The sequence below is a fragment of the Macaca nemestrina genome, chromosome 15 (genome assembly GCF_043159975.1).
Source record: "Macaca nemestrina isolate mMacNem1 chromosome 15, mMacNem.hap1, whole genome shotgun sequence".
Classification (NCBI taxonomy): domain Eukaryota; kingdom Metazoa; phylum Chordata; class Mammalia; order Primates; family Cercopithecidae; genus Macaca; species Macaca nemestrina.
The window spans coordinates 52,049,739-52,283,283 of NC_092139.1; the positions used below are offsets into that span (position 1 = coordinate 52,049,739).

A 233,545-nucleotide genomic window follows, 5' to 3' on the forward strand; every position below is an offset into this window, starting at 1 on the left:
AGGCGGAGCTCTGGCGGTAATGCAAGCAATGGAGAGCGGCTTTAAATACAGATGAAGCTTCACTCACTTGCCCACTGCTCACCTCCTGCTGTGCAGCCTGGCTCTTAACAGGCCACAGACCACTCCATGGCTCAAGGATTGGGGACCTCTGATCTAACCCAATAACTCTCACGTGCTGCAACCCTGGCCACAGGGAAGGTGACAGGACTTAGGGGTAGAGGAATAACTTCAGCAGAGGAAGAGGCTCCTCAGCTAGGTTGAAAGCATGCGGGGATTTCTGGCGGACCTGAGCCTGGAGGTGCAGAATGATGCTGCAGAGAGAGAGATGCTTATCTCATCATGCAGGGAGTGAATGCTAGTGACTGGTCAAGGCAGCTTGAGCAGGACTTTTTACCTGGTGGGAGGCAAAGGAATCCAGTGTCTCCAGACCCCTCAGGCAGGAGGGGTTCCAAGGGAACATACACCAACCACAGCCCCCTCTCCACCATGGCCTGCAAGAGGAGAGGCCACATGGACCTCCTGCTCTTGGCAGAAACTTCTCTCTACTTCCTTGATCATGACAGTTTTGTTGCAAAGTCAACAAGACTAAAGCATGCACTTGTGACTTGGTTGTTCCACATTCTAAAACAAGATTCTCAACTTTTTGACATGGAATCAAGTCTATTGACAAAAATTACACAGACCTCCTTTTGAAGAGCCATGGTATATTGGTTTCCTACTGTTGCATAACATATTACTACAAACTTAGCTGCTTAAAACAACCCACACTTATTATCTCATAGATTCTGTGGGTCAGGAGTCTGGCATGGCTTAGCAGAGTCCTCTGCTTAAGGTTTGACCAGGCTGCAATCAAGGTGCTGGCTGGAGCTGTGATCCCATTTGAGCTCCAGATTCTTTTCCAAGCTCACCGGTTGTTGGCGGAATTCGGTTCCTGGAAGTTATAGAATGGAGGCCTCCAACTCCTAGAGGCTGCCTGGCAGTTGCTGCAACGTAGTTCTCTGCACACATGGTAGTTTGCTTCCTCAAGATGAACAGAAGAGAATCTCACCATTTTGAGTCTCCAATCCTTAGATGCCCTTTTAAAGGGCTCACCTGATTAGGTCAGACCCACTCAAGATAATCTGCCTTTTTTTTAAACTTAAAGTAAGTACATTGATTATGGACTTGCTTTATATCCCAAATCCCTTCTCCTTTGCCATACAACATAACCCACTCACAGGTATGACATCTCATATTCACAGGCCCCTCATGGAAAAGAAGGGATGGGAGGAGGGATATGTATGGGTGTGACTCATGGAGAGGCATCTTCAAATTCTGCCAACCATATCTGGACTTTACCACTTTGTATACCCAGTTTGAAGGAAAAATAAGAGAGGGCACATATGGCTGGAATAGCAAAGAAAAAACAAGAAATTAAAGCAGATTCTCAAAAGAGAGGTGTGGTGCCTGGGGTGAGGTGCCGGAAGGGCTAGGATGAGGAATATAGGAAATCGCATGTGAAGCTTCGTTTCTCTGTGCATGTCCATAGAGCCTTGGCCGATATTCTCAGATCTCATCTAATTCCTACCCCACTCTCTCCGCCATGTGTGAAGTATGAAAGTGCTGGGAGAGACACAGACTTATACATTTTACTGTTCTGTGCTTTTTGTATTTTTATATTTATCTACATAATAACTTTCTGTTTCAGGTAGTCGACGATGAAAAAGTAAAAACCACGTTTTCTGAAGCTTATTGATAATTACCATGGAATGCAAACCCTTTATTCTCTAGATAATCTACTAATTGACTCCAATTTATTCATTCTATTTATTTACTCACTGTGAGAGCCAGCTTCCAAAATGGCTCCCAGTGATCCTTACTTCCTGGCATGTGTGCCCTCATGTGGTTGCCTCTCAGCTGAATGGACTTGACCACAATAGCATATGGTAGAAAGGATGGTTAATGATTTCCATAGTAAAGTGATAAAACACAAGTGGCGGCCAGGCGCAGTGGCTCAAGCCTGTAATCCCGGCACTTTGGGAGGCCGAGACGGGTGGATCACGAGGTCAGGAGATCGAGACCATCCTGGTGAACACGGTGAAACCTCGTCTCTACTAAAAAAAATGCAAAAAACTAGCCAAGCGAGGTGGTGGGCGCCTGTAGTCCCAGCTGCTCGGGAGGCTGAGGCAGGAGAATGGCATAAACCCAGGAGGTGGAGCTTGCAGTGAGCCGAGATCGTGCCACTGCACTCCAGCCTGGGTGACAGAGCGAGACTCCGTCTCAAAAAAAAAAAAAAAAAAAAACCACACACAAGTGGCTTCTGTCTTGCTGTCTCTAGAATGGCTCACTTGAGGGGAAGCAGGCCGTCATGTTGTGAGGCCACTCAAGCAGCCCATGGTCAACATTGGGAGGGACTGAGTCCTCCTGACAGTAACCAGCACCGTGTGAGCAAGTCTGCTTGGAAACATATCCTCTGGCCTTGGCCAAGCATTCAGATGACCAAAGCCCTGGCCAACATCTGGACTGAAACTTAGGAAAGACTCCAAACCAGAACAACTCAATTCAGCAGCTTCTAAATTTCTAATCCACAGACACTGAGATAATAATTTTTTTATAATTTAGGCAACGAAATTTTAGAGTAATTTGTTAGGCAGCAATAAATACCTAATATACTAAATATACACTGACCTCCTATTGTTTGCCAGGCCTGGGTCTAGACAGAGAAAGAACAGAGATGGCAGCTTCCCTGCTGGTATAGCGTCTCTGAAGTGGAGTGTCATTGGGTGAGCTGTGGAGGTTCTGGTGAAAATGTCAGCTGGAGCTGTGAGAGAAGAGTCTAGATGTTCTGAGTGTATAGGGCTGCTGGGGTAAGACGGTGGCATCAAACCAGCTCAGACCAACCCCCTCCCTACTAAATCTAATACAATTTTATTCTGTAAAACAATCCACTCTATTGAAACGTTAGAGTAGGAGGTGTTCAGAGGCAAACAGATATTTCTAGAAATAACGTGTCTCATACTCCATGAGGCTAACACCTCACCTCCCTCATCAAAGCAGCCTAGGGGAAGAATGTGAAAGGTCAAATTCTAAAAATCTCTAATATTTTCCCAAATGTGAAGGGAAAACAACTGAGGGAGGGGATACGCTTGCCAAAACAAAATACTTGAATGTCCCTGTAATGGTGGCTCCTCCCTAACAACTGCATACTGGCAAAGCAAACCAAAGCTGGACAGTAGTTAAAGCAGTAAAAACAGATTTTGTTCGGGACTGCAACAGGGGAAGAGAGATCGCACTACAGAACTGGGCTCAATTCTGAACACAGTGAGGATAAGTGGGAAAAAGCCAGGAGGAGGGTGGTGGTCAGTGGATGGGAAATTACTAGGAAGACATCGGAGGAAAGGGGCCTCCTGGTTAAACAGTTTCAACAGGATTCTTGCTGAAGGCAGGCCAGGATAATCACATATTACCTGGGGGATGCTGGAGGATGAGGAATTTGACTGGATATTGACAGTGATCAGGTATGAGGGGTGGGGAATATCTCTCTAAACTGACTTAGCAAGACTCTCACTAAAACTCAGCAATGCAGGCCCAAGAAGGACGAAAGCCTAGGTTGAGGCCTAGAGGACTTAGATGAGCCTAACTAAAGTTTAGTCAAGGAGAGAGTCTTTGTCATTACTCAGAAAAGGAAAGAGTAAGTGCCCAGATTTTATCAGTTTCTTTTTTCAAGCTTTGAGACAAAGGGAAAGAAAATTTCAGGAGGGAACTAGCCAGAAGAAATAATTAAAGCACCACAACCGCTGGCAGTGGGATTGTGGATCAAGCCTGAGTGTGGATCAAGCTTGGTTTATATAAAATTAAGTTTGAGAATGCCTCTCCCTGCTGGAGATTCAATCATGTTTGGGAAACGTTTCCCCAAATCCCAAATTTCCTCTTTTTCTCTTCTCTATTTGATGCGCTTATGGGGAGGAAGTTTCTGCTGAGGAGAGGCAAGATGAAGGGGAGAAAGGGGAAGCTGAGGATGGAGAGGAAAAAAATTGCTAGTATTGTTTGCATCAGTAGTAAAATTTCTGAGGCTCTCACTACATTGGGAAGAATTAATTTAAAAACTGAGCCATTTATCACCACCCATCAAATCAGGGGCCTGGGAACTGACACTCATAAAAATTAAAAGAAATAAATATTGAATTCATGTCTGCTAAACCTTTTTTACTCAAGGTAATTAATGAATGAACAAATAACTCTCTACTTCTGAGTAATTTCCTTGGTTCAATTTCATTTAGTTCTGCTCTGATCTTTGTTATTTTGTTTCTTCTGCTAGCTTTGGGATTGCTTTGTTCTTGCTGTTTTAGTTCCCTGAGAGGTGACACTAAGGTTGTTAATTTGTCTTTTTTTTTTTTTTTTTTTAGAGACAGGGTCTTGCTATGTTGCCCAGGTTGATCTCAAACTCCTGGGCTCAAGCAGTCCTCCTGCCTTGACCTCCCAAAGTGCTGGGATTACAGAGTGAACTATTTTTTTGAAGTAGTCATTTAATGCTATAAATTTTCCTCTTAGCACTGCTTTTGCTGTATTCCAGAGGTTTTACTATGTTGTGTCTCCATTTTCATTTGTTTCAAAACATTTTAAAATTTCCATCTTAATTTAATTATTAATTCAAAGATTATTTAGAAGTGTGTTGTTTAATTTTCATGTATTTGTGTAGTCTCACAAGCTCCTCTTGGTATTGATTTCCAGTTTTATTACCATGATCAAGTGAATTTTATTCCAGGAAGCAGTGGTGGTTCAAGATACACAAATCAACAAATGTGATTCATCACATAAATAGAAGTAAAAGCAAAAACCATACAATCATCTCAATAGATGCAGAAAAAGCACTTGACAAAATTCAGCATCCTATCAAGACAAAAACCCTCAACAAATTAGGTATGTTCTAGGCATAGAAGGAACATGCCTCAAAATAATAAAGGCCATATATGACAATCCCACAGCCAACATCATACTGAATGGGAAAAGTCTAAAGCATTCCCCCTAAGCACAGCAACAAGACAGGAATGCCCATTTTCATCCCTCCTATTCAACATAGTACTGAAAGTCCTAGCCAGAGCAATCGGACAAGAGAAAAGAATAAAAGGCATCCAAATTGGAAAAGAGGAGGTTAAATTCTCTCTGTTCACTGATGATATAATTTTATACCTAGAAAACCCTAAAAATTCCCCCCACAAAGCCTCTTGGATTTTATAAATGTATTCAGGGAAGTTTCAGGATACAAAATCAAATATAAAAATCAGTAATATTTCTACACACCACTAACAAGTTGAGAATCAAATCAAGAAGTCAATCCCATTTACAATAGCTACAAGAAAAGATATCTAGAAATATATTTAACCAAGGAGGTGAAAGATCTCTACAAGGAAAATTACAAAATACTGATGAAATAAATTGTAGATGACACAAACAAATGGAAAAACATCGTACACTCATGGATCAGAAGAACTAATATTGTTAAAATGACCATACTACCCAAAGAAATCTATAGATTAAATGCAATCCCTATCAAAATGCCAATGTCATTTTTCACAAACATAGAAAAACAATTTAAAAATTCATATGGAACCAAAAATGAGCCTGAATAGCCAAAGCAAACCTAAGCAAAAAGAACAAAGCTAGAGGCATCACATTACCTGAGTTATACTACAAGGCTATACTAACCAAAACAGCATGGTCTGGTATAAAAATAGACACACAGATCAATGGAATAGAATAGGAGTCCAGAAATAAAGCCACATATCTAAAGCCAACTGATCTTTGATAAAGTTGACAAAAACATACACTGCGGGGAAAGACAACCTTTTCAATAAATGGGGCTGGGAAACTGGGTTGTCACATGCAGAGGAATGAAACTGGACTCCCTAATACCCACTATATACAAAAATAAATTCAAGCCTATATAGTCCCAGCTAATAAGGAGTCTGAGGCAGGAGGTTGAGACGGCAGTGAGTCATGATCCTGCCACTATACTCCAGCCTGAGTGACAGAGAAAGACCCTGCCTCAGAAATAAAAAAATAAAACTCAAGATGGATTAAAGACTTAAATATAAAAGCAGAAACTAAAAAAATTATAAGAATTCCTAGGGAAAACTTTTCTGGTCTAGGCAAAGAATTCCTGACTAAGACATCAAAAGCACAGGAAACAAAAACAAAAATTGACAAACGAAACTTAATTAAACTAAGAAGCTTTTGCACAGCAAAAGAAATAATCAACAGAGTGAACAAACCACCTGCAGAACAGGAGAAAATATTTGCAAACTATACATCCAATAGGGTAGTAATATCCAGAATTTACAAGAGGTTCAAACAACTCAACAAAAACCTCACAACTCTATTAAAAAGTGGGCAAAGAAAATGAATAGACATTTTTCAAAAGAAGACATCCAAATAGCCAAAAAGCTTATGGACAAATGCTCAACATCACTAATCATCAAATTAAAACCATAATGAGATATCACCTTACACCAGTTAGAATGGCTGTTGGTTACAGTCAAACAATAACCAATGTTGGCAAGGATGCAGAGAAAAAGGAACGCTTAGACATTGTTGGTGGGAACATAAATTAGTACAACCTCTATGGAAAATAGTATGGAGATTTCTCAAATAACTAAAAATAGAGCTATCACTTGATCCTGCGATCACACTACTGGGTATCTACCCGAAAGAAAATAAATCATTGTATCAAAAAGACACCGGCACTTGTATGCTTATCATAGCACTATTCACAATTGCAAAGATACAGAATCAATCTAAGTGTTCATCAATGGATAACTGGATAAGGAAAATATGATACACACACACACACACACAATGGAATAGTCTTCAGCCGTAAAAAAGAATGAAATCATGTTTTTTTCAACAACATGGGTGGAACTGGAGGCCATTAGCTTAAGTGAAACAACTCAGACACAGAAAGTCAAATACCTCATGTTCTCACTTCTAAGTGGACACTAAATAATGTGTACATGTGGATATAGAGAGTGGAATAATAGACACTGGAGACTTGGAAGGGTGGGAGGATGGGAGAGGAATGAGGGATGAGAACTTACTTAGTGGGTATAATGTACATATCTGGGTGATGGTTACACTGAAAGTCCAGACTTCCTTGCTCCATGATATAACCATGTAACAAAACTGGACTTGTATCCCTTAAATTTACACACAAAAAATAATAATTTCTTTAAGCAAGGCCCAGAAAGACAAATACTGCAAGATCTCACTTATACGTAGAATCTTAAAAAGTTGAACTCACCGGGCATGGTGGCACACACCTGTAATCCCAGCTACTCAGGAGGCTGAGATAGGAGAATCACTTGAACCCAGGTGGAAAAGGTTGCAGTGAGCCAAGATCGTGCCATTGCACTCCAGCCTGCGCAACAAGAGCAAAACTCCGTCTTAAAAAAAAAAAAAAGAAAAGAAAAGAAAGTTAAACTCATGGAAGAATAAAGTAAAATGGTGGTTACCAGGGTGTGAGGTTACAGAGGTGGTTGGGGAAAAGGGAGACTTTGGTCCAAGATTACAGAGTTTCAGGTAGATAAGAGGAACAGGTTCTGGTGATTTATTGCACAGATGGCAATAGTCATGTATTGTATATTTCAAAATTGCTAGAGGAGTGGACTTTAGATGTTCCTACCACAACAAAATTATAGGTTCTTGAGGCCAGGTGCAGTGGCTCACGTCTGTAATCCCAGCACTTTGGGAGGCGTAGGTGGGTGGATCACCTGACGTTAGGAATTCAAGACCAGCCTGGCCAACATGGTAAAACCCCATCTCTACTAAAAATACAAAAATCAGCTTGCGGTTTGCTGAGATGGCACAACTGCACTCCAGCCTGGGCAACAAAGCAAGACTCCGTCTCAAAAACAAACAAAGCAATAGGTACTTGAGATGATAAATGTTAATCGACCTGATTTGATCATTCCACAATGTATACATTACATTGTGTCCCATAAATATGCACAACTATTATTTGTCAATTAAAAATAAAACAAAACGTAAAGTAACTTCCTACCTTGGGAGGGGGCCTTTTGGGGAGTTAGTAGTCTGATAGTGATACCGAGATGAATTTTTTTTTTTTTTTGAGACAGAGTCTCGCTCTGTCGCCCAGGCTGGAGTGCAGTGGCGCAATCTCAGCTCACTGCAAGCTCCGCCTCCCAGGTTCATGCCATTCTCCTGCCTCAGCCTCCCGAGTAGCTGGGACTATAGGCGCCCACCACCACGCCTGGCTAATTTTTTTTTCGTATTTTCAGTAGAGACAGGATTTCACCGTGTTAGCCAGAGTGGTCTCGATCTCCTGACCTTGTGATCCGCCTGCCTCGGCCTCACAAAGTGCTGGGATTACAGGTGTGAGCCACCACACCTGGCCACGGAGATGAATTTTAGATCACTCTGGTCCTCCTCACAGGACATGTTTTGGGTGGAAATGTCATGTTTTGGAAGGAATTCAGCTTTGCCTGAGAGAACAATAAAATTTTTACCACCCAGATTCTTGTGGCACTTGCAGGGGTGAGGGACTTACAACACTCCAGCTCCACTTCCAAGCATATCAAAAGTAGTGGCCACATGAGAGGTTGAAACTCAAATTCTGGTTGGGCATGGTGGCTCACACCTGTAATCCCAGCACTTTAGGAGGCTGAGGCAGGTGGATCACCTGAGGTCAGGAGTTCAAGACCAGCCTGGCCAACATGGCGAAACCCCATCTCTACTAAAAATACAAAAATTAGTCAGGTATGGTGGTGCACACCTGTAATCCCAGCTACTCAGGAGGCTGAGGCGGGAAAATCACTTGAACCTGGGAGGCAGAGGTTGCAGTGAACCAAGAGCGTGCCATTGCACTCCAGCCTGGGCAACAAGAGTAAAACTCCATTTCAAAAAAAAAAAAAATCAAATTCTAATCATACAATGAAAGGAAGATAATGGAAGCATATGAACCAAAAACCTATGCATTGGGCAAAAGTTACATGCAGAAAAAATGTTACAGCCTCATAGAAATCAGGGAAAATGTATATATGTGCACAGTACTAATTTTATTCAAGTGGTAATAGAAAAAGGAATAAATTAACAAGCAGTAGTATTGTAATAGAAACTGTGAGGGTATTTTGATGTGCCTGCTTGAGTAGGCTACAGTCCCTAGTTATTTCATCAAACACTTTTCTGGTGTTGCTTTGAAGGAATTTTGTAAGTGTAATTACGGTTCACAATCAGCTGACTTTAAGTAAGTCATATTATCCTAAGTAATCTGGGTGGGCCTGATTCAGTCAGTTGAAAGGCCTTAAATGCAGAACTGAAACTTCCCTGAAGAAATGTCACACATGAGTAGCAGCTTCAGCCTGTGCCTACGGTGTTCCAGCCTTCACCTAGGAATAAATCTGTTGCTATATATCTGTCAAACTAAAAATACGGGAGGATTGAGCTCCTGCTCAACAGACCAGACCAAACCAAAATGGAGTGACTCATGCTAAGTGTCACATAATCAAATGGAAACTTTAAGGAAGCAGATAGATCCCCAAACCAACCAGGTTTTCCGGAAAAAAAGATTCACACCAACCCATCAGAAAAAGCTCAGCCTACCTCAGTCAGTGTAATCAGGAGGTACCCTGTGCTTTAACTTACAAGTAACCTAATGTTAACCAAGCAGTGCTTTTTCTATTGCTGTTTCCTTGTTCCCACCTCATAAAACCCACTGGCCATTCCCCTGTGGATTCTGCCATTGCCCCAGTGGGAGAGATTTATGAATCATGAATAAAAGGCCATTGGATGTGTAACTAAATTTGTTGCAATTTTGTCTCTTGACATCTCCCAGCAGTCCTATATCTCTGGTTGAATCCTGACTGACACAGAGGACAAACATGCCTAAAAATCATTAAGCTTTGAGTTATAATGAAAATCTTCTATGAAATCTGCACAAAATGTTTAACTTCCTGTTTTTAAAGCACTCCAGAATATTGGAAAAACTAAAACATTCTAACATCGCGAGTCTGGCATTACTCTAGTTCCACAAAATATCAAAAATATAAGTATAGATCAATTTTATTAAAAAGACATAATAACCTTCAATGGATTGTTACCAAATAAATTGTAGCAGTAGAAATCAGGAAGAATATTTTGTACCAAGTTGTTTTTATCCTGGCAATGGAAGCTTGATTCAAAAGCATATATACTATTAGTGTAACACACTAATGGTAAAAAAATTATTTTAATAGATCCTGAAAATCATTTTTAACATACAGCTTTCATTCCCAACAGTAAGTCTGGAATAAGTGGAAATTAAATTTAATAGAAAATATAATCCCAGCACTCTGGGAGGCCGAGGCAGGCAGATCACCTGAGGTCTGGAGGTCAAGACCAGCCTGGCCAACATGGCGAAAACCCATCACTACTAAAAATACAAAAACATTAGCTGGATGTGGTGGCATGCGCCTGCAATCCCAGCTACTTGGGAAGCTGAGGCATGAGAATCGCTTGAATACAGGCAGTGGAGGTTGCAGTGAGCCGAGATCATGCCACTGCACTCCAGCCTGGGCAACAGAGCAAGACTCCATCTCAATTAAAAAAAAAAAGTATTTACCAGAATTTTTGAATAATATTCTACTAAATAAAGTAACTTTAGAAATATTTAGAATACAATTTAAGAATTAGTTAAAAGATGCCCATTATTTCTACTTAGTGATGTACTAGAAGCTGTAGTGCTTCCAGGATTACAGATAAATGAGAGGCATGATATTAAAGTGAACAAGAGTCAACATATATGTATTTTTTTTTCATTTTTTCAGATGATTTATGAACAAAGTCAAAGCAGTGTCCCAGCCTAACCAGAAGTCTCACAAAGTCAGGTTTATTTGATTCATTGCAACAAGTTCATTCATTCACAGGAAAACAAAGGAAAAGATTTAATAATTCTAGGACTCTGAAGAAGGGTGAAATTTAGTCAAAATTTGAACACAGCAGGTTTTTGATGGGCTCAAAATAAAGCAGAGCTATGTGTAAAAGGTCATCACCATGTTTGGACTGGAAAGTGGGCCCAGGGTTTTATGTCCTTGGAAACTACAAAGTTAAAAGAGATGTAAAATGTTGTGTGTATAAACCTCTGTTCTGAAGCTCTGCACGAGGGTTGAAAATTGAAGCTGCTTCTCTGTGTCAAAGTGACTTCCATCCCCCAGACAAGAGACAAGAGTGGGATGTTTCATTCATACTGATTTAATTCCAAATAGCAAAGCTCCTGGCAGTGTATAATTTTCGAGAACAAAGTTCCTCCGTAATAAGAAAGCAGTACTCACTCAAAGAGGGGGTTGTTAATGGCATTTCACAGCTGTGGTTTGTTCACAGAAGACAAGCTGTCTCCTCTAAATTTGCAGCTAGCTTTATCTGTGTCTGTTATCCCAGCTTGACAAATATCCAGACTGATTTTTACTTTCTCAGTAATTATGAAACTTCAGAAAATTGTTAGCACCAAAAAAGAGTTTTTAGCAAGGAGCCACATGAGAAAATACAGTCAAAACTTGATATGTTTTGAGTTTGACAAAGCTAACAAAAACAAACAATGGGGAAAGGACTCCTTAGTCAATAAATAGTGCTTAAGGGGCTAGCCACATGCAGAAGATTGAAATTGGATCCCTTCCTTACACCATATACAAAAATGAACCCAAGATGGATTACAAACTTAAATGTAAAACCCAAAACTATAAAAACCCTGGAAGACAACCTCGGCAATACCATTCTGGACATAGAATAGGCAAAGATTTTATGATGAAGACATCAAAAGCAATTGCAACAAAAGAAAAAGTTGACAAATGGGATCTAGTTAAACTAAAGCGCTTCTGCACAGCAAAGGAAACTACCAACAAAGTGAACAGACAACCTACAGAATGGGAGTAAATTTTTGCAAACTACTCATCTGACAAAAGTCTAAAATCCAGCATCTATAAAAATCTTAAATAAATTTACAAGAAGAAAAAACAACCCCATGTGGGCAAAGGACATGGACAGACGCTTTTCATACATGCGGCCAACAATCATGTGAAAAAAAGCTCAACATCAATGTCCATTAGAGAAATGCAAATCAAAACCACAATGAGATACCATCTAACACCAATCAGAATGACTATTTTTAAAAAGTCAAAAAAAAAAAAAAAAAAACATGCTGGCAAGGTTGCAGAAAAAATGTGATGCTTATACACTGTTGGTGGGAGTGTAAATTAGTTCAACCATTGTGGAAGACAGTGTTACAATTCCTCAAGGACCTAAAAACAGAACCACCAGGCTGGGTGCGGTGGCTCACGCCTGTAATCCCAGCACTTTGGGAGGCCAAGGTGAGTGGATCACCTGAGGCCAGGAGTTCGAGGCCAGCCTGGCCAACATGGTGAAACTCCGTCTGTATTAAAAATACAAAAATTAGCTGGGTGTGGTGGCACGTGCCTGTAATTCCAGCTACTTGGAAGGCTGAGGCAGGAGAATCACTTGAACCCAGGCGGCGGAGGTTGCAGTGAGCTGAGATCGTGCTACTGCATTCCAGTCCAAGCAAGACTCCATCTCAAAAACAAACAAACAAACAAACAAAAAAAACCATTCAACTCAGCAATCCCATTACTGGGCACATACCCAAAAGAATATAAATCGTTCTATTATAAAGACACATGTATGCATATGTTGTTGCAGCACTATTCACAATAGCAAAGACATGGAGTCAACCTCAATGCCAATCAATGGTAGACTGGATAAAGAAAATGTGCTATATACAATGGAATACCATGCAGCCATAAAAAAAGTATGAGATCATGTCCTTTGCAGGACATGGATGGAGCTGGAGGCCATTATCCTTAGCAGAATAATGCAGGAACAGAAAACCAAATACCACATGTCTCACTTATAAGTGGGAGCTAAATGATGAGAACACACGGACACATAGAAGGGAAAAACACACACTGGGGCCTATTGGAGGGTGAAGGATGGGAGGAGAGAGAGGATCAGGAAAAATAACTGTTGAATACTAGACTTAATACCTAGGTGATGAAATAATCTGTACGCTAACCTCCAAGACACAAGTGTACCTATGCAATAAACATGCTCATGTACCCCGAACTTAAAAGTTAAATTTAAAAAGGTAAGTTAAAAATTAAAAAAAAAAAGAAAATATCACTAAGGGAAATACTATTTAAGACAACAAAAATGTTAAGAGCCTAAAAGTTAACTGAACAGAAAAACACATAGTGTTTACAGGAAGAAAATTAACATTTTTACTGAGACTATAAAAGAAGTCAAAAATAAATAGAAAGATTATCATGGTTTTTGATTAATCAAGTCTCAGTTCTCCCTCAAATATATGTCTAAATTCCATGATATTCCCAATTAAATCTAAAGAATTTTAAGAGTTTTCATAGACTAATTCTAGTTTGTGGAGAGGAGAAAATCCATGAATAGTAAAGAATTTTTTTGAAGCAGGACAACAGGAGTGACTACTTTAAAGATATTTATAGAACATCTTACAATAATCAAGCCAGACCTCTGCACACAAGAGATTTCAGGGTATGCTAAACAAAGGTGGCCTTTCAACCAGTGTGGAAAAGATGAGTGACCCCAAAACTGTATTGGCACAAGGGATGGTTGCCCACTTGGGAAAAGTAAACTTCAGTCCGTTTACCATTTAGAAATATAAATGCCAAATAAACTAAAAAGCTAAATAAAGCAAACAAGTATTTACATATTAGAAGACAATATAAGAAGAAAATGTTTTGATTTGGGAATAGTGAAGAACTTCAGCAAGTCAAAGATCTCAGAAGTCCTAAAAAAACTAATATATTTGACAAAACAAATCTATAAAGCATTTATTAGACAGTAGACAATATACATAAAGAAAAGGCAAGCAAGACAAGATACCTGTATTATCCAGAATATGTAAGGAATATGTAAAGAAATCTGACATTACAGCAATGAGAAACTATCCAATAGAAATTATCCTGTGAGAAATTATCCAAAAACAAATGGCAAACCACATGAATGAGTGAGTCATGAAGTACCTACCAACGCTTAATCCAGGAAGAGATAGTCTTAATAAGAATCAGGAACAGGTAAAAAGTAATAAATAAATAAACAAACAAACTAACGGCAATGACGTGTGTTTGATCTGCGAAATTGGGGCGGTGTGGAGAAAGGTATACTTTGGTGGGACTGTCAACTCTTAGGAGGGAAATTCTGGCAATATCTTTCAAAACTCCAAATATGCACAGTCTTAAACCCAGTGATTTTACTTTCTTCTGTCTTCACAAAATATTATCTTCACAAAATATTGACACATGTTGATTAGCTCTGTTAATCTGTTAAAACAATAATGGTGTATGTCTATGTTTTATATTTAGAAAAAAAACACTTAAAAAGAATTAAGTCAATTCTCAAATAATGGAAAGGTCCCCAAGATGTATAAATGAATAAAATCAATTACAGAATAATTACATTGTATTCAAACTTTAAGAAACTATATATTTTGTATGGGGTTAAATTGCAGAGAAAGATAAAGGTTTCCAGAGGCTGCACATATGCTGTTTTTTATTTTTATTTTTATTTTAGACACGGGGTTTTGACATGTTTCCCAGGCTGGTCTTGAACTCCTGGGCTCATGCAATCTGCCCGCCTCAGCCTCCCAAAGTTCTAGGATTACAGGTGTGAGCCACCGTGCCCGGCCTGCACATCTGCTAACAGTGGTTACTGCTGGGGATGATAAGAGCCACAGAAATGGGACTTCCCTTTTTTGTACAATATTCAAAATGTTATTCTTAATTTTCACTATAAAATTTTATTCCAGTTTTATGCATAAAATAAAGATTTTAAAATAACTAGTATTGGTCGGACGTGGTAGCTCACACCTGTAATCCCAGCACTTTGGGAAGCCGAGGCGGGTGGATCACGAGGTCAGGATATTGAGACAAGCCTGGCTAACACGGTGAAACCCTGTCTCTGCTAAAAATACAAAAAATTAGCTGGGCGTGGTGGCGGGCACCTGTAGTCCCAGCTACTCAGGAGGCTGAGGCAGGAGAATGCTGTGAACCCAGGAGGCGGAGCTTGCAGTGAGCCAAGATCACGCCACTGCACTCCAGCCTGGGTGTCACAGCGAGACTCCGTCTCAAAAACACACACACACACACACACACAAAAACTAGTATTATATTTATAATGACAATGTTCTATTAAAGCTAGGAGATTTATATCCTTGCTAACAAAAATACAACAAGTAAAATTTATGTAGTCTAGGTAAACAGAAAATGTCACTACTTCATTAAAAGAGTAGGGTTCATTGAGGGTGAAAGGGACATTTTGAGTCAATTAATTTAGGTAAATAATACCATGCATTTCCATCATTTCCCAAGAGAGAAAGAAAGGCCAAGAGACCATGTGGACAGGAAAGTAGGGCCTGGGGGAAGGAAAGGGATTGTAATGGAGGGAGTTTTGGGGGTCGGGTGAGGATTTGGGGGAAATGGTTGGAAAAGCAGTTGAGGGAGAGGGGATGAAGAAGGAGATGCAGGAAGGAGAGGGAAGAGGTGAGAGATGGAACTGTGTTTTTGTTGGCAATTCAAGTAAGAACCAAGACATCTCAGGAGCGTTCCCAAGGAATGTCCAAATGCTCTGCCTTCCAGAAGCAGGTGCTGCTCTATTTCGGGAACTCTGTGGAAATACTTAGCAGTCTAAATCTAGACTCCGGGTTGAATTCCCAGCACTCAGTTCACCCAGATCTGGCCTCCAGCAGCAGGACCAGAAGCAGCAGCGAGGAGAGGCAGAAGCAGCAGAAGCGGCTCCTCTCCATCGCAGAAGCGGCTCCCAGGTGGCTCTGTGGGCCCAGGCCCCTCTTCCTTCCATTCAGAAAAACACACGGCAGTTAACTGCATCCGCGTGTGCATCTGAGAAGGTAAACACACTTCATTTCCTGTTCATTGAAGGATAAAGGTATATGTGGCCTTTTGTCTCTCTTTTTGGGATCTACAATGAAAAAGGAGGGGAGAGCAGAGAATGGGTCGCTTTACCTTGTCTGTTCTATGTTCCCACAAGGCCCTACCCTTAGAAAACCACAAAGGGAGGCTAGGTTTGCAATTACTTGAAGAGCGGGGAGGTGGATGAGAATCCAAGAGATGCTCTTTATTTTCTATTTGTCCAGGAAAAAGCAAAAACCTGGCTCCGAAGCAGTCAGAAATTGAAGCTGGAAAAGAAGCAAGTGATGTACGTTCTTGAGATCCTCTGAAGAGATGTCTTGGAGACAACAGAAATAAATGACCCTGTAAATTTTCTTTATCCTACTGGACACCTTGACCAGAGCACCTGGAGTTGTGGCCTAGCACAGGTGATGGGGAGGAACTCTTCCTGGATTAGACAAGGAAAACCTACCAACCACAAAGATGCAAGCTTCAAATGAGTGTATCTGTGCTGCTAGTATCCTAGCGGGAATCAGAATGCAATGACCTCGATGTGTGTTATTACACAGGTAGAAGCTTCTAGAACTATGCCGTAGCCAACCACCATGTGCAGGTAGGGGGCATTTAAAATGTGGTGAATTGAATTAAGATGTGCTGTAAGGGTAAAATGCACACCAGATTTCAATGACTTGGTGTGAAAAAATAACATAAAATATATAGACTATTGTATTAACAATTTAGATGAATCATAAATTGAAATACTATTTATTCTAGTAAAATATTTTTAAAACTTTTATTTTCGGTTCAGAGTTTGTTATATAGGTAAACTCATATCGCGGGGGTTTATTGTGCAGACTATTTTGTTACCCAGGTACTAAGCCTAGTACCCAATCGTTATTTTTTCTGAACTTCTCCCTCCTCCCAGCCTCTACCTTCTGAGAGGCCCCAGTGGGTATCGTCCCTCTTTTTTTTTTTTTTTAGATGGAGTCTCGCTTTGTTACCCAGGCTGGAGTGCAGTGGCACAATCTCAGCTCACTGCAAGCTCTGCTTCCCTGGTTCACGCCATTCTCCTGCCTCAGCCTCCCGAATAGCTGAGACTACAAGTGCCCACCACCACACCTAGCTCATTTTTTGTATTTTTTAGTAGAGATGGGGTTTCACCATGTTAGCCAGGATGGTCTCGATCTCCTGACCTTGTGATCCACCCACCTTGGCCTCCCAAAGTGCTGGGATTACAGGTGTGAGCCACCGCACCCAGCTGGTGTTGTCCCTCTTTTTGTGTCCATTTGTTCTCATCATTTAGCTTCCCTGGTTTTTTTGTTTGTTTGTTTTTTGTTTTTGGGACATGGAGTTTCACTCTGGTCACCCAAGCTGGAGTGCAATGGCAAGATCTCAACTCACTGCAACCTCTGCCTCCTGGGTTCAAGCAATTCTGCCTCAGCCTCCCGAGTAGCTGGGACTACAGTAGCCCACCACCAGGCCCAGCTAACTTTTGTATTTTTAGTAGAGATGAAGTTTCACTATGTTGGCCAAGTTAGTCTCCAACTCCTGACCTCAGGTGATCTACTTACCTTGGCCTCCCAAAGTCCTGGGATTACAGGCGTGAACCACTGTGCCCGGCCAGCTCCCATGTATAAGTGAGAACATGTGATATTTGGTTTTCTGTACCTGTGTTAGTTTGCTAAGGATAATGGCCTCTAGCTCCATCCATGTTCCCACAACAGACATGCTCTCGTTCTTTCTTATGGCTGCATAGTGTATGTCATGGTGTATATGTACCACATTTTCTTTATCCAATCTGTCATTGATGGGCATTTAGGTTGATTCCATGTCTTTGCTATTGTGAATAGCGCTGCAGTGAACATACACATACATGGGTCTTCATGGTAGAATGATCTATTTTCCTTTGGGTGTATACCCAATAATGAGATTGCTGGATTGAATGGTGCTTCTATTTTTAGCTCTTTGAGGAATCACCACACTGTTTCCCACAACGGTTAAACTAATTTACACTCCCACCAAAAGTGTATAAGTATTCCCTTTTTTCCACAATCTCGCCAGCATGTTATTTTTTGACTTTTTAAAAATAGCCATTCTGATTGGTGTTAGATGGTATCTCATTTTGATTTTGATTTGCATTTCTCTAATGATCAGTGATACTGAGTTTTTTTTTTTTTTTTTTTTTTTTATGTTTTCTGGCCACATGTATGTCTTCTTTTGCAGTGTATCCCAGTAAAATTAATTTTGCTTGTTTCTCTGTGCTTTTAGAAGTATGGCTACTAGAAAATTTATGATTGTGTATGTGGCTCAGATTATTTTTCTATTAAAGACAGCGCTGTCTGGACTCTAGAAGATATTCTGATTCAAGAGGATGTAAAGAAATTGTCTAAGTCAATAAGAAAAATAGAAGAAACCCAAATGGGCAATGAGTGCATGGGAACTCACCTCAGTGGAAAGGAGGGAATGGCAAGCCAGCCCACCGAAGCCCACTGGTAACATAGGACAAGCCTGCAAAGCAGAGACAGCCCCTCCAGGAAGAGCAGCCAGGCCTTGGGAGGACATGGCCTCAGGACCAGACCCAGGGAGGACACAGTCACTAACCCCTGGCTCATCTGGCAGGTGTGGGCAGCAGCCAGGCCCGTGGCTTCACCTGCTCCCCCTGATCTCTGCCTTCAGCTGTCCTACAACCTGGGTCGAGCACCTATGCACCAGTTTTATGGCAGGCAGAGATGCACCACCCACATCCCCTTTCCAGGTAGGGCTTGCTCCCCTGGCTGTAGCGAGTGTGTCAGCAGATGGCCTCCAGCTATCAGCAACTTCAGAGAGCTGCCTTGCCTGAGGTCCCGTCCCTTCTGGGGAAGCTCCTGTCTGCCAGAGGGGCTACAAAAGCACAGTGGACACCATGACGGGCAAATTTGGCTCATGGGAGCACCACTGGTGGCTGAGGCACTGTTGGGCCACATAGCAGTTGACTTTGCCCTCTCCACCTTCTTTTCACAAGAGTTGATCCCAATAAACGTCCATCCTCTTCCATCCCAAACTGTCTTGGCATCTGCTTCTGCAGAGCCCAGCCTGGGGCAAGTTTCATGGGAAAGGGCACGTCTCCTGCAAGTTGCCTGTGACCAGGAAGATGGAGGAGGGACATGTGTCCCCATGGGTTCCAGTTTGTCCTTGCTCGTCCCCTTCACGCTCACCTGTGCTTCCTGAATGTAACCAAGATACAGCAACTTCAGGCCCACCATCAAACTTATCAGCTCAAGCACTGCAGAGGGTATAACTTCTTTAATAAATCCCTTGTTCCAGGCTGGGCATGGTGGCTCACACCTGTAATCCCAGCACTTTGGGAAGCTGAGGTGGGAGGATTACCTGAGCCCAGGACCTCAAGATCAGCCTGTAGGCAACACAGGGAGACCCTGTTTCTACCAGAAAAAAAAAAAAAAAAAAAAAAATTAGTAAAATAAATTAGCTGAGTACAGTGGTGTGTGTCTGTAATCCCAGATACTCCAGAGGCTGAGGCGAGAGTATCGCTTGAGCCCAGGAGTTTGATGCTACAGTGAGCTATGATCGCACCATTACATTCCAGCCCGGGTGACACAGTGATACCCTGTCTCTAAAAAATAAAAAATTTTAAAAATATTTTTCCGTTTCACTTAAAGTGGCTCTGCTCCCTCAATAAGCCCTGTCATTAGGAAAAGAAAAAGAAAGCTTTAGAAAGGACAAAAAAACCCCATGATTTTTGACATCAGAAATGTTCTGCCTTAAAATGTGTTTAATTTTCCTGAAAACATATACTTTAATACCAATAGAACATTTTATGTGACCCTGTAGGATTTCATCAGAAACTGTTAAATATTAGGCTACCTTTTCAGTTTTTAGTCCTATTTTAACTGAGGTTTGATTCTGAAAGAGTGAAATTCAAGGGTGATGAGTGTAGGCTGTGAGCTTTAGAGAAAGGAAAGGACCCCAGAATGAGACGTCAGATGCGTGCTTTACCGATTCCTGAGTCTGGCCAGCTGGCACTGGAAGGGCCTCTTGGTTTCAGAAGGTAGGATCCTCCAAGAGGGAGTGTGGAAAACCCAAGAGGTGTTAAAAGCATTGTTCCTGCACTCAAGACACAAAAGTTCCCCCCAAGAACCCCAAGGCGATTGTTTCTAGAACCCACGGGTCCATGAGGCCCTCCCCGCTCCCTGAGGTCTGGGAAAAATGGCCTTGAACCCCATTACCCCCCACTCGACTTCTCCCTCTGTACCATCTTTTTCCAAGTGTTGATCCCAATAAACATCCATCCTCTTCCATCCCAAAGGCAGGGCTTGCTGCTCGGTTGTGGCAAGCACTTCTATCCCTTCCTTCACATAGGATGTGAGTGGCAGAGGCACCTGGTGCCCTCTACCCACCATCCAAGCATGACTGCTGTTGCTTTTCTTCTATCTTCTGAATGTCATGCAGTTTTTCTTGGGGCCAACCCTGAAGAGAACCATAGGGAAGAAAATTCTGGCCAAAGTAGTCCCAGTCAAGCTGACACAGGGCAAACCACCACCCCCAAACCAGATGATCGCACTCCCCAGTCTCCCTGGACACTGGCCACCACGCAGCAGCCTCCCTTACACTGGTGGCTGAGGGGCTGATGGGGCAGGAGGAGTGCCAGTGCCTGACCAGGGGCCTGTGTTCCCACGACTTTGCACCTTCTGTCCTCCCACAGACAGCCGCCCAGTCTGGGGGAGTAAAGTGCAGGTAGTGATAACAGTAACCACCCCAAGGCCCTTATTGTTCTGAATTAATTATGGTAAATTAATACATATTCTATTTACCTACATTAACATAAACTAGTTAGGGACTTCACAACTGCAGCATTACCACCCAAAGATTAAAATAATGACCTGAAGAAAGGAATGAGTCAAAATTACACATTCCTGCAAAGTGGTTTATTGAGAGCTGATTTCTCAGTCAAAGAACAAACCATAATGATGGGAATATTGATGATTTCAACATTAAAAAGTTTAAATAAGGTCAATCTTTACATACTAATTAGGAGCCACCTACAAGACGTATCGGGCAAAAAGAACAAGATGCAGAGCAGTGTGTGGCTGGTTTGCTATCGTTTGTTTTAGAAGAGGGGAAAGAATATATATGTGCTACAGACACGTTTATATTCTATGTGTACTTTTATGTACATGTGCTTATACCACATGTATGTGCATATCTAACTTTGCACAACCCCTGGAAAGGCAAGTTGACTCTGGTGTCATTGGTGGCTGAGGAGGGAGGTGGTGGCTGTGGGACAGGATGGGAGGGACACATCCCTACATAATACTTCATACCTTTCAGCTGTGAACCATGTGCAATCATTACCTATTGAAAAATAAGTCAAAAACTAAAAATCAAATACACAAAAAAACTGCAGCAAGAAACCATTAAAAAACATACATTCAGTTGATCACAGCCCACAGTATACTGGGAGCTGTCCATTTAGTACTGATGGCTTATACTGTCATATGATTTTTTAAAAAAAATCTCCTGAGTTCCTCTCAACCTCAATTTCTAATCTCAAATACACATTTTAAAAAGACATGATTAAAGAATAGCCAGAACTGCACTTTTTTTTTTTTTTTTTTTTTTTTTTTTGAGACAGAGTTTTGCTCTTGTTGCCCAGGCTGGAGTGCAATGGCACAATCTTGGCTCACCGCAACCTCCACCTCCTGGGTTCAAGTGATTCTCCTGCCTCAGCCTCCCGAGTAACTGGCATTACAGGCATGCGCCACCATGCCTGACGAATTTCGTATTTTTAGTAGAGACGGGGTTTCTCCATGTTGGTCAGGCTACTCTTGAACTCCTGACCTCAGGTGATATGCCAGCCTCAGCCTCCCAAAGCACTGGGATTACAGGCATGAACCACCGTGCCAGCCACCGCACATATTCTTAAATGAAGTCCCGGGGAGGCCTCAGGTCTAACAGTCATCCAGTCTGAGGCTCCTAGTTTGGGTGAGTTGGTCCTCGAGTCCTTGGCCAAACTTGGCAGCAAAGAGTGAGGTGATGAGGTCATCTCCAGTGTTCAGAGCCAGGTCGTACGCTGTCTGGCCCCCTGCATTCTTCTTTCGGATGCTTGCATTGCATCTGCAAAGGAAATGGAGAAATGGAGGTGCACTGAAGGACTTGAGCATGTGCCCCTAAAAGCTTGACTCTTCCCTGCCACGGAGGCCAGTCTGGGCCCCTCCTGCTCCCACCTCCCCAAACCTGTCCTCGAGAGGTCACAGTGACTTCAGTTCTCAGAGGTGGCTCTACCCTGAAACCTTTAAAGAGGCCTGTGATTTCAAAATGTCCAATTGCTAACCCTGGCCATTGGTTCCCATTGCATTAAAGTCCTACAACCAAGTATGTTTAATGGGGGCAACATTTTCATTGTGCTTTGAAAAGCCTTTAGTGCCCAGGGAACCGTGGTGGGATGGTGGTCCCCATGGACAGGGACAGCAGTTCAGGAACCAAGGCCTCTCTTAAAATCATCACAGGCCATTAGGGAGATCCCTGTGGCCCTCAAAAGTATCCACCAGAGGCCAGGGGACATACCCCAGTAAAGTGGCGATGCTCTCTCTTCCTGCAAAGCCAAGCAGAGTAGCTTCGTGAAGAGCTGTATTTCTGAGCCTAATTAGGGGGAAAAAAAATCATGGATAAATCCTTCGTTAGCATCATCAGGAAACTGGAGAGGATGCATGGGACCCAAGGTCCTGGTTTTTTTCATCGACCTACTTAACTAACCTGGGAAACCTTTTGAGTCTCCTCTCTCTGCCCTTCTCTTGGAGGAATACTGTGATGGAGGGTAAGCTTTGATACTAGACAGTGAAAAGGTTATAAACACATTCATTTTTTAATGCGAGAAACCCACAAGGATATGGTTGGTAGTTGATTTAATAAATGCTAATAAATACCATTGTTCTAAACTGCCTGCAAGAGTTTATGCAACGTATTGGGCATAGTCTTAACTTTGGCTTGGACCCCTCGGGCATGATAGTAGCTTCTCAGGGCTGAGGCTCCTATTTTTGTGTAGGGAAAATGACCTTGGCTCCAGTGAGTTGGGCTTACGTGACACGAAAATAAACACCAATCTTAGAAGCCAGGGGGCAGGCCTGAGAGGTCAGACACAGCATATTTTGCTGCAATGCCAGGGTTTCTCTTCATATTTCCTGGTCAGGTTTGACCTAGTGAGGGAGGAGTGGGCAACTGAAATGGAGGTCAGGGTGGTACCAGGACTCCTGAAAGGCTCCTATGTAGAGGTAGCAGGAGTGAAGGAGGGCAAGAGTCATGACTGAAAGTAGAAATGAGATAGTCATTGAATGTCTGAACTCTCTCTGCCCCTGCTCCTTCCTTTGATGCCAACACCCTCATCCCCTACACCTGCAGATGTGCCTGCAGCCATGCATTTATCCCTATGAAGAAAAAGGATAGTGGCTTCTTCTCTGAGGAAGATAAAGAGAGCCTCTGGTGAGAATCAGAGGGAAGCCTTTCACTTTCTGGCACCCAGGGGTCCCAGCCTGGGAGTAGCTCCACCTACCCAGAAAGCTTCTTGGTTGACAAAGCCCTTCTCTTATATACAAAGTTACCAGTCATCTAGCCCAAACTCCATTCTCAAATGTGAATGGACAACCAAGGCTCATAGACATCTGAGAAAATCCTGCAGAATCAAAGAGAAAACCAAGATACACAAACACGAGGAATTTAAAACAAGACAAAAATCTAACTGGTATCTGCAGAATGATTCAAGACAATGTTGCACAAAAATATGAAACTATGAGAAAGAAACAATCAGAACAAAAGTAGCTCCTAGAAAGAATAAATACGATTATTGAAATAACAATTATCCAATAGGAAGAATGGACAACAAAGTTAGGAAAATCTCTCGAAAGATGGAAGAGAAAAAGATAGATGAAACTACGGAAAAACACAAAAGACAGACAGACATAGGGAATCAATTCAAGTAGTCCACCATCCAACTAACAGTTCTAGAAAGAGAATAGAAAAATGGAGGGGAGAAAATGCCCAAGAGATAATAGAACAAACTTTTCCTAACCTAAAGAAAGATAAGACTTTTTAAATTGAAAAGGCCAACTGGGTGAATCAAAAACAGCACATCTAAAAATACCCTTGTGAAATTTCAGAACATCAAGGATAAATGCTTTCAGAAAGAACAAACAGGTCACAAATGAAGAATTTGCCATTGAATGTTCATGGGCTATGCTGTGTGCTAGTGTGTTAGTCCATTTTCACACTGCTGATAAAGACATACCCAAGACTGGGCAGTTCACAAAAGAAAGAGGTTTAACTGGAATTAGTCTGGAAAAGACTCCATTTCCTCCTTATCTTTCATTCTTTCTTCCTCACTGGTGGCACAGAGCTTAACTGTCTGTCACTTCACCCCTACGGTTCCTTGGGCCTTTATAAGGCATTTACCATTTGAACTGGGATATATTCATAGGGTTGCCACATCTCCTATGTAGACTTATGATCTTCTTTCTTCACAATTCTCTCCGAATTGAGAGCAGAGGGTTCATTCTATGTATTGCATGGGGGGTTTGCTGGTGGTTAGATTTTCTGTGCTGGCTATTTCCTGTGAATCCACAGTTCAGTGTTGGAAAATGCTGAATGGTGACTCTGCCATGGAATTTGTACTTTAAAGAAACTTTACTATTAATATACAAACAATTCAAACTATTTACTCAAATCTAAGTATCATAGTAGATTAATGTACATTCTCTCCTTAAATTACCTAATGGAATAAGTGTCCACAGCCGAACCTCTAAGAAGTAGACTGATGCTTGCATCTTCCTCACCTGGCTACTGGGGCAGAGCCAGGGGATGGCACATTTGAATCACCAGTGCAGTGAGGAAGGGCAGCTCTTGTCCAAAAGCAAACAGCATTTCTCTGGGCCTCTCACCTAGTGAGATCTTGAATCTGTGTTTCTGAAATGTGCTAGTAAGAGGAATGAGCTTTGGTGGAGGATGTGAATTTCTCCTAGCCATTCCCTTGTGTTGAATATGATTTCATTCTGGTAGGAATGATACAAACATGGAACTAGGAAATGAGGAAAGAGCTTTCTGCCACCTGCCAAGCTACTTAATGGAAGTTATCTGGTGTAGAGACCACTTAGGCTCCACTAGCCAAACATGCTCGGATGGGAGAGAGCATTTTAATTGTTTGCTAAGGAACAACTCTCTGAGCCTCTTTTACGGTAAAACCAGATCTCTGGATGATTTATGCCTAAAAGCAATAGGATGAATGGAATTTCGAGGTCATGTTCCTGGGTCTACAGAGGTCCAGCTCCAGGCCCAAACTCTTGGAACTAACAGATACAAACCAGACTTGGCAGAATGTGGCTGTCAGTGGGAAATGCTACTTTCCTCTACCAGCATGCACTGGAAAGGAAGAAGAGATCCCTGTGCTGTATTTAAGAGAGGGCCAACCCTCTAGCTTTCCTCCCCACAACCATGTGAGCTACATACTGGCCACAGTCACCATGATCCTGCAGGGGGGTGACAAAGGCTACTACGCACCATTCAGATAGACAGGTGTAACTGCAGCGTCAGACTTTACAGACGTGCGATGAGAACACATGTGGATAAACGCCAATTTGTAGAATGGTGATGAAGCAAACGTGGAAGCTGAGGCACAGCAAAATAAAAAGGCAAGCTGTTCAATGCCCAGGGCACTTTCCTTCTCTTAGCTGGACTCTTCATAAAGCCAGGACTCATGCAGCTTACACTTCAATTCAAACTGTGCTCAAGTAATTTCTGTATCAACCACAAACATACTTAAAGGCTATTTAAAAAGCTTTTCTGAATATAAAAATATAAAATATGCCTTAAAACAAAATAAGGCAGCACCATTTTATTAATAATGACAATAATACAACAGTGTAGGATAAAGAAGTTGACACAGTAAACCCTAAGCAAACTTGAGAAAATAAATTCCAACCATCAAAGCTTTACACCAACACACCAAATATTCTGCTGTAAAATAAAACTAAAAAAAAGAGGTAGAAACTATTAAAATGCAGACATTAGTAAAACGCATATAGAAAAATTAACAGCATTATATTTTGAACACTAACATTAGAGACAATTCTGAAACAGAATAACAAGCAAAGCTACTGAAATTTTGGCCTCTGTGGTGGCACGAAGTACACAGCAGAATGTTCCACTGACACGGACCTTGACCTTGCCTTAGTAAGACCTCAGGAGGCAGGAGTGCTAGATGCCTGTGATGTCCCCAGAAGACTTACATCAACAACGTGGTCGGCAAGATATGAGCAGTTAACATGAATGACTCATGCTCGAGGAAATTTTCACCTCACATTTTCAAAGTAATTTTCAAGAGAACAACAGAAGCATATGGCTGGAAGAGAAGGTTATGGGACAGGAGTGGACCAAGACTAGGACAGTAAGTAACAGGACTTGGTACCTTTCTGTCTTGTATCACGGGTGGGAAAGCAAGGCAGCAGGAGACCACGTGGTGGCCTCAGATGTGCCAGTCTCCTCCGCAGTGCGTGAGATCTGGAGACAACCGTATGACATTTTCTTTCCGCATTAACTTCATGGGGAATACACTGAGGTGTGTCTTCCCTTGGTGTTATCATGATTCATGATGAAAACACTGATTAACACCCCAAGGGCTAAGGATTTACTGGCACCATACAGTATAAGCTTATGAATTAACAAAATGCATCATCATTTATGAAAGCCACTAAATTAGACAACCCAATAGTCCATTTTTTAAATTTTGCTTTACCCAGCTATGGAAAACAGAAGGCGTTAAGCCTCTTATTAAAGCTGAAATAGGTTAAAATGGTTCAAGTGGCTGAAACCGAACAGGGCGTGTGTGTAGACTGCTTCTGCCGCAGTGGAGCTCCAAGCAGTTAGCCTGCTGCTACCTTAGCTCTCCTGTCAATGTGTTTCACTTACGGCCCCCACTGTTGGTCGATGTCTGCTCCTCTCTGCACGAGAACCGGAATCGCTTCATGGTGCTTATTCATAACAGCCACAGTTATGACGGGTCGATTGTCTTCATCACAGCAGTTGGGGTCTGCTCCCTGCAGCAAATGGAAAAGGAAAACTCACCAAAAAACCCTGCACTCAACAGCATCCAGTCACCACCGTATGAGGTATAACAGATGTGCTTTACAGAGCTGATGGAATGAAAGTGCTTTCAGATCAAAGGAGAGGAGAATCAGGAACCTCAAGACCAGATCTACAATTAACAGAGCTACAAAGTGACCCAGGTGACAAAACTTCTGTTCCCAGCACGGGCGGGGAGGGGAGGGCAGCACCCTGACAACTTGCTTCTTCAGGAAACCCAGGATAAAGGTAATATGGGGTCACGGGCCAGAGATTCTATCCAGCTTCATGCATATTCCTTGGTCTCATCTGTGCTTCTCTGCCTATTTTCTCTGATATAAAAACTAGCAACAGGGAACAATTAATATCAAGCTTTTGACTAGCCATTCACTGCACCCTGAGTTTTTAATCAAAGGGCAGTGTAATTTTCACAGTATTGAACAAAACTTCCATCTGAAGGAGACAGAGGTGGAATGCCAGGCTGACCTCTTCAGAGAGACCTGCTCCTTTGGCGACACTTGCCTCATCCAGCAGCTGTTCAATCACAGAGACTCTTCCTTCCCCCGTGGGTCCGACTTCCTTCAGCAGGAGTCTGTTTTCAGGCTGTAGGATTACAGAATGTGGTCATTTCCCCCGCCTCAAAATATTCGCTCAAGGCAAACACTTTCTTTCCAACGTTGAATTTCTAAGTCACAAGGGCAGGTGACTATGAGTGTGTGCATGAGAGTGTGTGTGTGGTCTTCAATAGCCCACAGCACAAATATCCACATCTAATGTCAATCTTGCTGCTCCAAAACCTTGCTTCAGGCAGGGTTACCACATGGACACTGTTTTATATTAAGGACAAGGATGCCATGAGAAACCTCACAAAACCCAGAAACCCGACACTAATTTGATTATGACTAGCTCTAGGAAAAGCAATCAGGTGAGTCCTAAAATTTATTTTGCATACTTTATAAAGTGTTCAAGGTCAGTTGAAGTATGACAGTTCAGAAAAGGTACTCCCCTGAGGAATGAATGAGCCAATACATTGACTTCTTTAGAAAAAAAGGCCGGGCACAGTAGCTCACGCCTGTAATCCCAGCACTTTGGGAGGCCAAGGCAGGCAGATCATTTGAGGTCAGGAGTTCGAGACCAGCTTGGCCAACATGGCGAAACCCTGTCTCTACTAAAAATATAAAAATTAGCCAGGCGTGTTAGCATGCCTATAATCCCAGCTACTTGGGAGGCCGAAGCAGGAGAATCGCTTGAATCCAGGAGGCAGAGGTTGGAGTGAGCCGAGAACACACAACTGCACTTCAGCCTGGGCAACACAGTGGGACTCTGATTCAAAAAAAAAAAAAAAAAAACACACAGAAGAAAAGCTCTCAGAAATCTCAATATCTTTTATTTTCTTCTTTTTTTTTTTTTCTGAGATGGAGTTTCGCTCTGTCGCCCAGGTTGGAGTGCCAGTGGCATGATCTTGGCTCACTGCAACCTCCGCCTCTCGGGTTTAAGTGATTCTCCTGCCTCAGCCTCCCGAGTAGCTGGGACTACAGGCACATGCCACCACTCCTGGCTAATTTTTTGTATTTTTAATAGAGATGGGGTTTCACTGTGTTAGCCAGGATGGTCTCGATCTCCTGACCTCATGATCCGCCCTCCTCAGCCTCCTAAAGTGCTGGGATTACAGGCGTGAGCCACTGGGCCTGGCTGAAGAACTTATCTTTCTATGTTTTTAAATGTCATATATTCATCTTTATATATAAAGAATTTTAAATGCTGGAAGACTGAAGGAAGCTGTTTAGAAAGCAAGAGACATTGCTTTTAGTATGTTGCCTCTGGATCCCGGACATGGCTGTGGGGTGGTCACAGGACCACCATTTCCATTTGTAAAGTGGAAATAAAACCTTCCCTATCCTTGCTCCTGTGAAGCCATGGCCATGAGGACACTGGTCAAGGCCTCTGAGCCTTTGAAGATGATGCCTGGTCCAGGCAGTGCCGCCTCCTTTCTCGCTGTCCCCATCTTACCAATGAATAGCTTAGAACCAAGTGCTCTAATCAGTAAACCCCCAGCAGGGATCTTGGGGAGCACTTGTTTACACCCATTTCCATTCCTCATGGAAAAGTGTACTAGAATGCACTGGACTATCAGCTTGAGGAGGTGTGAGGGTTTACATCTTTTGTTCAGGTTATATTTTCAACACGTACAGCAGTGCCTGGTACATGTGTGCTCAAAAATCATCACTGAATTAGTGAACAAAAGTTATAGCTTCTGATACATATCCCCTAAATGCAAATGAGAAAAAAAAAAAGGCATACACAGTGGGAGATTCAGGTTATACACAGAGTAAGTAGGTAGAGTCTCCCAAATTGTAAGCTGTTCAGTTTATGGAACTCTATGCTTCTTTTATACTCATTAACAATATTTCAAACTGGGAGAAGGTGGTGAGTACAAGAAGTCCTAAACAATAAAAGGTAAAACAATTCTAACGTATTCTTTCCAAATTTACTGGTGTTTGTTACATACAAAGCATGTGGTGTAAAAAAAAAAATAAGATAAAGAACAGAGTCCCCACCCCCAGAGGAATCAGCATGCAAGCTGGGCAGCTGGTGCCTGCACTGACAAGGCCCCGTTGAGGACCTGGCCTTGGAACCACACATGGAGGGAAGCACCCGGCATCATGCAAGTGTCCAGCTCAGGCCTGGGCCCGGGCCTTGGGGCCTGCTGCTAATCACATCTGTTCTTTGCATTGCAGTCAAAGAGGACCAATTAAAAGGCAAGGTTGGGGATGGAGCAGGTGGCATCCACTGCTTTTTTCTCCAAAGCCCCTTTTAGAATTATTCTTGGCATATATTTTTAAAACACAAAACTCTAAAAGATATGGGAAACTCTGAAAGGGTACTGACCATCGGTGAATTGGTAATTTTGAGAAATTCCAAGAAGACTGAAAGTAGATGAAATCTGACTGACAGGGAAACCAAACCAAAACAAACAAACAAAAATCCAGCTGAAGAGACCAGAGGTAGGAGTGTTTTCTCTCCAGGGGAGCCCTGCAAAAGCTTAAATTAATCAATATGGAGGTTAGGTGTTGGGTGCAGCCTGAATGTATGAGTAGATTACTAAGGGCTCTATGGTGAAGAGCTGAGATCTCTGGTGCCTTACCCCTTCTCCCCCATGTAAGAAGGGCAGGAGGCTTGTGATCTTTGCCCTGATAACTATTTTGCAGAAAGTATAAGATTTGCCCAACAAAGGATTCTATTTGGTGCAATGGGGCCCAAGAAGGGAGAAGGGCAGAGCCTAGACCTCCATGACGGACATCGGGGAGGGTGTAGAGGGAAAGGAAAAAAGCTTCGTCACAAACTGAAACCTGTGAGAATGCTTCACACCACCAACACCCTCACCACCAGAGGAATGCTTCACACCACCAACACCCTCACCACCAGAGGAATGCTTCACACCACCAACACCCTCACCACCAGAGGAATGCTTCACACCACCAACACCCTCACCACCAGAGGAATGCTTCACACCACCAACACCCTCACCACCAGAGGAATGCTTCACACCACCAACACCCTCACCACCAGAGGAATGCTTCACACCACCAACACCCTCACCACCAGAGGAATGCTTCACACCACCAACACCCTCACCACCAGAGGAATGCTTCACACCACCAACACCCTCACCACCAGAGGAATGCTTCACACCACCAACACCCTCACCACCAGAGGAAGACCTTTTCCACCAGCAACACAGAGGATCTGAAGGCTTTCTCCTGCTCCCTGCCCACACACCCTCCAGGGACGTCTGTCCACAACATGCCCATCCACTCACACAGGGACTTCAGGGCCCATCCTCATGCTGGGCACCATGCCAGCATCTGCACTCCCTAACTAGTCTTCATTTGTCAAATGACCAGATAACCAAGGATCTGTATTTGAGGCAAACCAAAGACAAGAAAGAGAAAGATAGGCAGACAGAACTGACTCCAGAGGAAACACAGAGGTGATTCAGGGAACTGATGGGAACTTTGAAATAACTCTAATTCATAATCTTGAGCTTTTTAAAAGAAGTCTACCTCTACAAAATAGAAGCCCTTATTAAAAAAAAAGGAACAGAAAATGAGAAATTATTCTTCCATTTTAAAAAAGTCAAATAAAACCTGAAAATCACAGACTGAAGACAATATCCATAAGGACCAAAAAAGACACTTACTAAAAGCTGCTCCTCCTTTTCTTGAAAAGTTTTGGTCTTGAAATTCCTTATCCTTTTGATTTTTTCAATAGTATCTGAGGTGCTCTGGCTGTAGTCACTCACTGAAATGACACAGTTGGGGAAAAAAATGATGCCCCTCCCCCAACTCCCCACACAAAGAGTTATTTCTTACTCCCATGTCCCTCAAAAGTCAGAGGACAAAATGGCTTTCATAGAAATTTCTATTTGATGAAACCCGGCTGGAGAGACTCCTGGAGCCACTCCCCTGTCCAGGAACCAGAGGAAGGGTGGGAAGCAGAGGAAAAGAAGGGACTTCAGTTTTTAGGTCCAAACGTGCACCCCACAAATGAATTTCCCCAAGCCCTGTAAAGGAATTCAAAGGTCTCACCTCTGACTTCGGAGAAGCCAGAGAATTAAAATGACTGGAACATAGTTGCAAGATCTGTGACTGGGCTGTCAAACTCTTAGCAATTCTCTGCTATCCCCGCCAGGTCCACGTGTTCCTGGTTAGTTGTTTTAAAATTGCCAGAAGGGAATAACTCACCCCAGCTGGACCTGCTGCCGCACAGCCCCCCATCACCCTCGGCAGCACTGCTCAGAAGGTGGTCGCTGAAATTCACCGCCTTGTTCAGGTAGAGGTTCTGGCCAATGAAAACATTCAAACACCAGGAATGATGAGGCTGCTTTGTCCCACTAGAAAGAAGGATCTCTCTGCGAACCTGCTCCTCCTCATTAAGGACAGCTCTACCTACCCAGACAGTCCAGCCTGAGACCTGGGTGTCCTTCCTGACTCCTCCTTACCCCCCAGGATGCTTTGTCCATTCTGCTGCTTACCCAGCGGCTCAGTCTGGCCCCTCCTCCTCTCCCTCACTGCAGCCCTGGCCCCCTCAGCTCACACTGGGACCATCACAATAGCCTCTCCACAGGGGTCTGCCAGCCTCCCTGCATGTGGCTGTCCCAGTCACCTTTTATACCCTTTATAAGTGATTGTGTCAATTCTCTGCTTAAAGTCCTTCAGTGTCTTGGAATTAGGGTGTCATGATGAAGGTCCCAGGCTGCCAAGTGTGAATCCTGGGTCTGCCACTTACTAACTTAGTGCCCTTGGAAGAAGCAGGTTGCTTATCTTCTCTGAGCCTCAGTTTCCTCACCTGGAAAGTGGAAATACTATGAGCTACCTCAATGGCATGCTGGAAAAGCAAAATGTGGTAAAAGGGGCATCTATATAATGAGTCCAGACACAGAAGTCTGTGTGCACCCGGACTAATCCCCCTGCACCCTCAAGTGGCTGCCTGCTCTTGTCCCAGGCAATAGCCTGCTACTTCCTGAAAACTAGAACACACAGGCCAAGAAAAGATTTATTAAACCTAAGCGCCAGGTGTGGTGGCTCATGCCTATAATCCCAGCACTTTGGGAGGCTGAGACAGGTGGATCACTTGAGGCCAGGAGTTCGAGACCAGCATGGCCAACATGGTGAAACGCCATCTCTACTAAAAATACAAAACTTAGCTGGGTGTGGTGGCGTGAACCTGTAATCCCAGCTACACAGGCAGCTGAGGAACAAGAATTGCTTGAACCCAGCAGGTGGAGGTTGCAGTGAGCCAAGATTGTGCCACTGCACTCCAGCCTGGCTGACAGAGCAAGAATTTGTAAAAAAAAAAAAAAAAAAAAAAAAAGAAAAGAAAAAAGAAAAAGAAAAAGAAAAAAAAAATCACCTGGGAACAGTTATTTCAATTCTGGCGGCCCACCCCGTTCCCACTAGCTGGCCAGGTTACTCAGCCCAGCTGTTGTGTAGCTGCTAAGAGTTCACTGCTGGACCTTCTTCTCCAGCAAAGTGCCCTCAGGAGGTGGATGCTGCCTTGCCCTAGAGGTTATGCTCCCTCTCCTCCCTGACTCAACTGGGGGCAACTTTGTGGCGTAATTCATCCTCCAGAGGTTCCCTTGGATCAGGCTAAAGCTCAGCTTTGCTTTTATCTACCTGCTCATTCAGCCCCTTCCCCTGCCTTGACCTGCTTTTCTCACTTCCCTTCCCCTGAAGTTCCTCTCTGACCAAAGCTCTGCTCTAGCCACACAATTAAAAACAGCAGTTAGTGCTTTATTTGGTTTCAAAGCACATTCATGTGCATTAGCCCATTAGATACTCGCAGCCTCCCTGTGAGTTAGACAGGGCCCATGTTTCTATCCCAATTTCAGCAACACCATCAGCACCTTGTCAGGGCCTAATAAATGTTAATTTCCCTCCTTTTCCTTGGTTTCTTAATGGATTGATTAATTATTCTGACTTCTTGTCCAATGAAACTAAAGCTGCTAATGTCAATCAATTAATGTTCGAAACACACAGGCTCTGTGGCAATGCCTCAGTCACCATATAAAAGAGAAGATCAAGGACATATGGCCACAAAGTTTGGTTTATTTTATAGAAGAAAATATGTCAAAGTGCATATCAGCAAATATTTTTGTTAGTCTTTCCCCAAATCAATTGTATCACAGACATGTCATCAGACTTCAGTGAGTCTGAATAAGCCTGAGAACTACAGAACAACTCCTGTTCTCACTATATCTTTATGTGTCTGTCTGAGGTTTATGTTGTTTATCCAATTCTATGAAATTGCTTGCCTCTAGTAGCATTTCATAATATTTGAAACTTTTCCTTTCTATGGATTACACAGAAGCATTTCTATAAATTGTAAGTCTCAATTTACTACATCAGTCAATTCTCAAATGAGTAACTTCTGGAGGCTTACTCACCTTGTTTGAGACTTGACTATAATTCAGTCTGATGCTAACTTCACAACCATCTTCGTGGACAGTAGCAGAGATAAGCTTTTAAAAGAGTTGTAGAGAGAATTCATAACTGTGGGTGTAGAACTCATTGCCTTAAGTAACAGCATAGAAATTCTGAGATGTTAAACTCTAAATGTAACCAAATATTTAAATAACACAGAAGAAAGTAAAAAGAAAAACAGAGCAACAAAAACTAGATGAGATAAGTAGAAAACAAAGAAGAAAATGGCGATCCAAATCCAACCATATCTAAATTCTACTAATTATAAATAAGCTAAATAATTAAAGAGAAGGGACTGCCAAACTAAATAAAAAGGCAAGATCCAAATCTATACATACACTCTTCAAGAGATGAACTTTAATCAAACCACATGACTAGATGTCATCACCTTGGAAAATGTATCCTGGTAGGGGGTGGGGACAGGGCTTGGCAATTAAGGGACAAGTATCACAGTTGAGCAGCTTTCTCTGTAAGTAGCAATAGGAATTTAGATTCAGCCAAGGGGCAAGAAATGTTTTCGTGAAGGGTCAGATAGTAAATATTTTAGGTCTTGTGGACCATATGTTCTGTATCGGGAATACTTTACTGTCATAGCACAAAGCAGCCACATAAGTAAAGGAATGGGTGCAGCTGTGATCCAATAAAATTTTATTTATAAAACTGGGCAGTGGGCCAGATTTGTCCCAACCACCATAATTTGCAGATCTCTGGATTAGGCTGAAGAATTCATAAACTACCAAAATAGATTATCAAAGGAAATTGGGCAATACTTGAAAATGAGATCATCTCGATATTGGCCTATTTGGCAGCAGAAGAGTACACAGTCTATTTCATAAAGTTCCTTCTAGTCTTGCGACAAACAGAGGAAAGGTCTTCTCATAGAGCTGTCTTTTTCTAATGGCAATGTAATATCAAAGAAAGGACATGGGACTCTGGCAGGGTCTGACAGATCTGCTTCAAATCTTGAACCCCATGAGACCCAGCAGTGTAGTCCTTGGGCAGGTCACCAAACCTCTCTGAGCTTCAATAATCCTGGGTGTCAAATAAGGCTTCTTCTGATTATCAACTGTGGTGTGAAAAACCACCCCAAACTTAGTGGCATTAAACCACCACCACTTTATTATGCTATGGATTCAGAGAGGGCACAGCAGACAAGCTTGTCTTTGCTCCACATGTCTGAGGCCTCAGCTAGAAGAGTCAAATGGCTAGAGGTGGTTGGATGTTTGGGGGCTGAAATCATCTAGAGTCTGGTCACTCATGTGGCTCACGAGCAGAGATGACTTGAGGACTGGGTTCAGCTGGCGCACCTACATGTGGCCACTCCATGTTGCTTGGGCTTCTCATAGCAGGGTGGCTGAGCTCCAAGAAGGAGTGTTGGAAGTGAGTGTGCCAAGCAAGAGAAAGCCACATGACCTTCTGTGGCCAAGCCCTGTAAGTCTCATGGCATCACTTCCACCATAGTCCGTTAGTTAAACAGTCACAGACTCGCCCAGATTCAAGGTGAGGGGACACAGATTCCACCATGTGAGGGGAAGACAGTCAAGAAATTTGTGGTTATTTTTTTAAAAAGTGATCACAAAGGTAATACTCCTGTCTTGCAGGTTTGCTGTGAAGACGAGAATGATGAATACAATGCTGATGCTGGGTGCACTGTAAAATGGCAGCTGTTATGTTACTATGGCTATATATTAACAGTGCATGATTTAAGTGCACAATCTGGCTGGATTTAATTGTTCTAGGATCTTTCATTCTGACTCTTAGAATTTCCAATGTGGCGTCTGAGCACGAGATGTTCAGAGTCTTGTTGTCTTAGGTCTTAGGTCAGACGTCCCAGAAGCAGACTCTGAGACAATCTTCATGTGCAAATGATTTATTAGAGCAGAGTTCACAAGGCAGAAGAGTAAGAACGTGTAGAAAGCAGAACAGGAAAGGGAAAGGAGCCAGGCAAGATGCAGTTTTAGGAGAAGTCCATGGAGGGTTCCTTCAGCCTGATCCCATAGACACGTGTGGAGTAGAAATTTCATCTCACCCACCTTTCCCATCCTGGGTTCTGCAATCAAGGCCCGGAATTCAGGGTTGTTCTGAGCATAACACCTGAGGTGAGCAGAGATGTGATCCAGCTGTCTTCTCCAGTACCCTAAGAAAGAAGAGAAACCCAGCCATCTGGATGATTCTCCTGAGGCTAAGAAAGAAAAATACTAGCATGGAACATATGGTCTCAGAGAGGTTGATTTCCTTTGTTAAACTTTGTGATGGACTCTCCTTAGTAAACCTCAACTATGTCCTGGAACAAGTTCCATTTTCCCCCATAACTGTTTGTTACATATGATTAATCACAGACTATTACAGAATCTCAAAAGAGGCCGGGCGTGGTGGCTCACGCTTGTAATCCAACACTTTGGGAGGCTGAGGCAGGTGGATCACTTGAGGTCAAAAGTTCGAGACCAGCCTGGCCAACATGGTGAAACCCTGCCCCTACTAATAATACAAAAATTAGCTGAGCATGATGGCATGCGGACCTGTAGCCCCAGCTACTCAGGAGGCTGGGTCAGGAGAATCACTTGAATCCGGGAGGTGGACGTTGCAATGAGGTGAGATTGCACCACTGTACTCCAGCCTGGGCAACAGAGCAAGACTACATCTCAAAAAAAAAAAAAAAAAATCTCAAAAGAACATATTTTGATTGCCACACATGGGGTCTTTTCTTTCTCTATGATTCTATCCCACCTATAATAACTTACCTAATATTTTATTTTATTTATTTTGAGATGGGATCTCACTCTGTTGCCCAGGCTAGAGTACGGTTGTTAGATCATGGCTTACCACAGCTTTGACCTCCCTGGGCTCAGATGATCCTCCCACCTCAGCTGCCCAAGTAGCTGGGAATTCAAGCATGCGCCACAACACCTGGCTACTATTTGTATTTTTTATAGAGATGGAGTTTCACCACATTGCCCAGGCTGGTCACAAACTCCTAGGCTCAAGTGGTCTGCTTGCCTCAGCCTCCCAAAGTGCTAGGATTATAGGTGTGAGCCACAGCACCAAGCCCTTACACAATATTTTAAATGTACCATTTGGTGCTTGCCAAACGTGTACACCCCAATCAATATATAAAACATTTCCATCACTCTAAAAAGTTATCTTAGGCCCCTTTCCAGTTTGCATAGGGTTTAAGACACATTTGAATTAGTTGCCACCATTTAAAACTTGACAGATTTCATGTCAGTATGATGCCTGGTTTCTCATATGCAGGCGGAAGATGCAGGGGTGCTGGGCTCACCTTCCCACACAGGCTGACCACCTGAGGCCAAGGAACAGCTGGCTGCTTTGGACAGGGCACAGGCTCTCCAGCCGGCCACAGCCCCTGCTGTGCCCTGTGGCCACTCAACTCTGCAAACCCACATCAGATCCCATCTACCAAATAAAGACACTAAGCTGAAAGCAATCAGAGGGATTTTCCAAGGTCATGCAGCACGGTTCAGTGGAAAGAGCACATAATTTGGAGTTCAGACAAGCCTGCGTTTAAATCCTAAATCTACCATTTATTAGCTTAGTGATGTTGAGCCAGACACTTAAATCTCCCTAAGCCTTAACTTTTCTTACCTAATAAAATGGAACTAATACCCCCTACCTCGTGTGTTATTGTGACATTAAACAAGAGAACCTAAGTGTTCTTAGTTGTGTTCCCCTGAAAGCAGAACCTGAGATAAAGACTTAGGACAGGTGGTTTCTTTGGAAGGTGACAGTGGGACATGCAAGTGATGGAGTATAAAGAGCAAGACAGGGAAGGGAAGGAAGAACGAATGTGTTAAAAACTGGTTAATACCTTGGGCAACTGGGGCCCAATCTTGCTGGGGATATGAAGGACCATGGAGAACATGTCTCACAGTTGTCCACTGAAGGACATAGAAGCTAGGGGATCTGCTCCCCGGTTCCTTTGCCCATGAGCGAGGGCAGCCCAAGTAATGTTAACTCCCAGTGCCTCAGGGTTGCACCTGTGTGCGGATAGGCAGCCTTCTCCTGTTCTGAAGCTGGAGGCAGCAAAGTCAAGAGACATACAACTATTTAAATAAAACAGCAAGAGAGAGAATGGGGCACAATTGATGAGGCATGCTAGCAACGATGGGTGAAACCATCCATCACAGCTGCACTGAGAACAGGCAGGCTGAGATCTGGCTTGGGGCATCTGGAGAGTCCACTATGAGTAATTGAGACAACACTAGAGATCATACTGAGCCTAGCACACTGTTTGACACAAAGTAGCCATTTATCCCACAAATATTTACTGGGCACCTACCATTGGTCATGTACTATTCTAGGGCTAGGATACAGAAATGAACAGAGTTCTTGCCCTCAAGGAGCTTACATTCTTAGTGGACACAGATAATATGAAAATAAATACGTATGTAGGAGTATGTTAAAAATGAGGTTCTGACTGAGAAGCTACAATACCATAGATCCATATTTCTTTTTTTTTTTTTTAGATGGAGTCTTGCTCTTGTTGCCCAGGCTGGAGTGCAGTGGCATGATCTCGGCTCACTACAACCTCCACCTCCCGGGTTCAAGCCATTCTCCTGCCTCAGCCTCCTGAGTAGCTGGGATTACAGGCACCCACCACCACACCTGGCTAATTTTTGTACTTTTAGTAGAGATGGGGTTTTGCTATGTTGGCCAGGCTGGTCTCGAACTCCTGACCTCAGGTGATCTGCCTGCCTCAGCCTCCCAAAGTGTTCTGATTACAGGCATGAGCCACCGCACCTGGCCTAGATGTATATTTCTAAAATCAAATCTCAACTCTCAAAAAAGCACTGAGCAAGGACCTTGTGAGGAAGTCCTTTGGAAAGGGTCATTGTAAGACTGTGAGTCCCCATGGGGAGGTGAGATCTGTGCCCTTCCAGCTCAGGCTGAACGAGGGGATTTGAAGGGACTAGCTTCTGCCACAGGAAACTGAAAGCCTGTTTCTGTTATCCACTGCTACCAAACAAAACACCCCAGAACTTAGTGGTTTAAAACATCAACCACTTTACTGCCCATACTTCTGTGGGTCAAGAATATGGTCAGTGCTCTGCAGGGACGGTTCATCTCTGCTCCACATGGTGTCAGTTGAGCCATCTCAAATAGGGCTATGGGATCCAAGATTATCTCATCCACAAGGCTAAGGCCTCAGTGAAGATGGCACAAACTACTGGGAGCTGTCTGGGATGGCTCAGCCTTCATCTGCACTCATTCAAATGTCTGGAGTCTTTGGGTTGGGTGCTGGCTCAGGTGCTCTGTTCTCCTTCATGTGGCATCTCTTCTAATTCAGCAATCTATACTGAACTTCTTTACACAGTGCTGACTTCCTAGAGAGTTAAGTGGAAGCTTTCAACTCTCATAAGGCCTAGGCCCAGAACTATCATGGTGTCTCTTCTACTGCTCTCTATGTCAAAGCAAGTCACAAGGTCAGTCCAGATTCCAAAGAAGAGAAATAGCCTCTTCCTCCGAAGGACAGGGGGGATGTGAGGAGTGATTCTGGTCATCTCTGCAGACAATCTACCATAGGTCTGATATGACATTTATATCTGGAAGAGTTCAGTCAGACTGTGGGCTGGGTTTTGACTCCTACTAAGCATATCCAGATGGCAAAGGAAGAGCTGGGAATGACCAACTTCTCGCATGGCAGCCTAGGGATTTGAGTGGACTTACTCTCCAGTAAAATTGTTAGAGTAGTTAGCTAGGGAGACATGAGCAGGGCAGGAAAGGCTCCCCTGACCCCCAGAAATGTCAGGTGACCATCAGATGATGGTCAGGTAGTTGTTAAACTTTCTCTAAAATAACAATTGGCTGCAGCTGGTGCCAGGGGACAGTGGTCTCCCAATATATAGAAAACACCTGAAGCTGGTGATCAGCAGCTTCCCGACGAGATGGCAGGAGTTGGGCGAGTGGGCTCAGACATGTGCACTAAGAAGAAAAATGGCAGAGCTTAACTGGTACATGATCTTTCTCCAGGAACACTCAATGGATAAGGGAATGCCTCAAGTGAACAAGCACATGACTTCAGTAAACATACAGCGCATGTGGTCCCTCCCAAGTACTGGCAGGCCACAGCGCATGGGGAGTGCCCACCAAGAAGAATCTGGGGAGAAGTAATGCAAATTCTGGAACCAAGCCAATGTATAAGCCTCACGTCAAGGGCTGAACAGAGCACCTGAATCTCTCAAGTCACCCGCTTGGCCTTCTTCAAAGTGTACTTCCTTTCGTTCCTGCTCTAAAACTTTTCAATAAACTTTCACTCCTGCTCTAAAACTTGCCTCAGTCTCTCACTCTGCCTTATGCCTGTCGGCCGAATTCTTTCCTCCTTGGAAGCAAGAACTGAGGTTGCTGCAGACCTGTATGAATTCGTCACTGCTAACAAACTACTTTTAAAAACAGCAAAATCCATCACAAGTATTTTAAGTATCTAGAAATGGTTCTAAAGCCATACAGAAAATAAACATTTAATGAAAATATACCAAAACTCAGAATCATGAGAGTCTGTGGTGTTTGAACCATGGGCCATTCCCTTCTACTCCTTCTCAGCTGAGCATGATGGAAACTCCACTCCATTTGGTGCAGCAGAGTACACAGGGTTCCCTCTCCTCAGAGTTCCCAAAGCGGTGTAGTATCTTCCAAGGAAGGTCAGGGACTTCAGTATTTCTCATCCTGTCCCAGTTGCCCTTTGCACAGGCTAAGTTCTGGCCAAGTGTGATCAAGAGATGGGGGCTCCCTTTCTCTGCCCAGTTACCATTCATGGGATGGATGTTCTACCTTTGATCTGGGACACTGAGAATACTGGGGTCCAGACCACCTATTCCTAGCTCATTCAGCACAACTCCAATGTTGGGAGAAGCATGTCATGAAGAACAAAAGCTACAGCTGCACCTGCTCTGCTGCTTACCCAGCCCCTAAAGCAATGGTGCCACACTGAAAAAAACATGCCATTGTCTCCATCCAGAGCATTGGCTCAGAGATTTTGCCCAGGGGAAGAGGCAGGTCAAAAAACAGAGTTCAGAATCTCTCCCCATAGAAACAGACTTCATTTGCAACAAAGTGTGGGAAAGTTCAAGCCTAAGGCTGCTTTCAAAACAATGGAGGGTGTGTTAAAAAGCAGTTAAAAGAAGACTAGAAGATTCATTAGAGATATGAGCTAAATAGAGGATCAGGGAAACAAACAGCTAAGAAGAGCCCTCCTGAGGTAAGAAAAATATTCAAACACTGACCTAAAAAACTATCCCTGTAAAGCCAGGTTGTCCAACCCACGGGCCACATGCGGCCCAGGATGACTCTGAATGGAGCCCAACACAGATTCATAAACTTTCTTTCTTTTTTTTTTTTTGAGATGGATTCTCACTCTGTTGCCCAGGCAGGAGTGCAGTGGCACGATCTCGGCTCACTGCAACCTCTGCCTCCCGGGTTCAAATGATTCTTTTGCCTCAGACTCCCAAGTAGCTGGGACTATAGTTGCCTGCCACCATGCCTAGCTAATTTTTGTATTTTTAGTAGAGATGGGGTTTTGCCATGTTGGCGAGGCTGGTCTCGAACTCCCGACCTCAGGTGATCCACCCACCTCGACCTCCCAAAGTGCTGGGATTACAGGCGTGAGCCACCACGCCGGGCCACAGATTCGTAAACTTTCTTAGAACATTATGAGATTTTTTTTTTTAAGTTCATCAGCTTTCATTAGCCTTAGTGTATTTTATGTGTGGCCCAAGACAATTCTTCTAGTGTGGCCCAGGGAAACCAAAAGATCGGACACCCCTGCCGTAAAGGATGCCAAATTTAATTAAATCAGTCCGTGAAGCAATTTATGCCCTAGGTCATGGTTGAAAACAATAGAGAAATCATCCAACAATAAGTAGAGCTTAATGGCTAGGTGTGGTCAGGAAAGAGACAAAGAGAGCCCTGCCAACGCACCATCATCCTGTGGTGACAGGGTGCATGTCAAGGCTACACTCTCCATGGAGTCACATCAGAAGCTTCATACCGTGGGGGTGAAATACAGTTCACTAAAATGATCCAGTTAGTCATTAAATAAATAGACAAACAAACAACAACAAGAAGCCTGGAAGATAGGTCAGTACCCAGAGTTGATACAATGTATTATCTAACACATTCAGTTTCCAACAAAAAAATCATGATACATGCAAAGAAACAGGAAACTCTGACCCAAACACAGGGGAAAAAACATGCAACAGAAATTGCCTGTGATAGCAACTAGATGTTGAAGATTTAAGACTTCAAAGCAGCCATTATAAATATGCTCAAGGAACTAAAGGAAATCATGCTTAAAAGGAGCAAAAGAAGAGCCAAGAGTAGTGGAATGTACATGTAGTCCCTGCAACTCGAGAGGCTGAGGTGAAAAGATCTCTTGAGCCCAAGATTTGGAGGCTGCAGTCAGCTATAATTGCACCACTGCACTCCAGCCTGGGTGACAGAGCAAGACCCTGACTCTTAGTAAAAAAAAAAAAAAAAAAAAAAGAAGAAGAAATTATGATGCATTTCGGGAGGCTCAGGTGGGAGGATTGCTTGAGGCCAGGAGTTTGAGACCAGCCTGGGCAACATAGTGAGACGCCATCTCTACAAAATTTTTTTTTAAATTAGCCAAACATGATGGTGTGCACCTCTAGTCCCAGTTGTTTGGGAGGCTGAGGTTGGAGCATTGCTCAAGTCCAGGAGTTTGAGATTGCAGGGAGCTGTGATTTGTATCATTGCACTCCAGCCTGGGTAACAGAGCAAGACTCTGCCTATAAAAAATAAAAATAAAAAATAAGGAAGAATTCTTCTTAAAATAAGAGAATATAAATAAACACATCAAAGGAAAACCAAATAAGAATATGTAGCAGAAAAGTACAATAACTAAAATAGATAATTCACAAGAAGGGCTCAACAGTAAATGTGAAGTAGGATTAAAAAGAATTAGCAAACTGAAAAATAGGTCCATAGATATTATACAATGTAAAAAAAGAAAAAGGAATGAAGAAAAATCAGAGCCTAAGAGACCCATGGGAAGCTATCAAGCATGCCAACATCTACATGAGAATCCCAGAGGGAGAGGAGACAGAGAAATGAAGCAGAAAAAATATTTGAAGAGATGATTGCCAAACTGTTCCCAAATTTGATAAAAGACATGAATGTATACATCTAAGAAGCTCAACAAGCTAGAGGTGAAGCAAGATGGCAGAAAAAGCCTACATCATTCATCCCCCCTGCTGGAACACCAAATTTTAACAACTATCTGCACACAGAAAAGCACCATTACACGAACCAATAATCAGGTGAGCAATCACAATACCTGGTTTTAACATCGTATTGTGGAAAGAGGCATCAAGAAGGGCAGGAGAGATGGTCTTAAATCACTGATACTATCCTTCCCCATCCCCCAGCAGCAGCTACACAGCATGGAAAGAAAATGTGTGCACTTTGGGGAGGGAGAGCACAGTGATGGGGAGGACTTTACATTGAACTCAGTACTGCCCTGTCACAGCTGAGAATGAAGCTCAGCCAGTGCCCATATATGGAGGGAGCATTTGGACCAACCCTAGCCAGAGGGAAATTGCTCATCCTAGTGGTCTGAACTTGAATTTCTCAGCAAGCCTCACCACTGCGGGCCAAGGTGCTCTGGGATCACAGGTAAACTTGAAAGGCAGTCTAGAACACAAAGACTGAAATTCCTACGCAACTCCTAGCGCTAGGCTAGACTTAGAGGCAGTAAACTAGGGTGGCATGTGACCTAGGGAGACATCAGCTGGCATGGTTTAAGGAGGGCTTATAATATCCATTCTCCAACTCCAGGCAGTGCAGCTCATGACAACAAAAGCAACTCCTTTCTACTTAAGGAGAGGAGAGCAAGAGTAAAGAGGACGTTGTCTTGTATCTTGGATACCAGCTCAGCCACAGTAGGACAGAGCACAAGGCAGAGTCATAAGGCCCCCCTTCTAGGCCCTAACTCCCAGCTGACATTTCTAGACATGCCCTGGGCCAGAAGGGAACTTACTGCCTTGAAGGGAAGGCCCCAGTCCTGGCAGGATTCATCATCTGCTGACTAAAGGGCCCCTGGGCCCAAATAACCACCAGCAATACCCAGGGAGTATGCTGTGGGCCTTGTGCTCTGATATGTGCTAACTTCAGGGGAGACCCAGCACATTCCAAGTTGTAGTAGCTATGGTGCAAGACTCATTCTGTTTGAGAAAAGCAGAGGGAAAAGTAAAGGGGACTTCATCTTGCACCCGAGGTACCAGCTTGAACACAGTGGGGTAGAGCAACAAGCAGGCTCTTGGGGTCCCCAAGTCTAGGCCTAGAGCCTTGGACAGGATTTCTGGATCTTCCCTGGGCCAGAGAGGAGCCCACTGCCCTGAAGGGTGAATCCCAGGCCTGGCAGCATTCGCCACAAGCTAACAGAAGAGCCCTTGGGCTTCAAGTGAACATTGGCGATGGCCTGGCAGAATCCCCTGTGGACCTGTGGACCAGTAGTGGTGGTGGCCACAGGGAGAGGCTCCTTTGCCTGTGGAAAGGGGAGGGAAAATCACGAAAGACTTTCTATCATGATTTAAGTGCCAGCTTAGCTGCAATATAATAGAACATCAAGTAAATAATTATGTTATTTCACTCCAACCCTTGGCTCCCGACAGCATCTCTAGACATGCTCAAGGCCTGGTAGAACTTACTACCTGGAAGGGAAGGACCTTGGGCAAGGCCCAGTGCTACACTGGCTTCAGGTATGACCTAACTCAGTCCCAACAGTGGTGGCCACAGGAGTGCTTGCATTGCCATACCCCTAGTTCCAGGTGGCTCAGCACATAAAGAGAGACTTTGTATGTCTGGGAAAAAGTAAGGGAAAAGAACAAGAATCTCTTCCTGGTAGTCCAGATAATTCTTTCAGATCTTATCTAAAACCACCAAAGCAGTACCTCTACAAGTCTGCAAAAATCACCGTGTTATGTGGCTTGGGGTCCACGTCCCTTCGAATACCTGGAAAGCCTTCCCAAAAACGATAGGCACAAACAAGTCCAGACTGTGAAGACCTCAATAAATACCTAATTTTCAAGGCCCAGACACTGAAGAGCATCTATAAGCATCATCACCATCCAGGAGAACATGACCTCACCAAATGAATTAAATAAGACACCATGGACCAATCCTGGAGAAACAGAGCTAAATGACATTTCAGACAGAGAATTCAAAATAGCTGTTTTGAGGAAACTTAAAGAAATTCAAGATAACACAGAAAATAAATTCAGAAAAATATCAGATAAATTTAAGATAGTTTGAAATAATTAAAAAGAATCAAGTAGAAATTCTAGAGTTGAAAAATAGAACTGACATGCCGAAATATGCATCAGAGTCTCTTAACAGCCGAACTAATTAAGCAAAAGAAAGAATTAAAGTGAGCTTAAAGACAGGCTATTCAAAAATACAGTCAAAAGAGACAAAAAAGAAAACATAATAAAAAACAATAAAGCACACCTAAAAGATCTAGAAAATAGCCTCAAAAGGGCAAATCTAACAGTATTTGGCCTTAAAGAGGAGGTAGAGAAAGAAACAACAGTAGAAAGTTTCTTCAAAGGGATAGTATCAGGCCAGGAGCGGTGGCTCACACCTGTAATCCCAGCACTTTGGGAGGCCAACGTGGGGGGTGGATCATTTGAAGTCAGGAGTTCGAGACCAGCCTGGCCAACATGATGAAACCCCATCTCTACTATAAATATAAAAATTAGCCAGGCGTGGTGGCTCATACCTGCTAATCCTAGCTACTTGGGAGGCTGAGGCAGGAGAATCGCTTGAACCCAGGAGGTGGAGGTTGCAGTGAGCTGAGATCACACCACTTCACTCCAGCCTGGGCGACACAGTGAGACTCCATCTTAAAAATCAAACAAACAAACAAAAATGCAAACGGATAGTAATAGAGAACTTCCCAAACCTAGAGAAAACTATCAACATTCAAGTATAATAAGGTTATAGAACACCAAGCAGATTTAATCCAAAGAAGACTACCCCAAGACATTTCATAATTAAACTCTAAAAGGTCAGGGATAAAGAAAGTATCCTAAAAGCAGCAAGAGAAGAGAAACAAATAACATCCAATGGAGCTCCAATACGTTCGTTCAGCAGCAGGCTTTTCAGCAGAAATCTTATAGGCCAGGAGAGAGTGGCATGACATATTTAAAATGCTGAAAAAAAAAAAAGTTTTACCCTAGAATAGTATGTCTGGCAAAAAATATCTTTTAAACATGAAGGAGAAACAAAGATCTTCCCAAACAAAAACTAAGGAATTTCATCAATACTAGACTGTCCTACAAGAAACGCTAAAGGGAGTTATCCAATCTGAAAGAAAAGGATGTTAATGAGCAAGAAGAAATTATCTGAAAGTACAAAATTCATGGGTAATAGTAAGCACACAGAGAAACAGAATAGCATAACACCGTCATCGTGGTGTGTGGACTTCTCTCGACTTAAATAGAAAGACTAAATTATGAACCAATCAAAAATAATAACTACAACAACTTTTTAAGACAGTACAATAAGACTAAAGAGAAAAAACAAAAAGTTAAAAAGCGAGAGGGATTACATCTAGAGTTTTTATTAGTTTTCATTTTGCAAGTTTGTTTATGCAATCAGTGTTACTATTATGCATTGCATGGCTCTACCAAAATATCTCACGTACCCCATAAATATATACACCTACTATGTACCCACAAAATTTTTTTTTTTTTTGAGACGAAGTCTCGCTCTGTTGCCCAGGCTGGAGTGCAGTGGCCAGATCTCAGCTCACTGCAAGCTCTGTCTCCCGGGTTTATGCCATTCTCCTGCCTCAGCCTCCCGAGTAGCTGGGACTACAGGTGGCCACCACCTCACCGGGCTAGTTTTTTCTATTTTTTTTAGTAGAGACAAGGTTTCACCGTGTTAGCCAGGATGGTCTCGATCTCCTGACCTCGTGATCCGCCTGTCTCGGCCTCCCAAAGTGCTGGGATTACAGGCTTGAGTCATCGTGCTTGGCCACAAAAATTTTTTTAATAAAAAGTTTAAAAAATTTTTTAAAAGAAGCTCAATAAGTTTCAAGTAGGATAAACTCAAAGAGATCCATAGCGAGACACATTATCAAACTGTTGAAAGAATATGACAAGAAGAGAATCTTGAAAGAAGTAAGAGAGAAGTGATTCCTAAGGTTCAAGGGATCCCCAATATATTAACAGCAGAACTCTCATCAGAAATAATGGAGGCCAGAAGACAGTAGATTGACGTATTCAAAGTGTTCAGAGAAAACAACTGTAAAGCAAGAATCTTACAGCTAGTAGAGTTTAACGAAAACAGAATTCATTGCTAGCAAACCCACCTTATAAGAATACTTACGAAGTTCTTTAGACTGAAAGCAAATGACCCTAGAGAGTAATATGAATACACACCCACAGCCACACACACACACAGCCCACCATCACCAGTAAAGGTAATGATGTAATTATAAGACATTATAAATGCATATTTATTTTCCCTTCTTCTCAACAGATTCAAAAAGAGATTATGTAAAACAATATGAATAGAATTATAATGTTTGGCCTATAGCATATAGAAATAAAATATATTGACCAATAACAACACAAAGAAGATGGGTGAGGGGTGAGGCCAGGCACAGTGGCTCGTGTCTGTAATCCCAACACTTTGGGAGGCCAAGGTGGGTGGATCACGAGGTCAGGAGATCAAGACTATCCTGGCTAACACGGTGAAACCCCGTCTCTACCAAAAACACAAAAAATTATCTGGGTGTGGTGGCGGGCACCTGTAGTCCCAGCTACTTGGGAGGCTGAGGCAGGAGAATGGAATGAACCCAAGAGGCAGAGCTTGCAGTAAGCTGAGATCATGCCACTGCACTCCAGCCTGGGTGACAGAGCCAGACTCCGTCTCAAAACAAAAAACAAAAAACAGCGTGAGACTCCATCTCAAAAAAAAAAAAGAAAAGGAGGTGGGTAAGAGCAAAGCTTCATTGGGCTTAGGAAATGAATCCAAAGGAATAAATTAAGAGAACTATAAATGGGGGAAAAGAAGGCTAATGTAACAAAAGCCATAAATATATAATAGTTCTTTTTTCTTTAAGCATCTTTAAAAGACATCATGTTGTAACTAATAGCAGTGTTTTGAAAGTTTATAACATATATGTAAACATAAACATAATGTTATACTAGAAAACAATGCCACAAAAGTTGGGAGGAGGGAATTGAATTATAGGGGTAGAATTTCTATATTTCATTGGAATTAAGTTAGTATAAACTTGAAGTATAGTCTGTTAAGATGTATGAGGAAAACCCTATAGTAGTCACTAAGGAAATAAAGTATGTAGTGAAAAAGTCATTAAAGAAATCAAAATGTTACACTGGAAAACATGCAATGCAAAAGAAAGCTGTGAAGGAGCAACAGAGGAACAAAAAAGGCATTTAGAAACATTTGGAAAACAAAAAGAAAATGGTAAGTCCAACTTTATCAATAATAACACTAAATGTAGATGGATGAAACAATCCAATAAAAAAAAAAATAGGGATTGTCAGAATGGACAAAAAACCTGGATTCATGGTGCTGGACACAGCGGCTTATGCCTGTAATCCTAGCACTCTGGGAGGCTCAGGTGGGAGGCTTACTTGACCCCAGGAGTTTGAGACTGGCCAACACCGGCAACACAGTGAGACACCATCTCTACAAAAACATTTAAAAATTATCCAGGTGTGGTGGCTTGTGCCTGTGCTCCCAGCTACTCAGGAGATTGAGGGAGGAGGATCACTTGAGCCCAGGAGGTCAAGGCTACAGTGTGCCATGATTGTGCCACTGCATTTCAGCCTGGGCGACCAAGCGAGACCCTATCTCAAAAAAAAGAAAGAAAGAAAATGAAGGTACACCAAACTTACAGGACGCAGTGAAAGCAAAGCTCAAACAGAAATTTATAGCAGCAAATGCTCACATTCTGAAGAAAGATCTCAAAATCATTGCCCTAATCTTTGGCCTTAAACCAGGAAAAGAAGAGTAAAGTCAACTTAAAGTAAGAAGAAAGAAGGAAATCATGATTAGAGTGGAATTTAATGAAATACAGAATATAAAAATAATAGAAAATTAATAAAACCAAAAGTTGGTTCTTGGAAAAGATCAATGAAATTGACAAACCTTTAGTAAGATTGACCAAAAAAAGTGACATCTCAAGTTACTAGAATTAGAAATGAAATAGGAGATGTTATTACCAACTTTATTGAAATAAAAAAGATTATAAAAGAGTATCACAAACAACTGTATGCTAATAAATTAATCAGATGAAAAAGACAAATATCTAGAAAACCACAGACTACCAAAACTGACTCAGCGAGAAGTAGAAAATCTGAACAGACCTATAAAAAGTAAAGAGTAATCAGAATTGCCCACTAGACAAACATCAGATCCAGATAGCTTTACAGGTAATTTACCAAAATTTAAATAAGAGTTAATATCAATTCTTCATAACCACTTCAAAAAGAAAGAAGTGTTTCTATAAGGCTACCATTATCCTGATACCAAAATCAGACAGACAGCAGAAGGAAAGAAGAAAACTGCAGACAAATATCTCATAAATACAGACATAAAAGTCTTCAACAAAATACTAGCAAAATGTCTTAGGCCATTTGCACTGCTATAAACAAAATACTTGAGACTGGGTAATTTATAAAGAACAGGAATTTATTTCTCACAGTTCTGGAGGCTAGAAGTCTAAAATAAAGGTCCCTGCAGGTTAGGTGTCTGGGGAGGGCCTGGTCTCTCTGCTTGCAAGATAGTGCTTCATTGCTGCATCCTCCAAAGGAGGGGAATGCTGTGTCCTCACATGGAGGAAGGGCCAAAGGACAAAAAGGGGCGTTAGCTCATTCCCTCTAGCCCTTTCATAAGGCACTGATCTATTCATGAGGGCTCCATCCTCATGATCAGTTTCCAAAAGGTCCCGCCACTTAATACCACCACAATGGAGATTAAGTTTCAGAATGAAATTTGAAGCACCTAGCTGGGACCACAGGCATGCACTACCACAAATAACTGCTTAAAAAAAAAAAAATTGTAGAGACAGGGTCTCACTTTGTTGCCCAGACTGGTCTCAAACTCCTAGACTCAAGAGATCCTCCAGCCTTGGCCTCCCAAAGTGCTGGGATTGCAGGCATGAGTCACCACAACTAGCCCAAATTATAGACTTAAAAATAGTCAAAATGGTAAAGTTTATGTTACATAAATTTTACCACAATAAAAAAAAAAGGGATAATGGCAGATAGCAATAGCACTGCACACTAACAACACGCCTACCACGACAAAAGAAACCCACATGCGCCATGTGACTAAGGAGCCAGACAACAGGGCTATGAGCTAAAACATCAGAGTACTGACAGTTTAAGGAAGAGCTTACAGAAGAGCTTCTTTTTTCCCATACAAAGAAAATTCCTTGAAAAAGAGGAAAAGAAAGAAACTTACTTCTTACATATACAAATAAATTAAAACGACGAGAAAATGAAATGTTCTTTCAGAGAAAGAGTGAATTCCCTCCTGACCAGAAGAAAGGGCATCTCTCCCTTACCTCTTCCTGGGCTGATGGCTGTGAGGAGCGGTTTATGGTCACTCATTTTCTCCTGCCTCTGCTTTTGAGAGGCTATTTCCAGTTCCTTTTTTGCTAGCAGCTTGCTGGATGGGTAGAACAGGCCAACAGTCTGTGTGCCTATGTCCCTCTTAGTCCCAGCATCAGATCTGGGCAAAGGAATATTCAGGGACTGCCAGGCACATTGGGGCTATAAGTGAGGCAGAAAACATTTTTTAAATTAGAATATGATTTAATCAATCTTGCATTTACTTATAGAAAACATTTTTAATCAGAATAAAAAGTATCTCAAAAAAACTGTACTTTGAACTAAAAGGGTTTTTCCAGTCTTTGGCTCATCTTCCTTGCTCCTGTCTTTCCCAGCAACTTCCAGCCTGATCCATGATTAGCCATGTATTACCTAAAATTCAACAAATCCAGGGGTGTTCGCTGGCCTGCTTGGTGCCTGGAAGATATCTATCCTTTTCAGCTCTATAATGCAATAGAGCATAGACTTCACTACTCATCCACACTCGGCCACTGGTCACCAACATTTTCTCTAACATACTCTCCTGGGGACCTGAGAGGACTACCATGAAAGGTTGTGCACTGCACAACATCACTGCATTCAAAGTAGTACCATTCACATGGTGAACATCATATATTTGAATATTAGGATAATTTTTCTAGTAGAAAAAGCAGTATATTACAAGCAATTTCCAACAGATGGCAGTCAAGTGTCTTGAGAAAAGAACACCTTTGTTTCATTTGCACAAAGGAGTAAGAGCTAGTGGCAGTCTAGGATTTAAATCTTTCAAACTAGGTTAAGAAAGCCATGAACGGTTGGGTGCAGTGGCTCATGCCTGTAATCTCAGCACTTTGGGAGGCCGAGGTGGGTAGATCATGAGGTCAGGATTCGAGATCAGCCCAACCAACATGGTGAAACCCCATCTCTACTAAAAATACAAAAATTAGTAGGGCATGGTGGCATGCGCCTGTAATCCTAGCTACTCAGGAGACTGAGGCAGCAGAATCGCTTGAACCTGGGAGGCGGAGGTTGCAGTGAGCCAAAATTACACCATTGCACTCCAGCCTGAGCAACAGAGCAAGACTCTGTCTCACAAAAGAAGGTCATGAACTCCCTAAAACTGCATACAAAGTGCTGAGTGCATCCTCTAATAATTATCAATCTTTAACTTCTTATAATAAAGAGATAAGAGGAAACATGAAAAGTCTTTATCGAGCTTAGAGAAATTTATAAAATAATTATAAAAATCTAACACAAAGCCAATTGTTAAAGCTTAAGTACTTCTGAAAATAACCTGGTGAGATTTTCCTCAAACTATGCCCAGCTGTTATAAATTACAAAAGCAATCTTATATACCTAAGTTTTCTAAAATATAAACAAGGGGAAGGAAAAGTTCTCAGAATGCTACATACGAAATTCAAGAGAAGTGCATTCTATCTCATGTGTTTTAAAGCCACTAAAGTGGCATTATGTCCACAAATGCAATGGCATAGACCTCAGTTTACTACACATAAATATGCCCACTTAGATCTTTGATTTCTGAAGAAATCATTTGAGTGTTTAAAATCTAAATTGACTGCATTTATTTACACACCTAGTTGAAATTCCATGTGAAAGTTCTAAAAGTTTTGGGTCTCTTCCCCGGGTTGATTCACAGGGTAGAGCACACACATTCAGAGCTACAGCCTTTTCCTGGGTACCAGTTCTTACTACAGGGGAGGCCTCACCTCAGAAAAAGGGCGAGGTTCCTGAGCAGCTAGAGCCAGGCTTCTATCCAAGCTAAGCTTCACCAACGACTTCACACAAATACCACAGGAGCCACAGAATCGGGCAGACAGGTGATTGCTGGCCCCACATTTAGGGCAAACAGAGCAGCCAGCAGGAATGCCAAGCTAGAGGATAGAAAATACCTTGATGAATATTAGAGTTATAATTTCCCCATGTAAATTATTGTCATACCCATACAAATTAACATATGCCCACACTCTCTGACCCAGCCATTCTACCTTCCAGAATTTATCCTACAGATGGTCAAGTACAGAAAGAAGTGTACTTCAGGTCAACCCCTAAAGCACTGTGGTTTTAAAAGAAATCACTGAAAACAACAGGCATGTCCAGCAATAGGGATGGTCTAAATATATTACAGTACATACATACAAACAATGGATTATGAAGCCACTTAAAAGAATGAGGAGGTTACTAACAAGACATATTGCTAGGTGAAAATAATTGGATCAGTGTTCATAGCACCAGTTTACTTATACATGCCTTGAATAGCTGAAAGAACATCTCAAGAACTGGATATGAGCAATTGCTTCTGAGAGGAGAACTGTGGGACTTAGAAAGGAGATTAACCCTTCACTCTAAAACTTTCTTATTATTTGCATGTGATACTTAGATAAATGAATAAATACATTGTCTTGAGTGTTTTATTATAGAGGCAAGCAGACAGAATTCATTTTTTAAAATGCCAGCAGTCAATAAATTAGTGAAAAGGTTTAACCTCAAAGAAAAGGAAATCAAAACCGTCACCAGAGATGGCTCTCAATGTAAGATAATTAATTATCCCTATCTCCAGATTCTTAGGTTATAGGTACCAGTGGCAAAATCACAAGAAGTGATTTCTGCAAGGCCATGGGAGAAGTGCCTGGCTCTCTCCAGGTGCTCAGTATACAGAATCTGTTTTAAAATACCCACCATGGCTCCACACCAGCCGCAGAAGGACGCCTCCCAGAGATTCCAACGACCACATCTGGAGCAAGAGATGGTTCCCCCTTTCTGAGTGGGCGGAGGACTAGCTTTATCCCCACTGCATATCGACTGGTGAATGAAACGGCATTTAAAGGCAGGATCAGTACTATATTCTCTAATCCCCCTCCCAATTCAAAAAAGATAAAAAGCCCCCAGACAATATGAGCCCTGGAAATACAATATTTTTCTTTTTTTTTTTTTTTTTTTCCCCAAAGGAGTACAGCTATGATAGGTTTCACCAGTTAATAAATTAGTACACAGAGCACACATTCCTTCATGGAGATCACAGAAAGTCAATGAAACTGATGCCTTGCACATCTTAATATTTCTCAATATCAGGGATGGTTGGGGTTCACATGTTTCCTAGACAAAGGAATGAACACACAAGACAACACAAGACGAGACAAACGAAGCAGCCGCCCCGAACGGCATGCTCTGATTTATTTTATACAGTCGTTTGTGGAATGTTGCCAAGTCACAAGACACATGTTGTTTTTCTGACCTTTCCCCGACTTTCTGGTTTTTCAAGATGTTTGCACATAAACCAGTTCCCAGGGTCTGCTGTTTGCAGCTGACTCCTTTGTCCTCCCTGTTTGCAGGGAAGGAACGTCCTGCTTTGTTTGCAAGAGCAGGACTTATCGGGAACATCTCATTTGCGAGCACATAGTCCTCTACATTTCCCCTTTCTTTATTTACAAGTTTGAATTTCTTTCAAAACCATCATCACATGTTGAGCTCGCTGGGATTCGGTGTTTGCCCTTTGGCACCGTCTCCAGCAGACTGTGAAAATGACAAAGGCAAGAACAACAATCAATACATTACTAGAAACAGAAGTCAGTAAAGTTTTTACAGGGCTCATAGGGTTTAAAGATGTCAAGCTTTTTGCAATACCAGTCATCAAATCTGCTCCGGTCAGCAACGGTAACTGATTGTGAAATGTTTCAGAAATGTTTTGTGTTAATTCTTGTATTTCTAAGGAAAGATTATTATGGCCAATTAAAAGTCTCTTTATCTCAGTCCAATTATGTACAGTGCTGTTAAAAGGAACAGGAGTAATACAAAATTGGGTAGTATTCCAATCACATTTTAACAAAGCTCAAGTATTCAACACTGTTAGCTGATCTCCTAACCAAGAAACCACTTGCTCCAGATTATCCACTCGTTCAGTCAAATGAGCATCTATGTCTCATTGCTGCTGCCACAACAAATGTGATTGTTCATGCCATTGTTGCATAAATTCTGCATTTTGTATACTCTGGTGTAGAGCTAATCCAGCAACAGCGGTGGTGAAAGCAATTGCTACAAGTCCCACCACTGCTGCTTCGACGACCCCAACCATTCTCCAGCTGCGGTGGACAAGATCTTGCATTACTTTGTAAATTTGAGTAACCCCAGCAGATTCACTCCAGGCATGTGTTAAGTTCACGGGTAGCCAGGTTTCTTTTCTGGCTCTTAGTATATATAAATCAGAATGAGACTCATTCCAATTATTATTCCACCAAGTAGTATTTATACAACTTAAGAATGCACAGTTGTTTGTACAGTTAACTACCCCTGTATTATTATCCTATTTAATAATTCCTGTCAACAACAAGTAAGGCTTTCTTACACATGCAATAACATATCTAGAAGTATTTTGATGCAAAGATATATGGAAAGGGTTAGCAATATTAGTAAGATTTAAGGACATGTTTCCCTTGAAAGTGAACATTGGTTTACCAGCAGCTAGCAACTTCCAAATATGACTTTGTATTTGTGAGGTATTAGCCAAATGTGGCATAGGGGGTGATAGACCACCATCATGCCAAATAATAGTTTCATTGCCATCCGCAGAAATGCTGTGATTACCTTTATGCCAACGCAGGTTGACATGGCTGAATTTAGTTTGAAAATCTCCATGTACACTCCAATCTGTAACAAGGTATTTACGACTCTTGCCTTTTACTTCTAACAACAATCGTGGCCCACTACCTCTACATCTAGTCCACTCTAGTTGGGAAACACCTCCGGACACATCAGGGATAGGGCATAAAGATAATGTACTTGGCAGAGTTTCATTAAGTAATGCAGTATGATTATACTTAAAACTTTGAGCCACAATAATCATAGTAAAGGCAGATATATGACTATGGTTATAGCGAACAGCCCAAGCCTCATGAGAAGGATGCAGACAATGTGGGCTACTCCCAAGACATATGGGTAACCCTTCAACCCCAAATGGATATGAATTATTTACTGTGCCAGTGTCTAGTTCAGGATCCTGGTTTAAAAAAGGTGATGGCATCCAAGCAGTATCATTAGTAAATACTGGGACTTCTTTGTCTCCCCAGGCCACACCTTGATATAAGGGTGGAAAGGGAATATAAGCACAGTATGTAAATTCTCCAGTCGTTACCTGGCAATTCACTACAGCCAGCATAGCCAAGAATAAAGTCAGTGGGGTTTTGGGCTGCCTGGCTTGTTGAACAACCCCTTCAGGTTCCTGAGTAAGCTTTTTCAGTTGACTCCATGTCGGGGGTCCGCATGTCGAGTCCCAAAGGTGAATGTTCTCTGAGCACTCAGATTCAGCTCCTGAAATTCCTTGAGGAACTCTTCGAATCAACTCCTCTTCGCCATGGCACTGTTTCAACCGTCGAGATGGAAACCACTCGTCTCCGGCACCTGTACGGACAACAGCATAGCCTCGGCCCCACTGTAAAACTTTTCCTTTTAAATATTGCCCTTGTAATGAAGGATAATACACCCACAGATTACTGTTTTGCAGCTTTTCTAAGGGCTGTTGAAAATGTTTCACTGCTGCCGACTGCTGTAATTGGCACCAATGGTTGAGAAAATTTAAAGTAAAAAGGGCTTTCAGAATTTGATGTTTTGGGGAATCTCGCCCATTTCCCCCTGTTTGTTTTGAAAGTTGTAATTTTAAATTAGCATTGGCTCTTTCAATAATTGCTTGGCCTTGACTGTTAAATGGAATACCGGTGGAATGGTGAATATTATATAAAGAAAGGAAGGCAGCCAATTTACAAGAGCGATAAGCAGGGGCATTATCAGTTTTTAATTCAGCAGGAACTCCCCTAACCGCAAAGCAAGTAAGTAAATAAGTGATAACAGAGTCAGCCTTTTTGGAGGGTAATGGTGTAGCCCATTGGAAATGTGACCAGGTATCAACTGTATGATGAACATATTTTAGACGACCAAAAGAAGAGACATAAGTGACATCCATTTGCCAAATGTGATTTTGTTGAGTGCCTCGAGGATTAGTACCTGGACTTAGAAAAGGTGCAATAATAGGAGCACAAGATGGACAGGCCCTGACAATAGCTCGGGCTTGTCGGCGTGTTATAGAAAACTGCCGTTGTAATCCTAAACTATTAGTATGATGCAATTGGTGCTCATCCTGAGCATGTTGGACACTGCCGATAAGTAAGGAATCAATTTGACTATTGCCAAAAGTCAAAGGTCCTGGCAAGGTAGAGTGAGAATGAATATGAGTGATAAAAAGGGGGGCAGTGCGAGAAGTAAGAGCCATAAATAATAAAGAAAATAATTTTTATAAAGGAGTTTTGGGAAATAATGGCAAAGAAGTTTGAGAAACATATTTAGTTACGTATACAGCGTATTGAGAATTACTAACTGTATTACAAGGGGTTTGAGGCCAGTCCTGCAGTACCATAAGAATGGCAAAAAGTTCTCCCTGTTGCACTGATTCAAATGGATAGTGAGAAATTTTAAATTATCTTGAGTCCAATATCCAGCTTTTCCGTTACTAGATGCGTCAGTGAAAAAGGTGGGACCTTTAACTGGGGTGTAAGAGATGGGATTATATGGCAACAAAGGATATTGTTGTAGAAAAGCAAATAATTTATTGCTAGGGTAGTGCTGAGAAAAAGAGCCAGTATACTCAGCGCAAACCACTTGCCAACCTTCATGAGTTTCCAATAGAGACTCAATGTATTGATTAGATAATCAAGTAATAATTTTAATAGGGTCAGTACCAAGCAATTGACGAACTCGATGTCGTCCTTTGATAATTAATTCAGCCAATTTATCAATGTATGGGTGAATTTTTTAAATGGTTTTATTAGCCAAAAATAGCCACTCCAGAATGTTATTATCTTGATGTAAAATGGCCGTTGGCGAGTGAGGAGTATGAAAAAGACATAAAGAGAGTGGAAGATTGGGTGCAATATAATTAAGTTGAGCTTCACTAATTCTATTTTCTACAAACGACAACTCTTCTTCTGCTGCAGGGGATAGTTGGCGGGAACTATTTAAATCTGAATCCCCTTCTAAGGTAGCAAATAAATGTTGCAATTTGTAAGTAGGTATGCCTAAGATGGGGCAAAGCCAATTTATGTCTCCTAGCAATTTTTGAAAATCATTAAGAGTCAAAAGTTGATCTCTTCGAATTTGAACTTTTTGTGGCCGAATCTGCTTTTCTGCTAAAAGGTATCCTGAATATTGAATGGGAAATTGAGTTTGTATTTTCTCAGGAGAAATTTGTAAATTATATTGAGTTAATTGCTGTTGTAAAGCATGAAAAACTTGACTTTGCAGGACTTCATCTGGAGTTGCTAATAGAATATCATCCATATAATGATATATCAATACAGTAGGAAATTGACATCTAACAGGATTTAAAGCTCTATGAACAAATTCTTGACAAAGAGTAGGACTATTAAGCATACCTTGAGGGAGAACTTTCCATTGATATCTTTGAGTAGGCTGTCTATTATTATATTCAGGAACAGTAAAGGCAAATTTTTCACAATCTTGGGGTGATAATGGAATAGTAAAAAAACAATCTTTAAGATCTATGACCATTAATTTCCAATCCTGTGGGATGAGGGCTGGATTAGGAAGACCAGGTTGTAAAGTCCCCATAGGTTGAATACAGGCATTTACAGCTCTAAGATCAGTTAATAAGCACCATTTTCCACTTTTCTTTTTAATGACAAACACAGGGGAATTCCATGCAGAAGTACTTGGTTCAATATGCCCCTCGGCCAATTGTTCCTTAACTAAATTCTTTAAAGCCTCAAGTTTTTCTTTAGATAATGGCCACTGTTCCACCCAAACAGGAGTTGTAGTTTTCCACCTCAATTTTAAAGCTTGAGGCTTGTGGACAGTGGCTAAGAGTTTAAAGGATTGTAGCCCATCTTGAACATCATATTTTTGGCAGCCAGAGAAATATGAGGAATGCTTAGAAAGGCACCAAATTGTTGTAAAAGATCACGGCCCCAAAGGTTAATGTTCATGGGAACTATACAAAATAATACTTTTCCCTGTTGTCCTTCAGGTCCTATGCAGCTCAGGGGCTCAGCACTTTGGTAGACTATAGAAGCAGTACCTAGGCCAGATAGAGTAACCGATACTTGTTTCTTTTTCCAATGAGCAGGCCATTGAGCCAAGCAAATAATTGATATATCTGCTCCTGTATTGACTAATCCCTCAAAAAGTATCCCATTAATTTGCAATGAACATAAAGGTTTTTGATCATATACTAAAGTTTCCCAGAAAACAGTTTTCCCAGTACTATGGAAACCTCCTTGACGAGACACGTCTCTAGACAGAAAGGGAAAAAAAGGCAATAAAAGCAATTGTGCAATACATTCCCCTGCCTCTAGGTGCATAAATTGTGAAACCTGTACCATAATAAGGATTTCATCAGTAAAATCGGGATCAATGATTCCTGGAACCACCATTAACCCCTGTATAGCGCTGCTGCTTCGACCTAACAAAAGTCCTACATGTCCCTTTGGCAAAGGGCCACACACTCCAGTAGCTAACTTATATATTCCTCCATTAGGAGAAAAAAGTATAAGGTTGAGTAATAGCCAAGTCAGCAGCAGCACTCTGCTTAGTGGCAGCATAAAGCTGAGAAACGGGGGTAAGGGGTGATATCCTTAAGGATGACTCGAAGTCATTCGTTGATGTTGTAAGCCATCGCTCACTGGGTATTGCGATAGGCCTGCATTGTAATTGTTGGGGCCCCAAGCCTGCGGGCCCTGGTTCCTGTTTCCTGGGAGGGGTGACAATAAATTTCCACTCTTATTAGTTTTTGAACGGCATTCATTTGTCCAATGTCGACCTTTTCCACATCGTTTGCACTCCCCAGAGGGTAACTTTTTCTCTTTTGCGGTCGGAAGGCCAGTTTTTCCTGACATTCTTTCTTAAAATGGCCAGGTTTCCCACATTGCAAACATACACCTTGTTTAGAATTACTCTTTAAGGGCTTAGAAAGTGCTCCAGCGAACAACTGAGCATTGTAAATAGCTCCTCCAACGCCTGCACAAGCCCGAATATACTCATCTAAATTAGCTCCACTGGTTTTTAAAGGTCTTAATAACTTTTGACACTCAAGATTAGCATTTTCAAAGGCCAGCGTATCCAGAAGAATTTTAGAAGCAGGACCCCCGCCTACAGTCTTCAATACAGCATCTTGGAAGACGGGCTACAAAATCTGGATACGGCTCATTGGCTCCTTGCAGGATTTTTACAAATGATAAAGAAGTTTTACCTGTTATCTCCACTTTAGTCCACGCTTTTAAAAACAAAGTTTAATCTGAGTGAGGGCAATATCATCTAGGCCTGCTCGAGCATTAAGAGTGGCATATTGTCCAGTACCCGTAAGCTGTTCTTCAGTAGGTCCTGGGGGATTTCGGGTAGCATTTGTTCTAGCTTGTACTCTTGCCTCCTCCTACCACCAACTTTTTAATTGAAGCCATTGAGAGCAGTCAAGGACAGCCTCTCCCAGCGTTTCCCAGTCAATAGGAATCATCATATGTTCTGAAGAAAAGGAATCGAGAAGGCCGAGAACAAACGGTGACTGAGGTCCATAATTGGAAATTGCAGCTTTCATTTCTTTCAAAAATTTAAATTGTAGTGCTGTAGAAGTCACATTATGGCCACCGTTTGGAAACTGAGCATTGGGGCCAAAAGCAGCTCGTGTTATTGGGAACAAATCTAATTCTTCAAAATCATCTTTTACCTTCAATTCTTTCTTTTCTCCTACAGGAGGAAAGGGTACAGAAAAAACCTGACCTGACATAGGCAAAGAAGTTGGAGGTGGTGGCAAGGGGGAATCTTCCTCCAAAGGAGCAGAAGGGAAAGTAACAGGGAAGGCTTGTGGTGGAGGAATAGTAGAAACAGGAGCAGCAGCACCTTGTAATTTTAACAACTGTTGTAACATATCTAAAATGCGCTGCAAGTCAGAATTTCCTTCAGATGAAGGAGGCATTAGCTTTTCTTCCAATTCTTTATCCTCAGCAACCAGGGCGTAAATATGTTCCTCTCTAAGATCATTCCTCTCCAAAGCTTCAGATGCCTCACCTCTTGTGGCAGTATCGCCATGTTCTGAGTCAGTTTCAAGTAATTCTAATGCTTGAGTAATGGAACTACACAAAGTCCACAAAGTCAGAGGCATCGTTTGCCCTCGCTGATGAGCTTGAGGCAGGACTTTAACTACTTGTAACCATTCCTTTCGATTTAGCTGCACTTTAGTTTGATATTGAAACCAATAACAATGTTGCTCAACATGGGCAAACAGTCGCTTCAAAGTCTTTTCTTTTACTTCTACTCCTATAGACATCCACAGTCCCTGGAGCAACCGCAAGTATTCAGAGGCCAGAGAGGTGGAATTCCCCATAATTTTCCCGTGGGTCTCCCTTCTTTATTTACTTACCCGGGGTGTTCCCCCTCCGGTTCCTTGCTCTTGTGGAGCCACGGACCCTGCTCACTGCACCAGATGTTGGGGTCCGCGTGTTTCCTAGACAAAGGAATGAACACACAAGACAACACAAGACGAGACAAGCATGGCGGCCACCCCGAATGGCATGCTCTGATTTATTTTATACAGTCGTTTGTGGAATGTTGCCAAGTCACAAGACACATGTTGTTTTTCTGACCTTTCCCTGACTTTCTGGTTTTTCAAGATGTTTACACATAAACCAGTCCCCAGGGTCTGCTGTTTGCAGCTGACTCCTTTGTCCTCCCTGTTTGCAGGGAAGGAACGTCCTGCTTTGTTTGCAAGAGCAGGACTTATCAGGAACATCTCCTTTGCGAGCACGTAGTCCTCTACAAGGGATAGCAAGCCCTACCGTTGATTTAACAGAACAATATTAATGAAGGAAGAAGAGAGCTAAACTACCTGAGGGGCCACGATTGAGGCTTATCTTCTACCCTTTGGAGTTTTGGTTTCCATAGAAAAGTGTGACTTGATTTCCCACTCTTGACACATGAGAACAATTATTTTATATTGGGGACAGAGGCAGAATTGTTTCATGAGAATTCCTGGGCCTATGTTAGGTAAACCTAGATTAGAATCTGTTCCTGCTGCTTCCTCACTATTGCCTGGTAAGAGACTTGCTCACTTCCCAAACGGGAGTGACAGCACAGTGGCTGCTACCTGACCACCCACCATGTGCAGGCTCTGTTCCCACACTGTCCTGCACCCTCACAGCAGTCCCGGCAGTCCCGGCAGGCAGACCTGGGAGGTGGAGCTGTCACTGTCCCCATCTTACAGAGGGAGAGCATGGGGACACAGAGAGGGTGAGATGCACGATTAGGGTCATCTGACTCTAAAGCCTGGCTTCTCTCCCTAATTCCATACAGCCCCTTCAATACAATAGCTTCTTCCCAGGTCTGTAGGGAGTTTCAGACAATTACCCACAGTTAAGGGGATAGGAATGCTTAGCGCTGGGCCAAGTTCCACCAGCCAGCTTCCTTCCTGTCCCACCTTGCTTTCCACTAGAACTTGATTTCTTCAGGAGAAAGGACTATAATTTCACTTTTATTCCTCCCACTAGGACAGTCCTGATATCTTGGCACATGGGAGTCATTCAAATGGTTTTACTGAGTCAATGAATGATTGATTCAATTGGTAACTGGATGTGTGTATTGCCACAATACTAAGACTGCGCACACCAGGGAAACTATTTGCTAAGGGCACTTTTCCCTAAAGACACACACTTTAGTTCACTCTATCTGCCCAGCTATATCCTGTTTTGCTTCAGGGACTGCTCTGTTTTCTAGAATAGAAACCTATCCAAGAGAGGCCACATCAGCCCCCAGCATCCACAGACACCCGAGAACAGAGGCCCTCTTTGTGTGCACTTGCCTTCATTTCTGTGCAATTAGAGGGAAACTCCTTCAGGTAAATCAAAGAGAAATTATCTGCAAACTTTTGCTTCAGAACTTACATTTCAATTGTCCTATCCTTAAGACAGGATTTTGGCATAAAGCTTACTGGCCTGGATTTCTAAATACAAAGACTTCAAACTTTTCATGGAAATGTACTGACTGTTCTAGTGGCTTTTAAATACAACTTTGCTTTAAAGAAAGAAAAGTTATCTTTCTGGTAGTCTTACTGATCAAAAAACAAAACAAAAAAATGAAGAGAAAGAAAAGTTACCTTACTCCATCATATTAATGCTGCTAAACAAAGAAAAGTCATAAAGCTATCAGAATGAACATGCATTGTGACTTCTATGGACTACAGAGATAAGTATTATCCTGTGACATCTAAGCTCTGATATGCCATTCAGATAGAAATACAATTTTTAGAACAAATTCAATTTTGGGATTGTTCTGAAACAGTTACATCACTGACAGTTAATAAAATCAATTTAAATGGTTTTATTATTTACATAAGAAGTCTTGAATGCCTGAGGAAAGGATGTCTGAGAAAATCTTTTGCTTGCAATTTACTGAAATCTATCTGTAAGAATATTCCAAGAATTCCAGAAGTTCCACTGTTTCCCATTTTTATGCTGTCCCAATCTCACTATTTCTTCTGCTGCCTTGGTATAGAGTGTCATTTTATGATGAGAGAGTGATATCAAGTCTAAAACCACATTAACAGACAAACAACTCTCAACAAAAGACAACCCTAAAATTACACCAGCTTTGATTTGGAAATGGATGTGTTTTCTGATGAAATTCACCATCCCATTAGTTGGTTTTTAGTCTCAGTTCTGAAGAAGAAACACATCATATGTAATAAAAATCATCTTTAAAAAAAAATAACCCTACAGATTTTTCCTTCTGGTAATGATAGCATAAGACCATAACAAATGACTCCCACACAGAAAATAACTATAAAATCTGCTGATAATAGGCCGGGTGCGGTGGCTCACACCTGCAATCCCAGCACTGTGGGAGGCCGAGGCGAGTGGATCACTGGAGGTCAGGAGTTTGAGACCAGCCTGGCCAACATGGTGAAACACCATCTGTACTAAAAATACAAACATTAGCTGGGTGTGGCCCATGCCTGTAATCCCAGCTACTTGGGAGGCTGAGGCAGGAGAATCACTTGAACCCAGGAGGCAGAGGTTGCAGTGAGCCGAGATCACACCACTGTACTCCAGCCTGGGCAACAGAGAATGACTCTGTCTCAAAAAAAAAAAAAAAAATCTGCTGATAATACATGAAGGCAGTGGAGAATGAACAGAAGCAGCTAAAGTTGCAGCAAGTACATACAAGCAGGAGGGGAGTTACACAAAGTCAGTTCCCATCATCACGGTTTTCAGCCTGGAGCTAAGGGTGGTCTACATAGCACATGTGAAGTGGTGGGCACAAGTCAATATTTCTGGCCAGGAGAACCAGAAAACTGAAGCTGGGGAATATTTGGCTGCTAAAGAGGCAAGGAGTTCCCAGAAAGAAACAAGACAGAGAGGAGATCTTTTCTGTGTATTCAGATCTTTTACCAATCCCTGAACAACATATGTACAGAACAGGCTTGAAGCAGCTCAGCTAAAGACAAAATATCTGAATGGAGACCAAACTTTCTGTCCCTCCTCCCCTCAAATTTTTTTCTTGGTATTTAGTATGTTGAGGAATTTTATGCAGGCGGAGGTTGCAGTGAGCTGAGATCGCACCACTGCACTCCAGCCTGGATGACAGAGCGAGACTCCATCTCAAAAAAAAAAAAAAAGAACAACAACAATGAAAAAGAACAGAACCTCGGGGACCTATTAGATAATATCAAACAATTCAACAGGTGTGTACATGCACTTCCAGATGGAAAGTAGAAAATGAGTGGAGTGGAAAACTAAAGAAGTCATGGCCAAACAATTGCCAAATCTGATGAAAGACAGAAATTTATAGCTACAAGATTCTAAATGAACACCAACCAGAATAAGTTCACACTAAAGCACATTAAAGCCAAACTGCTGAAAACCAACAATAAAAAGCAAACCTTAAAAGCAGCAAGAGAAAAATGACACATCTCATATGTGAAAATGTCAATTTGATTCACATCTGACTTTTGAGCAGAAAGCATGGAGGCCAGAAGAGTGTGGAACACCTTTAAAGTTCGGAAAGAAAATAACTGTCAGCCCAGAATTATATATCCATCAAAAATACTCTATGAGAATGAAGTTGAAATAAAGACATTTTCAGGTAAAAGAGAACAAAGAGAAATCACTGCCAGCAGACCCACACTCTAAGAAGTGATAAAGGGAGCTCCTCTGTGTGAAGGGATATGATACCAAAGAGAAACTCAGGTCCACAGAGAAGAGTAAAGAACATCAGAGGCCGGGTGTGGTGGCTCAAGCCTGTATGTAATCCCAGCACTTTGGGAGGCCGAGACGGGTGGATCACAAGGTCAGGAGATCTAACACGGTGAAACCCCGTCTCTACTGAAAAATACAAAAACCTAGCCGGGCGAGGTGGCGGGCTCCTGTAGTCCCAGCTACTTGGGAGGCTGAGGCAGGAGAAAGGTGTAAACCCGGGAGGCGGAGCTTGCAGTGAGCTGAGATCCGGCCACTGCACTCCAGCCCGGGCGACAGAGCGAGACTCTATCTCAAAAAAAAAAAAAAAAGAACATCAGAAATGGTAAAAATAAATATTGGTGTAAATACAAAAACAAAAAACAAAAAACAAAAAAACAGCTTTATCTTTTTGGTTTTTTCCTCTTAATTCCCTTTCAAGCCCTTGTAATTGTTTAAAGTAGAAATTATAACACCTTTCTAGCTAATTGTGCTCTGCAGAAAACATGCAGCTTCTCTGACTTGAAGACTCAGAGTCCCTGGCCCAAACAGGACCCCAAACAACTTTTCTGATGCTTATTGACAAGGAAGAGGAATGGGATAGTCGGCATTTTGTGCATCCTTCTTCTTATTCCCAAAATTGCTAATAATGGTCAGTGTTTTAAAGTCTCCTAAGCTTTATGCCTCAGATGCTCATCCAAACACTGAGTGGCAAGGAGGTCAACATCCATATCAAATATATGGGCTTGCACCTATAGGTGCTTATACAGCATCCAATTCAAGTTGCTGGCTCTGAAAATGCATGCTGCGTACATGGAGACCCCAGTACAGGTGGGTAAGGAGCACCCTTGGAAACATCATCCTCAGAGTACTGCCAGTTGACAAACCTAGCAACCGCATGCACGCCAGACAACTCATACTTATGGTTTAAAGCGAATGAGCCAGGGACTTCAGCGATCCTTTGGATGATGGCCTAGAGATACTTATCTGGGCTGTCTGTGCCTCACACCCACTCCATAAACTTTTGGGTTTTTTCATCCTCTAGCACATGCCCCACATACTCCCTACTGACCACAAAATAGACACTGCCTGAAAAAAAGGGTGCTTCAAGCGGAAGATGCCCTTTGACAGTCGCCATGTGTGTCAGCTTTCCATTAACATCTGCATACCACTTTTTCCACCTTTCTTCTTTATTGGATGGCATCCTCTTGGCTTTGAGATTGTCTTCACCCATTAACAACCTGAGCTTCCTAATGATTTTAGGTTGGTTTTAACAGGAAAATCCATACTACAAAGATGTATTAAGTACTTCCAGTCTGCACTCACTGTGCAGAGGTCCCTCATGCAGTTGAGGTCAGCCAGAACCCAACTCCACAAGGCATAAACCAGACTCTTCAACTGACAGACCACAAAGATGTGACTGAAATGACACAATGCCCATCACTGGAGCTAAAAAGCAATCCTCTGATTTTTTTTTGTCCGCATGAATGCAATAGAAATTCTGAGGCATATACGTGGCTCTCCAGAGCCTGTCAAGCATTTCAATTTTGTAATGAACCAGTATAGAATATGCTATTGGCCCAATAGCATATTCCTTCTTAAGGGGTTCTACAATATAGAACTCTTCCTTCTTAAGGGGTTCTACAATATATCTGCATCTCTTGATGAAAGAAGTACATGAAGAAGTACATAACCGGTCATGTTGATACAGTCGTCAGGTATACACCAAGGGCACTTTGTAAATTTCACCGTTAGCATCTCAAGTTTTACCTTTTGGATTTCATCTACCTCCTCCTATAAAATTTTGGTGCAATTAATATGACTACTAGGATTCTCTCCAACAAGCTCCATGTATGTGATGCTTACAGATTTGGACTTTTGATGAATCCTTAAAACAGTGGTGACTAGGGAAAAAATAAGAACCACAAAGTCGTACTTAGTGGGATAAGAAAAATGTCTCCTCCACAGCAACTGCCTCAGCATTTCAAATGCCAATCAGGGACTTTGCTTTGTTAAGGGCAGTCTTCTAGGCTTTAAGCACCAACTATTTCCCCTCCGTTGTGGCCTTGAGGGTTGTCAGTTTGCATTTATCAGAAGCGCAAAGGCATCTTGAAATGAAGAATGCTGATTTAGAATTAAGGAAAGTCCAGATCACTTAGGGCTCTGATTCCAGGTGACATCCTGCATTTATTCCAAGTACTTTTCATGCTGTCAGGCATCTTAAATGTACCAGGCATCCAGGAATAATAGGCTTTTAAAAAATCTCTCCCTGGGTGGCCTGCAATGCTCAGCTGGATTTACAGGTGACTCATCCACCTTAGAGTGTCATCTGGCCCCAGGGCACAGGAGGTTGCCCTACCATGCAGCTTCTGCTAACAGAAGCCATGCAGGACTTCTCCCTTTGCCCATTTTTAAATAAGGTTATTTGTTTACTTACTATTGAGTTGTTTGTGTTCCTTATATGTATTGGATATTAATCCCTTATCAGACGTATGGTTTGAACATATTTTCTTCCATTCTGTAGGTTGATTGTTTCCTTTGCCATGCAGAAGCTTTTTAGTTTGTTGTCATTCTATTTGTCTATTTTTTGCTTTTGTTGCCGGTGCTTTGGGGGTCATATCCAAAAAAAATCATTGCCCAGAATAATGTCATGAGCTTTTCTCCTATGTTTTCTGGTAGAATTTTTTCAGTTTAATCCATGTTGTGTTGATTTTAGTATATGGTGTGAGATAAGGATCTAATTTCATTCTTCTGTGTGTAAATATCCAGTTTTCCCAACACCACTTACTGAAGAGACTATCCTTTCCCCTTCCCCATTGTGTGTTCTCGGCACCTTAGTTGAAAAATCAATTGATGGTAGCTGCATGAATTTATTTCTGGGCTCTCTGTTCTGGTCCATTGGTCTACATGTCTGTTTTTATGCTAGTACCATGCTGTTCTGATTACTATATGCTGAACATCTCTAATCTGAAAATCTAAAATCTAAAATACTCCTAAACCCAAACTGACCTATGTGATGGGTCACAGTTGAAATGTAGTCAAAACTTTGTTTCATGCACAATATTATTTAAAATATTATATAAAATTTCCATAATGGTTGAACTAGTTTACAATCCCACCAACAGTGTAAAAGTGTTCCTATTTCTCCACATCCTCTCCAGCACCTGTTGTTTCCTGACTTTTTAATGATCGCCATTCTAACTGGTGTGAGATGGTATCTCATTGTGGTTTTGATTTGCATTTCTCTGATGGCCAGTGATGATGAGCATTTTTTCATGTGTCTGTTGGCTGTATGAATGTCTTCTTTTGAGAAATCTCTGTATGGCGATTCCTCAAGGATCTAGAACTAGATGTACCATATGACCCAGCCATCCCATTACTGGGTATATACCCAAAGGATTATAAATTATGCTGCTATAAAGACACATGCACACGTATGTTTATTGCGGCACTATTCACAATAGCAAAGACTTGGAATCAACCCAAATGTCCATCAGTGACAGATTGGATTAAGAAAATGTGGCACATATACACCATGGAATACTATGCAGCCATCAAAAAGGATGAGTTTGTGTCCTTTGTAGGGACATGGATGCAGCTGGAAACCATCATTCTTAGCAAACTATCACAAGAACAGAAAACCAAACACCGCATGTTCTCACTCATAGGTGGGAACTGAACAATGAGATCACTCGGACTCAGGAAGGGGAACATCACACACCGGGGCCTATCATGGGGAGGGGGGAGGGGGGAGGGGGGAGGGATTCCATTGGGAGTTATACCTGTTGTAAATGACGAGTTGATGGGTGCAGCACACCAACAAGGCACAAGTATACATATGTAACAAACCTGCACATTATGCACATGTACCCTACAACTTAAAGTATAATAATAATAATAAAAAAAAAAAAATTATATAAAATTACCTTCAGGCCATTTGTATAACTTGTATAAGAAACAAAGAATTTCATGTTTAGACTTGGGTCCCATCAACAAGATATCTCATTATAAATACACAAATATTTCAAAGTCCAGAAAACCTAAAATCCAAATACTTCTGGTTCCAACCATTTCAGATAAGAGATACTCAGCCAGTATAGCTTTATAGTAGCTCAGGAAGTGTGATATCTCTGGTTTTGTTCTTTTTTTTTTTTTTCTCTCTCTCAAAATTCCTTTGGCTATTCAGGGTCTTTTGTGGTTCCAAACAAATTTTAAGATTTTTTTTTCTATTTCTGTGAAAAATGTCAGCAAAATTTTGATTGATAGAGTATGGACATTTTAACAATATTAATTCATCCAGTCCATGAACATGGGATATCTTTCCATTTACAGTCATGCACCACATAATGACATTTTGGTCAACGAAAAACTGCACATATGACAGTAGGCCCCATCACACTTTACAGAAGCCAAAAACCTCTATCACCTTGTGATGTGTATTACAATTGCCTAGAGTATTGAGTAAAGTTTGCAACCTAGGAGCAATAGGGTATACCAGATAGCCTAGGTATGCAGTAGGCTATACCATCTAGGCTTGTGAAATACTGTACATGCCACGATGTTCACACAACAATGAAACAACCTAACAATGCATTTCTCAGAATGTTTCCCTGTCATTAAGTGATGCATGACTGTACTTGTGTCTCTTCAATTCCCTCCATCAATGTTTTTCAGTTTTTAACGTTCAAGTCTTTCACCTCCTATAGTTGGAGCTTTCCAATACCTCTTTTTCATTATTTGCTAGAAAAACTAGACAAAAATAAGCAAATATATGTAATATCTGTGCAACACTTCACATTGATTTGATATTTATAGAATACTCCACTCACACATTCTTTTCAAATGCACCTGGTATGTTTTGCAAGTTAGATCCTGGGCCATAAAATAAACCTCATTAATTTAAAATAACTGAAATTATACAGAGTGTGCTCTCTGACCATTAATGGAATTAAATTTGACCTCAATAAGAGTAAGATAAACAGAGAAAGCTCATATGTTTTGGAACTAATAAATAAGTCATAGGTCAAAAAAGAAATCATTGATAAATGAGAAAACATTTCAAACTGAATTATAATGAAAATACATAGGGATGCTGCTAAATAAGTTCTTAGAAATTTATAGTTTGTGTTAGAAAATAAGAAAAAATTGAAATTAATAATTTGAGTTCTCACCTTAAAAATTAGAAAAAGAAAATCAGATTAAACCCAAAGAAAAAATAATAAAATAATGAAGAGCAAAATAAAAAAATATAGGATTCAAAAAAATAGAGCAAATGAATGAACCAGAAGCTAGTTCTTTGAAAAGATCAATAAAATTTACAAGCCAGACAGAGAGAGAGGGAATGATAAAGAAAGAACACACATATTACAAGTATCAGGCATGAAAGAGGGGAATAATATCACTATAGATCCTACATACATTAAAATGGTAAAAAGGGAATATCATGATTAAAATGATTGGTGATACCAGCCAGGCTCCAGCTGGGCACCTGTAATCCCAGCACTTTGGGAGGCCGAGGCGGGCGGATCGCCTGAGGTCAGGAGTTCGAAACCAGCCTGGCCAATATGGCGAAACCCCCTCTCTACTAAAAATACAACAAAAAAATTAGCCAGGCATGGTGGCGGGCACCTATAGTCCCAGCTACTTGGGAGGCTGAGGCAGGAGAATGGCTTGAACCCGGAAGGTGGAGGTTGCAGTAACCCGAGACTGTGCCACTGCACTCCAGCCTGGGCGACAGAGTGAGACTCCGTCTCAACAACGACAAAAAAGAAAGAAAGAAAGAAAAGGAGGAAGGAAGGAAGGAAGGAAGGAAGGAAGGAAGGAAGGAAGGAAGGAAGGAAGGAAGGAAGGAAGGAAGGAAGGAAGAAAAAATAAAAGACAGGTGATAGTAAGTGTTGGAGATGATGTAGAGAAACTGGAACCTTTATATATTGCTAGTAGAAACACAAGTGATAGGCCAGCAATATATGAAGGTATACCACTTGTGTTCCTAGCAGCAATATATGAAGGTTCCAGTTTCATACAGGTCAGTATCTTATAAAGTTAAACATGCGCTTAAATAGGACCCAGCAATCCTACCCCTAGGTATTTACCTAAGGAAAATGAAAACTATGCCCACACAGAGATTTGCATGTAACGCAGCATTATTCATAACGTGCCAGCACTGGAAACAGCATGAGTACCTGTGGATGAATCAACCAGTATATCCATACTGAGGAATACTACTCAACAATCAAAATGAAAAAAAAAAATTAATACATGCAACAACATGAATGAACCCCCAAAACATTCTGCTAAGTGAAGGAAATGAAGCACTCACAAAAAACTACATACTTCTATAAAAGACAAAATCATAGTGTCAAAACAGATCTGTATTTTTTGGGTCTGGTGACCAGGGAAGTGGCTCAACTAGAAAGAAGAATGAGAAAACTTTTCAGGGTAAATGGAACTGTTAAATATCTTCATTGTGGTGGTGGTTAAAATGGCTATATATAATTACCAACATTCATCAAACTGTACAATTAAAATAGGTGAATTTTATTGCATATAAATTATATCTCAATAAAGCTGGAAACAAAAGAAGTTCCTTCAAATCAACTACTCTTAGACTGTCCGTGATGAGATGACATTAAAAGGTATGTTTATTGCGGCACTATTCACAATAGCAAAGACTTGGAATCAACCCAAATGTCCATCAGTGACAGACTGGATTAAGAAAATGTGGCACATATACACCATGGAATACTATGCAGCCATAAAAAAGGATGAGTTTGTGTCCTTTGTAGGGACATGGATGCAGCTGGAAACCATCATTCTTAGCAAACTATCACAAGAACAGAAAACCAAACACCGCATATTCTCACTCATAGGTGGGAACTGAACAATGAGATCACCTGGACTCGGGAAGGGGAACATCACACACCGGGGCCTATCATGGGGAGGGGGGAGGGGGGAGGGATTGCACTGGGAGTTATACCTGATGTAAATGACGAGTTGATGGGTGCTGACGAGTTGATGGGTGCAGCACAGCAACATGGCACAAGTATACATATGTAACAAACCTGCACGTTGTGCACATGTACCCTAGAACTTAAAGTATAATAATAATAAATAAATAAAATTTAAAAAATAAAAATAAAAAAGTATCTTGTCAGAGGACACAGTGACTCAAGCCTGTAATCCCAGCACTTTGGGAGGCCGAGGTGGGCGGATCATGAGGTCACGCATTTAAGACCTGCCTGGCCAACATGGTGAAATCCCGTCTCTACTAAAAATACAAAAATTAGCCAGGTGTGGTGGCATGCACCTGTAATCCCAGCTACTCAGGAGGCTGAGGCAGGAGAATCGCTTGAACCTGGGAGGCAGAGGATGCAGTGAGCCGAGACTGCACCACTGCACTCCAGCCTGGGTGACAGAGCGAGACTCCATCCTAAAAGAAAAGAAAGGTATCTTGTCCAACTCCACTGTTATAGGTTGAATTCTGTCTGCCCAGAAAAAGATAAGTTGAAGTCCTAACTCCCAGTACCTCAAAATGAGACCTTATTTGGAAAAAGGTCTGTACAGAAGTAATCAAGTTAAAATGTGGTCATTAGGGTGGGCCCTAATCCAGTGTGACTGGTGTCCTTATGAAAAAGGGAAACCTGGACACAGTGGCATACACACACAGGCAGACACAGAGGGAGAGCTCCACGGGATGGCAAAGGCAGAGACTGGAGTGCTGCATCTAGAAGCCAAGGGAAGCTTGAGGCTATCAGAAGCTGGGGGAGGAGATGGAACAGTTCATTCCCCAGCACCTTCAGAGGGAGTATGGCCCTGCCAATACCTTGATTTTAGACTTCTAGCCTCCAGAGCTGTAAGACAATAGATTTCTGTCGTTGTTAGCCACTTAGTTGATGGTGCTTAGGAAACTAGTACACACCCATTTGATACTAATCAGGCAGACCAGGGGTCCCCAAGCCCCGGGCCACGGACCTATATGGATCCACGGCTTGTTAGGAACTGGGCCGGACAGCAGGAGGTGAGTGCTCCACCTCCTATCAGATCAGCGGCAGCATTCGATTCTCATAGGAGCGCGAACCCAAATGTGAACCGCGCATGTGACGGATCTAGGTTATGAGAATCTAACTCATGACTGATGATCTGAGGAGGAGCAGTTTCATCCTGAATCCATCCCCCAACCAGGTCCATGGAAAAATTGTCTTCTACAAAACCAGTCCCTGATGCCAAAAAGGTTGGGGACCGCTGCTGTAGACCAACTAACCACATTGTGCAGTTTCATGAGGAATCTCTCTGAGATGAGAACAAACCCTGCAAACAATCAAAAACATACACAGCAACCCAGAAGGAGCAAGTTTTTTCTTCTAAGTTGGCTAGTAAATGCCAGCTTCTTCCTGGCACAAAGCAAGAGTCACCTGGAAGTAATTTTCATTTTCATCAGAAACATTTGATAAACATAAAATAGATCATCACTGTATTTAAAGTGCATATACTCCTATTCCTTCACTCCAACATTCAAAATAGGCTGGCAGGAAACCCAAGAGATAGGTGGCTACAATGTTCTCAATTTCAAAAAGCAGTGTGCATACAGAGTCAACGAAAACAATGGACTATGGGGTGTGGGAAGGTGGAGGGGAGGACAAAGACATACCTGTCTGTAATGAAATGGGAATGAGTTCACTTCCCCACAGGCTAATGCCAGCCTCCTATGCAAAGTTATTAAACAAAATCATACAAAATTATTGATTTTACTCAATCCTCTTGAAGTTAAGACTTTGAAGATAATTTTGTGTTGATATAAAGTTCTCCCCACATATGGAAATCTTGCTTTCAGTTTACCAAGAGAAGCTTTTTTGGGTCTGTCTCCCCAACCCCCTCAGCAGATTCTGTTTCTCTATTATCATTAACATTGACATAGTAGCCACTAAATACAGGATTGGCACATGCAATCAACCTACCTCTTGTGATGAAGGCAGGGCCCCCTCACAGGTGACACAGTATCTCAGGTGAGCAGGATTTCCTGTACCACAGGCCCGGCAAATTACCTTCTCCTTAACAACAAAAAATAAGAAATACATGTTCCTCTGAGCAAACAACTGTGCAAAGAAATCATCAAGCAGTCTTTTCTGTCAGTCATTCAGCTACAGGCCCTATTATTGCACCCAGGCCCTGAATATTGGATTGGTTTAGGAATTACTGTAAATAGTGTCAGACAAATATCTGTAGGGGTTTTTTTTGTTTGTTTTCTTTCATTTGTTTTTGTAGAGATGGGATCTGACTGTGTTGCCCAGTCTGGTGTCCAGCTCCTGGCCTCAAGTGATCCTCCCACTTTAGCCCCCTAAAGTGCTGGAATTATAGGTGTGAGCCACCATGCCCAGCCTGAATGTAGTTTTAAAAGAAACAAAACCACCAACAAGGAAACACTGAAAAGAGTATTCGTTTGGTCTTCAAAAGGTAAGTTGGAAATTCTGCACTGGTTATGTGTAAGGTTGGGGGTGTGTGTGTGTGTGTGTGTTTCTCCAGTGTGAAAACCATGACACTGAGTAGACGTTCCATTTCACGGCTTAAACAGTAAACAGAAAGACCCTAGACCAGCAAGGGATTATCTGTGTGTTTACAAGTAATCTGGTTCTTGGACTGGGGTTTACCCTCTGGGGCTTCATGTTAAATATGAATTTTAGGTTTGCTCTGTAGTTTTTACTTAGAAATGGAAGAAGTGAAAAGACTGCCAAAGAAAGACAGTGGTAAGTACAACTTCCTTTTTTTTTTTTTTTGAGACAGAGTCTCACTCTGTTGCCCAGGCTGGCGTGCAGTGGCGTGATCTTAGCTCACTGCAACCTCTACCTCCCGGGTTCAAGTGATTCCTCTGCCTCAGCCTCCCAAGTAGCTGGGACTACAGGCGCGTGTCACCATGCCTGGCTAATTTTTTAATTTTTAGTAGAGACGAGGTTTTACCATATTGATCAGGCTGGTCTCGAACTCCTGACCTCGTGTTCTGCCCACCTCAGCCTCCCAAAGCGCTGGGATTACAGGCGTGAGCCACTGTGCCTGGCCGTAAGTACAACTTTCTAAGACAGGACATTGGGGTTAAGTTGCAACACAGAGAAAAACAAAAGACAAAGAAATGATGGTAAAAATAGTCTACAGCTCAGCTCTCAGAGGTTTTCTAACACGTTACTGACCACCCTATTCTCTCAGGATACAATCTTTTTCCATTGTCAATGACCAGTGGTGCTCAAGTGTTCCTTTCTAGTCCAGCACTGTGGTCCCTAGGTGTCCCGAAACTAGTATATCCAACAGTGTGTTCAGAAGCTGGCACAGGTAAAGTGGATGATCAAGAAAAAGAAAGTCCAACTCCAGGGGGTTTATTTCCAATACCACCAGGTAGCTCTATGGAGTCCCAGCCTTTCAAAGTCTGGTTAACTCTATTTTAGTGGAAGATTCCAAAGTTTTCCCAGGAACTGAGCCAACGTACCACAGTTGCCAATCTAAATGACTCCTAAAGGGCAGAGGCCAACTGACTGCTATTCGAAATGGCAGAGAATCACAGTCTTGCTCTCAATGGTTCCTGACACTCCCTGGGGGCCAACATTCTTCAAAGTTACTTAAAGTTGCCACAGCATAATCAGTAATTGGCCAGCATTTATCTATGAGATTTAGTGCTGTGACTTTCCTGAAGATGTTGCCTCAGAAAAGATCTGGTGAAACCCATTGAGAAATGAGACAAATTTCCTGTCTCCATGTTAAAAAACACTGAGATCAAATAAAAGTAGTCTTGCTGTGTGCTGCAGAAAATACTTCCTCTAGGAAGGGAAAACTGGAGAACAACGAAAACTGCTTACTTCTCAAGTCCAACAGCTTCCTTCAAGACCTCACCTTGGGGGGCTCATAATCCAAAACTGCTTCTCACAACTTTGCCCAGTGCATACTCTGTCCAATCCCCGCCCCGCCTTGCAAAACTCTGTTTTTTTAAATTTTAATAAACTTTAAACTTTATTTTTAGAACAGTTTAAGGTTCACAGCAAAATTGAGTGGAAATTACAGAAGATTCTCGTATACCCTGTCCCATCCCACAGACACGGTCTCCCCCACGCTATGGACATCCCACACCCAAGTGGTACATTTGTCACAATCAATGAACATCATTGACACATCATTATCACCCACAGCCCATGGCTGACATTAGGGTCCAGCACTAACTCCCTTTAAATACCTTGTCCTGACTTCCTTCTTCTGAGATACTACTACGAACTTGTCTAAGTGATGGTCTACCTTACTGCATCAGGTCTATCAAACATAGTTTTCTTGGTTGACGGGTTTTTCTATGTGTTGGTTTTTTTGTTGTTGTTTTTTTTTTTGTGGAGACTTTTGACACCGTGCCATGGCTCACTTCTTTCTAGAGCAGTGACCATGACCCACAGTTAGAAATCATTTTATATCACAATCCACTACACTCATAAATTCACAGATGTCTGTGGAGGTGATTTGGAATTGAGGCCACCATCAGATGGCCTTAATGGGGATGGCAAACACCTATGATGAACACTTTTAAAAAGTCAATATCCTCATTTGCCATTTCATCCACAGACTTTGCAACATACTGTCTAGTTGAAAGATTCTAAGCTATTTAACAGAGCCACTTAGTCACTGGAATAAAACTTTTCCTTTTAAAGTAGTTGGAAGAGGAGAACAATTTTCAGACTCCCAAGTGATAAGCTTTAATTGACACAATTAAAAAGGAAGAATATTGAAAACAAACTAGTAGGTCATTGCAAACTTAATCTCAAAACTGACTACGTTAAAGTTCTGCTTGATGTGGAGCTGTGGTTACACTGGCCTTAACCTCAAATCACAGTGTGAGAGGCTGGCACTCACTGAAGGCACAGGAATCATCAGATCTTTTCAGGATGATCCCAGACCTAAGCCTCACAAATTCTAAGAACCACAAACATGACTGAAGTCCTGGAGGTACATTGTATGTTGCTCATAAAATCCCAAAGGAAACTGTAGTAGCTCTTCTTGATAAATGCCTTGAGTTAACATCTTCTGGTGAACAGGGATGCAAAAATTAGTTTCAACTTTAGAAAACGGCCAATGGAGGCCAGGTGCAGTGGGTCACACCCATAATCCCAGAACCTTGGGAGGCCAAGGTGGGAGGATCATGTGAGCCCAGGAGTTCCAGACCAGCCTGGGCAACAAGGCGAAACCCCATCTCTACAAAAAATAGAAAAATTAGCCTGGCGTGGTGGCATATGCCTGTGGTCCCAGCTACTTGGCGGCCTGAGGTAAGAGGATCACTTGATCCCGGGAAGTCAGGTTGCAATGAGCCATGATCGTGCCACTGCACTCCAGCCTAGATGACAGAGTGAGAACTTGTCTCAAAAAAAATTAATAATAAAAATAAAAAAAGAAAATGGCCAATAGACGCATTTGTTAAGTGAAATAAATAAGTTGTGAGGAAAAGTATATAACATGATTTCATTTTGTTTAAAAAACCAAACCAAACCAAATCTAAATGTATGAATACACATAAACATGTTTCTGTGAATCTAGAAAAATACGTAAAAGGACACTCTAAGCTGCTAACGCTGGTTATTTCAGAGAAATAGAAATGGAGGTAGAGTGAAGAAATTACACACTTTTTGGTACATCTTTGGATTAGTTGTTACCAAAAATTAGGTATTAATTATTTTAAACAAGTAAGTTGTAAAATCCTCTCTTCTTCTGAAATAGGTGTCTTCGCCAGAGGTCAAATACAGAAACTTCTGCTACTGTATGTTCTAATCCCGGCAGAAAAAAAAAAAAAAAAATCTGATAGAGCAAAATTCTTCAGCATTGACAGCGCCTTAAATGCACACAAGACAAGACTGCAACTGCAACTGCCATGGAATCTGTCTTCATCATAGAAGGAAGAGCGTCGATTGTGCTTGTGTGCTCAGTGGAGTGAGCTAGAGACCAACGAAGAAAGGGGACGGGAGCTGTCAATGGCATGCTGCCACCTGCCGGGAGGTAAGGCTTGCTGGCTTTCCTGAGCAGTTCACATGAGTATTCCCACCAACTTCAGAGGTGGCTGTCTGGGTGAGAATGTTATCTCAAAACCTGTCACCCTTATGACATCTGGGAGAGGCACTGGAAGGAAGATTGTCAGGCCAGGGTTTCCAAACAGATGTCCTTCTGTGAGTAGAAGCAGTAATAGTGATTGGCATAAAAAGTCACACACTTCTCTCCAGGATCAGAGGTTATGGTGATGAAAGTCTCTCTACAAATCAAGTCTGGTTAAAACCTGTCCCCACTTTCAACCTTCAGGGCCCACAGGGAGAAATCTGAGCTACTAAGTCTGGTAGAGAAGGTGCCATCTCCCATAACCCACAGCACCCCAGCATTGTTGCAGCCCAGCAAAACCAAACTCCTTGCAAAGTTTTGAGGCACATTTTCTAAATCTCATCTTTGAATTCATTATTGATTTCCTCATTATATGTTCTAACTTTGGCCCACCTATGGAGTAGAAATAAGTTATAAAATTATTCCTATTATAACTTATGATAAGTTATAAAAATCTTATAAAAATTGCCCTGCAAGAAAGAGGCTGTTCCTGGATTTGATGTTACCTATCACTGCAGAAGTCCTGTGTTTATTCTCAGTATAGGATTTACAACAAATTGACGGGAAAAATTACTTACATGTACTTTTGTGTCTCTCCGCCTTCCCATAAAATGGGAAGAACTCTAGATTTCAAATACTGAAGATGATATTATATATATTGAGTTTGGGTCACAACTAACACTTACCCCTATTCTTCCTGTTCTGAATAGTCCAAAGAGTTTGCAGTGATATTATCTTCAAACATCCTGAATAAATGTATTAATAAGAATAGATTCGCTGTGATTGACAGAACACCCAAAATAACACAGGCTTAAATAAACAAGAGAAAAATAGATTTCTCTCTCCCATATATAAGAAGTCTGGAGACAGGCTTCCAGGGCTGTATAGTGGCTTCCTGCAGCATCTTAAAGCATCTTAAGATTGAAAATAGTCATTGAACAAAAAGATTGGTAAAATTTCCTCTACCTGACTTTGGCCTGGCCAGTTTTTCAAAAATCTCATTTCTGAAGGCTCACACAGTCTTGGACACTTGTGAACTCTTCATGCTAAAGGCAGCTTGAAGGTGGAAGAAAAAGTGGACTTATCTTTTCTCTGAATACATTTTGCCCATATACAACCCACAGGCCATTTTAGGAGTGTTTTGGCCTGTACATAACGCCATGCATTTCCCTTATTGCTAAAAATTCTTGGTTTTTTAATCCCCCAAATTCCCTCTATTAAATCTATTTTATCCTCTAGTGACCTTTACTTGGGATTAAAGAGGAGGTAAATGGGACTGTAAATTGAAGGATGGAGAAAAGATTTAGTTGTATGTTTAATGATTATATGAAAAAATTTTTCACAGTATGATATCATTTTTCTAGCAAAGTTTTTGGATGTAAGTGATGATACATAACTTTTTCTTCCATGTGACTAGTTCTAGTCATTCTTTTTCTCCATAATAAGAACCTATAATTAAATAAAGCAAACAAAAGTCTGAAGTCACTTTAAGGACAAAATTATAAATCAATACTAATTGCAATGTTGGAGTTTAAATATATGAAGTAAAAAATTGTCTACATTAGCTGTAGTGCAATTTGCCCTCCAAATCCTTATTCAATCCTACATATCTCACTTAATATTATAGATCCTATTGGCAAGTTAAACTCCTGGACAGCATACCTTACCAAAAATGAGAATGGATTTTGTTCATGTATATTAGGTTATCAAGTGTTACCCCATCCTGGTGGGCACGGTGGCTCATGCCTACAATCCAGCACTTTGGGAGGCTGAGGTGGGTGGATCACCTGAGGTCAGGAGTTTGAGACCAGCCTGGCCAAGATGAAGAAACCCCGTGTCTACTAAAAATATAAAAATTAGCCAGGTGTGGTGGTGCATGCCTATAGTCCCAGGTACTCGGGAAGCTAAGGCAGGAGAATCACTTGAACCGAGGAGGCAGAGGTTGCAGTGAGCCGAGATCATGCTACTGCACTCCAGCCTGGGTGACAGAGCAAGACTCTGTCTCAAAAAAAAAAAAAAAAAAAAAAAATTGTTACCCCATCCCACCAGCTGAAAAAGGACATATACCTGTTCAAACATTACTATGTATTTCATTCATGTTTTTACAGAATCACACTTCATTACCTTCAAGTGGAGGCTTGCCTGTGGCTGCAGCTGTAGAGCAAGAGGGGCCTCACACACCACACAGATGGGAGTGTTCATGGGCACCAAGCTTCTGCATTCTGCACATAAGCCCATCTGCACAAGGAAAAGGTCCGGTTTATCTTGCATGTAAAAACTGAAGGTATTAATAGATCTTAGAATGTAAGGTTTGTGTACGGCCGTACCACCCTGAACATTCCCGATCTCATCTGATCTCAAAACCTAGGCAGGTCAGCCTTCGTTAGTACTTGGTGGAAGAATGTAAAGTTTGATTTGTTTTTGTAAAACAATTTTTAAATAATTACCTTTATGATGGATATGCCAATTACTCTGATTTGACCACTACACATGATTTGTATCAAATAACACTATGTACCCCATAAATATGTACAATTATTATGTGTCGATTAAAAAGTAAATAATAGAAAGCAAAATAACAACAATTACATTTCTTATTATTTTATTCCTATTAAGAGTAAAAACATGTTCAGTATAGAAAAGAGAGATGTTAAAAAAAAAAAGAAAAATATCCATAGGAAATTAATTTGTAGCATGATGGAATAAGGAGGTCTATAAATACTCTTCCCCAAAAGGAATCACAGGCTGGGCGCGGTGGCTCACGCCTGTGATCCCAACACTTTGGGAGGCCAAGGTGGGTGGATCATCTGAGGTCAGGAGTTCGAGACCAGCCTGGCCAACATAGTGAAACCCCAGCTCTACTAAAAATACAAAAATTAGCCAGGCGTAGTGGTGGGCGCCTATGATCCCAGCTACTTGGGAAGCTGAGGCAAGAGAATCGCTTGAAGCCGGGAGGCAGAGGTTGCAGTGAGCCGAGATCGCGTCACTGTACTCCGGCCTGGGTGACAAGAGTGAGGCTCCTGCTCAAAAAAAAAAAAAAAGCAATCACACAGTCAGACAATGCGGTCAAAAAGCAACCACTTCAGCACCCTGAAAGTCATTGAAAGGCAGATAACAAACTAAGAAGTTCCTGAAAATGACTGAACTGCAGAAAAGAACATGAAGCTCTGGGTGGTTGTTGCGTGGGCTCCCCCCACCCCCCGCCAACTCTGTCAGTATGGTAGCTCCACCAGGGCAGGGCAGGCTGTGAAAACCACAAGTTTTGTGGCTGCTGATGGGCAGGGATCACTTGATTTGGAGCACTGTTAAGGTGACGATTTTGGTGGCAAGCAAACAAGGAAGACGAGTGGTGCCCTAGTCTGAGATAATGAGCCTGTTTGGGGTAATCGATGCACCGACCGGCAAACTGGCCAAAGATTTAACATGGAGTTCCAGGATGTAATTCAATGATAGGGGCTTGATAGCTCTCCATATAGCCTTAGCTGACTGGAGGCTATGCACATAAGCAGTATAAACCAGAGTAGGCCCAAGCCACCCACACAGCCCTGGCTGATGGGAACTGCACACAGAGAACTGCAAGAGAGCTCGGCATAGAGTAAAAGCTGGGGCTGGAAAACAGCCTTAAGTTTGAATGGTACCCAGCCAACACACAGATCCATCAGCAGGGAGTGGAGGCCTTCCTGGATGGAGCTGCCTGCGCACAATCTCTGGCCAATTGAACACTAAGATATCTGACCCAAAGGCAACATCAGGCTTAAATGTAAGAGAAAGAAAAAGCTGCTGCTCTACTATTTCACGCACAATCTCTGGTCAATTGAACACTAAGATACCTGACCCAAAGGTAACATCAGGCTTAACTATAAGAGAAAGAAAAAGCTGCTGCTCTACTATTTACAATAGCAAAGTTTTGGAACCAACCCAAATGCCCATCAATGATACACTGGATAAAGAAAATGTGGCACATATGCACCATGGAATATTATGCAGCCATAAAAAAGGATGAGCTCATGTCCTTTGCAGGGACATGGATGAAGCTGGAAGCCATCATTCTCAGCAAACTAACACAGGAACAGAAAACCAAACACTGCATGTTTTCACTCATAAGTGGGAGTTGAACAATGAGATCACATGGACATATGGAGGGGAACATCACACACTGGGGTCTGTTGGGGGGTGGGGGGCAAGAGGAGGAAGAGCATTAGGACAAATACCTAATGCATGTGGGGCTTAAAATCTAGACGATGGGTTGATGGGTGCAGCAAACCACCATGGCACATGTATACCTATGTAACAAACCTGCATGTTCTGTACATGTATCCCACTAAAAAAAAAAAAAAAAAAAAAAGCTGTTGCTCTGTCTATGGAGTAGCCATTCTTTTGTTTATTTACTTCTCTAATTAAGAAACAAACAAACAAACAAAAAGCCTGACACTAGTGGCCATGCATTGCAGGGGAGACAGACATTAAAGATTTAATCCAAGTAAACAAAACACAAAACAACAACCCTCGGGGAAAAAGGTCAGAATCCAGAGCTGCTAGAATATACTACCTGAAGTAGTCAAGAAAAAAATTATGAGACATGAAAAAAATAAAGTGACCTACACTCAGGGGAAAAATAGTCAATAGTCCACAGAAATTATCTCTGAGTGCCTTTAGATGCTGGATTTAGTGGACAAAAGATTTCAAAACAGCTATTTTTTAAAAATCTTCAAAGAACTAAAGGAAACTGCACTTGATAAAAATTAAAGTATGATGACAATGATCTGACTGGTAGGGAAGCTCAATAGAGAGACAGAAATTATTATTATTATTTTTTAAAGAATTAAGTCAAAGCCTGGGGTTGAAAAGTAAAGTAACTGAAATTTTAAAAATTGCCAGAGGGACTCAACAGCAAATTGGAAAACAGAAGAAAGAATCAGTGAACTTGAACAAATAGCTCAACAGAAATTATCTAATCTGAAGAACAGAGAAAAAAGACTGAAGAAAATAAGCAGAACATCAAAAACCTATGGGGCAAAATCAAGCACAGCAACATATGTATAAGGGAGAGAGAGAAAGGAACAGAAAAAGAATGGAAGAAACAATGGCCAATATTTCCCACATTGGAGGAAAACCAATACTCAGCAGATCCAATAAGCTCAATCAATCCCAAGAAAGACAAACACAAAGAGACCCACACCTAAACACATTATAATCAGACTGTTGAAGGTCAAAGACAGAGAAAATATTGAAAGTAGCAAGAGAAAAAAACTATGCATCAAAAACAATGGCGGGCACAAGGCAGTAGAATGACAAATTCAAAGGGCTGAAAGAGAAAATAATTGCTAAACCAGAATTACACCTGTAGCAAATCATCCTTCAAAAATGAAGGCAAAATAAACATTCTGATGTATACAAAGACAGAGAGAAATGGCTAGCAGAGAGAAATGGCTAGCAGACATGCCTTACAAGAAGAGCTGAAGGAAGTTCTTCAGGCTGAAAGGAAATGACACAAGATGATCACTTGAGTTCCCAGGAATAAGTGACAAGACCAGATATAATAAATATGAGAGCAGATATAAATGACTCCATACACCTTTTATCTCATCTTCTTTAAATGACATAAGATTGTATAACACTGCATTTTTCAGTTCATAACAAATATAGTTGCAATATTTATGGTTATTACATAAAAGATAAAGAAAGGAAGAGGATACTTAAGCAATGTTAAGAAAGAAAGGGGCTGGGCACGATGGCTCACACTTGTAATTTGGAGGCCAAGGCGGGCGGATCACTTGAGGTCAGGAGTTCAAGACCAGCCTGGCCAATATGGCGAAACCCCATCTCTATGAAAAATACAAAAATTAGCTGGGCATGGTGGTGCACACCTGTAATCCCAGCAACTCAGGAGGCTGAGACAGGAGAATCACTTGAACCCAGGAGGCAGAGGTTGCAGTGAACCAAGATTGTGCCACTGCACTCACTCCAGCCTGGATGACAGAAGGAGACTCTGTCTCAAAAAAAAAAAAAAAAGAAAAGAAAAGAATAAGAAAGAAAGGAAGGAAGGGGAAAGGAATGAAATTTCTATATTTTAGTAGAATTGAGTTAAATTATTCTAAACTGGACTGTGATACACCCCATCTTCCATGATGTGGTTATTATGTATTATATGCCTATATCAAACATCTCATGTACCCATAAATATATACACCGACTATGTATCCACAAAAATTAAAAATCAAAATTAAATAAAATAGAATGTGATATATTGAGGTCCATATTGTAATTTGTAGAGCTTAAGATAACTTTAAAAATAATAAAAAAGTCAACAGAAGCATTAAAATGGTACACTAAAAGCAACACAAAAGAAATAACACAACAGGTCAGGCGTGGTGGCTCATGCCTGTAATCCCAGCACTTTGGGAGGCCGAAGCCCCTGGATCATGAGGTCAGGAGATCGAGACCATCCTGGCTAACATGGTGAAACCCTGTATCTACTGAAAATACAAAAAAATTGGCTGGGCGTGGTGGCTGGTGCTTCTAGTCCCAGCTACTCGGGAGGCTGAGGCAGGAGAATGGCGTGAACCAGGGAGGCGGAGCTTGCAGTGAGCTGAGATCGTGCCACTGCACTCCAGCCTGGGAAACAGAGCAAGACTCCGTCTCAAAAGAAAAAAAAAAAAAAAAAAAAAACAAAGAAATAACACAAAAGAAAGTAGTAAAGGGGGGAAAAGGGAACAAAAAAGACATGATACAAATAGCAAATAGCAAAATGGCGTATGTAAATTTAACCACATGAGTAATGATATTAAATAGAAATTGACTAAACGTCACATTCAAAAGGCAAGGTTACTCAGAATGGATAAAAAAGCAAGGCCCAGTTACATGCTGTCTACTAGAAACACACCTTAAATTCAAAGACACAAACAGATTGAATGTAAAAGCATAGAAAAGGCCTTACAATGCAAACAGTAACCATAAAAGAGAGTAGCTACATAAATATCAGAGAATAAAGGACTTTAAGACAAGAAACATTAGCATAGACAAAGAGAGACATTTCTTGATGATAAGAAGGTCAATAGTCAGGAAGATAGAGCAATTGTAAGTGTATATGAATGTATTAGTCTGTTCAGGCTGCAGTAACAAAATACCATAAAGTGGGTGGCTTGTAAACAACAGAAATTTATTTCTCAGAGTTTTGAAGGCTGAGAAGTCCAAGATCAGGGTGCCAGCAAATTCAGTATCAGGTGAGGGCTTGCCCTCTGCTTCACAGATGGTACCTTCTAGCTGTGTCTTCACATGGTGGAAGGCAAACAAGCTCCTTTGGGCCTCCCTTATAAGGGCACTAATCCCATTCATAAGGCATTCATCATCATGACCTAATTACCTCCCAAAAACCCAACCTTCTAAAACCATCACCTTGGGAGTCCGGATTTCAACATATGAATTTTGGGCAAGACACAAAGATTCAATCCATAGCATGGACATAACAACAAACCCCCAAAATACATGAAGCAAAAACTACAAGTCAGAGTGTTAAGACTCCATCTATCACCTGAGCACCTAAAGTCCCAGCTTTACTGGGGAACCACAGTGGTGTTTTGAATCTCCAAGAATTAGCATGAATTTAGAGCCAATATCTAGAAATTCCCCAAAGATTTGGGCATTTCTTTTTCCCTAATGCACAGTCACTCAATTGAAAGCAACAAGTCCCCTTGGAGAAACATTCAAGGAAGACTTATGATATGTACTTGCAAAGCTCCAGGGTCCTTCCCTAAGGAGACCCAGTCTCCCCTTCAATCAAAAGACTGAATTTGTGATCTGACTTATGTCTGGAAATTGGGTGAGAAATTTGGTTGCTCCAATGCAGTGGCTCAAGTCAGTTTTTAGCTACATGACCTAGTATTTTTCAATTATATAGACCAGGCGATACACTAGGAGGCTGCCCATCTATCATTCCTAGGAATGCCATGTCAGATCCCTCTTGCTGAAACATCATTGCTGCCCTTGTCTTTGGCAGTTAAGTGCTGCCACTTGACTTCTGCCACTCTGGGATCTCACTAGCTCCAGTGAGATCAGGGAGCCCATCCAAATAGCAGCATCCCCCATGATCATATCTGGCCTACGAAGGAAAGCAGCCACAGAACTTTTAAAGGATGCAACTGCTCCTCTCACTAAGGTATTCCTTGATATCTTAGTGATGGAAGTGTCTTCTGGGCCTTCTTGTGAAACGTAGGTAAGAGTCAGGGATGCAGGACACACATATCAACCCCACTCCAACTTTCCTATTTGCCCAAGTCTCTGTATTCCCTGCTCCACATGATGCTGGGTGTTAGGGACTAAACTGTGGCCCCCAGAATTCATTATATTGAAGCCCCAGCTCCCAATGTGAGTGAATTTGAGACAGGTCCTTTAAGGAGGTAATTAAGGTTAAATGAGGTCATTACAGTGGGACTTTGATCCAATACAACCGATGTCTTTATAAGAAGAAGAAGAGACACCAGGGATGTGTGCCCAGAGGAAAGGCCAAGTTAGGACACATCAGGAAGGCAGCCGTCTGAAAGCCGAGGAGAGAGGCCTCACCAGAATCCAAACCTGCTGGCACCTTTATCTTAAACTTGCAGCCTGCAGAACCGTGAGGAAATAAATTTCTGTTCTTTAAGCCACACAGTCTGTGGGGTTTTGCTGTGGCAACCTTAGCAAACTAATATACCTGGGAAAGTTCTGGTATCCCAATCTCATTAAACACAGGCCACTACTGAGGTCAAGCTTTAGGCAGTCAACCAGGCAAGCTGTTACAGCCACCACAGCTGCATTACCTAACACATTAAACCCAGAATCTCTATAAGGTATGCACAATGAATTTATACCAATTTCAAGTCATATTGTCTTCATTTAAAATCTAGTCCCACACTTATTCCCCAAGACTCTGCCACTATACATTAGTACAATCTTCCTCTTCTTTGTGTGTGTAAGTTATTTCCTCCTGGATCACAGCATGCACCTGTCCTCCTGTAGCATGCTGGGTTGGGTCCCTAGAATGCAACAGGTGGTTGTGATGGGTTTAAACCACCCACAACCACCTGTGAGGAGAATAAACATCCCCTTTCAAGCCATCTGCCCAGGTGAGGTTATCATAAACATTTCAAGCAAATGAAGGTTGGTATCCTCAGACAGAAGGGCATCCTCAGACATAAGGGCAAACTACATCCATTGGCCAAGAGGCACAGAGTGACAAGGGTACCAGACTGTCAGTTTCATCTGGGTCCCACCTGCCATCTCTGAGCTTCAGGATCCCATCCTTTCCCAATCAATGGCCTAACTTTCGCATAAGAAATCTGGTGATCACGTGAATTTAACAGACATTATAAGTCCCCAACATATATAATCTAATTTTTGTTTGATTTTCATCAATATAACCCTGGAGCTACAAGAAATATATTATTTTGGGCTGTCATAGGAGCTCTCTGGTTCCTGCACCATGACTTAATGGTCCTGAGCTTGTCGTTTTCTTTCTGGAAAGCTCCCATGGACTCAGGAGAATACATCCTCCACCACAGTTTTTGTAGTCATTGTCACTGCCATAGAGTCAAGTGAAGCAGCTATTTGGCCACTCAAGACACTTGCTTCAGTTGGCACTTCATCACAATCAGCCACAGGTGACAGCCTGATTAACTGTGATGCCCCCGCATGCTATGGATCACCAGTGTCCCATTTCCCATTGGCAAGGAGCTCGGCACTGTTCCCAAGCAAAGGACAAGACCAAACCACTTCCAAAATCCTATTTGCAGGTTTATTTCCTGGGACCAATCCCGGTACCAATTCTGTATCAGAGTCCAACCAGGAGATAGAAACCACAAGTAATTTGAACAGGAAAAATTCACATAAATAATTTTTAACTGGTAGCCAGGGATTAAATACTAATGGGTAAAGCAGATTCTACATATACAGAAATTCCAAACATAGGAAGGATCCCCTACCTCTGTGGCTGAGACAGACAGCCTAAGGAGGAACAAATTTGGAAGAGGCACTTACTTTGCCCCATACCCAAGGCTGAAATCAGACTTCATCGAATTGAGTGTGGTTGTCACCCACTGGATGGCAGAGAAGTTCACTGAGGTGACACAGATCAGAGCCCTCAAGGAAAAAGTGAAACTCATTAGGAACTCCCCATCCAGGGAACTGGCAGAACATGTTGGGAAGTCAAATACAGAGATGCTGCTGGAACTTGCTGGAAAGTTGCTACTGGGTTGCCCCAGAGACTATCTGGGAAGCTGGTTGGGGTGCCAGTGGAACTCACTGAGAAGCGTCCACGGGACAACACTGAAATTCACAGGGTTCAGCGTGTCCTACACGTTAGCTCACATCGCAAGGGCAAAGAGACGAGAAAGCACGTACCTCTGCGTCTCTTTACTGAGACTCTCTCAGAGTCCTGGGTCTAAGTAGGATCCCGCCCCTTTGAATCCTAGAAGTGCAGCTCAGAGCAGGATACAGTAAGTACTCGATAAATGGTTGTTAGTTTAAATTACAAAGCTGTTATACATTATAGCCTATTGTTGCACTAATAGAAGTATAATGGGGGGGCAATCTAGATGTTTTAAAGTTCATAATGTTAAACATTTATAATCACCAATAACCTTTCCTCCCTTAAAAATGAAATTAGTTGTGAAAATCCCTTTCCAGGCAAGTAGAAAATAATTTTGGGTATTACACCAATTAGTATAAACAGAGAAAAAATCAAACCAACGGGACTTGTTCATATTTTGTTTTCTGTATCGTCCTGTTTCACTAACACATTTAGTCCAGAATCTCTACAAGCTGCACAAATATCAATGAGTCTGGCCCAATTTGGTGTTAGAGTCTGTTTTTATTTAAAATCGACTCCCACACTTATTCCCTAAGATTCGGCCATTATATATTAGCAAAATCTTTAAGTTTAAAATGTATCACTGAAGTAAATTAAATTAACTTCTACAAAAATCTTGAGCAATATATTAGAAGAATATTAAAACAGCCATTTAATACCTGACCCTTTGCTTGAGGCATAACTCGAATCTAAAACTCTGGACTTCGAACTCACTCAACTAGTAACTTTTTCTTAGTAACTATCTTTTTAAAAATTGTAATTTTTCACTCAATATCACAGATCTCTTCATTTCATTTTCATCCCTTTATTCCGAGTCCAAAAAAAAATCCCCAAAATATCAAGTGCTTAAAAGATGAACACACTTTGGTGAAGGTTTTAATTTTTAGCAAGCCAAGTATGTTTTTTAACTATGTACAAAATTAGTAGTGAGATAATATCAATTATTATCTACCCTTAACCAGCCAAAGCTTTTACATTTCAATACATAGATCAATCTATAGATTCTTTGGACAGAATGATGTATCTTATGGATATATAGATATATAGAGACACAAAGTAATTGGCACTTCTCTTCATTTATTTCTAGAATATATTTCCTTATTATACCCAGAATATGAGCAGAGCTATCAAATGAGTAGGAAATATTTATTTATCTATGCATGCCTCATTAAAACAATAAGATTCTAATCTTTTTTGAGCCCGTGCTTCTGGCAGGCCACACAAAAGACACAGCATTGCAAATAAGTTTTTCCATGCGTAAGTAGAAGCGTGTAAGAGTTCAATCAGCCAGTAATTCTTCAACAAGTATTTATATGTGCGGTTCATGTGTACCAAGCACTGTGTTACTACTGCAAATAAAGATCAGATCAGCCAATGAAAGATGTTTTTGATAATTCTGCTGCTCACCTGAGCTCCTTCCGGGGGTGGGAGACGACAGCCAAATATGGGTGGGACAGGAGAGCCACATTCTTGACAGAAGCGAGCAAAGGGATCTGATGGGCGGGGGGCAAGGCAGTGGGCACACCTACAACAAAACAGGTTCCCGATTGGCCATGTTCTGCTGGGTCCACATTAGGAAGACTGACAAAAATCTAAAAGCATTCAAACACTTTTAAACACAAAACAAAAGCAGACTGCTCTCAATGGCCATGGAACAAGTTCAAGACAGGAAATATTTCTCTAGGTCATTTTACTTGAATATTGGCCTTGCAGCTGGACCCTCTCGTGCCCTTTCCGCGTAGGCCAAGTCCATTTAACCTCATGATTGTAGCAAGAAGTTTATCAGCAGCCTTGACTCCACTTCTTGCTCAGGCTCTGACTTGTCCTGTCACATTGGATTTGATGTGTATGAGGGTGAACCCTGGGTAGTCCAGCAATTTTTACATTATGCTTCTCTGACTTTCTGCCATTGAGCCCAGTCTGAGGGACAGGACTTCTTGCCTGAGCATCAGACCCATCCTTTCTCTTTGCCCACTTTAGCTTAGAGTCCTCAGGCCCTGCCCCAGCAGCATCTCGCCCCATTTCTTAGGCAGCTCAGCTGGACCCATCATTTAGCTCCCACTCATCTAAATGGGTTCTGGCTATCTGCCAAAGTGAGAGCATTCTTGGAATTCGGCTGCCCTAATTCCTTTCCTGCTACTACCATGCCTTTCCAGACAAGTTGGCTCCTGATCCTGTAACCTATCGATCTGAACAGCTCCTCAGCAACTAGAAGGCTTGGATACTGTGCACTGGACTGCCTGGTTGCCCACACTGGTCTCCACGTTGGAGCTGAGCTCATTCCCACACTCTTATCCTATGTAGTCCTTCATTACTGTACCATGACACCAAGTTTTCACCATGTCTCCAGCACGGGCCCACCTGCCAGGGCAACAACAGTTCCCTCTTTTCTATACCCAAAGCTCATGAAGTGTAATCTGACTATCCCATTCCTCTGATTTGAATTGAGGGCATAGAGCTGGGATCTCAGAAGGTCAAGGTAACTGGAGCTTTTAGGAAAGAATACCAGAGAAGAGCTGCAGGTAGAGCTTCAGAATTTTGCAGAGGGTCACCCTCAAGTCTTTACCTGGGTATACTGATAAGTGCATGTGATGGAAGAAACCACTCAAGGTTAGAAAGTAAACACCAAAGGGGAACAGAGAAAACAATCTTCAGGATCCATACAGGGCTGGGAAGCTCATGCTTACACCAGCCAAAGTGGAAAAAAATTCATATTTACTGAGGTATCAGTTAGAATACTCTATATATAATCTAAATACTCCAATTAGAACATAGGAGTTGTCAGGTATGTTTTTTTAAAAAGCTAGACCTAATTATGCTGCTCAAAAGAAACCAACTTTAAATAGAGACATAAATAGATTCAATAAAGGGAGGTACACACACATCAAAAGAGAGCAGGAGTGACAACATTAACATCAGAACAAGTAGGTTTCTGAGCAAAGAATATTACCAGAGTTAAAGAGGTTTATTTCATAATGATAAAAGGGTCAACTCAGCAAGAGGACATAAGAATCCAAAATGTTTACGTACTTAATAGCAGAGTGTCAAAGTACATGAAGAAAAACTGATAGAAATGAAATGCAGGAATAAATAGGCAAATTCATAATTATAGTCATATATTTCAATATTACTTCTTCAATAATTGATTACATGATAAAGAGAAAATCAGTAAAGATAGAGAAGACCTAAACAATACCATCAACTAACTTAACCTAATTGATATTTACAGTACACTCATTCTGGCAGAATACAGATTCTTTTAAAGTGCACATAGAATATTCACCAATCAAATCATATATCTTTTCTGACCAAAAGTAAATAAATATGACATAAGGACCAGGCCAGGCGCACTGGCTCATACCTGTAATCCCAACAATTTGCGAGACTGAGGTGGGAGGATCACTTGAGGCCAGGGATTCAAGATCAGCCTGGGCAAATTTGTGAGAACTCCCCCCCACCCCCATCAAAAAAAAAAATGTAAGGTTTTTGTTTTGTTTTGAGACAGAGTCTTGGTCTGTCGCCCAGACTGGAGTGCAGTGGCATGATCTCGGCTCATAGCAGCCTCCACCTCCTGGGTTCAAGGTATTATAGTGTCTCAGCCTCCCGAGTAGCTGGGATTACAGGAGTGCACCACCATGCCTAATTTTTTTTTCTGTGTGTATATTTTTAGTAGAGACAGGATTTTGCCGTGTTGGCCAGGCTGGTCTCAAACTCCTGGCCTCAAGTGATCATCCCATCTCGGCTTCCCAAAGTGCTGGGATTACAGGTATGAGCCACCACGCCCAGCCCCGCCAAAAAAAAAAAAATGTTTTTTAATTAGCCGGTGTAGTGGCACATGCCTATAGTCCCAGCTGTAGGGACTGAGCTGAGGCTGAGGCAGGAGGATGCCTTGAACCCAGGAGTTTGAGGCTGCAGTGAGCTATGATTGGACCTCTGCACTTCCGCCTGGGTGACAGAGTAAGACCCTAAGAAAGAAAGAAAGAAAGAAGAAAGAAGGAAAGGAAGGAAGGAAGGGAGAGAGGGTGGGAGTGCAGGAAAGAAGGAAAGAAAGAAGGCAGACAGGCCCAAAAGATACAAGGAAAATCCTCCAGTATTTGGAAATTAAACACTTCTAACTAACTCATTGTCCTCCCCACAAAATAACAAGGATAATTAGAAACTGTTTGAACTGAATGAAAATGAAAACACAGTATATCAAAATTCCGAGACTGCAAGTAAAACAGTATTTGGGGAAAATGTATAGTTCTAAACGCCTATGCTAGAAAAGAAGAAAGGCTTCAAATCAGTAACTTCATGTTCCCGTTAAAGAAACCAAAAACAAAACAAATGAAACCTAAAATTTACTCCAAAAGAAATATTAATAAATATAAATATAAATGTATATCTATTAAAGAAATCTAACATGTAGGTAAAAATCTCCCTGAGCCGGACATGGTGGCTCACGCCTGTAATCCCAGCACTTTGGGAGGCTGAGGCGGGCGGATCACGAGGTCAGGAGATCGAAACCATCCTAGTCAACATGGTGAAACCTCATCTCTACTAAAATACAAAAAAATTAGCTGGGCGTGGTGGTGCATGCCTACTTGGGAGGCTGAGGTAGAAGAATTGCTTGAATTCGGGAGGTGGAGGTTGCAGTGAGCCAAGATTGCGCCACTGCACTCCAGCCTGGAGACAGAGCAAGTCTCCGTCTCAAAAGAAAAAAAAAAAAAAAACTTTCTGAAAAAAAAAATCTTCCTGAAGGAACAATCCAGATCTAATCATTTCACTTGTGTAAAATGTAAGGAAGAAATAACACCAATTTCACATAAACTTTTTCATAAGTCGAAGGAGTGAGAATACTTCCCAACTTACTCTGTGAATCTAGAATTATGCCGATACTAAAACCAGACAAAGACATTTAATAAGAAAAGAAAATCCCCCAACATCCCTTATGCAAAAGCTGGCAAAAAAAAAAATTCTTTAAACCCTTTTAGCAAATCAAATTCAACATTATATAAAATAGATGACATTTCAAGTGGATATATTTCGGGAATGTAAGGATGATTTAACATTTGAAAACCAATCATTGTAATTCATCGCATGAACAGAAGAAAAAAAACAACAAAAAACCTAAATTATCCTCTCAATAAATAGAAAAAATGCTTTGGACAAAATCTAACATCTATTCCTGATTTTAAAAAAGAAACTCTCGGCCGGGCGCGGTGGCTCACGCCTGTAATCCCAGCACTTTGGGAGGCCGAGACGGGCGGATCACGAGGTCAGGAGATCGAGACCATCCTGGCTAACACGGTGAAACCCCGTCTCTACTAAAAAATACAAAAACACTAGCCAGGCGAGTTGGCGGGCGCCTGTAGTCCCAGCTACTCGGGAGGCTGAGGCAGGAGAATGGCGTAAACCCGGGAGGCGGAGCTTGCAGTGAGCTGAGATCCGGCCACTGCACTCCAGCCCGGGCGACAGAGCGAGACTCCATCTCAAAAAAAGAAAAAGAAAATGTCCTCAACCTGACAAAACTCATCAATGGAAAACCTACAGCTGATACCATATGTAATGCTGAAAGATAAATAAATGCTGTCCCACTGGGGTCAAAAATAAGACAAGGGCCCATGTGCAGTGGCTGTACATGCCTGTAATCCCAGCGCTGTGGGAGGCTGAGGTAGGGGGATCACTTCAAGACAAGAGTTCAAGACTAGCCTGGGCAACACAGTGAGATGCCCACTTCTACAAAAAAATGTTTAAATAAAACTAATTTTAAAGAAGAGTAAGACAAGGGTGTCTACTTTCACCATTTCTATTCGAAACTATTACATTCAAAATTGTAGCCAAGGCGACAAGTCAAGAAAAAGAAGGAAAAGGGATCCAAATTGGAAAGGAAGAAAGGTAACTCTTCATTTGCAGGCTGCCCAGTCTCCTACAGAGATCATCCTATGGAATCTATAAAAAGCTAGTGGAATAAGTGAATTTCATAAGACTTGAAGATATAAGGCCACTAAACAAAAATCAATTGTGTTTCATATTTTAGTAATGAATAATCAGAAATTGAAATGTTTTATTGTAGCAAAAAAGTATCTATAATGTTACAATATATAATATAAATTCCTCTCAACAGTTTTTAATTGTACATTACAGTATTGTTAACTACATACACATTGTCGTAAAAAGATCTCTGGAACTTTTTCACTTTGCATGAATGTAACTCTATACTAATCCAACAACTGCCTGTTTCCTCCTGCCATCCGCCCCGGCAAGTACCATTCTACTTTCTGTGAGTTTCATTACTTTAGATACTTCCTTTAAGTGGAATCATGTAGTATTTATCGTTTTGTGAGAAAGTGAAATTTTAAAAGCATTTACAACAGGATAAACTTGAAAAAAGATGTGTAAAGCTTGTGAACTGAAAACTACAAACATTAATGAAAGAAATTAAAGAAGACCTAAATAAATGGTGAGATATAGTATCTTTATGGATTGTAAAGCTCAATATTGTTAATATGTCAATATTCCCTAAATTGATAGATAGATTCAATACAATCTCAATTAAAACCACAGCAGGTATTTTGTAAAAGCTGAGAAGCTGATTTTTAAATCTGAAAACGTAAAGGACCTAGAATAGCCAAAATACCTTTGATAGGAGCAACTAAGCTGAGGAATTTACAACTTACTTGGTTTTGAAACTTATTATAAAGTTGCAATAATCAAGGCAGTACGGTAGTGAATAAATATAGAGTAACATTGATGGAACAGAATACAAAGTCCACGACTAGATCCACACAAATACCATCAATTAATGTTCAACTATTCCAAAAGTAATCAATAAGGAAAGATAATTTTTTCAAAAATTTGTACTGGAATAATTAAATATTCATATGTAAAAATATGAACCTCAATCCTTACCTTATGCCATATGAAAAAATTAATTAAAAATGGATCGTATACCTAAGTATAAGAGATGAAACTGAAAAACTTCTAGAAGAGAACATAGAAGGAAATCTGAGTGAATAGAATACATCTTGGGTTTGGGAAAGATTTCTGAAGTATGACAAACTAAAAATAAAATGTAAAAGAAAAGCAAATAAATTGGACTTCATCAAAATTAAAAAAACTTTAGCTCTTTGAAAACACTGTTAAGAAAATGAAAAGCCAAAGACTGGGAGAAAATATTTGCAAAAATGTACCCATGAAACGTCTAACAAAGGAGAACATGTACAACTCTATATCAGGACAAACAGCTATCCTTTAAAAAAAAAAAAAAACTCTATAAGAAGAAGGTATATAACACATTTTAAATTTTTGTTTTGTTTTGTTTTTTTGAGACAGAGTCTTGCTCTGTCACCCAGGCTGGAGTGCAGTGGCATGATCTTGGCTCACTGCAACCTCCACTTCCCAGGTTCAAGCAATTCTCCTGCCTCAGCCTCCCAAGTAGCTGGGATGACAGGTGCCCACCACCATGCACGACTAATTTTTTGTATTTTTAGTAGAGACAGGGTTTCACCGTGTTGGCCAGGCTGGTCTTGAACTCCTGACCTCAGGTGATCCGCCCGCCTCGGCCTCCCAAAGGGCTGGGATTACAGGTTTGAGCCACTGCACCTGACCTATAATGCATTTTTTTAAAGGCAAAATGTTTGAACAGACACTTTACCAAAGATGGATGGAAATAAGCACATGAAAAGAGGCTCAACATCATTAGTCACTAGGGAAATGCAAATAAAAACCACAATGAGATACTGTTACAATTTCATTAAAATGAACAAACTAAAAATAAAAGTTAGTAAGGATATAGAGAATTCTCATCCACTGCTGGTGAGAATGTAAAATAGAACAATCACTTTGGAAAGCAGTTTGGCAGTTTCTGAAAAAAAATATGCCGATTATATTCCTCTTCAAGGTATTTGCCCCAAGGGAAATGAAAACATGTGTATACATAATGACTTTGGGGTTTTAAAAATTATTTTATTATACTTGTTAATTTTTATCAATTTATTTATTTATTTAGACACTAGGTATGAGACTGGCTCACTTTTGTATATACAATAACTTTTGTACAAACGTTCATAGCAACTTTATCTGTAATAGCTCAAAATTCCCATCAATAAGTGAATGGATGAACAAACTGTGGTATATCCATAAAATGAACTGTTTTTCAGCAATAAAGAGAAATGGATGTTTGTTACAAGGAACAACATGGATGAATCTCAAAATAGTTATGCTGAGTGAAAGAAACCCCCCCCAGAAAACAGTAGAGACTAAATCATGTCGTTGACATATGGAATCACATGCAAGTTAAGCTATAGTGACAAGAAGCAGATCGATAATTGCCTGTGATGCGGGGCTGAAAGGAAGGGGTTACCAAATAGTGTACAATGTAGGAAATTTTTGGCGGGGATGAACTTATTCATTTTCTTGATTGTGATAGTGTCATGGTTACATACATACATACAGAGTCAAACGAACTCTAAATACATATGCAGTTTATCGTATGTCAATTATACTTTTTAATAGACTGTAAATATTTAATTTAAAAAGTTGGGGCCGGGTGCGGTGGCTCACACCTGTAATCCCAGCACTTTGGGAGGCCGAGGTGGGCAGATCACGAGGTCAAGAGATCAAGACCACTCTGGCCAACATGGTGAAACCCCGTCCCTACTTAAAATACAAAAATTAGCTGGGCGTGGTGGCGCACGCCTGTAATCTCAGCTACTTGGGAGGCTGGAGCAGGAGAATCGACTGAACCTGGGGGGCAGAGATTGCAGTGAGCCGAGATTGCACCACTGCACTCCAGCCTGGGCGACGGAGCAAGACTCCATCTCAAAAAAAAAAAAAGCTGGAGGTGGGCAAAAATGTCCTACCTTTAAATTCTCTTTGACCATGATGTACCTTCATAGAATTTAAGACAGAGTAAAGAGAATGTGATACTTACTTGAGAAAGTCTGTCTCCCTTTGAATTCTCATTATCTCCGTGCTTGTCAAACACTTCAGGCCACTTATGTGTGCAAAACCGGGAGACTAAAATTAAGAATATAGTTATATAGAGAGAGTCATATAGTCAAAATAACATGGTAAAGGCTATGGTATAGTAAAATTCCATTAAAAATCATTATGGGGGAATACACATAGACATACAAAGAGGAATAGTAGACACTATAGACTCTAAAAGTGGGAAGGGTGGGAAAAGGCGAGGGCTGAAAAATTACCTATTGTGTGCAGTGTTCATTATTCAGGTGAAAGGGACCCTAGAAGCCCAGACCTCACCATTACACAATACATGTAACAAACCTGCATCCCCTAAATCTATAAAAACAAAAAGTTATAAAAATAAAAAATCATTATGAGGAGTAATGTAATTATTACTCTAGTATCTAACATTTCTAAATTAAAGTGCTATTCACAATCATATATGTATATTTCATTAAAAATGAGAGTTTACAATAAAAGATACCTGAATTTTCCATCAGACCAGATTTTAGGATTTAAAAACTTTAGTATCCCAGGCTGGCCAACATGGCAAAACCCCATCTCTACTAAAAATACAAAAAAAAAAAAAAAAATTAGACAGGTGTGGTGGCGGGTGCCTGTAATCCCAGCTACTAGGGAGGCTGAAGCAGGAGAATCGCTTGAACCTAGGAGGCAGAAGTTGTGGTGAGCCAAGATTACACCATTGCACTCCAGCCTGAGTGAGAGTGAGACCCTGTCACACACACACATACAAAAAAAGGAAAAATAAATAAGTAAATAAACTCTGCCAGGCGCAGGGCCTCACGCCTGTAATCCCGGCACTTTGGGAGGCAGAGGCAGGCAGATCAACTGAGGTCAGGAGTTTGAGACCAGCCTGACCAACATGGAGAAACCCCATCTCCACTAAAAACACAAAATTAGCTGGGCGTGGTGGCGCATGCCTGTAATCCCAGCTACTCAGGAGGTTGAGGCAGGAGAATCGCTTGAACCCGGAAGGCAGAGGTTGCGGTGAGCCAAGCTTACACCATTGCACTCTAGCCTGGGCAATAGAGTGAAACTCCATCTCAAACAAATAAATAAATAAACTTTAGTCTCTATTTTTCTCAAAAATTATATCTCTAGGAAACTCAAAGGACTGAACTTAAGACTTCAGGCTTTATCCTGTAGGCAACAGGGAGCAGTCAGAGGTTTCTCATTGCTTTTGTGCCACATCTAACATGGCCTAGGCTGGGTGTAGTGGCTCACGTTTGTAATCCCAATACTTTGGGAGGCTGAGGCAGGAGCATCGCTTGAGGCCAGGAGTTCAAAAACAGTCTGGGCAACATAGTAAATCCCCATCACTACAAAAAGAAAAAGAAATAAATAAAAACGTAACATGACCTAGACCCTGAGTCTCAAAGTGGTGGTCTATTAGCCAAATTTGGCCTGCCATTGAGTTTTATTTGGCATTGGCTCCCATAGTGTTTCAAAATTTGAACTAATTGTCAAAACTTTAAATTATGTTATTACACATAAAGATGTAGGTTTCTGGCTTCTCATGCAAATTCATTGGATGTAGCAACACTGAGCCTTCAGTCCTTCTTGCTAATGGTTGCCTGAGGCTGGGTAAAGTGATTCCTTTAACTGGCTGGGGCACTTCACATTGTCAGAGAACCTGTAGCTCTCATGCTCCTACACTATGGCCAGGTGTCAGCTGTCATTTATCCTCTACCCAGGCTGCATCATGCGTTTACTCTGCTGCCTGACCCCAGGTTCCCTCAGGCCAGATGCTGAGCTCAGAGATACCTTGTCTCCCTGAGGTTGTTGAAATGTGGTGATACCCACCAGTGCCATTAATTCGGATATATGCTAAAGTATGCTTCAGATGGGATTCAGCTGAAATACTGAGAAGACTCTTACCAATATGAAGGAAAAAAGTGGAAGAAAAAAGTTTTGTGGTCTTCTCCTGGCCTTCCTGGCTTTCTGAACTCTAGTCAAATTCCCTAAACTTTGTCTTTGTCCTGCTGTTCCTAGTTTTTGGGGATTCTAAATTTTGGAATCTTTAAATATTATTTTTATCTTTCCCTTGTAAACAACTCAAACACCTAAGTGGGCAAGGTAATCCAAATATTTATGCACAAAGAAAATATTTCTAGGCACATTGCAAATAATTATGGCCACATGAGACTGCTTTTCTAAAATAGCTCCTGTGTTTTATCATATACGGTCATTCATTCTTCAAAATGGTATGTTTTACCTCAGAAGCAGTATTCTTATTTGGGTCATGCCAGTGTGCACTGCCCACGGATTCTGAGTGTGCTCATCAGCCCATCTGATAACCAGAGAACCCTTCTTTCCAGAAGATTGGGAGAGGCAATCTTCCATGCAGGGGGGCTGCCCTTTTGTTTAGTGGGCCTTGCAAGCAGGCCTTCCCAGGTCTGGTCCTCTGGCCTGGGCTTTGTGGTTCTCCAAAAAATATAGTGAATGGGCAGATGAAAGAACCTAGGAGGTCAGGCTGAGTTACACCTTGGCGTTAGAGTCTAGAAGTGAAGGAAAGAGCTTGACCTTGGGATAACTGGTCTTCTAGGCCAGTGATTCTCAGTGTGGGCTGATCAGCAAAGTCATCTGTGGACTCCATCCCAGGCTTATGGACTCTGACTATCTAGAAGGATTGCATGGAGCATAGCTGGGACTTGATACATATTTAAAGTTTCCCCTGGGTGACTGTGATATGCAACTGGGTTTGGAAACCATGCTTTTCGCCTCCTTTATACTTGATGGTAAGTGTGAGCAGCCATGGAATCATGGGCACACAAGAAGCAGTTGTGGTTACACAAAAAAATGTGACTCCAGGTACATTAAACTTGGCACTCAAATAGGAGGAAGAGAACAAGGGCTCCTGGGTTGCCCTTAGATGTCAAAAGTCCAAATTGGATTTTATAAACATTGAAAAATCAAAGCACTATAATAGTAGGCAACTAGTGTAAGAGCATCTTTCTTGTGTTATAGTAGTAAGAATGTATTGATACGCCATTTATTTATTTATTTATTTATTTTTGAGATGAAGTCTCACTTTGTTGCCAAGGCTGGAGTGCAATGGCATGATCTTGGCTCACTGCAACCTCTGCCTGGTTCAAGCGATTCTTCTGCCTCAGCCTCCTGAGTAGCTGGGACTACAGGTATGCAACACTAGGCCCGGCTAATTTTTGTACTTTTAGTAGAGACGGGCTTTCACCATATTGGCCAGGCTGGTCTTGAACTCCTGACCTCATGATCCGCCCACCTCGGCCTCCCAAAGTGCTGGGATTACAGGTGTGAGCCACCGCACCCAGCTGATATGCCTTTTATTAAGGTCATAAGTCACCTCTATCTTGGCAAAGCCAATGGGAATTTCCAATTGTCTGTCTCTATCTAATTAGAACCTGCAGTAACATATGACATAGAGGAACTTCTCCTTGAAATTCTTCCATTTCTTGGTCTCCATGGCAACATATTCTTTTGGCTTTCTTTCTACTTTCAGGCTCCTCCTCCCCTGCTCAACCTCTAAGTTGAGGACTTTCTTCATTTTCCTTCCCTTCATTTTCTGTACAGCCTTGACTAGTGATCTCATTCAGACCTAAGCTTCAAATACCATCAACATATTGAATATTTCCATATTTCTAAGTACATATCTCCAGCCCTGACCTTTCCTGAGTGTGAACTTGCATATCCAACAGTCTACTCAACACCTCTACTTGGATGTCTAATGTGTCCTTGGACACCTGCTCCTCTCTCATCTTTTCCAGCTTTGTCAATGGCACCATCATCTCCAGATACTCAGGACAAACCCTGAGAGGCATCCTTGGCTCCTCACCTTCCCTTCCAGCTATTGGATCCCTCAGCCAAGCCTACCTCCTATCCTGACTACCTCTACAACCTTGGTCCAAGCCACCAGCATTTCTCACCTGGAACAAAAGCCCCCTAAATAATGTTCTCTCTTTCCTCTTCCATGGCCTAATCTCCATACTGTGGCCAAAGAGAAAACTTTTAAATGTAAATGGGACTATGTCTTGTCTGCCAAACAGATTCCCTTTACAATTAGAATATACTTCAAACTTCTTATGGTCAGACTAGTGTCTATGACTCTCAACCATGCCTGACCATTAGAATCATTTAGGAGTTTTTTTGTTTTTTTTTTCTTTTAATGATGCTCAAACTCCACTTCAGACCAATTAAATCAGAATTTCTGACGCTAAACCTTGGGGATTGGTCTGAAGCTCCTCAGGTGATTCTAACGTGGAGCCATGTTTGAGAACCACAGCTCTAGACACTCTGGCCCCAGCCACCTTCTGCCTCATCTCCCACTTTGCTCATCAGGCCTGAGAATGTGGATTTCAAATAAGTTCCCATGTGATGCTGATGCTGCAGGTCTGGGGATCGCCTCTGAGAACCACTGCTGTATCTCATTACCATTTTATCTTCTTCATGACACTTACCACCATTTTAAATTTTCTGTTTATTTACTTATTTATTATCTGTCTGCCCTCAAGCCCAATAAAAGGTAAGCTCCATGAATACAGGGACTTTTCTTGTCAAACACAGTATTCCCAGCACTATAACAGTGCCTAGCACATGGTCAAAAGAGGGGGAGGTGCAGTCTTAAAGTATTTCATGGGAAGCATTAAAAACATAAGAGGTATTTGGGTACCCTAAAGATTGTCCTTAGAAGTTACCTGGGACTGGCGGGTGGGTGGTCTAGAACCTGATCCTCCACTGTGAGCTGGGATTTCCAGTGGACTCTCTGAAAAGCGAAGATCTTTCAAAGTTTTAGGGTCAGTTCTTTCACCTACCTGGAGGTCTACAATGATATTAAAAACATCACTCTTTGAGCATCTGTAATTATACATAATCATGCAAAGATGTCTTCACAGTGGGAAACCTTTTAATAAAGAACCACTGTTACCACATTGCTTTCCTTGAAGTAATAATTATGTAAAGAGCTCCCGCCACACACTCAATGTATTAGAAGTGAGAAAGAAAAAACAAGCCCAGACTGAGAAGATCGTCTTCCCTGCTGCATTCTACAATAGTCCACGTCAGGCTTGGAAAACAGACAGATCAATCCAGTTGCAAAGTTAGCAGGAAATATTGTATCTCCCAAGAACACACTGCAGCTGTAAAATGTCGTTAACAGCCCCCTCTTTGCATGACTAGTTTTTCTTACTCACTGAGAAACCCTGTTCTCTAAAATCACAGATTATCAGAAACTTCGCTGTTTGAAATTCTCAGTAAGAATGAAACATCTAACTCTTGCCTGAGGAATCTAGGTCACTTTGACATAGAGAAGCAGCCTCCATGTCCAACCCTGGTGCAAAGATAATCATTTCTGAGCACGGTGTTCCCCGTGTATCTTTGTAATTTCCAAGGCAACAGAACCCTGGGTCCCCTTCCCAGTCGATACCTGATGCTGATCCCTTCACACCCAGACCAGCTTCGCTTTGAGCCTATCAAAACTCTGCTTTCATTTATATTTCACCCAAACTCCACCCTTCCCCCAAACTCTATAACTCCAGTGTTTCCTCTGTTTTGGTGAGATGCCCCCATGGCTCCCTGCGGTGGGTCAAGAAATCTGACTTGGTTGGACTGCTTGATCCTCCTTCATGATCTTAAGCTGTTAGCAAGGACAGTATAAAAACTCAAAGTACAGCATATTTTCCTGCCCCAGTGTTTCTTATTCCAACACTTCTCCAGACAAGAAAACATGCAGTGAACATGCCATGAACCTCTTTGGTGGGTTCAGAATACAAAACCTTGTTTTTGTTCTGTCACATCATACCTGGAAACTTTCTGAGGTTAACATTCCAGCTGCGTTGATTTTCAGAGTTCTGATATTTCTTCTTTAGTTTTGATCCAACTAATCCATTTTTGAATTCCTAGGAATGAAGAGATTGCATATCACTTACTTGGTTATTCCCATGTGAGAATTAAAGCTGCACAATAGAGACAGGGTCGTGGTGTGCATTTCTTATTTGAAAGAGTTTACGGTTGTTTTCATGAAGTAATCCCTGTTTCACTTTATTCTGGAAACATGCAGCTTTGTATCTGGGCTGGGCTGCTCAGTTGGCAGCACGTCTGGATGTAGGCCTCACCAGGTGAAGCGGCCAAGGCAGGAGGCAGGGAGCAGCACATGCAGGCAGGATGCTACAACTGTAGGAGTCTGGGTAACAACAGAGGGACCACCAAGTCCAGAGTGGCAAAGGCAGGGTAGGGTCAGACCAAAATCAGACTTCTGTACACGACCTGCACACACACAGTCCTTAAACACTCTTCCCTCTGGACTTTCTCCATGGACTTGGTCCCTCACACCTGATTCAAGCCTAAGCACCTGCTGATATATGTGGGCTCAGCCCCCACAGGTGGCCCCTGCCCAGTGTAGATCCTTGCCTTGATCACACTTGAGCCCTACGCATGCCTGCATCCACTGCTTTGGTTCTACAACCTCCTCTCTAGCCTCAGGTCAAGCTTAAGTGAAACCCCTATAAATTTCCTCTGTCAATCCCAACAACATCCCTGTGACCAAGACCTCTGGGTTGGCCGCCATACTGTAGACTAGCCCATCCTCTGGCTTAGCTCCTTGAATCTTTCTCATTGATACTCACACCCAGTGCCTGAAGCTTCACACATCCTTCTCAGATGGATCTAATTGACTCTTCACAGTGGGGAGGCTTTGCAGATATTTGGGAATAAAGATTTCAACATAAAAGAATTCTATGCCCACTGAGGACTTCTACTTACCCAAAGCATCTATTCAACAGATACACAATCACTACCCTCTCCTGCCTGCCCCTGTGCAAGGCAATGAGTATAGCAATCATGCCACCTTGGAGCTTATAATGCATAGGCAAGATAAACAAGGAACAAAGTAATCACATGCTCAAAGCAGTTTATAAAAGAAGGCCTGGGTGCCAGGATAGCAGTGATAGGGCATAGCATACACAGTTCAGTTTCGTTGGAGTATATGTAGGGGGTTCACAGACAAAGCAGGAAAGGCCGACCAAGGGCAGAAACTGATGACTTGGATGGAAGGCTAAAGGTTTCTGGTTTTTTCAGTAGGTAAGAGAGAGCCACTGAAGACACTGGAGCATGGACCCCAGTGCTCAGCAGGTATTCTCATCTTCAGGGTAGATAGAAGACTGATGAAAGGCTGAGAAATCAGTGAAGATGCTTTGCAATGGTTGATAATGACTTCAATTATAAAGATCTGACTATCAGCAGAGGTAAGGTAATAAAAGGCAAGATCTGCTCACTGAGAAAGAAGGAACCAAAATACAGTGACAATCTGAATGGATGATAGTTTCATTACTTGCCTGCCTTGAAGAATCTTTGAGAACATTTTCAACATTGTCTTCAGGAGAGACTACATTCGGTGGTTCATAGCCTACCTGAAACACTTTTGTCACAATGCCACTCTGTCTGCAGTCTCTGAAAATTATTATTAAAAGAGAAAAAAGTCTGTGTTACACAAAGATTCAAAAAAAAGTGGCTAACAATTAAGATGATTTTATTAAAGTACCTTAGTCTAGCTACTAAATTTATTGCATTTCAAATTGAAGAAATCAAATGTAATTTCTATAGTCTTTCCTTACTTACTTCCTTTTGGGTTATTTACTGCTGTGTAACAAACCACCCCAAAGGTAGTGCCTTAAAACATGGATCTATGGATTCACGGTCTCCACTGAGTAGGTCTCATCTGAGCTCTTTCATGTGGCTGCCATCAGACATCAGCAAGGGCTGGAGTCAACTGAAGATTCAACTGGGCTGGGTGTCCAAAACGACTTCTCTCAAATATGCAAAGCCTGGGCTGGGGTAACTGGAACAGCTAGGGGCTCACCACTCATCGCTCTCACTCAATCTCCATCTCTCTGTCCCTCCCTCTCTCTCCCACTGGTTAGCTTGGGCTTCCTCACAGTATGGAAGACTCACGTAGTCAGATTTCCTCCACAGTACCCGGCTACCCCAATCCCCTGCTAGTGTTTTTGTCCCAAGAAACCAAAGCAGAAACTACAATACTTCTTGTGATCTCAGAAGTGCTTGGCATCATTTCTGAAATATTCTATTGGTCAAAAGCAAGTCAACAATGCCAGCAAAGGCTACAAAAGGGCATAAATACTGGGAGGCATAGTTCATCACGGGCCATTTTTGAAGGCTATCTACCACATTCATCATGAAGATATCAGACCATAAGCCTCAAACTATTCTAAAACAAAAAATGTGTTACCTAGGTCATTCCACATGAATCAAGAGCATTTTCCCTGTCTCAGCTGTAGGCAGTGTAATATATGCTGCGCTGGTAGATTCTGTAACTCAAATACTATCATGTTTTCCATTCATTCATAATATTTCACAATTCATCTTGTTCTCTGATGCAATAAGAATTTCATGAGAAGACAATGTAGCAGTGCCCATGACTAAAAACTAGTGGTGATTTTTATTTCAGTACCAGTAGCTCACCTATACTCTACTTTTTAACAGCTTTATTGAGGTATAATTTACATGACACAAAATTCATCTATTTTAAGCAACTGGTTCAATGGGACTCAGTCAGTGTAGACAACTGTGCGAATATCAGCACAGTGGAAATGTTTAGGACATTTCCATTATCCAAAATAATTCCCTTGTGCCTGTGTGCAGTCACTCCTCGCTACCACCACCTATCTTAGGCAACCACTGATCTGTTTCCTATCTCTATAGTTTTGTCTTTTCTAGAAATTTAACATAAATGTAATCATACATATGCAGTCATCTTACGTGTCTGGATTTTTTATTTATCTCTTTTTTGGAGGCTCATCCATGTTGTTGTAACTCACTCATTGTTATTGCTGAGTAGTATTCCATTTTATAGATATATCACGATTTTTATGTCCATTCCCCAGTTGATGGTCATTTGGATTATTTCTGGGTTTGGGTCATTATGGATAATGCTGCTATGAACATTCACACATAAGTCTTTATGTGGACATGTTCTCATTTCTCTTCAATAGATACCGAGGAGTGGAATTGCTGGGTCACATGGCAGGTATGTGTTTAATTTTCAGAAACTGCCAAACTGTGGCTGTTCCATTTTACATTCCCACCAGCATTAGCTGAGGGTTCCAGCTTCTCCACATACTTGCTGACACTTGATATAGTCAGCCTTGCTGATGACCTGTACTCTCGATCATGTTCTCTGTAGGTATTTGCTTGATATGTGTCCCTTGTCTATCAAGATATAGGCTTGGCTGTTGTAACACAGAATCAAAACAATAGTGTCTTTCAGGCAGGACACGGTGGCTCACTCCTGTAATCCCAGCACTTTGGGAGGCCAAGGCAGGTGAATCACTTGAGGCCAGGAGTTCAGGACCAGCCTGGCCAACATAGCAAAACTCTGTCTCTACCAAAAGTACAAAAATTTAGCTGGCTGTGGTGGCACACACCTGTAATCCCAGCTACTCAGGAGGCTGAGGCACAAGAATTGCTTGAACCCAGGAGGCAGAGGTTGCAGTAACCCAAGACCACACCACTCCACTCCAGTCTGGGCGACACAGCAAGACCCTGTCTCAAAAAATAAACGAACGAACAAACAAACTAACAAATAGAGGTTTAAACAAGACAGAAGTCATAGGGTATAAGCAGTCTAGAGCTGGTATAGGGGTGTCATGGTGACAGGAACATGATATCAAGTTTCTACCTTGTTACTCCATCATTTCTATGACATTGCATTTATCCTCATGGCCCAACCTGACTGACCAACCACATCTACATTCCAGCCAATTGGAAGCAAAGCCCACCCTTTCTCTTTAAAGGTACAATCTTAGAGTTGAACACATCACTTCTACGTGTATCCACTGGCCACAGCCTGGTACACATCTCTAACTAGGGCAACAGGGACTGGGAAGTAGAAAATCATGGGCCCTATTATTAAAGGGAAAAACAGATATTGGGGGACATCCAGCAGCCTCTCCCACATCATCATGACCACGCTTGGCATATTTATTTGATGTTTTTAACTCTCACCCCTCATCATTTGCATTGAAAGCTCACCTTTCCCATGTTATCCTTTCTCTGTGATTATGGCTCACTGGTTACCACAGCCCGTGTTTCTATTTGCTCTGGCCAGACTCTTGATACTTTTTATATTTCCAATTATCTTTTTTCTCCAGGGTTCTTTGTCTGCTTTGCCCTTACTCATTTTCACAGTGATCTTTAATACATATTGTCTGTTTCATTAGCATTTCTTCAGCAACTGCTCAGATTTCTTACATGCTCAATTTCTATATTTCTTAAAATTTTTCAACCTTGAAGTAAATAAGTATCCCTGGATCTTAGAGGGGAAGATTTATGAATCTGTAAATCTGGTTTTATTATTTTTTTTTTAAAGAAGAGATTTAAACAGGGAAATTTAGCCACCTATGCGTCACTCCAGCCAGTGAACATGCGAGTGTCTTCTGATCACAGAAAGCTGAGACATTATTTCTAAATACTGTCACTCACAGATAGGTAGTGACTATTTAGACGAATTGTATATTTCTTAGAATTTTTTTCTCCATCTTCTAGAAAGGTAGCTTAAAACTTCTACGTTGTTTAATGTTAAAGAGATTCACAAATCTGGTTACAGATATAGATGATCTTTTACATGAACCACTTGCTTAACTCATTCGCCTCGGCATCCATCTCGTCTGCATGTTAACCTTCGGCCCCAGGCCTGTCATCCAAGATCCAATTGTCCTTCCTGTTAGCACACACTTTGCAGACATCACAAGCCTCTCCATCCAGGGATCACTTGAATCTTGGATGGTCGGGAGGCTCCCAGAATGCACGCTTACAACCCCACATGAGGTCACATGAGTAGAGGCCTGGCTCTTATCCACTTATTCCACCCCCTAAGATCCAGGCTGTTTCCCCCACCCCAGCTGGCCCTTCCTTGGGGAACCAGCTAAGGCATTCACCTTTTGAGCTGAAAATTCAAATGTTTTTTATATAAATATATAAAATTTTTAGATAAATATATAAATATTTTCCCTAAGCTGAGCACATCTAAAATACGTTAGTACTGTTAAGTACCTTTCAGAATAGACACTTAGTGGGCACAGAGCAGAATGGTGAGAGGCATAAAGAATGACCTTATTTTTTACTCTTTCTCGAAAGCCTTATTAACTCCTTCAAACCGCATAGTCAGTCATTAAATTGCTTCTTCATTTTACTGCTACTTGCAGCTTCTAAGGAGGCCTGCTTTACAGCATTTGGCCACCAGAGTATTTAGCTTCTTAATTTTTTTATTATTATTATTATACTTTAAGTTCTAGGGTACATGTGCACAACGTGCAGGTTTGTTACATATGTATATATGTGCCATGTTGGTGTGCTGTACCCATTAACTCGTCATTTACATTAGGTATATCTCCTAATGCTATCCCTGCCCCCTCCCCCCTCCCCACAATAGGCCCCGGTGTGTGATGCTCCCCTTCCTGTGTCCAAGTGATCTCATTGTTCAGTTCCCACCTATGAGTGAGAACATGCAGTGTTTGGTTTTCTGTTCTTGCGATAGTTTGCTGAGAATGATGGTTTCCAGCTGCATCCATGTCCCTACAAAGGACACAAACTCATCCTTTTTTATGGCTGCATAGTATTCCATGGTGTATATGTGCCACATTTTCTTAATCCAGTCTGTCACTGATGGACATTCGGGTTGATTCCAAATCTTTGCTATTGTGAATAGTGCTGCAATAAACATACGTGTTAATGTGTATTTACAGCAGCATGATTTATAATCCTTTGGGTATATACCCAGTAATGGGATGGCTGGGTCAAATGGTATTTCTAGTTCTAGATCCTTGAGGAATCGCCACACTGTTTTCCACAATGGTTGAACTAGTTTACATTCCCACCAACCGTGTAAAAGTGTTCCTATTTCTCCACATCCACTCCAGCACCTGTTGTTTCATGCTCATCATCAGAGAAATGCAAATCAAAACCACAATGAGATACCATCTCACACCAGTTAGAATGGCAATCATTAAAAAGCTTCTTAATTTTTAATAATTGAGATGACTTACCTTGATAGAAGTGGCTTGGCAAGTGAGAAAAAGCTATATGTTCCAACATTTTATAAAGAATAATAACGTGCATATACTCCATTTGCAGAACCCATTTAAAAACAATAATAATGTGCATAAAGGGATTGTTTTGTTTCATTGTATTTGTTTTAATTTTCAGATGCCAAAGCAATCATGTTTGCTGTGGAATGTGTAGCTCTCCTCAAAACACCATGCAGTAATTCAGTCAGTGGGGGCTGGGGCTAGAGTCCTTTCAAAGTACCTGGGCCAGCCTGGTACTGTATTTAGTTTGGGGCTTATTTTTTTTGAGACAGAGTGTCGCTCTGTCACCCAGGCTGGATGCAGTGGTGCGATCTCAGCTCACTGCAACCTCTGCCTCCTGGGTTCATGCCATTCTCCTGCCTCAGCCTCCCAAGTAGCTGGGACTACAGGCGCCCGCCACCACGCCCAGCTAATTTTTTTGTATTTTTATTAGAGACGCGGTTTCACCATGTTAGCCAGGATGGTGTCTATCGCCTGACCTCGTGATCCGCCCACCTCGGCCATCCAAAGTGCTGGGATTACAGGCGTGAGCCACTGTGCCCGGCCAGTTTGGGGCTTTTAAATGTTCCCAAAATATGGCCAAACCTGCATTGCTGGAAGAATAATTCCTATATCACAGCCACACAGAATTGCCAAGCATTTGAGTTTTGTTTTTGTTTTCCCACAACACATGGTGAAGGTTTCCAAATTGAATAGTGTTTCTATATTTGAAAATGGGAAAAAGTCATTAAGAAAAAAAAGGATAAAGAAAAAAGTATGGTAGCTAATATCCAACAAGTTGAAATGACAGTAGCTTTGAAGGCCAATTAAGTCGATACAAAATGAAATTGAGAATGATGGTTGTAGGCTGCACCCTGGGGAATGAAAGAGCCACTCCATGAACACAGTATTTTCTTCAGAGCCACATGGAGCTCTTCAGAGGCCCCCAGTCCTGGAAAGGATCTTCCTTCCTGAAACCCCAATGTGGAATTTAAAATAAAAACAGTATTAATATACATAACACTTCACTGAGCTATCTACTTATGATTTCTGTACCTCACAGTATGCCTCAAGGAAAGGCCAGTAAAACACAAATGTTACGTATGTAAGCCAAAATTAAAATAACATTTCAGTAGTGTTCTTCTAATGCAGCACTGATTCTGATAGGAAAAAATGAATAAAATTAGAACACAATGTTATTATATCATAAATTAATTTAATCACCATGCTCTTAACTTACTTAGAGACAGCAATAGCTTTAACTGGTATTTTTCCATCAGGCAGAGTAATAGGTTTTGTATACTTAAATGTGTTATTTTCCACATAACCAGTTCTCTTTAGAAATTCAGGTTTGCTGCCATCCAGAGTATAATATATGTTGACATCTGGAGTGTCTGAAAAATCCAGAACAGGATAACTATAATTAACACCAAAGCAGCAAGTCCCTGAATAATGCCTATAGGTCAGTTTAAGAGTTGAGATTTGCCGGGTGCGGTGGCTCACACCTGTAATCCCAGCACTTTGGGAGGCCGAGGCGAGTGGATCACAAGGTCAGGAGATCAAAACCATCCTGGCTAACATGGTGAAACCCCGTCTCTACTAAAAATACAAAAAATTAGCCAGGCATGCTGGCGGGCGTCTGTAGTCCCAGCTACTGGGGAGACTGAGGCAGGAGAATGGGGTGAACCCGGGGGTTGGAGCTTGCAGTGAGCCGAGATCCTGCTACTGCACTCCAGCCTGGAGGACAGAGCGAGACTCCGTCTCAAAAAAAAAAAAAAAAAAAAATTTAAGTGTGTGATTTAAGATTTAAAGTTGTGATTTAAGTTCAGATTTAAAGTTATGATTTAAGATTGCGTTAATCAACTTAAATAACTGACCTATAGGTTATTATATACACATAATGGAAATGAATAGTAATAGCAATAATGCAGTTCTTTCTCTGTACCAGAACTGCGCTATACATGAATAAGCTCATTTCATCTGTACAACCCTATGAGGTAGATCCTATTTTACACCCATTTTATAGATGAGGTAACTGAGTCCCAGAAAGATTAATAAAGTTGCTAAATAATAGAGGAGTTGTGATTTGACTTCTGCTAGGTTGGATACACAGCCCATGCTGTTGAACCACTGTGCTCTTTTGCCTCTCCAACAAGGCACTGATACAAACAATATTCAAGATTCAACAGGTCAAAAAGGGTATACAGTGAAAAGTCTCGCCCGACCTGTGACACCAGCTTCCCAGAGACTATCAATGGGATCTTGAGTAACCTTCAAAAATATTTTATATCCATACAAGCATTTATGTACATATTCTTATTTTCCCCTCTTTTGCCACAAATGATGGCATACTATACCCTGTTCTACACAGTTCTTTTTTCATTTATCAATATGTCTTGGTTTTTTTTTTTTTTTTTTTTTGAGAGGGAGTCTCACTCTGTCGCCCAGGCTGGAGTGCAGTGGCCGGATCTCAGCTCACAGGAAGCTCCGCCTCCCAGGTTTACGCCATTCTCCTACCTCAGCCTCCCGAGTAGCTGGGACTACAGGCGCCCGCCACCACGCCCGGCTAGTTTTTTGTATTTTTTTTTTTTTTAGTAGAGACGGCGTTTCACCGTGTTAGCCAGGATGGTCTCGATCTCCTGACCTCGTGATCCGCCCGTCTCGGCCTCCCAAAGTGCTGGGATTACAGGCTTGAGCCACAATTGCTATTTATTTCCTAGGAAGCTCTTTATGTGAGCTTCCTAGGAAATAAATAGCAATTTTTTTAAAAACAGAGCTTCTGCATTCTTTGTTATGGCTGCACCACATTCTCTTATATAGATGAACAATAATTTAACCAATTCCCTACAAATGGATCTTTAGGCTGCCTTCTTTTTTCCTTTTCTTTGGTTCTTTTGCAGTTATAAGCACTGTAAGAATAATTTTGTAAAGAATTATTTCTGTAAATATATGGGTAAGACAAATATGTAGAACTAATACTGCTGAGTCAAAAATATATGCATTTGTAATCTTTTTTATTTTTCTTTCTTTTTTTTTTTTTTTTTTGAGACAGAGTTTCACTCTTGTTGCCCGGGCTGGAGTGCAGTGGTGCGATTTCAGCTCACTGCAACCTCTGCCTCCTGAGTTCAAGCCATTGTCCTGCCTGAGCCTCCTGAGTAGCTGGGATTACAGGTGCCCACCACCATGCCCAGCTAATTTTTGTATTTTTAGTAGAGACAGGGTTTCGCCATGTTGGCCAGGGTGGTCTCGAATTCTTGACTTCAGGTGATCTGTCTGTCTCGGCCTCCCAAAGTGCTGGGATTACAGGCGTCAGCCACTGTGCTCTGCCAGCATTTGTAATCTTTTTTTTTTTTTTTCCTTTTTTGAGATGGAGTCTCGCTCTATCGCCCAGGCTGGAATGCAGTGGTGCGATCTCGGCTCACTGCAAGCTCTGCCTCCCAGTTTCACCCTATTCTCCTGCCTCAGTCTCCCAAGTAGCTGGGACTACAGGTGCCCGCCAACACGCCCAGCTAATTTTTTGTATTTTTAGTAGAGATGGGGTTTCACCATGTTAGCCAGGATGGTCTCGATCTCCTGACCTCATGATCCGCCTGTCTTGGCCTCCCAAAGTGCTGGGATTACAGGCGTGAGCCATCATGCCTGGTCGCATTTGTAATCTTGATTAATATTTCCAAACTGCCTTCCGTGGATGGTTAAGCAATTTACACTGCCATCAGCAATGCATGAAAGTACTTATTTGACCACAATCTTCCTCATATAGTGTTACCCAGTTTTCTTTTAGTTTTCCTAATTTCCTAGGTTAAAAAAATACTATCCTGTAACTCATCTTTCTTGCATTTTGAGTAAAACTCACTAATTCATTGCAACAAATGTTTGCTGAGTACCTATTATGTACCAGACATCGTGCTAGGTATAGGGGATATGCAAAAGTATATCCGAGGGTCTCCTTGCATATCCCCTGTACCTAGAATGGTCCCTGCTCTCATGGAGATTATGTTTCAGGAAGGACACTGAAACAGTAAACAAACAAGGAAATACAGTTTGTCAGGTGGTGATTAAGAGCTTGGAATAGGTGAAGCAGGGATAAGATCTGCTCAGCAAGCAGCTGAAGGGGTAGGGAGAAGGGTGAGGAGAAGAAACATTTTCCTATGTTTAAGAGACCTTTATATTTCCTTTCCTACAAAATGTCTTTTCATCATTACTCAAAAGAAGACACACGAGTGGCCAACACACTCATGAAAAAATGCTCATCATCACTAATCATCAAAGAGATGCAAATCAAAACCACCATGAGACACTATCTCACACCGGTCAGAATGGTTTTTGTTAAAAAGTCAAAAACTAACAGATGTTGGTGAGGCTGCAGAGAAAACAGACACTTACATACTGTTGGTGCGAATGTAAATTAATTCAGCAACTGTGGAAAGCAGCTTGGAAATTTCTCAAAGAAATAAGAGTTGAGGCTGGGTGCTGTGGCTCACACCTGTAATCTCAGTACTTTGGGAGGCCCAGGCAGGCAGATTAAAAATACACAAATTAGCTGGGCGTAGTGGCACACGACTGTAATCCCAGCTGCTCTGAAGACTGAGGCATGAAAATCACTTGAACCCGGGAGGCAGAGGTTTCAGTGATCCAAGATTGCATCACTGTACTCCAGCCTGGGTGACAGAGTAAGACTCGGTCTCAAAAATAAAAATAAAAATAAAAAAAGAAGAGCTGAAATACCATTCAACCTAGCAATCCCATTACTGGGTATGTACCCAAAGGAAAATAAATTGTTCTACCAAAAGGACACATGCACGCATATGTTCATCACAGCACTATTCACAATAGCAAAGACATGAAACCAACCTAGGTGCCCACGAATGGTGAAATGGAGAAAGAAAATGTGGTACATACACACCATGGAATGCTATGCAGTGATAAAAAAGAATGAAATCATGTCGTTTGCAGAAACATGGATGCCGTTGGAGGTCATAATCCTAAGTGAATTAACACAGGAACAGAAAACAAAATACCATGTGTTCTCACTTATAAATGGGAGCTAAACACTAGGTACAAATGGACATAAAGATGGTAACAATAGGCTGGGCGCGGTGGCTCATGCCTGTAATCCCAGCACTTTGGGAAGCCGAGGCGGGCGGATCAGGAGATCAGGAGATCGAGACCATCCTGGCTAACACAGTGAAACCCCGTCTCTACTAAAAATACAAAAAATTAGCCGGGCGTGGTGGCGGGGGCCTGTAGTCCCAGCTACTTGGGAGGCTGAGGCAGGAGAATGGCGTGAACCCGGGAGGCGGAGCTTGCAGTGAGCCGAGATCGCGCCACTGCACTCCAGCCTGGGCAACAGAGCGAGAGTCCGTTTCAAAAAAAAAAAAAAAAGATGGTAACAATAGACACTGGGGACTACTAGAGGGTGGGGAGGGCTGAAAACCTACAACGATGCTCACTGCCTGGGTCATGGGCCCAAACCTCAGCACCACACAATATACCCAGGTAGGAAACCTGCACATGTACCCCCAGTTCTAAAATAAAAGTTGTAAAAGAAAAAACGAAACAAGGTCTTTTCATGTCCTTTGCCCATTTTTCTTTTGGGTTATTGTTCTTTTTGTTACTGAATTGTGAAAACTATTTATTTGATATTTACCTATCAGGGAATTTTGATACCCTATCATTCATATCATCTTTTGTCAATAATCACCCAACTTCTCCTAAGAATTATGGGCACATATATTAAAATGTTTAATTTTGTTTGACAGTTTAAAAAATTGTATCAGCTTTTAAGCTAAAGGAGAACACAGAAAATAATACATATTCTTAGAACTCTTGGTCTAAGCAGCATAGGGGCCATACCATAAATGCAGATAGTTTTTTTTTTGTTTTTTTTTTTGAGACGGAGTCTCGCTCTGTCACCCAGGCTGGAGTGCGGTGGCCGGATCTCAGCTCACTGCAAGCTCCGCCTCCCGGGTTCACGCCATTCTCCTGCCTCAGCCTCCCCAGTAGCTGGGACTACAGGCGCCCGCCACCTCGCCCGGCTAGTTTTTTGTATTTTTTAGTAGAGACGGGGTTTCACCGTGTTAGCCAGGATGGTCTCGATCTCCTGACCTCGTGATCCGCCCGTCTCGGCCTCCCAAAGTGCTGGGATTACAGGCGTGAGCCACCGCGCCCGGCCTGCAGATAGTTTCTATATATTTCAGTTAGTAAAATACATAATTGGTTAAAAGGCAAAAATTGTAATTTCAAAGTCTTTTTTACACAAATATTTGTTCATATGTTTTACCTATAAAACTTTCCTTCCTTATCATAATTATATATGTATATGTGTATATATGTATATGTGTACATATACACACATATTTAAGAATTTGAAGAATAAATGTTGGCAGGATATACATTCACTTCTTTCTTTCTTTCTCTCTTTCTTTCTTCTTTCAGATGGAGTCTTGCTCTGTCACCCAGGCTGGAGTATAGTGGCGCAATCTCGGCTCACTGCAACCTCCACCTCCTGGGTTCAAGCGATTTTCCTGCCTCAGCCTCCCGAGTAGCTGGGATTACAGGCATTGGCCACCATGCCCGGCTAATTTTGTATTTTTAGTAGAGACAGGGTTTCAGCATTTTGGTCAGGCTGGTCTTGAGCTCCTGACCTCAGGTGATCCACTCGCCTTGGCCTCCCAAAGTGCTGGGATTACAGGCATGAGCCACCTCACCCGGCCCTCACTGCTTTATTTCCATAATTACAGTTGAGATTTATTTTGGCATTACTACATGCCAAACCCTGTGCACCTCATACATACACGAACCTATTTATCCTCACAATGGCTCTAAGAAGTAGATATTATTATCCCTGTCTTACAGTGAGGAAACTGAGACTCGAAAAGACTAAGTAATGTACCCAAGGTCACTAGAAGTTGTCAAGGCAGGGATTAAGTCTCCAACCTGTCTGACTGGAAAGCCTGTATTAGCAGGTCAAATTTATTATGCCAGCTAAATACTGAGCATGTTGGAAAAGTTTGGGGAAGCACCGGGCAATTTTTCGTGGTTTTTTTTTTTTTTTTTTTTTTTTTGAGACGGAGTCTCGTCTTGCTCTGTTGCCCAGGCTGGAGTGCACTGGTGTGATCTCGGCTCACTGCAAGTTCCACCGCCCAGGTTCAAGTGATTCTTCTGCCACGGCCTCCTGAGTTGCTGGGATTACAGGTGCCTACCACCATATCTGGCTAATAATTGTATTTTTAGTGAGACAGAGTTTTGCCATGTTGGCCAGGCTAGTCTTGAACTCCTGACCTCAGGTGATCCGCCTGCCTCGGCCTGCCAAAGTGCTGGGATTACAGGCATGAACCACTCTGTCCCTGGCCAGTACCAGGACATCTTACTTTGGCTAAGGTAAGTCAAGACATTGCTGAAACTATACAAATGAAAGGTTGGTCAACGCTAACCATTTTAATCTAAATGTATACCACTCTATAAACCATCAATGTACAGCACTGTTTCAAATTTTAGAAGTTTTACAAATTTCCCAAAGAGCTGAGCAAAGAGTGAGAAAGCATGCAATGAGATAAACCAGCAACCAGATAAACACAAGAAATATGACAATGTTATTTTAAACAATTTCACACATATGTGATTCTTACCTGATTTCATTTCCAAAAGTGTATTGTTATCAATTTCATGGTTAGCTTTTCCAGGCTGAGGCACTCGTAGTGGTATGATCTGAGGGACACACACTGAACCAGCAGTCATTTTCTCTCCTTATATATAGAAAAAAAATAAATTCCACTGTGCACTTGTAGCTGTACACAAAAGTTGAAGAGAAGCACTTAATTTAAATGCAGCAAAACTAGTTAAAACACAAGAGAATACTGTTAACATGGCACTACAAATATTCCCTTTTTAATTGAAATAATATTTACATTTTGGCTGTATTTGCTGTTGAAGTCTTGTGTGGGGTTTCGATTATCTAAATACCTCACTTCCGAGAAAGGAGCATGAATCACGAGACGGGGGAAAGAAGTTACTTTAAAAGGGTAAATTAAATGAGTAAGGAAAACAGAGACTATCACTAATGCTTTTACTTGAGTTCCCTCTAAATCATTCTCGCCTTTTCCTACCTTTGGTGTGTGTCACCTCTCTTGGCTTCAGGGCAAGTCGTCATACAAGGGGAACCAAAGTAACTCTGTGTGTACCACAAAACGTTAGTCAGAGCTAACTTTTTTGGGAAAGCTCCAAGTTCACAGCCTTGCCACTGTCACCAGAGCAGTTCTAGTATTTGAAAGCTGCAAAGACACTTTAGAAGGACTGCAGAGTATTAGTTGTTAGTGAAAAGGACGTTTGCAAGAATATAAACAGTGACCAATAAACACAAGCCTCCCATTCCATCTACTGTATTTATAAATCCTGGTATTAATAATTAACTACCAGTATGAAAGCCTTACTAGTCTTTTTGGAGGTGAGGGTGGGGAGGAAGGCCGTCATAATTTTTAATGCACAGAAGGTTTCAGGGAGAAAAAACGCTCTCCTTAACACAGCAACCATTTACACCTCTGTATTGTCTTTTCAAATTTCATTAAGAATCCACAGATTTTGCTCAATTATAATCTACATATTCATTCCATTTTTCTAGTCTACTTCTTGCATTCTCACTGTATTATTTCGTTTTCCATGTACTTATTTATCCATTTGGGGCTGGCCTTTTAGGCTATTTCTAGTTTCTTTTTAGTTTTGCCTGTTGCTGTCCTTTTTTTTTTTTTTTTTTTTTTTTTTTTTGAGACAGAGTCTCTCTCTGTCGTCCAGGCTGGAGTGCAGGGGCGCGATCTCGACTCACTGCAAGCTCCGCCTCCCGGGTTCACGCCATTCTCCTGCCTCAGCCTCCCGAGTAGCTGGGACTACAGGCGCCCGCCACCACGCCCGGCTAATTTTTTGTTGTTGTTGTTGTTGTTGTTTTTTTTTTTTTTTTGTATTTTTAGTATACACGGGGTTTCACCGTGCTAGCCAGGATGGTCTCGATTTCCTGACCTCGTGATCCGCCCGCCTCGGCTTCCCAAAGTGCTGGGATTACAGGCGTGAGCCACCGTGCCCGGCCGCCTGCTGCAGTTCTAATAATGCTGATCTGACATCTCTGCAGTTTGAGCTTTGTCACAGACTGTATTTTCAAAAGTGGGGTAACTAATTTAAGGGGTGAACTTAATGCCTCGTTGGATAGTTCCAGATCGAGGGCCAAGAATATAAACTGCAGATACTGACAGCACAGCAATAGCTCCTACAGGAGTGTAGCTGGACTTGAGACTTGCCTATAGTCGCATTTCCATTCAAGTGAAAGGCAGATAAAATAAAAATAGTTGAAAAATTATTTCTAAATAAAAAATATGTAGGAGAGGAGGTAATTCGCGAGCATCAACTAGCAGCTGCCCTTACGAAGCTGGGGTGGCCAGTGGGCCCCACGCAAAGGGAATCAAGAAAAAGGCGGATCCGCCAGGCCCAAATGGCAACGTGCAGCAATCCACAGGATCCCCAGACCCCTCAACTCTCCCAAAGTGGACCGTCCCCTCGCAACCCGGATCCGGAACCCCGTTTGGTTGTCCCCGCCCGTCAGGGGCTGCCAAGGACACCTGCATCCTTTCGGCTGGAGTAAGGCAAGCTCTTCCCCTCCTCTAGCCGCCCTCCTCTTCCTCTAACCGGGGGACCCGTGATCGGGACCCCTAATCCATCTCTGCAGTTCCCAACCCAGTAGCCGGCCTCTCACCGCCTCTTGCCTCCTCCTTTGCCGCCGCTCGGGTTACCACAGACGCTGCGAGCCGCGCCCTGCCCACTTGGAGCTGGGCAGATGATTGGCGGCAAGGCAGCTTCTTAGCAACTAGCCCCGCCCCTGCCGCCCCGCCGGGAGCCTGGAACCCGCCTTGAGCTCCTTTCCCTGGGCTTTCCCATAGGCATCTAAGAATATTCCTTTACAGAGTTGCAAAGTGCTAAAAGTTGGCTTCCCAACTCAGAATGAAGGAACCAAGCTTGTGCGTCCGATGGGCATTGACATTCTGAAAAACAAGGATAAGAAGCTGTAGCGGCGCCTGTAAATGGACCGGAGCAGGCGCGACTTGGCCACCTCCCGCCGAAAAGCAAGGAAGGACCGCTGCGACACGAGGAAAAAAGCCCCTCGTTCTCCGCTAAGCGCTATCCTTCGCTTGTTGCCAGGGTTCTCCCGCTTGCTACCCGGCCGCTCCGTGCATCTTTCCCCCAGGCGTCAGGAACTGCTCCCTCATGGCGGAGGTGAAGGTGAAGGTGCAGCCGCCCGACGCGGATCCGGTCGAAATAGAAAACAGGTAAACCAAACAGGGAAACCAGTGAGACTCCGGCTTGGGACTCCATCAGGCGGCCAGCATTTGGGCAGCCGGACCCCTTCACCCGGATCCCTCGGGAGTGGCCGGATCGGGTTGGGTGAGCACGCGGGAAAACGATTGCGAGGTTCTGGATCCACTTCTAACCTCCCATCCTGGGAGAGCAGAACTCAAGAAGTTCAAAATGGGCTTGACAGCTTGCAACTTTGTGTAGCTGACTCGCTTTGCCCTGATACTTTTGGGGAAGTTGTGATGATGCGCTGCCTTCCTACTTTGACGTGATCATTGCTTTGAGAGGAGACCCTCGGCTTTCCTTCCCTTTAGAACACTTGTGAATGCTTGTTCTAATCCAGGATCGCTCTTGTCACGAAGGGAACGTCTATGTCAAAACGTTTAGGCGGAGTTAGGGCGCAGTTGGTGATTACGAAGCAACATTAAGTCAGGTAGTTTCAGTGCAGTATTGAACTCAAGACTTTTAGGATACCCAAAGCCTCTGCCAGTTTTATTTTATTTTATTTTATTTTTTTTTTTTTGAGACGGAGTCTCGCTCTGTCGCCCAGGCTGGAGTGCAGTGGCGCGATCTCGGCTCACTGCAAGCTCCGCCTCCCGGGTTCACGCCATTCTCCTGCCTCAGCCTCCCGAGTAGCTGGGACTACAGGCGCCCACAACCGCGCCCGGCTAATTTTTTGTATTTTTAGTAGAGACGGGGTTTCACCGTGGTCTCGATCTCCTGACCTTGTGATCCGCCCGCCTCGGCCTCCCAAAGTGCTGGGATTACAGGAGTGAGCCACCGCGCCCGGCCCAGTTTTATTTTTATTTGTTTATTTGTTTGTTTGTTTTTGAGACGGAGTCTCGCTCTGTTTCCAGGCTGGAGTGCAGTGGCAGGATCTCGGCTCACTGTAAGCTCCGCCTCCCTGCAACGTCCGCCTCCTGGGTTCAAGCGATTCCCCTGCCTCAGCCTCCCGAGTAGCTGGGACTACAGGCGCGCACCACCACGCCCAGCTAATTTTTTGTAGTTTAGTAGAGATGGTGTTTCACCATGTTGTCCAGGATGGTCTCGATCTCCTGACCTCGTGATCCGCCCGCCTCGGCCTTCCAAAGTGCTGGGATTACAGGCGTGAGCCACCACCGCCTTTTATATTTTTTACCGAGGCACTGCCACTCTTAGATTATCACGTACTTTTAAAAGACGTAACTTTCTCAAACTGTTAGGAATAATAATTTGTTGATGTTGACTAGGTGAAGATTTTGACCTACTTTGTTTGGTAAATATAATTCCCAAAACAGGCCCCATTTTGGTGAATTGTCATAAATTTTGGCTTCCCACCGGAAATGTCAGCATTTGCCTCCTGCTTGCAGATTTATGGCTTAACTTTGTCATACTTATTACACCTGAGAAAATTGAAGTCTCAGCTTTAATATTATTTCTGTGATTTCATTAGACTTTTGCTCTAATTTAAAGTTATTAGTGAGGAAAAGAAATATTCTTCTTAAATAACAATAATACTGTAATCATGTATTTAGAAATCATCTTCTTCAGTGTCTAAAATGCTTTGATCCAAAACCATCGCAGAAACCCAGATTGTCTTCCAAATGTGAAAAAGGCACAATTTCAAACTATTTTACTTGTGTTTTTACCCCTACTGTCTCTTGAAACAGGTAACCATGAAGGATAACATTAATACCCTTGTTTCTAGGATTATAGAATTATGTCACCAGTTCCCTCATGGAATCACAGACCAAGTAATTCAGAATGAAATGCCTCATATAGAGGCCCAGCAGCGGGCAGTAGCCATCAATAGGTTGTTGTCTATGGTAAGGTGAATCTAACTATTTTGCATAATTACTGATATGCTGATTATCATTGGTTTTTATTATGTAGTTGTGATGGTTAATTTCATGTCAACTTGACTAAGATACAGGATTCCTAGATATCTAGTTAAACATTTTATTGGAGTGTCTGTGAGGGTGTTTCTGGAAGAGGTTAGCATTTTGAATTGGTGAACCCAGTAAAGTAGATGTGGGTCCAGTGTGGGTGAGCATCATCCAATCCATTCAGGGCCTAAATAGAACAAAGTGGCAGAAGAAGATTGAATTCACTCTTTGAATTCAATCTTGATCTGGGCTATGGATCTTGTGCCCTCAGCACTCCTGGTTCTCAGACCTTCAGACTTGGACTGGCATCTACACCCTGAGCTCTCTGCTCTCAGCCCTTTGATCTCCAACACTAACTTTCCTGGGTCTCCAGCTAGCAGAGGGCAGATTATGGGACTCCTCAGCCTCCATAATCACAGAGCAAATACCTTCTGAGGAATCTTTCAAGAGAGAGATGTATCCTATTGGTTCTGTTTCTCTGGAGAACCCTAATACAGCAGTCATAAAACGAGAAAGTATGTTAGGTTTGACTGATAAGACTCTAAACCAGGAAATACCTCAAACTGCCTGAATTGAAAAAAGAAACAATTATGCATTATAAGACAAATGAAATAAATGTATTATGTTATAACTGTTGTATTATTAATTGCCACTGCCGTACATAGGTCTAGTCTGTTCTCACCTTCTGTTCACTTCCTACTACTGGTGTTGGACCATTTCCTATAAAATATACCACCCCCTTCCAACCCCCGATTTTTCTATGAGTTGTCACAGAGCCCAGTCATCAGGGTTTCATTCTCCCCATTGTCACTGAGCATTTCAGGAGCAAGAATGAGTCCAGTTGAATGAAGAATGCTGGGCCTTGGGGAGGAAGTGCAGCCTTAGGCCCCGGTGATATCGCAATGAAATATATCATTGAAGCTATTCTCTAACTGTCCAGAAACAAACAAACAAGCAAGACTGTCTAAAAATCCCCTAGTGGTGCCAGATGCTCTAAATGTCTCCTTACTTTCCCTCATCATTAAAACATACTTTTCCTGAGAGCATTTCAGTTTGGCTTTAGTAGCAGTTAGGTTAAAGAGTTCTACGCCAAGGCGTCATCTGAATGACTGATTTGTTTTTTAAGTCCACTAGCCTTATTGGATCTCCAAGTGCTCTGGATGTGGAGATTTGGGGTCAGATGAATCTTTTCTTAAACCTTTCCCATCAATTTTCTAGCTCAGGAGTTCGCAAACTTTTTCTATAAAGTGCCAGAGAGTATATGTTGTAGGCTTTGTGAGCCATATGATTTCTTTCACAACTACTCTGTCATTTTAGCAAGCAGCAGCCATGGATGATGATACATAAACAAATGGCTACAGCCATGTTCCAGCAAAACTTTAGTTATAAAAACAAGCTGTGGCCGGGCGCGGTGGCTCACGCCTGTAATCCCAGCACTTTGGGAGGCCGAGGCGGGCGGATCACAAGGTCAGGAGATCGAGACCACGGTGAAACCCCGTCTCTACTAAAAATACAAAAAATTAGCCGGGCGCGGTGGCGGGCGCCTGTAGTCCCAGCTACTCAGGAGGCTGAGGCAGGAGAATGGCGTAAACCCAGGAGGCGGAGCTTGCAGTGAGCCGAGATCGCGCCACTGCACTCCAGCCTGGGTGACAGAGCCAGACTCCGTCTCAAAAAAAAAAAAAAAAAAACAAGCTGTGGAGCAGATTGCTGACCCCTGTTCTGCCCCAAGGACAAAGGAATGTTGCTGATTTCTAGTCATTTCACTGTGGCGAAGGTCTTCAGCTCTAGGAAGCATAGAGGAAGGGATTCTGGGAGGTTGTAGCAGTGGAAAAATTCCTTTTTTCCTCTGATCGCCCTTTCAGCTCTTTCCTTCTGACTGAAAATCATCTTCAGCACCTCTGTTTTACCACCTCTGCCACCACCCACCCACTGCGAGTCCTATTGGCTATAGGTTGTATGTAGGCAGTAGTAGAGCTATCAAAGGATATTAAGAAATGAAGTGATAATTAATAAATCATGTAGTGTTTCTGATTTTAGCTCTTAAAAACAGTTCTTAAATTTGCTCTTCACACCCCCTCCATTTCTGTCCCTGGTACCGAACTATGTTCAAGCTCATGGCTTTTACCTCGACAGCTGCAGTAGCATCTTAACTGGCTTCCATGACTCCATCGGTCTCAGAGAAGCCAGCCTGATTTGGGATAACAGTCGTGAGCCACTGCCCCTTGCCCCCGATCCGTCTTAAATGCAGGTCTGACCAAGGCACTCTACCGCCTACAATTTGTTTATACTGGAGATTCAAGTTCAAACTCCTGGGTTTACCACACTGAGTCCCTGCATTGCTTACCAGCCTCATCTCCACCACTGTACCTCAAAAGTTAGGTTTCAGGAGGAACAGACTGTTTTTGGTTTCCTGCCACATCATGCTGTTTCACGCCTCGGGACTCATGTTGTTCCCCCTGCTTAGAAGGTTCTTCTTACTCTTTACAGATGACTAACTCTTTATTCTTTAAGACTCGGCTCTGCCATTGTCTCTAGGAAGTCACTGAACTGCCCCCTACCCCCAGGTTGGGCCACAGCCTGTTCTCCGAGTACCCAACCTGAGAGTTCAGGGTGGCTTTACTTACCTCTATCTTAATGCCAACCAGATGGGTACTGAAGTCAGCTGTGTGTTTCTCTTTTAGAATTCATGTTGTTCCCCCAAACACCTATCATAACACCTGGCACAGTACAAGTATTCAGTAAATATTCATAAGCTGGATAAATGACCAAATAGAGCCTCTGGATTGGGCCTTGTAGTCCTACTTTGCCACTTCATGGGGTCAGGGAACAGAGGGAGTAGGTCACCGTTCATTCAGTATGTAAATCCATTTCCAAGTCATGTCTGTTTTAAAACAAGGGAATGAGCCGGGCACAGTGGCTCATGCCAGTAATCCCAGCACTTTGGGAGGCTGAGGCAGGCAGATCACTTGAGGCCAGGAGTTCGAGACCAGCCTGGCCAACATGGCATAACCCTGTCTCTACTAAAAGACAAAAATCAGCCTGGCATGGTGGCATACACCTGTAATCCTACCTACTTGGGTGGCTGAGGCACGAGAATCGCATGAACCCAGGAGGCAGAGGTTGCAGTGAGCCAAGATCGTGCCACGGCACACCAGCCTGGATGACAGAGTGAGACTCTGTCTCTAAATAAATAAATAAATAAAACAAGGGAATGGCCTTTCTCTCAACTATGGCTTTCCAGTACTGCCAGAGCCTAGTGCTATGACTATCTGGGTTCTCTTAAGTTCGGACCCAAGGAAATTCAGGAGCATGATAGACATACTTTATTTTGCTTCTGAATTGCTGTGTAAAAACAATACTACTCTAGTCCTTTTATTCATTGGCTGACATCAGTAAATGTCACTATTAACTTTTTTTGTTTTTTTGTTTGTTTTTTTTTTTCCAAGATGGAGTCTTGCTCTGTCACCCAGGCTGGAGTGTAGTGGTGCGATAGCTCAGCCTCCCAAGTAGCTGGGATTACAGGCACTTGCCACTGCACCGGGCTAATTTTTGTATTTTTAGTAGAGACAGGGTTTCGCCATGTTAGCCAGGCTGATCTCGAACTCCTGACCTCAAATGATCCACCCGCCTCGGCCTCCCAAAGTGCTGGGATTACAGGTGTAAGCCACCATGCCCAGCCATTAACTTTATAAATTTTATTTTTCACTGTGCAACAGAATATGCCTATTTAGTCTTTATTTAAACTTTTTATTTATATAAGTTATATTTTTACTGTATTTATTTTATATATGTAATTTGGATTTATTTGATTTTGAATATAGATTTTTATTCTCAAGCTGCTTTTTAAAAATTCTTTATGCAGGCCGGGCGCAGTGGCTCACGCCTGTAATCCCTGCACTTTGGGAGGCCGAGGCGGGCGGATCACGAGGTCAGGAGATCGAGACCATCCTGGCTAACACAGTGAAACCCCGTCTCTACTAAAATACAAAAAATTAGCAGGGCGCGGTGGCGGGCGCCTGTAGTCCCAGCTACTCGGGAGGCTGAGGCAGGAGAATGGCGCGAACCCGGGAGGCGGAGCTTGCAGTGAGCCGAGATGGTGCCACTGCACTCCAGCCTGGGCGACAGAGTGAAGACTCCGCCTCAAAAAAAAAAAAAAAATTCTTTATGCATTGGTCATATAACCAAGCCAAGATCTAGCATACAGGAAATTGTTAGTATTGATATTTTGAAAAATTTTGAGATTAAAGAGCAGGTTTTGAAAAATTAAGAATGTTAAATAATGTATCAACATTTGTCATTTGACGTATCTCCAAAATAATTGACTCCTGTTTTCTACTGTCTTAAAAACTAGGGTCAGTTGGATCTCTTAAGGAGCAATACAGGCCTTTTATATAGAATAAAGGACTCTCAGAATGCTGGGTAAGTACTAGTTTTTTTAATTTTAAGAAAATTTTTATTATTGCGAAAGTAATGTATGTGTTGGGAATAAAGCTAATACAAAATTACATAAACCTGTCCTGTGTATCATCCCCACCTCCTATGATATATTACATTTCCCAGAGGTAGCTGCTCTTAATAATTTAGTATATATCCTTTCTTCTAGCTATATATAAATACACATAGATGATTATATATTTATATATAATCTTTCTTTTTTTTTTTTTAACAAAAATGGAATCATGCTATCCATTCTGTTTTGCAACTTGTTTTTTTCACTTACTATATCTTGGACATCTTTTCATGTTGGTACACACAGCTCTGTCTCATTCTTTTTAAGGTAAGCCTTTCTTTTGGTAAATATGTCACTGTGGTGACCTTGTCTGTTAATTTTAAGTAGTGATGTAGATTATTAGATTATCCTGTAGTCTTTACCTTATTAATTTTACTTTATTCCCCTGCAGTAAAATGAAGGGGTCAGATAACCAAGAAAAACTAGTATATCAAATCATAGAGGATGCAGGAAATAAAGGTAAGCATGTAAAGGATGAAGCAGAAAAAAACATTGTCTTTGGAGCTTAATATAGGGACCCAGATCTCAGCTTCCCAGGGTAGAGCTCGGTGAACAGAGTATGCTGAGGAAGGGAATAGAACATACAAATATAACATGCATGTGCCTGAAGGACACCCAAGAGTAAGGCCATTGTTGCCTTGAAAGAGACAAGAACTAGAGGGCTATGGCCAGGGATGGAAAAAGACTTCTGAATTCTGAGTCACATGAATGTATTATCTATTCAAAATAAATCACATTTAAGTTTTTTTTAAAAGAATCTGTACCTTCTAGCTATATGACCATGGACAAGTTACTTAAACTTTGTAAGCTTCAGTTTCTTCATCTTACCTATAAATTGTGGATGCTGACACCTCTCGTTTTTGCAAGGACCAAAAGGAAAGCCGGTGTCGTGTAGCAGTGTCTTAATGGATGTCCCTCTGCACTATAGTTCCTCTTCTACCCCCCTTGAAGAACTGTATCTAGATTGCAATCCTCAATTACAATAATTTAGGATCTATTTGAGTCATTGATAGTAGCTTGAAAAATTGAGATGTAATCTGAAATTATATAACTAATTCTTATATTTATTAAAATTAACATTTTTAAAAATAGTCCTATGAGAAGGCCATTCTGCATATTTTTTTAATCTTCCTGTCTCATTATGCCACTACATTGGGAAGAAAATAGGGCAAAATGTTTACATACATTCCCTTTCCATATATAACACTTATTTCCTTCTTTGAAAAAGAAATCATTGCTTCTCACACAGGGCTTTTAGCAGCTGTAAGAACCCTAGGCTTCCTTTTTCCATCTCACAAATACAATGTTGTATAAATAATGGATTACGTGCATGCAGACACTCATCTAAAGAGTGTTTTTGTCCCACTTGAGGATGGCAGTTGACCTTGACCCAAATTTAAGTTTGTATTTCACATTTACAATCTAAAATGAAAATATCAGAAAACAGAATTAAGGGTACGGATGATATAAGTTAATTCTGTTGCATCCATGATTCTTCCTTCCTTTATAAAAATGTCCTTTTCATAATTTTTGTTTGTTTGTTTTTTGAGACGGAGTCTCGCTCTGTTGCCCAGACTGGAGTGCAATGGCGTGACCTTGGCTCACTACAACCTCTGCCTCCCGGGTTCAAACAATTCTCGTGCCTCAGCCTCCCAAGTAGCTAGGAGTACAGGTGCACACCACCAGGCCCCACTAATTATTTTTGCATTTTTAATAGGGACAGAGTTTCACCATGTTGGCCAGGCTGGTCTCAAACTCCTGAGCTCAAGTGATCCACCTGCCTCGGCCTCCCTAATTGCTGGGATTACAGGCATGAGCCACTGTGCCCGGCCCTTTCCATAAAATTTTTAAAAGTGTGCCACACTGGGATTCCAAGAAATTTCTGGTTAGAAATTATAAATCATTATAATAATAATAAATCTTATAAAGCATTAGACTTATTTATTGTTTGGCATACTTTTGCTACTTTAGCCAAGGTTCTTACCTCTAAGTCATTTCATTTTTACCGTTAGCTTTATACTGCTAGCTTTGGAATGAGATACGAGTTAGAGGAATAAAATTAAAAATCCATGAAAACATAGCTCAACTTATTTTACTTTACTTTCTCATAGGAATATGGAGCAGAGATATCCGCTATAAAAGTAATTTGCCATTAACAGAAATCAACAAAATCCTGAAGAATTTGGAAAGTAAAAAGCTTATCAAAGCTGTTAAGTCTGTGGCAGTGAGTAGTCCTTTCCTCAAATATCCACTTACAAATATGTTGCTTCAAGTTTGAATTCTTGAAGTTATGTCATGATTTAGAACAGCTGGTCCAAAAAGACTTAAAAATTTAGCTCATGTTGGATTGGTTTGGAGATACTGCTTAGACTTGTCCCTACACAGTTGGTTCTTGGTGTCTCACCCACTCAAAGATCTAAAACTACTTTACTGTCTTCAGTGAAGAATCTTTGGAACTGTGAACATTTTTCCTAGATTTTATGGTATATAGGATAATTTACTTTATCCCAACATACTAACTTTCTCATTCAACAAAGAATATTTTCTGTGTGCCAGACACTGTTCTGAGTGCTTGGGATACATTAATGAACAAGTCGTAGAAAGATTCCTGCCTTGGTGGAGCTTCTCTTCTAGTACACGTGTGTTTTTCCTGCTCCTCATCCTGTCCCACTCCTGCTCCAGAGCTTGCTCCCTCAGGGACATCTGCCCCTAATCTCACTGATTTAGACATCAGAGGAGCTGAGATTCCCCTAGAATAAAGTTTGCTTCAATACACATTTCATAAGAATTAAAGCTATAATTCAAATTTTATAATTTCCAAGCTGTTAAGTCTGTGGCAGTGAGTAGACCTTTCCTCAAATATCCACTTACATATGTTGCTTCAAGTTTTTATTTTTGAATAAAACAAGAATTATAAGAACTGTAACATCAGTTATAAGAATTTGATGCTTATTTGTGATTTTATTTATCAAATATTTATGCTGTACCACTTCTCATTTAGAATAACATTTCCCTTCCACATTGTTTAATGGATAATTTCAAATATATATAAAGGTAGAAAAAATCATATAATAAATCCCTGTGTATCCATCACCTAGCCTCATTTTGCCAGTCTTCCTTCTACATCTTTATGTTTAATAACAGCTTTGCTGAAATATAATTCATCATTCATACCACAGAATTCATTCATCCTTTTAAAGTGTAAAATCTTTGGATTTACAGTCACTGGTTTTTACTATAATCTTAGAGTTGTGCAACTATCACCGCTGTCCTAATTTTAGAACATTTTCGTCACCCCCAAATGTGACCACTAGTATTTATTTCCCAGCCTCTCTTTCCACAGTCTCTAACAACGAATAGTTTATTTTCTGTCTTTATTATAGATTTGCCTATTCTGGACAGTTCCTATGAATGGAATAATAGAATATGTAGTCTTTTATGTATGACTACTTTGACTTAGCATGATGTTTTCAAGGTTTATCCATATTGTACTTCATTCCTTCTTATTGCCAATTAAAATTCCATTGTACAGATGTATATCACCGTTTGTTCATTCATCCGTTGCTTAACTTCTGTGTCCTTTTAAGGGTTAAAATAATCTTAGATCTAAGTGTAAAGTGCAAAACTATAAAACTTTTAGAAGAAAACACAGAAAATCTACATGACCTTGGCTTTATTAATGAATTGTTGGACTACAACTCCAATAGTAGTCTATGAAAGAAAATGTTGATAAGTTGGAGTTTATCAAAATTTTTTGAAAACCTCGGCTTTGCAAGACATTGCTAAGAGAATGAAAGGACAAGTTACATACTAAAAGATATTTGCAAATCACATATTTGATACAGCACTTGTCTCCCAAATATACAAAGAACTCCCAACATTCAACAATAAGAAAACAACACTTTGGGAGCCCAAGGCAGGTGGATCAGCTGAGGTCAGGAGTTCAAGACCAGCCTGACCAACATGGTGAAACCCTGTCTCTACTAAAAATACAAAATCATCCAGGCGTGGTGGCACGTGTCTGTAATCCCAGCTACTTGGGAGGCTGAGGCAGGAGAATTGCTTGAACCCAGGAGGCAGAGGTTGCAGTGAGCCGAGATTGCACCACTGCACTCCAGCCTGGGCAACAAAAGCGAAACTCCTTCTCAAAACAAACAAACAAACAAAAAACAAAGAAAACAAATAATACAACTAAAAATGAGCAAAAGATCTGAACCTCACCAAAGAAGATACACAGATGGCAGATAAGCATATGAAAAGATGCTCTACATTATTTTTCATTAGAGAACTGCAAATTAAAATAAAATTTAGTGTAGTAAGATGCCTCTACATACCTATTAGAATAGCTGAAACCTAAAAATTGTTAATACCATATGCTGACAAGATACAAACCAAGACGAACACTCATACATTGCTAAGAATGCAAAATGGTACAGCCCCTTTGTAAAAAAGCTGGGCAGTTTTTTACAAAACTAAACACAGCTTTACCACATTGTCCAAAGGTCAAGCTCTTAAGTATTTACCCAACTGATTTGAAAACTTATGTCCACATAACTACATGAATATTTATAGCAGCTTTATTTGCAATCAGCAGCTTTATTCATAATCAAAAGCAACCAAAGTATTGTTCAATAGGTGAATGGATAAACAAACCAGAATATTATTCAGTTATAAAAAGAAATAAGCTATCATGAAAAGATATGAGTAAATCTTAAATGCATATTGCTAAGTAAAAGAAGCCAGTCCAAAAAGGCTACATACTGTATGATTACAACTATATGACATACTGGAAAAGCAAAACTATAAAGACTAAAAAGATCAGGGGTGAGGGCAGGGATGGTGGGGAAAGTTGAATAGGTGAAGCACGAGAAATATTTTTAGGGTGGTGAAATTATTTTGTATGACAGAAGCATTAACCAAATTAACCCAAGCTTTGCTGTCCAAAGTTTTTATTAGGGTTTCATTATACAGGCATGATTGATTGAATTATTGCTTATGTGAGTGAATTCAATCTCCAGCTCCTCTCCCCTCCCAAGAGATTGGACTGATGTCACGTGGCCCAAAGCCCCAACCCTCTAATCATGTGGTTGGTCTTTCCAGCATGGATACCTCCTATCCTGAAACGATTTAGGGTCCCATCAGGAGTCACTTTGTTAACATAAACCCAGGTGTGATCTAAGGGATTCACCATGAATAACAAGGCCTATTGGGAAATTCCAAAGATGTAGAAGTTACTTCCTAGAAAAAAAGACATAGTCTAGCCAAATTTTTTTTTTTTTTTTTTTTGAGACATGGTCTGGCTCTGTCACCCAGACTGGAGTGCAGTAGCACGATCATAGGTCACTGCAGCATCAACCTTCTAGGCTTAAGCCATCCTCCCACCACAGCCTTCCAAGTAGCTGGGACTATAGGCACATGCCACCATGCTCAGCTCATTTTTGTATTTTTGTAGAGACAGCATTTTACTATGTTGTCCAGGCCTGTCTTGAACTCCTAGACTTAAATATCTACTCACCTCAGACTCCCAAAGCGCTGGGATTACAGTCATAAGCCACCATGCCTGGCCCAAATTCTTCATGTTTACGACCCAGTGAAATTTGGGTTCCTCAGTGTTGGAGTGAGCAGTTACAGACAAACAAGGGAAGTTAGAATGATCCATGTAGCAATGGATTAGACTTGAAAACATCAGTATGGACTCTTGTGTAATTTAATATAAATAATATAGATGGTTAATTTAGAAATATTGAGTATAGCTATATGTATATATACAAGGGTTAATATGCACACATAAGTCTTGTGCTGCCAACTGAGAAGGCCTAGAAGTGATGACATCCCGATGGCAATGAACACATCTAGTGCCCAAGTCTTGGTTTCTAATACTATCATGCAATAAAATGAACATACTGAAAATGCTCCTGACGCTGGGCGCGGTGGTTCATGCCTGTAATCCCAGCACTTTGGGAGGCCAACGCAGGTGGATCACCTGAGGTCAGGAATGAAACCAGCTTGACCAACATGGTGAAACCCCATTTCTACTAAAAATACAAAAAATTGGCTGGGCATGGTGACAGGCGCCTGTAATCTCAGCTACTCGGGAGGCTGAGATAGGAGAATCACTTGAACCTGGCTCCAGCCTGGGCAATGAGAGCGAAACTCTGTCTCAAAAAAAAAAAAAAAAAAAAAAAGGAAATGCTCTTGACATCTTGTAGTGCTAGAAAGTAAGAAAATGCTAAAATAGCTGGACACGGTGGCTCACGCCTGTAATCTCAGCACTTTGGGAGGCCGAGGCAGGAGGATCACGAGGTCAAGAGATCGAGACCATCCTGGCCAACATGATGAAACCCCGTCTCTACTAAAAATACAAAAATTAGCTGGGCATGGTGGCGCGTGCATGTAATCCCAGCTACTTGGGAGGCTGAGGCAGGAGAATCACTCGAACCCAGGAAGCAGAGGTTGCAGTGAATGGGGATTGCACTACTATACTCCAGCCTGGGCGACAGAGCAAGACCTGTCTCAAAAAAGAAAAAAAAAAGAAAGTGCTAAAATACACACACACACACACACACACACACACACAAACACAACGATGGGAGCATATCAAAGGGATACAGGAACCAAGTGAAAAGCTTCCAATGCCCAAAGCATTCCAAAGCTTCCAATATGGGAATAACAACGAAGTATTTGAATGTAACTCAAAGTATAAGAAAAATACTCATGAGTCCACAGTGATAGAAATATGGTGTTTGAGGCCGGGCGCGGTGGCTCAAGCCTGTAATCCCAGCACTTTGGGAGGCCGAGATGGGCGGATCACGAGGTCAGGAGATCGAGACCATCCTGGTTAACATGGTGAAACCCCGTCTCTACTAAAAAAAAAAAAAAAATACAAAAAACTAGCTGGGCAAGGTGGCGGATGCCTGTAGTCCCAGCTACTCGGGAGGCTGAGGCAGGAGAATGGCGTGAACCCGGGAGGCGGAGCTTGCAGTGAGCTGAGATCCGGCCACTGCACTCCAGCCTGAGTGACAGCGCGAGACTCCGTCTCAAAAAAAAAAAAAAAAAAAAAAAAAAGAAATACGGTGTTTGAGAAATTGTCACAACTAAAAGAAGCCTGAGTGAGATGACTAAATGTAGTATGACGTCCTGGATGGAATCCTGGAGCAGAAAAGGAACATTAGGACTAATAAAATCTGAATAAAGTACGGCATTTAGTTAGTAATGATTTATGAATATTAGTTCATTAATTGTGACAAGTGTACCAAACTAATCCAAGACATTAAAAATAGGTGAGACAATGTGGAGCATATAGGAGCTCTGTGTACTATCCTTGCAATAATTCTGTACATCTTAAACTGTTCCAAAATATAGGTGTTTTTCTTTTCGTTTCTGGAAATTGTTATAAACACATGAACTGTGCATGTTCTTTCCTAGGCCTCAAAAAAGAAGGTGTACATGCTCTATAACCTGCAGCCGGACCGGTCTGTGACTGGCGGAGCCTGGTATAGTGACCAGGATTTTGAATCTGAGTTTGTAGAGGTGCTGAACCAACAGTGTTTTAAATTCCTACAATCCAAGGTGAGGTATGATTGAAGAAACATCACCGCAAACCCTCTTGTAAAAAGTTTTTCATAGAGAATTTTAATCTATCATATTTTATAGGAATTAAAAACCTGAAATTGGTAATTTTTACTAAACTAAATATGTTCTGCTGTTGGTTTCAGTATAAAGTGTATTCAGAAAACACACCAATATTCTTGCTTAGATTTCTTATGTTTCAATCCTTATAGGCAGAAACTGCACGAGAAAGCAAACAGAACCCAATGATACAAAGAAATAGTTCATTTGCCTCATCACATGAAGTGTGGAAATATATCTGTGAATTGGGAATCAGTAAGGTCAGAACTGAATTTCATCTTATTTTTTAAAACATATTCTTCATCACATACAGTATATTCCAAACATGTATTTGACCCAGACTGTTTTTTGGGGGATGATAGCTACGAACATTCTCCAGAATCCACTTTGGGAAAATACTGTCCTGTATCTTAAGCAAAGGCAGTCGCTGCCATTGGGCATTGTCTGAACTGACACTAAGCTTGGGACACTGATGCTTTTTAAATTTTTTTTGGAAATAGGGTCTCATTTTGTTGCCCAGGCTGGTTTTAAACTATTGGACTCAAGTGATCCTCCTGCGTTGGCCTCCCAAAGTGCCACTGTACCTTAGCCTTTTGAAATTCTTTTTTTTAAGGACACTGATGCTTTTCACAGTGAAGAAGTGGCCATTTGGACATTTCATTTTAATTTCCTGGGCCTCAGATTTCTCATTTATAAAAACTAGGAACTGGCCGGGCGCGGTGGCTCAAGCCTGTAATCCCAGCACTTTGGGAGGCCGAGACAGGCGGATCACGAGGTCAGGAGATCGAGACCATCCTGGCTGACATGGTGAAACCCCGTCTCTACTTTAAAAATACAAAAAAACTAGCCGGGCGAGGTGGCAGGTGCCTGTACTCCCAGCTACTCGAGAGGCTGAGGCAGGAGAATGGCGTGAACCCAGGAGGCGGAGCTTGCAGTGAGCTGAGATCCGGCCACTGCACTCCAGCCTGGGCGGCAGAGCGAGACTCCGTCTCAAAAAAAAAATAAAAAAATAAAAAAAAATAAAAACTAGGAACTTGGACTATTTGATGTTTAAAGTGCCTTTCTGCTCAAGCATTTTATAAATCTCCAATAAATTCCTGCTAAAGAAATGCTACTTTTTTATAAGATTTCTAGATTTTACTTAAGAAGTAAAAAATACCAGAAAGTGTCAAACTCAGCATGCGCTTAGAGTTCTGTCCCTGGCATTTCAGTGGTTTGTGCTAACTTGGACTATTGTTCCTCCTCTTTGTGCTTCAAATTACTCCACCCCAGCATAATGTTTCTCCCATTTCACAGAAGAATTGTGACCCTTTACTGTTTTATTTATTTATTTGAGATGGAGTTTGGCTCTTGTTGCCCAGGCTGGAGTGCAGTGGTGTGATCTCGGCTCACTGCAACCTCCGCCTCCCATGTTCAAGCCATTCTCTTGCCTCAGCCTCCCGAGTAGGTGGGATTACAAATGCCCGCCACCACACCTAGCTAATTTTTGTATTTTTAGTAAAGATGGGGTTTTGCCACGTTGGCTAGGCTGCTCTCAAACTGCTGACCTCAGGTGATCCACCTGCCTCGGCCTCCCAAAGTGCTGGGATTACAGGCGTGAGCCACCGCGCCGAGCAACCGTTTACTGTTTTAACACCCTCCAAGTGGATATCTCCCTGTCCTATTTGTGTCCTTTCTGATGTATCCCTTTTTTAGGTAGAGTTATCCATGGAGGACATTGAAACCATCCTGAATACACTCATTTATGATGGAAAAGTGGAGATGACGATCATCGCTGCAAAAGAAGGCACAGTTGGCAGTGTAGACGGACACATGAAACTGTACAGGGCAGTCAGTCCAATCATCCCTCCCACAGGTTTGGTCCGGGCACCCTGTGGACTCTGCCCGGTGAGTTACAGTGGCTTCACTTTACACTTGACTGCCCCTGGGTGCAAGTGCCACATTAAGAAACAGAGCAAGCACACCCCAGTTTTCTCAGACTCTTAGGGTTGACCAAGAGCTATTCAAACCTCTATGAAACCTTGATGAACAGACCTTTAATGAACAAATCATTGCTTTACATTCTTTTTTTTTTTTTTTTGAGATGGAGTCTCACTCTATCGCCTAGGCTGGAGTGCAGTGGCACGATCTTGACTCACTGCAACCTCCACCTCCCAAGTTCAAGCGGCTCTCCTGCCTCAGCCTCCCGAGTATCTGGGATTACAGGCACCCGCCACCATGCCCAACTAATTTTTTGTGTTTTTAGTGGAGATGGGGTTTCACCATATTGGCCAGACTGGTCTTGAACTCCTGACCTCAGGTGATCCCCTCGGCCTCCCAAAGTGCTGAGATTACAGGCATGTGCCACCATATCCAGCCTCCTGCTTTACATTCTTTCTTGGAATAACCACATTAAGGATATTTGCGTTTTCTGCTCTTGGCCTTGAAATGGACACTTTTTGATGAGGGCTAATCATTTCACCTAAATAGGGCAGAAAATGAGATTTGTTGAGAACCTACCTTGGGCCAGGTGTGTCCTAGATGATTTCCATAGGTGCTCTCATTTAATCTTCCTTACCTTCTTGAAGCTCGTGGTGTTACTTCCCCTTAAAAGTGAGGGAGCTTAGACTTAGGAAGACCTAGGGGCCTATAGCTTAGAAGTAACTGGGATTCAAACCCAGAGATCATGTCTTTCCCCTGCAGCATGCCCCAGCACTCCTCCTTCATTCGTTCCCAAATTTTATAAGTGCCAACTCTATGCTCTAGTCACTAAGGATACAAGAGGAAGTATAAGACACTGTTCCAGTCCTCATGGCATTTATAGTCATGAGCCTGCGTGTGTTTTATTTCATTATATCAGCCTTTGTCTATATGCCTAAGCTCTCTATGCCCTGGTTTCAATCTGTAGACAAAAGGCTAACATATTAGGAATTCTATTTTGCACCCTTCACAAAAAGGTAGCTAAACATGAAACATTCAGTTAATCAAAATCAAGTCATTCATATGTATAGGTCTCCCTGCCTGTTTTCCTGTGTTACCTGGTGATGACCTTTTGCCCAGCAGACAGGTGAGCATGGTCATCTTAATGCCACAGTAAAAGGCCTCTCTACTACTCCTAACTTGATGATCACAAAGCGGGCCCTATTATAGTATGCTCTTTTTTTTTTTTGGTGTTTTTTTTTGGTTTTTTTTTTTTTTGCAGAGATGGAGTCTCGCTCTGTCACCCAAGCTGGAGTGCAGTGGTGTGATCTTGGCTCACTACAACCTCCGCCTCCCGGGTTCAAGCAGTTCTCCTGCCTCACCCTCCTGACTAGCTGGGATTACAGGCGCCTGCCACCACGCTTCGCTAATTTTTGTATTCTTAGTAGATACTGATGGGGTTTCACCATGTTGGCCAGGATGGTCTCGATCTCTTGACCTTGTGATCTGCCCACCTTGGCCTCCCAATGTACTGGGATTACAGGCATGAGCCACCATGCCCGGCCATAGTATGTTCTTAAATACAGTCCTAATCCCTTTCAGTTTGCAAGTTTTGTTTTTGCCGGGCGCAGTGGCTGAAGCCTGTAATCCTAGCACTTTGGGAGGCCGAGACGGGCGGATCACGAGGTCAGGAGATCGAGACCATCCTGGCTAACACGGTGAAACCCCGCCTCTACTAAAAAATACAAAAAAAAGCTAGCCGGGTGAGGTGGCGCGCGCCTGTAGTCCCAGCTACTGGGGAGGCTGAGGCAGGAGAATGGCGTAAACCCGGGAGGCGGAGCTTGCAGTGAGCTGAGATCCGGCCACTGCACTCCAGCCTGGGTGACAGAGCGAGACTCCGTCTCAAAAAAAAAAAAAAAAAAAGTTTTGTTTTTAATCTTGCTTTAAATAAGTGGTTGGGTCTTAGATATTTTAAAACTTTAATTTGAGTATAATTTTTTTTCTTTTTTAAAGGTTTTTGATGACTGCCATGAAGGTGGTGAGATTTCACCATCTAACTGTATTTACATGACAGAGTGGCTCGAATTTTAATAGAGAGCTATGAACTTAATGGACATTTTGCAAATGAAGTTACTTTGGGAGCAGGTAATTTAATTCATGATGGAACATCAAATCTCCTTGAAAGCAAACTTCATAATAATGGATATAGACTTGCTGCTATGAAAACATATTTTTTTATTTATGAAGACTAAATTTATATTAGTAAAATAGCCAGTAGAATATGAAAGAAATAAGGTTAGTAGTGAAATTCATTCTTCAAGAAATAAAACACTTTGAAACTCTGGAGGACCACATCTTTCAAGACGCCTGATGGGCCAAGGAAAAAGATGCTAACATACCCATATTTACCAAGTACTATGATAAGGGCTAGAGTATAAAAATGTTCTTTTTAAAGTTATTTATTAAGTTCTTCATTGGAAGTTTTTTCATATCTGGTTCACTACCACCAGTTCTGTTTTCTGCTTTCTCAGTGGTTTCATTGAAAAGAAATTAGAAGTGGTTAAAGGCAGGAATAGCAAAGGAGTGTATGCAAACTTGGGGTATGACTAGGGGAGAGTGGAACATGCCTGTTCCACACACTATTCCTTTTTATATCAGAAATGTTCTTTTAGGAGACTATGTTACCATACTTACTTCAAACCCAATGACTACTGTCAAGGATATATTTTCAGTACATAAATATTATAATTTTCATCCTAAAGAGAGTATTTTCACTGTTCCTTCTTTCTTAAAGTCTTATGTTTCACTCTGTAACTCAAATGTATTCTTTCTTAGAATTTACCCTAGATTCTTATTTAATGTCTTCAGTAGACTGAATGTTGTGTGTGCCCCCAAAATTCTAATGTTGAAATCTTATTTCCAATGTGATAGTATTTGGAGGTGAGGCCTTTGGGAAGTGATAGGTCAGGAGAGTAAGAGCCCTCATGAATGGGATTAGTGCCCTTATAAAAAGAGACCCAGAGAGCTCCATCACCCCTTCTGCCACGTGAAATGGAGAAGACAGCCATCTACAAATGAGGAAGTGGGTCCTCACCAGAAAACACATCTGTAAGCACCTTGATCTTGGACTTCCCAGCCTCCAGAATTATGAGAAATAAATTTCTATTGTTGATAAACCAGTCTATGGTATTCTGTTCTAGCATTAACTAAAACTAAAAATACTCCATGCCCTCCATTCACACTTTATTTTGAGGGAGGGGATAACATTCTTTTCTTACTCTGTTTTAGATTTATTTCCCTTCCTTACTCTGTTCTAAAAATCATGGTGAGATATGTCTACGCAGAAAGCCATAATTGTCCTCAGTTCTAATAGCACTTTCAGTTCCTATCGTCAGCCACATAGAAAACACTAGGTTATTTGATGTATTGTTGCACAGAAGTTGACTGTAGGGCTTTTTAGAATTTTAGCTTCATATTTTCACTTTGTAGCTCCAGTTAGAAGTTTCTATATCTAAGCCAAAAACATGGGACCCAATGGAAAGGAATTCAAGCTCTGCTAGTACTGACGATTGGGTTCTAACACCAGTTTGGAGATACTCTAAGTGGATATCAGAAGAGTTATTTTAAGATAAATGGTATCAGTAAAATAAAATTCAGCTCAGTAACCAATTTTTGTCCAATACATTCTTTGGCCAGCTCTACAAATTAGCATTTGATGACACTAGCTCTTTGTAACAAAAATTATTTCAAGTATTTGATATATATACCTATATAACTCCCATCTTCCAGTAATTCGCCAAAATGACGAACACAAAGGGAAAGAGGAGTGGCACCCAATATATGTTCTCTAGGACTTTTAGAAAACATGCAATTGTTCCTTTGGCCATGTATATGCGAATCTATAAGAAAGGTGATATTGAAGACATCAAAGGAATGGGTACTGTTCAAAAAGGAATGCCCCACAGGTGTTACCATGGCAAAACTGGAAGAGTCTACAATGTTCACCAGCATGCTGTTCGCACTATTGTAAACAAGCAAGGGCAAGATTCTTGCCAAGAGAATTAATGCGTGTGTTGAGCACATTAAGCACTCTAAGAGCCGAGACAGCTTCCTGAAACGTGTGAAGGAAAATGATCAGAAGAAGAAAGAAGCCCAAGAGAAAGATACCTGGGTTCGCCGGGCACGGTGGCTCACGCCTGTAGTCCCAGCACTTTGGGAGGCTGAGGCAGGCGGATCATGAGGTCAGGAGATGGAGACCATCCTGGCCAACATGGTGAAAACCTGTGTCTACTAAAAATACAAAAATTATCTGGGCATGGTGGCACGCGCCTGTAGTCCCAACTACTCGGAAGGCTGAGGCAGGAGAATCACTTGAACCTGGGAGGCAGAGGTTGCAGTAAGCTGAGATCACGCCCCTGCACTCCAGCCTGGTGACAGAGCAAGACTCCGTCTCGAGAAAAAAATAGAAAGTTACCTGGGTTCAACTGAAGCGCCAGCCTGCTCCACCCAGAGAAGCACACTTTGTGAGAACCAATAGGAAGGAACCTGAGCTGCTGGAACCTATTCCCTATGAATTCATGGCATAATAGGTGTTAATAAAAGACCTCTGGACTGTAAAAAATACATATATACACATACATATATACACACACATACATATATATACACATATACATATATAGATATAGGAAGGATTTGGGAACCTGGAACTACAGACGGTTTCTCTTCTACCCTCAGTGAGAGTTGGAATGGTAAGAACAATGTCTGTCCTTCCTGGGACTTAGCCTATCAAAAAGGCACTAGTTTTATATAGTAAGAAAAATGAACTTGGAAGAGAGCTAGAAATGAGAAGAAACCAGCTTATTTTTTTTTTTTTTTTTTTTTTTTGAGACGGAGTCTTGCTCTGTCGCCCAGGCTGGAGTGCAGTGGCGCAATCTCGGCTCACTGCAAGCTCCGCCTCCCGGGTTCACACCATTCTCCTGCCTCAGCCTCCCGAGTAGCTGGGACTACAGGCGCCCGCCACTGCGCCCGGCTAATTTTTTTCTATTTTTAGTAGAGACGGGGTTTCACCATGGTCTCGATCTCCTGACCTTGTGATCCGCCCGCCTCGGCCTCCCAAAGTGCTGGGATTACAGGCGTGAGCCACCGCGCCCGGCCAGCTTATGTTTTAAATATAGGCTTTGTCTTATGTCTCTATAGCTAAAGATTGGTTTTTAGAGCTTAACATTCAATGTGCAAAACAAAAGTATTCCTTACCTCACCAATAAAGAGAACCTGCAAACTTTTTTCTCATGGCATGTTTTTAATTCTGAAAATTAACTTTAGGAGATAAGAGACTATTTAAAAATACAGCACCTCTGATGAATAGTTAAATGGATCATTTATCCTACAGGGATAAACCGTAACCAAAACTAATTGTGGGGCTCTAGACTCCTGACAGCACCAAAAACTCAAGTTGCATATGAAGTCCTAATACTTACAGTTGATTTCCATTCAGTATTCGGTATTTTGCTCACCTAAGAATAGATACTCCCCAGAGTGTACAGAGGCCCCTGTATATTCAATGGTAACCACAAAGAATCAAACAGAAACCATGCCAGTCCATGACTCTATGATAGGTTTTTAATGAATAGTTTGTGTGGATTTTCCCATGAAACACCCTTGATCTTAGTTGGGCGATTTAGTAAATTGTATAGACCTATGATGTTGGTGGTGATCAGCTAAGCAATACAGAAATAGCCAAACAGAAGTCATTTCAAATTAAGTCACTTGTACTTTGAACTATTACTCAGTATTGGATGGTAGATGAGGGGAAAATATAAAATATGTGTCCTAGACCAATGCTGTCCAATAGAGCTTTCTATAATGACAGAAATAGCCTATATCGGCTGGTCAGTAAGGTAACCAATAGCCCGCAGTGGCTGCTGAGTACTTGAAATACGGCTATTTTGATTGAACTGAATTTTCAATTTTACAGCTAGCTGTGGTTACTGGTTATATTTGGCAGCAAAGATCAACAATCCTATAGGTCTATCTTAAGATTACTTTTACAGGAATGAAGAGTATCAGAATTATTTCTCAATTACATATATTTAGTTTTCATTTCTACAGGAGGTCAACAAAGTTTTGTGAACTAAATTGTGTAAGTTTGTTTTTTTACGAAAGGACTTCACAGAGAACAAGACAAAGAGTAAGAAACACAACAGCAAATTTCCAAAAAATTCAAGTAGAATCAAACTTTGACTACAGATTTGGTCAAATTCGTGCTAAACAGCCTCTTTAACAACATCATTATTCAACTGACTTATATAATTTGCTTTTTAGTAGTCAAATACATTGTTTTAAATCTTTTATTATAAAATACATGTTTAGTGTAACAAATTCAAATAATCTCTTAGGAAGATAAAGTAAAATAAGGGGCCAGGCATGGTGGCTCATGCCTGTGATCCCAGCACTTTGAGCGGCAAGGTGGGTGGATAACCTGAGGCCAGGAGTTCGAGACCAGCCTAGCCAACATGGTGAAACCCCATCTCTACTACAAATACAAAAATTAGCCAGGCGTGGTGGCGCATGCCTTTAGTTCATGCTACTTGGGAGGCTGAGATGTGAGAATCACTTGAACCCGGGAGGCGGAGGTTAGAGTGAGCTGAGATTTGTGCCACTGAACTCCAGCCTGGGCAACAGAGCAAGACACTGTCTCAAAAAAAAAAAAATAAGAAGGACGTCCACCACATTGTACCTACCAAAATGCCCATTCCCCAAAGACAACTGCTGTTAAACAATTAGGGTACCTTTCCTGATTTTTTTTTTTTTTTTGTCTAAGCACATTTAAAAACCAAGACTTTTGGTTTTAAGTGATAGCTCTGAATCTCCTTTAGGCATGAAGTATAGGAAATTATATTTCTGCAGCAAACTCAGGCTCTGGAACATCAAGTGTGGATTCACTGGAAATTATTTGAAGTAACACTTAGAGATCATAATAGCCAAAAAATATTGAGAAATGAAAAAGGGTAGGTTTCTTTAAATTTTTTTTTTTTTTTTTTTTTTTAGAGACAGGTTCTTTGCTCTGTCACCCAGGATGGAGTACAGTGACGGGATCGTAGCTCACGGAAGGCTCAAACTCCTGGGCTCAAGCAATCCTGCCTCAGCCTCCCAAGTAGCTAGGACTACAGGTGTGCACCACCATGCCCAGCTCATTTTTTAATATTTTGTAGAGATAGGGTCTTGCTATGTGCCCTGGCTGGCCTCAAACATCTGGCCTCAAGCAATACACCCACCTCGGCCTCCCATAGTGCTGGGATTACAGGCATGAGCCACCACACCCAGCCAAATAAAAGGCTTTTTGAGGAAGTATGATCAGAAGAAAATGGAATGTGCTTGAAAGAGCGCTAAAGGGCCACGGAAGTTCTGTTCTCTATAGAACAGAACATGAAGTAGGGACAGGTTCTTTTTAAAAACACTTGACTTTGGAACAAAACCCAAATTGTCCCCATGATTTCGTCCTTTGACATTATGTTCATTTTGGTTATCTTAGTCTTTTCTCAGACTTCACAGATAATTATCTAAAAGCCCCTGGCTAAGTTAATGCTTATGACTGTGGTCACAAATGGATGGGTTGGATTTTATTTGTCTTGCAGTGTTTGTAAATTTTTTGATGTATACTTTTTTTTTTTTTTTTTTTTTTTTTTTGAGACGGAGTCTCGCTCTGTCGCCCAGACTGGAGTGCAATGGCCGGATCTCAGCTCAGTGCAAGCTCCGCCTCCCGGGTTTACGCTATTCTCCTGCCTCAGCCTCCCGAGTAGCTGGGACTACAGGCGCCCGCCACCTCGCCCGGCTAGTTTTTTGTATTTTTTAGTAGAGACGGGGTTTCACCGTGTTAGCCAGGATGGTCTCGATCTCCTGACCTCGTGATCCGCCCGTCTCGGCCTCCCAAAGTGCTGGGATTACAGGCTTGAGCCACCGCGCCCGGCCAGTTTTGATGTATACTCTTATTGCCAACTTACATACTCATATGTATATGGATTGTATGTGTATGTGTGTGTGTGTGTGTGTGTATATAGTCCCCAAATTTAAAAACCATAATTTGGACATTTTTTTCCACACAAAAAATCAGAAAATTGGTAACACTCTGCCCCATTTCCACATGGCAACAATTTAGACAGGCCATGAGCTCTCCACACGGCCCTGATCCCACCACTCTTGTCTCAAACAAAGCTAGTCAGTTGTACGTATATTATGTATGTATATTGCTGTGCCTCTCCTTCCTTCCTGACTCTGGAAGACTCCTGTCTCAGTCTCTCTCAACATGTCTGAAGGACTCAGGGGCAAGTGTCAGAGGTGTTGTCCCTAGTCTGGGTTTAATGTCCAGGGCCAGCATGAAACAGCAGCTAGTATTTTGAGCTCTAAGCTAACACTCTGGACTTTCAGTCATGTTTTCTTTCCCCAGTGAAATAGAAGAGTTTGATTTCAAAGAGGCAAAGTGTGCGACACCTGCAACATACATAAAACCTGTTTAGTTTTACTCAGGAGTAGGAATCAGGAAACCTGGGTGCTATTTCTGACTGACTTTGGTTAGAGAAGGGCAGTTAAGCTGTCCTCACGTTTCTTACCAAATGAGGAAAATACTGTGGTAGCTCATAGCAATTTGGGGAGTTTTAGAGTCTATGGAAAATGGAAACGCTATTTGTAACTTAGATTGAACGTTGAAACTTGTGTTTGTTTTTCAGGCACTTTTGGAACTTAACTGGATGTTTTATGTGTCTAGTAATCGGCTGATAGTAGATATTATTCTACCCCTATATTGGGATGCGAAATAGCAGAAATCATACAGCCTATGCTGGTACTTTCAGCAAAGACTTTACCACAGTAATCAGTTCATGAAACTCTGTGTTCTGAAAGTGGCCACGGTCAGTGAATTTGTGCAATTTGGTTTCCAACCTATCGGCCACTTCTTGTTGTTCCTTCCAGGGAAGGAATGGGTCGTCAGTGGAGCCAAACTGCACAATGTGAGGGCAGTTGGCCTTGATCTTCTCCCACTGCCAGGGGCGGGTGAAGTATCCTATGGGGAAAAAAAAAAAACAGTCTTTCAGTGCCCATGGATAATCTCCCTCTAGATATTCTAAAATACCTACTGGCAACCCACATAGAGACACAAAGGAGCAGAGCCTACATGTGAGTTAGAAGCAGCAATTCTTTTGTTTTCAAATCTGTAGGGCTTGATACCACAGTTACTCATGAAGAGGTGGTACATGGTTCAACTAAAACCAGGCCTCTATGGTTCAATTCTAGACTTACCGCTTGGGAAGAAATCAAAGTGTGAACTTATATCCAAAGATAGGTGGTAAATCTTTCTCCTATGCTATTAGAATGTTTTGGCATATCTGAAAGACAGCGCTGTTTTTACAACCTGAACAGACAGCCCCATGTCTCGAGAGGGCTTTGCTCAGATTTCTACCTTTGGACTTACCACTTGCACGCTCATTTTCATCCCCCAAGTCTGATGTGTACGCAGACACTAATACAATAGCATATACTCGATGTGTTTCTGCATACCTGGAGAAAGAAAAATGATGTCAGCTAATATAAATGTTACCTCTGATCACCAAAAAGTCAATAAACTGGCCGGGCGCGGTGGCTCAAGCCTGTAATCCCAACACTTTGGGAGGCCGAGACGGGCGGATCACGAGGTCAGGAGATCGAGACCATCCTGGCTAACACAGTGAAACCCCGTCTCTACTAAAAAAGACAAAAAAACTAGCCGGGCGCGGTGGCGGGCGCCTGTAGTCCCAGCTACTCGGGAGGCTGAGGCAGGAGAATGGCGTAAACCCGGGAGGCGGAGCTTGCAGTGAGCTGAGATCCAGCCACTGCACTCCAGCCTGGGCGACAGAGCGAGACTCTGTCTCAAAAAAAAAAAAAAAAAGTCAATAAGCTACTTAAAAACTCATTTGTGGTAGCCTACAGAAAGCATGTGCTATCTGCTGTTGAGGTTGATGTGAAAAATAGCAAGGAAACTGCAGAACTACAAGCCCAACCCTGGCTACTGGATGAGCTTCTACTCATTTTTCTTTCCTTTTTTTTTTTTCTGAGACAGAGTCTCACTCTGTCACCCAGGCTGGAGTGCAGTGGCACAATCTTGACTCACTGCAACCTCCACCTCCTGGGTTCAAACGATTCTCCTGTTTTAGCCTCCTGAGTAGCTGGGATTACAGGCATGCACCACCATGCCCAGCTAAGTTTGTATTTTTAGTAGAGACAGGGTTTCACCATGTTGGCCAGGCTGGTCTTGAACTCCTGACCTCAAATAATCCGCCCACCCCGGCCTCCTAAAGTGCTGGGATTACAGGTGTGAGCCACCGCGCCCACCCCCTACTCATTTTTCAAGGTAGTTCAAATTGTGCAAACCTTTCCCAATAAACAAAAAATGTGTAATCTACCCACGTTTAGTATGCCTCAATGTCACCTGGTTGGCGAACATGCAGATTCTCAGGCTCAGACCCAGAGCCTCTGATTCAGAAAGTTGGGATTAAGGCCTAGAATCTGCATTTTAAGGCATGCTCCCTCCTTCAACCCAGATGACTCTAATACAAGTGGTCTGTGAACTGTATTTTAAGAAACACTGTACAATACCAGAAATGTACCTTTGGTACCACACACTCCACGTTGCCTTGTATTATTCATTTGTGTCGTCTTATGTAAATTTCTCTCAATAAACTGTCAGCTCCTTAAGGGCAGGTATGAGTCCTATTGATCTTTGTGTTCCTGGTGCCCATTACAGTGCCTGGCAAGTAGACACCCAGCTAACTATTAGGTTGGTACAAAAGTCATTGCAGTTTTTGCCATTAAAAGTAAGCAGGAGACAGACAAGAAATAAACAGGATGTCAGAGGCCATGCATAATCCTTTACTAGATCTAGGATTTATTAGGTCTAGGTGAAAAGTACTACAGATAATAAGATATAAAGAGGATAGGAGCAAGTAGAGTGAGGCTCCTTTATTGGTAAAAACCAGAATTATAGTATTTGCAGACAGCAGTATCCCTCAGCAAAGACTGGGATAAGGAAAGACACATAGTAGTAATAATTTCAAGAGACCTTTGTGCCAAGAAAGAGTTAGCGTTGGTATTTTGTTCTTGGGCCTAAACTTTTTTCCCCATTTACTTTGAAAAATATCAAACCTACAGAAACGTTTAAAGAACAAGCACCTAGGCTGGGCGTGGTGGCTCATGCCTGTAGTCCCGGCACTTTGGGAGGCCAAGGCAGGCAGATCACTTGAGGTCAGGAGTTCAAGACCACCCCAACCAATATGGTGAAGCCCCTCTCTACTAAAAATACAAAAATTAGCCAGGTGTGGTGGCAGGCACTTGTAGTCTCAGCCACTCGGGAGGCTGAGACAGGAGAATTGCTTGAACCTGGGAGGCAGAGGTTGCAGTGAGCCGATATTGTGCCACTGCACTGCAGCCTGGACAACAGAGCGAGGCTCCATCTCAAAAAAAAAAAAAAAAAAAAAGAACAAGCACCACCTAGATTCATTAATTTTGTCACATTTCACCCTTATTTTAGCATGTATCTCTTGAGAAGGCCACTCCCTTAACCATGGTACCACTATTACACCCAATAAATTTCACATTGATACAGCAATATTATCTGTATTCGGTTTTCCCCAACTGAACCAAAAACGTCCTTTAAAACATTCTACAATCCTAGATCTAGTCAAGGATTATGCATTGCATTTTATTTTCATGGCTCTTCAGTCACTGTTAAATTTTTTCTTTTAAATGACATTAACATGTTTAAGAGTTTAGGCCTGTCTTGTACATTATCCTCTAAATGGAATCGTCTGTTTCCTCCTAACTAAACTGAGGTAAACATTTCTGGCAAGGATACTACATAGGTGATGCTATGTCTTTCCCACACCATCGCATCAGGGGACAAATGATGCCAGTCTATTATTGGTGAGATTAAGTTTGATCATTTGCTTAAGGTGACATCCACGTGATCTCTCCATTGTAAAGGCACAACTTCCCTTTCATGATTACAGTCATCTGTAGGGTAGTCCTCTATGATTGTGTCAATAGGAAATTCTACAACCTTAACCCAATCGTTTTGGCATCCATTTTTCTCCTTGTCTCCCTTAACTTTAGAAGTCAATTCTTAGAAGGTTGCTAATAATCCTGCAGTGAGTTCAAGGATCTTTAAAAGCAGGCACATCTTTATTAATCAATGGCTTGAGAAAAATGCAGTTGGCCTTGAGCTGGGACAGAATTCAATAATACAAGGAGCTCTTCGCTTTCCAGACAACCCCTGGCAGCATATAAACATCCTTACACTAGGAGTGTACCATAATTTTGTAGCTCCATCCTGAAATACTCTTGTAACTTTAATCAGTGTGGCTGAAAGGTTATGAAATTTGGCAAGATTCCCTGACATGCAATTCATGTGACATCCTAAGTGACTGCTTGGGACAAATAAAAACTATTATCCTTTGTCATTTTGCCTAGCAAATATGAAAGAAACTCAACCCTTATAGGCTAAACTTAGCTTAGTCAGCCAGCTAAGTCGCTACCCACTAGGCCTTATAAGGCTAAAAGGGGAGATACAATATTCTTAATGAGCAGTAGGGATGTGCCCATGAACCTAAGGACTGGGGTTCGCAGGTGAGTGACACTGCAGACACAATCTACCATATGCCAGGCTCTCTTCTAGGCAATGGGGTTTCAGTGCCAGACTGAACAAAGCCCTGCCTTCCTGGAGTCTACATTCTATTGGCAGGAGACAGACAAGAAATAAACCGGATGTCAGATGATAAAAAGTGCTGCAGATAGACCGGGCGCGGTGGCTCATGCCTGTAATCCCAGCACTTTGGGAGGCCAAGGTGGGTGGATCATCTGAGGTCAGGAGTTCGAGACCAGCCTCAACATGGAGAAACCCCATGTCTACTAAAAATGCAAAATTAGCCAGGCATAGTGGTGAATACCTGTAATCCCAGCTACTCGGGAAGCTGAGGCAGGAGAACTGCTTGAACCTGGGAGGCGGAGGTTGTGGTGAGTTGAGATGGCACCACTGCACTCCAGCCTGGGCAATAAGAGCGAAACTCCGTCTCAACAACAACAACAACAACAAAATGTGCTGCAGATAATAAGATATAAAACGGATAAGAGCCAGTAGAGTGAGGAAGCTGTTTCACATGGAGTGATTAGAGAAGGCCTCACCTAAAGGGGACATTTGAGCACAGACTTCAAGGGGAATAGAAAGCCATGCAGATGTCTAGGGACAGAGTGTCCCAGGTAGAAGAATGAGAGCAGGCTAAGATGTGTGTGTACTTAGCATATTCCAGGAACCGCAATGAGGTCAGTAAACCTGGCTGGGAGGAGAGAAGGAGAGTCTGTAGAGACAGAATCAGAGCTGACTGATGGGAAGCCACTGGGGTTTGCAGCCACTTACGCTTTAAAAGGATCACTGCATCCCAATAAGGGCAGATTTTTTTTTTCAGTCCACTAGCAAAACCAGGAAGGAATTAGGACAGATTACATTACCACTTTAGAGGTCAGCATTGTTTCCTCTGCAACAGAAACTTAAGATATACACAAGGTATATCTCAAGCAAGCATGGCTGGAGCCCACAAAGGGGATACAGTTTAACAAAGATCGCACCTCATGGCTGCGATGGCCCCAGAACTGTGGCCGATAATGATGGTCTTCTCATCACAGTGCAGCTCTGTCTCCATGAAGGGCAGCCAGATGCTCTCTCGTGCTGTAACTTAAGGTTCAGGGTAAAGAAAAAGTCTGTCATTTGATAGTGGCAGTCTGAATCCAATGCTGCCCCACCTTTCTAACAGACGACTATTCAGCAATTCACAACTTTTAAAACTGCAGGACCACAGCAGGAGACAGGACTGTGTTAACAGAGCCAAAGGCTTACGTATTACTACTTGAAAGACCCAAGTCCACAGTTCTGACAAATAGTTTTTCTTTTCTCTCTTTTTTTTTTGTTTACCATGTTCTTGTAAGAAAATACTAAGGAAATAATAAAATATAACTCTGAAATTTTAATGTAAACTTTCAAACTTAAAAAAAAAAAAAAGCTATTGGTCAGGTGCAGTGGCTCACACCTGTAATCCCAACACTGGGAGACAGAGGTGGACAGATCAGTTGAAGATCAGTAGTTCAAGAACAGCCTGACCAAATGGTGAAACCCCATTTCTGCTAAAAATACAAAAAAAAATTAGCCAGGCATGGTGGCGCGTGCCTGTAATCGCAGCTACTCGGGAGGCTGACTTGAACTCGGGAGGCAGGAAGAGTCACTTGAACCTGGGAAGCAGAGGTTGCAGTGAGTTGAGATCATGCCACAGCACTCCAGCCTGGGCAACAGAGCGAGACTCCATCTCAGGAAAAAAAAAAAAAAAAAGCAAAAAAACTCCTGGAACATTCTAAAATTCACACACATTTATTCATTCTTTCCAAACAGGGGATTCCTGAGACAAGTCATAGGCATACCCAGAACAAAAGTAGCAATATGACATGTTTAAACATTAGGATCTCAAACACATGCTGTAAAGTTTTATACGTATGCCTCAAATGTAATACCCACAAATTCTGCCTGAAAATATTTGTAGACTTACAGAAGGGAAAGATCAAGTTGGTGCAAAGTTGAAAATTAAATTTTACCATGCCCAGGTGCTTTCCTGATCCTTACTAGAATTTTCTATGGCTTTTGGTTCACACCCTCCTCCCCAAGCTACTTGCCTTATTCTTTCTTAGGTATATCGGCATCTTCTCCACTACGATATTCTTGTTCTCTACCACAAACATGGTAATATCAAAACCCAACAAGATGAGGCTCTTTAAAAACAAGTTTAAAACTTACTTGGGTCGGGCATGTTTTTAGCCAAACACTGGAAACCAGGTATCTATGATATGAGGGGGGAGAAAAAGCTATAATAAAGAGCTTAATTACAACTAATACTTTGCTAATAAGAAATGAGGCACCTGATATGATCGTTACCAATTCAGTATTAACTTGTGTTATGAAATGAAGTAGGTTAAGTGACCATCCTTTCGCATGAACTCCATCTGTAGTTCTGTATCTAGGCAGCTCTGCTGACCTCTATAGAGACCTATATCTGCATTTGAACACCCATATTTGCCTCTACAGCCCTCCATCTATAGAGGGGCATGAACAAATATGTTCTAGACAGACTGACTTGGAGCCAAATAGACCGTGGGCCAGGCAGTAGGTAAAACGTGGCACAGGAACGTGATACAGAAAGGTGGAGACAGCATCCTCTCAGAAGCTCCAGCCCTGAACTTTGGGGTTGTAGCTCTGACCAGGGTTTTCAGCCACAGCCCTGCAATCTACTCTGGAAGATGGCAACCCAGGGAGCTGACCTACCCCTTGGTTACAGAAGAGGGTTAAAAAAATAAAAATCAAACGGCACAGGGCAGCCTACAGTAAGATGCCATTTTTATAAAGCTCACCAAGAAGCCAAATTGAACGGTCTATTGTTTAAAGGGTATATTCATAGGTTGAAAAGTACTTTAATTTTAAAAAGAGAAGCAGATGAAAAAACTTCAGGATGGCACGGGTCTGAGATGGGTAGACATACGGGTCGTTTGGAAGACGATGTATAGGCAATGTCCCAGATTTTAGTTTAGTAATTCATTACATTATGCCTCATAATGTAGACGCATGTTACATATATCCTTTGTATATATTAAGTATAGCATATTTAATTTTTTTGAAGCTGATGCGAGGAGCAGTGAAGATGTAAAATTATCTGGGAAGTCCCAAATCTGAACCAGCAGCAGATACGGGGGGCGGGGCTCGGGGCTCAGCCTGGGTAGTTCAAAGAAGGGGGGTTCCTTCAACTCTAACGGCTGAGCCCTCGAAGAAGTCTTCCAGGCAGTTTTACCAACCAAAATTCGACCACTAGCTCTAGAGTTTAAGAGAAGGCAGCGGGGGAGAGGAAGGAAAACACACAGGGCTTTCCTGGAGGGGATTAGACGCATGTTCAAACTTCAGCTCTCAGTCCCCTCCCGCCGTCCCTCGCTGCAGGCTGACTTCACCGAGCAGCGAGGCATTGGGCGCTTACCTTCTCCAGCTCCTTTTTCACCCAGCCATACCAGCCGTGGGTGGTCACATCCCCGCCTCCGTTCCCGGGAACAATCACTGCCTTGCTAGGAGAAGCCATGAGTGCAGCGAGGCCAGAGTCCCCTCAGCGCGGGTCCAACAGAGCTGAGCCCAGCCTGCACCGGCCGGGAGCCTGCTCCGCGGCATCCTGGGAGTTGTAGTTGCGGGGACCCGGGAGGCCGGGCTCTTTCCTCCTTGGCCTGCCTTCCGCTGCCTGCCTGCGTGGGGCAGCCAAGAACAGAGCCTTCGAGGTTCCCTCAATTGTAAAGCAAAGCACCGTTTACTTGCCTCTTACTAGTGCTCTCATGTTTTCCCCTTATTTAAGACAGGCTATGACATGCTTGGGGTGTGTTATTTCTTTGCTAGATTTACTGATATTTCTATAGGAAAGTTTGGTTTTGGTTTCAAACATGCAGAAAACCCATTTATAACTTGGGAACGCCTGAAATCCATATTATTTTTCCTTCTGATTTTAAAACAATTTTTAGTACTCAATATCAGCCCTGGTTGTTGTTCTTCATTGCTTTGAATGAAGTTTCCTTGTGTAAAGCTACCAACCCAAGTAAAAAAAAAAAAAAAAAAAAAAAAAAAATTTAATTAAATACCAAGAAAATACTTCGTCAGATTTTCATATTAAACCAGCTGATACTAAAATTGTTTAAAATAGTTTATAACCAATGTTTAGTCCCATATTCCTGGGAAGACAAAGCTTCATGTACATTTGGTCACCTGGTGGGCCATTTAAACATTTTGTAAAGGATTTCATTTAATTGTTATTTGAATTCCAATTTGTCATTCTGGTTGTATAAAAGCTTTCCCATGCAAGGGGCTGATGTTATAACAGTAGATTATTATGCTACAGTGTATTTTAACCAGGTAAAGAAAGCTTTGTGTGGTTTGAATTTTCTGGAAACATGGAGAAGACTGTCCTTGTCATCCACACTACAACAAAACTTCAGGACCTTGGGCTTTGGGTTCATGGTCTGGCAACTGAGAAGCGTCCCTCCACACTTTTGGAACTGTGCATGCATTGGAACTTTTGAGGTAAAGCTACCCTGGGAAATTTCTCCCAAGAATAAAATGGCATCCTTGATGTGAACAGCTTTCCCCAAGTTCACAGCTTAAGACTTCTACTATCATAAAACTCTCATCTTTTATTATTATTTTTTTATTTTTTTATTTTTTTTTGCTTATGCCTCTACAAACAGTAGAAGTGGAAAAGGGGTCTGTTACGTGCACTTATGGGATATAGTTTTATTTGTGAAGGAGTTTGAAGCCAGCCTTATACATGGATAACCTTATACTTTGATAGATAAAAGATGAAGGCCCAATGTAGGTAAGAAACTTTAATGGTACATGCGTTGCTTCATAATCAGTCAAAAACAAAACATTGGTTGACTCCTCTAACCCACATCATGGGTTAAAGAAAACATTGCCAGGAGGCCTTCACTCTTCTAGAAAGGCATCATTTGTTAGGTCCTTTTACCATGGTTTGAAGTAAAAGAAGCAATGATTAGAAATGTATCCCTCATTGGCTGGGCACGGTGGCTCACGCTTGTAATCCCAGTACTTTAGGAGTCCGAGGCAGGCAGATCACCTGAGGTCAGGAGTTTGACACCAGCCTGGCCAAATGGCGAAACCCCGTCTCTACTAAAAATACAAAAACTAGCTGGGCATGGTGGTGGGTGCCTGTAATCCCAGCTACTCAGGAAGCTGAGGCAGGAGAATCGCTTGAACCAGGAGGCAGAGGTTGCAGTGAACTGAGACCGTCCCATTGCACTCCAACCTGAGCGACAGAGCAAGACTCCATCTCAAAAAAAAAAAAAAAAAAGGAGAAAAGAAAAAAAAAGAAATTCAGTGGTAGGGGATTAATGAAGAAATTGCTTAGTCAAGTGAGTAAACTCTTTAGCTCATTTGATTTTAGGAAGTTTGGTTTATGGGGGCCTTGGGTTTAGGAGCATACTCTGAACTCTTGGTGTTATCCTCCCAACAGTTATAATAATAGTCTCCCTGGTGCGCTGTATTCTCTCAAAGGTTTTAAATGTTTGCATGCAGCCATCTCTAGAACATCAGATGTTCTTTCTTCAACTGGAATGACAAAAGCTGAAAGAAATGTGCAACACGAGAACACCAAAACCTATAAATGATGTGCTGAGACCAGAAACCCAAAATGATGGTAACTGAGAGTGGCGCTAAGGCCCTAAGTTTTGGTCACACTCTCACCTAAGTGAGAACCTGACCAAAAAGGGGGAATTTTTTCCACAAAATTTTGGGAGGCCACTGTTTTGGACTAAGCTCATGCACTAGGCCCCAACAAACCAAACCAAACCAAAATGGAGTTGCTTGTGCTTAGACTTCAAGGAAACATAAATTCTAGAACAGACTAGGTTTTGTTTTTTCTTCTGCAAGTCTCTATAACAAACATCTCCGACAGCGTAAGTATCCACCCCCTAAAGTCCCCATTAAATCTTTTTTTTTTTTTTTTTTTTTTTTGAGACGGAGTCTCGCTCTGTCGCCCAGGCTGGAGTGCAGTGGCGCGATCTCGGCTCACTGCAAGCTCCGCCTCCCGGGTTCCCGCCATTCTCCTGCCTCAGCCTCCTGAGTAGCTGGGACTACAGGCGCCCGCCACCGCGCCCGGCTAATTTTTTGTATTTTTAGTAGAGACGGGGTTTCACTGTGGTCTCGATCTCCTGACCTTGTGATCCGCCCGCCTCGGCCTCCCAAAGTGCTGGGATTACAGGCTTGAGCCACCGCGCCCGGCCTGTACTTTCATTTTCAATGAAACTCTTCATTCCTTCCTTTCTTTGTGCGTTTTGTCCAATTGTTTGTTCAAGACGCCAAGAAACTGGACACCCTCCACCATTAACAAAGGGTCATGAGGAAACTTTTGGGGGTGATATATATGTTAATTATCTCGATTGTGGTGATGGGTGTCAAAACTTAACAAATTGTACATTTTAAATATGTGCAGCTTAAGGTACATCAATTATACCTTAATATAGTTCTTTCAAATTTAAAAATAGTAATCCCAGAACTCTGGGAGGCTAAAGCAGGAGGACTCCTTGAGCCCAGGAGTTTGAGACTAGCCTGGGCAACATGGCAAAACTCATGTCTTCAGAAATTTTAAAAATTAGCCAGGCATGGTGGTGTACACCCGTAGTCCCAGCTACTCACCAGGCTAAGGTAGAATGATCGCTTGAGCATGGGAGGCTGCAGTGAGCTATGATCATGCCACTGCACTCTAGCATGGGTGACACAGTGAGACTATGCCTCAAAAAAAAAAAAAAAAAACAAAACCATAGGAATACAATTTCAACATAAAACAAGCAGAGACATTCCTGTAACCAACTAATTGTTTGCTTAGTAGTTTTTAGTTCGAGAAGCAATGATACTCCCTAATCAGGAACTGGGGGTTGAAAAAGGATCTAGCAATCTAGCTTTCCTGAAGATTTATTACCTCTTTCTTCTAGAAGGAGAAAAAAGGCAGTGACATTAACTCTCATCTTAGGTTGTTTATGCCGATAATAACTGAGAAGATTATAATTACATACATCCATTTTGTTTTCTACTTTTTATCTCTTGTACAATTTCTGAGTTTATCATTATCATAGAAGAAATAGCTTTGGTTTCAAAGCTGAAAGCCAATATTTTTGTGAATTTTTAAAACTCTGAAAATGCACCTTTATATTTGGTACCTCATTGTGAATTTTTAAAACTCTGAAAATGCACCTTTATATTTGGTACCTCATTTGCTAATATTGAAGAAGTTATTCTCAAGAACTTGCTGAGACAGTTTCACTCTTTCTAAAGGGATCATTCATCCTCCACTAAGGCGCTCCTGCTGAATAATCTTCCTCTGCCTGGATTTTTCTTTTCAGGTCAGGATCTTTTCTGTGGGAAGTTTGTCTCTAAGTCTTCAAAGTCACGTCTAAACCTATTCTCCTCTCTTCTGTGGTTACTTTTCCTTTCTGCCACTGCTTTTGTTTACTTGTTTGTTTGATTTTTGGTTTTGCCACCTTGAGGAGAAAGGAGGTCAATGGAAGCCTTCTTCAAAGTCTTGAAGAACACATGGGAGCTCCTGGGAAAGAAAGTGGGGGTGAAGTGGCTGTTCTTGGCAGAGAGGAAGGCATGCAAATGGGCACCGAAACGATGAACAGTACATGTGGGCTGGGAAGGACAGTCGTTCATTACTGTGAGTCATAGAAAAACTATGTAGGGTTTTAAGCAAGAGAATAGTAGGGTCAGATGTGTGATTTAGAGAAATCTATCCAGCAACCAGTGTGATTTTTGGATCTGGCAAATTTAGGCAAAGCAATCATTTGAGAGACTGTTGCAGTAATCCAATCCGAGGATGAGTGCCTGAACTAAGCAAGTAGATGAAATTGAGAAATGTTTAGAGTAACAAATTAACAAGACCAAGTGATTCAGTGTCACCTTCGAGGTGGAGGGGTTAGAAATAAGGAAGAGCCAAGGATAACTTCCTACTTTCTAGACTCACTAACTGGGAAAAGAATGGCATCTTCGAGTGAAACAAAGTACAAGAGGCAGAAGATTCACTGGGAGCCAGGGAAATGATGGACAGTTTAGGACATATTAAGATCGAGATGTGCAAGAATACCCAGCGATGTCTGCAGGATATTTCTCCAGATGGCCTTGGACTGGCCCAGTTCTCCCCACTTTCTTGCTTGTAGTTCTGAAGAATAATTCCGATGTGCTGGGAATATAATATTCTGAGATAAGGAAGAAATAGCCAGAACAGCCCAGGCTCTGTTCTAGCCTCCCCAAAAACAAAATGTCCTTCCATGCTTTTACAGCTTTTCCCAGCTGGAGTACAAGTGGACATGCACAGACGAGACTCGATCTGCACTGTGCGGCTTTCCTGAGTCTTGAGAGACCAGCTCATCATAAATCCTAGGCTTCTGCTGTCCCTTGCTGCTTCTCTGTGAGTAATAAATCCACTTCATGTAACTTGTGTATGTGAGTGTTCTGGCTCACCAGGCTCGGGCAGGTAGTAGAAGTACAGTCCAAGATGCAGCGAACTGAATTGGTAACCAGTGCACACTAAACACGCTTTGCAGAACCCAGCAGGTTGCTGAATATATGAATCTGAATGTTAGGTAGAAAAGTCTGACCCAGAAATACAGAATTTAGGCTGAGCGTGGTGGCTCACACCTGTAATGCCAGCACTTTGGGAGGCCAAGGTGGGCAGATCACCTGAGGTCAGGAGTTTGACACCAGCCTGGCCAACATGGCGAAACCCCTACTAAAAACACAAAAATTAGCCGGGTGTGGTGGCGGGCACCTGTAATCCCAGCCACTCAGGAGACTGAGATGGGAGAATTGCTTGAACCCAAGAGACGGAGGTTGCAGTGAGCCAAGATTGCACCACTGCACTCCAGCCTGGGCGACAGAGTGAGACTCCATCTCAAAATAATAATAATAAATAAATAAATAAATAAATAAATAAATAAATAAAAGAATTTAGAGTCAGGCTATAGATGATGATAATATGTCAGAAAAATTATGAAAGATTTTGCAATAGTCAAAAGAGGTTACTGGGTGGACTTTCCATGGAATGCTGTGCATTTTTAAAAGACTCTCTGGGGGCTGGGCATGGTGGCTCTTGCCTGTAATCCCAGCACTTTGGGAGGCTGAGGCAGGCGGATCACGAAGTCAAGAGATCGAGACCATCCTGGCCAACATGGTGAAACCCTGTCTGTACTAAAATTACAAAAATTAGCTGGGCATGGTTGCGCGCCTATAGTCCCAGCTACTCGGGAGGCTGAGGCAGGAGTATCACTTGAAGCCGAGATGTGGAGGTTGCAGTGAACTGAGATTGCACCACTGCACTCCAGCCTGGCGACAGAGCGAGACTCCGTCTCAAAAACAAAAAAAAACAAAACAACTCTGGGTCATTTGCTGTAGGGGCCATGTACCTCTGCCTTTGAGTATGCTATTTTACAACTCTCTGGAGATATAAATTAACTTACAGAAGGTAGTAATGCAAATATTCCCTGCCCATAACAGTGTAAACTATTCCTGGCCACAGCAATACAAATCATTATTTTGTGTGATAGAAAATATGTCACTATAAACCAAATTCGTCTTGGAACCAGTTTGAACATCCCTCCTGGTTGTAGGGATTAAATAAAGTCAATGAATGAGTTAAGTAAGATCTTTGGAACATGTTCATTTTATATTTGCATGAAGGCCATAATTTTACCTTTTGAAACACTTTAACAGTTTTGAAGCTTTCACCAACATCCCAATGGATTCACCTGACAGAACCAGGTAAACCACATTACTGAAGAACACCCCATGGGGCTCTAAGTCCAAGGACGCTTTTTTTTTTTTTTTTTTTTTTTTTTTGAGACGGAGTCTCGCTCTGTCGCCCAGGCTGGAGTGCAGTGGCGCGATCTCGGCTCACTGCAAGCTCCGCCTCCCGGGTTCACGCCATTCTCCTGCCTCAGCCTCCCGAGTAGCTGGGACTACAGGCGCCCACAACCGCGCCCGGCTAATTTTTTGTATTTTTAGTAGAGACGGGGTTTCACCGTGGTCTCGATCTCCTGACCTTGTGATCCGCCCGCCTCGGCGTCCCAAAGTGCTGGGATTACAGGCGTGAGCCACCGCGCCCGGCCCCAAGGACGCTTTTTCCTGGCTCCCAGAGTGAACACCAAATAGCAATAGTACTACAGCATTGCTGACTTTCTCCCTAAGTTTCTTTCTCCTCCTTACTGATTTTGGGTTTTGTTTGTGATTCGCCCACAGCTGGTGGATTTTTCCCCATGAATGGCAACAACAGTTAGGAACTTGCGGGAAACCCCGTCGCTCCCTTTCCTCTGGCTGGCAGAGCGGAAGCCGCATGATGCCTGGAGTTCCTCTAAAAGACGTGAACCAGCGGGAAGTCGTCAGAGCTCTGGCAGCCTTTCTCAAAAAGTCCGGGAAGCTGAAAGTCCCTGAATGGGTGGACACCGTCAAGCTGGCCAAGCACAAAGAGCTTGCTCCCTACGTTGAGAACTGGTTCTACACAGGAGCTGGTTCCACAGCGCGGCACCTGTACCTCCGTGGTGGCGCTGGGGTTGGCTCCATGACCAAGATCTACGGGGGACGTCAGAGAAACGGCATCATCCCCAGCCACTTCAGCCGAGGCTTCAACAGCGTCCTCCGCCAGGTCCTCCAAGCCCTGGAAGGGCTGAAAATGGTGGAAAAGGACCAAGATGGGGACCGCAAACTGACACCTCAGGGACAGAGAGATCTGGACAGAATTGCCGGACAGGTGGCAGCTGCCAACAAGAAGCATTAGAACAAACCATGTTGGGTTAATATATTGCCTCATTCGGAAAAAAAAAAAAAAATAGGAACTAGGTTTTCCGTTCTGAACATCTGGTGATCTCTTTAAGTGAATTAATAGTTTTTAGAGATCTATTCTCTTTTGGATAAGAGATGACGAAAAATCTGGTTAGTCTCTTTGTTTGTTTGCCTTTTTGTCTATTTATGAGTTCAAATCAGTTAAGACTTCCATGCCCACTGGGAAGGAGAACAGCTTTTTGTTATCTAGTCCACTGAATTTTTATGTTTCTGAATTTATTTTGACCTGTGGCCTAAGTTGTAGAACCAAAGCTATATGCTATGTGTCTATGTGTTTTCACGGCTGTAATCAACAAAGGCCTTCCCCTCTTGTTGTGGGAGTAAAAAATATCTTGCTACCTTTGTAAAGTTTTAATAAGTTAGATTATTTCATGTCTTAAAGGAGCTCTGTTATAATTCACTTATGGAAATAAACACATGTAAAGCAACTATTCCTAAAATTCCAGAAAATAAGTAAATTAATCTTCTAATAGTTTATGCATGCAAAATTTCTTAAAAATGCTGAAACCATCCTCACAGGGTTAACAAGATTACAAGTCAGGCTTTAGGCAGGTTAGTTAGGCACTGACCAGGGTGCATTGGTGCACTTCAATTCACTTCCCTGCAGCTGCTAACTGACCAAAAGCCTTGCAGCACACCGATCACCTGCTCCCTGATTGAGAATCTCTGACACTAGATCTTCGTACCCAGGAATTGCTTAAGGTGTTTTTCAGATCCTGAATTCCCACAGAACAGCTGATGCCAAACTGTTTAGGGATCCCCACCAGGAAGGGCACAGTGGCTCAGACCTGTAATTTCAGCACTTTGGGAGGCCAAGGCGGGATGATCGCCTGAAGCCAGGAGTTTGAGACTAGCCTGGGCAACAAAGTGAGACCCGGCTTTACAAAAACAATTTTTTTTAATAAATAAAGACCTCCACCAAGGAACAATACTGGAATGAAGTTTCTTCATCTCCCTGTCCCATGACTTCACCTCTCACTTCCTGAACAATCAGAAATCCCCACACTTGAGCCCATTGACCCTCCAGACTTCTTAAAAATGCCATCTCTAATCTCTTGGGGAGGTAGATTTGAGGATTCCTCTTGTCTCCTCATTTGGCTGCCACTTGATTATGGAACTCTTTATCTGCTGCAACTCCTATTCTTTCTGTTACCGCACAATGGGCAATCGAACCTGATAGTCCTATAACAATCCTTACAGAAATTGCTAGTGCAGAAAGAATCCAGGTTCAAATAATCAAGGCAAATCTTTGGCAAATAATATTATTTTAATTTTTGGTTAAAAAAAATCCCAGCTGCCGGGCGCGGTGGCTCAAGCCTGTAATCCCAGCACTTTGGGAGGCCGAGACGGGTGGATCACGAGGTCAGGAGATTGAGACCATCCTGGCTAACACGATGAAACCCCGTCTCTACTAAAAAATACAAAAAACTAGCCGGGCGAGGTGGCAGGCGCCTGTAGTCCCAGCTACTCGGGAGGCTGAGGCAGGAGAATGGCGTGAACCCGGCAGGTGGAGCTTGCAGTGAGCCGAGATGGTGCCACTGAACTCCAGCCTGGGCGACAGAGCGAGACTCCGTCTCAAAAAAAAAAAAAAAAAAATCCCAGCTATGTCTTCTCTCAGTGTTAAGTATTATACATGTGTACATTTTACTTGAGTTTGTTTCCTTACAGAGAGAATAATCTGAACTTCCTAAATGTATAAAAATTTACTATTGATGAGCTAACATGTTTAAGATCCTGAAAAATGTAAATATGTTCAACAAAACTGAATCATCTTCACATTTAACAGTAATTGTTTCTGTGTGCCTTAAACTATTAATAATTTCTATGATCTGTACATAACTTAAAACTTAGTATTAAATTGAGCTAATTAATGGATACTTCTTGGATGCCTAGATAGGTTCTTGCATAATTTTATGTCTACATCGTTTTGCTTATTTTTATATGCTGCAGAGTGTTTGGGTGAAGGAAAAGGAACAAGATGGAGGAAGGTGAACAAGATGGAGCGGTCCCTGTTGTTTCCGGGTTCTTCATCACAGATTTTCCCGCGCTCGGGAAAAGAACCAAATCAACTGAGCATGCGCAGAATGACGTCAAGCTGGGGACACCGAAATTCAAGAAGCCACTCCTACACAAACGCCCCAAACTCCTCCCCTTCCAGCTCCCAGGCATAAAAGTCCGCTGCCAGCAGGAGCCGGCGTGACTTCTTCTGCCCCCGCATTTGTGGACCGGAGAATATCACCCGAGATCGCCGGTGCGACTTCCCTGGCCCCCCACACCTGAGGACCAGAGAACCTCCTCCGAGAGTGTATGCATATTTGCAATAAAAGACTGCCATTTTCTTATGTACTTTGGCCTCATGTTTAATTACTTAGCTCTCCTAAATTAAGTTACATTAAATTAAATTAAAACAGTTGAGTCACAGTAATGAATGTCTTCATGTTTGCCACTTGGCAGTGTGTAAAAACGGTTGTGGTGGCTGTATAAAGTTGTGTTCTATCATGCCTTTTGCAGCAACATGGATGCCTGCAGCAACTTGGATGCAACATGGATACCTGGAGGCCATAATCCTAAAAGAATGCAGAAACAGAAAACTGTCAGGCCTCTGAGCCCAAGCCAAGCCATCGCAACCCCTGTGACTTGCACGTATTTGCCCAGATGGCCTGAAGTAACTGAAGAATCACAAAAGAAGTGCAAATGCCCTGCCCCACCTTAACTGATGACATTTCACCACAAAAGAAGTGAAAATGGCCGGTCCTTGCCTTAAGTGATGACATTATCTTGTGAAATTCCTTTTCCTGGCTCATCCTGGCTCAAAAAGCTCCTCCACTGAGCACTTTGTGACCCCTACTCCTGCCGCCAGAGAACAACACCCCTTTGACTGTAATTTTCCTTTACCTACCCAAATCCTATAAAACGGCCCCACCCTTATCTCCCTTTGCTGACTCTTCGGACTCAGCCCACCTGCACCCAGGCGAAATAAACAGCCATGTTGCTCACACAAAGCCTGTTTGGTGGTCTCTTCACACAGATGCGCATGACAAAAACCAAATATATGTTCTCAATTGTAAGTGGGAGCTAAGTAGTGGGCACACATGGACGCAAAGATGACATTAATAGACGCCAGGGACTACTAGAGTGGGGAGGGAGGGTAGGAGGGGCTGAAAAAATTGAGTACTATGCTCAGTATCTGGGTGACCAGATCGTTCGAATCCGAAACCTCATAGCCAGGTAACAAATATGCAGTGTACCCCCTGAATCTAAACGTTCGAATTATTTTAAAAAAAAGTTATGTTCTATGTAGTTATAAGCTTACTCTCTTAAAATGCTTGAATATTACAGTTCTCAATTATTCATCTCCATGTAGAAGAATGATAGGGACTCGCTGAGAGCGCCAAGACATTGCAGCAAGGAGGGAGGAGAGCTTGTAACGTGAACCACCACCACACCGCTGTACTTCAAATTCAACTGGCCACAGAGACCGACTCCCAAAACCAGCAAGCTCCTAAGCCCCGCCACGCACACCACCCGCCACGCCCCTCTGCCCCGCCCCTTCCGCCCGCCGACGCCTTCTTCCGGCAGCCTTAGTTTCTTCCAACCCGTACAGCTCCCTGTTCCGCGAGCATACGTCATCGTTCTCGCTTTCCGGTAGCTAAGGCGATCAGCGGGACTTCCCACTGAGACGGGCGGATGTTATGTTGTATCAGGGCGAACCTCTGAGGAGCGCTAGCTGCGCTTAGGCCACGGTGCGGCAGGCGCCGGGGTTTTCTGAAACAGAAACGTTTAGGGGTGTGGAAACGTGTTCCGAGGAACTGTGGTTTTGAAGTGCGACACACACCTGTCTTGCCCTGTTCCAAGATGGTGGCAGGGCTTCTCTGAGTCTCTCTCTTCCGCCAGTCCGTTGGACAAGCGCTCTTTGATTGGCCAGTGGACAGCGTCGTGGCATGACGCGCTGGGGCGCTGGCCAATCGGTTGAGAGCTGAGCTGGACTTGGCGGTGGGAGCCGGGGCCTGGCTGTTGCAGCTGTGGGTGAGGACGGCTCTAGCTAGGTGAGCGGTTCCGGCCAGGTGAGCGCGGCGCCCAGGTGACGGAGGTCCGAGCGCACGGGTATGAGTTTCTGCCGGGGGCGAAGGTGGGCGGCTTCTGGGATGAGGCCTTTTCTTGACAGTTTGGGGTAGCGGGGGGAATCGATGATCCAGGAGTCCCCTGAGGGTGTCATCCCCCACCAGGCTGGCACCGATTTCTGGCTCCAGGTTCCCCAGAATTGCGGGGTGCGCACAGCTGGAAGGACCCAACCCCTGTTTTATAGTTGAGAAACTCAAGACTTAGACAAGTGAAACGACTTTTGCTTCATGACAGCTGGAACTGGAACCCAGGTCCTTGGACTCCCTTCAAGGATTAAACCTCATTTATTCTTGTATACACATGGTCGCTGTGTCCTGAGAAGTTACGAGTTGGCGAGATGAGCGTGGTTCAGATTTTTTGGCGTATTCTCCTGTTATCTTTCCAGGCCTTTCATTCATTCACTAATTCATACTTTCGGTTATTTACCTCTTCAGATACCTTCCCCGTTGATACTTTGTTAAAAGCTGTGGACCCATCTCCCTAGAAGAAAGGCACATTCCCTCATGCGCATAACTTCAGAGGATTCGTGGACCTTCTGTAGTCCCCTTGGATTGTGTGTCCAGTGCTCAGATTCCAGACCCTAGAAGGGTGAGGGAAACAGGCAGTGAGAAAAGGAGGGAGCGGCAGGTCTTAGGCTGTACGTACTTGGAAACCATTAGATGGAGCCAGTAGTTTCTTTTTTTCGCGGAGGCTGGAGTGCAGTGGGGCGATCTCGGCTCACTGCAACCTCTCTGCCTCCCGAGGTCAAGCAATCTTCCTTGCCGCAGCCTCCCGAGTAGCTGGGATTACAGGCGCCTGCCACCACGCCCAACTAATTTTTGTATTTTTAATAGAGACGGGGTTTTGCCTTGTTGGCCAGGCTGGTCTTGAATTCCAGACCTCAGGTGATCCACAGGCCTCGGTCTCCCAAAGTGCTGGGATTACAGGCATGAGCCACTGCGCCTGGCGGCCAGTACCTTTTAATAAAGAACGTTTTGAGAGAGAGACGGTTATTTAATGAAATCTGCTGACACACTTGCTGAGAGTTGTGATATTAGAACTTGCTTTCATTCCGACTTTAGTTATCCCTTTGCTTCCCATGAAGCTCCAGAGTGCTGACACAGTGCTTCAGGTTCTTGCCGTTGCTAGAAATAGCAAATAGATTTCTTAGAGTTTCAGTTGGAGCAAACACTGGAATTCTTGTGTTCTGGGCTCCATGTAGTAGACTAATTCATTTGCTTTTCTAGCCATGCAATGTTATTGCCTTGATCAAAATTATTTACAGTTTGGTACTTCCCAAAATAACAGAGATGGTTGTTATCCACATTGAAGGAAGTTGGTGCGAGAGGCCACTTTAATATGATAAACTCTTTGTTTTGCCGTTTTACTACTTTTCTTGAGGGGCTTGTTCCCTTGAGCCCCAATAGCTGAGTTGTGTGTTACCCTAGATTTTAGGATATGAACAGGATGTATAAACACTCAATGAAGTTGGGATCATCTGGGTTTGAGAGTTCAGCCTGTAAGACAGTTTTATTGACCACAGTCTTTTTTATTTTTATTTTTTTGAAACAGAGTCTGGCTCTGTTGCCCAGGCTATGCAATGGCACCGTCTCGCCTCACTGCTACCTCCGCCTCCCGAATTCAGACAATTCTCCTGCCTCTGCCTCCCGAGTAGCTGGGACTGCAGGCACGTGCTACCACACCTGACTGGTTTTTGTATTTTTAGTAGAGATGGGGCTTCACTGTGTTGGCCAGGCTGGTTTTGAACTCCTGACCTCGTGATCCACCCGTCTTGGCCTCCCAAAGTGCTGTGATTATAGGCATGAGCTACGGCGCCTGGCCTTGACCACATCCATTCAAGGCATGAACGTAAGCAACCGTGGCGAGGAAAGAGGTTCTGGTGAGACTCAGCATAATAGTAATTTTGGTAATACCAAGTAGAAATAATTTAGCTCAAAACTGGTTCCCATTATGAACTAAACTTGAAGATCAGTATCCAGCTCATTTCTCCAAAGTTAACCAAGTACGGAAGGGAACAAGCACTCCGCCCCGCTACCGAAAAAAAAATCACTTGGAATGTAAAATTTAATAGAGAAGGAAAGGAAGGAGATTAGAGAGGAAGATAGCTGGGTGCTGAACAGGGTTCAAGATTTACCCTTGAGTGAGGGGCTAAAATTGGCTTCACTGATAGGATGTGTGATCTGTGAGGAGGTTTGAAGTCATAGTATTTAACTACATGCTTTGGAGATGATCAGGTGATTGTAAACCTCCCACTGATTGATTTTTAAGTGCTTGAGAGTTGAGAAAGGAGCAGTGGTCAGCAATAACTGTGTGGTTAACCAACTTTTGGGTATCAGAAGGAAAAAAAATGCTGTCACTCTACAGCAACAGTTTCTTCCAGAGTATTTAAGAAACACTGTGTTAGATGGGCCAGGCACAGTGGCTCACGCCTGTAATCCCAGCACTTTGGAAGACTGAGGTGGGTGGATCACCTGAGGTCAGGAGTTTGAGACCAGCCTGGCCAACATGGTGAATTCCCGCCTCTATTAAAAATACAAAAAATTAGCTGGCCATGGTGGCACATGCCTGTAATCCCAGCTAATTGGGAGGCTGAGGCAGGAGAATTGGTTGAACCTGGGAGGTGGAGGCTGCAGTGACCAAGCTGGGATTAAAAAAAAAGAAGCACTGTAACACTGTGTTACGTGGCCCATCTTCTTTTTTTGACATTTAGTTCAGAATTTCACATACCATTAAGGTTATTAACGTTTTATCTTCAGTTCCCTTTTAGACTATGGCGACATACCTGGAGTTCATCCAGCAGAATGAAGAACGGGATGGTGTGCGTTTTAGCTGGAATGTGTGGCCTTCCAGCCGGCTGGAGGCTACAAGAATGGTTGTACCCCTGGCTTGTCTCCTTACTCCTTTGAAAGAACGTCCAGACCTACCTCCTGTACAATATGAACCTGTGCTTTGCAGCAGGCCAACTTGTAAAGCTGTTCTCAACCCACTTTGGTATGGATTCTTTTGAAACTGGTAAAAATGATAAATAAAATATATTATGACTTTTATGTGATGCTCATAAAAATCATTAAATTTGGGCAAGTCATCAAATTTGTGATGAGCAGTAGTGAAACTCTTAATGATTCTTGTGGTGAGTAGTAAGTGGTGAATATTTGTAGACATCTCCCTGGCCTGATAATTCCAGATAAAATTGGAATCTTACAGAAATGAGGTAGAGGGAGAGGATTTGTAATTCACTTTTTTTTTTTTTTTTTGGCTGATAATCAGTTTGCTTTTGGCTTAACTATAGACTTTATTGATTCCTCTTAATTTCCCAAAAGAATTCAAAAGCTTAGACTGTCTTGTCATGCTTCCCTGGTACAGGGATGCCATATGGCAGGGAGAAGTAGCAGGCAGAAGAAATTTTAGCTCTTAACAATTTGTTAAGTGTAATTTTTGTGTGTGTGTCCCTGATATAGTGACCTATTTCTTTTAAATGTGGACATTATTTGAAATGATTTTTAAACAGGTGGAGAGTGTCGTAACATTTTTATATGAGGGAACAGTTTTTACTTCATTCCCATTGCTTTTATTTAATGTGCCCATATATGAGTGCTGCTCTGATGTAAAATCGTAGCCACTGGTTATTAATTTTCTCCATGTAGAAAGAAGGGGAAAAGTACCTGAAGCGTTATCTTGAACCAGTTCGAGGAAGTGAAATGTGCTTGCCCAACTTTTCTTCAAGTGGTCTAAGTCAGGTTAAAATCTAGAAACATTTTCCTGTGTGTGAAATATGCTCTTAATGTTGGGATTTAGTAGTTTCACGTAGCTGGACAATAAAGATGTTAGAAAAAAATCATGAAGAGTATGTTAAGATAAAAGGCAAAAGGGAAATAACCTATAATTTATATAAATCATGACATTTAAAAAATTAGGAAATCGGCCGGGCGCGGTGGCTCAAGCCTGTAATCCCAGCACTTTGGGAGGCCGAGACGGGCGGATCACGAGGTCAGGAGATCGAGACCATCCTGGCTAACACGGTGAAACCCCGTCTCTACTAAAAAATACAAAAAACTAGCCGGGCGAGGTGGCGGGCACCTGTAGTCCCAGCTACTCGGGAGGCTGAGATAGGAGAATGGCGTGAACCCGGCAGGCGGAGCTTGCAGTGAGCCGAGATGGTGCCACTGCACTCCAGCCTGGGCGACAGAGCGAGACTCCGTCTCAAAAAAAAAAAAAAAAAAAAAAAAAAAAAATTAGGAAATCAAGAAACAGAAAAAGAGATTTAGTATTTCTTCACTGTGGCTATTTGATGGAAATTTTGGTGTACTTAGCCAGAATTCTAACTGCAGTGAACATTTTGCGTACTTGTACTTACTTACGCATACACATAGAAACATTTATTTGTGTGATTTACTAAACTTGAAATTTATAAATAAACGCTTTCTAACTTAAAAATAAAAGTGGTACCTACTAACAGTATTTATCTTTCTCACAGTCAGGTTGATTATCGAGCAAAACTTTGGGCCTGTAATTTCTGTTTTCAAAGAAATCAGGTATGTGAATTATTTAACAAAATATGTTATATGTTTTATTTTAGTTGTATTATGAAAAAAGTTGTTAGGTTGAATTTGTGTTTACACTGGCAGTGAGCAGTTTCTGCTGAACTCAGGGTGATAGCTTTTGGTAAGCACAATATTGAATTTGAACATTTGTGGTTTATTCTGTTGAATGGTTTTCTTGAGTCCTTGTCATTTGCTTGGGACTGGGGGCAGGGCGCTCATTGAATTCCCTTTTACACATTTTCTGTAGGCAGTGAATCTGTGACCCTAAGAAAGCACCTGTTGTTCATATTTCTCTTGACTTCGGTATATTCTAATTGGATAGTGTACATTACTAAATTTTCATTTTCTGATCTTTCTAACTTTTAGGGTCCAGGTATCAGTGCTGAGCTTCTTTTGATTTAAAAATTTTTAAAGTACCAAACTAGAAGGAGCTCACAAGTCACAAGAGAGACTTCTCTATAAAAATAACTGTGCGGCCAGGCACGGTGGCTCATGCTGGTAATCCCAGCATTTTGGGAGGCTGAGGCGGGTGGATCACGAGGTCAGGAGATCAAGATCATCTTGGCCAACATGGTGAAACCCCATCTCTACTAAAAATACAAAAATTAGGCCAGGCGCGGTGGCTTACGCCTGTAATCCCAGCACTTTGGGAGGCCGAGGCAGGTAGATCATGAGGTCAAGAGATCGAGACCATCCCGGCCAACATGGTGAAACCCCCTCTCTACTAAAAATACAAAAATTAGCCTGGCATGGTGGGTGCCTATAGTCCAAGCTACTTGGGAGGCCGAGGCAGGAGAATCCACCTGAACCTGGGAGGCGGAGGTTGCAGTGAGCCGAGATCCATGCCACTGCACTCCAGCCTGGTGACAGAGCAAGACTCCGTCTCAAAAAAAAAAAACAGAAAATTAGCTGGGCATGGTGGCACATCCCTGTAATCCCAGCTGCTCGGGAGGCTGAGGCAGGAGAATTGCTTGAACCCGGGAGGTGGAGGTTGCAGTCAGCTGAGATTGCGCCATTGCACTCCAGCCTGGCGACAGGGTGAAACTCCATCTCAAAAAAGAAAAAAAAAAGTAACTACGTGTAGTGGAAGTGTTCTAAGACTGGATTGTGGTAATTATTGCACAACTGTACATTTCCTAAAACTACTTGACTTGTGCACTTAAAACGAGTGAAATTTTTTGTAAACTATACCTTAATAAAGTTGTTAGAAAAAAATTGTGTCTACTGTAGTGTACACTGTTCTAACAGATCTTAAGCTCTTCACATGCATTTGTTCATATATTTGATCATCATTACAATTACTCATTCTCAGATGCAGCACGTAAGTCTAGTGATGAAGAGAACAGTGTGCAATTGATGACTGACTATAGGTTCAGAAACTATAAGCAGATGTCATTCAAAATGTATCTTCATGAGAGATTCAGAAGTATATACAAATCTTGGCCGGGCGCGGTGGCTCACGCCTGTAATCTTAGCACTTTGGGAGGCCAAGGCGGGTGGATCACGAGGTCAGGAGATCGAGACTATCCTGGCTAACATGGTGAAACCCCGTCTCTACTAAAAATACAAAAAATTAGCCAGGCATAGTGGCGAGTGCCTTAGTCCCAACTACTTGGGAGGCTGAGGCAGGAGAATGGCATGAACCCAAGAGGCAGAGCTTGCAGTGAGCCGAGATCGCGCCACTGCACTCCGGCCTGCTGACAGAGCGAGACTCCGTCTCAAAAAAAAAAAAAAAAAGAAGTTATACAAATCTGAAAAGCATATCTGCTCCCTATTACATTTGGGATTAATGTCTCTGTTTAGTATAATTTATTATAAAAATTCTAAGGCAGGGTAGCATAGTGGCTAAAGAGCCAGAGATTTGTAGCTAGACTGCCTGGGTTTGACTCTCAGATCTCCCACTTATTTCCTGTGTAACTTTGGGCAGGTCACTTAACTGCCTATGCCTTCATTTCCTTGTCTTTAAAATTAGGATGATAGTTTAGTATACCTATAGTCACTTCATGAGATTATTGTGAGAATTAAACTGACTTAATGAGTATAAAGGACTTAGAACAGTGCTTGGCACATGGTTAAGTGCCATATAAGTATTTGATATTATTATGCTTACCTGAGATCGTCACCTGCCAATTTACAAGTATGATCTGCAAATCTATGTGTCCTAAGTGGAAATAATCTTTTGTAACCTTCCTAGCTGGACAGTGTGGGGGTTTTCTAGCTCTAAATGAATATAGAGCTGGAAGATGGAGGGATCAGAGTGATCTCGGTCTCTTTTGCTCCCTTCTGTGCAGCTGGCTGACTGGGTGGGTGAATAGGGCCTCTCCAGGTTGCTGGAAGGTGGCTGGTGTGTCTGTAGTCATTGATCGAGCTTTACCCTGCTGGGAGCTGCAGCCAGTGGGCAGTCATGGCCAGGATGGGGCTAGAGTCTTCTGCTGGCTCTGACTGAGATTCCTGCTGGGGCTCGCATGCCCAGTTGTACCCCTCTCTCCCAACCAGAGGCCCCTTAAAGCTGCCTGTCAGCTCCTCAGCAGCACTCACATTTGATCACTCTGAGGTCACTGGCCTGGCGTGATCATCTGCTCAACTTGGGGAGATGGACCTAAACTTGTGTTTTTAATGTAAAGCTAAAGACTATTTGGGGGCCGGGCGCGGTGGCTCAAGCCTGTAATCCCAGCACTTTGGGAGGCCGAGACGGGCGGATCACAAGGTCAGGAGATCGAGACCATCCTGGCTAACATGGTGAAACCCCGTCTCTACTAAAAATACAAAAAACTAGCCGGGCGAGGTGGCGGGCGCCTGTAGTCCCAGCTACTCCGGAGGCTGAGGCAGGAGAATGGCGTGAACCCGGGAGGCGGAGCTTGCAGTGAGCTGAGATCCGGCCACTGCACTCCAGCCTGGGCGACAGAGCGAGACTCCGTCTCAAAAAAAAAAAAAAAAAAAAAAAGACTATTTGGATTATAAACCAACCCACAAGCTGTGAATTTAAAACATTTGCAGAGAGTTTTAAAAACAAAAGAAAATGCCTGTGGCATTATGTTGACTGGATAAAACAAGTTCCACATTGTATATATGGGATGTTCTCAACTGTGCTTAAGTCTGGAAGGAAATATGCCAAGAGATTGACAGTAGCTGCCTCTAGGCGATAGGATTTTGGGAGGTTTCCTCCCTTGTTTGCTTCTATTTTCCTGGACTTGCCAATTTTTCTATATTGCATATGTATTACTTTATTGATAATAGCAAAAATAATAAACCTAAATAAAGTCTTTGGCTTTATTTAGACTATTGACTATTGATGAAATAGGTGAAATCTCAACCTTTAATTTGCAGGGCAAAACTTAAGAACTGGTTTTCATTTGTGTGTTTTTGACTAGGCGTGGTGGCTCATGCCTGTAATCCCAGCCCTTTGGGAGGCTAAGGCGAGAAAATCACTTGAAGCCAGGAGTTCAAGACCAGCCTGGGCAACATAAAGTGTGTTTTTAAACATTTGGAAGTTACAACAATAACTTAAAACTGCTCTAAAAAATATTTTTTTAAGAAGATAGAAAATGATATAAATATAAGGCAGAGTTAGAAATTTTAAATGTTGAGTTTTATATTTTTGTAACATGTCCTGTATTTTGTGCTTTCAGAATAAATTTGTGGTCATTAACATTTTTTTCTTCTTTTTTGAGACAGGGTCTCGCTCTCTTTCCTAGGCTGGAGTGCAGTAGCGCAATCATGACTCAACTGCAGCCTAAACCTCCTGGGCTCAAGTGATCTTCCCACCTCAGCCTTCCGAGTAGCTGGGACTACAGATGCGAGCCACCATGCCTAACTAATTATTTTATTTCTTGTATAGAGACAGGGTCTCACGGTGTTGCCCAAGCTAGTCTCAAGCTCCTGGGCTCCAGTGTTCTTCTCGTCTTGGCATCATCATTTTTACACGTGGAAAATCAAAAGTGTAATATAGATATGCCAGCCCTAATAAAATTGTTTCCTTCTTTTCAGTTTCCTCCAGCTTATGGAGGCATATCTGAGGTGAATCAGCCTGCTGAATTGATGCCTCAATTTTCTACAATTGAGTACATGATACAGGTAATTTCTTTGTTGTGCATTTAATGAGCAATGTTAAATATTGAATTTCTCTTGAAATCCTTTATCTTCCATGTCTCTTACCTGGCCAAGGACTTAAAGCTGTGAGGACAGCAGGATCCTAACCCTTAGGTTTGATGTGTGTGCATTTACTGGCATTGTTTTCAAGTCCTGATATTATAGAAGGCTACTGAAAAGGTAGAACTGACTAAATTCCAAACCCGTCCTCTGTAGCCTTCTCCATCTCAGTTGATGGTACCCCATCATCTAGTTGTTCAGCTTCACAACCTTAGACTTATCCTTGACCTCTCTCTTTCATGTTCCATATCCAATTCACTGGAAAATCCCATTGACTCTGTATTAGAAATTTATCCAGAATCCACCCACTTCCCCCTCCCTACTGCCAACTGCCCTGGGCCAGTCACTGCTTCTTACTTGAATCTCCTAATTGTTCTCCCTAATGTTACCATTGCCTATTTATACATTATTCTTCACCCAGCAGCCAGAGTAACTCTTTAAAAACAAATCATGTTACTTCTCTGTTCAGAAAACCTCAGTGGTGAAAATGGCTTTCCTTTACCCAGGGTAAAAGACAGTTTTCAAAGCCCTGCATGTTACCACTCCAACCCCAGTATCTGCTAGTGTCCTCGTTCAGCCCAGTGGGCCTCCTTGACTCTCCTCAAATGTGCTAACACTCCTGCTTGAGGACCTCTGCTCTAGCTTTTCCCTGAGGCTGGAGCTCTCCCCTGTATCTGTAGTGCTCCTTCCGTCTCCTCCCTCAGGCTTTGCTCAAACATTTTTTTCTTTTTTCTTTTTTCTTTTTTTTTTTTTTTAAGAGTCTCGTGCTGTAGCCCAGACTGGAGTGCAGTGGCATGATCTCAGCTCACTGCAACCTCCGCCTCCTGGGTTCAAGCAATTCTCCTGCCTCAGCCTCCCAAGTTGCTGGGATTACAAGGTGAACCCCACTATGCCTGGCTAATTTTTGTATTTTTAGTAGAGACGAGGTTTCACCATGTTGGCCAGGCTAGTCTTGAACTCCTGACCTCGTGATCTACCCACCTTGGCCTCCCAAAGTGCTGGGATTACAGGCATGAGCCACTGCACCCGGCCCTCTTTTTCTTTTTTTTATGATGGGGTCTTGCTCTGTTGCCCAGGCTGGTATGTAGTAGCGCAACCATAGTTTACTGCAGCCTCCAATTGGGCTCAAGGGATCAAGGGATCCTCCTGCCTCTGCCTCCCGAGTAGCTGGGACCACAGGCATGTGCCATCATGCCCAACTAATTTTTAAATTTTTATACTTTTTGTTGTTGTTAGAGACGGGGTCTCGCCATGTTGCCAGGCTGGTCTTGAACTCCTGGGCTTAAGCAATCCTCCCATCTTAGCCTCCCAAAGTGCTGGCATTACAGGCATGAACCCAGCTCACATGCTACTTTCTAAATGAGTCTGCCCTGACTTCTCTGTTGAACAGTTGACTCTGCCCTCTGCCTCTCCTCCTGGTGTTTGCAGTCTCCCTTAACCTCTCCATTCCAGAAAGCTTACTCCTTGAGGCAAGTAGAAGTCTTTGTTCTTTCTGTTCACTGTGTGTCCCAGGACCTGGAACAATGTCTGGCATGTAGGAAGTATTAAAAAATGTTGAGTAAGTTGTTGGATACAAATAGTTTTTATGTTTAGTTTGATTTAATAGAATCTAAGTCATTTAATGAGTTAATTAGAGCTTTGTGTAGATGTCCTTATCTCCTAAAACTAAATATAGATGAAGACTTAAGATTTTCATACCTAATTTGCCTTAAAAAGTGCTGGTTAAGTCTATTTGTATATTGATCATTATACTGTTTTTCTTTGCCCAAAGCGAGGTGCTCAGTCCCCTCTGATCTTTCTCTATGTGGTTGACACATGCCTGGAGGAAGATGACCTTCAAGCACTCAAAGAGTCCCTGCAGATGTCCCTGAGTCTTCTTCCTCCAGATGCTCTGGTGGGTCTGATCACATTTGGAAGGATGGTGCAGGTTCATGAACTAAGCTGTGAAGGAATCTCCAAAAGTTATGTCTTCCGAGGGACCAAGGATTTAACTGCAAAGCAAATACAGGTTTGTACCTTACTTTTACAGGAGCAGGAACAAGGACTTTTTTCTTTCCTTTTCTTTTAAAGAGACTAGGGTGTAGCCCAGGCTGGAGTTCAGTGGTGTGATCATGGCTCACTGTAGCCTTGAATTCCTGGGCTCGAGCCATTGGCCCACCTCAGCCTCCTGAGTAGATGGGACTAGAGGCACGTGCCACCACACCCAATTGAGGACATTTCTTAAAAATTAGTCATTCACTTTTCGTGTCATTGGAAATGAATCTTTTTGGCCTTTTTTTTTAAGGATATGTTGGGCCTGACCAAGCCAGCCATGCCCATGCAGCAAGCACGACCTGTGCAACCACAGGAGCACCCTTTTGCTTCAACCAGGTGAGATCCCAACATGAAGTGTTACATGTACTATGATGGACAGGCAGATGATCCACGGGTAAGGAAAGAAAAATATTAGAACTTTTATTTTCTTATTATTAGAGGAAAAGATAAATGGTTAAGCCTCATCAGTATTCAGTATTTTGTCAAAAAGGTTTTGAGACCACTGTGCTCAATTGCTGTGCTTAGACATTCCACATCTGATGTCCTTTTTGATGCTTAAGTAAAACTGGAAAAACTGAAAAGACTTCTTTCATGTGTCCTCAAACATACTTAAGACCGGGTATTCACTTCACTCAGCCCATTGAGCGCCTGGGGCTGCCCTAGACTGGGCTAGCAAGCTCGATAAAATGCATCGCCCGACATGCTGAAGACAACCTCTTACTCTCAAGGCTTAAGAGAAGCACAGATTAGAATGATGAGGAATGATGACGATTGTCCACCTAAATGGACCTCCCATAGACTGAACTTGTGTTAGGCACGTCCTTAGGATTTCTTTGCTGCCTAAAAGTTAATTAAACTGAATTGCTTCTTTTCAAGACAATTTTTTTTCCATGCAGCATATTTAAATTGCTAAGTATTGGGCTTTATATCCCTCAATAAAACTGCTTTAAATTGTTTTGTGTTAGTAGAGAGATAGCTTTGAAGAAAAAAATTACCAGTCATTTACTACTCCGAATAATTATCTTGGAGAGCAATAATTGTGTGGCATCTAGTGTTGAAGACCATAGTACTTTATTCAATCTGGGTTGATGTGTCTGTTCAAAATCTTGCAGATTTCTGCAGCCTGTTCACAAGATTGATATGAACCTCACTGATCTTCTTGGGGAGCTACAGAGGGACCCATGGCCAGTAACTCAGGGGAAGAGACCTTTGCGATCCACTGGCGTTGCTTTGTCCATTGCTGTTGGCTTGCTGGAGGTAATTTGGAATTTACCAGGACCTCTCAAATCATACAGACTTGCTCTCAGAAAATATATTTGTTGGCTTTGTTTGAAAAATCACTTGTGATCTAAGTCAACCATGTGTGTTAATGTGTCAGAAAGCATTTCAGGCATCATTATCATGCATGTTGAGGGAGCCCCTCAACATTTTGAAAATGCCAAAAGTTTTCATGAAAAACTGAGAATTAGAGCAATGGGGAGCACTCACAGCGAATTAATAAAAGTGTGCAAACCCATCAGGTTGGAAGAAGGTAAGTGCTGCTTTTCTGCATTATCATCTGTAGTATTCTGCAGTATCACCACTTTTTAGAACAGCTGGAGAGAATGCATCTTCGGAGTATTTCTATTGGGAAATTGAAACCATACACAGAGGTGGGGCTGTATACTTCTAACATGCTGCCATTCGCTATTTTAGGGCACTTTTCCAAACACGGGAGCCAGGATCATGCTGTTTACTGGAGGTCCCCCTACCCAAGGGCCTGGCATGGTGGTTGGAGATGAATTAAAGATTCCTATTCGTTCTTGGCATGATATTGAGAAAGATAATGCACGATTCATGAAAAAGGCAACGAAGGTAGGTGCTCTTGGGTACGGGTTGTAATTCTGAAAGCCCATTGTCAGGTTTGGGCTGCTCTGGAGTGACAGCTACTTTGCTGTCATGTGTCATGGTCAGCAAGACGCTGTTTCAGAGACAGTTTTCTGACCCTAGCTGCTATTAAATTATTGCTCCTACTTTCAGACCTTAATTAGAGTGAGTGGCCTTAAAACTACTCAAAGGGTTTTGACATTGAAAATTATATTTTTATTTTATTCAGATATTTTTGAAAATGATTTCCAGGCTGGGCCTGGTGGCTCACGGCTGTAATCCCAGCACTTTGGAAGCGGGGGGGTGGATCACTTCCGGTCAGGAGTTCAAGACCAGCCTAACCAACATGGTGAAACCCTGTCTCTACTAAAAGTACAAAAATTAAGCCAGGTGTGGTGGCTCACGCCTATAGTCCCAGCACTTTGGGATGCCCAGGCAGGCGGATCACTTGAGGTCAGGAGTTTGAGACCAGTCTTGCCAACATGGTGAAAACCCCGTCTGTACTAAAAATACAAAAATTAGCTGGGTGTGGTGACATGTTCCTGTAATTTCAGCTACTCAGGAGGCTGAGGCATGAGAATCCGTTGAACCTGGGAGGCAGAGGTTTCAGTGAGCTGAGATCGTGCCACTGCACTCCAGCCTGGGTGACGGCATGAGACTCTGTCTCAAAAAATAAATAAATAAAAATAAAATTACAAAAATTTGCTGGGGATAGTGGCGCATGCTTTTAATCCCAGCTACTTGGGAGGCTGAGGCAGGAGGATCACTTGTACCCGTGAGGTGGAGATCGCACCACTGCACTCCAGCCTGGGCAACAGAGAGAGACTATCACAAAAAGAGAAAAGAAAATGATTTACATATTTTTATATTTGATTACCTCCTTTGGTGTATTCAGGTATACCTTGGGAATAATGTCAGTGTTTCCTAATGATAGCTTTCCTCTCTTCACAGCACTATGAGATGCTTGCTAATCGAACAGCTGCAAATGGTCACTGCATTGATATTTATGCTTGTGCCCTTGATCAAACTGGACTTTTGGAGATGAAATGTTGTGCAAATCTTACTGGGTATGTTGACAGCAAAAACCTGGGCAGAGTGAGAGTGTTATTTTAAGGAAAGAGAAATTAGTGATGGAGCCATAGGAATGGGCATGGCCAACTTGGAGAAGCTTTCAGGTAGCTCTGGGCTGTGGTTTCAGTGACTGGGGAGGGCTCCTTGGAGAAGGAAGCAGTGATGAGTAGGAGGGCTTAAGGGTTCACTACAAACAAGTCATTTCAGAGTAACTTCATTTCTTCCTTAGAGTTGTTAACACTTTTACAGAGACCAGGCCAGGAAAGCAAGCAGTATGGACTATCTGGCCTTCATCAGGGCACTTCCTTTTGAGAAGTGGGGAAAACAGGGTCTGAATGCTGAAGCAACTAGGAGAAACTTGACCTGGCTAAGTGGCCGTACTTTGTGGCTAATTCCAAGTGCACTCAACCTAGAGGCTGTACTGACACAGAGCCTAATTCAGTATTATATTCACAGGCCAGAGTGTGGAGCAGTAGTTCTCAACATGTGGTGGTGTCCAGACCTGCAGCCTTAGGGGCTCCTGGGAACTGATTGGAATTGTATATTTCTAGGCCTTACCCGGACCTCCTGAATCGGAAACCCCAGGAATACAGCTCTCTAGGAGATTCTGGGGCACATGAAAAAGTGTAGGAACCGCTGATGAGCACTGGTCTGAAGCTGGCTACCTATTGTTATCTTCAGGGAAGCTTTAAAAACTACTCTTTCTTTAGGTCTTGTCCTCAGAGATTCTGATTTAGTTAGCATGAGGTGTAGCCTGGGCATCAGCATTTTTAAAGTTTCTCCCGTGATTCTAACATAGAGCCGAGTTTGAGAACCATGCAGCATCTTGAGCCTCACTCTAGACCTGAATCAGAACCTGCATTTGAACAATATTGCAGGTGATTTGCATGCACAGAAGTTTGAGAAGCATCATAGAGCTGTGGAATGGGCCTGAGATTCTGCATTTCTAACAAGCTCCCGGGTGATGCTGCTGGTCCCCAGTGAGTAAAGGGAATAGAAGGTAGAACCAGAATCAGCTGGAGTTGTCCTAGAGTGCAGCAGATGAGTTAGGTGATAGAATTAGGGTCCCAAATGATACTGATATAGCTATCTCAGTAATCCACATTTAATAGTATGAACTCCTACCAGGGCCTTCCAGGAGTTCTGACTCAGAATGTCCATAGAAAAGCTTTAGTGTATTTGTGAACATCCTTAGATTGTGTACTAGAGTTTGTGTGAACTTTTTCTGTGAAGAACTACCATCTGGTGCACACGTGTTAGTACAGCTCAAGGTGAGCCAACAGTGTGGGATGACTTCCAGCAAAGGCAAGGTGATCCTAGGCTGCGCTATAGGAGGAGATTATCTTCAGGGAAGACCATATTCTTGGTTTCTTTGGTGCTAGTCACACCTTATCCAAATATATTGTTTTCTTTTCTGAGCATTGCAATTTCAAGGGGCGATAGGAGATGAACTGGAAATGTTTGAAGAAGAGCAGTGGTGGAGAGTCCTGAAAACTGTCATGTGAGGAATGATTGAAGGAGCTGGAAAAGATTAAGCTGAAGACACGTGGGGTGTGAGAACTGTATTCAACAGTTGAGGGACTTTCCTGTGAAGGAATCTGATTTGTTCTGTATATGACCAAAGGGTGGAACTAGAACCAAACCAGTGGGTGGAAGCTGCTGGCAAATGAAATTTCACTCAATATCAAGAAGGGCCTTTCTTAACAGAGCTGTTCAAACACAGAATTGGACAGTTCGGGGAGGAAGCTCCCGATGCTGGAGGAGTTCAAGCCTAGTCTGGATGTAACTTGGCAGGTATTTTGTAGAGGGGTTGGTTGAGAGTTCGTATTAGAATTGTGTGAATGTCACAGAAAACCCAAAATAAGTTTGTTTCTCTGGAGGTGGGCAGCCCGGGGCTAGTATGTTGCTTTCATCTAGGGGCTGAGGCTCCTACTCAGTTGCTCTGCCACATTCATATGCCATCGGTGGCTCAAGACAGTTGCTGGAGCTCTAGCCATTTACAGCAGCAGGAAGGAGGAAAGGTCAGAGAAGGATTGCTCTTCCTGGAGGAACACACTCCACACGTAAAGGACACAGTAACAGGCAGAACTCACACGCCAACAGAGGCACATGGCCACAGGCAAGGCAGGCTGGAAAATGTCATTGTTCCAGGAAACTAAGGAAGAGGTAGATATTTGGTGCCAAACAGCTGACTCCTCACTAGACGGTTCAGACGCTCTGAGATGGCCGGGCCAGATGATCTTTCTTGTGTTCTTCCAGATTCTGAGATCTTGTTTTATGAATGACATTTGGAGGCATAACTTGCATCAAGCTGTGCTTCTCTGTCCAAATGCATGAAATGCTGACATTTTACACAATGTTTTCCTCTTAACTTCAGTAAGGGATTGTGTTAATACTTACGAATTGGAAAAAATAATTCTTGTAAGTCAAGAATTCAGTGTTTTGAGGCAGTAAATTAACCTGAAAAGGATATCCCACAGGCCTGGGTATTTTCCCATACCAAAGAACTGTGAGAGGAATTAGACTTGTTCTTATTCTGTTTAATGCTTTAGAAGTAGTTTCTTTCCTAAGTGTGAATTGAACATGCTGTTTTTTATTTTTTAATTTATTTTATTTTATTACCTACTTATTTATTATTATTATTATTATTATTATTTTTTTTTTTTTTTTTGAGAAGCAGTCTTGCTCTGTCACCCAGGCTGGAGTGCAGTGGTGCGATCTTGGCTCACTACAACCTCTGCCTCCTGGGTTCAAGTGATTCTCCTGCCTCAGCCTCCTGAGTAGCTGGGATTATAGCTACTAATTTTTGTGTTTTTAGTAGAGATGGGGTTTCACGATGTTGTCTAGGCTGGTCTTGAATTCCTGACTGCAAGTGATCCGGCCTCCCAAAGTGCTGGGATTACAGGCGTGAGCCACTGTGCCCAGCCTGTTTTTTGTATTTAAATTAATCAGTAGCACCTTTAGGGACCTGGTTTCTTTTTTTCTTTAAATTATTTTTGTGGCCGGGCGCGGTGGCTCAAGCCTGTAATCCCAGCACTTTGGGAGGCCGAGACGGGCGGATCACGAGGTCAGGAGATCGAGACCATCCTGCCTAACACGGTGAAACCCCGTCTCTACTAAAAAATACAAAAAACTAGCCGGGCGAGGTGGCTGGCGCCTGTAGTCCCAGCTACTCGGGAGGCTGAGGCAGGAGAATAGCGTAAACCCGGGAGGCGGAGCTTGCAGTGAGCTGAGATCCGGCCACTGCACTCCAGCCTGGGTGACAGAGCGAGACTCCGTCTCAAAAAAAAAAAAAAAAAAAAAAAAAAATTATTTTTGTAAATACTGAGGGAGCATCTGAATGGCTTTCAATCTTCCTAATATTCACTTGATTGTTTTCTTCTTACCTAGAGGCTACATGGTAATGGGAGATTCTTTCAACACTTCTCTCTTCAAGCAGACATTCCAAAGAATCTTTACTAAAGATTTTAATGGAGATTTCCGAATGGCATTTGGTGCTACTTTGGACGTAAAGGTACAGTAGACTTTTTTTTTTTTTTGATGTAGACTCACTGTACTGCCCAGGCTGATCTCAAACTCCTGGCTTCAGGCAATTTTCCCACCTCAGTGTCCCAAAGTGCTGGAATTACAGGCATGAGCCGCTGTACCTGGCCATACTTTTAAAACTTCAATGGAATTATAGTGTTCTTACATTTTCAATCAATATCCAGACTTCAGGCAACCCCCACCTGCTGGACACGGGTGTGTAAAAGCCAATTAAGAGGATCTCAACCAAATGGCTGTTACAAAGCATGTTATTCACTTTATCACTTTTCTTCTTGAGTATGACCTCTATATTTATTTATGTTCTAAGTAACGAGCTGCCTGGTTCCCCTGCAGGCTCTGCTCCACCCTGCTTCAAGGCAGTAGGAGATAGAATAGGAAGTAGGGTGGGTGTTATGAGCAGCACTGTGGGCTGAGGACAGGGGCAGCTGCACAGTGGTCTGCATCCACCCAGCCATCAGCATGGCTCACTGCATTGCACAGAGCCGTGGTTGTGTTTAATGCCTTCCTGAAGAATAGCCAGAGTGCCCTAAAATAGATAGCATTGGGCTGGGCACAGTGGCTCATGCCTGTAATCACAGCACTTTGGGAGGCTGAGGTGGGCGGATCACCTGAGGTTGGGAGTTTGAGACCAGTCTGACCAAAAGGGAGAAACCCCGTCTCTACTAAAAATACAAAATTAGTCGGCGTGGTGGTGCGTGCCTGTAGTCCCAGCTACTTGGGAGGCTGAGGCAGGAGAATTGCTGTTATGCAGGAGGCAGAGATTACGGTGAGCCAAGATCGTGCCATTGCACTCCAACCTGGGCAACAAGAGTGAAACTTTTTCTCAGAAAAAAAAAAATGACAGCATAGCGAGGTTTTTTTTTCCCCATGTGGGGACTCCTGGCCCTGATACAGCTGATTCTAAGTCATTGAGAAAACATTAGAAGAGGGTGTTAGGCCTCATGTCGGTGGCTCATGTCTGTAATCCCAGCACTTTGGGAGGCCAAGGTGGGGTGACTGCATGAGCTCTGGAATTACAGACCAGCTTGGGCAACATAGCAAGACCCTGTCTCTATAAATGATTAAAAAAAAAAAATTAACCACATGCAGTGGTGCACACCTGTGGTTCCAGCTACTCAGGAGGCTGAGGCGGGAAAATCACGTATGCCCAGGAGTTTGAGGCTACAGCGAGCTATGATTGTGCCACTGCACTCAGTGTGGGCAACAGAGTCGCAGGTTGGCGGGCAGGTAGGGGGCCACCATTAGAAGATATAATTGGAATTATTACTTGGAGAATTAGAGATAATTATTAAATCATCTAGGTTAAACTTTAAACCATAATCTTAAATGTTTAAGGGTTTTCTTTTAAAGATGGACTTTTGAAATGAATTCACATTTTAAAAATCTAGGTATGTTGGCCTTGTCATTATATTGGAGTTCATGAATTAAGTATTTTTAAAGCAACACAAAATAGTATGTTCTCTGATTAGGAATACGCAAATAATTATGGATATACATGAATGTGAATATATTCATACAAGGAATTGGAAAAGAATGTAGTATTGTTAGAATTGTTATCTACATGTACAGTAATTTCAAAGTTTAAAAAGTAAGTTGTGAGAGTTGAAAATGCTCCTGTTTCACGTGTTTCTAAGGGCGGATTTTATTAAAGTTCTAATCTCAGTGGCTGCGGAGAAATTTGTAGGTCTAAGTAGTTATGATCCATGTGGGGTTTTCTCCTGGCAGAATAGTAGTGTTATATTTTTCCTCTAAGCTTTCATTGTGGCCAAGATGAGAGCAGGGTGGATTGAAGTGATCTTTAACTTTACACTGTCATGTATTTGTTATAGACCTCTCGGGAACTGAAGATTGCAGGAGCCATTGGTCCATGCGTATCTCTGAATGTGAAAGGACCGTGTGTGTCAGAAAATGTAAGGAAAACAACTCCGTCACCCTCACCTCCTGCCCTGGATTTAACCCGTCAGAAGTGTCAGAGCATGATGATCTCACATGTGTCACCTGTCGGATGTGTCTGCAGTGACAGAAGGGCTAACCCTCACTGATGACTTTACTCGGAGAGGTGGTGTTATTCCATCTGTTCATCTAAAGGGTTAGAGAGAAGGAAACTGAGGCTCCGAAAGGTTCAGTATCTTGCTCAGGGTCAGAACTGACATGCAGGAGCTAGAGCCCAAGTGTCCGTGACTCTACTGCCCGTGGTCATTGTGCCGAAGCCATGCCATGCTGTTCAGCACAAGGCAAACATTCAGCACAGTCCCTCCAGAGTAAGCCTATTGCTCGTTGCCCTTAGAGGTGATACCTTTGTCTCACTCAGCTAATAACAAGCCTTTTACAACAGAGACCACCATGAGTTGGTGTGGAAGTGGGTGACACTGCTGTGTGTGCAGACGTCTGTTTTCTCTTGTAATAGATTTTGAGAACAGTTTAGTTACCATTTGGAGTGAGTGGCTTTGCTTATTGTCCACTTCCTCTGATTATACTTTACTTGCTAGGAGGGAAACCATTTGGTTTGGCAAGGCCTCTCTAGGGTGGTCCTGGGCTGGGGTTACACAGTCATGTTCTTCCCTCACTGTCATCGTCAGTGGGAGGGTAGACCAGAGAACCAGATGTGGATCCAGGGTGCAGGTTTACACCCCACACCTGGCCCGAGCAAAGGACTTATTTGCTGTGTGATTCAGTATCCTTACGTGGCAAATGGGGATAATAACAGTGCCTGCTCTACAGCATTGTTAGGAGGTTTAAGTGAGTTGGTTCAGGTGAAGCAGTTCGTGCCTGGCACACTGGAAGTGTGGGTCTTCTTTCATGTTGTCAGCAACAAACGTTCCTGAGTGACCACATAGATTCAACTTTTGCTGAGCTTGGCAGAGGCAAGGCGATTTGAGAGCATATTCCTGTAGTCTTCTGAGTGAGGCAGATTGCTGCCCTAAAGCCCATCTGATGAGTCATTCGTTACTCCCAGAGTACTAAGGGGCTTGTACCCCTATTTCCTGGCAAGGCTTTGGAAGACTGCCTTGTTATAAAATATTTTTCATGGACTTAAAATCTGCCTGCTGAAGACTTCCTGAAATAGTTTAAGAAGGCATTTTTATGAATTAGTACAAGCTAATTAATTTTTCTAGTAGAATTCAGCCATGAAAGTTTTGTTTGGGGAATGAGGATGCAGAGAATAGGAAATACAATTTTCAGACATACTGAGAAGTTTGAAGAAGAGTATGATGAATTTCTGTATACCTACCATTTAGTCATTGATTGTTAACATTTTGCCATAATTGCTGTATTGTCTTGTTTGCCACATTTGCTTTATCTGATTGTCATTTATTTGCCACATTTGACTTATCAACTTTTTTTTGCTGACCTTTGAAAATAATTTGCAGATATCATGACAGTCCTTAAGCACTTCAGTATGCATCTTCTAAAAACAAGGATGTTCTCCTACCATGATGTCATTATCAAACTTAAGAAAATAGTAATTTCCTAATATCTAATTCATATTTTTTCTCTAATTTCCCCCCAGATGCCCTTTGTAGCTGTTTTTCCCCCAACCGGCATTGCATTTGATACTATAGCCTTTGTAAAGTGAGAGTTATGGTTAAAGGTGTGTTTAGATTCAGGTGAAGCCTTTTGCCAAACATTCTTCCTGGGCAGTGTGTACTTCATGCTGTGTCACCTCCAGAGGCACTATGTCTGCTGCCCCATGTTAGATGTGCTGAGTTAGATTGCACGGTGATGCTGGTGACTGCCCCACTGCCTTTCTACCGCAAGGGAAGACTTTCCCCTTTGCCATGAGCGGGCAGTCTTTTGAATGAGAGTGTGTAGCACAATATGAAAATCTTGTTTGCCAACGGCCTAATGGTGTTTAGCATCCACTGATCTTCACGCAAATCAGTTTATTTCTTTGAGAGTTATAAAATGGTCGTTTCCTAATTGTCTTTATTGTTTCTCCAATAAAGGCATCTAAAGAGCAAATGTTTAAGTAAGGAATTTGTGTATCAGTAAGAAAATGATATTTTGGAGCTCTGGAGGAGCCGTCATCGGTCTGGTGCTTAGAATGGGGTTAGCAAGGCAAGAAGAGGAGGCATGAATGCTCCTTAGACTTCTTGGCCTTTTTCCTGAGCACAGCTCTTTACCTTCCAGCAGATAATAAACACTTGCTTCCTTTAGAAAAGGCCACTACAAGGAAGGTGAACTCCCGTGAATCCATCTAGCTCATTATCTAGCTTAGGAAGTACTGACAGAGCAGAGCGCACCCTCTCCGCTCTCCACCTTAGAGCTGCGTGTGATTTCACTTTAAGAGTCTTTCTTAAGAGTCTGACTTGATTATTTGTGGATTTCAGTGTTATGTGTCATGTGGAGACACCCCCCCCAACACACACACACACACACACACACACACACACACACACAGACACACACACAGAGTGTATGTGTAAACCCGGAATGATGGGTCACACCTGTAATCCCAACACTTTGGGAGGCTGAGGCAGGAGGATTGCTTGAACCCAGGAGGTCGAGGCTACAGCGAGCTGTGATTGTATTATGGCACTCCAGTCTGGGCAACAGAGGGAGAGACCATCTCAAAATAAATAAATATAAACAACATATATGTGTAGTATACGTGATATAATAAAAATTAGTCAGAATGTCAATATAAAAAGCTTAATTTTAAAGTATAAATGTAAATATTAAGCCTTCATCGGGTCTGCAGTTGTTCTCTTTTCAGTAGAAGATTTCATTTCAACTTAAATGTTGTCCTAAAAGAAGGTACTCTAAGTAGCCTGCCCTACTCAGTCAGTACTTTTCATTAGCGATTAACCATAGGGATGGTTTTCTGGTTTTGTTTTTTAAATTCCTCTTCCTACCCCTAGGAACTTGGTGTTGGTGGCACGAGTCAGTGGAAAATCTGTGGCCTAGATCCTACATCTACACTTGGCATCTATTTTGAAGTTGTCAATCAGGTGAGTTGGATTTCTTCACATGTCTTCATGTCTTAGTGTCCTGTTCTGTGATTTATCTCAAACCAGTGGTCTCTGGTTACTTTCTTCACAAACCGATATTCCTTGGGTATTGTATTAGGCCCGATGATAGTCTGGCATGACCTCCTCTTATTTATTTCTTCAAGGGTTTAGTCGGAGTCAGGCAGCAAATTACTTTTGTCCCTTGATTGTTAAATTGATAGGGTCATTAGAAGTGTAATGGATTTTACTAGTCATCATCACGTCGGTGAATTTTTGAGCGCATCGATTCTTTCTCTAATATTTTATTATGAAAAATGCCAAACATACAGAAAAATTGAAAGAATTCTGCAGTGAACACGTACTACCTAGGTGCACCCATCAACTTGATTCTGTAATTAACATTTTACTGTACTGTGGAAATATTGTGGGTTCAATTCCAGACTACTACAATAAAGTGAATATTGCAATAAAGCAAGTCACGTGAATATTTTGGTTTCCTACTGCATATAAAAGTAATGTTTACACTATAGTGTGTTAAGTGTTAAATAGTGTTATGTCTTTGAAAACATTGTTCATTCTTTTTTTCTTTTTTTTTTTTTGAGACGGAGTCTCGCTCTGTCGCCCAGGCTGGAGTGCAGTGGCGCATCTCAGCTCACTGCAAGCTCCGCCTGCCGGGTTCACGCCATTCTCCTGCCTCAGCCTCCCAAGTAGCTGGGACTACAGGTGCCCGCCACCACGCCTGGCTAATCGTTTTTGTATTTTTAGTAGATACGGGGTTTCACCATGTTAGCCAGGATGGTCTCGATCTCCTGACCTTGTGATCCGCCCACCTTGGCCTCCCAAAGTGCTGGGATTACAGGCGTGAGCCATCACGTCCGGCCTGTTCATTCTTTAATTAAAAAACTACTTTACAGTTGACCATTGAGTAGTGTTGGAGTGCCAACACTGCACAGTTAAAAATTCACATACAACCGTAACTCCCCCAAAACTTAACTACTGGTAGTCCACTGTTGACTGGAAACCTGACCGATAACCATTGATTAACACGTATTTTGTAAGTAATATATATTATATCCTCTGTTCTTACGATAAAGTAAGCTAGAGAAAAGAGAATGTTTTTTCAGAAAATCATAAGGGAGGGAAAGTATATTTACTGTTTGTTAAGTGGAAATGGACGTCGCGAAGTCTTCATACTCTTGTCTTCATGTTCAGTAGGCTGAGGAGGAGGAGGAGGAGGAGGAAGAGGAGGGCTTGGTCTTGTAGTCTCGGGTGGCAGAGGCAGAAGAAAATCCACATGCAAGTGGACCCGTACAGTTCAAACCTGTGTTGCTCAAGGGTCAACTGTATTGCTAAAAAATGCTAATGATCATCTGATCCTTCAGTGAGTCATAATCTTTTGCTGGTGGAAGGTCTTACATTGATGTTGTTGGCTGCTGACTGATCAGGTTGGTAGTTCTGTAGGGTGAGTGGCTGTGGCAGTTTCTTTTCTTCTTCTTCTTTTTTTTTTTTTTTAATTAAGACGAAGTCTTGTTCTGTCACCCAGTCTGGAGTGCAGTGGTGTGATCCCGGCTCACTGCAACCTCCACCTCCCAGGTTCAAGCCATTCTCCCACCCCAGACTCCCGAGTAGCTATGATTACAGGTGTCTGCCACCATGCCTGGCTAGTTTTTGTATTTTTAGTAAAGACAGGTTTTTGCCACATTGGCCAGGCTGGTCTTGAACTCCTGACATCAAGTGATCCACCTGCCTCAGCCTCCCAAAGTGTTGGAATTACAGGTGTGAGCCACTGCACCTGGCCTGGGAATTTCTTCAAATAAGGCAACAATGAAATTTTTGGTCGACTCTTCCTTCCAGGAAAGATTTCTTTGTAGCATGCAGTGTTGTTTGATAGCTTTTTACCCACAGTAGAACTTCTTTCAAAAATGTAATCAATGCTCTTAAACCTTGCTGCTGCTTTATCAGCTAAGTGTATGTAATATTGTAAGTCTTTTCTTGTCATTTCAACAATGTCACAGCATCTTCATGAGGAGTAGATTATATCTCAACAAACCACTTTCTTTGCTTATCCATAAGAAACAACTCCGAATCCATTAAAGTTTTATCATGAAATTGTAGCAATTCAGGCCCATCTTCAGGATCCACTTCTTTTTTTTTTTTTTTTTTTTTTTTTTTTTTTTTGAGACGGAGTCTCGCTCTGTCACCCAGGCTGGAGTGCAGTGGCGCAATCTCGGCTCACTGCAAGCTCCGCCTCCCGGGTTCACGCCATTCTCCGGCCTCAGCCTCCCGAGTAGCTGGGACTACAGGCGCCCGCCACACTTCTTTATCTTTTTAATAAAAAAAAATAGGCCAGGCACGGTGGCTCACACCTGTAATCCCAGCACTTTGGGAGGCTGAGGCGGGCGGATCATGAAGTCAGGAATTCGAGACCAGCCTAAACAACAATGGTGAAAGCCTGTCTCTACTAAAAATATGAGAAAAATTAGCTGGGCATGGTGGCGCACACCTGTAATCCTAGCTACTCAGGAGGCTGAGACAGGAGAATCGCTTAAACCGAGAGGTGGAAGTTGCAGTGAGCCAAGATTGCGCCACTGCACTCCAGCCTGGGAGACAGAGGGAGATTCTGTCTTAAAAAAAAAAAAGGCTGGGTGCGGTGGCTCATGCCTGTAATCTCAACACTTTGGGAGGCGAAGGTGGGCAGATCACGAGGTCAGAAGATTGAGACCATCCTGGCTAACACAGTGAAACCCCATCTCTACTAAAAATACAAAACAAAATTAGCCAGGCATGGTGATGGGTGCCTGTAGTCCCAGCCACTTGGGAGGCTGAGGCAGGAGAATGATGTGAACCCAGGAGGCGGAGCTTGCTGTGAACCAAGATTGCACCACTGTACTCCAGCCTGGGCAACAGAGTGAGACTCCGTCTCAAAAAGAAAAAAAAAAAAATAGAGAGAGATGGGGTCTCTCTCTGTTGCCCAGACGGGTCTCAAACTCCTGGGCTTAAGTGATCCTCCCACCTCAGTCTCTCAAAGTGCTGGAATTACAGGTGTGAGCCACCACACCTGGCCAGGATCCACTTTTTTTTTTTTTTTTTTGAGACAGAGTCTTGCTCTGTCTGGAGCAAGTGCTCAGACTGGAGTGCAGTGGCGCCATCTCAGCTCACTGCAACCTCTGCCTCCCAGGGTCAAGCAATTCTGCTGCCTCAGCCTTCCGAATAGCTGGGATTACAGGTGCCTGCCACCACACCCACCTAATTTTTGTATTTTTATTAGAGACAGGGTTTCACAATGTTGTCCCAGCTGGTCTCGAACTCCTGGCCTCAGGTGATCCACCTGCCTCGGCCTCCAAGGTGCTGGGATTACAGGCATAAGCCACCGTGCCCAGCTGAGGATCCACTTCTAATTCTAGTTATCTTGCTGCTTCCACCACATCTTCAGTGACTTCCTCCACTGAAGTCTCAAACCCCTCAAAATTGTCTATGAGAATTGGAGTAAAATTCCAAACTCCTGTGAAAGTTGATATTTTGACCTCTTCCCATGAATGATGAGTGCTTCAATGACATCTAGAATGGTGAATCCTTTTCAGAAGATTCTTCATTTTCTTTGCCTGGAACCATCCCAGGAATCACTATGTATGGCAGCTATAGTCTTATAAAATGTGTTTCTTAAGTAATAAGACTTGAAAGTTGAAATTTCTCCTTGATTCATGGGAGGCAGGATGGGTGTTGTGTTAGCAGGCATGAAAACGTTGATCTCCTTTATATCTCCCTCAGAGCTCTTGAGTGACAGGTGCATTGTCAATGAGCAGTAATATTTTGAAAGGAGTCTTTTTTATCTGAGCAGCAGGTCTCAACAGTGGGCTTTAAATATTTAGTAAGCCATGCTGTCATCCAGGCTTTGTTGTTCCTTTTGTAGAGCACAGGAAGTATAGATTGAGCACAATTCTTAAGAGTCCTAGAATACTTGGAATGGTAAATGAGCATTGGCTTCAACTTAAAGTCGCCAAGCTGGCTGGGGGCGGTGACTCACACCTGTAATCCCAGCACTTTGGGAGGCCAGGTGGGTGGATTGCTTGAGCTCAGGAGTTCAAGACCAGTCTGGGCAGTGTGGTGAGGCCTCTCCTCTACCAGAAATACAAAAAATAGCCAGATGTGGTGGTGTAAGCCTGTCATCCCAACTACTTGGGAGGCTGAGGTGGGAGAATCTCTTAAGCCTGGGAGGCCGAGGTTGCTGTGAGCTGAGATCATGCCACTCCACTCCAGCCTGGGTAACAGAGCAAGACCCCGTCTTAGAAAAACAAAATAAAGTCACCAGTTGCATTAATTCCTAAAGAGAGAGTCAACCTGCCCTTTGAAGCTTTAAAGCCAGGCATTGACTTCTCTCTAGCTGTGAAAATCCTAGATGACATCTTCTTCCAACAGAAGAGTTATTTCCTTTACATTGAAAATCTGTTGTTTCGTGTAGCCACCTTCATCAGTGATCTTAGCTAATCTGAATAACTTGCAGCAGTTTCTACATCAGCACATGCTGCTTCACCTTGTGCCATTATGCTATGAAGATGGCTTCTTTCCCTAAACCTCAGGAACCAACCTCTGCCAGCTTCCAGCTTTTCTCCTGCAGCTTCCTTACTTACCTCTCTCTGCCTTCATAAATTGAAGAGAGTTAGGACCTTGCTCTGGATTAAGCCCTGGCTTAAGGGAATGTTGTGTCTGGTTTGATTTTCTATTCAGACTTGTAAAACGTTCTCCCCATCAGCAATAAGGCTGTTTCACTTTCTTATCATTCACGTATTCACTTTTAATTTCCAACTTTTTCTTTGCATTCACAGCTTGGCAGTTTGGGGCAAGAGGCCTAGCTTTCAGCTATCTTAGCTTTCAACGTACCTTCCCTACTAAGATTAATGATTTTTAGCTTTTGATTTAAAGTGAGAGACGTGTGACTCTTCCTTTCACTTGAACACTTAGAGGGCATTGTAGGGTTATTAGTGGGCCACATTTCAATACTGTTGTATCTCAGGAAATAGGGGAGGCCCAAGGAGGAGGAGAGAGATGAGGGAAAGGTCAGTCAGTGGAGCGACCAGAATACACACGACATTTATCAGTTAAGTTTGCCATCTTATATGGGTGCAGTTTGTAGCACCCCAAAACAATTAAAATGGTAACATCAAAGATCACTGATCATAGATCACCACAGCAGATATATAATAATAATGAAAAAGTTTGAAATATTGTGAGAATTACTGAACTGCGACACAGAGACATGAAGTGTGCACATGTTGGAAAACCGGCGCTGATAGACTTGCTTGATGCATGATTGCCACAAATCTCCAATTTGTTAAAAAATCTGCAAATAAGTGAGGGATGCCTGTGTTTGTTTAATGATTAACAGTCCATCACAGACTGGACAATTCATCAGCAATAACTCGTCCAGTTTGTGATCCATCAATCCATCTTCGTTTTGATGCATTTCAAAACAAGCCGCAGTCATCCATGTATTTCATGCCTAAACCCTTCAGCAGGTATATCATTAACTTAAGTTCAGTATTGAATGTAGTTCTTCATCTTTTTTGGAGATAAAGGTTATATGCAGTGAAATGTGCAAATCCTAAGTGTACCCTTCAAAATGTGTCAAGAACCTTCCCATCATTGCTGTGTCAGTCATTTTAGAAGAGTACAGTGGGCTCTGTCACTGTGTTTGAGTCGTGCCCATAACAGACAAAGTTATGGCCTCTCACCCTGCAGCACAACGCCCCGATCCCCCAAGGAGGCAGAGGAGCGATCCAATTTGTCACGCATTATCAGCACTCCAGCACCCAGAGACGCATCCGCGTGACCACCATCGCCCGAAAGTAAGCAGCCCCGGTTTCCTTTCTGTTGAGGAACTGACTGACATTTTTCCCTTGAAGAGATACTTTAACATTTGTTAGTCTGTCTTTTTGATTCCATTGAGTGGTTCTCACCAGACGTCATTGGCTTATTTGATCAGAAGGGGAGGCATTTTTGGCTAACCCAGTTGGGTCTATGAATGCTTGCCTAGAAGCATCATCTTTTTGTAGGAAATATAGATTAAAACTTATTATTTATTACCATTTGGAGACAGTCTCGCTCTGTTGCCTAAGCTGGAGTACAGTAGCACAATCACAGCTCACTGCAGCCTCAACCTCCCATGCTCAAGTGATCCTCCCACTTCAGCCTCCCAAGTAGCTGGGACCCTAGGCACCTTCCACCAAAACTGGCAAATTTTTTTACTTTTTGTAGCAAGATGGGAATCTCACAATGTTGCCCAGGCTGGTCTTGAACTTCTAGGCTCAAGCAATCCTGCCACCTCGCCCTCCCAAAATGTTGGGATTTCAGGAATGAGCCACTGCACCTACCCTGTGTTTCTTTATCTGAATGGATGTCTGGCTTTCTGTTCTCTCCTAAACATAAGCATGGCACTAACTCTGGAATTGTCAGTTGGGCAGATGTACAGAGTCAGCTCAGGCACATAGAAGCAGCATTTGACCAGGAGGCTGCAGCAGTCTTGATGGCACGGCTTGGGGTGTTCCGAGCGGAGTCAGAGGAGGGACCTGATGTGCTCCGGTGGCTGGACCGACAACTCATCCGACTGGTAAATTGGGGACGGTGGCATTAGGTTCAGTCTTGGTTTCTGCTTTACTTTTGAGAGAAGAAAATTGTCACAATTATTATTATATAGTGAATCACCAAGAATTTATCAGTTGCCTACCTTATGCCGCGCACTGGACATTCTGGTAAAGACGTGTTAAATGTGCATTTTCCCCTCAGAGATTTACATTATAGTTGGGGAAGAAACAACACGCATGGAGCATTTGGAGAGTGATACAAATCTGTGTGGGTTGAGTTGACTTAGTTGAGTCATTTTGCTAATGCTCTGGTCTTGTATTTTTCTTCTAAATCTGGAAAGTAGTTTTAGAAATAGGGATCCAGGCCTGGTGAGTTTAGGGAGATGTCTTATATCAGTCTGGGTTTAATAAGATGAAAGAAGTAACACTGTAATTTAAACAGGGGAAGTCATTTATAAAGAATATAATAAGGGAGTAGAAGAGAGACTGGCTAGAAGGAAGTATAGAGAATTGGGCAGCCACTACTTCTGGGGCTGAGATAGAGCACCCAAGGAAGTGCTCCCTCTCCCCAGGGCTGTTCCAGACCTAGTTGGGACGGCATGGCCATGGCTTGGTGAGTCTTTTGCAGAGAGGTTGCCATGGTGCTGTGCCAGGGGAACTTGCTAGAAATTCACTCTCTAGAATTTGAAGAAAATCCACCCTCCAGGGTGCCAGGGAAAGCTGTGTACCGGAAAATGTCTCCTTGGAGGCATGCAGGGATGCTGCTTTAGCTGCTGGCTGCCATGTTCTTCAGGAACTCAGCGCTGGGGAAGCCACGGTGCAGCAGGACCTGGCACCCAGGAAGCTGCTGAGTGAGCACTCAGGCGCCCGAAGCTGACACCTCCAGCGCACTCTACTGACAAAGCTTGATGTCGTGCCAGCTGGCAAACGAGAGGTAGTGAAAGGGCCCATGTCCATTGCACAGCAGGCAAAGGGGGTGAGTGTGGAGCCAGCACAAGGCAATAAATCAATAATTGGCACACAATAATCTTACCTTCCTGGAGAGTCACAGCTTGTGTTTGTGATCAAAGGCACCATGGAAAGGCCCAGTAAGGAAACTGTTTCATTTTGTTCAGCCCTCTATTTGCCCTTGCTATCTCATGGATCCATTTTTCAGGAAGTGTCAACATTTCAAACATAATTTGAAAAGTGCTGCTTTAAGATTTCAAAGGGCAGAGGGCCCAGGTGGTTAACAAAGACTTCCTGTGGAAATGAGCCTTGAGTCAGGTTTTTTATTAAAGAATAGCTTAATTGGAGAGGAGAAGGCAAGGCCTGCTGAGTGGAGAGCTAGCAGGAATGAGCCCGCAGGAGCTAGCTGGGTCTTTTAGCTTATGCTGAGGACTTTGGAGAAACCAGTGTCACATGAGGCCAGGTTGTGCAGTGGGGAACAGAGTCAGGGAAGGTACACTTTGATTGGGGAGCTCCTTAACTTTAGGGAGCAAGGGAGACTTGGGTGTGATTGTTAAGCAGGGGTGTGACGTCGGCATGATGCTTGTGTTTACGTTTAATATCACCATGTGAGGCACATTGCAAGGAGAAAAGGCTATTGTTGTGAATGGAAGATTTTTCAGGCTCAATGGTGCTGAGACCAGTGTAGTCGCAGTAGAGATGGAGGAAGCTGAAGTTTTGAAATCAGGATGTAAACTGAAAGAATTGATAAAACTTGATGAAATGATTCTTTGTAAAGTCAAAAACCAAAAAGTCAGCATTGAGTGACATTTCACACGTGGGTAACTGCGTGAGTGGTGGTGAGGTAGAAGATGGGAAAGGAGTGCAATTTTAGGGTGAGAGAAGGTGAATCTCTTTTTTTAATGTAATAGTTTATTTTTGATAATTGAATGTGAACTTGCAAAAGTATGTCTCACGAGGTGTCCTGACTGGGGCTCAGGCTAGAGGTCAGCACTGGACACTGGAGGGTGGATTTGGGTGACACCCATCTGGCTCTAGTGTTTATTTGTACCCATAACAGTGAGGATAGGAGGAGGGGGCCAAGAACTAACCCCCAAGGAGTTCACAGTTAGGGGGAGGAGGAAAACAAAACCATTGAAGAAGGCAGAAAAGGGTTGGTTGGAGAGATTATGAGAAGTAGGAAAATGATGTATTAGCAGCTGAAGGAGAAAGTTTCAAGACGTTTGGGCAGTCACCAGGCTCACGCTGCTGGGAAATTCAAGAAGATGAGAACTGCGGAAGGACACCAGATTCTGTGGGAAGAAAGTTATTGTTAGAAATGGGGTTTCTTTAAATGGTGAATAACCCAATTCTTTAGTGACCAGAAATGTGTGAGCAGAAATAAAGGCAGGAGGAGAAAACATTGTGGTTCAGAAATCTGCCATTGGGAGAAATAAATTTGAGTTTTAGTGTGAGAGAACATCAAAGCGTAACTGTAATTGTTAGTTTTCATGATGTTAGAGGGTTTTCATGTGGAACAGGTGCCTGGAAGAGCTCACCTAGCTTCTCTGGTCAGGGCAGTCCTCAGGCCAGCACTGCCTGGGAGCTGATTAGAGATGCAGAATCTTCAATTCCTCCCAAGAGCCTGCATTTTAAAAAAAATTTCTTCTTCTTCTTCTTATTTTTGAGAAGGAGGCTCGCTCTGTTGCCCATTCTGTAGTGCAGTGGTGCAGTCTCGGCTTACTGCAAGCTCCGCCTTCCAGGTTCACGCCATTCTCCTGCCTCAGCTTCCTGAGTAGCTGGGACTACAGGCGCCCGCCACCATGCCCGGCTAATTTTTTTTGTATTTTTAGTAGAGATGGGGTGTCACTGTGTTAGCCAGGATGGTCTCGATCTCCTGACCTCGTGATCCACCCGCCTCAGCCTCCCAAAGTGCTGGGATTACAGGTGTGAGCCACCACGCCCGGCCAGAGCCTGCATTTTAACAAGTCCCCCCTGGTCATTTGCCTGCTTGAGAAGTGCTAGTCTAGGACTTACAGTAAGTGGCAGAGTTCAGACTGGATGTAGCTTAGTCCAAGAATATTTCCAGGTAATGCTAACTTAGATTTTTCTCTCTCTCTTTGTGTGTGTTTGTTTGTTTTTTGGTATTTTCTTTCCATAGTGTCAAAAGTTTGGACAGTATAACAAAGAAGACCCCACTTCTTTTAGGTTATCAGATTCCTTTTCTCTGTATCCTCAGGTAAGTAATATATGTTTCTAAAATAACTACAGAATGGTAAATTTTGATAGAAATTAACTTTATTCTCAGGGTAAAGTGAAGGCTTTTTAATGTCTTGAGACTCAGTCTTCAGGTGACAGAGATTGTTCAACCCAAGTTGAATGTGTGTCGAGGCAAGACAGCACCCTAAGCCCTATAGAAGATAAAGATGACATGCAGAGGGGAGGAAACTCATGCATACATTTTCATGAACTTGCAAAATAGGATCATTGATATAAGGCCATAAAAAATATCTCTGATGTGGGCCGGGCGTGGTGGCTCAAGCCTGTAATCCCAGCACTTTGGGAGGCCGAGGCGGGCGGATCACAAGGTCAGGAGATCGAGACCACAGTGAAACCCCGTCTCTACTAAAAATACAAAAAATTAGCCGGGCGCGGTGGCGGGCGCCTGTAGTCCCAGCTACTCAGGAGGCTGAGGCAGGAGAATGGCGGGAACCCGGGAGGCGGAGCTTGCAGTGAGCCGAGATCGCGCCACTGCACTCCAGCCTGGGCAACAGTGTGAGACTCCGTCTCAAAAAAAAAAAAAAAAAAAAAAAAAAAAAATATCTCTGATGTGTAGAAGTTCTGGGGAAACCGTCAGCTACCTCAGTAACAAACCAAGAAAATGAGCACACATGGAGATGAATATAACAAAACAAAACCACAGTTAGTGCAACAAGTATTTAATAATATGTCTGTGGTTATTATGTGCATCACAACCAGGAGTGAGCAATAAGCAGCTCCTGAAAGTAACTGCACTCAGCATGAACAAAGCCTAAACAAAGCCTTTGGAAGCCATTGGACAAGAGAGAGGAGCGGGAAGAGTAGATGAATTTCCATCTCCATTGTAATTTAGCAGATAGAGTGTAACTCATAGGTGTCTATAAGGATTGCAGGACCTGAGGCCAATTGAGTATTAAATATTTAGCACAATGCCAGTCACCTGTTCAGCACTAAATGTGACCTAGCTCCATAGCAGGTGCCTGGGACTCTAAGGTGCCCATGTGTGAGAGGTTAAAGTTGTGTTGTGTTGTGGGAAGAGCCCTGGACCGGCCAGAGTCAGGGTGAGGTTCCAGTGCTGGCCCCACTGGGCTGACCTTAGAGGAAGTTCCAGAGCCCTGTAGAGTTTGGTTTCCCACCTCTAGCAGTGGGGAGTTGCTCTGGTGAAGTGGTTTGTGGGGTTGTTTTTTTTTTTTAAGTCATGGAATCCTTTCTTTGAGGAGCTGCCCTTAAAAGCCAGCACATAAAGCAGATAGAGTTGGTGCTTCTCCGGTTGTGCCCGTGTACCACCCCTATGGTGGGTCCCACCAGAGCCCTCATCCCTGGGCCCCTGAGGACTTCATGAAGACTCTAAGAGCACAGCTTGAAAACCAGATGAAATGCTTTCTCAGATTCCTTCTGTCAAGGCATTCTAGGAGAGAGGCCAAGAGCCCAGTCTCTAGAGCCAGGCGGCCTGGTGTAGAGTCCAGCTGCGACACTCAGTAGTGGGGTGACCAGTAGTGGGGTGACCTTGGACAAGTTGCTCGCCCCTCTGTGCCTTAGTTTCCTCACCTGTAAACTAGGGATGGTAAGAGAACTTACCTAATGGGCTTATTGGAAGGATTAAGTAGTTCTTGTCAAGTGCTTTGTGCCTTGCATGTAGGATGTATTGAATGTCAGCCTTGATTATTATTTAGTAACCTATGATTCAATATTTGGAGTCTCAGGAAGCTTTATACTTCACAAGGCAGCTCATTTTCATGTTCTGGCAACTCTTTAACGTGAGCTGAAAGTCTGTCCCCACCCCTTCTTCTCATCCTCGAGGGTGAGAACCTATGGCTGCAGTGTCATCCCTTGTCCCTTTCTCCCCTGCACCCATACTTCACCATCCCAGCTTGTGTCCTAAGTCGTCACCTGCTGTTCCTGTGCCTGGAATCCCCTTCCCCCGGCGCTGTGGCCTCCTCAGCCACGTCTCTCAGGGTGCACCGTCAGTCCCCAGAGCTCTAGGAAGTCTCCTCCTGGCCCTCCACCCCCACCTCCCCAGTGCTATCCTATACTCTGGCTCATAACTCGTAGCCCCAAGTGTGCCTTTCTCACTGGGTCTGACTTCTCTGAGAGCAGATATTCTGTCTCCACTGCCTGGCACAGTGACTCTGGAAATGTTTCTTTGGCGTTTCTTTTAACTGTGGAAGCTCTGACATACCCAGAGGCCCTTTTTAAAAATATATATATATTTTTTTTTAATTTTTAATTTTTTTTTTGAGACGGAGTTTTGCTCTTGTTGCCCAGGCTGGAGTGCAATGGCGCGATCTTGGCTCACCACAGCCTCCGCCTCCTGGGTTCAAGCAATTCTTCTGCCTCAGCCTCCTGAGTAGCTGGGACTACAGGTGCCCCCCACCATGCCCGGCTAATTTTGTATTTTTAGTAGAGATGGGATTTCTCCATGTTGGTCAGGCTGGTCTCGAACTCCTGACCTCAGGTAATCTGCCTGCCTTGGCCTCCCAAAGTGCTGGGATTGCAGGCATGAGCCACCACGCCCAGCTAGAGGCCCTTTTTAAAAATAAATAAATAAATAAATAAATAAAATAATTTAATTTTTAATTGTGGTAAAACACACATAACAAAATTTACCATCTTAACCATTTTTAAGCATACAGTTGAGTAGTGTTAGGTGTATTCACATTATTGAGCAACTGATGTCTAGAGTTTTTCACTTTGCAGAGCTGAAACTCTGTGCTCATTAAGCAACAACTCCCAGTTTTCCTCTTTCCCCAGCCCCTGGTACCACCTTATGCTTTCTGTTCTGTGAACCCAGAGAGCCCTTTTCTGGGTTCTCCTATTTCAGACCCCTGAGGTAGATCTACTCTGTGGGTGTCTAAGAAGGTTACAACTATATGCATTTCTCTTTCATTCTTTGTGAATGCAGTTCATGTTCCATCTGAGAAGATCTCCATTTCTTCAAGTGTTTAACAATAGTCCTGATGAGTCGTCATATTACAGACATCATTTTGCCCGGCAGGACCTGACCCAGTCCCTCATCATGATCCAGCCCATTCTCTACTCTTATTCCTTTCATGGGCCACCAGAGGTAAGGCTCTACCTGAGTGCTTTCCTGAGGATTGGAATCACCTAACTTATATATTCTTTTTTAAGCAAATTTACTTAGAGAGCAGAACTGTAAAAAAATAAAACTTTGAGTTTTTATAGTAATTTAAATTATTAAATTAAATTTAATTTAAATTTCTATTAAAAAATACCTTTAGGAAAATGTCAAAGACATATAAAGCTATTATTTGTGGAAGGCAGGAATAAATGTAAAAAACTCTAAGAAATAACATGGTTGCTTTCTTTTTCCTTGTGCTCGTATACTTACGTCCAGCAATTCCATGTCTTGTAACTGAAAGAAAGACTCCTAGATACAGAATAGACTTTGTGCAAAAAAAAAAAAAAAAAAAAAAAAAAAGTAAAGGAACTACTATAATAGAGAATCAAATAACAATCTGAATGTTTAATATAGGAAAGTAAATAAGTAACCTGAGAAATGCAGTTGACCCTCAGTATTCATGGAGGATTGGTTCCAGGACCTCCCTCAGATACCAGAATTCTTAGATACTCAAGTTACTAATATAAAATTGTGTAATATTTGCATGTAACCTGGACACATCCTCCTATATACTTTAAGTCATCTCTAGATTAGTTATAATACCTATTATGTAAGTGCTATGTAAATAATTGTCATACTGTATGGTTTAGGGAATAATGACAAGAAAACAAGTCTGTACATGTGCAGTACAGATGCATATTTTTTTCATATATTTTCAATCCAAGGTTGGTTGAATTTTCAGATGTGGAACCCACCGATATGGAGGGCCAACAGTATTCACAAAATGTATGTAACATAATAAAATAGAAAGTCCTTATGTAAAAATGTTACATGAAAAAAAGTCAAAATAGAAACTTTTTAAAATATTCCCTGCAAAAATAAAGAACTATATAGAAAAAAACCAAAATATCAATATTTGTTATACTTGGGTACACATTTTAAAATTTTCTTTATTGAGTACAACTTACTTTTATTATTGAAATAATTACTGGCTGGGCGCGGTGGCTCAAGCCTGTAATCCCAGCACTTTGGGAGGCTGAGACGGGTGGATCACGAGGTCAGGAGATCGAGACCATCCTGGCTAACACGGTGAAACCCCTTCTCTACTAAAAAAAAATACAAAAAAAACTAGCCGGGCGAGGTGGCGGGCACCTGTAGTCCCACCTACTCGGGAGGCTGAGGCAGGAGAATGATGTGAACCCGGGAGGCGGAGCTTGCAGTGAGCTGAGATCCGGCCACTGCACTCCAGCCTGGGTGACAGAGCGAGACTCCGTCTCAAAAAAAAAAAAGAAAAAGAAAAAAGAAATAATTACTAAAATAGCAGGTGGATCACCTGACATCAGGAGTTTGAGACCAGCCTGGTCAGCATGGTGAAACCCCATCTCTACTAAAAATACAAAAATTAGCTGGGCATGGCACCAGTAATCCCAGCTACTCAAGAGGCTGAGGCTGGAGAATCGCCTGAACCCAGGAGGCAGAGGCTGCAATGAGTTGAGATTGCACCACTGCATTCCAGCCTGGGAACAGAGCAAGACTCCCTCTCAAAAAAAAAAATAATGATAATAATTACTGATATAAAAATTATATAATTATTTATATAATATATAAAATATTACTTATAAATAAATAATAAACATATATATTTTTTGAGACGGAGTCTCACTCTGTCACCCAGGGTAGAGTACAGTGGTGCAATCTTGGCTCACGGCAACCTCCACCTCCCAGGTTCAGGTGATCATCCCACTTCAGCCTCCTGAATAGCTGGGTCCACAGGCACGTGCCACCATAGCCCAGCTAATTTCTTGTGTTTTTGGTAGAGACAGGGTTTTGCCATGTTGCCCAGACTGGTCTTGAACTCCTGGGCTCAAGTGATCTGCCTGCCTTGGCCTCCCAAAGTGCTAGGTTTACAGGCGTGAGCCACCACGCCCAGCCATAATATATATATATATATATATATATATATATATATATATATATTTTTTTTTTTTTTTTTTTTTTTTTTTTTGAGACGGAGTCTCGCTCTGTCACCCAGGCTGGAGTGCAGTGGCCGGATCTCAGCTCACTGCAAGCTCCGCCTCCCAGGCTTACGCCATTCTCCTGCCTCAGCCTCCCGAGTAGCGGGGACTACAGGCGCCCGCCACCTCGCCCGGCTAAGTTTTTTTTGTATTTTTTTAGTAGAGACGGGGTTTCACTGTGTTAGCCAGGATGGTCTCGATCTCCTGACCTTGTGATCCACCTGCCTCGGCCTCCCAAAGTGCTGGGATTACAGGCTTGAGCCACCGCGCCCGGCGCCATAATATATATTTTGTAGTAAACTTCAAAATTTGTGTTAAATGCTATTTTTCATATAGGCATCTGTATTCTGTCTCATCTACAGAGAGTGTCTCTAATTTCTAAAATACATACAAAACTGAGAATATTCAGAATTATTTTCCGTTCTAAGATCAAAAGATACTACTAAGCCTGGTCAACATAGCGTCAGACCCTGTCTTTACAAAAAATAAAAAATTAGTTGGACATGGTGACATGCCTCAGCTACTCTAGAGGTTGAGGTGGGAGGGTCACTTGAGCCCAGGAGGTCGAAGCTGCAGTGAGCCAGGGTCACACATCACTTGACTCCAGCCTGGGCAACAGAGCAACACCCCGACTCTTAATTTTAAAAAAAAAGGTATTAATTTCCCTTCTCAGTTGATGAGGAATTATTTGGAGTCTCTTTTTCCTACAAAGTCGAGAATGAGTCAGGAGCAGAAAGTGGAAGTGTGTCAGGAAGAAAACGGGGGAGCCACTGTGCTGGTCACCATTTGTAAATAGCCTTTGCTATAGATACCAGGCATGGGGTCAGGGTTGGGTGGAAGTGGTGGCTGTGTGGGGAGCAGGGAAAACCAATGCCATCTTTCTCTTTCTTTTTCTTCAGCCAGTACTCTTGGATAGCAGCAGCATTCTAGCTGACAGAATTTTGCTGATGGATACTTTCTTTCAAATTGTCATTTATCTTGGTGAGGTAAGATGATATTTTTTGTTTTTAAATTGGGGAAAAGGCATACATGTTTATTTAATTGTGCACACAAGGAGAATTATTGTCCTTAACTGGTTTTTGTTTTCTTCTTATTTATTAATTTAGGTTTTTAATGACATTTGTAACAACAGTTTGGGCTTAGAAAGTGCAGTGGCTTTTATTCTAGTGAATAGAACCTTTTCTTATGTCTCTGGAGTATTTGTATATTTATTAATTTTAATAATATTTGCTGTAAATATGGGCCGGGCACAGTGGCTCATGCCTGTGATCCCAGCACTTTGGGAAGCTAAGGTGGACAGATCACTTGAGGTCAGGAGTTCAAAACCAGCCTGACCACAGGCAAAAACCCATCTCTACTAAAAATACAAAAGTTAGCCAGGTGTGGTGGCACACACCTGTAGTCCCAGCTACTTGGGGGGCTGAGGTGGGAGAATCACTTAAACCCGGGAGGTGAAGGTTGTAGTGAGCTGAGATCACGCCACTGCACTCCAGCCTGGTCAACAGAGTGAAACTCCGTCTCAAAAAATAATAAATAATAATATATGCCGTAAAAAAATCTCAGGCGGTTCATTTTTTATTTTTATTTATTTATTTATTTTGAGACGGAGTCTCGCTTTGTTGCCCAGGCTGGAGTTCAGTGGCACGGATCTCGGCTCACTGCAAGCTCCACCTCCCGGGTTCACACCATTCTCCTGCCTCAGCCTCCCAAGTAACTGGGACTACAGGCGGCCGCCACCACGCCCAGCTAATTTTATTGTATTTTTAGTAGAGACGGGGTTTCACCGTGTTAGCCAGGATGATCTCAATCTCCTGACCTCGTGATCCGCCCGCCTCAGCCTCCCAAAGTGCTGGGATCACAGGCGTGAGCCACTGCGCCTGGCCGGTTCTTTTAAATCACTGTAAATCATTACCTTCAAAGTTAGGCAAAACTAGTTTATTCTCCTCAGTAAATATTTCATACATACTACTGTTCTTTCAGAGTTAGCGTTTAGAGCTAAAGTTGTGCTTTGATGAAATAACATGGCCCAGGGAACTTCACACTATGTCTGTGGATCCCTAGGATGGCTGTGGATAGCTTTCAGTCCATTTCTTTCTCAGAAAGAAATTCTGAGACTCTGTGGGGTTTCTCAGTGGGGCTCATGCCCTGAGAAAGGGAATAGCTTCTCTGAATTATTTGCATCTTTATGGAAAAATCCTTTAATGGAGATGATGGTGATATTTATATTCAGTGATGCTTTTTCTTCTATTGTATGTTCTCTACCTTCATAATATTGGCTATAGATTTGGTTTCCTAGTGGCCAACCATTAGAAATGATTTCTGATATCGTGAAAAGATATAAATTGTGTTTCAGGATTCCTGTAGTAACTTAGGAAGTATTCGTTTTCTAATACTCCTCAGTATTTTATAACTGCAAACTTTTTTCAGCATATTAACACCCATTCTGCTAGCCACTTGCACACAAGTGCTAGGCTGTCAGTAATAGTCCTAGACTGAGAGCCGGATGACCAGCTGCTCTTCCCACTGGGTCCTTTGGTATCGGTACAGTCGGCCCTCCGTATCCACAGGTTCCACCTCTGCAGATTCAGCCAATGGCAGGTTAAAAATAATTTTGAAATAATGATAAAAAATAATACAAATAAAATGTATAGCACAGGCCAGGTGTGGTAGCTCATGCCTGTATTTCCAGCACTTTGGGTGGCCGAGGCAGACGCATCATCTGAAGTCAGGAGTTCAAGACTAGCCTGGCCAACATAGCAAAACCCTGTCTCTACTAAAAATACAAAAATACAAGCGTGGTGGCAGACGCCTGTAATCCCAGCTGCTTGGGAGGCTGAGGCAGGAGAATCGCTTGAACTCGGGGAGTGAAGGTTTCAGTGAGCCGAGATTGCACCACTGCACTCCAGCCTGGACGACAGAGACTCTGTCTCAAAAAAAAAAAAAGAAAAAGAAAAAGAAAAGAAACACACAAGAACTATTTATATACTCTTTACATTGTAGTAGGTATTATAAGTAATCTAAAGATGATTTAAAGTATATGGGAAGATGTACGTCGGTTATATGCAAATACTATGCCATTTTGTATGAGGGACTTGAGGATCTATGGACTTTGGTATTGGGAGGAGTAGTCCTGGAACCAATCTCGTGGATATCGAGGGCCGACTGTACTGACGATGAAGCATTCTTTGCCCTAAGCTCACCCCTTATCGACATTTCTTCTGTAACCCCTGATGCTGTTCATTTACTTGTTTATTGGGCACCTTCTTGTGCAAGTGAGGGGTTCTAAGGATAAAGACAGTGACACTGCTGTCACCTTCCCAAAGCCCCGAGTGTGCTGAATGCAAGTGTTCTTAGGAACTCCTGGCCCCTGGTGAGCTTATGGGCATTTCCCATAGGCCAACTGTCAATCACAGCATTTAGACCTGGAAAACGGTAACTGCCACTCTGAGAGGAAGCGAGCAGGCTACAGAAGGAAGCATCTGATGAGAATCCTCTGCCTGGAGCCATGTTAATGGCTCTGTTAAGACACATTGCACACTTGCTGTAGCCTCTTTCTCCATTTTTCCTGTCCATTGTCTTCTTGTTCCCCTAAATAACATGCAAAAGCACTTCACTTTATTTATAAAGGTATATGAATCAGTTAATGAATGTTTCTTGATTTCCTGTGTATACAAGATATTTTCTAGAGCAGTTGCTGATGAGTATAAAAGAAGGAAGGGTGATAAAATGTGTAGCTTAGTCAGGGAGACAGATCATCTGCTTTCCACAGTTTAGCATATGGCTTCTCTTCACTGCCTGATCAACACTCATACTTTGACTTACAGCTCTTGTCTCCTTTGCCAAGGGTACCCCAATTCAGGGCCCAGGGGGAGCAGGGGATAGGGATGAGTCAATTGCACCCAAGTCTGTATGACTACTGCTTACTGGAGGAGGAGTGTAATATGTGTGCCATTAGGAAAGGAGATGGGGGAGTGGAGTCTGTGTGGGCAGCCAACAAAGCCCTTTCCTTACCAGATGTGTGGAGATGAGAGGCTAGACTGAGTGATAACAGTGGAAGTGGAAAAGGAGGGAGGCCGCCGCTCCTTGGGATGAGTAATCCACAGGCTTTATTAACTAGTTGATATAGAAGAGAGGAGGCATGAGTGATGCCTGACATTCCTGGGGGAATGTGCAGGCAGGGGTGTCCTGGATGCACCCATTTTGCTTACTCCTGCTTCTCCTCCTGCGGGTAGCTCTGCTTTGCTCTCCCTCTGAAGCTTGTCATTTTTGACATTAGACTTCTTCACTGGAAACAAGCTCTGGGTGGCGATGGTAGAATGTCAGTGTCAGTGAAGGCTGTTGTTACAGTTTCCACAATAGTTTTCGGTTGGTTTGTTTCTGTGTAGACCATAGCCCAATGGCGTAAAGCTGGCTACCAGGACATGCCCGAGTACGAAAACTTCAAGCACCTTCTGCAGGCACCACTGGATGATGCTCAAGAAATTCTGCAAGCACGCTTCCCGATGCCACGTTACATTAACACGGAGCATGGAGGCAGTCAGGTGAGCGAGCTGAGTTCTAGCTCCAGTGGTTTGTTCGTTTTATGATAGATTGTTATTGCTATACATCCAAACAGGATGGTTAATATTTTATGCGATGACATAAGTTGACACACAGGTAATCTTCCAAATATGACTTCTTTTTAAATGAGTGGTCAAAATACACTTATGTAAAGGGATTGCCAAGATAAAATACACATTTTATGTTTTAGGATCCTTAAATGGAGAGCCACTGGGCTTAAGCTAAAGAAATAGATTACTGTGCAGTAAAACAATTCTAATTTAACCAAAGAAATGTTGTAAAAAATTATCTTTTTTCTGTTACGTTAATATTAATGTCACTTTTTAATCTTTAAACCTTTTTGTTGTTGTTAAAGGCTCGATTCCTTTTGTCCAAAGTGAACCCATCTCAGACACACAATAACCTCTATGCTTGGGGCCAGGTAAGAAATTTTCAGGTATTTGGGGAGGATGCCAAGCTAGTTTTTTTTTTTAAACTTGTTTTAAAATTCTACAAATTGGATCTCTTTTGGCCTGGAGACAGAATAACTGCATAACTTGGGTATTTTGCTGGGGAGTAGCAGGCAGCGAATCAACTTGAATAACATGGCTGGGCCAGAGCTTGAGGGGGCTCCCTGGGCGGGTCCCCTTCCACAATATACAGCATAACATACCAGGTTTAGGCCAGGGGACAGAGCACTGTACTGTGGCCTCCATGGGGGTCTCCTTCGTCACACAGCAGCGTGGCCCCTAGTCCTCTCTCTGCCAAGAACACAGGGCAACTTGTCACCATCGATTTTGCCGCCTCCTCATTTTCCAGCCTAATTCCTTCCCTTTTCCCCCACCCCCCCCGCCCCCCACCAATTACTACTTTATCTAACTGTTCCCAGCATTTGTGTCTCTCTCAGATGAGTCTTTCCTTTCATTCTGTTTTCTTTTTTTTTTTTTTTTTTTTTTTTGAGACGGAGTCTCGCTCTGTCGCCCAGGCTGGAGTGCAGTGGCGCGATCTCGGCTCACTGCAAGCCCCGCCTCCCGGGTTCACGCCATTCTCCTGCCTCAGCCTCCCGAGTAGCTGGGACTACAGGCGCCCACAACCGCTCCCGGCTAATTTTTTGTATTTTTAGTAGAGACGGGGTTTCACCGTGGTCTCGATCTCCTGACCTTGTGATCCGCCCGCCTCGGCCTCCCAAAGTGCTGGGATTACAGGCGTGAGCCACCGTGCCCGGCCTCATTCTGTTTTCTTATAACATTTTTAAAATTAAACTTTTTTTGAGATAATTGTAAATTTACATATAGTTATAAGAAATAATAGAGGGATCACCTGTATCTTTTACCCATTTTCCCTTAGTGTTAACATCTTGCAAAAACTGTAATACAGTATCACAACCAGGATACTGAGATTGATAAGGTCAAGATGTGCGGCATTTCCATCACCACATTTATTATGCACTTTATTTCTATGAGTGTTACATTGTAACATATAATGAAATAATTGTACAACTCACCATAATGTAGAATCAGTGGGAGCCCTGAGCTTGTTTTCCTGCAGCTAGATGGTCCCAGCTGGGGGTGACGAGAGACAGTGACAGATCATCAGGCATTAGATTCTCGTAAGGAGCACACAACCTAGATCCCTCACATGCGTTGTTCACAATAGGGTTTGCACTCGTATTAGAATCTAGTACTGCTACTGATCTGATGGGAGGTGGAGCTTAGGCGGTAATGCGAGTGATGGGGAGCAGCTGTACATACAAATGAAGTTTCACTCACCTGCTGCTTACCTGGTGTGTGGCCTGGTTCCTAACAGGCCATGGACCAGTACTGTCCGTGGCCTGCAGTTGGGGACCCCGATTTAAAGTATATGGGAGGGTATGCATAGGTTATATGCAAATACTACACCATTTTATATTAGGGACTTGAGCATTTGTGGATTTGGGGATCCACAGGAGGTCGCAGAACCATTCCCCCACAGATACTGAGGGATGGCTGTATATAGAAATACAATTGACTTTGGTATGTTTATCTTGTATTCCGTGACCTTCCTGAGTCACTTACAACTCTTAGGAGTTTTTTTGTAAATTTCTCGGAAATTTCTACTTAGACAATCATGTCATCTGCAAGCCAGGGACAGTTTTGTTTCTCCTTTTCAATCTGAATTACTTTTACTTTATTTTCTTGGCCTATTGCACTGATGGTTACTTCTAGCACTATATTGCATAAGAATGGTGAGACTGGACACCCTTACCTAGTTCCCTGCTTTGGGGAAAAGTGTTTAGTCTTCCACCATTAAGTACAACAGGAGCTGTGGGCTTTTTGTAGCTCTTTTATCAAGTTGAGGAAGATCCCCACTACTGCCATTTTTCTGAGAGTTTTTAAATCATGAATAAGTTTTTACTGTTGTCATGTTTTTTACGTACCCATTGGTATAATCATGTGATTTTTTTTTTTTTTTTTTTTTTTTTTTTTGAGAAGGCGTCTCGCTCCATTGCCCAGGCTGGAGTGAAGTGGCGGGATCTCGGCTCACTGCAACCTCTGCCTCCCAGGTTCAAGCAATTCTCCTGCCTTAGCCTCCCAAGTAGCTGGGACTACAGGCACCTGCCACCACACCCAGCTAATTCTTTTGTATTTTTAGTAGAGATGGGGTTTCACCATGTTAGCCAGGATGGTCTCAATCTCCTGATGTTGTGATTCACCAGCCTCAGCCTCCCAAAGTGCTGGGATTACAGGCGTGAGCCACCGCACCCGGCCAATCATGTGATTTTTTTCATAAGCCTTTTAATATGGTGAATTGCGTTGATTCTTTGAATATTAAACCAGACTTCCATTCCTGGAATAAACCTCACTCCTAGTGTATAATTATTTGTATATATGGCTGAATTCTATTGGTTAATATTTTTTCGAGAATTTTTGCATCTATATTTATGAGGAATATTGGTCTGTAGTTTTCATTTTTTTCTCCTGTTTTTGTTTGGTTTGGTATCAGGATAATACTAGCTTCATAAAATGAATTGGGAAGTGTTTCCTTCTCTCCAATTTCTGGGGAAGATTGTGTAGAATTGGGGATTCTTCAAACATTTGATTGATTTTTCTATGAAGCCATCTGGGCCTAGAGATTTCTTTTTTGAGAGTTTTTAGATTACTAATTCAACTTCCTTAATAGTTATAGGGCTCTTCAAATTATTGATTTCATATTGGATGAGTTATGGCAGTTGTGTTTTTTGAGGAATTGTTCCATTTTGTTTACACTGTCAAACTTATGTGTATAAAGTTGCTTGTAGGATTCCCTGACTATCCTTTAGATGTCCGTAGAGTCTGCAGTGATACCCGTTTTATACCTGATATTGATAAATTTATGTCATCTCTGTTTTTTCTTTTCTTTGTCAGTCTTGCTAGAGTTTGGTAATTTTATTGATCTTCTCAAAGAATCAGCTCTTCATTTCATTGACTTTATTATCTTTTTATTTTCAATTTCATTGGTTGCTGCTCTAGTCATTATTATTTCCTCTCTCCTGTTTGCAATAGGTTTTTAAAAACTCTTCCGGCTGGGTGTGGTGGCTCACACCTGTAATCCCATAACTTTGGGAGGCGAAGGTAGGCAGATCATGAGGTCAGGAGTTCGAGACCAGCCTAGCCAACACAGTGAAACCCTGTCTCTACTGAAAATACAAAAATTAGCTGGCGTGCTGGCACGTGCCTGTAGTCCCAGCTACTCGGGTGGCCGAGGCAGGAGAATTGCCTGAACTCAGGAGGCGGAGGTTGCAGTAAGCCGAGATCGCGCCACTGCACTCCAGCCTGGGCAATAGAGCAAGACTCTGTCTTGAAAAACAAAATAAAAAAAAAGAAGTGAATTTATTATAGACAGTGTATAGTTGGGTCATGGTTTTTAATGCAGTCTGCTGAGCTCTCTTACATGGTATATTTAGACCATTTATCTATAAAATGTAATTAATGATATGTTAGGGCTTAAGTGTGCCATTTTATTTTTTGTTTTCTGCTTTTCTTTTCTCATTTCGTTTTGTATACTTTTTTCCTGCCTTCGTTGTGTGTACTTTTTTCCTGTCTTCCCATGAGTTATTTGAACATGTTTTAGGATTGCCTTGTGACTTGTTTGTAATGTTTTTGAGTGTATCTCCTTATTTAGCTTTTTTAAGTGATTGTTCCTAAGTGCCCTAGGTTTTTTTTATTTTAATTAAGATGAGGTCTTGCTATGTTGCCTAGGCTGGTCCTAAATTCCTGAGGTCAAGCGATCCTCCCACCTCAGCCTCCAAAGTGCTGGGATTATAGGCATGAGCCACCACACCTGGTCAGACCCTAGGTATTACATCATATATGCGTAACTTACCACAGTCTACTGGTGTTTTTTATCAGTTCAAGTGAAGTCTAGAGACCTTATCTCCCTCTTCCATCACTTTCCTCTCCCCCATCAGTAATATAATTATGTTAAATATTTCCTCTGCATACATTTAGTATCACATCAGACAATGTTATAATTTTTGTTTCAAGCATCAAACGTAATTGATAAGTCTTAAAAAGGAAAACCTATTATATTTCTCTATATGGTTGCTTTTATGTTTTCTTTATTTTTAAAGATCTTTTGGCCATTCTTTTTTTCTTTTTTTTTTGTTCGTTTTTTTGAGATGGAGTTTTGTACTTGTTGCCCAGGCTGGAGTGTAATGACGGGATCTCAGCTCACCGCAACCTCCGCCTCCAGGTTCAAGCAATTCTCCTGCCTCAGCCTCCCGAGTACCTGGGATTACAGGCATGCACCACCACACCTGGCTAATTTTGTATTTTTAGTAGAGACAGGGTTTCTCCTTGTTGATCAGGCTGGTCTCGAACTCCTGACCTCAGGTGATCCGCCTGCCTCAGCCTCCCAAAGTGCTGGGATTACAGGCATGAGCCACCACGCCCAGCCTACTTTTAGCCATTCTTTTTAGCATAGGTCTGCTGGTGATAGATTTTTAGTTTTCTTTTATTTGAGAATGTCTTGATATCCCTTTCATTTCTGAAGAATATTTTCTCTGCGTATAGGATTCTAACAGCGCTTTTCTTTAAGCAGTTGAAAAATACTGTGCCGCTTCCTCTGGCCTTTATGGTTTCTTATGAAAAGTTCACCGTCCGTCTCAGTGTTTTCCCCTGTAGAGAAGGTGTCATTTTCCTCTGGCTGCTTCCAGTAGTCTTTTTCTGTTGTTAGTTTTCAGGGTGGATGGGCAGGGGCAGAGAAGAAAGTGTAATTATGACATGGCTTGGCATGGATTTCTGTGGGTTTATCCTATTTTGGTTTACTCAGCTTTTTGCTTCTGTAGGTTTGTATCTCTTGCCAAATAGGAAAGTTTTCGGTCATTATTTCTTTGAATGCCTTGTCACCCGCTCTCTTTTCTTTCTTTTTTGACATCCAGTGACATGAATGTTAGATCTGTTGCAGTACCCCAGGTACTACATTTCCATGTATTTTCTTTCTTTTGTTCATTTGGGTAACTTCTATTATTTTGTCTTCCAGTTTATTGATTCTTTTTTCTGTTCCCTTTCTGCATTGAACCTATGTGCTGAGCTTTTCGTTTGTCACTGTATTTTTCAGTTACAAACTTTCCTTTTGGTTCTCCATGTCTTCCACTTCTTTCCTGGGACCTTGTTGTTTCTTTGCTGAGGCTTCCTATTCTTTCATTTGTTTCAAGTGTGTTTGTAATTGCTCATGAAGCATTTTTATCACGGCTATTTTAAAATCTTTGTCAGGTGATTTTAACATTGTTGTCAACTCAGTGTTAACACCTGTCAATTGTCTTTTTAAATTCATTTGGAGGTCTTGGTAATCACTTTGTATAAGTGATTTTTTTAATTGAAACTTGGACACTTGAGTGTTTGTATGAGACCCTGGATCTTATTTAAACCTGCTACTTTTCACTGATTTTTTCTTACACTGCTCTGACAGGGAAGGTGGTGGTGGGGGTGTGGGGGGTGCTGGTGGGCTCCATTACTGCCAGGTGGAGGTGGAGAAGTCCAGGTTTTCCACTGGCCTCTGTTGACACCTGGGGGCGCCTAGTGATATCTTGTTACTGCTTAGTGGGAATGGGAGTTCCAGCTCCCCCATAGCCTCCAATGACACCGCTGTGGAGATGGCCTTGTTACACTTGGGTGATGGTGAAAGTCCTGACCCTCCACCAGGCCTCTGATGCCACCCCAGTAGGCAGGGGGAGGGGCATATATTTTTGCCAGGTTGGGGTGGAAGTCCAGGCTCCCCACATGACCTCTACTGACACCACAGGGGTAGGACAATTTCTTATTTGGCCATTGGGGATGAACTTCCTGGTTCCATACTTAGCCTTCTCTGCCACCATCTTGGTGGGGGTGTTGGGGTGCCTTGGTACTGCCTTGTGAGGGTAGAAATTTTGGCTGCCCACCTAGCCTTTGCTGGTTCAGGGGGGTCAGGGCCACAGTTTTTCCTCTCATTTTTGCCCGGAGTACAGGGGTTATTATCTAAGATTGTTCTGTCTTGCTAGGCTGCTTCAGTCCTTTGGCTAGAGAAAGTGGGTGCTTTTTGTTGTTTTTTGTTTTGTTTTGTTTTGTTTTGTTTTGAGTCTGCACTCAGTGACAATTTGCCAGCTTCCTCAGCTCCAAACTCGGAGTGTATGAGGCATAAGAAAGCCCGGAGACTCGCTGCCGTGTTGTTGCTTGCGTCCCGAGGTCTTCAGTGTGTCTTCTGTCTTCTCTCCACCTTTAAACGTCTTCTTAGGCTTGGTTTATATAAGATGCCCAAGGTTTTCAGTTGTACTTAGTGGGAGGAATAGAGAAAAGTATATCTTCTACTCCTTCTTCCTCGAAATCCTCTGAAAACATTTTGATCATGCTTACACTTTTCTAATTAGAACAGTACGGTTTCCTTGTAGAAAATGAATATGTTTTAAAAAATAAGAAAATTTAAATTACCTAGAATCATTTTCTAAAGAGTTAACTATTTCCAGCTTTTTTCTACATAATATAAAGTGTATTATTGTGTGTGTGTGTATATATATATATATTTTTAAATGTCTTTACAAAATTGGAATCTTACTACAAGTTGAGGTTTCTATTCAATTTTTTCCCATAACATTAATAAAATTATAAGCTTTTTCTGATATTTGAAGTATCCATCTGTTCAGTGCAGATACCGGTTCACTTGTTCATGGGTACACCATTATCCAGCTTCTGTGGTAAGCAGAGCATTTAAGAGGAAGGGCAGGCATGTGGGCTCCGTGAGCTCACATTGGTGGGGAGCTAGACCCTGGGTACTTCATCAGGACTGTGGAGAAGAGGGTAAAGTAGAAGTCCTGATGCTCAAAACTAGCAGGTGGTGGCGGCCTATCTCGGCATACTAGGAAAGGATTTTGCGAGGAAACTGTGCTTTAGTCAAAAGAAGTGGTTAGTGAGGCAGAGGATGGGGTGATGGGAGTACTCATAGCAGAGGGGACAACACCTGTGAATACTCTGAGGGAAGGTGCTTGACAGCTCATGAATTCTAACCAGCTTCTAAGATATCTGCCAACTAATCTTTATCATTACATTTCAGGAAACTGGAGCACCCATCCTAACTGATGATGTTAGCCTGCAGGTGTTCATGGACCATTTGAAGAAGCTGGCTGTCTCCAGTGCCTGCTAAGCTGAGGATGCAACCAGGAAATTGAAGAGAACGGTGTCAGAACGTGTTCAAAATGTCTAGAAAGGCTTAATAACATTCCTGTTACTTTTCTAGCAGATTTTAACAAATAATCAAGGAAATTTTGTATGTAACTCTTTAGATTATAATTTATTTGTATTCCTGTCTTTGTCCTTTTTCTTGCACTATAAAATTATAAGGTCATAAATGTTTTGGTACTTGTAGATGTTTATGTGCTTTTTGTATCCTAACTTTTAGAATCTAAATAAAATCAGAGGTAGTGTATTTTGGCAACTTGTTTAGGTGAGAATCTTAATGATCATAAAGGAAATAAATCTAGATGCAGAAAGTACTGGCTAAAATATTGCTAATACAAATGTGATTTCCTGAGGTGTCTGTGTGAGTGTGTATGTGTTTTAAGTGACTTCCTTAAGAGGTGTTTCCTGAACTTAATCCTCATAATTAAAGTAATACATATGCAGGAAAAAAATGAAACAAATACCTTATCCTAAAGAGCTTATAACAAATAAGTTACCTCCACTCTATAAACTCAGACCTACTTTTTGAAGATAACTGCTTTTAACCTCTCCTTACAAGATTTTTGTTGTTGATGTATTTAATTTTAGCCCATATCTCAATTCCCATTTTCAAAGAATCAAGATATTAAGACCTTTCTCTCTACTCTCCAGCTATACCTTTGGTCGTTTTTGTATTTTTATTTTTATATATATTATTTATTTTTATATTATCAAGACTGGTAAAATTTATATTCTGGGTCAGGTACAGTGGCTCACACCTGTAATCCCAATGCTTTAGGAGGCCAACGCAGGAGACTTACTTGAGGCCAAGAGTTTGAGACCAGCCTGGGCAACATAGCAAGACTGTCTCTACAAAAAATTTTAAAAGTTACTGGGCCATGGTGGTGTGTAACTGTAGTCCTAGCTACTTGGGAGGCTAAGGCAGGAGGATCGCTTGAGCCCAGGAGTTCAAGGTTGCAGTGAGCTCTGATTATGCCACTGCACTCCAGCCTGGGTGGGAGAGCAAGACCCTGTTTCAGAAAAAAAAGAAATTATATTCTGGCCTATTATCATATCTTTTGTCACTAAGTTGATTGTGAAAGCTGAAAGCTCCTAAGAAGCATTTACACAGTCATGATGATGTAAATATTGTTCAAGTCCAAGCCAGGTAGGATGCTATTTTTCTCTAGGGTGCTAGTGTCCCAGTCAGTCCCTACGCCACTTGGAGGAAAACATTCCGAAGGACAGAATCAGAGTTACTTTCTTACATTCCATCGTGCCATATGTTGGCTTGCTCCCTATTTGGATTATGATTTCTTAGATTTGCTGTGGTTTTCCTCAGAATTTCTAAATTTTGTTTTGCTTTTTGAGAGAAGAAATATTTTGTTCTCTATTTACTAAGAAACTCTAGCTTATTCTACTGAATGAAGTCCATTTTTTTCTTCTTTGGAGGCCACTGATGTCTGCTTTTAACAGGGGCCAATCACTTTGATCTGCTGCACAACTGTCATCCAGGAATTTCTTCTGTTTGGAATCTTGGGTTAGTTCCACTCTTCCCTTTATTCCATAAGGCATTTTGCAATCTCAGATGACTTTTACTAAAAGGAGTACTTGGGGAGAATTCACTGGATCTCAGCATATCTGCAAATCTATTCTGTCTTCATACTTTACAGCTTTGCCAGATAATATGGTTTGGATATTTGTCCCCTCCAAGTCTGTCATTGAAATGTAATCCCCAGGATTGGAGGTGGGGCCTGGTGGGAGGAGTTTGGGTCATACCAGTGGATCCTTCATGAATGGCTTGGTGCCATCCTCACAGAAATGAGAGTTCTTGTCCTGAGTTCAAACGAGGTATGATTGTTTAAAAGTGTGTTGGCTGGGCATGGTGGCTCATGCCTGTAATCCTAGCACTTAGGGAGGCCAAGGTGGGCGGATTACCTGAGGTCAGGAGATCGAGACCAGCCTGGCCAACATGGTGAAACCCTGTCTCTACTAAAAATATAAAAATTAGCTGGGCGTGGTGGCGGGCGCCTATAATCCCAGCTACTCAGGAGGCCAACGCATGAGAATGGCTTGAACCCAGGAGGCAGAGGTTGCAATGAGCCAAGATCATGCTACTGCACTCCCTGGGGGACAAAGACTTTCTCAAATTTAAAAAGTGTTACCTCCCCCACCTCTTCCTCTCGTTCTTGCCATGTGATACATTGGGCTACCTCTTCGCCTTTTGCCCTGATTGTAAGCTTCCTGAGGGCTTCACCAGAAGCAGATGCAGGCACCATGCTTCCTGTACAGCCTACAGAACCATGAGCCATAAACATAAACCGTAAACCTCTTTAAAATAAATTACCCAGTCTCGGGTGTTCTGTTACAGAGATGCAAAAACAGACTAACCCACTGGCTCTAAAAGTATAGGCCCAAGATAATCTCAGATCTTTGGAGTCATCCTTTCATTAATTCAACAAATAACTATCCAGTACTTGTTGTCCATGGAGTAGTCTTCTAGGCATTGGGAATATTGCCAATAAAACAAAAATTCCTGTTTTAATAGAGCTTATGCATTAGTTAGGGAAGACCAACAGTAACAATGTGAGAAGTAAATGATATGGCTGGGCGCGGCGGCGTGCAGACCAGCCTGGCCAACATGGCGAAACCCTTTATTAAAAATACAAAAATTAGCCGGGCGTGGTGGTGCACACCTGTAATCCCAGCTACTTGGGAGGCTGAGGCAGGGACAGTTGTTTCAACCCAGGAGGTGGAGGTTGCAGTAAGATTGCGCCACTGCACTCCAGCCTGGGCAACAGAACGAGACTCTGTCTCTGTGGGGAAAGGAAAAGAAAGATCAGACTGTTACTGTGTCTATATAGAAAGTAGACATAAGAGACTCCATTGAGCCGGGCGCGGTGGCTCAAGCCTGTAATCCCAGCACTTTGGGAGGCCGAGGTGGGCGGATCACAAGGTCAGGAGATCGAGACCACAGTGAAACCCCGTCTCTACTAAAAATACAAAAAATTAGCCGGGTGCGGTGGCGGGCGCCTGTAGTCCTAGCTACTCAGGAGGCTGAGGCAGGAGAATGGCGTGAACCCAGGAGGCGGAGCTTGCAGTGAGCCGAGATTGCGCCACTGCACTCCAGCCTGGGCAACAGCGTGAGACTCCGTCTCAAAAAAAAAAAAAAAAAAAGAGACTCCATTTTGTTCTGTATTTGAGATGCTGTTAATCTGTGACCCTACCCCCAACCTTGTCCTTGCAAGAGACATGTGCTGTGGTGACTCAAGGTTTAACGGATTTTGGGCTGTGCAGGGTGTCCTTTGTTAAACAAGTGCCTGAAAGCAGCTTGCTGGTTAAAAGTCATCACCATTCTCTTAATCTCAATTACCCAGGGACACATACACTGCCAAAGGTCGCAGGGACTTCTGCCTAGGAAAGCTAGGTATTGTCCAAGGTTTCTCCCCATGTGATAGTCTGAAATATGGCCTCGTGGGAAGGGAAAGACCTGATCGTCCCCCAGCCTGACACCCATGAAGGGTCTGTGCTAAGGAGGACTAGTGTAAGAGGAAAGAAGGCCTCTTGGCAGTTGAGATGGAGAAAAGCATCTGTCTCCTGCCTGTCTCTGGGCAATGGAACATCTCGGTGTAAAATCCCATTGTATGTTCTGTTTACAATGCTGCTCTTTATGCACTAAAAAGGTTTATGGAGATGTTTGCATATGCATATCAAGGCACAGCACTTTTCCTTAAACTTATGTCACAGAGATCTTTATTCATATGTCTTACTGCTGACCTTCTCCCTATGATGATCCTATTATCCTGCCACTTCCGTTTTTCTAAGATGATAAAGATAATGATCAATAAATACTGAGGGAACTCAGAGACCAGTGCTGGCCTGGGTCCCTCTGTATGCTGAGTGCTGGTCCCCTGGGCTCACTTTTTCTTTCTCTATACTTTGTCTCTGTGTCTCATTTCTTTTCTCAAGTCTCTCGTTCCACCTAACGAGAAACGCCCACAGGTGTGGAGGGGCAGGCCACCCCTTCACCTCTCAAAAAAACCAAAACAAACAAACAAAAAAATGAAGTAAATGATACATTAGAAGGTAATGAGTGCTATGTAGAAAATGAAGCTGGAAGGTCCTATTAATTGGATGTTGGACCAGCTGGATTTATTCCGATATTCTATCTTTTGAGTTTCCTATCTTAAAATGTTGAACATTGGCCAGGCATGGTGGCTCACACCTGTGATCCTAGCACTTTGGGAGGCCAAGGCGGGCGGATCACTTGAGGTCAGGAGTTCAAAACCAGCCTGGCCAACATGGTGAAACCCCATCTCTACTGAAAATACAGAAAAATTAGCCATGAGTGGTGATGGGCACCTGTAATCCCAGCTACTTGGGAGGCTGAGGCAGGAGAATCGCTTGGACCTGGGAGGTGGAGGTTGCAGTGAGCACACCACTGTACTCCAGACTGGGCGACAGAGGGAGACTCCATTTCAAAAAAAAAAAAAAAAGTTGAACATTTACATTTTAAATTCCAAGAGCTTTTATTTTCTGTGCTTTTTCCAAGAATATTTTTAGTTTTGGATGTCATTTTTAACACATCATATAGAAGAATACATAAAGCTGTCTGTACAGATTAAGGCCAAAACATCCTTCTTCAGCTTTTCTGTTTCAAATTAACAGAAAAAAGAGTGTATGATAGACCCAGCTAACTCTGGGGTGCTCTCAAGTGTCAGTGAGTTAAGGAACTGAGGGAACAGCATGGTATGACATGGCCATGCAGGTCCCACCTTGGGGTACCAGTGACTTTTTCCACAGAATGTAGGGGGTGGTGGGGTGATAGTGCTGTGTGGAAAACACCCATCGTGAGAAGGGGTCACTGAGCCCAGTATGCCCAGTAAGGACTCTGAACTCCATCTTTTTATTAATTGTTAATTTTTGTGGGTATTGAACTCCATCTTGAAGGTAAGGCAAGCCTCTGACTTATCTTAGGCAGAGGGTGAAACGATAATTTAAGGTTTGAAACACACTCCAGAGGGGGAAGGATGAGAGGAGACTAATCCAGGTGAGAAATGAGGCCTAAACAGAGACGGTATTTAGACAGAGGTGACAGATAGGATGTCAGGTGAGATGATTCCAAGTTTCTGGCTTGGGAAATTTCTCAATCACTCTCTGAATTAGGGAAGAGAAAGGGAAGGTTTGTTTCCTGTGGGAGTGGCACTGATAAATTCAATTCTGAACATTTTTTTTTAGCTTCAGGAGCTTGTGGAATATGCAGCCGAGGATGCATAGCAGGTTGGCAGTAACATGAATTTGCTTTCAGAGAATCTGGAGTAGATTTGAGAGTTATTTATTTATTTATTTATTTTTTGAGACAGAGTCTCGCTCTGTCGCCCAGGCTGGAGTGCAGTGGCGCGATCTCGGCTCACTGCAAGCTCTGCCTCCCGGGTTTATGCCAATCTCCTGCCTCAGCCTCCCGAGTAGCTGGGACTACAGGCGCCCGCCACCTCGCCCGGCTAGTTTTTTTTTTTTTTGTATATTTAGTAGAGACGGGGTTTCACCGTGTTAGCCAGGATGGTCTCGATCTCCTGACCTTGTGATCCGCCCGCCTTGGCCTCCCAAAGTGCTGGGATTACAGGCTTGAGCCACCGCGCCCGGCTGATTTGAGAGTTATTAACAAATAAAATAGGTATCATGAGTAAGGCTGATGAGAAGGATGAGAAGAGACGCAAGCTTGAAACAATACAAATTTTTCTGTTTTGTCTACAATTATTGAGCTATAGTTCACATATAGTAAACTGCACCGATTTAAAGCATACAATTGGATAAATCTTGACAAACCACCAAACTAATCAACATAGAGAACATTGCCATCACCTCTCCAAGTCTCTTCAGACCCCTTTTAGTCCTTCTCTTTCTCCACACCCTTACTTCAGACAACTACTGATCAGCTTTCTCCCATTATAGTTTGCTCCGGAATAGCTGGGATTACTGGCGCCCGCCACCACGCCCGGCTAATGTTGGTATTTTTAGTGGAGACGAGGTTTCACCATGTTGGCCAGGTTGGTCTCGAACTCCTGACTTCAGGTGATCCACCCACCTCGGCCTCCCAAAGTGCTGGGATTACAGGCGTGAGTCACTGCACCCAGCCTGTAGTTCCTTTTTATCGCCAAGTGGTATCCCACATTTTGTTTAGCCATTAACTCGATGGATATTGGGGTGGTTTCCATTTTTTCCTATTAAGAATAAAACTATGAGGCCGGGCGCGGTGGCTCACGCCTGTAATCCCAGGACTTTGGGAGGCCAACACGGGTGGATCACGAGGTCAGGAGATCGAGACCGTCCTGGCTAACACGGTGAAACCCCGTCTCTACTAAAAATGCAAAAGGCCGGGCGCGGTGGCTCATGCCTGTAATCCCAGCACTTTGGGAGGCGGAGGCAGGTGGATCACGAGGTCAGGAGATCGAGACTATCCTGGCTAACATGGTGAAACCCCGTCTCTACTAAAAATACAAAAAAAAAAACTAGCCGGGCGTGGTGGCGGGCGCCTGTAGTCTCAGCTACTTGGGAGGCTGAGGCGGGAGAATGGCGTGAACCCGGGAGGCGGAGCTTGCAGTGAGCCGAGATCACGCCACTGCACTCCAGCCTGGGAGACACAGCGAGACTCCGTCTCAAAAAAAAAAAAAAAATAAAATAAAAATAAAAAAATAAAAATGCAAAAAATTAGCCGGTCGTGGTGGCAGGCGCCTGTAGTCCCAGTTACTTGGGAGGCTGAGGCAGGAGAATGGCGTGAACCCGGGAGGCGGAGCTTGCAGTGAGCCGAGATCGCGCCACTGCACTCCAGCCTGGACGACTGAGCGAGACTCCGTCTCAAAAAAAAAAAAAAAAAACAAAAAACGATAAAACTATGAACATTCATGTAAATGGCTGTGTGTAGACAAAGGTTTTCATTTCTCGTGGATAACTAGAAATGGAATGCCTCGGTTATATGGTAGGCATATGTTCAACTTTTTAAATACTAAGTTTTGCAAAGAGATTGTAACATTTTATGTTCCCATCAATAAGAGTTCCAATTGTTCCAAATCCTTACAGCTCTTGGCATTCTCAGTCTGATTTTAGCCACTCTAGTAGGTGTGTAATAGTCTCTTATTGCATTGTTTTAATGTCCATTTCTCTGATGACTAATGATGCTCCTGTGCTTATTGGTCATTTGTATATCTTCTTTTGTTCTATTCAAATTTATTGCCTGGTTTTTAGTTGGGTTGTATTTTTATAACTGAATTGTAAAGGGTCCTCATATATTCTGGATCCAAGTCCTTCGTTAGATATATGTTATTGTGAATATTTTATTCTGTAGCTTGGCTTTTCATTTTCTCAACTGTGACCCTCAAAGAACAAAAATGTTATTTTTTTAAAAAGCCCTATTTATCCATTTTTGTTTTATGTATATATATATAAACTGAGATGGGGTCTCACTATGATGGCCTTGCTGGTCTGGAACTCCTGGGTTCAAGCAATCCTCCCTGCTCTACCTCCCTAAGTGCTGGGGTTACAGGCATGAGCCACCCGGCCTGGGATGCCTTTTTTATTCTAAGAAATCTGTGCTTATTCCAAGATGGCAAACATATTCTCCTTTTTTTTTTCTTCTAGGCTTATATTAAATTGTTTTAGCTTTTACATTTAAGTGAGTGATCCATTCAGAGTTGAGTTTTGTGGATATATATTACTGTAGGGCAGAACATCAGTTTTTAAAGGGTGGGCAAGGTGAAAAGAACCCTGAAGGATACCAGGGAAAAGGATGTTTTTGAAGCCATGAAAGGTGCAGGTGGGGTCAGTGGTGGCAAATGCTTCCGAAACCAAGTTTGAGTATGGCTGAAAAGTACTTAATGTCAATTTACCGATCCTGCCTTGTGCCAAGCACATCACACTTGCTCTTCAGTGTGTTAAGTTTTTCAGTCTATTGAGGGCATCTTGCCTTAAAAAAATGTATGAATAAGACAATAGCTGGAGCTGGACGGAGTCGAAGGAGATTTTTTGTTTTTGAGACATGGGCACGTTTGTATGAATGATAAACGTCAGTAATGAAGATGGGGGAGGGCTTAGGGTGTCAATGAGGCGAAAGGCCCCTGAGGCAGGAAAAAAGACCCAGAGCCTAGCGGAGGGATTAGCTTTGGCTTGGAGGTACTTAAAGTTCACCCAGAGTTCCGGAAAGCAAAATGGGGGAAAAGAAGAGTTGCCGGGAGAGACAAACGGTATCCCTGCAAATCTGAAAACTGGAAGAGGAATTGGAAATAACCTTTTCAGATACCGTCTGGAGCCCATGAAGGCATTACAATTTTGTAAGTGAGAAGCTTCTCCTCTAAGAAGTTGTCATTTAGTCCTCGTCACGTGGTAAGAAGTATCGCACGCCCACAGCTCTGCATCCGAAAGTCCGGACACCGGAACAACTTTCCGAACCACAGGCCCCAAGATGCATCGGGGCAGAGCCGGAAGCGGACGCGGAAAACTGGCGGCTCCCTGATGGTTCCGGCGGCAGGGATGGCAGCGATTCCCTCACCGGAAGTCGAGCCTCCGCCGTGGGCCTGCGAGAATCGAGGCACTCGCCGGCGTACCCATGTATAAAAGAGAGTTCACGGCCTGGTACCGGCGGATGTCGGTAGTCTACGGGATCGGCGCCTGGTCTGTGTTGGGCTCACTGTTTTACTACAACTGGACAATGGCGAAGTCATCAGGTAGGGCTCTTCGGCGGGGCCTGCCCCGGGACACACGGCTTTCGGTGAAGAGTTCCCCGGGGGTCGTCGAAACAACCTCCCTGTTCTGTAAACCCCAGGTTTATTCTGCAAAACTAATTGAAACGGGTGCTAACAGCCGTTTGTTAAATGAAATCTGCAAAGAACTAGACGCCAGGAATTATTAATACCTTGTAAATATTGTTACCTAAATCTTAGTCATTTACTGCATAGGGCCGTCCCTATACTCGGAATTGGAAGAATATGTGTAAAGTGCAAGGTGGATTTTCAGAGACTCTGTCCGGTGATTTTTAAAGAGTGATGCTTCAATACTACTGTCCCTCAAGATATATGGCTAGCAATTTCAGGACTTTTAGCAGTCAAGGCGTATTAAAATCTTCCAGTTACTAGGCGTAAAGGGAGGAAAGTTTCTCAGCTTTGAAAAATATGCTGGAAATGTATAGAGACATTAAGTTGATCAGTGTGGTTACTAGGGGCTGAAGGGTTGGGGAGATGGGGAATGACTGCCAAAGGTATGGATTCCTTTTGTGGATGATAATATTTTTAAATTGATTGTGGTGCTGGTTGCACAAATCTGAATGTACTAAAAAAACATTAAATTGTATCTTTTGGCCGGGCGCAGTGGCTCACGCCTGTAATCCCAGCACTTTGGGAGGCCGAGGCGGGCGGATCACGAGGTCAGGAGATCGAGACCATCCTGGCTAACCCGGTGAAACCCCGTCTCTACTAAAAACTACAAAAAACTAGCCGGGCGAGGTGGCGGCGCCTGTAGTCCCAGCTACTCGGGAGGCTGAGGCAGGAGAATGGCGTGAACCCGGGAGGCGGAGCTTGCAGTGAGCTGAGATCTGGCCACTGCACTCCAGCCTGGGCGACAGAGCGAGACCCCGTCTCAAAAAAAAAAAAAAAAATTGTATCTTTTAAGGGGGTTAATCGTATGATATGTTAATTATATGTCAGTAAAGTTGTTGTGTAAAAACTATGCTGAAGATTACATTTGGTGATGAAGCTATCAGTGGCCTGAAAGTACATGTGTCCAGCATTAGGCGTTTAAAAACATTTTGGCCGGGTGCAGTGGCTCTCGCCTGTAATTCCATAACTTTGGAAGGCCGAGGTGGCAGATTGCTTGATCCCAGGGGTTGGGGACCAGTCTGGGCAACATAGGGAGACCACCATCTCTACCCCCAAAAAATTTTATATATATTTACTTTATATATAATATATGGTAAAATATTTTATATTTTTATATATATAAAGTAAAAATATTTTAATATCCATGTTTATGTTTTCTTTCTTTCGTGTTTTTTTTTTTTTTTTTTTGACAGGGTCTCACCCTGTCGCCCAGGCTGGAGTGCAGTGGCATGATCTCAGCTCACCACAACCTGCTTCTCCAGGCTCAAGCGATTCTCCTGCCTCATCCTCCCGAGTAGCTGGGGTTACAGGCGCAGGCCACTACTGCCCGGCGAATGTTTTTTTTTTTTTTTTTTTTTTTTTTTTTTGAGACGGAGTCTCGCTGTGTCTCCCAGGCTGGAGTGCAGTGGCGTGATCTCGGCTCACTGCAAGCTCTGCCTCCCGGGTTCACGCCATTCTCCCGCCTCAGCCTCCCAAGTAGCTGAGACTACAGGCGCCCGCCACCACGCCCGGCTAGTTTTTTGTATTTTTAGTAGAGACGGGGTTTCACCATGTTAGCCAGGATAGTCTCGATCTCCTGACCTCGTGATCCACCCGCCTCGGCCTCCCAAAGTGCTGGGATTACAGGCTTGAGCCACCGCGCCCGGCCTTTTTTTTTTTTTTTTGAGATGGAGTCTAGCTCTGTCGCCCAGGCTAGAGTGCAGTGGTGCTATCTCGGCTCACTGCAACCTCTACCTCCCACCTCAAGCAGTCCTCCTGCCTCATCCTCCCCAGTAGCTGGGATTACAGGCGAATGCCACTACGCCTGGCTAATTTTCGTATTTTTAGTAGAGAAGGGGGTTTCACCAGCTTGGTGAGGCTGGTCTCAAACTCCTGACCTCAGGTGGTCCACCCGCCTCGGCCGCCACAAAGTGTTGGGATTACAGGCGTGAGCCACCACACCTGGCCTTTAATTCCCTCCCCTCTTGTCCCCTCCCCTCCCCTCCCCTCCCCTGCCCTGCCCTTCCTTTCCCTCCCCCTTTCCCTTCTCTTCCCTTTTCTTTTTCCTTCCTTCCTTCCTCCCTTCTTTCCTCCCTTCCCTTCCTTCCCTCCCTTCCTTTTCATTCCTTTCTTCCTTATTGGGGTTGGAGGGAGTGAACATAATTCTTATCTTAATTTCTAAGACTTTAGTGACTGCTTTCTAAGTTAATAATTCAGGTGTTCTTTTTTTTTTTTTCTCTCTTAATGGTGATAAAGTAGACCGAAAGGATGGCTTAACAACTGAAAAACCCAGTGAAGTATCTGAACACCCAAAAGGATTTTATGTGGAAACAGTTATCATATATAAAGAAGATTTTGTTCCAATTACAGAAAAGATCCTCAAGTATTGGAAATCGTGGACTGGTGGCCCTGGTGCAGAACCATGACTGGCTGCTGAATTCTGAAAACCAGGACTTGGTTCAACATTTAAATTTGATAGTTGCCTCGATTCCCATTGTGTTTGTGAAAAGTGTATGTATTTAAAATTGCTGTAAAACATAATCACTAATAATTGCAATAAATATTTTCTTGCAGGAATCTAGCTGCATTTTTTCTTTTTTTTTTTGGGAGGGAGACTCCAGTCACCCAGGCTGAGTGTAGTATCGCAATCTTGGCTCACTGCAAGCTCTGCCTCCCAGGTTCACACCATTCTTCTGCCCCAGCCTCCTGAGTAGCTGGGACTACAGGCGCCCACCACCACGCCCGGCTAGTTTTTTGTATTTTTAGTAGAGACGGGGTTTCACCGTGTTAGCCAGGATGGTCTCGATCTCCTTACCTTGTGATCCGCTCATCTCGGCCTCCCAAAGTGCTGGGATTACAAGTGTGAGCCACCGAACCTGGCCTACTATCTGCATTTTCGAGAGGTGTTCCTCTGTATTTGCATGAGTGAAAGACTGATGTGAAATTTCACATAAAGCTTCCATAAGCTTGATTTCCTGAAACTAGTTAAGGAAGATTTGTATTTCTTTCATGTTGCTATTAGGCACAGCTTTACTGGCCATTTTAAGGTTTCAGCAAATCCCCACATTCAGTTTGGGATTCTACTGAATCTACAGTAGCCCTTTGGGTACTACTGCATACTGGGTAAGTATGATATAAATTAGATTGTAACTTCTGAATTAAATAGACTGGACCTATTCTTTAGGACTAGTGCACATACCCCTCATTCCTTCAGCAGGTGTGGATTACCCCCCAGCTGTGGCCAGTGCTATTCTAATGCTGAGAATGCAGTCAGAACGACATGATTGATGCTGGACCAGTTTCCTCAGTGGTCTCTTGGTTGCAGGCAACAAACAAGTGAACTTAAATCAAAAGGGGGTGTTTATACAAAATGTATTGTCGCTCAGAATTAAAGCAGAGAGTATGGGCCAGGAGCGGTGGCTCACGCCTGTAATCCCCACACTTTGGGAGGCCGAGGTGGGCGGATCACGAGGTCAAGAGATCGAGACCATCTTGGCCAGCATGGTGAAACCCTGTCTGTTAAAAATACAAAAATTAGCTGGGCATGGCACCATGCACCTATAGTCCTAGCTACTTGGGAGGCTGAGGCAGGACAATCGCTTGAACCTGGGAGGTGGAGGTTGCAGTGAGCCGAGATCGCACCACTGCACTCCAGCCTGGTGACAGCTAGAGTCCATCTTAAAAAAAAAAAAAATGCAGAGTATGTTGAGGTCTTCAGAACACCTGACACTGGGACTGAAATGCAGGCAGCCACTTGCTGAGCCTGCCTGGGCTCTCGGCCTTGCTTTTCTTATTGCACACAAGCTGCTTTTCCCATCTTTCTGGAGTAATACAAGTATCCCAAGAAGATTCTACCTCCCATGTGCAGTGCCAAAGTCTGACCAGCCTCTCCTCAACCCAGTGTTTGGCTTCCACCCTTGCAAGAGACTCGGTTCAGTTTTTATCAGATCCCTGCCTATGGATTATAGAGACTGCCTCAGTTATGAATAATGTGGCATTTGTTTCTCATGTAGGTAGTGTTTTCCTGTTCATAGCTATCAGGACCCTGTGAGTAGAGATGTGTGGTGGGACAGGAATTAGACATTTCAGGGTTCCTCTATAGTGCTATGACCTTCAGATCCTCATCTTGATTTCTCACTGGTGTCAGTTCCACCATATGGGTGGCCTGAGGAGTGCTGTGGTGCAGTCAGCCTTAGTGACAAAGATTCCAAAATCACAACAGCTCCAGATGCTGGCAGCAGAGACTCAACTTCCCAAGGGATATCAGGTCAAGCATGGATTCGTGCCAATTGGCTGTGTATTCCAGTGGACCATCTTGGTTGGCATCAAACTGATGAATGAGAAGCAGTGTGCGACAGTAGACAGGGAAGGTGAGAAGCAAGTTAATCAGAAGTATGGGAGAGATGGGAACAGTAGCATGAAACTTTTGGAAGACATTTCCTAACATGAGGGACTTCCAGAGAAACCAAGGGCAAGGACTGAAGGGCTGTGGCACTTGGCAGGTGAGAGTTGTTAATAGAGCACACCTAGGATAAACAGCTGAACTTCTTTTCTCACCTGGCAGTCTGTACCCAGGATCTGTACACTGGTGGGGCTTAAGGGGACATTTGGGCTAGCTTTCCTTGGGACCTGGCTGGGTTTCTTTGCTATATCTAATTCTCTTATTTCAGCCCAGCATTCTGAACTCAAGATCCATGTCCATCTAGCATTGCTACTTGGATGTCTAGCTGCCTCAGCTTTGTCCATAACTTAAATTGCTGCCATCACCCACAAGCCTGCTCTTCCTTCCGTTCTCTTTCTCAGAGAGTGCTCAGTTCCTCAAATTAGGAACCTATCATTCTAGACTTCTCCCTCTTCTTGTTCCTTCTTCCTCCAGCCACCAGGTCCCATCATTTCTACTGCAGATATTCCACTCCATTCCCACCTCCCCGTTTCCTTTAACACTACCTTACTTAAATCCTCCATCCTCTTTGCTTATGTAGCCTCAACTTCCTGTCGTCTCTGTCTCTACTTGGAGTCCCCTCCAACTGGTTTCTATAGTATTAGCCAGCATGACTTTTTTGCAATTAATTTTTATATTAACAAAGCAGCAAATGCATTAAAAAGTTAGTGATCAAAAGTTTGCCGAAAAAACAGTTCCTGCTTTATCCCTCCTCGCTTTCAACTATTAGGTTTTTTTTTTTTTTTTGTATTTACGTCCATATTTCTAAATAATAAGCTTTTACTAATATCTTTAATTTATCAATCATATATGGGATTTATTAATCAGGATTTGATCCTTCTTTCCAACTGACTAACCAGTAAAACCATTGCATATTTTTGATGAATCAATAATTGATAGTTACCCTGTTTTAACTATGCAAACATAGTTTGTTGATAAGCCAAGTAAGTAAGCTATAATTGTTTCTCATATAACTTTTCTTTCTGGAGTTAACTGCATTCTTTTTTTCATTTGCTTTGTTTCTTTGATGTTTCTCTCTCATTCTTTCCACATCCTCTAACCTCACAATATAATTTTCCACACAAACCTTCCCAGTTTCTCTTTTCTCTTTTTAAATCTTGGAGCTCTTTGTCTTCTTGCTACAATCTGGACTGATCACTCTAGTTCTGCTTCGCATACATTTTTCTTTGCTGTTTCCTTTGCCATCTTATAATGGATCTCTGTTTTCTCGATCCGTGTCCCCATAATTCTGAGAAAGGGTATATAATTTTTTGTCTCTTTTTCATGTCTGAACATGTCTTTTTTTTGAGACAGTTTCGCTCTGTCACCGAGGCTGGAGTGCAGTGGTGCGATCTTGGCTCACTGCAACCTCCGCTTCCCAAGTTCAAGTGATTCTCATGCCCGAGCCTCCCGAGTAGCTGGGACTACAAGGCCTGCGCCATCACACCTAGCTAATTTTGCATTTTTAGTAGAGATGGGGTTTCACCATATTGGCCAGGCTGGTCTCAAACTCCTGGCCTCAAGTGATCTGCCTGCCTCTGCCTCCCAAAGTGCTGGGATTACAGGCATGAGCCACTGTGCCCGACCAGAACATGTCTTTATCGTATTCTCATACTCAATTACTAGTTGGCCTGGGTATAGAACCCCAGGTTTGATCATTACTCTCCCTCAGAATTTTGAAAGCATCAGTCCCCTGTATTCTAGCAATTCCAATATTTCAGCTGAAAAGTCCTAATCTTTGATTATTACCTGTTTTCTTCTCTCCAGAAGGTCTTAGGACCTCCTTTATCTCTAGTGTTCTGAAATTTTACAATGATGCACCTAGTGTGGCTTAAAAAAAAATTGATTAGGCTGATCATTCAGTAGGCTCTTAGTTTATGGAAACTCTTATTTGGTTCTGGGGCATTTTCTTTTTAGGAATTCCGTTTGCCTTTTAATTTTTTTTCTGTGTGTCTGGAATTCCTAATAGACATTCCAGACTACTTTTTATTATTTTATACTTTTTCTTAACTACTGTTGATCTCTTTATTTTCGACTTTTCAGGGAGAGGATCATTCATTTACTTATACAACTGTGGAGGAGGCAAAATTTTACCTATACTTTTTAGGGTTTGTGGCTGGGCCTCAGAATTAAATTGACATAAAACAGAGTAGCCAAAGTAAAGTGTACAGATTCTTACATACACGTGGAAGCCCCCATAGAAAAATGGGGACCCAAAGTGGCAAAACCTAACTGGTTATATACTGAGTTGAACAAAAAGAGGCAACTATGGAAAAATAACTAAAATGTACAGGAAACCAGAGGAGGATAAGAGTTATTTAAACAAGGCCTGTTTGTATGGAATTATCTCGACCTTGACTCTCCATCTCTGGTGATAAGAATGGTTCTTTCCTCCTGCTATAGGGAGGGCATCTTCCACATGGCAGTTTTATCTCTTTCTTGCTTTCTTTTTCTTTTTTTTTGGAGACAGAGTCTTGCTCTGTCACACAAGCTGGAGTGCAGTGGCATGATCTTGGCTCACTCATACCCCCGGCTCCTGAGTTTAAGCAATTCTCCTGTCTCAGCCTTCTGAGTAGCTGGGATTACAGGGGTGCACCACCATGCCCGGCTAATTTTTATATTTTTAGTAGAGATGGGGTTTCACTATGTTGGCCACGCTGGTCTCGAACTCCTGACCTCAGGTGATCCGCCCAACTCTGCCTCCCAAAGTGCTGGGATTACAGGCGTGAGCCACCGTGCCCGGCCTATCTCTTTTTGTCAAAAAGAAGAGAGGAGGTCAGATCACCCTTCCTGCACCTGCTATTTTTCAAGTGTCTTTAGCTCAAAATAAATCTTATGCCAAAGTGGCATATTTTTTGGTGGTGTATTCCATTATCCTTCACATTCAACAGACACCTGCTGAGTCCCTACTTTGGTTGTGGAGGACAAAGCAAGTCCATCTTGGATGCTGATCTGCCATGTTGGATTCTGATTAACCCTTGGTCCATGAATACCTCTAAGATTTGCATCTTATCTATTGTTCCTTGTGTAAGAGCTTGTCTTTACAGTCAATCCTGCCCTTAGATCCAACAACCTTGATGTTATTGTACTTCAGTTGTCCCACATATCCCTGCTAAAGCACCCCTTCCCTACGGTATAAAAGCCCTGGGTCTGAGGGGTGACTGCTCGGGGATCCACCATCTTGCCTGGCAGCCACCCAAGACACAGACACAGCTTCTGTTCTAAGTCCCTATTAAATGTTTCTTTCTAAGAAACCAGATTTGTCAGCCTCCTTTTTGGCCTCTGAGCTTCCTCAGACTTTGGGGCCAGTTTGTATAGCCCTGCCTGCCACAGGACGCTGAGCCAGCATTGCTCTGCGTGCTGAGTACTATATAAACAATGCCCTCAAGCAGTTCTAGCTTCCAGCAGAGAAACAGACAATAAAAACTAAGCAATATATTATGTCTCCTATAATACAATTTTTTTTTTTTTTTTTTTTTTTTTTGTGATGGGGTTTTGCTATATTGCCAAAGCTGGTCTTGAACTTCTGGGCTCAAGTGAATCTCCCACCTCAGCCTCCTGAGTAGCTGGAGCTACTGGTGTGCACCACTGTGCCTGGCTGTAATCCAACTTTTTAATTGCATTTTAATATTGGCTATTATAGAAAGCTCTTGTAAATTAGTTCCTTTTTATGGTATCGTATTCATTGATGAATACAATATTTTCTGATGGCTGAAGGTGTTCTAAGTTGTCTTACTCTTTCTTCTTGTACTGCTATAAGTTCCTTTGCGTGACTCGTTTTTGTCTCTGTCTCAAGTTGGAGGCATTTGTCTAATGTCCCTTCTTATTGTACGGGCATCGATTTAAGAACCTTTCACGAGCCTTCTGCAGCTTGAGGATAGGGGTAGGTGTTTGATAAGTTATGACTAGCTTTTTACTGGTGGTTGGTGTTGAAGTTGGGATTCTTAGCAACACACCACAGAACTGGAGCCAGTTCATGCTGAAAAGGAACTTTGGAAAGGATATTGGGAAACTCCTAGAATTAGGGGGATCATCAGGGAAACATAGTCATAGACGGTGCAGCCAGGAATGGCACCCCAAGTATCCTGGCAGGCCACCACCAGGTACAGGCACTGTGGGGTCATGCTGGCAAAATAGGCTGTTCCTGCCGGGCCCCTGCCTCCGGTACCTCTGAGCAGGGAATTTCTGAAGACCCCACATCAGAATGGCTTCCTGGAGCAGCCTGCTTATCACTCGCTTCCGAATCTAGTTTCACTTGGGGATGCCTAACTCAGGGCGTGTTGGTCACATTCCTTTGCCTTAGCTGCAGTTAAGTCTGGGAAAGAATTTCTGGCTTCTACTGTGGGGATATGTGGAGTTTTAAGGTGAGAAGTTCCCCAAATATAGGATGTTCACAAAATGCTGGGAAGACAAATACTATGACAAATGTCCACTAGAGACAGCAAGCCAGATTTTTTTAGTGGGAGGTACTGACATGCCAGCATCTGTCAATCAGTTCCCAGGAGAAGGGTCCTCTCTCCAGTCTCCCACAGGGATTGAGGGTAGATGCCTGGCTGTAGGAATCCTGGGAACTAGACTGGGGAGGGGTTTGGAGATGGTTGTTTAGAATAAGGGTTTCCATTGAATCCGGGGCCACATCCCCCTCCTCTGCTCCGGGCAAAGCAGAAACCTCAGGTTTCCTGAGTGAAGTGCAAGAAGTTGGGGTGGGTACCTGGGGGTCCAAGTGTTGCTTCTGCAGACTCAAAAACATCTCTCTATGTCCAGCCCACCCTTCACCCTGCCTCCACCCACCTATAATTTATGTGTTATGTAGAGGGTGTCTATATTTTAAAACTCCCAAAAAAACTTAAATTGAGTCTCTATTGAGCTACCCTGGTAGACCACACTTGAAAAGTGTCAGGCTGGGCGTGGTGGCTCACGCTTGTAATCCCAGCACTTTGGGAGGCCAAGGCACGTGGATCACTTGAGGTCAGGAGTTTGAGACCAGCATGTCAACATGGTGAAACACCCCCCCCTCTACTAAAAATGCAAAAATTAGCCGGGCATGGTGGTGCATGTCTGTAATGTCAACTACTTGGGAGGCTGAGGCAGGAGAATCGCTTGAACCCAGGAAAGGGAGGTTGCAGTGAGCTGACCGAGTGAGACTCCATCTCAAAAAAAAAAAAAAAAAAAAAAAAAAAAATCAATGCTAGAGGAAAAGAATGTGTCCCTTGCAACCCCATAGGAGGAGGGCTTTGGAAGCCTGTGCCTGTTTTCCTTCAGACTTTGCCCCGTGCACTTCTTGTCTTTGCTGATTTTGTTTCATATCCTTTTGCTGTAATAAACCACAGATGTGACAATAACTATATGCTGAATCCTGTGAGTCCTCCCAGCAAATCACTGAACCTGGGGGTGGTCTTGGGGACCCTGGATGTGCTGTGCAGGCAAAGGCCACCCAGCTATGGAAGAATACTGTTAAAGTCCCACTCTGTATCTGTGACACATAGAGGCTCAGGACCATCAAGTATACTTTTCAAAAGTTAAAAACATGAGTCAAATACAAGAATGAGCAAATGTCAAATATTTGTTCAACTTGTAAATGAGAAAACCAGCAGGATGATAAAGCTGATTCAAAGAAGAAGAAAGGACCAGAGGTTATTTAGGCACTTGAGAAAAAAGTGTTAGAATAAGATTTCTGGTTAATGTTCTAGCGGGGATAAAGCCCTAAACTTAGTGTTATTATTTTTTAATGGACAGAATTATTTTTATTTTTATCCGACAAAAGTTTACAAGTTAACATGAAGCTTCACAAAATCCAAGCTTTTAATTAAAAGTAGGTGATGGTGCCTGGCTAACATAGCGAGACCCCGTCTCTACAAAAAATAAAAAATCAGTGGGGTGCAGTGGTGCATACCTGTAGTCCCAGCTACTTAGGAGACTAAAGTGGGAGATTGCTTGAGCCTGGGAGTTCAAGGCTACAGTGAACAATGATCACACCACTGTACTCCAGCCTGGGTGACAGAGCAAGACCCTGTCTCAAACAAATAAAAAAGAAAAAAAAAAAAGAAAAAAATGTTGGCCAGGCGCACTGGCTCACACTTGTAATCCCAGCACTTTGGGAGGCCGAGGTGGGCTGATCACTTGAGCTCAGGAGTTTGAGACGAACCTGGCCAACATGGCAAAACCACATCTCTACTAAAAATACAAAAGTTAGCCGGGCATGGTGGCACATGTCTGTAATCCCAGCTACTTGGGAGGCTGAGGCAGGAGGAACACTTGCACCCAGGAGGCAGAGGTTGCAGTGAGCTGAGATCACACCACTGCACTCCAGACTGGGCAACAGATCGAGACTCCATCTCAAAAAAAAAAAAAAAAAAAAAAGTAGATGATGAGTCAAACAAAGGTACCCTAGTTCATTAAATTCCCTAATTAATTAAATAATTCTTGAGTGAGCCCATTAAACACAGTGCCCTAAGATGACATTGAAAGAACTCACTACCTTTTGCCTTAGGTCATTGGAAATACCAGGACTCAGTTGGTTGCTCAGTGGCCGGGCCGGGCCTGCCCTGTAGTTGGTGCCTCGCCAAACACTGTAGGTGAATCAAGGTAACATCCAAGGTGAGGAGGTATTTTGAGTGGATTTTCTGGAAGGACATGTGTAGATGGGAACTAGGCACGTGGAGTTCACAGAGACTTTCTGGTGATTTCACATCAGAGGACCATCTGGCCATGTTTTTGGATTTTTCCATCTCAGATCCAGCATACTTCAAAGCAAACATGAGAATCTCCTGGACTAATCCATTTCCAGAGAAGAAAATCACTCCCCAATTTGTGTGCTGATAGATTAGAGAAAAACGTTGAAATGGCTGATGTCAAAGAAGTGATGGAATTAAGGTGCTCCTAGCAATAGAAACTCACCCAGGTGGAATGAACCATGCTTTCTCGGGTGCTGTGCTCCAGCGGGTTCTAGCACTGGGCTTTCAACCCTCTGGGGAGCTCTGCTTTAATGCCTGAATTAGACTTTTAAGATTAATGATATGGCCTATTATTTCCAAAATGACAGATATGGCCCCATCATGTCTGTGTGGTTGTGAAAATATACTTAGATTGTTTGCTGCAAGATCGTTTTTTGAGTGCTCTTGTGTTATATTTACTCCTCACTGCAATCTTGAAGACAAGATATTATCCCCACTTTACAGATAAGAAGACTGAAGCTGAATCGGGCTAAGTCACATTTCCTAAGGTCATAAAAAAAAAAAGAAAAACACCAAAAAACAAAAAAACAGTGCACAAATAACACATTTCTTTCTTTCTTTTTTTTTAGATGGAGTCTCGCTCTGTTGCCCAGGCTGGAGTGCAGTGGCACGATCTCGGCTCACTGCAAGCTGCAACTCCTGGGTTCACACCATTCTCCTGCCTCGACAGGGTGTGGTGGTGGGCACCTGTAGTCCCAGCTACTTGGAAATAACACACTTCTTAAAAGTTTGAGTCATTTTGAGTTCCATGAACCAAAAAACATCCCAGCTGATTCAGACCTAAATGTTCATCAACAGAAAAAACTGTTTAGGGTAATTACGATACATATATTAGCCCTTAGCATCTGCACATCTATTAATAGAGAAATAATGTAAATCCATGATACACTGTTAAGCCAAAAAATTGGCTTCTCACATTTATTCCTTTGGCAATATTACCTGAGCCCCAGGTACTGTTAGATACTGAGGATTCAGTGGTAAGCATGAGAGACACAGGTAGAAGAACACAGCTTACCAGGCAAATAGAGTCATTGAAAGTCGCCAGAACATTATGAGAGAAAACCCACGGGACAAACATGAGAAAAACAGGGAGCAGGAACACCTACTTTTCTTGGTGCAGACAGAGAAGATCTGTCTGAGGAGGTGGCATTGAAGCTGAAAACCTAAAGGCAGGAG

At 42.5% G+C, this 233,545-nt stretch overlaps 5 protein-coding genes and 3 pseudogenes across 19 annotated transcripts; 5 read left to right on the forward strand and 3 right to left on the reverse strand.

Annotated features, from left to right (window-relative positions):
* Positions 1–20,824: 20,824 nt before the first annotated feature.
* Positions 20,825–119,168, reverse strand: LOC105486829 (double zinc ribbon and ankyrin repeat domains 1). 9 transcript variants are annotated; one of them, XM_011749893.3, is made up of 21 exons: positions 119,038–119,168; positions 116,930–117,046; positions 110,542–110,695; positions 104,556–104,670; positions 103,025–103,121; positions 101,922–102,046; positions 97,196–97,281; positions 89,689–89,806; positions 80,064–80,177; positions 73,796–73,888; positions 53,302–53,424; positions 52,332–52,496; positions 50,580–50,787; positions 36,034–36,137; positions 33,964–34,038; positions 31,763–31,859; positions 31,219–31,319; positions 27,540–27,620; positions 26,865–26,992; positions 22,479–22,553; positions 20,825–22,028 (listed from the first exon to the last, which is right to left on the reverse strand). In XM_011749893.3, exons 2-21 carry the CDS (start codon positions 117,036–117,038, stop codon positions 21,863–21,865), a joined length of 2,334 nt encoding a protein of 777 aa, XP_011748195.2. In that variant the 5' UTR covers positions 117,039–117,046; positions 119,038–119,168; the 3' UTR covers positions 20,825–21,862. The 9 variants fall into 9 exon arrangements, with proteins under 9 accessions (XP_011748195.2, XP_011748198.2, XP_070935821.1 ...); XM_011749896.2 differs by lacking the exon at positions 119,038–119,168 and adding an exon at positions 118,904–119,030; XM_071079720.1 differs by lacking the exon at positions 119,038–119,168 and adding an exon at positions 117,407–118,045 and having other exon boundaries at positions 26,865–26,988; positions 27,536–27,620.
* LOC105486830 (beta-1,3-galactosyl-O-glycosyl-glycoprotein beta-1,6-N-acetylglucosaminyltransferase-like) lies at positions 64,973–67,925 on the reverse strand (annotated as a pseudogene).
* A 52-nt stretch (positions 119,169–119,220) lies between the features above and the next one.
* LOC105486831 (RNA polymerase III subunit F) lies at positions 119,221–138,731 on the forward strand. Of its 3 annotated transcripts, none has more exons than XM_071079727.1 (9): positions 119,232–119,608; positions 121,283–121,438; positions 125,850–125,917; positions 126,400–126,467; positions 128,120–128,232; positions 133,434–133,577; positions 133,790–133,897; positions 135,333–135,524; positions 137,550–138,716. In XM_071079727.1, the coding sequence occupies exons 1-9, from the start codon at positions 119,363–119,365 to the stop codon at positions 137,625–137,627; spliced, it is 1,173 nt and encodes a 390-aa protein (XP_070935828.1). In that variant the 5' UTR covers positions 119,232–119,362; the 3' UTR covers positions 137,628–138,716. The 3 variants fall into 3 exon arrangements, with proteins under 3 accessions (XP_070935829.1, XP_070935828.1, XP_011748205.1); XM_011749903.2 differs by having other exon boundaries at positions 119,424–119,608; positions 121,321–121,438; XM_071079728.1 differs by lacking the exon at positions 121,283–121,438 and having other exon boundaries at positions 119,221–119,608; positions 137,550–138,731.
* A 567-nt stretch (positions 138,732–139,298) lies between these two features.
* On the forward strand, positions 139,299–140,379 carry LOC105486833 (large ribosomal subunit protein eL21-like; annotated as a pseudogene).
* Positions 140,380–141,136: 757 nt separating this feature from the next.
* LOC105486834 (RB binding protein 9, serine hydrolase) lies at positions 141,137–152,027 on the reverse strand. The gene is made up of 5 exons (XM_011749905.3): positions 151,622–152,027; positions 150,397–150,439; positions 149,184–149,289; positions 145,003–145,088; positions 141,137–144,594 (listed from the first exon to the last, which is right to left on the reverse strand). The coding sequence occupies exons 1-5, from the start codon at positions 151,718–151,720 to the stop codon at positions 144,368–144,370; spliced, it is 561 nt and encodes a 186-aa protein (XP_011748207.1). The 5' UTR covers positions 151,721–152,027; the 3' UTR covers positions 141,137–144,367.
* Positions 152,028–152,293: 266 nt separating this feature from the next.
* LOC105486827 (small ribosomal subunit protein eS19 pseudogene) lies at positions 152,294–160,879 on the forward strand (annotated as a pseudogene).
* A 1,981-nt stretch (positions 160,880–162,860) lies between these two features.
* Positions 162,861–212,724, forward strand: LOC105486826 (SEC23 homolog B, COPII coat complex component). Of its 4 annotated transcripts, XM_011749890.3 has the most exons (21): positions 162,861–163,131; positions 163,584–163,737; positions 165,906–166,140; positions 167,624–167,681; positions 171,678–171,764; positions 173,611–173,847; positions 174,124–174,209; positions 174,986–175,130; positions 175,569–175,727; positions 176,691–176,806; positions 180,201–180,324; positions 182,186–182,266; positions 185,219–185,308; positions 191,045–191,151; positions 191,759–191,912; positions 194,975–195,052; positions 197,975–198,136; positions 201,066–201,152; positions 204,552–204,707; positions 205,082–205,147; positions 212,248–212,724. In XM_011749890.3, exons 3-21 carry the CDS (start codon positions 165,920–165,922, stop codon positions 212,335–212,337), a joined length of 2,304 nt encoding a protein of 767 aa, XP_011748192.1. In that variant the 5' UTR covers positions 162,861–163,131; positions 163,584–163,737; positions 165,906–165,919; the 3' UTR covers positions 212,338–212,724. The 4 variants fall into 4 exon arrangements, with proteins under 4 accessions (XP_011748192.1, XP_011748190.1, XP_011748191.1 ...); XM_011749888.3 differs by lacking the exon at positions 163,584–163,737; XM_011749889.3 differs by lacking the exon at positions 163,584–163,737 and having other exon boundaries at positions 162,861–163,091.
* An 8,102-nt stretch (positions 212,725–220,826) lies between these two features.
* LOC112427566 (small integral membrane protein 26) lies at positions 220,827–223,771 on the forward strand. Of its 2 annotated transcripts, none has more exons than XM_071079729.1 (2): positions 220,827–221,068; positions 223,451–223,771. In XM_071079729.1, exons 1-2 carry the CDS (start codon positions 220,951–220,953, stop codon positions 223,618–223,620), a joined length of 288 nt encoding a protein of 95 aa, XP_070935830.1. In that variant the 5' UTR covers positions 220,827–220,950; the 3' UTR covers positions 223,621–223,771. The 2 variants fall into 2 exon arrangements, with proteins under 2 accessions (XP_070935830.1, XP_070935831.1); XM_071079730.1 differs by having other exon boundaries at positions 223,454–223,771.
* The last annotated feature ends 9,774 nt before the right edge of the window (positions 223,772–233,545 follow it).

Excerpts from the sequence above, each read along its gene's own strand:
- LOC105486829 (XM_011749893.3), bottom strand. The coding sequence starts at position 117,038 with ATGACTGCTGGTTCAGTGTGTGTCCCTCAGATCATACCACTACGAGTG. Across the intron at positions 103,122-104,555 it reads TCAAAGATTCTTCAAGGCAG|GAATTCAAAAATGGATTAGT; the intron begins GCAAGTAATGAA and ends CTTCATTCCTAG. Across the intron at positions 73,889-80,063 it reads AGGCAAGCCTCCACTTGAAG|GAGAAGGTAATTTGCCGGGC; the intron begins GTAATGAAGTGT and ends TTTGTTGTTAAG.
- LOC105486831 (XM_071079727.1), top strand. The coding sequence starts at position 119,363 with ATGGACCGGAGCAGGCGCGACTTGGCCACCTCCCGCCGAAAAGCAAGG. Across the intron at positions 119,609-121,282 it reads CCGGTCGAAATAGAAAACAG|GTAACCATGAAGGATAACAT; the intron begins GTAAACCAAACA and ends CTCTTGAAACAG. Across the intron at positions 133,578-133,789 it reads TTAAATTCCTACAATCCAAG|GCAGAAACTGCACGAGAAAG; the intron begins GTGAGGTATGAT and ends CAATCCTTATAG.
- LOC105486834 (XM_011749905.3), bottom strand. The coding sequence starts at position 151,720 with ATGGCTTCTCCTAGCAAGGCAGTGATTGTTCCCGGGAACGGAGGCGGG. Across the intron at positions 150,440-151,621 it reads TGAAAAAGGAGCTGGAGAAG|ATACCTGGTTTCCAGTGTTT; the intron begins GTAAGCGCCCAA and ends CTCATATCATAG. Across the intron at positions 145,089-149,183 it reads GGGGCCATCGCAGCCATGAG|GTATGCAGAAACACATCGAG; the intron begins GTGCGATCTTTG and ends TTCTTTCTCCAG.
- LOC105486826 (XM_011749890.3), top strand. The coding sequence starts at position 165,920 with ATGGCGACATACCTGGAGTTCATCCAGCAGAATGAAGAACGGGATGGT. Across the intron at positions 182,267-185,218 it reads GACCGTGTGTGTCAGAAAAT|GAACTTGGTGTTGGTGGCAC; the intron begins GTAAGGAAAACA and ends TCCTACCCCTAG. Across the intron at positions 191,152-191,758 it reads GTGACCACCATCGCCCGAAA|TTGGGCAGATGTACAGAGTC; the intron begins GTAAGCAGCCCC and ends TGGAATTGTCAG.
- LOC112427566 (XM_071079729.1), top strand. The coding sequence starts at position 220,951 with ATGTATAAAAGAGAGTTCACGGCCTGGTACCGGCGGATGTCGGTAGTC. Across the intron at positions 221,069-223,450 it reads GACAATGGCGAAGTCATCAG|TAGACCGAAAGGATGGCTTA; the intron begins GTAGGGCTCTTC and ends ATGGTGATAAAG.